General features: G+C 40.4%; 2 protein-coding genes and 1 pseudogene across 6 annotated transcripts in view; 2 read left to right on the top strand and 1 right to left on the bottom strand.

Moving 5' to 3' along the window:
- Positions 1–38,347: 38,347 nt before the first annotated feature.
- On the top strand, positions 38,348–175,448 carry TPD52 (tumor protein D52). Of its 3 annotated transcripts, XM_023227748.1 has the most exons (8): positions 131,225–131,363; positions 146,212–146,327; positions 157,360–157,508; positions 159,493–159,594; positions 160,663–160,689; positions 166,825–166,866; positions 168,379–168,427; positions 172,727–174,350. In XM_023227748.1, the coding sequence occupies exons 1-8, from the start codon at positions 131,225–131,227 to the stop codon at positions 172,844–172,846; spliced, it is 744 nt and encodes a 247-aa protein (XP_023083516.1). In that variant the 3' UTR covers positions 172,847–174,350. The 3 variants fall into 3 exon arrangements, with proteins under 3 accessions (XP_023083518.1, XP_023083516.1, XP_023083517.1); XM_023227749.1 differs by lacking the exon at positions 160,663–160,689; XM_023227750.1 differs by lacking the exons at positions 131,225–131,363; positions 160,663–160,689; positions 166,825–166,866 and adding an exon at positions 38,348–38,576 and having other exon boundaries at positions 172,727–175,448.
- Positions 175,449–176,017: 569 nt separating this feature from the next.
- Positions 176,018–177,142, bottom strand: LOC111553136 (annotated as a pseudogene). The gene has a single exon (XR_002734827.3). The product of XR_002734827.3 is annotated as a glutathione S-transferase Mu 5 pseudogene (transcript).
- Positions 177,143–181,877: 4,735 nt separating this feature from the next.
- The window catches only part of MRPS28 (mitochondrial ribosomal protein S28), a 101,212-nt gene continuing 58,176 nt past the window's right edge, over positions 181,878–224,913 (top strand). The window contains exons 1-2 of one of the 2 annotated variants that reach the window (XM_023227752.2): positions 181,878–182,097; positions 203,860–204,041. In XM_023227752.2, coding sequence (XP_023083520.1) covers positions 181,903–182,097; positions 203,860–204,041 — 377 coding nt within the window. In that variant the 5' untranslated portion in view covers positions 181,878–181,902. Of the gene's footprint in view, positions 182,113–203,859; positions 204,042–224,913 lie in introns of both variants that reach the window. The other variant, XM_023227751.2, reaches the window with a different exon arrangement.

The raw sequence follows: 224,913 nt of genomic DNA, 5'->3' as shown, positions 1-224,913 counted from the left end.
TTTTTTTTTTTTTTTTTTTAAGACAGAGTTTTGCTCTTGTCACTCAAGCTGTAGTGCAATGGTGTGATCTCAGCTGACTGCAACCACCACCTCCCAGGTTCAAGTGATTCTTCTTATTCAGCCTCCCCAGTAGATGGGATTACAGCTGCCTGCCACCATGCCTGGTTAATTTTTGTATTTGTAGTAGAGACGGGGTTTCACCGTGTTGGCCAGGTTGGTCTCAAGCTCCCGGCCTCAGGTGATCTGCCCACCTCGGCCTTCCAAAGTGCTGGGATTGCACATGTGAGCCACTACTCCTGGCCCCTGGACAATTTTTAAAGCAGCTGTATCCAAACTTCCTTGTGAACAACAAATGGTTTTTAGTAAATCATTCATAAAATAACCCACATCGAATAGCTCTACTTCCTGCCATTTTCTTTCAACATAAAATTTCTGCAAAGTAAACTCCAAGGTAGATAAATGAGGAAAACTATTACATAAAATGGTTATTTATTTATTTATGTCCTGTTAATTTTTTTGTAGAGATGGGGCTTCGCCATATTGCCCAGGCTAATATCAAACTCCTGGACTCAAGTGATCTGCCTGCCTCAGCCTCCTAAAGTGCTGGAATTACAGGCGTGATTCACTGAGCCCGGCCTTGAAACGGTCATTTATACACCAGTAAAAAGTCAGCCAATTGTTTATCAAAAGCAATAAACATGGAGAAAAGTGAAAGGAAGAACAATTGAGCTCTAATGCTTCTTTCTGGTAATAATTACCCAGCAGGCCAGTTACCTCTCTGGGCCACTGCCATTTGGAGAAAGTATTTGTAATGAAAGAACACCTACCCTTCTGATCTTTTTAGAAGATAAGCATACATCACTCAAACTCATATCAACCAACACATAGCTGGTTTAAAAAATAAATGAGAAGAAAGGAAAGGAGGAAGAAAACACATTTCTTCTATAACTTGCTGGAAACCTTTAGGATCTCCTCAAAGAGTTCACCCCTTTGATCCCAAATCTCATAATAATAGTGCTGTTCAGGTTCTGTACAAACCTCAAGGAATGGTGCTCCCACTTGAGCACATGCAGTGTAACCTAAACAGATTCCCAAACCCAAAGTCAAAAGCCCAGGCCAAGAAAGTGCAAACCTCAGAAATTCCAATAAACTGTGTTCTCCCTGTGATAGCAAAGGGTATAACAATGCTTGTGATGGAAGAAACACATTTGAGAAAGTCCTGCTGCTTCCTCGCTTCCTTGTAAACACACGCGCGCGCGCACACACACACACACACACACACACACACTCTCTCTCTCTCTCTTTCTAAGGGGCAATGTTTTGAAGACAAGTCTGGACTGGGCTGGGCAAAGAGCTGGAAAGTACAACAAGATCCTGGAGGAGTGACTCACCATGAGGATAGGACACAGGGCTGGTGGACTGGCTTCTGAACTTCCACATAGAGGGGAAAACAGATTGTTGGTTCAAGGTCTTAGAGAGGGGCCTCTTGGAACAAACACATTTGACTGGCAAGCTTGAGTGCAGGGAAAAGATTTTTCAAGTGTATCTGAAAGCCAGTTCGATGAGAATCTTTTTTTGGTTTTTGAGACAGAGTTTCACTCTGTTGCCCAGGCTGGAGTGCAATGGTGTGATCTTGGTTCACTGCAGCCTCTGCCTCCCACGTTCAAGCGATTCTCCTGCCTCAGCCTCCTGAGTAGCTGGGATTACAGGCACACGCCACCACACTGAGCTAATATTTTGTATGTTTAGTAGACATGGGGTTTCATCATTTTGGCCAGACTGGTCTCTAACTCCTGACCTCAAATCATCTACCAGCCTCAGCCTTCTAAAGTCCTGGGATTACAGGTGTGAGCCACCGTGCCTGGCCTTTCAATGAAGAGAATCTTTAACAGACTGTGACATGGAGAAGGACTACTGTGGCCTGCAGAGGAGTTGGCATAAATAGCATTAGCCACATTGACAGTAGGACAGGGGTATGAGCCACACGGCTTGAGGCTGCCAGGGTTTCAGCAGGCAGCTACACCAAGCCTCCTGCTTAAATATTAATAGTATCAACAATAGCACAGTGATTCCAGAGCAATGAGCTGCTGGGGCAGCTGTTGTGATATAGCCCTGTTCAGGGGTACTTGCCTGAGTTCCAGCCCCACTGAGAAGGCAAGCTACTTCCAGAACATTGTTGGGACACATTAGAAGGACTTTACAACTTATTTCCATATGTGTCAGGGAGAAACAACGTGCTGAAGGATGATTCTCAAAGGCGGAACTTCACAAACTTTTAAACATCTTGGCACATATTAAATAGCACATTTAGATAAACTGAAGATTCTGCTTATAGCCAGAGATAGCCATCTTGGGAGCCCAGGCTGGTTCAAACTCCATTTGATTACCCGAGGGCTGAGGGATTCAATATTGAGAGCAGGGCAACCCATGTGGGCACATCAGTTAGAAAGCTGTGCTTAATGAACCCAGCAAATTCTTTGTGGGGAGACAAATATAAAAAAATCAAGGACATTTTCAGGAAAGCATAGATTCTAAAATTTGTTTTACATTTTTTTTTTTGGAAACTCTATTTACCTTGGAGGTAATTTTTTTAAAAAAGAGATGAGTAAACAATTTTTACAGATCAGTCTTAGCCACGTCCCTGTATCTCAAGAACTTTCCAGAGTGGAGCCATGGCTAAAGGTTAGAAAGTGAGAGGGGGCCTCTCCTCCCTGAAACCTGCCCTTCTAGAACATTCTCAGTAGTTAGATGGAGAGTCTGTCAGATGGAAAGAACCACCCAGCATGAGAACAATGGGCCCATCAAATATCCTTTAAGGGATGACCTTCACTGTAGCCAGCTTCTCCCAAGCCTCCAAGGTAGGGAAAGAGAGCTGGAAGTATTAGCATCTAAGAGAATCCTGTGATTCTGCAAGTCAAGGAGGAGAATCATTCACAAAAGGCTAGAAATAACTGGTTTAGAAGTGGTGCCAAGAAGAACCTGGGTGCTAAACTTTTCCTGCTCCCCGTCCTTTCAGAGCCTCTGAGAAGGTTCAATGCTACCTGCTTCCTGACCAGTGTCAAATCCGGGCCATCACAGTCCCTGAACAGACCCTCCTCCCTGCTATCGCCACCCTCTGTCTTGTGGCCTGATATTGACATTTTTGCCTAAAATCCAACCAGAGTCCTTGGACTTTCTGACAAGCAAAATTTTAATATAAATACTAGATAGTATAACATGTCAATAACCAATAGTTTTCAAGCAGATGAAGTATGCTGTCCTCACCATGGAACTTATGGTCCTGAAGAGGCTTTACCCTTGAGTTGCAAAATCTCCTTAGAGGAAATTCTTCTGAAAGAGCCTTGTAACTGCCCTGGGACATCTGTTTTCACAGGAGGCCAAGGGAGCAGGTGCATGAGCAGCTGAGAGGCGATTTCTTGTTTATAATGTAAACCCTCCATGTTTCACACTCCTCCAGACCTGATTCTGGCTGAATAGCAAAAAGATGAGTCATCAAAGAGGGATACATTAAAAACAAAGGGGAAATGATGCAATATAATGGAGCAAAAAGAGATAAAATCAATATAACCAAAAATATCTAAAATGGGACCATAGGAGCCTAAAAAGTTAACAGATTAAGATGGCTAGAGTCAATATTTCTCAATTCAACTTTAAGAATTACAAAATGAGATATGTTGGAAGGCAAGTTTCCAATGTCTAATAAAATTTAGAACACTCATACATTTTGATCAAGAAATATACTTGTTAGAATTTATTAATATATACCCATGTAAGAGACACAGAGGTATATTATTAATAAGATGAATGTACAGCCAGGCATGGTGGCTGAGGCAGGAGGATCACTTGAGTCCAGGAGTTTTGAGATCAGCCTAGGCAACATGACGAAACCCCCATCTCTACAAAAAAATACAGAGTTTTTTTCTTTTGTTTGTTTGTTTGTTTTGTTTTGTTTTTTGTAGAGATGGAAGTCTTACTATGTTGCCCAGGCTGTTCTGGTTTAGAAGTGGTGCCAAGAACTCGGGTGCTAAACGTCTACTGTTTCCCCTCCCTTCAGAGCCTCTGAGAAGGTTCAACTCCACCTGCTTCCTGACCAGTGTCAAATCCAGGCCATTACAGTCCCTGAACAGTCCCAGGGACTGTTATGATATCCATTTAATTTCCTTCAATCAGTTTCTGTTTCTCAGACTTTCTTTGTTTCTTATTAACCTGTTATTTTTATGCCAGGCACGGTGGCTCATGCCTGTAATCCCAGCACTTTGGGAGGCTGAGGCAGATGTATCACCTGAGGTCACGAGTTCGACAGCAGCCTGGCCAACATGGTAAAACCCCATCTCTACTAAAAACACAAAAATTAGCCAGGTATGGTGGTGCTACTTGGGAGGCTGAGACAGGAGAATCGCTTGAACCGGGAGGCGGAGGTTGCAGTGAGCTGAGATCGTGCCAATGCACTCTAGCCTGGGTGACAGAGCAAGACTCCGTCTCAAAAAACAAAAAACAGAAACAAACAAACACAAATACTTGTCATTTTTAAAGAGTACAGGCTACTAACCATTTAATTGTCCCTTAGTTTGGGTAGGTCTGATGTTTCTTCAAGAGGTATGCTTTTTTATTGCAAGAAATACCATAGAAGTAATGATGTGGTTTTCTCATTACATTACATCAGGGGCACAGGACTTGTGCTTCATTATGGATGACAACTTTTTTTTTTTTTTTTTTTTTGAGACCGGGTCTTACTCTGTTGCCCAGGCTGGAGTACAGTGGTACAATCATGTCTCACTGCAGCCTCAAGCTCCCTGGGCTCACCTGACCCTCCCATGTCAGCCTCCCAAGTAGCTGGGACTATAGGCACACACCACCACACCTGGATAATTTTTGTATTTTTTGCAGAGATGAGATTTCTCCATGTTGCCCAGACTGGCCTCAAACTCCTGGTCTCAAGCAATCTGCCTGCCTTGGCCTCCAAAAGTGCTAGGATTACAGGCATGAGCCACCATATCTAGCCCCAGTGATAATATTCATCACTTGGTTAATGTGTTCACCAAGTTTCTCCACTATAAAATTAATTAATGAGTACATCGTGTTCACTGATTAATAGTTAATTAGTACTTTGTAGTAACATGCCTCAATACTTTTACTATAAGGTAGAACATTCTCCCCATTTATTCACTGATTTTAAAATTTATATCACTGTGTGTTCACATACACTTATTTTACTCTGAGGTTCAATCTGTAACACTTTTTTTTTTTTTGAGATGGTGTCTCGCACTGTCACCTAGGCTGGTGTGCAATGGCACAATCTTGGCTCACTGCAACCTCCACCTCCTGGGTTCAAGCAATTCTCCTGCCTCAGCCTCCCGAGTATCTGGGATTACAGGTGCATACCACCAAGCCCAGCTAATCTTTTGTATTTTTAGTAGAGACGGGGTTTCACTATGTTGGCCAGGCTGGTCTCGAACTCCTGATCTTGTGATCTGCCCGCCTCAGCATCTCACAGTGCTGGGATTACAGGCGTAAGCCACCGTGCCCGGCCTCAATCTGTAACTATTATTACAAATAGTTAAATATTGTCCAAATTGTCACAGATTTGGCCAGTGGAAGTTTCTTCAAATTGACTCCTATGTCTTTTTGACATGTACCCTTAAACCTTTTTGTTTTCCTTTTAGACACAGGGTCTTGCTATGTTGCCCAGGCTGGAATGCAGTGGTTATTCACAGATATCATGCCACTACTAATCAGCAAGGAAATTTTGATCTGGTCTATTTCTAGTCTGAGCCAGTCCACCCCTTCTTATGTAACCTGGTGGTCGTCTGCTCCCAAGAGATCACCATATTAATGTCAAACTTAGCACAGTCACCTGATTGGCGTAGTGCACTACAACTCAGAACTCCTGGACTCAGTCATCCTCCTGCCTTAGTCTCCTGAGTAGTTGGAACTACAGGCACACACACCTGGCACCCTTCAGTCTTTGAGCTCTTCCTTACTTTCTGGCAAAACAAGGTATGCCCAGCTCATCTCGTGTGTTCCCTGTCACAGCCATAGAGACAGCCATTTTTCCAAGGAACACTGGTTCTTTTTATGTGACAATGGTATTTAGAAACCAAGATCTGGATGATAGGTGTGTTCACTACTACCAGTGTGTCATTCCATCTAGGAACCCTTTAAGAGGACCCTGAGTGACAATTGGTTTTACTGTTACATTTCTTCATTTTGCTCAGTGACACCTCCAAGATTGCTCTCTACGCCAGATAGCTTCTATTTGCCCCACCATATCCAGTTTCCAGCCTTCTCTGTGTTGCTCTCTGCCCAGGAACCTGAATAGTATGGATCATAATGATCAGTTGCCAAGTCCACTGTCATTCTGATTGGATTCAGCCAGTGCAGAGTCTCAGTAACAAAAACAGAAGAAAGAAGAGAGGAAAGTCGGGGTATTTATCGCCTGGCCTCCTTCCCCACCAGGTATCTTTGAATTGGCTGTGTCCCTCGACTGGAGGCCCTCATTTTTCTCAGGACCTCTAACTCTGCAATGTTCTCTTCTCCCTGTTCCTGGTAACTGCTCCCCAAACCCTACCTCAGGTAGTAGTCTCCATGATTCTCCTGAATTCAAACCTTTGTAAATAAACCCTCCTCAAATGATCTGAGTTAAAATGGCCATCTGTTTCTATTGGGATGCAGACACCCTCTGGGTAAAAACATGAATGCTCCAAAGTTGCTTTCCCTGTTTCCCAAGATATGTGGTGGCCAATGATTAAAAAAAAACAAGACTTCTTGTGAAGCTGCAACTCTGGTATGAAAGCCTTCCTTTTTCAGGGCAAGGGTTGGCAAACTTTTTCTGTAAGGTTGCCAGACAGTAAATGGTTTGGGCTTTGAGAGCTGTGTAGTCTCTGTTGCAGCTTCTCTACTCTGCCATTGTAGTGCAAAAGCAATTACAGAAAACAGGTAAACAAATGGGCTTGCTCCTGACATACAAGGACCACTCCTAAGGTGTTCTAATTCACTAAAATGTTTGTTGTAGGATTTTGTTAGATATTGTTTATACAATCAAGGAGCATATAATTTGTAAGCTTCATTTTACAGTTTGGGAAACTGAAAATTATTGAGGTCAGTGGTTTGCCCTATGTCTTATAACCATGCGGTGGAAGTAGCAGTAATACTCAGATACTAAATTATTTGTTCCCATTACCATGAATAATTTCTCTGAACAAGATATTGTGAAGGTAATATTATTGTGGAGAACAGTTGATAGAATAGAGATTTTTGAGACTAAGAGGGTCTAAGGGTTTGTTGGAAATAATACCATCTATTGGTAGGCTTAGTTCTAGACAGGACGTACCATTATATGGTTGTGTATATTATAACAGTATGACCAGAGGATAGAGTGTGACATTTTGATTGTCTCCCTAACTAGGTTCTTTGCTATCACAGAGCTACTAAATCAAATAATTCTGAAGGCTGCTCTACCTTTAAACTTTCCAGTTCTAGTTATAATTAAATAGTTTGATTGGGCTTTCTGTCTTGCTACTGAAAGCATTCTAATAGACAGCCAGAGCTTCCTGCTGTTTATTGATCAAGAAGACAAAGAAAATATTCAGCAACCAGACGCCACTGAGTACGTAATACCATAGATATAGGCTTATTTTATCCTGATTTTTCTTTCTGAAATGCTATAAGCTTTTCAGCTTAAAAGCTTACAGCAGAAGTGAAAGTGTTTGTTTTGCATATTCAGAAAACTCATTAAATAGTTTTAGTTACTCAGATATTATTTAACTTGTAATATACTTGAGTATATGTGTTGCATGAAAACAATTCATAACTTAGAGTGAAAGCAGGATATATAAAATTATGTTGAAATATCTTTAAATGAATTTTATAGTCTCCCATCAATTTGTCAATCTAGGCAGTCATTAACTATTTATTGAATGTCCACTAAGTGCAAGCTAGAACCAGTGGAATTACAGCAGGCAAAGTGTGCAATCCAAACAAAGGAAGAAGCAGTGGAGCTCCAGTATGGTCATTTTATGACCATTTTATCACCTTCTTTTTAAAAAACTAGTATCTATTGGTGAAATGCTAACTTGTTATTTATCAAATGAATTTGGGAAGGAGATGGTTGACAGTTGTCACAGTCTATTTTATGCTGCTATAACAGGATAATTTATAAAGAACAGACATTTATTCTTACAGTTCTGGAGGCTGGAAAGTCCAAAATCAAGGCATTTGGTCTGGTAGGGGCCTTCTTGCTATATCCTCACACAGAGGGCAGAAGGGCAAGCTAGCCACATGCTGCATGAAGCCTCTTTTTAAACGACCTTAAATCCATTAAAGATGGAGCAGCCCTTATGGCCTAATCACCTCCTAGAGGTCCCACTTCTTAATATTTCCACATTGGCAACACCTAAATTTTGGAAGGCACCCATTCAAACTTTAGCAATGGTCTCCCTTCCCCTTCCCCTCCCCTCTTTCTCCCCTCCCTCCTTACCCCTCCCCTCCCCTCCCTTCCCCTTCCCTGCTCTTTCTTTTTTTTCTTTTCTGTCCACAAATGTTCTTCCATCACGTGGCTGCACTGGAGTCTCTGAACCTACTGATGCTCAAAAGGCTGCCTGATTTACAAATCATTCATCAAACCATAGCAATGGATTTTCATTTGTTTGCAAGCAAAGTAATGGCAATTCTTTTTTTTTTTTTTTTTTTTTTTTTTTTTTTGAGACGGAGTCTCACTCTGTCGCTCAGGCTAGAGTGCCGTGGCGCGATCTCAGCTCACTTCAAGCTCCGCCTCCCAGGCTCACGCCATTCTCCTGACTCAGCCTCCCGAGTCAGGAGAGCTGTAGCTACTCCAGGCTCATGCCGCCACGCCCGGCTAAGTGTTTTGTAGTTTTAGTAAAGACGGGGTTTCACGGTGTTAGCCAGGATGGTCTTGAGCTCCTGACCTCGCGATCCGCCCGCCTCGGCCTCCCAAAGTGCTGGGATTACAGGCGTGAGCCACCGCGCCCGGCCATAATGGCAATTCTACAGTGACAATACTCTTGCAATTCCAGTAAGAAAAAAGTGGAGGCGGGGACGGGGAGGGTGGAAGTATTCCAAATGTTTTCAATGCTTTTCCTAGTCTGTTAAGTTTCTTTGTTTTGTTGGAATGCCTAAATCAATGAATTCAGAATTGATTTATTTAAAAGCCTTGAAGGCTTGAAGCCTTGAGAGAGAATGAAAAGAAGGAAAGATTTTCCTCGACTGTATTAAGCCTTGAGGCATGGAAACTGTAGTCATGAAAAGCACATCAGAGACATCTTTGTTCCTTGTTAAAACCTGTGGAAAATAACTCTACGGCTAGTGTTGAAAGGCATATTACTGATTAGTGAGAAGATTTATCATTTAAGCAGGATTTCTTAATCCCACCAAAGTAAACTAGACTGTATCATGACCATGCTGCAGCTCCCCTGCTTCTTGCTGTGTTCAGGTTACACACTTTGCCTGCTCCAATTCCACTGGTTCTAGCTTGTGCTTAGTGGACATTCAATCAACAGTTCATGACTGACTACCCAGACAAATTAATGGAAGACTGTATCATTCATTTGAGGATCTTTTCAATTTAATTTTTACTGTAACATTTCCCATCAGGCATGTTAAGTATTTTAGTTCTGTTTTATTTTTCCTTTTTTTTCAATTATAAAAAAATAAGTGGTATAGTAAAAAGGCGTGAGTTCAAAGAGTGTTTTGATGCAGGGTATGGTGGCTCTTGCCTGTAATCTCAGAACTTTGGGAGGCCAAGACAGAAGGATTGCTTAAGGCCAGGAGTTTGAAACCAGCCTAGATAACGTAGCAAAACTCCTGCTCTATGAAAAAAAAATGTTTTTTAATTAGCTGGGCATGGTGACATGCACCTGTAGTCCTAGCTACTCAGCAGGCTGAGGTAGGCAGATCCCTTGAGCCCAGGAGTTCTAGGTTATAGTGAGCTAGGATAATCCCACAGCACTCCAGTTTAGGCAACAGAGCAAGACTCACAAGAAACAAAAGAGGCCAGGCGTGGTAGCTCATGCCTACAATCCCAGTACTTTGAGAAGCCAAGGCGGGCGGATCACGAGGTCAAGAGATCCAGACCATCCTTGCCAACATGGTGGACATTTGGTCAGGAATGAAAGCTTTAAAATCTAAATATTGTCTCCACTAAAATCTAAATATTGTCTCTACTTTAAAATCTAAACCCTGTCTCTACTAAAAATACAGAAATTAGCTGGGCGTGGTGGCATGCACCTGTAGTGGCAGCCACTTGGGGGGCTGAGGCAGGAGAATCGCTTGGACCTGGGAGGCAGAGGTTGCTGTGAGCCGAGATTATGCCACTGCACTCCAGCCTGGCGACAGAGCGAGACTCCGTCTCAAAAAAAAAAAAAGAGTGTTTTGATGCTGCTCTCATTTAACACTTTACTTGATATAATACATACCTTGCGAATATAAAAGTTATGGCAGTAGGTGATAAAAAGTGTAACATTTATTGAGTTCTTACTGTATGCCAGGCAACAAGCTGTATTCTTTGCTTGAAAATGTGAAATTCAAGCCTGGCCAACATGGTGAAACCCTGTCTCAATTAAAAATACAAAAAAACTAGCCAGGTGTGGTGGCACATGCCTATAATCCCAGCTACTTGGGAGGCTGAGGCATGAGACTTATTTGAACCTGGGAGGTGGAGGTTGCAGTGAGCTGAGATCACACCACTGCACTCCAGCCTGGGTGACAGGGTAAGACTGTCTCAAAAAAAAAAAAAGAAATTTAAAAATTCATACCTACAACAATTTTCTAAGTAGGTAGTATTATTTTCCTTGTTTTATAGATAAGAAAACTATATAGGTTATATTGCCTGTGAAGCTATGTAAAATGTATGCATTTACATAGAAGGACATTAATAAGGAAAATAAAGACATTAGGACAAGCGTAGTGGCTCATGCCTGTAATTCTAGTACTTTCAGCAGCTGAAGTGAGAGGACTGTTTGAGCTCAAGAGTCCCAGACAAGCTTGGGCAACACAGCAAAACCCTGTCTCTACAAAATATAAAAATTAGCTGGGTGTGGTGGTGCATGCGTATAGTCCCAGCTACCCAGAAGGCTGAGGTAGGAGAATTGCTTGATCTCAGAGGCAGAGGTTGCAGTTAGCCAGGATTATGCCACTGTACTCCAGCCTCGGTGACAGAGTGAGACCTGATTAAAAAAAAAAAAAAGTATCACACTGAAGGTTTTTCCTCTGTTGTGAAGCAGGCAAATCCCTCACACCCCACATCAGCTCTCAGTGGATTCCTCCTGAATGGCCAAGGCATTGTTTAATTAGCTCAGTGGACTAGGTCAATATTTAGATTTTAAAGCTTTCATTCCTGACCAAATGTCCACAAACAGAATAGCAAAAATATTTTATAAAATTTCTCCTATATGATTTGTATTGATTAGCAAATTTCCATCACTTAATAATTTTTGACAGTAAAAGCAATCTTCAGGAAATGTCTAACACAGTTTATTTTCAGCAGTGAAGCATTTAGGAAAAATAACATTTTGTGCATTACTCATCATGTCGATGGTGCATAAGAGAAGAGTGTTTCACAAACCAGTGTGTGCACTACCCAGTCACTGGTGCAGACACAAATAAAGATAAATCTTCTCAAAGGAAATTAAGTGAAGCCAGCGGGCCATTAGCTAATACTCTTGCAACACTTTATCCTAGTCATATAGAGGAAGGATTGAAAGATGGACATTTAAGATCTGGCAAGATATGCAAGATAATCATCCAAAGTAAAGCTATTTGTTACATCACTTCTCTATTTTTCTGTAGATAATATATTACATCTATTGAAATATATGAAGAGCTAAGCAAAAATTGTACCAGACATAAATTCCTTAATTGAATTATGAATATAGAATTGCAGTGTGGGATGTATATAAACAGGAACATCATGTTGGCATTAAAAGCAGGACATTAATTATTTTTCAAGCCATAAACATGAAGGGGCTCGAGAAGGAAAGCCACAGAGAGAGACTGAAGCTTCGAATCAACCAGATGAACAAATAATGGCCTCAGTATTTGAACTGCACAACAGATGGAGGACTTTCTTTTTCACACATGGCCTTCCCTGACCCCTTCCTCCTCTGAGATATGGTATTTTTCCAGGATGGAATCTTCCTAACTTGGCACTACCAGCAAAAACAGGGCAGCCAACTGACATTGTCAGGGACCTGCAGGGTTTCTAAGGGGCTTACTTTCTCTCCCTGACATAAGGTTCTATTGTTGGTTGTTTCCCCGAGTGATGTGTGCCTTTTTTTTTTTTTTTTTTGAGAGTCTCGCTCTGTCACCCAGGCTGGAGTGTGTTGGCACCATCTCGGCTCACCACAACCTCCACCTCCCAGGTTCAAGAGATTCTCCTGCTTCAGCCCCCCAAGTAGCTGGGATTACAGGCACCCACCACCACCCTGGCTGATTTTTGTATTTTTAGTCGAGACGGGGTTTCATCATGTTGGCCAGGCTGATCTCGACCTCCTGGCCTCAAGTGATCCACCCACCTCGACCTCCCAAAGTGCTGGGATTACAGGTGTGAGCCACCACGCCCGGTGACATGTGCTTTTAGAGTTCCAGGCCAAAGGGCATATTTTCTTCCATGTCTGCATATATTTCATCCACTTTCAACTGCAAGTACAGCTTGAACTTTGTTCACATGTCCCTCTCTACTCCAGTGCTGGTGAAATGTTTTCACCAATTTCTAGTGAGAAAAATTAGAGGTATTTGCTTGAGCAGAATTTGTCATTGTTTCTTACATTCCTATAAGGAGGCTTAAACTCCACGCTTTAAATATTTAAAGCAAGAAATCAATCTCCACCAGTATTTTCACTGAAGTAATAATAGTAAATAAGATATAGTAACCGAAGTAAGTTATTAACCCCATTGCAAAAGACACACAAAACAGTTCAAAATTAATAAATGTGTTAACTGTCCTTCCCAGTTGTGGCAGCAGTCCCGTCTGGTCTTTATTCTGACACATAAAGTTTTGCATTTTTATGCCGGTTTGTCTTAGAAATTCCCTCTGGGATTAAGAATTGGGTCTTTGTTTAATTATCTGTAACAACTGGTGTAATGCCAAGTAGGTACAAAATTTGTCTTGAAGGTGATCGGTCTGACAATAGATAATAAGTATGGCTGCTGGAGCTTGAGACAATGTACAAAATAAATCGATGTCTGATCCGTATTTATCAAATGTGGTCACCACCATCAGTGTACTAACCATACCCAAAACAAAGCACATCTGTTCATACAAATTGGCAGTGTGTGCTTCTGGGCCCAAGGCTCATGTAGTAAAGGATAGAGGCTGCCATCTGGGCTCAAGACCCAGAACTTGGGTTCTCGTTTACAAAGTGCACAACTTGAGTGTTCATGCACCATGTGCAAGCCTCAGTTCCCTCATGTGTTAAATAGGCACGTGTGCTAGACAGAATGATGACATGCACCCCCTTCCCAAAGCCATGGACGTCTTAGCAGGGAAGTGGAGGCAGGTCATCATTCTGGCACACGTGCCTATTTAACATACAGGATTCCCAAAGACTGTACATAGTTACTTCGCATGGCAAGATATTTTGCAGTTTTAATTAAGGACTTTAGACATTATTAAGAGTTAAAGATTTTAAGATGGGGGGCTTATCCTGGATTATCTGAGAGGGTTTAGTGTAATCACAAGGGTTCTTATAATACAGCAAACAGAGAGGCTGGAGAGTGACAGGAAATGCAATGATGGAAGCTCAGGTCAGAGTGATACAGGGCCCATAAGCCAAGGGAGGTGAGCATTCTCTAGAAGCTAGATCAGGCAAGGAAACAGTCTCTCCTACAGCCTCCAGGAGGGCCATACCATACCCTGCAGACCTATTTTAGCCTTCTGATCTCCAGACCTTCAAAAGAATGTATTTGCGGTGCTTTCAGTCACTAACTGTGTGGTGATTTGTTACAGCAGCAATCGGAAATGAATACAGGTCATTAATAATTCCTTGTAGGGTTATGTATGGATTAAATGAAAACAGCCATTTAAGACTTCATACTGGGTTGGGCATAGTGGCTCATGTCTGTAATCCCAGCACTCTGGGAGGCCAAGGCCGGTGGATCACCTGAGGTCAGGAGTTTGAGACCTGCCTGGCCAACATGGTGAAACCCTGTCTCTACTAAAAACACAAAAAATAGCTGGGTGTGGTGGCACACACCTGTAATCCTAGCAACTTGGGAGGCTGAGGCAGGAGAATCGCTTGACCCTGGGAGGTGGAGGTTGCAGTGAGCTGAGACTGTGCCACTGTACCCCAGCCTGGACAACAGAGCAAGACTCCGTCTCAAAAAAAAAAAAAAAGACTTCATACTGAGCTGGTGAGTGCCTATAATCCCAGCTATTCAGGAGGCTGGGGCAGGAGGATTGCTGGAGCTAAGGTGTTCAAGACCACTGTGGGTAATATAGTCCCTGTCTCATGAAAAACAACAACAACAAAACAAAACAAAACATAGTGCCTAACACACAGAAAGTGTGGAATAAATGCCATTATCAGTTAATGAAGCTTTTGGCTCTACTGACATAAAACATAACTGCAGATTTTCTGTCTCATCTCTAATTTATATGTGGTAATCTCAAATAGCAGAAAAGCAACTGTTTCTCTTGACTGCTTTATCACCATAAAGCTGTGTCAAAAACAAAATGAGGGCAGGCGCGATGGCTCACGCCTGTAATCCCAGCACTTTGGGAGGCTGGGCAGGTGGATCACCTGAGGTCAGGAGTTTGAGACCAGCCTGGCCAACATGGTGAAACCCTATCTCTACTAAAAATACAAAATTTAGCCGGGCGTGGTGATGGGAGCCTGTAATCCCAGCTACTTGGGAGGTTGAGACAGGAGAATCCTTTCAACCCAGGAGGCGGAGGTTGCGGTGAGCCGAGATCAAGCCACTGCACTCCAGCCTGGGCAACAAAGAGTGAAACTCCATCTTAAAAAAAAAAAAAAAAGAGGAACAGGGTTACATGAACCATCACCCATAACTCCACAGAGCTCTTCCAAAGCTCTGTACAAAAATGTAAAGAAAAAAGATAAAGTATCTGAGAGCACAGTGCGGACCTGGAATTCACTGAGCTACACACTTTACACAATGAAATGCCTGCAACAAGCCTGTGAGGTAGGATTCCTTAAACTCAGAGAGCTTAAGTAACCTGCCCACCATCACACAGCTAGTAAAATGTAAAGTCCACATTCAAATTCCTGTCTGCCTGAATTAAAAGCTCATGATTTTTCTGGAATTCCTTTAGACTTTATAATAGAAAATGAAGCATAACTTCTATCTTGAAACACCTGTTTTTTTTTTTTTTTTAACACATGTTAATATATCTTTAAAAGAATGTTTTTTAATGAGTTAGGGTTGGCCAGGTGCGGTGGCTCAAGCCTGTAATCCCAGCACTTTGGGAGGCCGAGACGGGCGGATCATGAGGTCAGGAGATCAAGACCATCCTGGCTAACACAGTGAAACCCCGTCTCTACTAAAAAAAAAAAGGCAAAAAACTAGCCAGGCGAGGTGGCGGGCACCTGTAGTCCCAGCTACTTGGGAGGCTGAGGCAGGAGAATGGCGTAAACCCGGGAGGCGGAGCTTGCAGTGAGCTGAGATCCAGCCACTGCACTCCAGCCTGGGCGACAGAGCGAGACTCTGTCTCAACAACAACAACAAAAAAGAGTCAGGGTCTTGCTCTGTTGCTCAGTCTGGAGTGTGGTGGCTTGATCATAGCTCACTGCATCCTCAAACTCCTGGTCTCAAGCAAACTTCCCACCTCAGTCTCCCAAGAAACTGGGGCCATAGGCCCATGCCACTGTACCAGCTAATTAAAAAAAAAAATTATTTTCTTTGCAGAGACAGGGTCTCACTATGTTGCCCAGGCTGATCTCAAACTGTTGGAGCTCAAGCGATCCTCCTGCCTCAGCCTCCCAAAGCACTCTTAATGTCCCTTTACTATCATTTTGTGCAGAATTGTGTCCCAAGTTCATCATACAGTGATATGGTGACTGATATGCTATTTGCAGGGCGAATAAGAGTAGCAGCGGTAGTAGTAATAGTAATTCATTTCTTACTATAAAACATTTTTACAGTTTTAAAATAATTTTTAAAACACATATCTTGATCTTTTCAGGAGTCTTATGACTCTTGGCAGGCAAGTCTCACTATTCTTTACTGCTGATAAGAACTCTGAAGTTTGGCCCAGCACTGTGGCTCACGCCTATAATCCCAGCACTTTCGGAGGCTGAGATGGGAGGCTCACTCAAACCTGGGAATTTGAGACCAGCCAGGACAACATGATGAGACACCATCTCCTTAAAAAATAAAAAAACATTAGCCAGCCATGGTGGTTTGCACCCGTAGTCCCAGCTACTCAGGAGAATTAGGTAGTAGGATCACTTTTAAGCCCAGGAAGTCCAGACTGCCATGAACTGTGTTCATGCCGCTGCACTCTAGTGTGGGTGACAGAGCAAAACCCTGTCTCAAGAAACAAACAAACAAACAAAAACACTCTGAGGTTCACAGACTGCCTTGCCCAAGGCTCATATCCAAATGACATGCCAGAAACACATCCCCGGCTTCAAAATTTTATACCACATCCATTACACTGGTCTTGGGGAATGTCTACTCCTTATGGTATGGAGACTGATTTGCAAACTATTTCCAGCAGAGCGCCCCAGCTGTGGTCAGTTGGCAAGTACACATTTAGGCAAATGAACCCAGCTGCAGTGGGCTGAGTCCTGGAGTCAAAGCTGTATCTTCTCATGCTGAACATTAGGCTTCTTCCCCAGAGGGAACTGGAGATTGCTTCCAAGGGGTTGAGAGTTAAGTTTTTCTGAAAGTCATTATGAGTTTGGTTTTGTTTTTCATTTTTTCCCATACCTCCCTCTTCACAGAAAAGTCATTGTGTTTTATAGCCTGCTTAAAGCTCTGTGTTCTCTGTAATAGCTGTAAAGTCTTCACTTAATTATAGTAGACTCTTCTATTATTTTTTAGTTGCAATGGTGTAAAAGAAAATAAGCCCTGTTTCCCTTTGAAGTTCTTTTGTGCAAACATAGTAGTTTCTCCTCTCTCCAAGTTTGGTAGCTTGGACTCATTTGTTTCCAGGAATTTTTCTTTATACAATATAAATGTATTCCCACAGCCTTGAGCTAATTACACTGTAGCCAGTTCCCTTCCTTTGTCATTATTTACCAGTCCCCTATCTTTTTTCTAGGACATATATATATAATTAGTCAAATAAGCACACTTAGTATTTCCCTCGCTTTTCATGTAAGTTCACGTTTTCTAAGATGTGGATAAACTGTTTAGAGAACTGGTTTTGCATTCACTTGTGTATGATTACAGGTGTTACCGTTGTGCCCCACGAATGCTTCTTGTATGTTTAGATCTCCGTTGTTGTTGTTATTGTTGTTTTTAACTATTTGAAATTCATAACTCACTGAATTTTGTGTCTGGTTTTATTTTGAAAAAAATAGTAATATTTCTAATTTTTTCTTTCCCACCTATTTATATGCTGAGCTTTCATTAATGCAAACCATCTGACTTCTGAGCATTTTATGGATAGAAACTTTGATTGTATTAGTGATTAAAATTGTAGAACCCGAAACAAATGTTTTTTTTTTACTACGCATACACACATTTTAGGTACTCACAGTGATAATACACCATTAGTGAAGCATGTTAAAAGTATGCTACTTACAATATTCATTCCAGACAGACTTTTTTTTTTCACATTTTGCCATCTCTGAAATTGATATGTGTCTTAAAATCAGTGTGGCAAGAACACATGATTTAATTAACTGCTTCTTCTTCTTTCTTGGCAGTATGGCCTAAAAGAATGCCAAATTTTCAATTTGGTAGCATCTCAGATTTGATTAGATACAATATGTACCAAGACTACTATTGTACATGTTCTACAAACTCTCTCATTTAATCCTCTAAAAAATCCCATGACATAGACACAATTATTCTTCACATTTCACAGAAGAAGAAAATAGATGATGGAAGTTGCTGTGATCATTTATCAGCTACACCATCCTCTTGTAGCATGCTGATAATTACTAGCTCTCATGGGGGTGGAGGAAGCCCTGATTTGTAGCATTTGTTAATTTCCATGGTGTAAATACTCTCACTATGGCCAATCTCAAGATACCAAGATGAAGTCACTGAACATAGCATTGGGAAGATATGCATGCAGTTCACTGATGTTAAGCAGATATGAGCTGACTCCAGCATATCATACATGTTATGTGTTTTTCCTGGGTTATCTCTCACAAATCCCTGTCTTTAGTGCCACTTATATGCCAGACATGGCAATATCCGACTCTCTATTGGCCATCTCCACTGGGATGCCCTACTTGTTCCTCCAATTCAATGAATAAATAGTACCTTTCTTACTACCGACATCCTCCCTGAGAATCATAATTGAATGCAGGAAAAGGAAATCTACAATTGTAATAATACGATGCCTAAGAGCTCTGAAGGGTGTGAGATTTTATTCTACTTGCAAGCTAACAAATTAGACTGCCTATTTTATGGATATTGTCACAACATTCCAGAACCAAAGGACTCTTGCTCATAGAAAAAATGGTAGCCCTAGTATTGACTTTTTTCAGTAGCCTGAATCTCAATTCCTACCAGGTGATACAAACAGGGCCTGCATATAAAACGGTAACAGGAGAGGAACCCCGAGTTCAGGGCACCTGAATCTTTTTTTGTTTTTAATTTTTGAAATGGGGTCTCACTCTGTTGCCCATGCTGGAGTGCAGTGGTGCAATCATGGCTCACTGCAGCCTCCACCACCTGGACTCAAGTGATCTTCCCACCTCAGCCTCCTGAGTAGCTGAGATCACAGGTACACACCACTATGTCCAGCTCATTTTTAAATTATTTGTTGAGATAAGGTTTTGCCATGTTGCCTAGACTGGTCTCAAACTTCTGGCCTCAAGTGATCCTCCTGCCTTAGCCTCCCAAAGTGCTCAGATTATAGGCAGGTGCCACTGTACCTGGCCCTGGCTGAATTCGCAAAGGAACCATTCTTTTTTCTTTTCTTTTTTTTTTTTTTTTTTTGAGACAGAGTCTTGCTCTGTCACCCAGGCTAGAGTGCAGTGGCACGATCTTGGCTCACTGCAACCTCTACCACCTGGACTCAAGTGATCTTCCCACCTCAGCCTCTTAAGTAGCTTACAGGCGTGCACCACCATGCACGGCTAATTTTTGTATTTTTATTAGACATGGGGTTTCACCATGTTGGCCAGGCTGTTCTTGAACTCCTGGCCTCAAGTGATCTGCCTGCTCTGGCCTCCCAAAAGTACTGGGATTACAGGCATGAGCCACCATGCCCAGCCTGAATGAACCATTCTTGATTGAACTCTTTCCATTTGAGCAACTAAGCTCATTGAGCTCTTCTCACCTTGTTAGTCTTTGAGTTGATGTTGACCTGGGCACATACGACCTCAGGGTTACCTGAGCTGTATCAAATTATACAAATGTTGATCAGAAACTCAGATGCTAAATCCTGGACAGAAAAAACCAATTGAACTTATCCAGCAAGGTACTGAGGATTCTTCTTTCACAATAAACCAGAAGGTCAAAAAATGGCCCCGAAAGTTGGGCAAAGTCTCCCAATAGCCTTGCCTGAAATACTTCCCATAAGAATTGATTGGATGGCCCGGCGCAGTGGCTCACACCTGTAATCCGAGCGCTTTGAGAGGGAGGCTGATGTAGGTGGATTGCTTGAGCCCAGGTAGGCAATATAGTGAGACCTCGTCACTACAAAAAATACAAAAACAAAAACTAGTCAGGTATGGTTGTGCATGCCTGTAGTCCCAGCTACTCAGGAGGCTAAGGTGGAAGGTTTGCTTGAGCCTAGGAGGTGGAGGCTGAAGTGAGCCTAGATCATGCCACTGCACTCCAGGCTAGGTGACAAAGGGAGACCTCATCTCAAAAAAAAAAAAAAAAAAAAACAAAAAAAATTAATTGGACCATAACTCAAACATGCAGAGAATATATATATTTGGGATAATGTAAAAAACATTTTTCAATAACATTTGAGAGCTAAAGAATGTGCAAATGTAACAGTGGCATGAGCAATCTAGACATACCCTTGGGATTTTAACTCCATGGGAACCTTCAAAACCCATTGCTTACTGCAGCCTCATCCTGGACCTGGTCACAGAAGTTTATCTCACTTATTTTAGTGCAATAGCTGTCACTGCAAAACTTGTCAATACTTCTCCCGAACTAGTTCTAAGCTCCCTATTTGACCTCGTGTTTTCTCCTGCAATACAGACATTACTACTGAGAACATACAACAATTTCATCCAGACAACGAAGTGTTCTCACTAAAGAAATAAGTGTGTGAAATAATGCATATGTTAAATATCTTACATATATCAAAACTTCACGTTGTACATCATAAATATATTTAAGTTTTACTTGTGAATTTAAAAATAATAATAATAAATAAAATAAAACTCAGCAGACAACTTTTGCACTTGGTAGAGCTGGTCAACTAGGTACCAGAAGTGTCTAATTGACCAATTAGGTTTGAGCATGCTTTGGAAGCAAAACATCTCGGATGGAACCCCCATCAAAAATGAAGAACAAATTAAGGAACTTTAGGTGCACCCCTGCTATCTGAAAGGTTGAGGCTCATGCAGAAAGAGACTTTGTAAGCTAAAGAAATGCTCCAGGAGCATTTCCTAATAAGAAGCCTTAATCAAGGTTATGATCCCAAGTAAACCCTCAAAAGATAAATCTCTGGAGAGATTCAAAGAGGCCATTACAAAATATCAATTTGTAGTTTCTTGTTTTAGAGAGGAAGAATAGAACAAAATCTGGTTACACCCTTCACACATATAATCTCTAATCCTTCCAACCAGGCTGGTGGCCTCAGATGATTTCAAATGAACATTAGCTACATTTCTCCACGAAACTACTCCTTTTGGTACAGAAAGATTGGTTACTATCTTAAATCAACATTGATGGGGAAAATTTTTAAAGATGGCTGAGGTTATTTGCAGGTTATGTGTCACCTGTCAACAACGTAATTTTAGAGAAATTGTAAGGGCAGGGCATAGCCAGGAGTCAAAACTTCAAGGGCCCTTTGAGTGTCTTCCTGCATCTATTTCATTCTCTCCATGGAATTTTAATGTATTTTTGTTATTTTGAGTCTATTTTAAGGATGAGTTGAAGAAGTTCTATTCTAAAGAGTTACAGCCCTTATTGTTGCTAAGGAAAAAAAAAGCCCACTTGAGTTTAACCTGAGATAAACCATATTTTACATCAAGTGACTGAGACACATGTTTTACAGGAAGCATTGTATAAGAACCTCGTAAGGCATTACCTCTTACTCAAAAACTATACTCCTCCTACCACCCACAATCGTGTTCTCTTGTTCTGAGTTGAGCAATTGGGGTTCCTGGTTTTGAAGCATTTTACAGGTAATATTAATTGCTCTTGTTTTTGTCATAGTGGTCATCATACCGATCTACTGTATTGTCATCAGAGTCTTAAAGGTATCCGTTCAGTCACTTTCTTGCTGGACGATCACAATGATGGTACAAGAAGTCAAGATCTCTCAATTAGCTATGGAGACAATGGGACAGTCTCCAAGAAGTAAAGATCTGGATCTCCAACATTTTGTGAGCTGGTAAACTTCTCAAAAGTGAGAGACCAAAACGGGACTGAGAGACTGAATAAAGAAATATACAATGATCTGGCCGGGCACAGTGGCTCACGCCTGTAATCCCAGCAGTTTGGGAGGCCAAGGTGGGTAGATCACTTGAGGCCAGGAGTTCGAGACCAGCCTGGCCAATATGGTGAAACCTTGTCTCTACTAAAAGTACAAAAAATTAGCCAGGCGTAGTGGCGCGAGTCTGTAAACCAGCTACTCATGAGGCTGAGGCATGAGAATCACTTGAACCAGGGAGGTGGAGGTTGCAGAGTTAAGAATGCACCACTGCACTCTAGCCTGGGCAACAGAGTGAGACTCTGTCTTAAAAAAAAAAAAAAAAAAAAAAGAAAGTAATAGATAATGATCAGATATCTATGATGAAGAACTCTGGCCCACAACCAGTTCAGGAAGCCAAATCACAAGCTCTGCAGCAATTAGCACGGAACTGTCAGGACTGGGTCAATGACTGCCAGCTTCTCTTTTTTTTTGTCCTCACGTCTAATTCAGGACCAATCGGATAAAGTCAAATAGACTGACCATATCACTCATGTGATTAAAACACTTCACCTGTGACTACACACAACTTTCAAGGTTTAAATCATACTTCTTAGTACATCTTGTAAGTTTCTACTATATTCATCATCATTTTTTTTCTTTTCTTTTTTTTTTTTTTTTTTTTTTTGAGACAGGGTCCTGCTCTGTTACCCAGGCTGGAGTTCAGTGGCATGATCACAGCTCACTATAGCCTCAACCTCCTGGGCTCAAGTGATCCTTCCACGTCAGCCTCCCAAGTAGGGATCACAGGCACGTACCACCACACTAATTTTTAAATTTTTTGTAGAGGTGGGGTCTCCCTATGTTTCCCATGCTGGTCTCAAATTCCTGGGCTCAAGTGATCCTCCCACCTCAGTCCCCTAAACTGTTGGGATTATGAGTGTGAGCCACCAGGCTCAGCCATCAGTATTCTTTGATTACAAGTGATAGACACTCAACTTAAGGTAGCTTAAGTTAAAAAGAGAATTACTGGTTCGCCTACCTGGGAAGAACAGAAGTGAACTAGCATTCAGGCGTAAGTGGGTCTAGATGAAGCTAACACGATTTGACCATGGTTCAAGGTGGGGAGAAGCAGCTAATGTGATCTTCTGGGTGAGATCCTTTGGGCCAGTTCAATGTAGTGTTGTTATGGTTTCCATTGATGATATATCATCGGGGTTGATATTTCACATGGTTGTACTGAGAATAGTCACAAAGTTTAGAGGGTCTAAGATTTAAATTTTACAGTTGCATGCTGGTTCAAGGGCAGGATTGATGTTTAGAGGCAACTCATATTTTCAGGTCTTAGGAAAGTTGTTAGCGAAGTTTGGGGAGTCTGGATGCCGGGGAAGCGGAGGGAGGAACCTAAGACGGGCAGAAGGAAAGAGATCAGAAGGATAAGGCAGAAGAGGAAGCGCTGGATATAGGGAAGTAGCTGAGAACAAGCAGTGGGGAGGCTTTACTAGGGAAATGAGTCTAGTTTGTTCTTGCTTAAGTTTGTCAAATTCCTCATTAGCTTTGACCAAATAGTTTTTTAGTGAACCAATTATTGAATCCAAATTTCATTCAGAGGCCTCCACATACCAATAAAAAAGTAGTGCCCATTGGACATGAGAAAGCTTATTTCCTTTCTTTTCTAAGGTCCCTCTCAAATGAACAATATTGCTGAAGTCAAATGTTTCCCCAGAGTGGCCATTGAAGGACCTTGGTGAAATCGTGCATTTAGAAAGAAGTCACAAGAATTAGAGTTATAATGAGAGTTCCAGTAAGAAGTTTTTCCTGGAAGAGGAGAAGACCCAGACTTACACAACCCCTGGAGAGGGGACAACAATTACCTAAAAGTAATGGTTTTGCACTTTGTGTCTCAGGCCCCAACCTGACAATGGGCCACCTCTGAATGCAGACCCCACAATCCATGCCCCCTAGTATGCAGAAAAACAGACAGAAAAACAGCATTCTCTCTGGAGCAAAGCCAAACTCCTGGGAGAAAAAATCAAGACAAAGACAGAAGTGACTTATTCAGTTTTATTGGTAACCCACAACAAAATTTGTCTGAATAGCTACCATTTTGGTGAGAACCACAAATTCCCCAGTCTGTGAGGATGATTCAAAAAAATTGGCTAATAAGGCCTATGCCTTGGCTACACCTTTTGATTCTCCTTTGGTGTCAAACAATGCTTTTAGACAGCGTAATGCAAATTGAAAGCACAAGCAAGAGCAAAAAGGATGAAAATAAATGGAACTGATTAGGGGCCAGGCACAGTGGCTCACACCTGTAATCCCAGCAGTTTGGGAGGCTGAGGCAGGTGGATCACGAGGTCAGGAGTTCAAGACCAGCCTGGCCAACATGGTGAAACCCCCGTCTCTACCAAAAATACAAAAATTAGCCAGTCGTGGTGGTGTGCACCTATAATCCCAGCTACTTGGGAGGCTGAGGCAGGAGAATCACTTGAACATGGGAGGTTGCAGTGAGCTGAGATCGTGCCATTGCACTCCAACCTGGGCGACAGAGCAAGACTCCATCTTGAAAAAAAGAAAAAAAAAAAAAAAAGAAATGGAACTGATTCCACAAAGGATGCCAAACAAATGGGGATGAATTAATAACCTGGGTACCAAACAGAATAAATGGCCAAAGAACTCAATGTAAAAGAGCAGAATGTAAGCCTGATGCTGATTTACCATGTCATCATTGACTCAAAGGCCACAAGCAGCAAGACACAAGGGGTCTTCCTGAAGCCACACCTGACTGAAGGCTGGGGTCTGCAGCAGCAGGCAGTGCAGCCCGTGTCTTGTGAACCTCCAGGAAAAATGTAGAAATAAACAAAGATGCCCAAATGAGAACAATCAGAGGCTCTTTATTCAGAGCCTGCTCTATCCAGGGAGTCAGCCACCATCATTTGTGTTTGGCAGAGACTCAAAGGCAGCCAGGAGAAGGGGAAGATTTATAATGAAAAAACAAAACAAAAAACCACCAAAGGCTTCCAGTATGATTTGATTAGGGGTTGTTGGCATGGGGAAGCCGGGGGCAGGCCAACTAGCAGTGGGCATCTCCTATGATTAGTTTGGGGAGCATATTTGGCTTCCTCTGGTTGGTCCTGAGTTGGAAGTAGGCGAAAAATAGGAAACCTGACAGTTATGGGCAAAGTCCTAACTATTCTGGGCTGATTGCTGCATAGGCTGTGGTTTGGCTTTCTGGACTGGTTGACACAGGTTGTGGGACAGGGTTCTACGGTAATATATAGTCTGGCCATTGTCTGGAATTCCTGCTTCAGCCTCCCCAAATGCTGGAATTATAGGTGTGAGCCATCGCACCCAGCCTCCAATGTCCATTTGTATATTCAGTTTCTTTTTCTTCTTTTTTTCTTTTTTGAGATGGAATCATGCTCTGTCGCCTAGGCTAGAGTGCAGTGGCGCCATCTTGGCTCACTGCAACCTCTGCCTCCTGGGTTCAAGTGATTCTCCTGCCTCAGCCTCCTGAGTAGCTAGGATTACAGGCATCCACCACTATGCCCAGCTAATTTTTGTATTTTTAGTTGAGATGGGGTTTCACCATGTTGGCCAGGCTAGTCTCAAACTCCTGACTTCAGGTGATCCACCCACCTTGGCCTCCCAAAGTGCTGGGATTACAGGCATACGCCACTGTGCCTGGCCTCAGTTTATTAATAGTAATCTGACGCCCCTTAAACTCCACTGGGCCAGGCGTTGTGGCTCATGCCTGTAATCCCAGCACTTTAGGAGACTGAGGAGGGAGGTCAGGAGTTCAAGGCCGAGGTGACATAGCAAGACCTTGTCTCTACAGAAAATTTAAAATTTAGCCAGATGTGGTGGCACATGCCTGTAGTTCTAGCTGCTTGGGAGGCAGAGGCAGGAGGATCACTCAAATCTGGGATTTCGAGGCTACAGTGAACTATGATTGTGCCACTGCACTCCAACCTGGGTGATAGAGTGAAATGCTCTCTCAAAACAAATAAATTTAATTTAATTTGAAACCTCATTGTCTACACATAAGTCCACTCCACCTATTGAGAAAATGTCCCTTCCCAGGCTGCCTGAAACATGACCAAAGTCAGTTCAAAATAGTCTGGCTGTTTCCTATACCACAAAGTAATTCTGAAGATTCAAGTTTGGTTGTCTCTTCATCAGTAACTATAAGCCCTGGGTACTTACTGATCCTCTTTGGACTCACCTCCTATTCCAAGAAAACAGACATAACAATGAAGTTATTTCCTTGAAGGCAAAGAACCAAACCAGATGTTCACTTGCAGGAGTTTCTAGCCCCAAGTCACATGACTATTCTATAATTTTTGGATTCTAGGTCCGTCCCTTGGGATGGGCACCAGGCTGCTGGGTTATATAGGAAGTGCTCACATGTGCTTGTTTCTTTCTCCTGACTTAAGCTGTGACAATGCATTAATTCGCCCTCAGAGCCATTTTGTGGTGTAGTGAGAAGAACTCTAAACTTGAAGGGAGATCTCTGGTGAGTTACAGTTCTGACATTTAAGAGGTATTTGATTTTCAGTAGGTTTCCTTATATTCTTTGTGTTGCAGTGTCCTCATTTGCAAGATGTCATTCTGTCGCCCCAAGGTTGTGAAGAGAGTCAGAATGTTAGTAGGTATCCTTACATTGATCTTTGGCTTCATTAAAATTCCAGTATTGAATGTAATGAAGTGTGAATTGGAGAAAATAATTCAACTTTTTTCTAGTGCAGAATTTAAAACCTTAAAGAAAATGTAGAGAACCTGAGGAAATATTTTTAAGGCAGTTCATCCATAGGCCAGCAAGTGGGATTTCCTAAGTCTCCTGACTAATGGGAAGAGCTCAGCTGGTTTATTGGTAGAGACTGGAGGGAGAATATTTCTATCCTGTGTCAGCAGGAGTAGCTCTCTGGTAGGTCATTTCACATCTGCATCTAGTCATTTACTTCATAAACCTCCTCCTTCTTTGGCGGTTTCCCTTGAGGGGAAGCAAGACAGAACATAATTGAGGGAAAGAGAGATTCTCTTTAATGATGCACCATTTTTGTTTTGATGTTTTCATGAACAAAGCTTCCTTTGGAGCTGCTTTGAAAAGATTTTGGTGACAGTGCCATAGTATGTCATTACAGGGTCATTTGGAGTACGTTTTTGGCTCTCTGAGAAGGCTCTGTGGTCAACGTCCTAATATCCGGGGAGTGGAACATTTTTCTCCTTATTCTTAAACTCCAATTTCATTGGAAGGTAGGTTTAGTCTTTACCTTCCTGGTTGACACTCCTCGGTTCTATTCTGATTCATATGGATGATTTATGATACAGGTCGAAAAGCCCAAGAAGGTTCTAGAATATATGATTGGCGAGGACACTGAGTGGTGCCATCCACATCTTCCCTTCAGGACTGGGAATGTCGGCAGCTGATGACCCTCAGGGAAGTTCCTTGGTGAGAACTGTCCTCATTGAAAAGCCGCCTTGCCCAAGATCATTTCCTGAGGGCAGCCCACTTCCTAGGGTGGATCAGCATGGGGATATAAAGGCAGGGCTGTTTGCTTCAATTTGGAACAACTCTGAAGAGACACTGTGGCTCCAGAGCTTCTGAAGAAATGGGATGAGGCCTCTGTTGTGACTGCATCGCACACAGTCCATTCTTCCTTCATTGAATCCTTCCGGTTTCTTTTCCCAACAGGTTGGATCCCAGGGTGCTTACCAATCCACTCCCAGCACTCAAATCTCCATCTCACAAGCTATGTGACAGGGACCCTGACTGCAACAACGGTCAAAACATTTTAGCCAGGCGTGGTGGCTCATGCCTATAATCCTAGCACTTTGGGAGGCTAAGGTAGACGGATCACTTGAGGTGATTGCACTCCAGCCTGGCGTGATCTTTTTTTAAATTTTGACTGCACCTCAAAATTAAAAAATAAATACATAAATACATTTAAAAAAAGAACACTTTGCATGGGAGAACCATATTACTCTACCTTTCTCATGCCCCTACTGAGAATCAAACTTCTCTCTCATTTTTATTTTTATTTTTTAAGACAGGGTCTCCATCTGTCACCCAGGCTGGAGTGCAGTGGTACAATCAGGGTTCACTGCAGCCTCAATCTCCTGGGCTCAAGTGATCTGCCCTCCTCAGCCTTCTGAGCAGCTGGCATCACAGGTGTGCACCACTGTGCCTGGCCCAAACTTCTCTTAAATTCATTTCCTTATGGAACAACAACAACAAAAACTTTTGAGAGAAACGTAGGAGTTACATCCCACCAAGAGAGCTGCCTTCAGAAAATATCAATTGTTAGGCAATTTTACAGTACTCAGTGTCTTCTTCAAACTTAAAAAAAATTATATAAATTATTTTTAAAATATAGAGATGGGGTCTATGTTACCCAGGCTGGTCACATCTTCTTTAAACTTGTTTGACATTTTTTCTGACCCTCTCGAATGGTTAACTGTTATTTATAATAATTAATTGGAAGCAAATACAGGGCAAGTATTGGATAACTCTTTTTTGTTGTGTTGGTAACATATATACAAGATAATATTTACCACTTTAACCATTTAAACTGTATAGCCCAGTGGCATTTAGTACATTCACAGAACTCCAGAACTCTTTCATCAACCCAACTGAAACTCTGTACCTATTTCTTTTCTTTTCTTTCTGTCCTTTTTTTTTTTTTTTTTTTGAGACAGGGTCTTACTCTGTTGCCCAGGCTGGTGTGCAGTGGTGCAATCACGGTTCACTGCAGCCTTGACCTGCTGGGGCTCAAGCAATCCTCTCACCTCAATCCCACAAGTACCTGGGACTGCAGGCATGCGCCACCACACCCAGCTACTTTTTGTATGTTTTGTAGACATGGGGTTTCACCATGTTGCCCAGACTGGTCTCAGACTCCTGGGTTCAAGCAATCCACTCGCCTTGGCCTCCCAAAGTGTTGAGATTATGGGCATGAGCCACCGTGTCCAGCCAGTACCTATTAAACAATGTAGATTACTGTTAATATGATAAGCTCAGTGTAAAAAAATATATCAAGAACAAACTAAAGAGGATAATAAAAATAATCTGAGCTTACCATCAAGAAGTAACTATTATTAACATTTGTCAATGTCTTGCCAGATACCTTTCTGTGCATGAGATCGAATATGCAAATATATTTTTTCCAAAAATGTGATCACAATCTGCTTTGCTTTCTCATCACAAAAAATGTTTTGTCCATCTTCCTACGCACCATAGATTTTCAGAGCTGAAAGGAAAATTAGGAATAGTGTCAGTAGGGGTCCTTATATTTCACTGGAAATGTGTGGGGCTTGAGAGCTGTCTTCACAGAACACACACAGAGATTTCATGGTTACTTCAAGGATTCAGGGAAATAGCAAGTAGCTTCTCCCTAAAAAAAAGTTTGTGCTACCTAGTATATTCATGCAACCTAATTTGTTTTTTTTAAACTTATTGTCTCACTAATTTATCTTTGTCTTTTTATTTTTACTTTCCAGTTTTTAGTTTTTTATAGTTATACATGTACATATTTTAAAGAGACAAACAAGGATTTTTGCAAAAAAACAAAAACAAAACAGAAAAACCCAGCAGTTCACTCTCTTACCCTTTGCATTTCCCTCACTGAAGGCAACCACTTTCAAATAAAATTCATTTAGTTGTTTGTTTGTTTGTTTGTTTGTTTTTGACAGAGTCTAGGCTCTGTTGCCCAGGTTGGAGTGTGGTGGTGCGATCTCGGCTCACTGCAACCTCTGCCTCCCTGGTTCAAGCCATTTTCCTGCCTCAGCCTTCTGAGTAGCTGGGATTACAGGCACCCGCCACCACACCTGGCTAATTTTTGTATTTTTAATAGGAATTGGGTTTCATTATGTTGGCCAGGCTGGTCTTGAATTCCTGACCTCAAGTGATCTGCCCACCTTGGCCTCCCAAAGTGCTGGGATTACAGGCATGAAGCACCACATCTGGCTTAGGTTTGTTTTTTTTTTTTTTTTTTAACTTGCATATATTGATAATTTCAGTTTTCAGCATTATCCACCAGTTTTCCACTATGAATGATGAGGATTCATCCTTTCTATTCACCCCTCACTTATTACTCATCCCTAACTTTCTTACATGCTCCCATTCTGTCTTTTCAATCTAAGAAGAAAATAAGGTAGAAACTTCAGTAAATTAAGGCTAATCCTCCGTTGTCTTCTAGTTTTGTTGTTCATGACTCCAAAGCCATTGTTATTCCTTTTACTTTGAATGTGACCATTGTTTTCATCTCTAGAACTTGTGGGGTCTTTATCTTCAGTGTTCTGAACTTTATAAATTTATGCTATGTTCTCAGTGAGCCCTTTCAATCTGGAAATCCTTCAGTTTGGGGAAATTCCCTGAATTATTTCACCGATGACTTCTTTTTTTCTGTTTCTTCCACGTCTTTCTGTTGGCCTCTTTTTTGGATGTTAGACCTCTGGGATCAGTCTTCTGATTTTCTTGTATGTTCTCCTTTATTTTTCATACCTTTGTTTTTTGGTTTTCTTTCTAGAAAATTTACTTTATACTCCAAACCAACCATGGAGTGGCTTAAAATAGCACAGAGGTATTAACTTATGGTTCTGAGGATCAGGAGTCTAACATGAGCCTCACAGGACTAACATCAAGGTATCTAGAGGGCTACATTCTTTCTAGAGGCTCTTGAGAAAAATTTGTTTCTTGCATATTCAGGTTGTTGCAATTCAGTGTCACATGATTGTAGGGCTAAGGTCCTGTTTTCTTGATGGTGGTCAGCTAAGGGCTCATTCAGCTTGTAGAGGTCACCCATACTCCTTGGCCCATGGTCCCCTTTTCTCCATCTTGAAAGCCAGCAAGAGTGGGTCAAGTCCTTTCATGCTTTTGAATCTCTCCTGCCTCTTTTTCTGTTGTGGCATTGCTCAGCCGCAAGATTCTCAGCTCTTAAGAGTACATGTAGGTGGGGTGCAGGGGCACACACCTGTAATCCCAGCACTTCGGGAGGCCAAGGTGGGCAGATCACTTAAACTCAGGAGTTTAAGATCAGCCTGGGCAACGTGACAAAATCTGTCTCTACAAAAAAATATGAAAATTAGGTGGGTGTGGTGGTGCCTGTCTGTAGTCCCAGCTACCTGGGAGGCTGAGGTGGCAGGATTTTTTTGAGCCCTGGAAGTCGAGGCTGCAGTTAGCCGAGATCATGCCACTACATTCCAGCCTGGGTGACAGCGTGAGACCCTGTCTCAAAAAACAAAAACAAAAACAAAAGAGCACATGTTATTAGAGTAGGTCCATCTGATAACCCAGGATAATCTCCCTCTCTCAAGATCTCTAACCTTTATCATGTCTGTAAAGTCCCTTTTTGCCAAAGGTTCTGGGGATTAGGACATAGACATCCTTGGGGATCTTTATCCCAAATGATACCCACTACAGGAGTTTTAATGTCTGCTATAATATATTTAATTTCTAACAACTAGCTTTTCTCTGAATCACCACTTTTTATAGAGCAAACTATTTTTGTCTCATGTTCAGGATATTTTCACTTATCTCTCTGAATATAATAACAATAGCTTTAAAGATGTTTGTTTCCTTCTCCTTGTATAGTTTGTTTCCCGTAAGTTGCCTTTTTATGGTATTTATTTTGGTCTTTATCTTCCATCAAGGGACTTGTATTAGTTTGGTCTCACGCTGCTAATAAAGACATACTGGAGAGTGGGTAATTTATAAAGTAAAGAAGTTTAACTGATACACAGTTGCACATGGCTAGGGAGGCCTCACCATCATGGTGGAAGACAAAAGGGGAGCAAAGTCATGTCTTGCATGGCAGCAGGCAGGAGAGAGAACATGTGCAGGGTAACTCCCATTTATAAAACCATCACATTTCGTGAGACTTATTCACTACCACGAGAACAATATGGGGGAAACTGCCCCCATGGTTCAATTATCTCCATCTGGCTCTGCCTTTGACACATAGGGATTATTACAATTCAAGGTGAGATTTGGGTGGGGTCAGAGCCAAACCATATCGGGGTTTTTCTCTGGATCATGGCTGCCTGCCATGAGCATGAAGCAACTGACTGGTTTTTCAGGTACATGAGCAAGACTTGTGACCATAGGTTTGAGGGTAAGGTGATCTGGTTTATCCGACGTCAACATTTTTAGTTTTTTACTCTTAGGTTGGTCAAATTCCTGAGAGATGGATCTTTTGGTCTCCTGCTTTCAGAGTATATGCCTGGCGGTTTGCATCCTGAGAACCAAGCAGAGCAAGGCTGGAGAAACAGCATTCACGATGTGAACTGCTAATGAATTTTTCTGCCTGTATTAGGAAATCCTCATCCTCAAATGCACTTAGTCTTCTAGTGAAGAGATTGTCAAATTTCCTTCTCCTGAGAAGCCACTTTAGTCTTCTTTGCAGAATAGGGGAGGGGATGGGATCCAACTTCTTCTTAAGTAGACTTTTAACCAATCCTCTTGTTTTGAGCCTCACTTTCGTTCTACATCCACAGATACCTGATGCAAGTCCTGAGTTTTTTGGAAGTGCTGCAATGAAAATTAGGTTCTTCTTGGCTTTCCCCACTACCAGTCTAACATTTGGCCTTCTCAGATTCACAAGACCAATTATCATTACATAGACACTTACTTTCTCTTTGTCCTTGTGAGTTTATCTCTTTACTGTAATTTTAGCAGCATAGGGAGGAAGTAAGAATGAATCTATGTTGAGAATTTACAAGAACCTCTTAATTTTTTACTTCAGAAGGGTGAGCTTTATGGTACATGAGTTATATCTCAATAAAAAAATTTTAAAAATAAATAAGGCTGGGTGCTGTGGTTCATGCCTGTAGTCCCAGCTACTCAGGAGGTTGAAATGGGAGGATTACATGAGCCCAGGAGGTTGAGGCTGCAGTGAGCTATGATCCTGCCACTGTATTTCAGCCTGAGCAACACGTGAGACAATGTATCAATCAATCAATCAATCAATCAATCAATAAAAATGTGTCTGATGTGCCATCTTTATCCCCTAAAGTATGACTCCATATTTAAAGATGAGGACAGTGAACCAGAGAAGCTGAAGTGAGAGGCTCAAGGTAGTGATTTTTTTTCTTTCCTTTCCTTTCCTCTTTTTTTGAGGCAGAGTGTTGCTCTGTTGCCCATGCCGAGTGCCGTGGTGCAATCTTGACTCACTGTAGCTTCAACCTCTTGAGCTCAAGCAATTCTTCTGCCTCAGCCTCCTGTAGCTGGGACTACAGGCACATACCACCATGCTTGGCTAATTTTTGACTTTTTGGTAGAAACAAGGAGGTCTTATTATGTTGCTCAGGCTGGTCTCAAACTCCTGGACTCAGGCAATCCTCCCGCCTCAGTCTCCCAAAGTGCTCAGCTAGTGATGTTTTTGTTTTGTTTTTGTTTTTGAGACAGAGTATCACTCTGTCGCCCAGGCTGGAGTGCAGTGGTGCCATTTCTGCTCACTGCAACGCCTCCTGAGTTCAAGCTGTTCTTGTGCCTCAGCCTCCCAAGTAGCTAGGATTACAGGCATGTGCCACCACCACTCCTGGCTAATTTGTGTATTTTAGTCACCATATTGGCCAGCCTGGTCTTGAACTCCTGACCCCCAATGATCATCCCTCCTTGGCCTCCCAAAGTGCTGGGATTATAGATGTGAGACACTGTACCTGGCCAGATAGTTTTAAGTGATGGTTTAGATAAATCCATCCCAGAGTTTTTAGTTGTTTCTGGCCTTGCAGAGTTACATTTTGGTGACGGTGGCACAGAATTTGGCTCTTCAGTCAAAGACCCTGGGCACTTGCCATTCTGGCCTACACCATTTCTGCCAGAGAACCATTGGCATTCTGGAAAACTAGCTATCTTTGCAGGGGTGAAATGGTTTGCAGGACACTGAGTTGAACACTGGTGTAAAAATTTAGAAATATTGTTAATCATTTAATTGTTAAATATACATATCTCTTATGCATTTTATACCCTATGGCAATCTTAGAGAGAGATGAAAAGATTAGAACGGTGATGGTGGAGACTCCAAGAGAAAAGGGACAATGGCTCTCCCAGCACTCCTGTCCCTACCCAGTTCCCATATGTAATTTGATAAATACGCAGAATCCAGAGTGACTTAAAAACATACAAGAAAGATTAAGTAGTCTATGGCTTTTCTTAACATAGCCAAAATCAATAGTGTGAGATCGTTTCCTGTTAATGTTTAGGTATTTACGTGTCCAACCTCCATTAGTGTTAAGTACTCTTTCCTGCCAGTACCTGTTTCTACACATTTTTAAAAGTTGTTTATTTCATATTCACAGTCAGTCTCTTACATGGCTAAGGGGATACAATAAGATGGTCATTCAATTATCTTAAGCAAAAAAATGTTGATTACCTGACATTAAATCAATTTTTCTCCAAAACTTGTTCTTGATTTCTTGGGCCTCCTAACCTTCATCCCTTTGTTTACTACCATGATTCAAGCAGGAAGAGTCTGTCTTTCTCCTGGATGATGACACAATTTTCAGAATTGTGGTACCATATGCCTTCATCTGTTTGAACAATCAGAGAGCCAGAACTACCCTTTGACATAGGTAGGGTAATCAGATTTAGCAAACAGAAATATAAGACACCTTGCTAAGAATTTAAGATAAATAATACATTATATTTTATTTAAATATACATTTAAGTATGTTGCAAATATTGTAAGGTATACTTTTTTGGTTTTCTTTTTTGAGATGAAGTCTTGCTCTGTCACCCAGGCTGGAGTGCAGTGGTGCAATCTTGGCTCACTGCAACCTCCACTTCTCGAGTTCAAGTGATTCACCTGCCTCAGCCTCCTGAGTAGCTGCGATTATAGGCATGTGCCACCATACCCAACTAATTTTTTGTATTTTTAGTAGAGACAGGGTTTCATCACATTGGCCAGGCTGGTCTTGAACTACTGACCTCAAGTGATCCACCCACTTTGGCCTCCTAAAGTGCTGGGATTACAAACGTGAGCCACCACTCCTGGCCAGGGATATACTTACACTAAAATATTACTTGTCATTTATCTGAAATTCAAATTGAACTGGGTGTCCTTTTATCTTATCTGGCAACCCTAGACCCAGGCTACCTGAAGCCCCTCCACTGGGCGCCCTGGGCCCCATAGAGATTTCCCGATTTTGTTCTCCTTGATGAGCAGTCCCTGGCATCAAATATCTACCCCTTCTTTATCGACTGTGCATCTGGTAGCTATAACTACAAAATCTCTTGCCTAAACTGGCCAACATCTGTTGTCAAGGCCTTCGGCTTTTCTCCCAGGACAGTCCTTTTTAGTGCAACCCTAGAATGGAGGTATGGCCAAGGCTCGGCTGATGGGAAAGGGTGGATAGAGATGGGATAGGTCCTAAGGCATCCAAGCACAAGGGAGTGGGCTGGCCCAGTGCAGGACAGAGTCAAAGTGAAAGGACAAAGCCAGAAGAGAAAGCCAGGGCCCCCATTTGTATCCTCGCCCCAGTCCCCACAAATGTGAGGGGTAGGACTACAGAAAGCATTCCACTTGCCACACATTCTGTGTGATTTCTGCTGGCTATCGGTCAAGGAAGGTACATACAATGAAGGCAGAGTACAGAGTTTTTCCACTTACATAACTCGGTTTCTATCTATCCTTTTCAATACCTTCATTTGCTTCAATGCATTTGTTTTTTTGGAGGGAGTTTACAATTTCTTGTAGAAATTTCACCAACAAATGAGTATTTTGAAAAAAGAAACTTGAAAAAAAAAAAAAATCCATGATCCCATCAGCAATAATAACACCGCAAAGTAAATCTAGTGTTTCTTTCCTGTACTGAGCCTTTTAAATGTGGTTCAGCTCAATGCACCCAGGTGCTCTGTTTAAGTGCTAGTCATTCTCCAGAGATTCCTCAGAGTGCTGAAACATAAGACCTGTTCATTTCAGAAGCAACACAGCATAAATTGTAAGCGCAGATTCTTTCAGAAGAAAACAAATGAAGTAGTAGAAAGACACAAGAGAAAAGCAGGCTTTTGTAGAAATATCATGTAGTAGGAAGACGCAAGAGAAAAGCAGGCTTTTGTAGAAATATCATGTAGTAGGAAGACGCAAGAGAAAAGCAGGCTTTTGTGGAAATATCATGTACTAGGATATTTATAGTATGAACAGTGCTCATTTAACTTCAAAGAGAAAATTAAGTTAATCTATCTCTAAGGCTCAGGATTGCATGTATCCATCTACGTGGGTGCATGCCAGAGTGCATTTTTTATACGGCACATTCTATCATTTGGGATTGCATTTGGCTCCATCTAACAGAAAGCAAACTATAGTGGCCTTACAGAGTCAGGCATTTATTTTTTTTCCTGTAAGAAGCAGGTCTCTGATGCCATGGATTCTTGGGTTCTTTCCACCATCCTTGGCTTGTGAATTTCTTCCTCGTGTTTGCAAAATGGCTATTGCCCCTCTAGGCAGGAATGGGAAGGGTGAAGGGCCAATTAATGCTGCCAAATCTGTCTTCTTTTTAAATGCTTTCTTGGAGATTCCAACTAGTACAGTTTGCTCACATCTCATTGGATATTAATGAGAGAGACCCACCCCTAGCTGCAAGGCAGTTTCAAGTGCCCAGTGTTTCAGCTGGGCACATTGCCACTCCAAACAATATTTAGGTTCTCTTAGGAAGGAAAACAGGAAAGCTGTTTATCAGGTAGGCTATTAGCCATCTCTGCTGCATGTGAACTACTCTATAAACTCTTCAAAAGACAAGACTTTTTTTCCTTTCAGCATACATAACAAGTTCATCACTATATAGTAAGTTAAACAGATACAAACAGAATAAATATTTTAATGGACATTCATGTTCAAGTGCTATTTATTTGTCCACAAATTAGTACATTGAGAGATTGTCTCTCCAGATGTTTATCTCTATACAATAGATCTCAGTATCAGCTAGTCAAAAATTCTTTACCACATACAGAATTTTCTGCTGGTGCCAAAATTTACCTTAATGTTACATTAAAAAATTTTTTTAAAGAATCATATTGCACCTTTTTGGGCTCAAGCAATCCTCCTGCCTTAGCCTCCCGGGTTTACAGGCAAATGCCACCATGCCTGGTTTAAAATTACAATATTTATGAATTGCATGGTAGAATTAAAGGAAGCAGAGATGACCAAAATCCAAAATAATCTTTGTCCACCTGGAACTTTTTTTTTTTTTTGAAACAGGGTCTTGCCCTGTCACCCAGGCTGGAGTGCAGTGGCGCCATCTCAGTTCATTGCAATCTCTGTCTCCTGGGTTCAAGCAATTCTCCTCTCGGCCTCCTGAGTAGCTGGGATTACAGGTGTGTGCCACAATGCCCAGCTACATTTTGTATTTTTAGTAGACACAAGGTTTCACCATGTTGGCCAAGCTGGTCTCAAACTCCTGAGCTCAAGTGATCCACCCGCCTTGGCCTCCCAGAGTGCTGGGATTACAGGCATGAGCCACCGCACCAGGCCTGGTTTTTGATTTTTTTTATTAGGCCATTTTAAGGACTTTACCACCTGGAGCTTGTAACCTAATAGGACTGTGAAACATACACTGGTAGCATCCTGGCACCAGCGCTGGGGTGAGTGCCACAGGAGAGCAGCCAAGTGCAGTGAGAGTAGAAGGACTCAAAGAGATTACATCTGGTTGAGTGAAACAGTAAAAGTCACCAGAAGACACTGGAAGATGCAGGCTAGAGAGAGCTACACTTTATATACAGCGCGACAGTATAGAGATATTAATAGCATGGAATCACTTCAGGTAACTATAAGTAATTTAAAAACATCTGAATAGCTGCTGCTTTGTCGTCTGTGGAGTGCTACACAATGCTTCGGGCTCAACGTCAAGCAATACAGAAAAGAAGCCCAGTTCATTTGCAGCCTCAGATGACTTATGAAATTGAGACACCACCTGAAGACCACGACCCATACAATCAAAGTGACTTCATGGAAGAGGAGTAACTGCAGAACCCTGGGAAAACAGATTGTTAAGGCTAATAATGAAAAGAACTGGATTATCACAGGAACTTCAAACCGATCAACGGACACGACGCCTCAACACGCATTTTCCAAAGATCTCCGCTGATAATTCTGACCTTCGGTTAATTTAATTAATTTCATTTGATTTAATTCATTTGAGTGTTGTCCTCAGTCCTGCACTCAAAACAGTTTTTTATTATATGGAAATCTTCCTAGCTTGTCACCTAAAAAATCCGCATTCTATGGAAAAGACTATATAATTTTTCAAGAGATTCTTTGCAATTTTCACCTATGCTTGTTTATGACCTGGTTAGAGAAGGCATCATACGGCATTATTTAGGTAATAAAATACAGAGAAAAAAGAGCCACTGGCATTTCTAAATAACGTTCCTGTGTTTTCTACTGTAAGTATAGGAAAGTAGGTGTTCGCAGATGCGGAGAAAGGGCAGCTCCAAGGCCTCAGAGGAAACTTTTGATTTTATAAATAACTTGATGGTGGAAGGCAAACGCCATCCCGGTTCCCAAGCAGGCTCCACGCAGCCTCCATGGCCGAGTCCATCTCCTCGCCGTCCTCTTCCCTCCTCCCGGCCGACTTTCAGCCGGTGCAGGAGTAGGGGCGCGCCCGACCCTCCTCGCGCTGCGCCGCCCGCGCCGACGTGGCGGAGCGCACAGGTCGGCCGGGTCAGGTGGTTGGGTGACGCCCCGGGAAAGCGCTCCCGGCCGAGGGCGGGCGGCGCCGCGGCGCCCGACGCCTCTGGGGGTGGGGACTTCGCGGGAGTCGCCGGCGGAGGCAAGGAGGAGCTCTGCGCGGCGCGGCGGGCGATCCGAGCTGGGACGGGCTGCAGGCGGCGGGGGTGCAGAGGACGCGAGGCGGCGGGCTGGAGATATGGACGGCGGCGAGCAAGGTGAGGGCGCGGACCCCGCAGGCTTGGGCTCGGGCTTAGGCTCGGCGCCGGGCTGCGCGCGGCCCAGCGCCGGAGCAGGTGCCGAGCCTCCTGGGCCGGCGCCGCAAGTTGCATCTCCCGGATCTGGATCTGGCATCCTGGGGCCCTGAAAGGAGCGGCTCTGGCGGGGGCAGATGGGGCTGCGTGTGTGAGTGAGCATGTGCTGAGTGTGAGTGTGCGTGTGTGGGGGAGAGGGAGGGAAGGTTCTGGGAGGTGGCGAAGGGGCTAGCGTCAGGGGCTGGCGGCTGTGATGCGCTTTGGGTGGAAAGCCGCGTGAAGGGAGCACGGCACAGCCAGCTCTTGTAAGTGACTGGAACCAGGAACAGAGGACAGTGGGTCGTTCTCGTCCCTCCCGGTGGGAAACCCCTCTCTCCCTCATAAATTAAGACTTTATGCGTTTTTCTAAGTTCAGGTGGTTAGGATTTTTGGTGGCGTTTGAGCCCATGGAGGGTGTGGAAGGCAGATATTTATCATACTAGGAACCCCCAAATTGTGGAGTGGTGTCCGTGGGTTTGAGGGAAGAGAGCTTTTCGTAGGAAGGGTGAAATCCCACAACACAAAACCTTCAGTCTAATTTACCGTGGCGTTGGGTGCACTTGTTTCTGAAAACAACTCAAGTGAAATTGCCCCCAAATAGAGCAGTAATAGGGCATGGTTTTCAGATTTAAATATTGTTTCATCCTAGAGATCTCTGCTGATCATAAACCACTGACTGTACGCAGATGTGTGTGGCACGATTTTAAAAAGATACATAAATGCTGAAGAAAGAAAACAAGATAGATAATCTTGGGAAGTGAGGACAGGAATCACTCCTGTTTTGAGCCCTGACACAAGTTTTCATGTATTGCTTATTTTCCTCCAGTATGTGCCGTCATGTGTGCACTTTTATGTAAATCAAACCATATTCCAAATATACTATCTTGTACTTTATTTTTTTGAGACTCTTTTTTTTTTTTTGAGTCGCCCCCTGTGGCCCACGCTGGAGTGCAGTGGCGCGATGTCGGCTCACTGCAACCTCCGCCTCCCGGGTTCAAGAGATTCTCCTGCCTCGACCTCCCAAGTAGCTGGGATTGCAGACATGCGCCACCACAGCCTGGCTAATTTTATATTTTTAGTAGAGACAGAGGTTTCTCCATGTTGGCCAGGCTGGTCTCGAAGTCCTGACCTCAGGCGATCCACCCGCCTCGCCCTCCCAAAGTGCTGGGATTACAGGTGTGAGCCACTGGGCCAAGCCTGTACTTTACTTTCGATTACTTGTAAGATAGAATCTTTGGAGTCTTTCAACGCTTTCCTCGCTCCCCTTCAGATTAATTTCACACTTAACACAAGTGCTTATAGACATTATATACAATATGCTTTATACAGGTAATGTATAATATATATATATATACATACACATTATTATCTAAATTTTAAGCTTCTTGAGGTTAGAAACATATTTCATCTTTGTCCTTAGTTGGGTAACATGATGACTTGCACATAGCAGACATGCAAATGTTTGAGTCAGAAAGCTTGTCACATGTCTTGTATATGTTGTTAGCCGGCTTAGAGGCCACCATGTAAGTCAGCATTATGTCTGTCTGGCTTTCAATGGGGGCGACGCAGGACGGGGGAGACATGACGACAAACGTGTCCACTCGTGTTTGTATACTAATCTGTTTTACACTGTCGTTTAACATAATGATGTTTTTAGAATAACTGTTTGGTACTTGTCAAAGTAAATTAAATGGCTGTGTTTTACTTATGTGAGTGGAGTAACTAGTTTCAATGGTGTTTGTGTTCTAGCTTGGGTGGTAAGAATGACAGTCATTGGTAGCACTGCAGTATTCCAACTTGGTAATACATTTTGTGTAGTTTTTATAGGACTAGTTTAAGTGTCTCATTCTAAGACATATTTTTTTCATATCTTTAGCTTGTAAATAGTCTTTTCCTGTCTGTATTTTCCCCATATTTTCTTTGGTTGGGGTGGAGGACTCTGCTCAGAATGAAAGAAGAGGCACTGCTTTGGGAGGGTCAGTTCATTTACTCCGAAGCTTTGCTGTGTTAGAACTACGTGGCCAAGGCTGGGTGGGGTGGTTTATGCCTGTAATCCCAGCACTTTGGGAAACCGAGGCAGGCAGATCACTTGAGGCCAGGAGTTTGACATCAACCTGGCCAAAAAGGTGGAACCCTGTCTCTACTAAAAATACAAAAATTAGCTGAGCGTGGTGGCACCGGCCTGTAGTCTCAGCTACTCAGGAGGCTGAGGCGGGAGAATCACTTGAACCCAGGAGGCGGAGGTTGCAGTGGGCCTAGATCAAACCACTGCACTCCAGCCTGGGCGACAGAGCAAGACTCTATCTCAAAAAACAAACAAACAAAAAACAAACCCACCTAGCCATTCCTTACTCTTGCTTCCATCTGCCTACCTGCCTTTTCATCTTTATGTTACCAGTGCACACAGTAGGTGCTCAGAAATGTGTGTTGACTGCCTAAGATGAATGAGCAAGCCCCAGCCGTGGTAACCTCTGTGTCCCTCCATATCCGTCTCTTGTTTCCTGCTTTCTCTTGTTCTGTTTTCCCTCTGTATTCTCAAGAAGCAGAACTTAGCCAGAGAAAGTTGCTGATAAGGCGGTGCTGGGCTTGGAGGGTAAGTTTACATGGAAGATATTTGAACCAGTAGGGTGGACTCAGCCTTAAATGAATCTGGAGCAAGACTCCTGCCTTAAACTGGAAAAGGCAGAACCTGGGATTTTAAACCTGATGTTCACTAGCAAACTGTGTTGGCTGAAATAAGGTTTATCATACTCTGTGATTATCTCCTGAATTGTGATTTTTGGCAACATATTTAAAACTAAAGCAGAAAATTTTAGGATTTGTTGAACTTTTAATAGTTTGTAATGTACATGGAGTTTTCTTACATTTGTCCCTCAAAAAATCCCTAATGAAACTCTAGATGCAAAATTTAATGCCCTCCCTCTTGTCTTACATGCATTTCTCTCTTGAAATTGCCTCTTTCAACCTTCTTATGTGAAGTTATCAAAAAATCTGTTCTTGCTACTGATTATACTTAACAAAGCTGTAAAGTTTTAAAATAAACACAGAGTTTTCCTTATGTTTTCAACCATTAGTATTCTTTTTTTTTTTTTTTTTTGAGATGGAGTCTCCCTCTGTCACCCAGGCTGGAGTGCAGTGGCGCGATCTCCACTCAATGCAAGCTCCACCTCCCGGGTTCACGCCACTCTCCTGCCTCAGCCTCCTGAGTAGCTGGGACTACAGAGGCCCACCACCTCGTCCGTCTAGTTTTTTTGTATTTTTTAGTAGAGACGGGATTTCACCGTGTTAGCCAGGATGGTCTCGATCTCCTGACCTCGTGATCCGCCAGTCTCGGCCTCCCTAAGTGCTGGGATTACAGGCGTGAGCTACCGCGCTGGGCTGACCATGAGTATTCTAATGCTCTGTAGTATCAGGCCCAGATTCTGCTGTTTTTCTACTTTCCCTCATACCAAGGACTTGAATACAATACTCTGCTTATAGTGAGAGTTCAGTGACCATCAAATGATTTAAAATACGTTAAATTTCATAATGCCTCTCAAGAGTTTCCAAGCATTAAGCTCAGCGCAGCACATTTACTGTGTAGTGTTTCCTACTTTGATAGAGCAGTGCTGCTAACTAGAGCATACATTGTGTAGAAAACCCTCCTGACTACTTTTTATAGAGCTGAATAAATATGCATACTTGAGTGCTCTCATGTTAGTCATAACCTTTAGTTTAGCACTATTGTATAGAAGTGACAGTCATCTAGCCCACTACACATTATACTAGTTTGAATTTAAAAAAAAAAAAAACAACAACTTTATGATTTTAAGGGGAAGAGGAATGGTTCCTGGGGCCAAAAAACTAGGGAGAGAGGAAAGGCTTCAAAAAAGAGAATAACACAATAATATGTCAATATCATTTTAACATTGTAATTGTGCCTTAGAAATAAATAACAGAAAAGTGGGGTATCATTTATTTAAAAGTAAAGCAAATGTAGAGAATAATGGATAACAATTTTGAGGGTCTACTCGCAAGTCTCTGGGCGTGACCCACCCAGGCTGTTAATTTATTTGGTCAACAGTTTCTCGATTTCCATATGGTGCTGATGTCTTTGTTAGCTCTTCTTCACTTCCTGCATTTATTTTTATGTGGCAGCCTGCCTAGTCCCTAGGGGAAAAGCTGAGTGGTAGGAGGGGTTGTGATCTTTTAGCAAGGTTTCAAAACAGGATAATGTATGCATATAATAAAAACAAATACATCACTCAACAGTGCAAAACCGAAAAGAACACCCAAATCCCTGGAAATTCTGTGCTACTGAGTCTTTTGTTGTAGGCTAAGATTATTTTCCTTTTGGGGTTAATTATTTCTGCTTTAATGACTGTTGTGAAATCTCTCTTCTGAGACATTCCCAAATTTTATTTAAACTAGTGGGTACCAGCTGTACTGAAACCATAACTGTAGCCATGTATTTTTATTAGAAAAATGTTTCCAACAGATTAAGGAATTTTAATATTTAGTGGAAGTTTTAAAAAAGTTAGAATGTCAAAATACCTTTTGGAATCTAAGAATAGTTGTCTATTTTAGAAAAATCAGAAATATTGATGGAGAAAAAAGAAAATTACCCATAATCCTGTGCTGAGAACGAGAAATCATAGTTAACATATTAATTTATACCTGCTCATGTATCTATGCTTTAAACAAATCACAATTTTTTTTTTTTTTTTGACGGAGGCTTGCTCTGTCTCCCAGCCTGAAGTGCAGTGGCGTGATCTTGGCTCACTGCAACCTCTGCCTCCTGGGTTCAAGCAATTCTCCTGTCTCAGCCTCCCAAGTAGCTGGGACTACAGGCGCACGCCATGACACCCAGCTAATTTTTTTGTAATTTTAGTAGAGATGGGGTTTCTCCATATTGGTCAGGCTGGTTTCAAACTCCTGACCTCAGGTGATCTGCCCTCGTTGGCCTCCCAAAGTGCTGGGATTCCAGGCGTGAGCCACTGGGCCTGGCCAACAGATCACAACTTTCTTACCGAATATTGCATTTTATAACTTGCCCTTTAAAAAAACCCTAAGTGTATTTAAAAAATACACTTTAATGACTAGACATGGTGGCTCATGCCTGTAATCCCAGCACTTTGGGAGGCCGAGGCGGGCGGATCACCTGAGGTCGGGAGTTTGAGATCAGCCTGACGAACATGGAGAAACCCCGTCTCTACTAAAAATACAAAATTAGCCAGCATGGTGGCATATCGCATGCCTGTAATCCCAGCTACTAGGGAAGCTGAGGTAGGAGAATCGCTTGAACCCAGGAGGCAGAGATTGCGGTGAGCCAAGATCATGCCATTGCACTGCAACCTGGGCAACAAGAGCGAAACTCCGTCTCAAAAAAAAAAAAAAAAAAAAACTTTAACATCATTTTGTCTAATCAGTTAATTAATACACATAATACAAAATTCAAAAGGACTAAAAGTTTGTAAATTATTAATAAATCTCCCTCCCATTTCTGTCTCCCAGGACATTTCTCTTGGGTAAAAACTATTTTCTACCATTTTCTTCTCTATCCATTCAGAGATTCTGTGTATGTATGTATACATACACATGTATAAAGCATATGTGTAAAGTATTGATAGGTGTTTGTGTGTGATAGAAACTAGCACATAAATTGTTTAGCACCTTTCTTCACTTAAATAGTGTATAGATTTTAGAGATCATTCAACATAAGGTTATATAGTGCAGCTCCAATTTTTTTTTTTTTTTTTAAATGGAGTCTCCCTCTGTTGTCCAGGCTGGAGTGCAATGGCACCAATTTGGCTCACTGCAACCACAACCTCCTGGGTTCAAGTGATTCTCCTGCCTCAGCCACCTGAGTAACTGTGACTACAGCCGTGCACCCCCACACCATAATTTTTCTATTTTTGTAGAGGTGGGGTTTCGTCATGTTGTATAGGCTGGTCTTGAACTCCTGGCCTCAAGTAATCCACCTGCCACAGCCTCCCAAAGTGCCTGGATTACAGATGTGAGCTATTGCACCTGGCCTAGAGCAGCTCCATTTTTAATGGCCATTTGTATGTATGTATTTATAGATGTAACGTTTTATATACTGTTATAGATAATTAACTTTTTCCCTGTGGATGGACATTTACATTTTGCCTTGTAGGGGAGGAAAAATTTCTCCCTACCCTTTTAGGATTTCTGGCGAGGCCTAGGAATTAAACCAACATGAGACAGATTAACAGGAGAAAAGCATGCAAATTTTATTTAGTGCTTTTTACATATTACATACCTTTTACCCTCACAAGAGGAATGAAGACTCAAGGAAGTGGCTTGGCCTGATTGATTACATACTAGGTCAAAAAAAGAGTGGCAATTGTGGAAAAGTAACTAGGAAGGTAAGGTTTAGTTTAGCAAGGTTTCTTCATGCAGATTTCTTTGGGCTTGGATTTCCTGTGATAAGAATGTTTCTTTCCTCCTCGTAGAGGGAGGACATCTTTCATACAGGAGTTTCATCTTCTGCTTTCAGGAAAAAGAGAAGAGGTTTGGGTGGCCTTCTTACACCTGCTGTTTTTCAAGTGCCTTTAGCCCAAAATAATCAGCATGCTAAAGTGGAATGTTTTGGGATGTTGTGTCTTGAACTCCTTCACTCTTATATTTTGCTGTTAAAACAAAGCTGCAGCAAATATATGTGTATGCAAGTCATTCCACAAAAATGCCAGTGTGTGTGTAGGAAGAATTCTTAGAGGAATGTGGCTGTTCAATTTTGATAGTGCCAAATTCTGCTCCATAGAAGTGGTGCCAGTTATACTTCCACCAGCATGTGTAAGCGTTTGCTTTCCCATGCCTTGTGGCCAGGATGTTGCCACACTTTTCCATTGTTGCTTGTCTTATAGGGGACAAGTGGTTTCTCAGTATATGTTTACGTCTTTTAATCTGTTTACAATCTACATTGCATTTTCTGTGAAATATCTGGCCATATCTTTTGCCAGTTTTTCTATTGTGTTTTATAGAATGTAGCCCCTGTTTATGAGATAATTTTTTTTTGTAGTTTTCCATTCCTTTTTTGATTTTATAGTGATTTTTTTTAACCAAGAAGAAATACTTATAGCTCTTTATTTTTTATTTTTTATTTTTTGAGACAGTGTCTCCCTCTGCCACTCAGGCTGGAGTGCTGAGTGCTGGAGTGCCGTGGCATGATCTCTGCTCATTGCAACCTCTGTCTCCCAGGCTGAATTCTCCTCATTCAGCCTCCCAAGTTGCTGGGATTACAGGTGCGTGCCAGCATGCCTGGCTAATTTTTGTATTTTTTAGTAGAGATGGGGTTTTGCCATGTTGGCCAGGCTGGTCTTGAACTCCTGGCCTCAAGTGATCCACCTGCCTTGGCCTCCCAAATTGCTGGGATTGCAGGAGTGGGCCACCATGCCCAGTCTAACTAATGGCTCTTTCCATTTATGGATTCTAGCTTTTGAATCATTTTTATTTTTATTTTTTTTTGAGATGGAGTCTTGCTCTGTCGCCCAGGCTGGAGTGCAGTGGCCGGATCTCAGCTCACTGCAAGCTCCGCCTCCTGGGTTTATACCATTCTCCTGCCTCAGTCTCCCAAGTGGCTGGGACTACAGGCGCCCGCCACCTCGCCCGGCTAGTTTTTTGTATTTTTTAGTAGAGACGGGGTTTCACCATGTTAGCCAGGATGGTCTCGATCTCCTGACGTCGTGATCCGCCCATCTCGGCCTCCCAAAGTGCTGGGATTACAGGCTTGAGCCACCGCGCCCGGCTTGAATCATTTTTAGAATTGCCTTCCTCACTTTGAGTTTATGTTGTTATGGTTTTATTTTTTACATTTAAATCTTTCCTCAATCTAGAGTTTGTTTTGATAATAAGATGTGAGGTATAAATCTTAACACTTGCACCTCCAATTGGCCACCCAAATGCCTAACACCATTCATTGACTAATGGCTTCTTCCTCTATTGATTTGAAATACCACTGTTGTCATGTACTAAATGCTTACATTCTTTTCTTTTTTCTTTATCTGTATGTTCATTGCCAGCAGCTAAACCTAGTTTGTTATCATAAAATGTAAAAATGTCTGGAAGGGCTAGTTTGTTTTGATTACTCTATTTTTTTTTCTGTCAGTTTTTTTTTCTAGGTATTCTTGCCAGACTTTATTTCCAAATGAACATTAGAATCAACTTATGCAGGTGAAAATTCAACAAAAATCATGCTGGCAGATCTTTTTCTCCTTCTCTCTCCTCTCCACTTTCCCCTTTCTCTCTGTCTGTCTCTCTTTCTCTCTCTTAGTTAGAATTTGGTCTGTTTCTTTATTCAATACCCCAATATATGTTCATTAGGGTTATACTGTATATACTACACATACAGTTTTGTTTTGGATATTATTTGATAATAAGAATTTTACCACATCATTAAAAAAAAGTTTCCCCAAACTATAATTTTTGATGATTGCATTCTTCTACTATTCAAATGTTTATTTAACTCTTTCTCTCCTGGAGTAGAGTTACATTCCATTTTAGCTATGATACTGCTTTAAGATAAATTGTTTTAAGATAAATTTCCATAGACAGGTCAAAGGATGTGAATATATTTAAGCCTTTTGATGCCTGTTACTGAATCTCATTCTGGAAAACATAACTATCATTGCCCTTTTTTTCTCGTGGTAAAAAAATACATAACAAAATTTACCATTTTAATCATTTTTAAATGTACAGTACAGTAGTGTTAACTGTGTGTACCTCTTTGTGCAACAGATCTCTGAAACTTTTTCATTTTTCAAAATGGAAACTCTGTACTCATTGAACAACAGCTTCCCAACTTCCCCATTCCTCCATCCCCTACCCCTGGTAACAATCATAGAAACTATGATTTTATGAATTTGACCACTTTAGATACCTCATATAAGTGGAATCATGCTTATTTTACTTAGCATGATATCGGTGCTCATGCATATGTAGCATGTGACCCAATTTCCTTCTTAAGGCTGAATAATATTCCATTGTATATATGTATTACATTTTCTTTATTATGTATCTGTCAATGGAAAGTAAGGTTGCTTCCACATCTTGGCTATTGTGAATAATGCTGTAATGAACATGAGTGTGCAAATATCTCTTTGAGAGCCTGTGTTCACTTCTTTTAGATATATACCCAGAGATGGGATTGCTGGATCATATGGTAATTCTGTTTTAATTTTTTCAGAACCTCCATACTGTTTTCCATCATGGCTTTACCAATTTGCATGTGCACTAACCGTGCACAAGGATTCCAGTTTTTCTCCATCTTTGCCAACACTTGTTATTTCCCTTTTTTTGTTTTATTTTGTTTTGTTGTGTTGTGTTTTGAGACACAGTCTCATTCTGTCACCCAGGATGGAGTGCAGTGGCTCAATCATAGCTTACCATAACCTTGAACTCCTGGGCTCAAGTGATCCTCCTGCCTCAGACTCCCAAAGTGCTGGACTTACAGGTGTTGAGCCACTGTGTAAGGCTGTTTTGCCTGTTTTTTGATAAGATTAGTTGTTGAGTTATAGGACTTTTTAATATATATGTTCTGGATATTAAACCTTTATTGGATGTTTGCTTTGCAGATATGTTCTCTTATTACATAAATTGCCTTTTTTTTGGTCTTTTTTTTCTTTTCGCTTTTTAAGAGGCAGAGTCTTTCTCTGTTGTCAAGACTGGAGCACAGTGATGCAATTCTAGTTCACTGTAGCTTGAACTCCTGGGCTCAATGAGTCCTTCTGCTTCAGTTTCTCTAGTCATTTCCTTAAAATAGAATTACAGAGCTTATAGGCTTCAATTTGTCTGTTTCCTAGAGAGGTTATAGATGTTATTAGCCATTTGTATTTCCCTCTTGAGATTGTTACTTATCTACTTTTTACAGTCGGGATCTTAGTGTGTCTTGCCTTCTCATTATTCTCTGCCACCTTCTCTCCATGGCAAATATTTACTTTTTCTATTTTGCTTATCATTTTGGTTATGTTGGATCTTTTAATGTTATTTTTATTAACAAAATACAGTATTAGGAGCAAATATTTTCCAGGTGACATTTTGGGGGTAATTTGCATGGCTTTGTGTGGCTTTCGGTACTTCCTTCTTTGTATCTTTTCTCTTTAGACACTTGTAATTGGTACTAAAAATAGTGATTTCAGACAAGCTATTAATTTACATGCCTTGGCTCATAAGCTTCGTGAGTGTGTTTCATGTTACAGCTATATACATGTAAATGTCAGTTTTAAAAATTATTTAAGGCTGGGCTCAGTGGCTCATGCTTGTAATCCCAGCACTTTGGGAGGCTGAGGTGGGCGGATCACTTGAGGTCAGGAGTTTGAGACCAGCCTGGCCAACATAGGAAAACCCCATCTCTACAAAAAATATAAAATTAGCTGGGCATGGTGGTGCACATCTGTAGTCCCAGCTACTTAAGAGGCTGAGGCAGCAGAATCGCTTGAACCCGGGAGGTGGAGGTTGCGGTGAGCTGAGATCGCACCACTGCCCTCCAGTCTGGGTGACGGAGCGAGACTGTGTCTTAAAAAAAAAAAAAATTATATATATATATATATATATGTATATATATATATATATATATATAAATAAATAATGTGTTCTTGATAAAGTTTTGGATTGGGAACTTATTAACAGGATGAAATCTCACCCATTGTATCCTTAGTTTATTTGGAGGCATTGTGGTGTGGAAAAGGAGCTTATGGTCCAATCAGGAGGGTTTAAGAAATAAAAATGGTAGTTTATCCAACCCACTAGAATCTGTAGTTGGCTAGAAATAGTGTCACTAGAACAGGAGACTGCCTTACATTGTATTCCCAGCGTGCAGTTCAAGTATGTAGTAGGTACTCCGTATTTCTCATATTGCACATATATCAATCAAAGACTTCTAGCATTAATAGAGTCAGATGGGTTTGGATAGAAAAGACTAAGAATTAGAGAAGGAACATGGTTTGGCAGGGAGATAGGTATATGTTCTAGATACGCTTATAGTCTTACATATAATCACTGAAAATCTGATCTGTAAATAGAAGCGAAATTGGTACTTTGCTCCTGAGGCGTGTGTGTAAGAATGTGTGTCTATACATAGGTAGAAGAGACAGTGTTGGTTAAATTTTTGTCTTGAAAGGATATTGGGTGTAGTGCTCAATAAATACTTAAACACGTTTTCAATACTGTTCTATTGAAGTTAGTTATTTACTTCTTTTATTTATTTATTTATTTATTTATTTATTTATTTTTTTGAGACAGAGTCTTACTCTCTTGCCCAGACTGGAGTTCAGTGGTGTGATCTAGGCTCACTGCAACATCTGCCTCCTGGGCTCAAGTGGTTCTTGTGCCTCAGCCTCCCAAGTAGGTGGGACTACAGGCATGTGCCACCACGCCTGGCTTTTTAAAAATATTTTTAGTAGAGATGGAGTTTTGACGTGTTGCCCAGGCTGGTCTCGAACTCCTGAGCTCAGTCAGTCCACCTGCCTTGGCCTCCCAAAGTGCTAGAATTACAGGCGTGAGCCACCACCTGTGCCCAGCCAGTTATTTACTTCTAATGTGTTCTGAGCCTAGGAGACATGATAGTCTCAGCACATTTTAGTAGTAGTTTTTAAAAAACACATTTGAGAAGGGCAAGGAGTATGTTCACAGTAGTGGAAAGTGCTTGCTACTAGTAAACCAGAACAAAAATTCTGTAAAGAGGGAAAAATGCAAATATTTTGCCTGCCTGAGACATTTAGCAAAGGGATGATCAGTCTTCCATTTCAGTATGGAAGTTGGAATATTACATGTGGAAGTTGGAATATTCCGTATGGAAGTTGAATATTCCGTATGGAATATTATTTTATTGGAACCCAGAATGATGATGATGATGATACCACACGGCCTTTCAGAACTCTTACTAATTTTCTACATATTATCTCATTTCAGTCTTTCAATGCTGCAGGGAGGTAGGACTGGTACATTTTCATTTTATATAGGAGGAAACATAATCTGAATGGTCATGACTTCCCCAGATGTACTCTGCTGGATGTGGATAGCCCTGCAAAAGCTTCATCCCAAATCTGTTGTCTCTAAGAAAATAATCTGGAGTCCAAGAAGAATTTACACTGCATTTTTTTTTTTTTTTTGAGATCGGGTCTTGCTCTTGTGTCCCAGGCTGGGGTGCAGTGGTGCAATCATGGCTCACTGCAGCCCTGACCTCGTGGGCTCAAGCAATTTTCCGACCTAAGCCTCCTGAATAGCTGGGACCACAGGCGCACACTACCACGCCTGGCTAATTTTTTTATTGTTTGTAAAGGCAAGGTCTTACTATGTTGTCCAGACTGGTCTTGAACCCCTGGGCTCAAGTGATCCTCCTCCCTCGGCCTACCAAAGTGCTGGGATTATAGGTGTGAGCCACTGCCTGGCCTAAACTACATTTTCTAATTAGTTTATAGGGCTAGGAACATCTCATACTTTTTAAAGAAGTGTTTTCTTTCCAAATAATTGAAACAAAATTGGAATCTGAAGTGGCAGAGCTTCAGCTTTGCATTACAATTATTTAAGTTTTCCAGCGGGGGTTTTACTGGGTCATTTTTAGTAATACAACTACTGTGGTTACCAGCAACAACATTTATTGTTTTCTGTATGCCAGGTTCTGTCTAATGCTTTTCATGTTTCATTTTTGAAAAATTTCACAGCATACCCTGTGAGCAGGTGCTAATAGTATCCCTGCATTACAAATGAAACAGGGCATGAAGGGACAGAGTAACAACTTTTTCAGGGGCACACAGCTTGGCAGACAGATCTGGAATTTTGATCTGTAATGTCTGGCTAGAGAGTACATGTCCTTACCCAGCTTATACCTATACTACATAAAAGTTGCAGACAATCTTTCTTTTCCTTGCAAAAGTGTTGTTCAAAAGCACAGTACAGCTGTGGTAGGAGCCATGGAAGTGTATCTATATCAGAGTCTGGCCTGTGTGTCTGATCTTATGCATCAGAATTAATTGTAAATTAGTTCAGAATACTGAACCTGAAGTCATATCAAGATTCAAAATTGGGCTTCATCATTTTCTGGTTGTGAGACACTGGATAAGTCATTAAACTTCTCTGAGGCTGATATCTCACATATGCGTGAAAATTACGTACAATCTGTTACTAGTACTGGTGCTCAATAGATACTGATTTTTGAAACTGAATATTAGAGATTTCTGTAAAATGCTAACTCAGTGGTTCCCAGTTTAAACGAAACATTTTATTTCTTTAGAGACAAGTGAGATATTGGACATAGTGCTAAATAAGTACTTCATAAACACATTTTCGATGCTGTTCTATTGATGGAAGTTAGTTATTTCCCTCTTTTTTTTTTTTTTTTGAGACAGAGTTTCACTCTGTTGCCTAGCCTGGAGTGCAGTGGTGCGATCTAGGCTCTGAGCCTGCTCTCAGGCCATTCTGGAGAAACAAACATACAACTAGGCTGCTGTAGTAGAGTGGATGTGGTGAGAGATTTATAACCCTGGCTGAGGAGGAAGTGAGCAACCCTGGCTGGGGTCTTCAGAAAAGAATTCCTAAAGTAGGTGACCTTTGAACTTGGACTTGAAAGCTGCTATTGACTGAATGTTTGCATCTCCCCCACCCCCCCATTATCCACCACTCCAGCAGTGGTAGATAATGCTGAAAGATTTGGGTTCCAGGGATGGGGGTTGGGGGTGGAGTTGAGGAGAACTGGGGTGGGGTTGAAAAGGAGTGGGGTGGGGTGGAGAGAATAGGAGGGCCGGTACAGTGGATTCCAGGCCTGTGGGAAGAGGGGAATGGTAAAGGGAAGGCAACCGGAAAGGGAGACTGCTCTTTAAAGAAGTCCTGGGTGTTTTAAAGGGAAATTTGGATTAAGTGATGGGAATTTGCTTGGCTATTCCCAAGCAAATAGACTATAGATATTAAATTTGACTATTGTTTTTAGTTCCTCAGTAGAGAGGATGAGTAGTTTGGCATTTGTGTGTGTTTGTAAAATGAGAGCAGAAACCAGAGGCAAGGGAGAATAACTGGATTTGCTATGCCTGTGGATGCCACTGGTTTTAGTTAAGATGCTTTTAATGCAAAATGTATTTTAATAGTGATATGGTAGAGTTCGACCTTCAAGAAGCTCAAGTCTGTAAGCAATAATTCACTTTAATGTGTAAGAGCCTTGCAGAGAATAAGAACATATTAAATATTTGCAGAATGAAAGTATTATACTTTCCCTGGGTGGTATTATAGCCAGAAAAGCAGTTTAGTCTAGAGGTAACATTTGAGTGAAATTGTAGTTATGCTGCGATTTTAGAATTTTAACCAGTGATTTCTAAGGGCCAACCTGAAGTTGCGAGTGCTTGTTTTCATTGCGGAGTGTCTTGACTATGGGACTGATTTGGGCAGCTTCTGGATTTGTTAACTATTCTCGCTCAGGTTCTCTTGAGAAATGATTTTCATTCCAGAACAAAGGTTCCTCGACCTGAGAGTCGGTCAGTGCTTTTCTTCAGGTCATCGTTGAGGGGGAAACCTATTGGCCAAGCCTGCCTCTCCTGGTGACTTTAGAGTGGATTGACACTGCTGATTGTGTCAGGGATTCCATGAAAATCCTGACTGATGGTAAGGAGGACATGGCACGTTTCTCTTGGTTTAGGGTTTTATTTTTCCCAGCATTACCATCCTTTCCCAAACTTATTTCCTTTTGTTTTTTAGCCTTCAAAAGGGGCCTCTGGTTCCAGGAGCCCAGTCTTCCGCTTGGCTGGGCTCTGGCTGGTGGGGCTGTGGTCACTGCAGATGACATTCTCTTGACTGGATTATTAAGTTCATGATGATGACTATAGATATTAAATTTGAAAAGTAGTGAAGTCTGGTGAAGCAACCAGCTTTTCAAAGGCACTTTGTGAATTCCCTCCAATCCAAAGTGGAGCAGGAACCTCAAATCACTGGTTAGACTTGGTATTATTAAATAATCAGCTCTAGTTTGGCAAAGGGCAATCTCCCTTTCCAGTTGCCTTCCCTTTACTATTCCCCCCTTCCCGCAGGCCTGGAATCCATTGTACTAGCCCTCCCATTCTCCTCCACCCCACCCTACTCCTCTTCAACCCAACCCCAATTCTCTTCTACTCTACCCTAATCCACGGAGCCCAAATCTCTCAGCATGATCCACCACTGCTCCTTATCACCAAATCCCGTATCTACTCTTCCCTCTCAACCTGCTTGGCATCCCCACAGCCTTTGAAAGTCCAACACTCCATTTCCTAATTCATACCTTCCTTTCCCCCCCTGAGATGGTCACATTCCATGCTCATTTCTCCATGTTTCTCCTATTCTTTTTCCTGGGCCTTCTAAACAGCTTAATAGCTTCAAGTATCACATATCCTTAGGTCTCCTAAACCTTGATATTCTGCCCAACTCTTTCTCTCAGAAATCCATATGTCACTCCTGAATCTACCCACGTTGACATCCCACAAGGACTTGGTGATGGTTTTAAAACATGTTCACACATTCATCGATACTCCTCCCTCCAAAAGGTGTTCTGATTCCCCTCTCCTTGAATATGGGCTGGCCTTTTCTATTTGTATTTCTAACTAATACAGTGAGATGGAAGTGACACCATCTGACTTCTAAAGCTAGACCATAAAAAGCCACAGAGCTTGTGCCTGCCTCTCTTGGGACTCCTGCCTTAAGAACCCTGAGCTAACATGTAAGAAGCCTGGCCACCCTGAGGCTGCATGCTGGAGGCCAGACAGACAGAGGCAGGTGCCAGGAAACCTCAGTTGCTAGGTCTTCCTGGTGTCAGTAGCCCCTCATGTGAGTGGGTGCACCTTCAGATGGCCCTGGCCTCAGTCTTCAAGTCCCCCCCAGCTGAGGCTGAGTGGAGCAGAGAATAGCTGTCCCCACCAAGCCATGCCCAAACTGCAGTACTGTGACTGTAATAAATGCTGTTGTTTAAAACCACTAAGTTCTGGGCTGGCTTGTTATGCAGCATTAGATAACTGGAGCAGACCTTAAATACGATATACCCCCCAAACAAATGCATCATCTCCATCCCTTCATCTGCTCTTCTTTCTATATTTTCTTTTCTTTTCTTTCTTTTTTGTTTTTTTGAGACGGAGTTTTGCTCTTATAGTCCAGGCTGGAGTGCAATGGCACGATCTTGGCTTACCACAACCTCCGCCTCCCGGGTTCAAGCTATTCTCCTGCCTCAGCCTTTCCAGTCGCTGGGATTACAGACATGTGCCACCATGCCTGGCTAAGTTTGTATTTTTAGTAGAGATAGAGTTTCTCCATGTTGGTCAGGCTGGTCTCGAACTCCCAACCTCAAGTGATCTGCTTGCCTTGGCCTCTCAAAGTGCTGAGATTACAGGCGTGAGCCACCACGCCTGGCCCTTTCTGTATTTTTTATCTCAAACTTCTCCATTCAATCTGAGATTTACTGTACTCTTCCTTTTCCTCAGATGCCTTGAGTCCCCCTTCACTGCTCAACATCTAACTATTCCAACCTGAGCCTTGCAGATATACAGCACCCACACCCTGTGATACCCACTACGTGGTTTGAGGTTTCATAAATGCCTTTTTGCCCTCTCATACGTCTGCATTCTTGCACATGCTGAATCTTCTTTGTAAATTTCTTTCCTTACCATTCTCTTTATTCTCTCACCACTTCAAATCACTGGAATAGGGAGGCCCAAGGAGAGGGAGCGAGATGGAGGAATGGCCAGTCAGTGGAACAGTCAGAGCACACACAACATTTATTGATTAAATTTGCTGTTTTATACAAGCATGGTTTATGGTGCACCAGAACGATTACAGTAGTAACATCAGGCCTGGAGGAGTTGTTTATGCCTGCAATCCCAGCTACTTGGGAGGCTGAGGCAGGAGGATCGCTTGGGCCAGGAAGTGGAGGTGTCAGCGAGCCAAGACTGTACCACTGCACTCCAGCCTGGGTGACAGAGCGAAATCCTGTCTCAAAAAAACCAAAAACACCAACCAACCAAAACAACCCCCCGAAACAATTACAATAGTAGCCCCAAAGGTTTCTCATCACAGATCATCATATACATAATTTATGTATGATTTATGTCTTGTATTACATTTTGTTCTGCAGGAATAATAGAAAAAAACCCCTGAAATGGATTCCCTACTTTGTTTATTAGTTAATTTCATTGCTACTTAAAAGCTAATATAGGTTTTTTTTTTTTGGTGTGTATGTCATGATTCAAAGCACAGAAGAAACATTTTGAATTATTAATTGAGAATTTAAAAAATCATACTTCATTAGTTTAGCTATTTGGGTTTCTCTGTATGAATTTTGGGCCAAGGAGAAACATATAGAAGCCACAGCAACTTTCCTTTTTCTTGATTCAAAGGTGTCATAATTTAAAAACTTATTAGAAGATGAAGAGGACATTTGATTTTTTGTTCTCACTTAAAGGGAGAGGGAAGTAAGCGGTGAGTCAATTGCAGTTCAAATCTGGTGCCATCCCAGGACATAGAGCTCTGTCATATTGTCACGTCCACCTTGGGCATTGCGCACATTGGTCACCAGTGAGGGTTCGACTCCCGAGAGCCTCACCTGTGTCTAGAGCTCACGGAGGCTGCGGGCTGGGCCTGCCTCTTCCACAGGAGTCCTGGGAGCCCTCCTGATACTCCCCATGGGGGACAACAGGGCCCCTTGCTTCTCTGTCTCTCTTGCTTCTCCTGACCAAGTTGCCTGCCCACCCAGTCACCCTTTAGCTTTTGACGATAATGTTATTTTTTAGAATTTTAAAGGTGTGTTCATTTTCCCACCAACACTCCTACTTCATAGCCTTATTTTGTGCAGTGAACAAAAGAAGATGTGATTGTGTCCTTCACAGTGGGGCAGGTTCTGCTCATCCTTTTTGTAGAGGTTGGAAAAGGTGAGTGAAAGGACGCAGAGGGAGAGATGGGGATGGTTTGGGCCTTTCTGTTATTGAAGAGTTTGAAATTTTTAGTTCTTTTCAACCAGTTCTATGTGGAAAGAAAGGTATTTTATTTGCTAGTGATACTAACATTGAAGGAGTGTTTCCTAGGGCCTGGCTCCCGCCAAACACCTATGGGCAGCAAATGCCCTGTTTGTCCCTCACATCAGCCCTGGGCAGATGTATTTTCTCTTTTCCTGTTTCACTGATGAGGGAGCTTAAAGTTTAGGGAGATTAAGGAACTCCCCAAGATCATAGAGTTTATCGCCAATGTTTTACTGCCTCTCTATAATATAGAGAAATCTTACCTTAAATGAATCGGTTACAGATGTAAATTTGCCAAAATGGAGGTGATTTATTTAATAATACCAAGTCTCAAATGTTGGGGGTTTTAGCTTTGAATTATTGAGTTAACCTCTAGTAGAATGTTATGATGCCAGTGTAGCCAAAAAAGGAAAGAGAAAAAGTCTTGCTGTTGTTGATTTTTAAAAGCGCCTGGGACCTAAGAGGGCAGAAGGCAATGATGAGATATGGAAAGTACCGAAAGGGAAGCTTTCTGCTCACCTCTGTCCAGCCTTCTTGAGGGATCATTGCTTCCTTTGAGGAAATAGTTTTTCCTACCAAGGCAAGACACTGCTTATTCCAAGGGAAGCCAATGGACAGCCCACCGTGCAGGTCCCATGTCTTGGAGGCAACTGTGGTGCCATTAACCACGTTCAGTTCCTGGAACATTGCAGTCAAAGCAGCTGTACTTAATGTAGTTAGTATTTTCCTATGCTTGAAGTAATTCTTTACCATTTTTTGCGTAAGTTGTATGTAACCTTAGTGGAGACACCTGTGAAAGCATGGAAGTAAGACATTTCTTTGTAATAAAATCCTAGTAACCTCAGCACTCTCCTCCCATATTTGTTAGTGCCTAAGAGTCTTCTTTAATTTAATATACATATAAATTCTGGGTCAAATGTGCTATCAGAAACATAAACACATTCTAATGAAGGTAATTACTAATTTTATTCACAAATGTTTTTGTGCACACTCCCTTTCTCCCCTCCCCTGCGCACACCCTGTCAAGTTGATATTCAGGTTCTTAATCACAAGCATTTACTTGCCACATAGGCTGTCTTTGGCAGGCCTATCAAGTTTCCTCAATTTGAAGGAAACCTGAGACCTGCTTGTGCCTGACATCTTTTTTTTTTTTTTTTTTTTGAGACGGAGTCTCACGCTTTCACCCAGGCTAGAGTGAAGTGGCACAATCTTGGCTACTACAACATCTGCCCCCCCAGATTCAAGCGATTCTCTTGCCTCAGCCTCCCGAGTAGCTGGGATTACAGGCTTGCGCCACCACGCCCTGCTAATTTTTGTATTTTTAGTAGAGACGGGGTTTCACTGTGTTGACCAGGCTGGGTCTCGAACTCCTGACCTCAGGTGATCTACCCGCCTCGGCCTCCCAAAGTGCTTGCGTGAGCCACTACTCCTGGCCGCCTGACATCTTTCATGTGAGATATCTTTAGAGCTAGACGCACCAGTTACTCTTTTGGATATTAAATGGTAGTGGGTGTTTTTTTTTGTTGGGAATGCGTGTTGAGGAGGAAGGAAGTTTTCACCACAGCATTTCACACCTCCTTTGGTGCTGCAGTTCGAGTTTGCTTCTGCCCATGTGATTCTGTCGGTTACTATCAAGGGTTGGCCTGGCTTCTTCATCCTCTTGCTGAGGATATGGCTGGCCTCTCTCCCCGGTCAGCTCTCTACCTCTGGGTAGGAAAAGGTATTCAAGATTCACCTGTTGCTCCTGGGATAGGGGGCATGAAAGGCAGGTCTGATCGTCTCCCTTTCTCGAGCTGTTATTGGCTATTTAGAAAAGTCTGTTCTAGAAGGTGTGTCTAAAGGCTGAGTGTTACCTTTCTAGCCTTGCAGTATTCTATTTTTGAACTGATAGAGAGGTGCAGGGCTCTTGTTTATATTGAAAGCTGCTTACCAGGAAGTACTTGGGTCTCTTCTGACAAAAATCAACATAAGTGCAGTTAATATTCATTGTCTTGCTTTTAACTTAATTTGCTTTCTATTTCATTTAGCAATGGATATATTACAAAGTGACCTTGTAATTATATCTTACACCTGTCAAAAGACAAAATTACAACAAATTTAGTTATAGATCTAATTGGCGTTTATTCATTATTTTGGAAGTGGGCAGCCTCCATTCTATAAAAGAGACTGAGAGCTTCCACTGGGCAATGTCAGAACCGTGCCTTTTATAAAGGAACAAGGAAACAGAACAATAGGAAAGAAAAAGCTGATTGGTTAACAACAAGTTACTTCAGGTTACTTCTTTGTTAGGGTTAAAGCAGAGGAGACTTTCTTATTATGCTGATTCCGGTAGTTTGGAATCTCCTGTTTCCAGAAAAAACTGATCTTTTTTTGAGGATCTACTGCTTCTTTAAAGTTTCAATATGATTATGTGGCAGTTAGCATGACTGACTCACTTTGGTGTGGTCTCGCTCTTGGGGCTTAGTGCAGGAGCTTAGTCCGAAAACAGTGGCCTCCCATAATTTTTGTTAAATGTACTTTAAAAATCACTTTGGCTGTTTCTTCAAGTTTTAAGCCTATTCTTTTTAGAGGTAAAATATACTTTTGTTATTTCTCTTTCCCATTCTAAGAGTCTGTTCTCACGCTGATAATAAAGACATACCTGAGACTGGGTAATATATAAAGGCAAGAGGTTTAATTGACTTACAATTCCACATGGCTGGGGAGGCCTGCAATCATGGCAGAAGGTGAATGAGGAGCTAAGTCATGTCTTACATGGTGACAGCAAGAGAGAGCATATGCAGGGGAACTCCCCTTTATAAAAACCATCAGATCTCATGAGACTTATTCACTATCACGAGAACAGCATGAGAAAGACCTGCCCCCATGATTCAATCACCTCCCACCAGGTCCCTCCCACGACACATGGGAATTATGGGAGCTACAATTCAAGATGAGATTTGGGCGGGGACACAGCCAACCCATACCTTTCTTCCCCTGGCCCCTCCCAAATCTCATGTCCTCACGTTGCAAAGCCAATAATGCCTTCCCAACAGTCCCCCAAAGTCTTAATTCATTTCATCATTAACTCAAAAGTTCACAGTCTAAAGTCTCATCTGAGACAAGGCAAGTCCTTTCCACCTATGAGCCTGTAAAATCAAAAGCCTGTAAAATCCTAGATACAATGGGGGTACAGGCATTGGGTAAATACAGCCATTCCAAATGGGATAAATTGGCCAATATGGAGGGTCTGTAGGCTCCATGCTAGTCTGAAATCCAGTGGGGCAGTCAGATCTTAAAGCTACAAAATGATCTCCATGTCTCACATCCACGTCATGGTGATGCAAGAGGTGGGTTCCCATGGTCTTGGGCATTTCCACCCCTGTGGCTTTGCAGGTACAGCTTTCCTCCCAGTTGCTTTCATGGGCTGGCGTTGAGTGTCTGTGGCTTTTCCAGGTATACAGTGCAAACCGTTAGTGGATCTACCATTTTGGGGTCTGGAGGATGATGGCCGTCTTCTCACGGCTCCACTAGGCAGTGTCCCAGTGGGGACTCTGGTAGGGGCTCCATCCCCACATTTACACTGCCCTAGCAGAGGTTCTCCATGACAGCCCTGCCTCTGCAGCTAACTTCTGCCTGGACATCCAGGCGTTTCTATACATCTTCTGAAATCTAGGCAGAGGTTCCCAAATTGCAATTCTTGACTTCTGCGTACCTATGGGCTCAACACCAGGTGGAAGCTGCCAAGGCTTGGGGCTTGCACCCTCTGAAGCCACGGTTGGAGCTGTACCTTGGCCCCTTTAAGCCATGACTGGAGAAGCTGGGACACAGGGCATCAAGTCCCTAGGCTGCACATAGCGGGAGTGCCCTGAACCTGGCCCGGGAAACCATTTCTCCCTCTTAGGCCTCCAGGCCTGTGATGGGAGGAGCTGCTCTGAAGGTCTCTTGACATTCCCAGGAGACATTTCCCCCGTTGTCTTTACATTTGTCTAATGTTTGTCTCCTCATTACTTATATAAATTTCTGCAGCCAGCTTGACTTTCTTTCCAGAAAATGAGTTTTTCTTTTCTACTGCGAATTTCCCAAACTTTTATACTCTGCTTCTTCTTGAATGCTTTGCCACTTAGAAAGTTCTTCTGCCAGATACTCCAAATCATCTCTCTCAAGTTCAAAGTTCTACCATTATCTCTAGGGCAGGGGCTAAAAGTCACCAGTCTCTTTGCTAAAGCACAGCAAGAGTCACCTTTGCTCCAGTTCCCAACAAGTTCCTCACCTCCATCTGAAACCACGTCAGCCTGGACTTTATTGTCCATATCACTATCAGCATTTTGATTAAAGGCATTCAACAAACTTTCCCACATTTTCCTATCTTCTTCTGAGCCCTCCGAACTGTTCCAACCTCTGCCTGTTACCCAATTCCAAAGTTACTTCCACATTTTTGGGTATCTTTACAAGCAGCACCCCACTATACCAGTGCCAATTTATTATTTATTAGTCTGTTCTCACACTGCTAATGAGGAGACATACTGGAAAGTGGATAGTTTATAAAAGAAAGAGGCTTAATTGACTCATAGTTCCACATGGCTGGGGAGGCCTCACAATCATGGTGGAAGGCGAATGAGAAGCAAAGTCGTGTCTTACATGGCAACCGGCAAGGAGAGCGTGTGCAGGGGAACGGCCCTTTATAAAACATTTGTAAAACCATCAGATCTCATGAGACTATCACAAGAACAGCATTGGAAAGACCCACCCCCATGATTTAATTACCTCCCCCTGGGTCCCTCCCACAACGCATGGGAATTACGGGAACTGCAATTCAAGATGAAATTTGGAGGGGGACATAGCCAAACTCTATCACCTATGTAGTGGCAAATCTTTTTTTTTGTTTGGTTTTGTTTTAATAATTGGATATTTCTTTTATATGAGACTGAAACAACACTTTTTGCTTCATCTTCTCTGTGTAAATAACTTAAGCTTCTTAATGGGTACAGCTAAAAATTTGGCCTTGTTAAAGGAGGAAAAAAATAGGCTGAACAGTGGGAGGTGAGGAGAACTGTGTTTGCTTTTAGGTTAAAAAAAGAAATGATTTTTCTCTATACAATGGAGAAACATGGCCCAGAAAGTGGAATGGCATACAGCTGTTTCTTTGTAGTTCTTCAGTCTTCGAGCATAGGCATTGCTTGTATCAAAATATAAGTGGGTTATGATGACCTCCCAGAATCGAAGAGACTAAAGCTTGAAATTGGAGTAACTGATATTCGCCAAACCCCAGAGTGAGAATGTGCTTTTATTTAGCATTTTCTCTTCAGCAAAATCTGAAGAGTGCTTGTTACAGAGAGCAACACTTTTACTTGATCTTTTATCAGAAGTTAAAGAATATCTAGGCTGTTTTAGATAGTGGATTTAAAACTGTTGTATGATACATGTCGAGGGTGATGCCACACAGTGTTGACATCAAATCCACTAAAATCTCACTTAAAAACAATTTAGAGCAGGGCGCGGTGGCTCACACCTGTAATCCCAGTACTTTGGGAGGCCAAGGCGGGCAGATCACGAGGTCAAGAGATCGAGACCATCCTGGCCAACACGGTGAAACCCCGTCTCTACTAAAAATACAGAAATTAGCTGAGCATGGTGGCGCTTGTCTATAGTCCCAGCTACTCGGGAGGCTGAGGCAGGAGAATTGCTTGAACCCGGGAAGCAGAGGTTGCAGTGAGCAGAGATTGCGCCATTGCACTCCAGCCTGGTGACAGACAGAGACTCTGTCTCAAAAAAAAAAAAAAAAAAAAATTTAGGGCCAGGTGCAGTGGCTCTTGCATTTAATCCCAGCATTTTGGGAGGCCAAGGCAGGAGGATTGCTTGATCCCAGGTGTTTAAGACCAGCCTGGGCCACATAGGGAGATTCTGTTTGTATATACACACATGTGCATGCACACACACACACACACATACACACACAAAATTAGCCAGGAATGGTGGTGCACTTGTAATCCCAGTTACTTGGGAGGCTGAGGCAGGAGGATCGCTTGAGCCTAAGAGGTTGAGGCTTCAGTGAGCTGTGATTGTGCCACTGTTTTCCAGCCAGGGTGACAAAATGAGACTAAAAAATTTAGAAGTGGAAAATTTGTAAGTTTTAATAAAATGCCACTTACTTTTTAGCTCTGGTTTGGAACATGACTTATAGATAGCAATAGTAGGGAGATTAATACGGTTACCTCTTATGGCAATCTCTCAACTGAAAAGTATAGTTATCTTATTTTTAGATTTATAGATTTCTGTAAACCTTATTTTAAAGTGAGTTCCTGACTACTCTTGTGGCGTTTATTTTATCTTTACAAGCATTGGCAGTAATACTTGATTTCACTTCTGATGATGAAGTTAATAGGAAATAAAGTACCAGGGGTGTGTGTGTGTGTGCGCACGCATGCATTTTCCAGGCCTCACTGTCTTGAAGAGGCTTGATTAGGCATTAGAATGGTAGTGGCTAGAGGGCCTCACTAAGGTTTGTTCCATAGGTCGCAGAGCTACCTTTTTTGTTGCCTTTGCCCTGCTGCCTGGCTCAACAACCCCTGCAAATATAAGGATGATGGTGGGGGCTGGCAGCTGGGGTAGCTGCTGCCACATGTAGTGCTAAAGAATCAACAAAACAGGACAACAGAGACTATGTAAATAGTTTAGCTTTCCCAAACAAGGTCTTCATTGTTCTTTCTTTTTCATCCTTTGGTGGCTAGCTGTCCTTCCTACTAGTGTTGACTGTTTGTCATGTACTCTCTCCACCGGAGTCACCCGTAAGACCAGCGGAACTCTGTTGAGAGTTTTGGAGTAAAATTCTGACTGGACGTGTTTATTTGTGCTTTTTGTGATCGGCAGTGTTTCAGCAGCTCTTAGGGAACCTCATTCTCCCATTCCATCAGTGAGATCTCCCTTATCTTTGCTGAGATGCATGGTTAACCATATTCCCAGGCTCCTCCCTAGCACCTGCAGTATCTTAAAAATGGACTTTTAACTTCCCGGAGTCATACATGAACACAAGAGTATGGATGAAGATAGGCAAGAGTATAGATAAGGAGAATTGTGCAGGGACCTCATCTGGTGCAAGTTTGGCCAACCTTTTCTTAGTGATTTTTATGCCTGCCCATGTAGGCCAGTGGTTCTCAAGCTTGTTAAAACAAGACCTCACACCCTCAGAGGGCCTGTTAAAACAGACTGCTGACCCCACCCACAGAGTTCTGGTTCAGTAGGTCTGTGAGGCCTGAGAATTTGCATTTTTAGCAAGTTCATAGGTGATGCTGATACTGCTGGTTCAGGGACCACATTTGGGAACGCTATACAGCATGGGATTTTTTGTGTGCCTTTTGAAAAATCAAATGCTGTCATGCTTGTGTTTCTGTATTTTTCATCAGCTCCGTGTCATGGAGCACTTTCTGTGCTAGTACATATTGATCACTTCATTATTTTTAACTTCTGCATAGTGTACACGTGTATAAATGTGCCTTAATTCTATTAATGGATACTTGGTTCTTTCCAGTATTTTTTGTTAGCTATTATAAATAAATCCTGCATTGAACATCTTTGTTTATTCCTCCTTTATGCAGCTATGTTTGTCTAGGGTAATATGGAGAAGTGAAATTGCTGAACACGTGTACTTTTTGTTCTATTTTTGTTTTAGTAGATAATGGGACCATCATTCTATCATGCTCACCACATTAATGCCCAGCCTTAAGTATTTTGTTTTATTCTCTGCCTAAGGTCAGGCTAACCCAGAGTTGCTAGGAAAATCATAAATGTGCTGCTTACTAGACCCTTTATAAATTGAACCTGAAATGGGCTTTGGGCTGCTAGCCAGTTTTTCTAAGTCTTTTGTAGACTACCTAAAAGCAGGGATAGTCAACTGTTTTTTTTCCCCTACCAGCACACCTGGTAAATAAGAATTGCCCTTAGCAACAATGGCTCACTTAGATGAACTTCCAGGGGCTATGCGTCCAAGTATATTTTTTTGCACGACTTCAGTGCTAGACTTTTCCAAACTGGATGTTCTTACCTCATGTTAGATTCCATTTATGTATAGCCAAATACAGCATTCTTTGTCCCCTCTGCCTTCTAAACCAGTTTGTCCTGTTTCTGTTCTGGGCAGTGATGTGTGTTAGGTGAGTTGGGCTATAGGCAGGGCAAGTGGGTGTTATGTCCTAGCATTACCCTTTTAAATTTTTTGGAATTCATAAATTAAAATTGGGTGGGGGAGAGCTCATAATTAGTTGTCTCCTCCTTGTTTTGCCAAGTTATTAAAATCAACTAACAAAAAGCCACCATGTTTTTTATAGATACAAGATTTTTAACACTCCTCCTCCCCCTCCAAAAAATCAGGAAAAACATTATCTCAGAATAAAGGGCGTTACTTTTAAATTTAGTTTCAGGAACATTGTGGGTTTTTTCCCCTCCTCCTTTTGTCTCGGACAAGTGAAAATGCTACTGTTGTTTAGAGTTGCCCTAGGTTGTACAGAAACTGAGTCATTTCTTGAAGAGAAGATTTGAGTCTATATTACATTTTCCTAATTAGTTCCCTATTAGTTTGTCATACTCTGATGATGTTCCTATCTAATAGTAACTTCTGGGGCATGAAATGGGCCTGGAATGTGCGGTACTCCTGAAAGAAGAAAAATTCTTATGATTCTTACAGTCACCCATTCCCATTCCCATATCACCTGCTATGTGCCCAGCACTGAGCTGAGTCCGGGATACAGAGAAGTGGGGGAAGGTGTTCTTGCATTTCGGCTGCTTCTTCATAGTCCAGCTTCTTCAGTAGCACATAGGCAACTTTCCCATGAAAATGTGTTCGACCTTTTGTGGTGCAGCTGCCGTGCCAGCTCAAAGATCACTTGCCATCAAAATCTTTACATAGATTCATCACTTTTGGACACATGCTGGGATTAAACAAGATTACTGTTTTATCTTTGAGCCTCTTGGGAGAATCTGCTTTTCACTTAACTTTTCATGCAGGGCAGAGTAAAGCAAAGAAATCCTTTGTCTCGTAAGGAAACTTTGATATCTGTTACCTACTTCTGTGCTTTTGCTTTGGATGTGAAAATACTCTACTAAATGGCAACAAAATTTGCACCAATTTTTAACACCAGTGCTTCCCAGATAAAGAATGACCCTCCAGGAGTTCTTCAGCTGAGCCTGAGTTAGTTGCTCATTTTGAACCTCATGTGGTGTGTAGAAATGAATTAAAAAATAACCCACAGAGTAACTCATTATAGTCTTAATCCTTTCCACACAACCAGGATATAAGCGCTTATTAGACTTTAAATAGATACTATGCTTATTAGATTTTTTTTTTGCTTGTTATAACTTACTGGACAAGGCGCTACAGGGAATGAGATGACCTACAAATTTAGAGAATCCTTAAGTTTGGTCAAAATGCACACCGAATGCCATGTAAAAAATGCACAGAAGAGGCCATGTGAAGGAGACAGTCCACCACCTGCCTGCCCCAAAGAACTGGTTGTGGTCTTCCTTTCTGGGTGACTCTGATAGAAAAGGTGTTTTTGAAGGAGGGATGGGTGGCTGTGAGTTGTGTGTGCCTCCCATGAACTTCCCCTGGAAGACCACTGTGCAGAATCCTAATAAATATTTAATGTAAGAGGAGGCATCTATCTGGTATCTTTCATAGCGCTGAAGGGTGTGCTGCAGTTGCTATGGAGAGGCGGGTGCTGGCTCAGCTGTGTGACAAAGACAGGCCCTTCAGGAACAGGAGCAGGAGCGAAAGGTCATTTAACCTCAGCTGGAAGTCCCTAGTTGGTTCTGATGAGTATTGATTAGTTTCTTTATGGGCTTTCCCATATTCCAATATGTGTAACATTTTTAATTGTTCAGTGTTTTTTCAGGCACTGTTTTATTTTATCAGAATTTGGCTTCTAATTGCAAAATCCTAGCCTTGTATGTTGGTAATATAAGATGTAATTTATGTGCTAATTGGAATATTATGATATTCTTCATAGTAGGAAAAAGAATAAAATATTATGATATATGTAATATTACAAAATATTATACAAATTTTTCCTGACAGAGATTAGTTTCCTTTGAAGAAGATGAAACCTCTGGTTGATTCTGATTATACCCTCAACATTTTTAGAAGCTGATAACAAAATTTGTCATGTAAAATTAAAAGTTTGATTGTATAAGAGGTATCCTTTGGGGGAAAAAATGTAAATTTTAGAGTATTTTACATGGATTTCACCTTACATATTCATCAACAAATGAACTAATATGATTTTTGTGATTGTTTAAAATGTTAATTTTTATGTTTCATGAACATGACAAGAACATAAATGACATTTTCCTGAAAAGTATTTTGCATATTTGTCTGCTTTGATGTTTAATATGGTGGAATGTACTAAAATCTTAATAAATGTTTAGCTTCCTTTTGCAATGGAACTGTCAAATCATTAGTAAGTTTTTCATTGTTTCTACTTTCTTAGCTCCCTGAGTTAGGGTTATGTGATACTAAGTTCTAGAAATGATAATTTTTGGTTGATCAGTTGGTCGCTTTTAAAATGATGAACATTTTGTTAAATGATGAAGCTTAAAAAAAGAAAGAAATGAATCCATGGCTCCTGCACGTAAGGAAGGTGTAGACAGGTGGCGGATGCTAGCATATGAGTTAGCTACAGTAAGCTATTCATATATAGGGTGGTGCTGTGTATAATTAGCTCACTGTGGGTGGCTTCCTGCCAAGTTTTACTGGGTTTTGGTCTAAGAGAAATGTATGTCCCAAAGGAGCAAAACTTTTAATTGGGGTTATACATACGTCTATCAGTGAAGTGGTGGGTTGTGTTTTCAACCCTGGACCTTCGTTTGGGATTTGTAGCAGTAAAGGCAAATAGAGATGACTTGACTTTGGGTCCTTATGTTAGGGTTTAGGCCTTCTCATTCTGGATACAGCTTCTTGAAGCCTGGCTCCAGAGAGGGGAAAAGAAGTGAGTGATTTGACAAGCATTGTTCTTGGTGGTATATACAAACTCCTAGATTGATCATATTTCATCTTTTCAGCAGCTGCCTTAATAATTTATAGTAATTTTCAGATGGGAGATGTGAGAGTCCATGAAGTATACTTTCCTCCTAGTTCATAGTGGAGTCAAGATCCAGACCCCATCTGTTTGATTCCCAAGTTCATGCTTTGTGACCATGGTCACCAGGTGATTGAAGACATGGCAGCTGACTTGGAGGGTGTTGCTCTGTTGATTGGTGAGCTACCTACCTTGACCTCACTTCCCCTGAGTGTGTGCACCCTTGCGTGCACATGGGGATATACATGAATGTCTGTGCATGGTCCTAGCTCTTACTGGATTCTGGGCACAACAGTCAGCAGTGTCATCAAGTTAAAGTTTCTATAGATTATTTCTCCTTCCCTATTCTCTTTTAATGGGACTGTAAGGGAGAGTGTAGGGTTAGGAAGGGAAGGTTGAGTTCTGCCCAGAATCAATCTAATTGTGCTTTGCTTTGTGACAGTGTCTCACTCCGTTGCCCAGGATGGAGTGCAGTGACATGATCTCTGCTCACTGCAACCTCCAGCTCCTGGGTTCAAGCAATTCTTGTGCCTCAGCCTCCTGAGTAGCTGGGATTATAGTCGTTCGGCACCACACCTGGCTTGTTTTTGTACTTCAGGCTGGTCTCGAACTCCTGGCCTCCCAAAGTGCTGGGATTATAGGCTTGAGCCACTGTAGCCGGCCTGATTGTACTTTTTGTCTTCCCCTTTTTGCTGACCCGCTTTATTTTCCAGATGTGGTTCTTGACTAGAGAGAGGCTCTTCACAGTTAAGCCTTTGTTACTGTGGACCAGCCCAAACTTAACTTAATGTCCGACAGGCTCGCTTCCCAGTTTTTCCTCTACACAGGTGTGGGGTAGATGAGAATCCCTCATATGACTAGGCTAACTGCTCTCCGTAAGAAGATATAGACCTGATTTGTGCCTTGGGGAGCTCACGGTTAGTACGGCATGCAGGCGTGTGAGCGTTAATTGCAACACATGACAGAATAACATCACTGTTAGAGACTGACCCATGCCATTTAAGAGAAAGAAGTGATGCTGGTGAGAGATTCCAAAGCATTTTCATAAAAGACAAGCCACTTTCCTTGGAGCTCAACTTTTTAGAATTTTGATAGATAGGCCTAGGGAAGAACATTCCAGATAAAAATGGTGTGACTATTGTCTTATTATCTATTGCTACATATCCCAAAACTTAGCAGCTTAATAAAAAAATTATTTATTTTTATTTATTTATTTAATTTTTTGAGGTGAAGTCTCGCTCTGTCACCCAGGCTGGAGTGCAGTGGTGTGATCTCAGCTCACTAAAACCTCTACCTCCCGGGTTCAAGTGATTCTCCTGCCTCAGCTTCCTGAATAGCTGGGACAACAGGCACGCACCACCACGCCCAGCTAATTTTTGTATTCTTAGTAAAGATGGGATTTTACCATGTTGACCAGGATGGTCTTGATCTCCTGACCTTGTGTTCCACCCTCCTCAGCCTCCCAAAGTGCTGGGATTACAGGCGTGAGCCACTACGCCCAGCCACATTTATTATCTCACAGTTTCTGCAGGTCAGAAATCTGGGGCTGGCCAGCAAAGTGCTTCTGGCTCTGGGTCTTCCATGAGGTCGCAGTAGAGCTGTTGGCTGGGGCATGAGTCATCTCAGGGCTAGAGGATCTGCTTCCAAGCTCACTTGGGTGGTCATTGGCAGCAGGTGCCAGTTCCTCACCCCAGGGACCTCTCCATAAGGCTGCTCACAACATGGCTTCCCTTAGAACAAATGATGCAAGAGAAAGGGAACCCAAGAGCTGTATTATTCTGTTGGTCACACAGACCAACCCTGGTGCCACGTGGAAGAGGCCTACACAGATATGTGAATACCAGTGATATTGGGGGTCATGCAGATGACCCACTGTGTAATGAGCAAGGAAAGGTACAGGGCGTCTGTAGCTGAAATTTAGGGAATCAGGAGTGATGTCTGGGAGGTGATGCTGATATGTCGTGAGTTGTATAGAGTACAAATGTGATGTGGAATTAACCTTCAAACAGCTTAGTCTAGTAGTGGAGTTACATTTTCTGTGTAACTGTGGAAAGTGACACATGCACAGAGGCACAGATGATCCAGTGTTGCTAACACTGGGTGGTGTGGTTCATCCATGCCTCATAATGTCTAGATTGCCATGATTGATACTCTTATACGCGCGCTCAGACACACACACGCACGAGTTGTATTGCGCCTGAAAATGCTCCTCCTGGTCTCTTCTTCCTGCCAGTATGACAGAACTTCCTGAGATTGTTGAGTTTAGGGTTAAATCAAATCTGAGGTGACCTACTCGTTAGTTTGGTAGTGTAGACTTCCCCATCGTTTTCCTGTTGCTGAGCGGTGCAGGAGTGGAAGCTGGTGGAATAGTTTGCTAGAGTGCAGTGCAGCTAACCCTTTTATTTACATCATGTTGTTTAGAATTTGTTATCACGTGCAACCAATTCATATAAAAATAGATTACATGTGGGAGTTGTATTTGTGTGTGGTGTGCATCCAAATCAGTGTTAATTTTGAGTGTCCTGCACTCTGGATATTTTTTGTAGCTACAAGGAAGCCTTAACCATTGTTACTTACAATGGATTACTTTTCAAAAGTTGTTTAATCTCTTTCAGGTCATTAATGGCTTGGAGGAGGCTAATAAGCACAACCATTAAATACTACTTTATGTCTGAAAAAAGAGTTCATGTTCCTGGAGAAAGAGAGCTGCTTTCTTTAGTTAACAAGGTGGAGCTGGTGTTCCCAGTGGTTCCGGTTCTAATAAGACTTGATGAGTCAGAAATGATGTTATTCTGGAGACAGTGGTGGAGTAATTAGAATTTTACCTCATTTTAATTAAAAGATTCTAACTCTAACCTACCTTCCCAGGCATTTGGGGAAGGCGCAGGTAGGTCTCCTTGCCAGTGAGGCTCCACTACTCACTTCAGGGGGTGACCTCAGGAGAACCCAGGACTTGGGCCTTAGTGAGGGCTCATGTTCTCACCACTAAACAAAGAGAAAGCATTTATACAGGCATCGAACCAGCGTCTGTGTGTCACAGCTGGACTGGTGCTGAAAAAATCACCAGGGCCTTAGCATAAAACAAAGGCTGCTTTATTGTGTTGGGAGCATAAATAGGCTTCTTTTCTTTTTTCAGTCAGATATGAAATTAGAGTTCCTTACTGCTAACATGGAGCCTGCTGGATTGAGCTGTTTTGCTGACTTCTGCCGGATAATCAGAAGAGCCGGGTGGGGTCCCCTGGCTGGGTGACTGGAGTCAGGCATCCCCCCTAAACATCAGGCTCCCCGTTTCTAAATGTCTTGTATTCCTGTCAAGACGGTTAGGAGGATTGAAAAATGCCATTGTATTTTATTTGATTTTGATAATAACACTTAACACGAGATCTGTCCTCTTAGCAAATTTTTAAGTGTATAATGCAGTATTGTTACCTGTAGTGTTCCAGTGCATTGGGAGGCGCTATCCAAATGCAACCCCTGCCCTGCCCTCCCCTCCCCCCTTGCCCCCCCCACCCCCTCCCCCGTTTATTGCTACTTGTTATTTTCATGGTTATGCTGAATTTTTCCCCAAGGCAAATCTTTACCTCTGCCCTTGAGGTTGCATGTGCCCCAGAGTGGGTAATTATTAACTCTATTAATCTGGACCCTATATTGTACAGGCTTTGGATAACCTGGGCACTTTATAATTTTAAATGTTTTAAGTTTGCAAGTCTGAAACTCTGAAAATAAATTTTTTTTTTCAGAAAAATACGAGCCTAGGCTGCTGATGGGTGTGGGTTTCTTTTTGGGGTAATGAAAATGAGATTGTGGTGGCGTTTGCACAACTCGGAATATACTAAAAATTGGTGAATCAGACTCTTTATTAAAAAGTAGTGAATTTTATACTATGTGAATTATTTCTCAAGCTGCTATTAGAAACAAAACACTGTCCTTATTGTTACTATAAACATACCCTTATTTTCTCCCCTCCCTGCCAGTGTCTTAGGCAGAGCAGCCATTCAGTAAATACAGGTGGCTGAGTGTTGAATAATATAGTTGAAATAATCCAAATGGCACAAATAGATGAGAGTGGAAGTGGGGGCTGCAGTGTCAGTTGTAGAAATCTAGGGAGGCTCGTGGGGTGACTGAGACGGTGGCTTCTTTGTCAGTGGAGGCACTGGAGGAAGAAGACCCCACTAGCAGGAGAGACTCTGGGTGGGAGGAGCTGCCATGATCCTGGAAACAGGTCACCTGGTTGGTTCATGTTTGAAAGTTGAGAGTACTAATATTTTATGGTCCAAATTCTGGTTACCTTGGCCTTGTAAATCAGGACGCCGTCTGATGACAGGGTGAGCCTAAGGTGAGGAGGGGAGGATGCTGTGAGTCACAAGTTCTCAGTGTTCAGAGAGGCTGTGTCCTTAAGTGGCAAGGTGAAGAGCTCAATTAGGAACCAAAGCCAAAAAGGAGCTGAGGCAAGATGGTAGAACCCAGGCCTGGATCTGAGCAGTTGTCAAAAGTCTAGTTACAACATTTGGGAGTGTGGTGTTCAGCTACCTTTTTGGATTCCATTTTAGTTTTTTATTTGCATATTCTTTTTCTTTTTGATAAATCTTTATGAGAACTACATTTTCAACTCCCTAGATGCATATAGTTCTATACTCAGATATAATGTATTTAATGTCTTCCCAGATTTATAATCGCAAACCATAAGCCACTTTGAGTTGTGTTCCAGCACCTGCCGAAGCAGACGACTAAATCATACGAACCCCATTTTCCTCCTAAGAGGGTGTTCAAATTCTCTTCCTCTTGGATTTTATGAAATCAGATTTCAGATGGAAGATTCTGCCACTTGGCATCTTATTGTCAAAGACAGGCACCTTTTAACATAGACTTCTACTGAGAAATAATTAGAGACAGGGTCTCATGGCCGGGCGCGGTGGCTCATGCCTGTAATCCCAGCACTTTGGGACACCAAGGCAGGTGGATCACCTAAGGTCAGGAGTTCACAACCAGCCTGACCAACATGGAGAAACCCCGTCTCTACTAAAAATACAAAATTAGCCGGGCGTGGTGTCACATGCCTGTAATCCCAGCTACTTGGGAGGCTGAGGCAGAAGAATCGCTTGAACCTGGGAGGTGAGGTTGCAGTGAACCAAGATTGTGCCATTGCAGTCCAGCCTGGGCAACAAGAGTGAAACTCTGTCTCAAAAAAAAAAAGATAGAGACAGGGTCTCATGGTCTTATTCTGTCACTCAGGCTAGAGTACAGTAGCACAATCATGACTCACTGCAGTACTGAACTCTTGGGCTCAAGTGATCCTCCCCCCTCGGCCTCCCAAAGTGCTGGAATTACAGGTGTGAGCCACCCTACGTTGCTAAAATACTTAAATTCTGAAGGACCAAACTATCCCCTTCTCAAAGAACAATATGAACTAACACCATTATAAACTTGATACTGCTATAAGAGTTCTACTCCTGAGGGCTTCCACCTACCTTATTTTCATACTTTTGAAAAGTAATGTATGTTTAAAGCAAATGAATCCAAACAGTATACAATTAAACTCCCTTACCCTAGACCCATTTCTCCCAGAGCAGCTGTTATGATCAGCCTCTGGGTATCCTTCCAGAAATGTCTAGGCAGGTAATGTATACAATCACTTTAAAATTTCAAATGGGAACATGTCATACACATTATTCTGTACTTTGCTTGTTTTAACTGACATGTATCTTGGATATTAAAAAAAAATCTAACGTAGTTTACATTTTTTATAAAAAAGCTTTATTGATACATAATTTGCCATAAATAATCACCATATAGTTTACCTTAAAAATCACTTCTTTTAAATGTACAATTCAGTGATTTACAGTAAACTTACAGAATTGTGCAGTGATCACCACAATCTAATTTTAGAGTATTTTCATCATCCTGTGCCTATTTACAGCCACTCCACATCCGTGTCCCCAGGCAAGCACTAATCTATTTTGTTTCTATAGATTGATTTTATTACTCTTTTTAATAGCAACCGGGGGTCTGTTTTGGAAAAGTACAAAGATGTATTTAATTGGACTTTATCCAAGCACATTTAGCTTTTGCTGATGTTTTATTTTGCTGCCTGCCTACTTTTAAAAAAATTGAAAAAGATTGAAATTTTGCCTTTGAGCCATACTTGTTAAGAGTGATAAGGGAGTTATATTAGCTGAAGTTGTTTGTAGATTTTCCAGTCATTACCTGTGGAACTAGAAGAATTTTGGGGCCTGGATAATTATTTACATTGGAATAGAAACTGCCTGAGGTGTTTCTTGATTAGATGGAAGCCCCAGCATTTAGTGTGTATTTTATGGATGTGGATCAAGTGGAACTAAGTATTTACACATGACTGGGGTGAAGGGGGATTTATTATTTCAATTTTTTGCTTTTGTCTCTACCTAGGAGGATTTTAGGAGCTACTGCGTGTTCAGAAATATGTCTTAGGATATATTCTCCAAACTGTTTCTTGGGACCTGTTACTGAGTTGTGGATTTTGATCAGCTGTTGTTTTAAGAAGAACATAGTAGTAGAACAGTATGAGACAAAATGCCCTTCATGTTCTCATGGTGAGCATTGTTTTCTTAAATGTCAACTTTTGCTTAAATGTGTGTGTGAATGTGTTCGTTATGTAGTAATTATCAGAAATGTTGGAAAACCAGTGCCTTAAGAGTAAGGGTATATTCAGGCTTCCTCTTTGTGAGAGTTCTTAACTCTCCTGGGGGCAGGTAGGCTGGGGCAGGTAGGGTGAGAAGACTCAGGTAGTTCACTGAGATAGAACTTTGTTGTTGAGGTTGGCTTGGGAAGTGAGCCAGTTGTCTTGGGAAGTAGGAGGTGAAAATGAAACTCCCTGTGTAACCACTTTTCTCTATCAAAAACAATAAATTATTTCAAATGTTCTAAACAAGGAGGCTTTGGATAGAATTTAGTCAGCTTGTTAGCTCTTCAATTCTGGCAACAACCATGTGTACATCTAGACTAGGGAGAAGTTTACAATTAAATTCACTGGGTCTTGTGGTTGGAAGTAACCTGAAGGGATATCTATGCAAGTTTCCATCCTGTGTGTGCATCCCTTCTGCAATACCTCTGCCCGGCAGTTCAGCATCTGCACTTGAATACGTCTCCTGGAAGGGAATTCATGAACTCTAGGGATCCCAGTTCTTCGTCAGCTTCTTCATGTTGCAACCCTCAGGCTTGATATGTCTCAGGGTTTGGATTGGCATTAGTTATCTATTGCTGTGTAACAAATTACCTCATCATTTAGGGGCTTCAGGCAGCAAATATTTATTGTCTCAGGAACAAGTCAGGAGTTTTGGAGCAGCTCATCTGGATGATGTGGCTCAGGGCCTCTCGTGAGACTGTGGTCAAGTTGACAGTTGGGGCTGTCGTCATTTGGAGGCTGAATGGACTGAAGGATCCACTTTCAACATGGCTCCTGCACACCGTTGTTGGCAAGAGGTTCAACAACTACAGTGTGAACCTCCACTTGGAGCTGCCTGAGTCTCTTCATGACACACTCTCTCTTGGATCAGAAAGGAGACGTTGGTAATGCCAAAGATACTCCTTTGCTCCCTTCACAAGTGGGCACAGATATGGTCCTTTTGCCACCAGCTCTAGAAAGAAACATGCAGAGATGTTTGAAGGCAAGAAGACAGTGGCCTGCATGACTTGGAGCCTTTCTCAATTGTAAGTCAGAGATAATAATTGATGTCATGCCTAGCTCAGTGGATTATTGTGTGACTCAAATGAGATGATAAGCATTAAGGATATTGGAAACTTTAAGTACTATATGAATGTTTTCTTATTGGGCAAACCATTTTCCTCTTGTAGAGGTGAGCCCAGGGACATGTCTCTCCCCCATCTCTATACTGTCATTTCTGATCTTTGAATGATTGCAGTGCCCCCATAGGGTTGGATAAGGACAAAGGCAGAGAATATGTAGATAATGCAGCACAGTGCCTGGCACATAGTAAGCATTCAATTAACAGCTACAATTACTGGTTTTGAAATAGATATGCCAGGCACTAAAGAAAATTAATTGGTAAATGAAATAACTGCTGCTGCTAAGCTGTGGCCATGGACTAGAATCACTGTGTCTACCATGTCACAGACTCTACAGAATACTGTATATGGAAAAATGGTTTTTGTTATTTGTTGTTTTCTATATTTGGATGACATTTCTAATCTGAATTTCAACCATGACTTCTAGTCCTCTGTAACTTCTTAATCTGACTTGCTACAATGTAAACTTCATCCTTTAAAAAAAAGTGACCCTCTTATTCTTCCTTGGGATGTTTTGACTATCGTCCCCCTCCTTGCCCAGCTTCCCTCAAATGTGCCAACAATTTTTTTCCTTCCTCCCTCCCTCCCTTCCTTCCTTCTTTCTCTTTCTTTCTTTCTTTTTTTGTATTAGTGGTACCATCAAGTTCCTGGACACTTGAACTTGATGAAATCGAGGTAGTTTCTGCGGGGACTCCATTTGGAATTGAGGAGCAGGTGTGGTCTAGACCTAAGGTCCAGTGGTGGGAGGAATGGAAAGAAGAAATGGAGCCAAAGGAAACTGAGGAAGGATTGATGGTTCCCTTGCTTAAATGAGTGGATGGGTCAAAGAAATAAAATGTATGTAATTAGTTTTAAGCCTGGGCAACTGGAGAAAGTGGTGGTGGTGTTAATAAGAGGCTAGGAGGAACACAAAGAGGAAAGAATATCTGGTTTTGGAGGGAAGAAGGAAAATTCAGTTTTGATTCTGAATTTGAGGGGAGTTGGCATCTACCAGACAGCTAAACATGGAATATGACCCATGGGTGGTGGTAGCAGTCCTTGCTGCTATTCCTGGAACCTCTCAGAGGGTCAGTCACAGGGTATCACTGTTAGCCTAAGTGATATCCTAAGAAAATGTCTGGAGGGTCAAGGAAGAGGGGCCTATAATTATTGAGTAAAGATAAAGGGAACAAACATTATTGGACTGGTGCTTTTGAGTGTCATATTTATTCTTAGTAACAGCTATATGAGTTATATGTCAATACCTAGTTTTACAAATACAGGAAAAAAGGACCAGAGTGACCAGGTGAGCTATCCAAGGTTATGTAGCTAAGAGGTGTTGGAGCCAGGATTTGAACTCTACACTCAGTTTTCATCAGTGAACAAATTGTCCTTTTACATCAGCATCAAAAAGCATTATGGCTGGCTGAATTGATAGAGAACTAGCAAGTATGGACTCAAAAGTGGCATGGGGACCCATTAGTAACTAATTACTAAGGGTAATTAATCTCCAGATAACCTTTTGCCTCTTCCTTTCTTCCAGCCATTGGAAGAATGTCCTTATGTGGTACAGTGTCAGGCAGGAGACCCATGTTTCTTTCTCTGCATCGGTAGTGGGTGGCACAGAACAACAAAAGGAAGTCTGGTTTTAGATCCTGGGCTTCCAAACCTTCAGGATCCATCAGCTCCCCTTCTCTCTTGGTACCTCTCCTGTCCTCACCCTGGTATATTGTAAACCCAAGAAGTACTATTCTCTGGGTCCACCTGCCCATAGGATCCTGAATCTTCACACAAACAATAGCAGTCACAAGTTTAACAACCAATTCTGGAACATTTACTGTATACTGAATGATTTGCAAACATAGAAAAGTTAATTTTCACAGCAACTGAATGAAATAGAATTTTGGCTGGGCATGGTGGCTCACACCTATAATCCTAGTCCTTTGGAAGGCTGAGGCAGATGGATCACTTGAACCCAAGAGTTCGGGACCAGCCTGGACAACATGGGAAAACCACGTCTCTACCAAAAAATAAAAAAATTAGCTGGGACTACAGGTCCTGGTATATTGTAAACCCAAGAAGTGCTATTCTCTGGGGTCACCAGCCTATTGTATTGTGTAGGCATGGAGGAGGGAGGATTGGTATACAGATACATTTGTCCATAGGATCCTGAATCCTCACACAAACAATAGCAATCACAATTTTAACAACACTACTTTAACAGGTGTTACCTGTAGTCCCAGCTATTTGAGAGGCTGAGGTGGGAGGACTGCATGAGCCCAGGAGATTGAGACCGCAGTGAACCAAGATCACACTATGGCATTCCATCCTAGGCAATAGAGTGACATCCTGTCTCAAAAAAAAAAAAAGAAAGAAAAATAGATTTTTATTATCCCATTCTCATTGATGAGGAACTTCAGGTTCAATGAGTTGAGAGTTCATCATTTCATACATCTAATCAGTAGGACAGTTGGGTTTGCATCCCTAGTTCTTCTGACTCGACAGCTGCGTTCTTAACTAGATGCTGACTTGCATCCTAGATGTCTTCTAAGATTGCAGTAACTAGATGTCTTCATAGAAAATCCATCTCCAAACCAAAACCTTTTCCACCCACATCTATTACAAAACCAAAACCTTTTCCACCCACATCCAAAACCTTTTCCACCCACATCTATAGTTTTACACCATTCAGTATAGATGGCTGCCACGTGGAGCAGCTGTAAAGGGATGTGTGGCTGTGACCAGCCACTGAGTATCTTAATGTATGTGAGCTCATAGGTATTCTTGTAGGGTACCTTGGAAGACTAAATGTGGCCAAATTTCAACAATGTTGGAATGGAATGAAGGGTAGAGAAAGTGAACTGTTTTTTTTTTTGTTTTTTGTTTTTTGAGACGGAGTCTCGCTCTGCCGCCCAGGCTGGAGTGCAGTGGCCGGATCTCAGCTCACTGCAAGCTCCGCCTCCTGGGTTTAAGCCATTCGCCTGCCTCAGTCTCCCGAGTAGCTGGGACTACAGGCGCCCGCCACGTCGCCTGGCTAGTTTTTTGTATTTTTTAGTAGAGATGGGGTTTCACCGTGTTAGCCAGGATGGTCTTGATCTCCTGACCTCGTGATCCACCCGTCTCGGCCTCCCAAAGTGCTGGGATTACAGGCTTGAGCCACCGCGCCAGGCCGAGAAAGTGAACTGTTTAGTAGTGGCCCAGGACGCTTGCTATAAAAGCTGCCAGGCATAACTAGTTCCACCTATAACTGGGAAATTCAGCTGGAGGCTTGCCAAGATGGAACTGGAATATATACTGATCTTTTGAAGACACCTGGATACAATTGCTACCGGATTAGCACTTAAAAGGGAGTCAGTGTTCCTCAGAGTACCAATTAATATTTGAGGGTATATAATATGCCAGGTATTTTCCTTTGAAATATGTATACTGTGATTAATGGGGCAGATTTATTAGAATAATAGTTTATTAACTCCTAGTAGAAGTATAACAGGCAGATGGAATCATTGGGCTGACTGGTCAGTTTGTTTCCCTTCAAGTAGCTGAGCCATTCTGTATATTTCAAAGAGTTGTCTTTGCTGATTTTTTTCTCCTGATCTCAACACCAGCCTTTCTTTTTGGCTCTCCTCTCTATTCTGACCACACTGGCTCTTTAGGTCACCTTCCTCAGGACCAAAGCTTTAAATAACTGACTCCTAAAACTGAACCTCTACCCCTCACCCCACCCACAGTTTAACAATTTCCAGAAGACACTGTGTGTGGGTGGCAAGGAATAATAACCCTATGCACTTGAGAAAGGTCTGGGTAAATTACATTCTTCCTAGATTGCTTTCTTCAATATTTTTTTTAAGCATTTGGGTTAAATGATAATTTCGTTTGAATGGTGAACATAGTTTAAATACGTTAAATGATTCCCCTTTTTGTTAACAGAGCCCTGAAATAAGGTATTTCATTTCCCAGCCTTTAGTTGATATTGTAGTGCGTCGAAGACTTACTGAACAGAAAATGCCAGAATTTATATTCCTGGTGAGTTGGATTAAGGGTGAACTCTAATCTTGAAAGCAGGCAAGGTTGGCCACCAAACAGTCCAGCTGGTAGCTCTGCATCTTGATATCTAAGTCACACCGCAGAATGTTACTTTAAGCTCTACACTTATGAAATACTTTTTTTAGTATCTTGCTTGTGATTTATTTGACTCTGTCATGTCCATCTCAATTTAAGATCCAATTTAACTAAAAGTTTCTACTGTGGGCAAGAAGAGTGCTCAGGGTGGAGGGCACAGCATATGAAATGTCCTGAGGGTTAAGTAGCTCTTTGGAAAACTGCTCAGAAACCAGATGGTTAGCATGTAGAATATGATGGGACCGGTATGCAGAAACCAGAGGGCTAAAAAATCTGCTACATTCAGGTGTAAACTTGGTCCTAAGAGCAATGTGTCCTTAAAACCACTGAAGGATTTTAAGCTGTGTAATGACATGATTTGGGTTTTGTTTGCAACCAGACATGCAAAGTAAGTTAGAGAAGTTTTTAATGGTGGTTTCATCAAGCCTGAAATACTGACTTCTGTGATTTTGTCTGCGTTTTTCCCTTTTTCATCCTTTCCACCCCATGTGTATTCCAGACTTGCAAAACTTTCCCTCCCTCTCCTCTTCATCTCAGTAGATGCTTTTGTCTCCTCTCTGTGGGCAATCTGAGCCAATTTGGTGTGACGTCTGGGGCTTCTTGTCACTTTCCTTCTTCAGAATATAAAACTCATGACCTGACTGACCTCTTATCCAGGATGATCATTTAGAAATAAAGGAGAGTGGCCAGGAGTGGTGGCTTACGCCTGTAATCCCGGCACTTGGGGAGGCCGAGGCCGGTGGATCATGAGGTCAAGAGATCGAGACCATCCTGGCCAACATGGTGAAACCCCGTCTCTACTAAAAATACAAAAATTAGCTGGGTGCGGTGGCGTGCGTCTGTAGTCCCAGCTAATCAGGAGGCTGAGGCAGGAGAATCCCGCTTGAATGTGGGAGGTGGAGGTTGCAGTGAGCCGAGATCGCGCCACTGCACTCCAGCGTGGGTGACAGAGGGAGATTCCATCTCAAAAAAAAAAAAAAAAAGAGAGGATTTGAGAGAAGTGCGGCGAGGATGCCACTATTCTCCTTTCTGATTGCTAAAGTCAGTGAAATCAGCTAAACAAACTGTGGAACATACATTGTGATTCTTTAAGGAAATATAAAACAAAAACATTCAGAAAGAATACCAGAGCAAAGAAAAGTGATGAGCACTTAGCTATGGCTCTGCTGACAAATTCCAGTGCTGACGTTGCTATCTGGCCAGCATTCTACGTCCCATGTAGAAGGATTTGTTGTTCGTTTCAATGTCTTAGCAGATTTGTAATGCTTGTATGGGAATTTTAAACGTAAATTTCATGAGCGTACAACTTTTAATATAATCATGCTGTTAATATAAATTTTAGTATAAATTATATGCCTCTGTAAATATACTATTTTATAATTAAACATTTGTTCAATACTTTGTGACTGGTTGTGATTTTTAAAATAATAGCAATTATTTTTTGAAAATTTTAAACAGTTTATGTTCTGAGGCAAGCAGATAAGAATAGTGAGGAACAACCAATAATTTTTTTACTATTAATAAATTCATGTATATCTAATATATAGAAGATGAGAACTAGGAAGTATCAAGCTTGAATCTTGCTTATCCACTAGATTCTTGAATATAAGTGAACAACTGTGTCAACGAAAATTTACCTTCAAGTTAGAAAACATTCAAGCAAACTTCAAAGGCTTAAGGTTTTTTAAAATCCTGTAATTTATATTTTTGTAAATAGTTGAAATGTAACATTACAGAGAATGAAATCATTCTGGTACTAATCTAGTATTTCTTCCTGAAAAAAAAAAAAAAAATCCAGATGCAAAAATGATCAAGATTTGAAATTTAGAAAACATGAAAGAAATGAAGAAGTGAATTATTTAAAAATTACTGTAAATTTTGATGGAAATGGTAATACTGTCTGATACAGTATTACCATCTTAATATCTAATATTACCAGTATTAGTATCTGATACTTTTTTATTTTTTAACGTTTACATTTATTTTGTTTTGTTTTATTTGAGACAGGGTCTTGCTCAGTTGCCCAGGCTGGAGTGCAGTGGCATGATAATAGCTCACAGCAGCCTTGACCTCCTGGGCTCAAGCAGTCTTCCCAACTCAGCCTCATGAGTAGCTGGGAAGTATGGGTGTACACCACCATACCCAGCATTTTTTTTTTTTTTAAATGTAGAGACAGGGTCTCCCTATGTTGCTCAGGCTAGGGGTCTTGAACTCCTGAGCTCAAGCAGTCTTTCCACCTCGGCCTCCCAAAGTGCTGGGATTATAGGCATGAGCCACTGCTTCCGGCCAGTGATAAATAATTATCTGTTCATTCAAGATAGATAGAAAAATAGAATGTACTTGAAATTTTTAGTAAAATATCTTACTTATTAAAGAAAGAGTTTACCATTATGAGGTGATAGGTTGTTTTCCTTCTATGAATAAAAGTAAAAATCAGAATAAAAATATACAAAAATAAATTTTAGAAATATACAAAATGAGCAAATTTCAACTGAGATAATAAAAGATTGAAATGGACATTATGAGATAATTGTTTCTTTTGTTTACTTAGTAATGTGATAAGACAGTCTGTAGTATGTGGACAGCTGGCAATTTAAGATAACCGTTGACATTTTCAGCAGCTATCTAATTTTCATTAGCCACTTTTTAGTAAATGGAAAAAAAAAGAAATACAAACCAAAACCAAGCAGCACAGAAGAGTATAAAGTGAAAAACAAAACTATTCCTATATACCTCCCTGATTTTTGAGTCCTATTTTTGAGAGATAACCTCTATAATGTTTTAGTATTTACCTATATATTTTTTATTATTTATCTCCGTGTGTGTGTGTGTTTATTTAGAAATCACAAATGGGGCCTGTATTTGTCAGGTTCTAGATTACAGGATAATTCCTGTAAAAATCTCAAAATTTCTGTTTCTTTGCATAATAAAATTTGAACTCTCACCGCCTTACTGGTCTGATTTGCAGTCTTTATTTGAGTTTTTCTTCTCGGCAGTGCTCCATTTAATGGAAACTCTGGAACCCAGGATCCGTCCACATGGTGGCTTTACTCCCACGTGTTTGGATGTGAAAAACAGAATTCGAATTACAGAATTAGAGAAAAAGAGCCAAGAGCTCTGTAGCCAGGCTGCCATCTTTACCTTTTGAGTTTGTAAGTCATTAGATTTGTGAAGATATGAACATCCTGTCAATTTTTTGTCATTCTGTCAGTTTCACTCTATAGTTAAACATTCATGCATTTATAAAATGACTGTTAATATCTCTGTTTTGGTACCAGTACCATGCTGTTTTGGTTACTGTAGCCTTGTAGTATAGTTTGAAGTCAGGTAGCGTGACACCTCCAGCTTTGTCCTTTTGACTTAGGATTGTCTTGGCAATGCGGGCTCTTTTTTGGTTCCATATGAACTTTAAAGCAGTTTTTTCCAATTCGGTGAAGAAACTCATTGGTAGCTTGATGGGGATGGCATTGAATCAGAGATATAGACCAATGGAACAGAACGGAGCCTTCAGAAATAATGCCACACATCTACAACCATCTGATCTTTGACAAACCTGACAGAAACAAGAAATGGGGAAAGGATTCCCTATTTAATAAATGGTGCTGGGAAAATTGGCTAGCCATAAGTAGAAAGCTGAAACTGGATCCTTTCCTTACTCCTTATACGAAGATTAACTCAAGATGGATTAGAGACTTAAATGTTAGACCTAATACCATAAAAACCCTAGAAGAAAATCTAGGTAGTACCATTCAGGACATAGGCATGGGCAAGGACTTCATGTCTAAAACACCAAAAGCAATGGCAGCAAAAGCCAAAATTGTCAAATGGGATCTAATTAAACTAAAGAGCTTCTGTACAGCAAAAGAAACTACCATCAGAGTGAACAGGCAACCTACAGAATGGGAGAAAATTTTTGCAATCTACTCATCTGACAAAGGGCTAATTTCCAGAATCTACAAAGAACTCAAACAAATATAGAAGAAAAAAACAACCCCATCAAAAAGTGGGGAAAGGATATGAACAGACATTTCTCAAAAGAAGACATTCATACAGCCAACAGACACATGAAAAAATGCTCATCATCACTCGCCATCAGAGAAATGCAAATCAAAACCACAATGAGATACCATCTCACACCAGTTAGAATGGCAATCATTAAAAAATCAGGAAACAACAGGTGTTGGAGAGGATGTGGAGAAATAGGAACACTTTTACACTGTTGGTGGGATTGTCAACTAGTTCAACCATTATGGAAAAGAGTATGGCAATTCCTCAAGGATCTAGAACTAGATGTACCATATGACCCAGCCATCCCACTACTGGGTATATACCCAAAGGATTATAAATTATGCTACTACAAAGACACATGCACACGTATGTTTATTGCGGCACTATTCACAATAGCAAAGACTTGGAATCAACCCAAATGTCCATCAGTGACAGACTGGATTAAGAAAATGTGGCACATATACACCATGGAATACTATGCAGCCATAAAAAAGGATGAGTTTGCGTCCTTTGTAGGGACATGGATGCAGCTGGAAACCATCATTCTTAGCAAACTATCACAAGAAGAGAAAACCAAACACCGCATGTTCTCACTCATAGGTGGGAACTGAACAATGAGCTCACTTGGACTCGGGAAGGGGAACATCACACAATGGGGCCTATCATGGGGAGGGGGGAGGGGGGAGGGATTGCATTGGGGAGTTATACCTGATATAAATGATGAATTGATGGGTGCTGACGAGTTGATGGGTGCAGCACACCAACATGGCACATGTATACATATGTAACAAACCTGCACGTTATGCACATGTACCCTAGAACTTAAAGTATAATAAAAAAAAAATAAATAAATAAAATGACTGTTAAATTATCAAAATATACATGAATGTGAACGAAGTGAAGTTATAATACACAGGAGGATGATAACCCATCAAAAATATTCAGGCCATCAGTTTGGATGTGAGAGCTGGAGAGTGTTGAAATGTTTCAAGTTGTATCAAAAGATTCTTCACATTTATAGTTAGCTGATGACTCAATTGGTTGTTTGACAGTGGTTTCTAAACCTGAATTTCTTTTGTATAAAATTTCTTTTAACATGGTATCTTTCTCTTCTTTTTTTGTTGAGACAGCATCTTGCTCTGTTGCCCAGGCTCTAGAATACAGTGGCGTGATCTCAGCTCCCTGCAGCCTTGGCCTCCTGAGCTCAAGTGATCCTTCCACCTCAGCCTTCTGAGTAACTGGGACCACAGGTGTGTGTCACCATGCCTGCCTGTTTAAAAATTTTTTTGTAGAGAAAAATTTGTTTCTGTAGTTGCTCAGGCTGGACTCAAGCCATCCTCCCACCTCAGCCTCCAAGTATTAGGTTAAAGGTGTGAGCCATTGTGCCCGGCCTAATATGCAGTGGTTCATGCCTGTAATCCCAGCACATGGGGAGGCCGAGGCGGGGGGATCACTTGATGTCAGGAGTTCGAGATCAGCCAGGTCAACATGGTGAAACCCCATCTTTACCAAAAAATACAAAAGTTAGCTAGGCATGGTGGTATATGCCTGTAGTCTCAGCTACTTGGGAGCCTGAGGTGGGAGAATTACTTGAACCCAGGAGGTGAAGGTTGCAGTGAGCCAAGATTGCGCCACGGCCTTCCAGCCTGGGTGACAGAGTGAGACCCTGTCTCAAATAAATAAATATCATAAACTTTTATCTTCAAAAGGACAAGCGATGTTTACTGTTTCAGTCAGAGAGAAATGAGTGATTAAAATCCATTTGGGATGAACAGATAATGTTTACAAAAAAAAAAAAAAAACCTCAATGAGTATTTCAAAATGAAAAGAAAAATAAAAAAGCAAAAATATTTTTCCCTGTGAAAGAAAAGAATAAAACCAGAATAAGTTATAGAATTTGAGATAGTATATTTTCCCCTTGCTTTCTCAAATAGTATATAATTCATAATCTTATGCTTGGATACAAATTTATGCTTAGTTTTTCAGAAATTAATTGGAGCAAAAATCAAAATAAATGAAACAAAATACAGGTATTAAATAAAGCAAAGATCAAATATGCAGGTGAATTTTACAGACTCCATAAATCTGAATGTGGACATTTATACAGACTGCAGTTTATCTGTGATTGTGTCACCATATTGAGGCTGGCTTCTTATTTCCCCGAGTGAACATCCACCCCTTGCTGTGTGCGTTCAGGAGAGCCTGTTGAGAGAGCTCACGTCCTCCTCACGTACTCACTTAGACCATGTGTGATGATTCTGAGGTGGGATTTCATAACCAAAGTGTTAGAGCTTACAGCTGTCAGTGGTTTTGTGTACAACTTTGTTGCGTTACCTTAGAGATGGACAAGGTTTAATAGTTTATCTCTAAAAATTGTATTCTTAGGTAGCTGAATTGTCATATCTCCTATTTAAATTTTAATCACTTAGGAGTCTTTAGGACTTTAAACTAAAATTGGATGTGATGTTGACACTATTGGAATGACATAATGGATATTAGTGATTTATAAAAATACTATATTTTATTGATTCTATAATCAAGACACATCCTGTAGTCAGTGGCATCTTAGGTTGAATGAACTGCAGTAGTCTTGTTTTTGTTGTTTTTTTAAATCAAAAGGCCAAATTAATTGTGAAAGATGTTAACTTAAAATTCCTCAGAACTTTGGCTTGCTTCTTAATTGCCACTGGAAAAAGAAGTATCGGTATCATCTCCAGCTGCGCAAGGCTTGCATGTTTGTTTGTTTGTTTTTTGATGGGACACTGTCTCTCTGTCACTCAGGCTGGAGTGCAGTGGCAGGATCATAGCTCTCTGTAACCTCAAACGTGCGACCACACCTGGCTAACTTTAGTTTTTGTAGAGAGGGGGTCTTGTTATTAATATGTTGGTTAGGCTAGTCTCTTCAACCCCTGACCTCAAGCAGTCCTTCCACCTCGACCTTCCAAAGTGCTGGGATTACGGCGTGAGCCACTGTGCAGGGCTGAGGCTTGCATCTTCATATCTGTTGGACTCTGTAGTCCTTCATGCTCTTGCTCCTTGGCTCCCTCTCTCTTGAATCTCCACTCTTCTCATCTTGATAGACCATTACCTCTGAGTCCAGTGGTTTCTTAACTCACTTGCATGTTAGAATCATCAGGGAAGCTTTAAAAAATGAAACCAGTGCTGACTTTGGGTGATAATGATGTGTCAATGTAGGTTTATCGATTGTAACAAACATTACTGTGGCGTGGGATGTCAATATGAGTGAGGGAGGTTGTGCATATACGGGGACAGGGGCTATATGGGAACTCTCTGTACTTTCTGCTCAATTTTGCTAAGAACCTAAAATACTTTAAAAAAGAAAATGGTTTTTTGTTTGTTTGTTTGTTTTAATGGTCAAATGGTCCTGGGATCAGAATACGTGCTAAGCATGGCAAAAAAGATGATCAACATCATTTATATAGCACTATTCTTAAAAAAAATTCTTTCTCCTAGAGTGGTGTTATTTTTATGCTAGTGAAATTTATGTAAACATACAGCTAGCATATATCATCTAATTTAAGACACTATCAATTGTAAGCCACACCACTAAGATAGAAAATAGAAAATTGCTAATTAAACTATGCCATACTGCGTGTGTATGTGTATGTGTAAATGTACGTATACACACTACTGATGCCTGGGCCCAGACTAAGACCATTGCCTTTAGTTTATGAAACATGCCAGCCTGGGCAGGGTGGCTCACATCTGTAATCCTAGCACTTTGGGAGGCCGAGGAGGGTGCACTGCTTGAGCCCAGGAGTTCGAGACTAGTTTGGGCAACATGGCAAAACCCCATCTCTAATCTCTACAAAAAAGTACAAATGTTAGCCAGGCACAGTGGTATGCACTAGTAGTCTCAGCTATTCAGGAAGCTGAGGTGGGAGGATCACTTGAGCCTGGGAGGTCGAGACTGCAGTGAGCAAAGATTGTGCCATTGCACTCCAGCCTGGGTGCAGAGTGAGACCCTGACTAAAAAAAAAAAAAAAAAAAAGAGAGAGAGAGAGAAACATGCTAATACCCCTTCTTTGGCTACAGGTCCCTCTCTAGTATTGCCTGACATGTTGCCTCCCTTTTTCCTGCACAGTTCTCCAAAGAGGGATCTGTTCTCAGTCTTCCCTTTCTTACCTTTTAGTCATGTTCAGCTCAGGTAATTAGGCTTTACCTTTGTGAGTTTCCTGACATGCTGTTGCTGATAATCACCAGTAACCACCTGCTTGCCATTGACTTTTCCTTCCTTACTAGACAATCTGTTGTACTGGATGCTGTTGTCCATTCCTTTTCTTGAAACTCTATTTCCAAATCTTTCCAGAAGTTGAACTCTCCCAGTGTGTCTCATACATCTTTCACCAGTACCAAGAATGTAGAACCAAGTCTACATTCTTGGTCCATCCTTTATGATAGTTTCCCTGCCTCCCTGTGTACCCTCCTTCAGACAGCTTATACATTTTCAAGTTTTCAACTACAATTCTATGCTCATGATTCATAAACCTATTCTTTGGTTATTCCTGCCAGCATTAGAAGAATCTTATTTCCAACTGCCCATGCAGCACATCTACTTGGATATCCCATAAACTTGACCAAAATGGAATTATTATTAGTATTTCTTTTCATAGAGATGACATCTTACTATGTCCAGGCTTGTCTCTGACTCCTGTGCTCAAGCAGTCCTTCTGCCGTGGCCTCCCAACTGTTGGTATTACAGGCACAAGCCATTGTGCCCAGCTGGAATTTATTTTTCTTTAAACCTATGTTCTCTTTCTTGGTCGGAGGCACCATCGCTCACTTTGTCTTGAGAGTCATTTTTCCCTTTTTTTCAGCCTCTACATATACTCATTTAATAAGACCTACACATTTTATTTGAATATTTCTCAGCATTTACATTCCCCTCTAAGCCACCAGTGTCCTAGCTCAGGACCTCATCCTCACGTAGATTCTGCAGAGACCCCCTGCCTCTGCTTTTGGCCGTTTCGAATTGGTCCTCCACAGTCACCAGAGAGACTCATCTAAGATGCAGACCTGAATTGTCATCTCTCTACCTTAACATCACCAGCACTTACCTCCTTTCCTCCCACTCCCACTGTCCTTGTCTTGAGTCAGCTGGTGCCTTTCTGCACAGAGGACCTCAGTGGTGCTCCTGAGCATGCTCACTGTTCCTGCTTTCTTCCTACTCCCATGCCCCACTGCTGACCTGCTTCTGCCATGGCATGCCCTTGCTGGCCTAGAGGCAGACGTCAGAATTCTCAGCCTGGCAGTGAAGGTTCCCCAAACTATTGTCTGTGGAACTGCCATGTCCTTGTTAATTACCATGCGTTCAGCCTGAATGCTGCTTCTGATTGAACACCTTCTTCCCTCTGTGCACTCCAACTGTCACCGGATGGTGCCGTGCAGTTCCAGGCTCTTGGTGTCCTTAACAAAGAATTGGACTTGACACCCACAAGTAGCAAAGCAAGCAGCAAAAGTTTATTAAGCACCATATTACACTCTCAGAGAGAGGAGAATGGACTGATCTCTGTGAAATGAGATCAGCATCAGTTTGGTGTGCTTTGGGTATTTGTATGTGTTTTTTTTTCTCTTATCTTCCCAAGGCTGTCTAATCTTTAGCCAGACTCTGCCATTTAATTGATAGGTGGACTGCTTACTTTGGCCCTTGTGTGCTTGTGTGTTGCCTCCATCCCATAATATGCAGTCCATATGCATGAGCTTTAATGAGCTGATTATCATATGGGGTCATGTTAAGGATACTTTTTCTCTCTCATGTGCATGCCCATCTCTGAGGAGCCAGCCATGGGGTCTCTACTCACTTTTTAATCTTATTTTTGTTTTGGCTGCTCAGCTTCTGTCTCTTATCTTGTTTCTTACTCGCCTACCCATGCACCTTGCTTCTGCTCTCTGCTTTTACTCATTCTGCCCTTTATCCAACTTCCAGTTCCCTCTGCTATTTTCCTGCGTCACAGCTTGGTTTATCTTATTTTCTGTTTTGTTTTGAGATGCTATCTGTCACCGTAGAGAAAGCCCTTATGTGGTAAGACCTGACTTCCTTGTTCTCTTGAGAGAACTTTTGTGAGATTTTAGCTAAATTAAATAATTTGATTTTCACCTTTCTCACATATAAAATGACAATAATGATAAAACATCATTGCACAGGAATTTGTTTTTTGAAGGCTTAAGTAAGCAAAGCAAAGGGGAAGTAGAAATAAAAATGTAAAGTAGAAATAATAATGATAAACATACTTTCTTTATTAATTACATAATTATAATTTTTGAAAAACCCTTTTACTGTGTCTTATTACTGCTAGCCATAGGAACTCAGCTTGAAATCAATGGAAAAAACCTTCTAAATGAATAAAGAAAGGGATAAAGCCAGACTAGAGCCCTGGTTTGTAAACCAGCCTACCTGTGGATGAAAGGAGATAAAAGGGGACCATCTGATTCAGGTTTTGCGTCGTGAAGGCCACTTGGTTAGGCCTGGGCTTGGATTGTTTTGGAATTAATTCCAGGCATTTGCCCTAAGAATGTAATCACAGTAGGAATTCCTTGTAACAGATGTACAGAGTTTAGTGGGCGATAATTATATTAGATTTTCCACGTGGCTCCTGAGGTTTCAGGGGATTAGTTTGGATGGTCTGTTTGGGTTTTACTACTTTTACACAGTGTATTTGTTAGTTTGCAGTACGGTATTCATGAGGATTAATGGCTGCATTAAGTAAGAGTAACCTTAAAACTCTCTGAGAGCTCGTTATAAAAACATTAAGTCAAAATCCTATCTCCGTGGCAATAATCTTTTAATTGAATTGAATAATGTGGCCTCTTATCCTGCATGGAGGAGGGTCTTGTCACTTTCATGTTCACTGGGGGCTCCTGTCACATCTTGCCTTTGCTGGGGCTGTGAAAGGGAGGCAGTTTTGCTGTGTTCACCTTAAATAACCCTTAGTGTTAACATGATTATTTGTTCTTGGTGGAAAATGATAAAGTGTTGACCTTTGACGTCTTGATAATGATTTTGGATATGTTCACAAATTTCTGTGGTAGAGGAAGGGAAAACCAACATAAATAAGTTTGTATTTCAGAGCTGATTTTTTCTTTTTTCTTTTTCCTTTTTTTTTTTGGAGACAGAGTCTCACTCTGTTGCCCAGGCTGGAGTGCACTGGTGTGATCTCAGCTCACTGCAACCTCTGTCTCCCTGGAGGCTATCCACCTGCCTCAGCTTCCCAAGCAGCTGGGACTACAGGCGCATGCCACCATGCTCAGCTAATTTTTTGAATTTTTAGTAGAGATGGGGTTTCGCCATGTTGGCCAGGCTGGTCTCAAACTCCTGGCCTCAGGTGATCCGCCCGCTTCAGCCTCCCAAAGTGTTGGGATTATAGGCCTGAACCACCCCATCCAGCCTGATTTTTTGTTTTAAATGCCAAATGCATAGTATCTCTATGCTATAAGACATAAGGCAACTGAAGAAAGCCTGCTTAGTGTGAAATATTTATCTTAGTTTTTTTTAGCTGAAATGATTTTAGTAACATTCTGTTTATATTGCTAACTGAAGGTCAAAGGACAGTGTTGATAAAAATGCAAGCCATTTCAAAGATTAAAGCAGCACTTCACTTCTATGCATATATTGTGTTTTAGTCCCATCAATAGCTTTTACAGAATCAACCTGTTATTCAATCCAGCCATTCTTTTCTTTTCTTTTTCTTTCGAGACATAGTCTTGCTCTGTCGCCCAGGCTAGAGTGCAGTAGCAGCTCACTGCAACCTCTGTCTCCTGGATTCAAGTGATTCTCCTGCCTCACCCTCCTGAGTAGCTGGGATTACAGACGTGGACCACCGTGCCCAGCTAATTTTTGCATTTTTAGTAGAGACAGGGTTTCACCATGTTGGCTAGGCTGGTCTTGAACTCCTGACCTCAGGTGATCCACCCGCCTCGACCTCCCACAGTGTTGGGATTACAGGCATAAGCCACTGCGCCCAGCCTATTATTTTTTTAAAAAATATTAATTTAATTCCAATTTTGTTGTGCTGAGATACCATCTGTTGAGTATTTATTATATACGTGGTGCAAGGTATGTAAACCTCTGTCTGTTGTAAATATTTTTTCTCACGCCTTCACTTGTCTTTTAACTTGTGCTCTTCTATCATAACAGAGTTTAAATAGTATATAGTCAAATTTGTCAGTCTTTTAGTAACTTTTGAGTTTTTTATCCCAGACAGATCCCGTCAGTACCCAAATTGTTAATGTCCTGTAGTTTTTCTAACATTTTAATTGTGTATTTTTCTAATGTTTTTGCTATAGCTTTTTATTTCATCTAGAATTTCTGGCTTGAGTTAGGGAAAGATTTATCTTTTCTCCACTCAAATAAAATGTAACTATTTTCATATATTAAATTCCTTTATATTTGTGGATCTATTTCTGGATGTGTTTCAAATGTTTTGTTCATTCTTATGCCAGTACTGTGTGGTTTTAAAGCCCATATATTATTTTAATTTTAAAGAAACTTACATTTTCTTTTACATGGTGTGAAACAAATTTTACATGAACAGCAAGGTATAAAGTAAAAAATTAAAATGCCTTTTTCTTGAACTCATTCACCGTATTTTCCCTTCCTAAAGTAAACTACTGTTAAATTTCTTGACTTTTTTTTCCCAGAAAACTGTCCATGTACCAGCACATACACAAAACCATGGGTAGAAGTTTACAATGGGATAGTATACACATTATTCTTTGCTTTGCTTTTTAAAAAATAACGGCTTTAAATATAATTCTGATAACCATACAACTCATTCAGTCTGTAATTCATTGGTTTTTAGTATATCCAGATACTTGTACAACCTTTACCACAATTTTAGAGTATCAACTCAAAAGGATACTCTTTACCCATTAGCAGTCACTCCTCATTCCTCTCCCCACCTCCTCCCAGCCCTAGGCAATTACTAATCTACTTTCTGTCTATAAATTTGCCTATTTTGGATATTTCATATAAGTGGGTTTATACATACGTGGTCTTTTGTGTCTGGCTTCTTTCACTTGACATGATGTTTTCAGGGTTCACCCATGGAGTAGCATCTGTCAGTACTTAATTTCCTTACTGCTGAATAATATTCCCTTGTGTACATATATCATATTTTATTTAGTCATCAGTTGATGGACATTTGGGTTGTTTTTACTTTTTAGCTACTTTGAATACTTGTGCATATTTGCATGGTTTTTTGTACAGACAAATTGTTTTCTTTTGTCTTAGATATTTACCTAGGAGTGTAATTATGGAGTAATATGGTAATTCTGTATTTAACCTTTTGAGGAAATGCTAGACTGTTTTCTAAAGTGACTGCACTGTTTTACATACCTGTCAGGAGTGTATGAAGATTGTTGTTTCTCTGGATTGTCACCAACACTTATTATTGTCCTTTTGATTATAACCATTCTAGTGGGTGTGAAGCGTGAAGTGGTTTTGATTTGCATCTCCCTGATGTCTAATGATGTTGGCCATCACTGTATGTGCTAATTGACCATGTGTATATCTTCTTTGGAGAAATGATTTATTCAGATCCTTTGCACACTTTAAAATTTGGTTGTCTTTTCGTTATTGAATGGCAAGAGTTCTTTTTATTTTCTAGATATACAACTCCATCATCAGATAGATGATTTTACAGTATTTCCTCACATTCTGTGGGTTGTCTTTTCAGTTTGTTGATGGTGTACCTGAAGCATAAAAATTTTTAATGTTGATGATGTCCAATTTATCTATCTTTTTTTGTACTTTTGGTGTCCTAAGAAACCATTGCATGATCCAATGTAGATTTATATCTATGTTTTCCTCTAAGAGTTTTATAGTTTAAACTCTTACATTTAGGTCTTTGATTCTAACTGTATGGTTTGAGGTAGGGGTCCAATTTTATTCTTTTGCATGTGGCTGTCCATTTTCCCCAGCAGCATTTAATGAAAAGACTATTTTTCCATGTTAGACTGTCTTGACACCTTGTCAAAAATCAATTAACCTTAACTGTGAATGTCTATTTCCAAACTCTCAATTCTATTCCATTGACCTATATGTCTGTTCTTATATCTATAACACATTATCTTGATTACTGTAGTGTTGCAGTGAAGTTTGAAATTAGAAGGCTTTAGTCCGGGCCAGGCAGGGTGGCTCACACCTGAGCCACCTTTGGGAGGTCGAGGTGGGTGGATCACGAGGTCAGGAGATCGAGACCATCCTGGCTAGCATGATGAAACCCTGTCTCTACTAAAAATACAAAAAATTCGCCAGGAGTGGTGGCACTTACCTGTAGTCCCAGCTACTCGGGAGACTGAGGCAGGAAAATCGCTTGAACCCGGCAGGTGCAAGTTGCAGTGAGCCAAGATTGCGCCACTGCACTCCAGCCTGGGCAACAGAGCAAGACTCTGTCTAAAAAAAAACAAAACAAAACAAAAAAAAAAAAACACAAAAATGTGAGTCCTCTAAGTTGTTCTCTCTTTCAAGATTGTTTTGGCTGTTCTGGGTCCCTTGAATTTCCATGTGAATTTTAGGATCAGCTTGTCAATTTTTGTCAAGAAGTCAGCTGGGATTTTGATAGGCATTACATTGAATCTGTAAATTGACTGAGAGGTATTGCCATCTCCACAATATTAAGTCTTCAGACCCATGAATATGGGATGTCTTCCCATTTTTTTAGACTTACCATTTATTTAAATGTATTTAATTTCTTTCATCCATATTTTGTAGTTTTCAAAGTATAAATTCTCTTATTAAATGTATTTTTTTCAATGCTGTTGTAAATACAATTTTGTCTTAATTTCATTTTTAGGTTATTCATTGAAATTGTATAGATATGTGATAAGTTTTGTGAGTTGATCTTATAAGCCTGCAAACTTGCTGAACTCATTTATGAGTTCTAATAGTTTTTTAGTGGATTCCTTATTGTTCTATACATGAGATTGTGTTACTGCCAATAGAGATTGTTTTACTTTTTCATTTCCAAAACGGATGCCTTTTAGTCCTTTTTCTTGCCTAAGTGTCCTGGCTAGAACCTCCAATGTAATGTTATATAGAAGTGATAAGAACAAATACCCTTTCTGTTCCTGGTCTTAGGGGGAAAACATTCGGTCTTTGTTAACTAAGATGTTAGCTGCGGTTTTCCATAGATGCCCTTTATCAAACTGAGGAAGTTCCTTTACATTCCTAGTTTGTTGAGTGTTTTGATCATAAAGGGTGATGAATCTTGGCAAATGCTTTTTCTGTGTCTCTTGCATCTATTTTGATGATCATATGTTTTTAGTCCTTTATCTATTAGTATGATTACATTGATTGATTTTTGAATGTTAAAACAAAGTTGCATTCCTGGGATAAATTCTGCTTGTTCAAACTAAATAAACTTTTTTTTTTAACATTCCTAGATAATGGTTTGCTAGTATTATGTTGAGGACTTTTGTGTCTGTATTTATTATTGTTTTGTTTTCTTGTGATATATTTGTCTGGTTTTGGTAGCAGGGCAATACTGGCATCAGACTGAGCTGCATAGCATTTCCTCCTCTTCTATTTTATTCTGAAAGTATTTGTGAATAATTGGTATTCGTTCTTCTTTGAATATTTGGTAGAATTCACCAGTGAAGCCATCCGGGACTAGGCTTTTGCATGTGGGTGGTTTTTAAATATCTTTGCTTGTTAGAGGTCTTTTCAGATTTTCTGTTTATTTTTGGGTCAGTTTCAGGATTTTGTGTCTTTCTAGGAATTTGTCATTTCATCTAAGCTAACTAATCTGTTGGCATACAGTTGATCATAGTATTACTTTATAATCCTTTTTATTCTGTATGAGTGGCTTTAATGATTGCTCTTTTAATTCAGGATTTTAGTTCTACCTTGCTTTTTAATGCTTTATATTTTAGAGATCTTTATGTAAAAATTGAATACATTTTTTAGTGACCACATAGTATTCCATAACCAACCTATATATGGTCATTAATATTAGGAATAATGCCACAGTTAATATCTTTTGATATATTGTAGGGTACTTTTGGTGATAGTGTGCTTCTGAGGGTAAATTCTTAGCAGTTGATTTGTTAGGTCAAAGGGATGTAATTTTCAATATTAGTAGATATTGACAAATTATCCTTCATAGAGTTTGCGCTATTTACATTTATTTTTCTATTCTATAATATCCTTTACTTCTTTGTCTTTTATTGGGTTATTTATTTTAACAAGTTTTTGTTATATTAAGAAGAAATTAGCCTTGGTCATGTGTCTTCCAAGTATTGTTTTCTTATTTTTAGTTTCTTTTGACCTTGTTGAACATTTTTTGCCATACGGAAGTTTTAAAGTTTTGTGTGGTCAGATTTATCCTCCATTTCCGTTCTGGCTTCTAGACCGGTATCACTGCCATGTATCACACAGTATTACTGCCATATAAATAGGCTCTTTTAGGCTTTAAGAAACAAGTGGACTTTACTGAATTCATAGAGAATAAGAAAAGTAGGACTAGCCACACAGTCAAGTTTATCTTTTGGGGACAGGGCAGTCTTCCAGGAGTTAGTCTGTAGGGTCTGTTCTCTGCAAGGAGCTTGATTGAAAATCTAGTAGTTGGCTGTTCAGAGACGACATTCCATTCCTCTCTTGCCCTCCCTTCCTTCTCTGTAGGTGACATTCTACTGTTATGGTCCTGCTGCCTTTCCCGCCACTTGTATGACTCTTGATCTTTCTTGTTTATTGAAGCCTTGTGGCTTCTGCTCTCTTGCTCTGCTTTTCGTCATCTCTCTGTAGGTCATTGTGGCTTCTGTGCCCATTGGTATGTACTGGCTTGTGGTGTCTCCATTTTATGACTCTTGTTCAGAGGAGAGGTCAGATTGGTCTGTCAGGTCACTGTTTTTTGTTCATTGTAGACCACTGCAGATGGGTGGAGACTTTCTGCCAAGCCTCTCTTCACTGCAGATTGGCTGCTCTTTGCACTAACCAATCAGCCTGGGCTTCAAAAGTGGGGCCAAGTGGTAGACTGTAGGGCAGCCCTCTGTGCTTAAAAAAAGACAAAAAGCTTAAAAAGGTGCATGTGGCAGAAATTTTCAAAAAAAACAAAGGGAGCATTATAAGCAACGGCCACCTTCCTTTGTCTGACTTGTAAAATGTGCAACACAATAGGCAGCTATTCTTTGTATACTGATGTATCTCCAATCCCAGACCATCAGGGCCCTCAGTTAGCTAGGGTCAGTGGAGGGGTATGACTCAGACACGATTAACCACAACGCATGGAAGCATGGAAGATGGCACTTGGCAGAAACTAAACCTTAGGAGTGGAGCCTGTCAGGCCTCTGAATTCAGGGATGTGTTTGAAAGAGACACAATTTCAGAGGTCTTGGAGACTAGTTGCTCATTCACAATAAGCATCATGTTGATAGATAAAGATATTGTGGTATAGGCAAGGCAGCCAGAAAGGGCTACCTGAACAGAGGCACAGGGGCAGGAAAGCAGGAAGTGAGGAAATGTTGTTGACTCTTGGACTTCTGAGTCTGACTTAGGAACAATTAAGGATGGAAAGGTCAGTTAGGGCTTAATTTTGGAGTGTCCAGATTCCCTGAGAGAATTCTTGGATTTTATTTGATTAGTAGTGGGGAGCTATTGAAAGTTTTGAGCTGGACAATGACATTAATTAACTAATTCAACAAATATTTATGTGTGTCAGGCACTGTTCTAGGCATTTTGGGGTATATCAATGAGTGAAATAAACCAGAAAAAAATTCCTTCTTTTAGAACTTATGTTTTAGTTGAGGAGGCAGTCAATATTACTATGTGTAATAAGTATATCATATAGTATGCTATGTAATATATTTTGTTCAAAAATTTAAAAAGGTAGGATAATGGGGAATGGGTGTATAGGTGGAGATTTAGGGGGAAAGGCAGAGTTGTGATTTTATTTTATTTTATGTTTTGAGATGGAGTCTCACTCTATTGCCCAGGCTGGAGTGCAGTGGCATGATCTTGATTCACTGCAGCCTCCACCTCCTGGATTCAAGCAATTCTCCCACCTCAGCCTGCTGAGTAGCTACAGGTATATATTGCCATGCCCAGCTAATTTTTGTATTTTTGGTAGAGACGGGGTTTTACCATGTTGGCCAGGCTGGTCTTGAACTCTTGGCCTCGAGTGATCTGCCAGCTTCAACTTCCCAAAGTGTTGGGATCACAGGTGTGAGCCACCATGCCTGGCCTGTGATTTTTATATATACCTTTTATTTTTAGTTAACACATAACTGTATATATTTATTAGGTACAGAATGATACTTTGATATGGGGATACAATGTGTAATGGTCCAATAAGGGTAATTAGCATATTCATCACCTCAGACATTTATCATTTCTTTGTGTTGTGAACATTTAGCGTCCTCTCTTTTAGCTTTTTGAGGATCTAGAATAAGTTATAGTTTTTACTCTCTACTTCCATGAGGCCTTGTTTTTTTTTAGCTCCCACATATGAATGAGAGCAGGTACTTTCTGTGTCTGACTTGTTTTGCTTATCATAATGTCTTCCAGGCTCATCCAGGTTGCTGTGAATGACAGGATTTCGTTCTTCTTGTGGCAGTGTGGTATTTCATTGTGTGTATATGCCACATTTTCTTCATCTCTTCATCTTGTGATGGATGTTTAGGTTTATGTCATGTCTTAGTTATTGTGAATAGTGCCACAGTAAACATGGGTATTCAGGTATCATTTTGAAATACTGATTTCCATTCCTTTGGATAAATAGTAGTAGGGTCGCTGGATCATATGGTCATTCTATTTTTAGTGTTTTGAGAAACCTCCACACTGTTTTCCACCGTTCCTGTACTAATTTACATTCTCACAGACAGTGTGCATGAATTTCCTTTTCTCTGCATCATTGCCAGCACTTTTTTTTTTTTCTTTTTGATAATAGCCATTCTAACTGGGGTGAGATGATATTTCATTTCATAGATGTGATTTTAAATAGGTGGTCAAGGTAGGCTTTAGTGAGAAGGTGCCAGAAGATAGAACCTGCTGCAGGTTGACCATCCCTAATCTGAAAATTTGACATCTGAAATGCTCGAAAATTTAAAAGGTTTTGAGAGCTGACACTGCAAGTGGAGACTTGCACACCTGACCTCATGTGACAGGTTGCAGTCAAAACTTGGTTTCATGCCCAAAATTATTAAATGTAGTGTATAAGTTTACCTTCAGGCTATATGTATAAGGTGTATATGAAATATAAATGAATTTTGTGTTTAGACTTGGGTCCCATCCCCAATATATCTCATTAGGTATATGCAGATATTTCAAATCTGAACAAATCGGAAATCTGAAATACTTCTGGCCCCAAGCATTTCAGGTAAGGGATACTCAACCTGTAGTTCATTAGGGAGAATATTACAGAAAGCCGGGTCAAATGTTGTTGAATGGTGGTGGGGGGATGCTGATGAAGTCTGGAGGCAAGAAAACCACTGAAGATTTGTATGAACTGATAAGTCGCTTCAGTGTTGGAAGTGAAATTTTTTTCCATTTGGTTTATATTTTCTGCCTTAGCGAAGAAGTCCAGCAGTTAACTAGCCCAATGAGCTCTACATTGTTTTTTTAGACTTGAGAGATATGATTTCTAAACTATTGGTATTCTTTACTCCCAAGAGTCTAGCGTTTCTTTATTTATGGTCTACCTATATCAGAATCAGTTGGGGGTACTAGTTCAACATATAGATGCCTGGGCCCTGCCCCAAATCTTGGAGGAAGAGCAGGATAGTGGCCAAGAACACAGGCTCAAGGTAATCAGCCTGGATTCAAATCCTGGAGCTGCCCTTACTTGACTGGGTGGTCTTGAGCAAGATACTTACTTACCTTTTCTGTGCCTCAGTTTCCTCATCTGTAAGATGGGAATAATGATAATATCTACTTCATAGAATTATTGTGAGGATCAAGTAGATTAATTTATGTGAAGTGCTAGAGCGCTGCGTGTCACGTGGTAAACAGTGTTGGATACAATTATTTGTATTCAATCATAATCTCTGAAGGTGAGGCAAGTAATCTTCAAATTCAGCAGTCACCCTGGGTGGTTTATTTGTCCTTGTGCTGTGGGAAAAACTGTTATTACTTCTGGAGCTATAGTGAATTCCATGAGTGGTCCACACATGAGGTATGGTGACTTACTTAGAATATGGGCCAATTAATGTTTTAATTTCTACATACAGTGGTTTCTTTAGCAACAAATGCCACTGTTTACATGAGGTATGGTGACTTAGTTAGAATATGGGCCAATTAATGTTTTAACTTCATACATACAGTGGTTTATTTAGCAACAAATGCCACTGTTTACTATACATATTGCATGTTAAGCATATTCTATTGCCATTCACAACAACCCTATGATGTAAGTAAATATTAGTCAGATTTTACAGATGAGAAAACTGATGCTTACACTGATGAAAACTTTCCCTAAGTGACAGCCTGAGAGCTGTGCAGTTGTCGTTGGTCCTTGGCTCCGCCTGACCCCAGAGTACTTGCTCCTTCTTCAACTTCTTCTAGCTATTCAACCTTTTTATCTTGCAAACATATATATTTTACAGTCAGATGCATTTGTACAAATTCTTTACCACTACTGGATAAAAACCTCACTGGGCATGATTTATTAATGGTAAGCTAGTCTCTTCATTCTATATGATCGAGATCTTAAACTTTGTCTTTATAAGTGTAGAGATATAGGAAAAACCAAAGTTCTTTTCCCATTCTCACATAGTCACTCAGTACAGCACCGAATGCTTCTGTTACCAGTGCATGGGGGTTTTTCCCTGCACACCAACCAAACAGTTCTGCACAGACACCAGCTCTGGTGTCTCCTCTAATTCAATTTAATTCTGACTCTATCTATCTAGAGGTAGTGTCAGATCCCACTGCTTGAGAACTCAGTCCCATAAGACTGTCCCCCACTTCAGATGCCATTCACAAGTCAGGGCCTCCAGAATATGGAATTTCTGACTGACCAGTGATTAAAGAAAAACTTGAGCACTTTTAAATTTTAAACCGTTTATTTTTATTTTTGATTACATTTTTTAGAGACAGGGTCTTGCTCTATAGCCCAGGCTGGAGTGCAGTGATGATATCATAGCACTGCAGCCTGGAACTTTTGGTCTCAAGTGATACTCCCACCTCAGCCTCCCAAGTTGTTGAGGTTACATGTGCACAGCACAATGCCCTGCTAATTTTCTTATTTTTATTTTTCGTAGAGACAAGGTCTCACTATGTTGCCCAGGCTAATCTGGAACTCTTGGCCTCAAGTGATCCTCCCACTTCACCCTCCCAAAGGGTTGGAATTACAGGCAGGAGACCCCTCACCCAGCCTAAACAGCTCGAACATTTAGCAGTTGATGGATAGGGTAGCACAGACCACAAGGGAGTGTCACTCCTCTAGGAGGGGCAAGAGGGGACGCTTTGATAAAGTATTTGCAGAAGCAAGACAGAAACCAATTTTGATTGGTTAGATTGGAAAGTTCCTAGTTAGAGATTAGTTGGTGGTTTCCGATTGGTGCAGTTTTGGTTTTAATTTACTATTTACATTGGGCTTTGGTTTGTTCACTTGGGGATTTAAAGTGACAAGAGCTACCCTACCCCGGTCTAATAGCCTCTCAACTGGATTTTTTTAAAAGTTTCCTCCTTTTGGTCAGCCTCTCATTTGTAAACTTGGACGTAAGTGTCACTCTCTGTCACCGTCATGGCTAGGTTGTCTTTGTCTCAGTGTGGAACTCATAAATCATGACAACAGGCTCAATGAAAAACAGTTCCTTTTGTTGTTAATCTCATTTTTTTTTTCTCTAATCACAATGAGACAATCTGGTATGCTCTTGATGTTTTTGAATACACATTTAAGACCCTTGAGAGAATATAGTGCACCAGGAAGATTATAATGATGACTTCCAGGAGGATGATACTGAGAGACTTAGCTTCTTAGTTAAGGTCTCCATGAACCAAACCAACTAATATTTCTATGGAAACAAAAGAAAAACAAAGGTTAATGATAAGAACAAACCATAACTTCGGTCTCTGAGTCCAGAGGGTGATTAGGAAGATTTCTAGATTTGAGCTCTACGCATATTTTCCTGGTTTGAAGTTTGAATGCCCCTAGTTATGGCAGTGGGCATTTTGGTGAACTCCCTGAGTGGTCCACACATCAGGCATGAGGGTTGTCCTCTGAAATTTTATCAAGTGTACATCCCCAGCTTGCAGGGTTTCAGGAACAGAGCAGTTCTTGTTCAGGGTGGTTCCGAGTCAGAAAAGTGGGAGAAAATTGGATGGAGGAACCTGGAGGAATTGAGGATTCAGTGCAAACTACAGGTAGATAATAAAACTTGAAAACAATTAATAGGGCTGCAGTCTAATAACAGGTGTACTACTGTTTCTTTCCAAAACATAATTTTCTCTGTACAGTCATCCTTGTTGCTACCAAAGATAAATAGGCTAGGCACGGTGGCTCACGCCTGTAATCCCAGCACTTTGGGAGGCCGAGTCGAGTGGATCGCCTGAGGTCAGGAGTTCGAGACCAGCCTCACCAACATGGTGAAACCCCGTCTCTACTAAAAATATAAAAATTAGCCAGGCGTGGTGACAGGTGCCTATAATCCCAGCTACTTGGCAGGCTGAGGCAGGAGAGTCGCTTGAACCTGGGAGGCAGAGGTTGCAGTCAACCGAGATCGTGCCATTGCACTCCAACTTGGGGGATAAGAGCGAGACTTCATCTCCCAAAAAAAAAAAAAAAAAAGGAAATAATAATAATAATCAGTGTAAGACAAATTTGATTGCATAATAAATTTTATCTCATCAGACTTGTCCTGATTATGTAAGTGCAGTAAGAATAGTGATTAACCACATAGGCTCTTTTTAAAGTTTGCTTTGCTGGAACTTTTGATAGGGAATCAGATTGGACTTTTAAAAAAACCTCTTCAACCTAGGAAGCCAAACCAAGGCAAATTTTAGACTTCGCCTGCAGTACCTATATATTTGGGTGAATTATTCTTTTCTCGTAAGGTCCCCCAAATATCTTGAGGTTCCTGGGTCTGCTGTGAGACTGGGAACCCTTGAAGCCAGGCATTCTATGCACACTCTCAAATATGACCCTTGGTAATATAACCAGTGTTTCCAAATGTATCCTGTTATAAAGAGAACAGATTATTTTTGAACTTATGCAAATAGTTATACTGCTATAAAAAAATCTTCAGAAGTAGCTTTCCAAGTTCCCAAAGATCAGGTAGAGAGAAAGAGTAAATACTTCCATCTTTATTCACAAAAGTATACTTTTCCAAATTGCTGCAGGCTGTAGATAGCTTAAAAGGTAAAATGTGGCCGGGCGCGGTGGCTTAAGCCTGTAATCCCAGCACTTTGGGAGGCCGAGACGGGCGGATCACGAGGTCAGGAGATCGAAACCATCCTGACTAACCCGGTGAAACCCCGTCTCTACTAAAAAAAAATACAAAAAACTAGCCGGGCGAGGTGGCGGGCGCCTGTAGTCCCAGCTACTTGGGAGGCTGAGGCAGGAGAATGGCGTAAACCTGGGAGGCGGAGCTTGCAGTGAGCTGAGATCCGGCCACTGCACTCCAGCCTGGGTGACAGAGCGAAACTCCGTCTCAAAAAAAAAAGGTAAAATGTTTCTGAAAACTTTAAAATAAAGAGCCAGCAAAACTTTCACAAATAAAGTCATAAAAACATTATTTTTATCAGTTATTCAGTCCTATGTAATTAATTCTCATTCTGCATGATCTTAGGATAGCAGTTTCACAAACTCACCGGTTTCTTTATTAGAGTTCTGAGAATTCTTACCCAGTTTCATGGCATGATCTTAATTTAAAGTTATCCGAAACCTGTATACCCAGAGTACTTGTCAGAGTCCTTTCTGTGAATGTCTTTGAAGAAGAAGCAATTTTGGACTGTAGCTGATTGCAAATGCTTTTAGAGAAAAATCAAAACAATAACTGTCTATGGATGACAAGACTTAAGATGGCCATCGTTAAATTCTAATGAGGTTTCATTATAATAATGATGCAATTGACAAAAAAATCTGGTTATTTTCTGTGGCATACAACATTTTAACATAATAATCAAAATTATGACTAGACATTTTATAAAACACAATTTCAAAAAGTTTTAAACTTTTATTACATTTATATTTAATTCACTCCTTCTTAAACAAATATGCTGGAATTGCTCATGAAAAATGTCATGAGATACTGAACAGAGTTAGCCATTGAAAGAGTTCAGGAAATGCCACCCCAAAATATACTGCTTTGGAATATTGATTGCTTTGAGCTGAAAGCATTTGAAAAATAACAAATGCTGGGAGAGGCTTTTTGGGACTCCCTTGTCTGCCTAAAGACAGATCCTCCGAAGAAATTCAGCTATCATCAATCCCTTCTCCCACGCTGTCATCTTAATGTTATTTAATTTTTCTTGACAAATCAGGCAGGTATCACAGTTTTTTACTTCCATGACTGGCGTGCATCAAGATCAAGTAATTCATTTTTACTGCGCATTTTCTTCTTAGGTTGGATTTATGGTTTTATGATCTTAAACATCCAGCAGAGCCAACACCAATCAATCTGTCTAACCAGCAACCCAGGAAAAACTTGACAATTCTGAGAAACTCCCATTTTATTTTACCGACAATTTTAAAACTAGCTTTATTTACCACAGACTTATGTAAATCATGTGAACTTATTAAAAAAAAACACACACATTTGGTTCAGTTTCTATATTTCTGAGAGTTTTAGAAATAATTTACATGCATGTTCATTTATCCCCAAGCCAATTTGAAAAGATCTCCATTAAAAGATTTTATAAATTGGTTTAGTAATGCCATCTGAAAATATCACACACATATATATATATGGACACACACATTCATACAAAGACAGACAGACAGAAGGAGATAAACTTCTGGTTTGAGTCCCTTATTAAAAGTAGTCCAAAGGTCCTTCTTGGTTGTTGGTTGTTCTGCAGTTGCTATAATTACAAGGCCATTAATTTGGAAGCCTTTTGTTTGTCTTCTTGCTCTGAGGTCCTCAGCTAACTGACTTAACGCTGTAGCTTCCTTATCCTTTCCCCCTCTTTCTCCTTGGGTAATGTGGGGAGACTCCATTTACAAAAGGACAGCTAGGGTGAGCTGAATTGATGGAATGCCTGGAATGCTGTAGGAAAAACAAAAGGTCCAAGTGGGCTTTGAAGTTAGTAACAGATTCATTTTTCTTCTGTCTGCGGGTCTGGTCGATTGGTTGATCAGTTAGTGCAGGTGGGAAACACTTTAGGAACGGCTTTCAAAAGGTTATTTATGGCCTGGCGCGGTGGCTCACGCCTGTCATCCCAGCACTTTGGGAGTCCGAGGCGGGTGGTCATGAGGTCAGGAGACTGAGACCATCCTGGCTAACACGGTGAAACCCCATCTCTTCTAAAAATACAAAAAATTAGCTGGGCATGGTGGCGGGCGCCTGTAGTCCCAGCTACTCGGGAGGCTGAGGCAGGAGAATTGCTTGAACATGGGAAGCAGAGGCCGCAGTAAATGGAGATCACGCCACTGCACTCCAGCCTGGGCAATAGAGCAAGACTCTGTCTCAAAATAACAACAACAACAACAACAACAACAACAACAAACCTACTATTTGATAGCACAACAGGGTGACTATAGTCAATAATAACTTAATTGTACATTTAAAAATAACTAAGAATATAATTTGATTGTTTATAACACAAAGGATAAATGCTTGAGGGGATGGACACCCATTCTCCATGATGTGATTATTACATATCGCATGCCTGTATCAAAACATCTCATGTACCCCATAAATATATATACCTACTTTGTACCCACAAAAATTAGAAAAATCCAAAAACGCCCAAAAAAATAGGAACCCCCCCCCCATATTTACCTGGGTTGTTAAGTTCAGAGCAAAACTCATTCATGAAGAGGACAGACAAAGCATTTTCTCTGCCAGACAGGGATACCTTTTATTATTGCTCTGAGGTTAAGATTTTGATCAAGACATACATGGCGAAACCCCATCTCTACTAAAAATACAAAAGTTAGCTGGCCGTGGTGGTGAGCACCTGTAATCCCAGCTACTTGGGAGGCTGAAGCAGGGGAATCGCTTGAATCCAGGAGGCAGAGGTTGCAGTGAGCTAAGATTGCACACTGCACTCCAGTCTGGGTGATGGAACGAGACTCCATCTCAAAAAAGAAAAAAAAAAAAAAACAGACATAAGAGTAGTTAAAAAGCAGACCTGGAATGGGTGCGGTGGCTCATAGTTGTGACCGCAGCATTTTGGGAGGCTGAGGCAGGAGGACTGCTTGAGTCCAGAAGGTTTGTAGCAGGACGAGCTGCAGACAAATACCCCTCAGACACTGAGTTAAAGAAGGAAGGGCTTTTATTTGGCTGGAATCGGCAAGACTCACGTCTCAAAAACCGAGCTCCCCTCAAAAACCAAGCTCCCTGAGTGAGCAATTTCTGTCCCTCTTAAGGGCTTACAACCCTAAGGGTGTCTGCGTGAGGGGTGGTGATCAATTGAGCAAGCAGGGGGTACATGACTGGGGGCTGCATGCACTGGTAATTAGAATGGAACAGAATAGGATGGGGATTTTCACAGTACTTTTCCTTACAATGTCTGTAATCTATACATAATTTAAGCGATTAGGTCAGGGGTTGATCTTTAACTACCAGGCCCAGGGTATGGTGCCGGGCTGTCTGCCTGTGGCTTTCATTTCTGCCTTTTAGTTTTTACTACTTCTTTCTTTGGAGGCAGAAATTGGGCATAAGACAATATGAGGGGTGGTCTCCTCCCTTAGGTTGAGCTACAGTGAGCTAGCTGTGTTCGTGCCTCTGTACTCTAGTCTAGGTGACAGAACCCCTATCACAAAAAGAAATGAATTAAGTAAAAAATTTTCTTTTTAAAAATTTTTCTTATTTTTTATTTTTTTGAGACAGTGTCTTACTCTGTTGCCTAGGCTGGAGTGCAATGGCACAATCTCAGCTCACTGCAGCCTCTGCCTCCCAGGTTCAAGTGATTCTCCTATGTCAGCCACCCAAGTAGCTGGGATTACAGGTGTGTGCCATCACGCCTGGCTAATTTTTGTATTTTTAGTAGAGATAGGGTTTCATTATGTTGCCCAGGCTGGTCTTGAACTCCTGAGCTGAAGTGATATGCCTCCCTTGGCCTTTCAAAATGCTGGGATTAACAGGTGTGAATCACCACACCCAGCCTAAAAATTTTCTATTAAAAAGAAGCAGACCTGGTTAATCTGAGAACCTAACTATAAATACTCATTTAGTTCTTTTTCCTTCTTCTTTCCTTTGGGACATGTAGGTAAACAAGCAAAAGAAAAAAAAATCAGCAGACTCAGAGTAGACAAGAGAGGTTAGAAACCTCCACATGCCAGTAAAAAATACTTCTCATTGCTGTTTTATTTTATTTTTTTAAATAGAGATGGGGTCTTGCTCTGTTCCCCAGGCTGATCTCAAACTCCTGACCTCAAGCAGTCATTCACCTCAGCCTCCCAGAGTGCTGAAATTACAGGTGTGAGCTTGGCCCTTCCCACTGTTTCTGAGATGTTAGAGATCATGTGTGTGTTTGTGTATGTAGGTGAACAATTTTGTTTAGGTAAAAACTTCCCCTTTGTAGCCACTAAAATTCTAAATTGCTTTTGGTAAGATTTGCCCATTCTTCTAGAAGAGCTTAGGTTCTGAGATGCTGTTATGAGAAGCACTTGAGACTCTAACATCCTTCTCCCCACACCCCCAAACTGGGAAGGAGCTCAGAGACCAAAGAATAACTTGGACAAATCTAGCTTGATGACTAGATGAGTTTGTTAGGACTTAACCTTCAGGACACTCCTGGATGGTGGCTGGACAGCTCTGGAGAGCCACACCACCTCCCATCTCTAAGCTGCTTTTAAGCTAATTTTCTGGCCCTTTGTCTATTTTGTGTGGTTTTCTTTGATATGTCCCCAGCTATGCCCCAGCATGTTTAGGTTCTCAGGGACACCTGGTCCTTGGCTGGGTGCAGTGACCTTGGCTCACTACCTAGCTTTCAGGGTTCAAGCAATACACATACACTCTTAAGTAACCTGGTGGGGGACCAGTCACACTATAGCTGGAGTCCCAGACTCTGGATTTAAATAAACTCATTATTTCCAGTCTTCTTGGAACCTTTCCTAGTGGAGGTCTTTTACTTAACCCAGTTTGGTTTTTGTCTGACCTAGTTGGACACCTGAAACCTCCCTGCAAGACCCAGTCTTGTTTCTGCTGTGACTTCCAAACCTAGTCTGGAGCAGAAATGTTCAAATGAACTTGGAGAACTTGACATCAGTGTTAGAACTCATGTATCTGAGACTACTTACTGATGATGACCTCCAAATGTGCAGGGAGTAGTAGTTAGCACAAGAGGCTCTGTGGGGAACTATATCTGTTTGCTTGTTGCTCCCAGAGATCATTATCATGTGGTGTCCATTGGATCCCACTTCTGATATCAGATCTCATAAAAGAAAAACTTAAGCACATTTACATTTTCAACAGATCAGTTGAGCATTCAGCAGTTCGTGAGTGGAGTAGCATCAGACCACAAGGGGCTAGCACTCTGTCCAGACGGGAAAGACGGGAAACTTTTATAAAGTATTTGCAGAAGCAACACAGTGAAACCCATTTTGATTGATTAGAGTGGAAAGTTTCTAGTTAGGGATTATTTGGTGATTTCTGATTGGTGCAGTTTCTAGTTTCAGTTTACTGTTTACACTGGGCCTTGGTTTGTTCACACAGGAATTTAAAGTGATAGAGCTAGTCAGACTCAATTATAATTTTTTTTAACATTGCCTGTAAATTGGGGTTTCCACGAATCCCCTCCTTGGGTTTGATCAGTTTGCTGGAGAGTGGTTCACAGAACTCAGGGAAACACTTTATTGATGTTTGCCCATTTATTAAAAAGGATATGCCAGAGGATAAATATGCATGGTTTGATGGAAGAGGTTGATTTGTTTTTCTAAGACCAGCCGAGCGAGCGCAAAAGAACCAACGGGTAGGCAAGTGTAGGAGCAAAACTGCAAGTTTATTTTTGGTCACTTAAGGTGTGGGGAAGAGGTCTGTCGGCCTCCGGCAAAGAAGGCCGGCAGAGTCCCCCGGTGGGGCTCTCGGACTGAGTTCCGGCAGTCCCCACATCCCGACAGGAGTGGGGCTGGGAAGTCCGTGTGGCTCAATGGCCGAGAGCGGCTTTTCTAGGAGTGGGAGGGCAATAGGCGGGGCACGGGCCTGTTGGGGGCGTTCCGCAGGTGCGACCAGGTAAATCTTGGTCTCTTCGGATTGACGTCACCTGGCGCATGCCCAGTTGGTCTGCACCGTCCCGGGTCGCCGGCTGCATTTTCGCCCGCGCGGGAAGAGTTGGTGGTGAAGAAGAACCCGGAAGTGCACCATCTTGCCTCCGTTCGTCCAAACAGAGGTGTGTAGGGCGAGGTGTGGGAGAAGGGGGCATGGAGCTTCCGTGTCCCCTTTGAGCATGCCGTTCTCCAGGAACTTCCATGGATTCTGCCATCTGGAAGCTCCCAGAACTGTTTTTGTTGTTGTTGTTGTTTGTTTGTGGAAACTATATTACGTAGGCATGGTTGATAAATCATTGGCTGTTGGTTTATGGACTCAACTGTAAGCCCCTCTCCCCTCCCAACAAGGTGGGAGTGGGACTGAAATTTCCAGCCCTCTAATTGCATGGTTGGTTCCCCTGGCCACCAGCCCCCATCTTGAGGCTATCTAGGAACCCCCAGCTACTAGTCATCTCATTAATATGCAAAGACAGTCTGATTACTCTGGAGATTCCAAAGATTTTAGGAGCTCTATGTCAGGAAATGGGGACAAAGACCAAATATATATTTTTCAATGTCACAACACGATGTTCTAAAAGGCCTTTTCTATTTGCGAGGTATTTTTCTGCTACCCTCTGTAGCCAGCCTCCAGCATGGTTTGCAATGATCTGGTCTTCACACTCGTGTAGTTCCTTCCCACGTGTTACCAGCTTTAGTCTGTGTGACCAGTAGAATATAGCAGAAACAATATGTCACTTCTAAGATAAAGTACTGTGGCTTCCATCTAGGGGTCTCTTTCTGTATCAACCACTTTCCTGGAAAACCAGCTGACATGTAATGAGCAGGTCCATAAAGAGGCCAACATTGGGAGAAGAAAAAGCCTCCTTAGTAGCTATGTGAGTGAGCTTGAAAGTGCTTGAGCTTGGAAGCAAACCTTTGAAGATTGCAACCCTGCCTGAGGGCTTCCTGCAACCCCAGGGGAAATCTGGAGCCAGAACCACTCAGCTAAACCGCTCCCTTGTGCCTGACCTTCAGAAGCTGTGAGATGGTAAATGTTAGATGTTTTAAGCTGCTGAGTTTTATAGTAATTTGTTTTAGATAACTAGGACATGGTGCAATTCCTATTGTGAGTCGAGTTGTACCACTTCATTCCCAATGCCCTGGAGCCCCTCAGTCTCAGTGAGTGCACACAGGCTTACTTGTATGCGCTTTCTTTCTCTGTCTTCCTTCCTTCTTCTTCTCTGTTTCTCTTTCTCTTTGCCTCTCTCTCTCTCTCTCACACACACAGTTTCACTTGGTTGCTGACATGGTTTGGATGTTCGTCCCCTCCAAATCTCATGTTGGAATGTGATCCTCGGTGTTGGAAGTATGGCCTCACGGGAGGTGTTTGGGTCATTGCACGGGGATCCTTCATGAATGACTTTGCGCCCTCCCCTTGGTAATCATCGAGTTCTCACCGGGTTGGTTCACACGAGAGCTGGTTGCTTCAAAGAACCTGGTCCCTCTCTTGTTTCTTCTCTCACCATGTGGTGCGCCTGCCTTACCTTTGCCTTCCACTATGAATGGAAGCTCCCTGCGACCCTCACGAAACAGATACTGGTGCCGTGCTTCTGTACAGCCTGCAGAACCATGAGCCAAATAAACCTATTTTCTTTACAAATTGCCCAGTCTCAGTTATTGCTTTTTAGTAATGCAAACAGACTAACACAGTTGCTTACTTCTTTTTTCCTTTTCTTTTTTTGTGAGATGGGAGTCTCGCTCTGTCGCCCAGGCTGGAGTGTAGTGGTGCTGTCTCAGCTCACTGCAACTTCCACCTCCCGGGTTCTAGTGATTCTCGTGCCTCAGTCTCCTGGGTAGCTGGGATTATAGGTGCATGCCACCACGCCTGGCTAATTTTTCTATTTTTAGTAGAGACAGGGTTTCACCATGTTGGCCAGGGTGGTCTCGAACTCCTAACCTCAGGCTATTCGTCTGCCTCAGCCTCCCAAAGTGCTGGGATTACAGGTGTGAGCTACCGCACCCGGCCTTAATTCGTTGTTATGTTTATCTGTTACCTACATTATTTCTCTTCCCATACATCTTTTCTTCTCTTTTAAATATGTTGTTGTCTGGGTCTCTGCTGCTAAGATGTTCAGTAGTAAATATCTCACTGTAACACTTGGTATGGCAACACTCTGAGCTCAGGAATGATGTAATGGTTAAATGTATGTGTGGACTTGACTGTGCCATGGGGTGCCCAGACATTTGGTCAGATATTTTGGGTGTGTCTGAGGCTGTTTTTGGATGAAATCAACATTTGAATTGGTAGACTGAGTAAAGCAGATTGACTTCTCCGAATGTGGATGGCCTCATCCTATCATTGAAGGCCTGACTAGAACAAAATGGCTGGGAAAGAGCGAACCTCTCTCTGCCTGTCTTCCAGCTGGGACATTGGTCTTCTCCTGCCTTTGGACCCAGACTCAAACAAGAACCTAATGCCACAGTTTCTTCTGGGTCTCCAGCTTACTAACTGCAGGTCTTGGGACCTCTTAGCCTCCATAATTGTGAGATGAGAACCCTGACTGTACAAATGATCTAATAAGCATTGGCTAGCTAGGTGACTGGAAAGAGTTGACTTAGTAATTTCTGAGATGCCAGCTGCTGAAAAGTCCTTTATCCAGCAGCCGGTATGAACCTGGTTTCAGGTAGGGTTTTTCAGTGAGGCAGATTCTAGTTTCTGTTCCGAAATCAATTGGTTTACAGAGAGAAATGCTGAAGGTGCTGTTGCCTTTTTGCTTCTCTTCATCTGCTTGTTCATAAGCAACAGAGTACAATCTGTAAAGGGGAGTATGAATAGTGTTTCTGTTTTTGTTTTAAGAAATTGCCAGAGAAAATAATTAGGGCTTGGATCAGCTTATTTAAAGCAATCATCTTCACACTAAGATATTACTTTGGCTTATTTCAGAGCCTGTTTCTGTGTGTCACTTTGTCCCCTTGTGCAATTTGTGCCCTTTGATTTTCAGTTCTTAAAATTTGGAGGCCGGATTTCCCCAGAGGATTATCTTTCTAAATCAGATCCTCTTTATCAAGAATCTAAATTTAAAATTGCATGTTTTGATAAACATGCAGGTTAAATGTTTAGAACACAACTTAGGGAAGATGCTGGCGCCCATGCCTGCCTTCTTGGAAATCCACAGAAAGGAACTAGGGCTGCCAGTATTTATTGTATCATTGGGCTGTAAGAGGTTTGTCATCTTGGTAGGCTGTTTTCACCAAATTTTTGCTAAGAAAAGAGACTTTAAGAATTAAGTGTAGTCCTTAAACTTGTCCTACTTTTGCATTCAATAGATATCTGTTTCTGTTTAGTTTAAAAAAGATGTTAGACCAGCTGGGCGCGATTGCTCATGCCTGTAATTCCAGCAATTTGGAAGGCCAAGGCGGGTAGACCACTCGATGTCAGGAGTTCAAGACCAGCCTGGCTAACCTGGTAAAACCCCGTCTCTACTAAAAATATAAAAAAATTAGCTGGGGTGGTGTCACGCTCCTGTAGTCCCAGCTACTCAGGAGGCTGAGGCAGGAGAATTGCTTGAACCTGGGAGACAGAGGTTGCAGTGAGCTGAGATCGCACCACTGCACTTCAACCTGGGCAACAGAGCAAGACTCCATCTCAAAAAAAAAAAAAAAAAAAGATATTAGACCACCATCCAGTTTTGTGAACCTCCCTCACCTGTGGTGGAAGTTTCTTTGCAATGGTAATACCCTTCCATCATTTGCAGCATCTCTAGCTTGGCCAGATAGTCAAACCATTATGGGTTTGTTTTTTTTTTTTTCCATAGATGCCAAGAATGCCAAGAATTTAGCTACAGTTGGTCAGGCGATTGTCTACTTTGCATTAATAATGGCATTTGATATTATAATAAGGCCATTACTTCCTTTATTATGAGCTTAGCCTTTCCATTGGAACTGCAGGAATACCTTGGGAGATATTGTGGATTTGCTTCCAGACCGCCATAATTAAAGCAAATATAGCAATAAAGCGACTCACATACATTTTTTAGTTTCCCAGTGCATGTAAGAGTTATGTTTACACTATACTGTAGTCTTTTAAATGCAGAATAGGCATTATGTTTAAAAAATTGTGTACATACTCCCCCAAACAAAAACCAAAAAAAAAAAAAAAAAAAAAATTGTGTACATACCTCAGTTTAAAAATACTTTATTGCCAGAAAATGCTAGCGCCAGTGAGTCTTTAGTGACTCCTAATGTTTTTTGCTGCTGGAGGGTCTTGCCTCAATGAGAATGGCTGCTGACGGATCAGGGAGGTAGCTGTTGAAGGTTGAGGTGGCTGTGGCAATTGATGGACTCTTCCTTTCACAAAAAAAGTTCTGTATAGCATGCAATGCTGTTTGATAGCATTTTATCCACGGCAGAACTTCTTTCAAAACTGGAGTCAAAACTGTCAAACCCTGCTGCTGCTTTATCAACTAAGTTTATGGAATATTCTAAATTCGTTGTTGTTACTGCAACAGTGTTTACGGCATCTTCACCAGGAGTAGATTTCATCTTTCCTCATCTTTAAGAAGCAATTCCTCATCCCTTCAAGTGTTATGAGATTGCAGCGATTCAATCACATTTCCAGGCTCCACTTGTAATTCTGTAATAGTTCCCTTGCTATTTCTGCCACATCTGTAGTTATTTCCTCCATGAAGTCTTAAGCCTCTCAGAGTAATCCATGAGGGCTGGAGTCAACCTCTTCCAAACTCCTTTTATACTATGTTTTAACCTCCTCCCAAGAAACATGAACTTTCTTAATGGCATCTAGAACAGTGAATCCTTTCCAAATAGTTTTTAATTTACTTTGCCCAGACCCACCAGAGCAATCTCTGGCAGATTGGCCACAGTAGCCTTACAAAATGGATTTCTTAAATAATAAGACTTGAAAATAGGAATTATTCATGGATCCGTAGTATGCAGAATGGGTGTATTAGCAGACATGAAAACAACATTCATCTCCTTGTTCATTCTCCATTGGAGCTCTTGAATGACCAGGTACATTGTAAATGAGCAGTAATATTTGGAAAAGGAATCTTTTTTCTGAGCAGTAGCTCTCAACAGTAGGCTGAAAATATTCAGGAAACCGTATTATAAACAGGTGGGCCATCATCCAGGCATTGTTACTCCATTTCTAGAGCACAGGCAGAGCAGATTTATTTAGCATCATTCTTAAGGGCTTTAGGACTTTTGGAATGGTAATGAACATTGACTTCAACTTATGGTCATTGGCTACATTAGCTCCTAAGAAGAGAGTCAGCCTGTCCATTGAAGCATTGAAGTCAGGCATTGACTTCTCCTCTCTAATTATGCAAGTTCTAGAGGGCATTTTCTTCCAATAAAAGGCTGTTTCATTTACATAGACAATCTATTGTTTAGTATAGGTACTGTATTAGTTTGTTCTTGTGTTACTATAAAGAGCTACCTGAGACTGGGTAATTTATAAAGAAAAGGTTTAATTGGCTCACGGTTTCACAGGCCGTACAGGAAGTATGGCTGGGGAGGCCTCAGGAAACTTACAATCATGGTGGAAGGCAAAGGGGAAGCAGGGATGTCTTAGATGAGTGGAACAGGAGGAAGAGAGCAAAGCGGGGAGGTGTTACACACTTTTAAACAATCAGATCTCTTGAGAACTCACTATTATGAGAATAGCAAGGGAGAAATCTGCCCGCATGATCTAATCACCTCCCAGCAGGCCCCTCCTCCAACAAGGGGATTACAATTTGACATGAGATTTGGGTGGGGACACAGATCTAAACCATATCAGCTACCTTCATAAATTAGCTAGATCTTCTGGAAAGCTTGCTGCAGCTTCCCCATCAGTACTTGCTGCTTCACCTTATACATTTATGTTATGGAGATGGCTTCTTTCCTTAATCCTCATGAACCAACCTCTGCTAGCTTCAGACTTCTTCTGCAGCTTTCTCACCTTTGTTAGCCTTCATATAATTGAAGAGAGGTAGGACCTTGCCCTGGATTAGGGTTTTGCTTAAGAGAGTGTTGTAGCTGGTTTGAACTTCTATCCAGAGCATTCAGACTTTGTCCATATCAGCAATAAGGCTGTTTTTGCCCTCTTATCATTCGTGTGTTCACTGGAGTAGCACTTGTAATTTCCTTCAAGAACTTCTTCTTTGCATTCAAAACCTGGCTGTTTGGTGCAAGTGGTCTGGTTTTTGGCCTATGGAGACTATTGACATGCCCTTCTCGCTAAGCTTAATCATTTCTAGCTTTTGATTTAAGTGAAAGATGTGCTACTCTTCCTGTCATTTGAACACCTAGAGGCCATCGTAGGGATATTAATTGGCCTAATTCCCATATTGTTGTGTCTCATCAAATAGGGAGGCCTGAGGAGAGGGAGAGAGATGAGAGAATGACCAGTTTGTAGAACAGTCAGAACGTAAACATTTATCGATTGAGTTTGCCATCTTGTATGGGTGTGGTTTGTGGCATCCCAAAACAATTACAATAGTAACATCAGAGGTCACTGATCACAGATGACCATAACAGATATAATAATAATAAAAAAGTTTGAAATAATGAGAGAATTAGCAAAATGTGACGCAGAGACACGAAGTGAGAATGTGCTACTGGAATAATGGCACTAATAGACTTTCTGGACACAGTGTTGCCATAAACCTTCAGTTTGTAAAAAACATTCTGTGAAGTGCAGTGAAGTGGAGTGCAGTAAAACAGGAATATGCCTATAGATGTAAACATGCTTTCTTTGGTGGTACTTCAGATACTTAGGAAGCCTTGACCTAGTCTGAGCAGATGAGTTTCAGTGCTTGGGTATTTTACCCCAGGCAGACTAGGGTGTGTGTGTGTGTGTGTGTGTGTGTGTGTGTGTGTGTGTTTAACTGATAGTCTTTATTTATTTTGAGACAAGTTCTTGCTCTTGTCACTCAGGCTGGAGTACATTGGCACAATCACGGCTCACTGCAGCCTTGACCACCTGGGTTCAAGCAGTCTTCCCACTTCAGCCTCTTCAGTAGCTGGGACTGCAGGTGCACACCACCATGCCCAACTAATTTTTGTATTTTTCGTAGAGACGGGTTTCTGTCATGTTACCCAGGCTGGCCTCAAATTCCTGAGCTTAAGCAATATGCCTGCTTTGGCCTCCCAAAGTGTTGCGCTTAGAGGCGTGAGCCACTGTGCCTGGCCGATAGTATGTATGTGTGTATATATGTATGTATGTATTTATTTAGAGACGGAGTCTCACTCTGTCACCAGGCTGGAGTGCAGTGGCGCGATCTCAGCTCACTGAAACTTCCGCCTCCTGGGTTGAAGCGATTCTCCTGCCTCAGCCTCCTGAGTAGCTGGGATTACAGGCGTGAGCCACTATACCCAGCTGATTTTTGTATTTTTAGTAGAGACGAACGGAGTTTCACCATGTTGGCCGGGATGGTCTCGATCTTTTGACCTCGTGATCCTCCCACCTTGACCTCCCAAAGTGCTTGGATTACAGGCATGAGCGACCACACCCAGCCTCGTCTTTATATTTTAGAGCAGTTTTAGGTTTATAGAAAATTGAACAAATAGTACAGAGTTCCTTCACGCCCCTAGTTTCCCTTATTATTAACACCTGAAATTCGTATGGTACATTTGTTACATTTGGTTAATACTGATTCATTATTATTAACTAAAGTCTATAGTTTTTATTAGCGTTGTCCAGTTCATTGGATTTTGACAAATGCATAATATGTAGCCACCATTGCAGCATCATATAGAATACTTTCAGTGCCCTAAAAATCACCACTCCCCAACGTAGTCATTCCTGCTTGCCTTCCCCTCAGCCCCTGGCAACCATTGATCTTTTTACTGTCTCCATAATTTTGTCTTTTCCAGAATGTCACATAGTTGAGATCTTACAGTATTTAGGCTTTTCAGATTGGCTTTTGTCAGTAACGTGCATTTAAAGTTCCTTTGTGTTTTTTCATGGCTTGCTAGTTTATTTCTTTTTAGTGCTGAATAATATTCCACTGTCTGGATGTACCACAGTTTATTATCCTTTCACCTGCTGAAGGACATCTTGATTGTTTCTTGTTTTTGGGGATCATGAATAAAGCCACTATAACCATTTGCTACAGGGTTTTGTGTGATCATAAGTTTTCACCTCATTTGGGTGCAATTGAAGGATCTGCAATAGGCTTTTGACTAGGTGATATATTCTTGGTCCCAGTGTCTCTCCTCCTGCTGACAGTTACCCTCCTTATTGTGACAACCTAACCAGGCCTGCCTCTCCCAGGGCTTCCTCTTCTTCACTTAGAGCATTTTCTGAACAAATCTGGACGCAAAGGTTCTGCTTATGTTTTCAGGGAAGAGTGTTTGAAATACTTCTTAATCATGGTTCCAACTTATTTCAACTCTTGTAATTATGTGATCATTGTTTTTTTTTTAAATTGTGGTAGAATATGTGTATATAAGATACAATTTGTGATTTTAACCATTTTTAAGTATACAATTCAGTTGTATTCATTATATTCACATCATTGTGCAACCATCGCCACTATATGTTTCCAAAACTCTTACCTGGGGATATGATCATTTTAAAAGAGGAATTTGAAGAAATACATCTGAAGCCATATTTGGCAAAATGTTTCCGTCAGTAATTCCCAAAATCTCAGTGGCTATTGGCAACAATCTTTATGTCTCCCTTATGCCATATATATATATATAAAATTTTCTTTTGTCTAGAACTTAGTCACGTGGCCACATCTCACTGCAAAGGAGCCTGGGAAGTGTAGTCTAGCTACATGCATAGGAATAAGAACAAATTGGCTTGGTGATTTGTTAGCATTCCTGGCCATGTTAAGTAATATTATTAAATCATACACATTGTTAACTTGATCTTTCAGAGATGACATGACAGTAATTGTATGGTTTCATAGATCCGGCTGTGTTTCAGGGGAGCATTTTTCCATTCCATGCTCTCTTTCCATCTAAAATTTAATTATCTTATCTTTTTAACATGAGAGAACTTCCTGGAATAAATAAAATTATATGCCTATTTTGACAAATACCTGTTTGATAGTGATGTTTTATAAAACTCTGAGAAAAGTCAACAAGGAGCCTTCACTGTAATTAATACAGCAGTTATTATGGTCAGATGTTCAAAAAAAGCTCATGTTTTCAGTCTTGTGCCAAAAGGCAAAGAAGCAGTCTTGAAGCTTTCCAGACTCTGATTTGGTTTCAAGATAATGGGCTATTATTGGGTTTACATGTAGCATTGGTCGTCTGCTGTTGTCTTTGTAAGTATGTGAAATTTGGAATTGGAAATAGCATTTCTTAACCAGAGTAGCAGGTTCAGATGGTGATGCTATAACTTTTGGCACAGGACTCTGTTTCTTAATAAAATTTAATGAAAAATTGACAAGATTTGTGCAGTGTATTTTGTTTTTAATGGTTGACCCACTGAATGCATCTAATTAGCTTATTACAGTTTAGAAGCAAGTTTAACTGCCTAAATGTATGACTTGGTATTTTGAGCTTGTTTGTTAGACCTCAGCTTGCTGATGATAGAAGTTCGTGGTCCAATATTAATTTTAAATAAGTGCCTACTGTTCTCTAGAAACTCCCATTCCCTTAAGGAAAAGTGTTTCATATGATCCTCTCATTGCCAGGAATAGCTGCGTGAGCATTGTGGAAGTTTGGAAGTTTTTCCACATTAAAATGTCCACCAGTTCATTTATTCCTTTTAGGGTTCTGACAGTCACTTGTGTTTATGCTCCCCTGTAGAGCTGTCTTTAAACTCACTCAGCAAATTGGAAACATTTAGCTTGGAGGAAACCTCTTTATCTTCCAGTAATCTCACTATAGAGACCACTGTACTCTCAAATACATTGTTAATACTTTTAGTAATAATGGCCTGCTTTCATTTTCTTATTACTGAGCCATTATTCTGGACTCCGTTTATTATTATTATTCCAGACTCGAAGTAATTATCCCATTGAAAAGACCAGGCATGTGTACACCCTGTTGTGACACAGCCAGTTTTGTCCTGTCTGAACTTGCCTGCTTTGTGAACTGTTAAGATCTCAGAAAAATAAAAAGCAAAATCTTTTATTTTTATCTTTTAATTTTTTATAGTTTTTATTATATTTTTAAATTGAGACAAATATATATATATAAAATTTACCATCTTTACCATTTGAAATGTGTACTTCCTTGGTAATAAATACATTCTTTATTCCCCCTTCCACCTTTATTCCATCATTTATTCCCACCCCCACCCCTGCTCAACTCCTCCTCTTCCCAGCCTCTCGCAGTAATTTAAAGTGTGAGTGACAATCTCACCTCTTATAATTATGTGATCATTTTTTTAAATTGTGGTAGAATGTGTGTAACATGGAGTTTGTGATTTTACTCTGTCTTCATGAGATCTACATGTTTTAGCTCCACATGAGTGAAAACATGTGACAGTTGTCTTTCTGTTCCTAGCTTATTGCATTTAACGTAATGACCTCCCAGTGCCATCCATGTTGCTGCAAATGACAAGATTCATTTTTTTATGGCCAAGTGGTAATCTATTGTGTATATATGCCAACATTTTCTTTATTCATCTATTAATGAATACTTAGGTTGATTCCATATCGTTGTTATTGTGAATAGTGCTTCAATAAACATGCACGTGCAAATATCCTTGACATCTGATTTCTTCACATTTGGGTAAATACCCAGTAGTAAGATTGCTGGATCCATTAATATGTCAGTTCTGTTTTTAATTGTTTTGAGAAATCTCCAATACTGTTTTTCATCGCGGGTTTGCTGGGAAGATGTGTCAGTGGGTGGGGGGAGGATAAAAAGAGGTTAGTTAATGGTTAAAAAGACACCTTGGAAGGAATGAGTTCTAACGTTCGATAGCAGTGTAGGATGACCATAGTTAACAACAGTGTATTGTATATACACTGTTGTTATATACAATATATAATATATACAACATATATTTCAAAATAGCTGGAAGAGAGGACTTGGAATAATCCCAATACAGAAATGCTGAATACTCGGGGTGATAGATGTCCCAAACCCCTAATTTGATCATTACACAGTGTAAGCGTGTGTAGAGTATCATATTTGTACCCCCGTATACATGTACAAATATTTGTGTCAATAAGAAATATATACAAAAAGCCAAACCTTTTTAGCTACAAAAGCTATCTCTTAGTTTCAAATATATATAGTTAGAAAGTGCTTGGGTCTGGTAGCATAAGTATTCCGAGTTTACTCAAGCTTTCATCCTCAGGCAAACCTAGCAGCTGTTATCTAAAGCCAGACTTGCAGCATCAGAAATCACCTGGAGCTTGTCCAGAAGGCAAGAGTCTTGGGCTCCACCCCAGACTTTCTAACTCAGAATCTGTAGTTCCACAGGCACCGCTGGTGGCTCTGGTACATATTAAAGTTTCAGAAGCACTGGCTGGAGATCTTTTACCTGAGTCTGTAATCATGGAGTCACCAATCAGTATGTGGAGTGACCATAACACTTCAACTCAAACTCTATTTCTAAAATGAAAAATCTGTCTATTGCAGCTAATTAGGTAACATGACAAATATCAAGCTCTCTTTCCACTATTTTCTGGTGTTCTCATGATCTGACAATGTCCTAAGATGACCGAATTGAAAACAGTAAGGCTCTTTTGTATATTTTAGAATCCAGTCTCTGACTCCTTGTGATAGAGAATTCAGGCATTCTTGAGACTTCTCAACAGATTCTGACTTTCCCAGGTACAGGCGTATCCAGACGACACGTTTGGAGATAGGTTCAGAGAGGGAATGACATCTTATCCTTATTATATGTCACTCTTGCTCTTCAGTATTTGAAAGAAACACTGTGTAAAGAACAAAAACCCTCTGTCCTAACTTCTGACATTAACTCAATTTTAGTTACTTTGGGAGGGCAGAAGAACCTACTAAGTAGAATGTTAGGGGTTCCTAACAAGTGAGAATTTCTTTGCAAGTCAACGGGCCAAATAAATGATTTCTTTAAAAATACAAATGCATTTATCACTTAGAGTATTTGCATTTAGTTCCAAATAATTTGTATATGTGTGCTAGGTTATGCCTTTCTATTCTGGAGAAGAGGCTCCAAAGAGGATAGTTTTTTTTTTTTTCTTATAATACTATGCTGTAATAGTCTTTTTTCCCTCATTGGGATGGAAAATAAGGGAGAAAAGAAGTGGCATTCCCATAGGGAATATTTCCTAAATTTCTAATGCAAAGTTTCTAATCTGAAAACTGCTACGTATTTTTAAAAGAATGCCAACATGATTTAATCTAGTTTCATTCAGTTTAGGAACTGAAGTGCCCCTGGGTAAGGGACAGCATCCCTGAGCCTTCCTTTGCCCTTGCTGTGCCCCACCCCTCCCCATCCCCACTGTGCTTCCTCTTCTGCTTGTCTTCTTTGTTCTTAAACACACACATTTGAAAACTTTCTTTCTTTTTTTTAAGAGATGACACCATCGTAGCTCACTCTAGCCTTGAACTCCTGGGCTGAAGTGATCCCTTCTGACCCAGTCTCCTGAGTAACTGGGGCTACAGGTGTGCACCACTGCGCCTGCCTAATTTTTACTTTTATTTTTTTTTGTAGACACAGGGCCTCGCTTTGTTGCCCAGGCTGGTCTTGAACTCCTGGCCTTAAGCTATCCTCCTGCCTCGGCCTCCCAGAGTTCCAGGATTATAAGTGTGAACCACCATGCCTGGCCTAAAATACTTGTTAAAACTTCTTTTCATTCGCTTCTTCCTTCTCCTTTCCTCCACTGCCCACCACTTCTGCTTAGCTGACTTTTACCATCACTCTCACCAAAACTTCACTGCAAGATCGCCACACTTCCTGTGACTTCTTCTTATGTCTCTTTAGCATTTGATCTTATCCACTTTTTCTCCTCCTTTGATTCCCATAACATTGGTCACTCAAGGTTTTCTTCCAGATGTTTTGCTTCTTGAGAGCAATGGAGGTGGAATCCTAAGTTTTACCACTTACTAGCTCTGTGCCTAGGGCGAGACACTTAACTTTGATGTGCCTCAGTTTTGTTGTAAGATACGGGTAGGGAAAAACTTCTCCCGTAAAGTTGATGCAAAGTGCATGGAAGAATGTGTGGCGCATAGTAAGGGTTTCTTAGGGATGAGTCATAATGATTGTCATCATTAAAGGTCATTTCTTGCCCTTTTTAGGCTCTTTGGCCTGCATGCCGATTGTAGGTGATCACTAAATTTTCCCCTCCTTTTCCTAGGGCCTCTCTTCTCTTCAAATTTTTCTTTGATGATCTCTGGGTTTCCCACATTTTATGTCTTAGCCCCTAACTTTTTCCCTGAGGGTAAGAATTTACTTTCTAACCTCAGGCTGGCCATTTACACCAGAAGTCTCTTGAGCTCTATAAACCAAACCTGCCAAAATGCAGCTCATTCTCTTATTGCCTAAAGTCTCTTCTCTGTCTTCCTCAGTCCTGCCTCTCTTTTGCCACCATCTTCATTAATGCTGTCACTGTCCTTTACAACTCCTGCTGGGGCATCACAGCGTTGGCTTCTCATTGCCAGTCACTCAAGTCCTCCAGCTGATCTCCAGCATCTGTTGATTGTTCGTGGTGTCATGCAGTGTGTCTTTGCTTTGCTATTCCTGCTTCTGTTCCATGCAGGGCACATGCCTTTTATATTAATTGGTTTGGGCCGCCATAACAATACCATAGAATAGGTGGTTTGAACAATGGAAATTTGTATTCCCACAATTCTGGAGGCTGAAAGTCCAAGATCAAGGTGCCAGCAGGGTAGATAGGTTTCTGGTGTGGGTTTGCTTCCTGGTTGGCAGACAGCTGCCTTCTGGCTATGTCCTCCCTGGACTTTTTTCTGTGCATGTGCGAGTATCCCTTGTGTCTCTTCTTACTAGGACAGCAGCCCTGTTGGATTAGGGTCTCACCCTATGACCCTGTTTAACCTTAATTACCTCCTTAATGACCCCGTCTCCAAACACAGCCATATTGGGAGTTAGGGCTTCAACACGTGAAGCTGAGGAGACACAATTCAGTCCAGAACACCTTTGACGCTGTTGCTGGCTAACCGTCCTGACTTCCCCTCTCCCCTCGGCAGTCCAGCTTCAGACAGGGGTGAGAATGATCTTTCTGACCCACAACTTTGGCCTCTCCTTCCCATTCGTAATTACTCGACTTGGCTCCCCACGGCCTAGATGCGGCGAGAGGAAAATGACCGCTGTAGGGTGACTTCCTTCATTTCTAAGTTCCTTATGCTCACTCCTCTGGAAACTGGAGATAACATGACTAACTTCGTGTTATTGAAGGTTTAAATAAATTCTAATGAAGAATTGTTGTTTTAATCTGATGAAAACCAAGTACCTACTCTCTAGCCTCTATTCAGGGTCCTCCATCACCTTGTTACTCTAAGTGTGGATCCCATGTGGTTCCGGGGCCAGCTGCCTACCATCACCGGGATGCAGACTCTGCATCACAGCGAGATCCCCAGGGCCCTTAGATGGGAGGGACTGGCTTATCCTTACTTCCTGGCTCTAAGCTACAGCCACAGGATGGAGAGGACAGGGCCTTGGAGGCCTGTACCTGGCTTCAAACTGCAGCTCCTTTACTTGCGAGCTCTATGCCCAAAGACAGGTTTATAGAAATTGTCCTTGTCTTGTTTACCCTCTGAAAAATAGGGAGAGGCAGAGGTTTACCTCACAGAGGTTTCGAGGATTAGTTGAGAAATTTTGTAAATAAAAGAGCATCTACCCATGTGCTTTTAAATTGAATTTCATACTTAAAATCAAGTACTTTTTATTTGGAGTCAAGGTTTGTTTATTGTGGCACAGTGTCGGGGAGTGAAGGGATGTGGGGCATTCATTAACTTCTCAGCCTCTTTGCCCTCTCACCCTGTGGGACAGGATCCTGCCTGGTCACTCTCTGGGAAGATGTGCCCAGCAAGGGATGTGATGGGGAGACTTCTTTTCTGTAGAGGGTAAACCAACTGCTGCTTCAGCGGAAGGTGGAGAGAGCCCTTCCAGCTCTCAGAAGGGGCTGGGGGCCCGGATGTGCCTGTGTGTCTGTGGCTGGAGCCCAGCCCCATTAGGCCCTGACCCCGTGATTGCTGTGAGAGGTGGTTGCTGCACCCTTTCTCCACAGCATCCTCAGGGCTGCTGAATCTAAGGCAGAGGAGTACTGCAGAGGAGTTCTTGTTTTGTTTTTGTTTTTGTTTTTAAGCCCTTTTCAAATTTACAGAAGGATTGCAAGAATAAGAATAGTGTAAAGAATACCTGTTCCAGTGTTAGTTTGCTGGAGATAATGGCTTCCAGTTCCATCCATGTCCCTGCAAAGGACATGATTTTGTTCCTTTTTATGGCTGCATAGTATTCCATGGTGTATATGTGCCAACAACATGGGTGCCGGGGAGGGAGAGCATAAGAAAGAATAGCTAATAAATGCTGGGCTTAAAGACCTAGGTGATGGGTTGATCTGTGCAGCAAACCACCATGGCACACATTTACTTATGTTACAAACCTGCACATCCTGCACATGTACCCTGGAACTTAAAAGTTGATGGGGGGAAAAATGTAAAAGAACACCTGCATTCTCTACTCAGAGTTACTAGTAACGTTTAGCTCCATCTGGTTGACCAGTCCGTCTGTGTGTGGATGTCTGTACACATGCGTAGTCTTATTTTCTGAGCAATTTGAGAAGAAGTTGCATACATCGTGGCCTCTGCCCCTAAATACTTCAGTATGTATTGCCTAAGAAAGGCAGTATTCTCAGCACAGTTGTCAATGTCAGTAAATTTGATTTTTTTTTTTTTTTTTTTTGAGACAGAGTCTCACTCTTGTTGCCCAGGCTGGGGTGCAGTGGCATGATCTCAGCTCACTGCAATCTCTGCCTCTCGAGTTCAAGCAATTCTTGTGCCTCAGTCTCCTGAGTAGCTGGGACTGCAGGCACATGCCACCACAACCAGTTAATTTTTGTATTTTTAGTAGAGATGGGGGTTCACCATATTGGCCAGGCTGGTCTTGAACTCTTGACGTCAGATGATCCGCCTGCCTTGGCCTCCCAAAGTGCGGGGATTACAGGTGTGAGCCACCAAGCCTGGCCAGTAAATTTGAAATTGATACAAGACTTTTATCTAATCTGAGGTCATATTCCAGTTTTTTCAATGCACCTAGTAATGTCAGTCTCCTTTAATGTGGATTTTCACAGCCTTTATTCTTTATGACATTGATATTTTTGAAGAATGCAGCCCCTCCTCTTTTAAAAACTAGAACCTTCTAGCGGTGCTTGGTGGCTCACACCTGTAATCCCAGCACTTTGGGAGGCCGAAGCGGGCAGATCACGAGGTCAGAAGATCCAGACCATACTGGCCAATATGGTGAAACTCCATTTCTACTGAAAATACAAAAATTAGCTTGGTGTGGTGGTGTGTGCCTGTGGTCCAAGCTACTCAGGAGGCTGAGGTAGGAGAATGGCTTGAAATGGGGAGACGGAGGTTGTAGTGAGCCGAGATCGTGCCACTGCACTCCAGCCTGGCAACAGAGCGAGAGTCTGTCTCAAAAAACAAAACAAACAAACAACAACAACAACAACAAACCCCAACAAAAACCAGAACCTTCTTTGTTTTGGATTTGTCTGATGTCTCCTCATGATTAGAGTCAGGTTCTGCATTCCAAGCCTGAACACTATGTAGGTATTCAGAGTGGTCCATTTGCCTCTCACTGGGGAATGGCCATCTCTATCCTTCAGTCAGGGTGGGGCTTTTCTCCATTGTACTGTTACTACACTTGATCTTAGCCAAAAGGCCAAGGAGTGATCTCCACTGTCTTGTTACTGTGTTTTTCCTTCTGGCAGCTAATCTGTGGAGAGGCACTTTAAACATCATTTAAATATCATCATCTTCCTCAAAATTTCTCCCTAGCTTTAGCATCCAGCGATGATTTTTGTTTGAATCTTTACAGGGATGGTCAGGGTGGCATTCTTATGTAGTTGTTCCTTATATTTATTACTTTCATGGACTCTTGGAGTTCTGTTTTTTTCAGTGGTTTATAATCCATGACTGTCCCTAATTTTTTTGGTGGCCCGATTGTCCCATATTTGACTAGTTGGAGCCCCTTCGAGCCAGCTGCTGTGTCACCATGACATGTCTGCATTCTCCGAGTATCCGCCGCCTGCCTCTCCTGGTGGACAGCTACATTGTCTCCTTTTGACATGCCCTCCAAGTGAATATTGTGTTTCATAGCTTTTAAATCAGACTGTCCTTTATATGTCTTTCAAGTTTGTGGAGAATTGACACTGACGTATTTGAGTGATGAGTTAACAGTCAGACAAAAACTTAATTTTCTTTATAGTGATTTGTACCTACTACCATTTCCATTTGCAATGACGTGAGTCGCCTCCGGTTATTACCCTGCAGCACGCACTTTACCGGCTGCACTGTTGACTTCTGAACTGCTCTTGGGCTCCCTCTGCTGGCGCTGCAGTACGTGAGCACTTTTCTGGGGTCGTGGAATGGATTTCTCCTTCTGCCCATTTTCTTTCTTTTGGTTTGTTGGTTTCTCTCTCATAAATTATTACACAAACATGGACCATACCATACAACCTGCTTTCAAACCTGATTTGTTTGCTAACTGTATCAAGAATATCTTTCCATATAAAACATATAAATATTTTTATATAATTATGTCAGTATTTCCATATTTTTCTATTACATGAATGTTCTTTTTAGCATTTAAATCATCCATTTTTAGTAGGCATTTGTATTGCTTGTTTCCATTTCCGGTAGCATCTAAAATGAACGTCCCTTGCATGTATATCATTCATATGTGACTTAATAAGTAGAGCTTGCTAAATGGGTAGGAACTTACAGGAAAAGAGGAAACTCTAGTTTGAGAAAATTGTCTAGGCTAAGTTTAGGATGTGTTCAACAAACAGGAAAGTCAAGTTTGGCTAAAACATGGTTGAGTAATAGTGGGAAATATGGTCAGAAAGTAGGTGTGTTAGGACTCTTTCTATTGAAATGATGAAATCCAACTCCCAACCACAAGTGAAGCAGAATAAAATTGTGTTTATTTAATAACTGGGAAGCCCAGGGTAGCTGGAGGCAGGGGCTTAGGTGCTGCTGCCCCATCCCTTCCCTGTCTCTTTCTCCTTTTGTCCCTTCCCAGTCTGAGCACTGAGTCCCTTGCCCATTGGCCTGGGGAGGGAAGGAGCTGCTAGCCCCTCCAAACTGGCACCCAACAGCTCAGGTTACAGAGAGAGTCACTTTCTTCCATTACTCACAGAGTAAATGTCAGGGAAGGCCACTGATTGACGCTGTCTGGGTCAGATGTCTATCCTTAGGCCAGTCCCTGTGAACAAGGGGATGGGGTGTCTGTGTGGACAAGATCTGAAGCACAGGCCCTTGCCTAGGGCCAGGGAACAGATGGGAACTATGGACTTTCTCTCCACCGAGAACCCCAGGGAGCAGGTAAGGTGAAATTCCTCTAGGGAAAGAGGGGCAAAATGACAAGACAGCAGAGGTCTACCGCACTGCTGTGGGGCCTGGTCCCCCCCCACCGAAGGAAAAACGCAACAATACAGTGTGTCTCACCCTCCACGTGGGTCTCGAGTAGGGGGTGGATGAGGGAAAGGTTGGAAGGCCTTTGGTACCGGTTGGTAGAGAGCTCTCGGTGCTTTCTCCATATGGAGTGAGAGTGCTTGGATGTGATTCCTTCAAAGTCAGGCCTAGGAGACTCAGGATGCCTAATCTAGAGGTAAGAACATGGGGAGGAAAGCCAGTGAGTTCAGTCTTGTGCATACTGACTTTGAAGTACTTTTGGAATAGCCAGGTGGAATTATCCACAGGACAGGACCAAATATTACCTGGTTCTTCCCCAGGCCAACTAGTCCAGAGCAGGAAATAAAAAGAGTTGCCCTGATACCAAGGTGTATTAGTCCATTCTCACACTGCTATGGGGAAATACCTGAGACTGAGTAATTTATACAGGAAAAGGATTTAATTGATTCACAGTTCTACATGGCTGGGGAGGCTTCAGGAAATTTACAATCATGGCAGAAGGCACCTCTTCACAGGGCAGTGGGAGAATGAGTGCCCAGCGAAGGGGGAGAAGCTCCTTATAAAACCATCTGTTCTCCTTATAAAGATCTCCTAGTAAAACCATCAGAGAACTATCTCTTTCACTATCAGGAGAATAGCATGGAGGAACCGCCCCCATGATTCAATTAACTCCACCTGATCCCGCCCTTGACATGTGGGGGTTATTACAATTTAAGGTGAGATTTGGGTGGGGACACAGAGCCAAACCATATCACAAGGCTTTCTCCCCCTTGCTGGGATTGTACCCGTAGCCTCTTTCTGAGTCTGCTCTCTTTTAGCCTCTTTCTGCCTGCAGTGCATCCTTACGCCATTTCTAGAGTCATGTTTATAAAACTTATACTCTCCGTATGACTCATAAATCCTCAGTTGTTTTTTTGAACAGTATATTAAGTATAAAATTTGTCAAAGTCTTTAATGGTCTGCCCCCAAGCTACATTTCCATGTTGTATTTCTTTCAGTTCCCTTCTACTTTGTATTTGACCGTTGAGTCAACTGAATTTTTGCCATTCCATTAACCCATCCCATGCTTTTCCCCTCTAGATTTCACTTTTCTTATAGGCTAGAATGTCTTGACTGGGATCTGACGGGAGATAATGAGAACAAAAACTGGTTCAAAGAGCCAGGATGTTGCATAAAAGTCCTAAGATTTTATCTTAGCAGGTAAAATAAAAATTTTAGACAATTACTTACATTTGAAATACTCACATTTATTAATAAGGCATGTAATGTCTACATGAGCCATCATTTGTTTTTTTAATTCTACATTGATTAGGAGCCAAACCTTCAGGGCAGGTATCCGGTAGAGCACCCTGGAGAGGCCCTGGAGAGGCACAAATGCGTGGGAGGGAGCTCTTCACTTGCTGTGTGCTGCTGCTGGGAGAAGAGGGGGCCAGAGACTGGGGGGCTTCTAAGAAGAGGTGGCATTTCTGCCTCAGTGTTGAAGGATGAATAACTTTGACAGGCTGGAAAAACGTGACATTTCAGGTAGAGCGTGTCGCATGGATGTAAATACCAAAGGTCAAGGACATGGGCTTGAGAGATGGTGAGAAGAATGGAGGTGACTGTGACTTGCATTCTATCCGTGTCACTATTAATTACCTTTGAATGCCTTTGGCTCTAGGTGGTAGAACAAGTAAAGTAATGGAGAAATACTTTTTCTACCAGTATTTGGTGACCAAATGCAGAGTTATGGAGAGGGCCAGGGACCTCATGAACCACACTCTTTCTAGTCTAGGGACATAGCTCCAATGCCTTTCCTGTCCCAGTAAGAGGCCATGGATTTCAAGAAGCCAGACAATCCATTCTTTCAAATAATGATAAAAAATAAACCATTTATTTTATTTTTAAGTATAGAATGAAACATTTATAATTGCCCAAATTTTGGTACCTTTTAGGAGAAAAATACAGATTCTTTTGTTGTTAAAAATAAACTTAAGGCCGGGCGCGGTGGCTCAAGCCTGTAATCCCAGCACTTTAGGAGGCCGAGACAGGCGGATCACGAGGTCAGGAGATCGAGACCATCTTGGCTAACCCGGTGAAACCCCGTCTCTACTAAAAAAATACAAAAAAAAACTAGCCGGGCGAGGTGGCCGGCCCTGTAGTCCCAGGACTTACCATACACCGGACGTGGTGGCTCACACCTGTAATCCCAGAACTTTGGGAGGCCGAGGCGGGCAAATAACCTGAGGTCAGGAGTTTGAGACCAGCCTGGCCAATGTGGCAAAACCCTGTCTCTACTAAAAATACAAAAATTAGCCAGTCGTGGTGGGTGGTGGGTGCCTGTAATCCCAACTACTTGGGAGGCTGAGGCAGGAGAATCTCTTGAACCCAGAAGGTGGAGGTTGCAGTGAGCCAAGGTTGTGCCATTGCACTCCAGCCTGTGCAGGAGCGAAACTCTGTATCGAAAACAAAACAAAAAAAGATTTACCATAAATGGAGTACAACATGAGACTAACAAAAATAACAAAGAAATCATCCAGTATGTATTCTGTATGTAAAAAAAAAATCACAAGATGAATACAGACCGTCTTGGTGCATTTTATACACTAGACACATATTGATATTTTTAATGCTTAAAATATATTAGGTTTCATATTTGCTTCCAATCTGAGGAGAGTGTATCTGAGCTCTTTTTTTAGATTTGAAAACCGCCTTTTAGATTAGTTAGAACACCGCTTTTTTTTTTTTTTTTTTTTGGTTACGCAGTAACAGACCATTGCCCACCTGAAGGCGAGTCACCTTTATTTTTACCTCCTTAGTAGAACCAGCAGGAGCTGCAACTGCTGTTGCTTGAGCCAAGGCCATAGTCAGCATAGAAAGGTTCTGCTAAGAGACTGTGTTAAAGGAAATAAATTTGGTGACTTAGTTTTGTTTTACAAGCTAGCTGTGGCCCAGTCCTTCTACAGGGTAGGCACGCAGGTTTATTGCAGCTCTACAGAGCCATGGCTTTAGACAGACAAAGAAGGTGTGGGAATACCCGGAAGCTTTCCATTCAAAATGGATTCTTCTTCTTTCAGTGCATGTAACTGAAGCACTAGCTTTCTTTAAAAAAAAAAAAAAAAAAAAAAAAAGGGCGGGGGGGAGAAAAGAAAAGTCAGTCTGAAGTTTTCATGACACTCAGCCAGACTCCACATTAGATAAAGTAATCATGGAAATACAGCTTTATTTTTGTACCAAGTTGTGCTTAGAAAGCTGATTGCTAAACCAGGAAGCTTGGCTTTCAGAATTTTACTGTAATCCAGGGTGGAAAAAAAGTATCACCCAGATGGCATTTGTGGGAGATTACTGACTGGTAATCCCTCCTTGTCCTAGAAGATTAAGTCTGCCCTGGTGTAGTCATGGTCAGCTGATTTTTTATTTTTTTTTTATTTTTTTAAGTAAATTGTAGTTTCTTGTTGTAAGTCAGCCCGTGTCCAGTGTTTGCCTGAACTGTTTGTACACCTGGGCCATATTGCAGAACCCTGCCCTTCTTTGTTGACTGAGGAAAGCTCGCTCCCTGCCCAGGTTTTTCATTGTTGATCGAAATTAACACCAGGTGGTGAACAGAGCCCCTCCTAAGGTTGCTCAGGATAAATCATTTATTAAATAGGTCTGCTTGTCAGGAGGGGTGTGAAGGCTCCCAGAAGGAAATGCTGGCGCCTGGGCGCGGAAGCCAGGGCCTCTAACTCCTGGGGTTGATTTCTTCAGTGAAGTTGCACCCTACAAAGGGAATATGGCCAAAGCAGCGCTCAACTGAAGGATGATATCAGGCGATTAGAAAGCAATGCGTTCTGCGTTTGTCTGGAATGGATTGTAGAGAGATGGACTTATGTGAGGACTACCAGTCCCCGTTTGATTTTGAAGCAGGAGTCAACAAAAGCTATCTCTACTTGTCTCCTAGTGGAAATTCATCTCCACCCGAATCACCTACTCTTCAGAAATTTGGTAACTACTAATTTTGTAAAGCTAAGTTTGCTTGGAATAAAACCTAGACATAACTTGGGGTTTGCCTGGCTTTAAAATTATTAGTGTAAAGATGTACCAGGGTGGTGTTGGATTGTAACTAGCTAATAAGCTATTCTAGATTCAAATATTAAATCTCATTAAATATTTAGAGTATGTTTATACTTAGAAGTTAGATTTTAAAGTTAGTACTATTTATACGATCAGTAGACCTCTCCATTGATAGATATTCCAAGCTTACTTTGAGTTTGTTGAGCTGGTAAATAACAAAAAAGGAGGAATCTGGAGTCCTTGATTTCTAGTTGCTTAGGTCATTTACGGCAACTTTCTTAATTTTTCTCTTTAGGTAAATGATGGTTGAGCACTGACTCAGTTCAAGGTCTTGCTGATGACTGTCCTGGGTTTTGTTATGGAATATTGAGAGCAACTTACAGAAATTGCTAGGCAAGAGATACATTTTTTTTTTTTTTTAAAGAAAAACTTGAAATTGCCCTACCTTTAGAAGCAGTTATTCCTTCATACCTGCCAGTATGAGATTGCTTTGAAGGCCAGCAGCACCATCAGGGAGGCTCTTCCTTTATCGGCACAAGGCAGCAAAAAGCTGGAGGCAGCTTAGCCATCCTCCCGGCAGGGTCCCTCGTATCATAGCCAATGCTGGGAACTGGTTAAATGACCTTCTCTGTAATTTGCCAGATAATCAGGTTTTTCCAGAAGAAGTTAATTTTTTCCGTATTAATGAAGAACAGGTCACATTTTGTTCATTTTAAGCTGAAAAAATGGGTAACTTAGAAAAAAACATGGTAAAGGTGACAGCATGAAACTTAGTTTTAAGTATTTTAGGTTTGTGTATTTGCTGACAGTAGGCAATGTGTGAAGCAACATTCCTCTCTTGGTTGCAACTGGTAGCTATCTTCCCCCCAAAATGGCCGGGATTTCCAGGAACGGGAAAATGTTGAGTGTAACGAAGAAGGGGTAGAGGTGGTCTGTAGAAGTTGGGGGCAGGAGGCCCCAGCTTGATGTCTGCTGGGGGATTCTGATTGCCAGGAAACTTTCTCCAGTGCTGACCTTGGCTTGCCCAAGTGGCCCCCCTCAGACCTCTGTAATAAAGGGGCCTGGGCTCCCCTTTGCCCAGCCCCCTTCTAACTTATAAATCTCATGTATAAGTTAATAGGGGGCCACACAGAATGGGGAAGTTAGAGCTCGATAATGGACCAAAGCTCAAGTGACTTGCGGGGAAGGGAGGGAACCTTTGAGAAGCTGGGGCTGTGGTTTTGTGACTTCAGGTGGGCCTTGATCGGTGTGCAAGCAGCCAGATTCCCAGGAAGATTGACGCCGCTTGCTTCTTTTAGTTCCCTTCTACCCTTCTTGTCTCTTTGTTTCACCTCCTTTCATTTTCCAAGTTACAGTCATGACTGCCTTGGGATGTTTTCTGTTAAAACCAGGGCAGTTGTAGGGTTGGGTGTGCCTCTAGGCAAATTCTGAAGGATTATCTTTGCAATTCCTGTTAGCTGTTCGAAGGAGCATGGGGTTGTGAGATTTAAAAAGTTATTAAAAAGCAAATGAATAACAATAATGAAAAACAAACTCATGTAGCTAGGTTTAGTAGTTTGCATTAATTGAAAGAAAAGAGGGTGAACAAGCATTAAAACAAGCAGAAACCACCCTCAGCAGTCATCTGTAAGAACACAGTGATTCTAAAATGTCCAAATAAAAGTTGGGGCCTGGAAGAGGGACTACTCTTCTGTGTGCCCATGACCCCTCAAGGCATAAGAAGCCTGTACACCTGTCTGAACATCAAACATGGCTGGTCGATGGAATGAATAATGTGCCCTCCGTGTGTTTGCAGTCTTTGTATTTCTATGTAGAAGCTCTTAGGATCAATACATTATGAACCCATTAAAAGTTCTTGTGGTTTTTGGCCACTATGTATTTTCTTAATCGGCAGACAAGTAATACAGACAAGAAGGACTGATATAAAGAGGGATCCTACTCAGAGAGGTTGGGAATACTGATCTGAAAAGACTGTGTTCTCTGATATTTATCCAAAATGCCATCATGGGCCAAATGGGAAAGTAATGAGATTTTATCTATCGGCAAGATGTTCCTAAGAAGTCATTAAAGTGGAGATTAGGACGAGGACAGTGGCTGGAACAAAATGAGACCTTTTATTAGGGAGTTTTAAACTCCTTTGACGCAACCAACCCATATTCAGAAATGCCTTATACCTCCTTACCCGCAATCCTCATAAATATAAGAATCTATCAATAACTGAAGCAAAATGTTATGAACCAGAACCTCTCTTTACTATGTGTGATGTACGCTGACATTTTATACTATCGTATGCCATTTCTTCTTTTTAAAGTGCTCATCTGGTTCTGCTACTGGATTTTACAACCCATAGTGTGAAAACACCGATTTATAATAGTTTCAGAATCTGGAACAGAAGCTTTGTTCATCTTTTTTGTTCACTGCTGTTTCCCCAAGCACCAAGAATAGTACTTGACATTATGGCTCAAAAACTGTTTGTAGAATGCATGAATGAATGAATGAATGAATGATACTGGTGAGGAGTAGTTCACACTCCAGTTCATTTTACCGGACGTGAAGATTGAGGCTGAGAGGCGTGTGTGATGTTCTCAAATCACAAAGTTTAGTTAGGCTAAGATACGACTAGTACTCATCTCTTAATTCTTAAGCTAGTGGTTTGGTTTTTTTGTTTTGTTTTTTTAGACCTCAACGTCTCAGCCTCTCTAGTAATGGATATTATGGAACAGATTAACCATGTAAGGCTTAAATTCTCCTTTGGTCAAGTGTTTTACTGTGGGAGTAATTTGTTAATACTTTATACGCCACTGGGATCTCAACATTCTATTCCATCTTTGGGCTGAACATTATCAGGACCAGGGTCTCACAGCTGGGGTCTTTTGTTGCATTATCTCTTCTATTCTGTCAACACCCATAAGGATAATATCCCAAAGGTTATTTACATAGCATCTATCTTCCTCTTAAGAATTTTTTTTTTTTTTTTTGAGATGGAGTCTTGCTCTGTTGCCCAGGCTGAAGTACAGCGGTGCAGCCTTGGCTCACTGCAACCTCTGCTTCCTGGGTTCAAGCGATTCTTCTGCCTCAGACTCCCAAATAGCTGGGACTATAGGCGTGCGTCACCACGCCTGCTAATTTTTGTGTTTTTAGTAGAGATGGGGTTTCACCATATTGGCGAGGCTGGTCTTGAACTCCTGACCTCGTGATCTGCCCGCCTCGGCCTCCCAAAGTGCTGGGATTACAGGTGTGAGCCACCAGGCTGGGCCAGAATTTTCTTTTTTTAAAAAAAACTTTTGGCTGGAGCAACAGAATGAGACTCCGTCTCAAAATACAAACAAACAAACAAACAAAAACTCTTTTATTTTAGATTCAGGAGTGCACGGACAAGCTTCTTATATAGGTAAACATGTGTCATAGGGGTTTGATGTACAGATTGTTTCATTATCTAGATACTAAGCCTGATACACAGTAGTGATTTTTCTTTTTTTTGCTCCTCTTCCTCCTCCCACCCTCCACCCTCTGGTAGGCACCAGTGTCATTTGTTCCCCTCTTTGTGTCCATGTGTTCTCATCATTTTGCCCTCACTTATAAGTGAGAAGGTGCCCTGTTTGGTATTCTGTTCCTGTGTTAGTTTGCTAAGGATAATGGCCTCCAGCTCCATCCATATTCTTGCAAAGGATAGGATCTTGTTCTTTTTTATGGCTGCATAGTATTCCATGGCATATATGTATCACCTTTTCTTTATCCAGTCTATCATTGATGGACATTTAGGTTAATTCCGTGCTTTGCTATTGTGAATAGTGCTGCAATGAACTTATGCATACATGTGTCTTTGTGATAGAATGGTTTATATTCCTTTGGGTGTATACCCAGTAATGGGATTGCTGGGGAGAATTTTCTAATGTACAGGAAGATGCAGCCTTGGCTTATGGCACCTTTGGTTATTTCTAGTAACTGAAAGAAATATGAGGAATGGAAAAATCTGACATTTTAGTTTAATGCGATTATATTTGAAACTCTAGAAAGACTGAAAAATCAAACTGAAATTTCTTAGCTCATAGTTCTTCTTTTCATTCTGTTTTACCCTTTTTGATTTTCACTCTGTGTTATTCTCACTTCTTTTTAGAAAAGTGGTTACCACTTAAAAGTTTTTTATGATTGCATAGGTCTTAAATAGCAAACGTGACTATGGTTTACAAAATAAAAACTGGAGCCAAATTGAAGAGATGTAGAATTTCCTTATTCCTAGAGAGGAAATTTAAGGATGGAAGAGACTTCCTCTCTGGGGATTCTGAAAATCCATGACTGACCTTTGTCACTCTTTTCTGGAATGTCCCAGTTACTAGTTTTATACTTAATTTTGGGGCAGGGGAGCAGAGCAGTGGGAAGAGGAGATAGCTCTAAAGTAATTGACTGGAGATTTTTTCCTTTTTATTTATTTTTTTAAAAAAGGAAGGGATTTAAGGGTCCATTTAGAAATACCTGGAAGCAACAAGTAAAGTGTTTGAAAATACTAATGTGTTTTACCTTGAGGATTGTTTCTTCTTTGTCCACTCTTTCTGTGGAGTGACGCTTTTGGGAGGTGACCTTCTGTCTTGTGTGGGGACATTGACCACTGTTCAGGGTCCTGCTTTGAGAGCTGAGTCCCAGGAGCACTTTGCATCTGATGTGGCTCCCAAGCGCTCCTTTCCCTTTTTGTCTTAGTGCAGCCCCTCCCCTCCTGCCCTGTTTCCTTTCCTCTTTAATAATTCAGACATTGGCCAGGCGCGGTGGCTCACGCCTATAATCCCAGCACTTTGGGAGGCCGAGGTGGGTGGATCACGAGGTCAGGAGATCGAGACCATCCTGGCCAACATGGTGAACCCTGTCTCTACTAAAATACAAAAAATTAGTCGGGCATGGTGGCGGGCACCTGTAGTCCCAGCTACTCGGAAGGGTGAGGCAGGGGAATTGCTTGAACCCGGGAGGTGGAGATTGCAGTGAGCCAAGATCGTGCCACTGCCCTCCAGCCTGGGCGACAGAGCAAGACTCCATCTCAAAAAACAACAACAACAACAAAAATAACCCAGATATTGTCCCCTTATGCTTGTGAGGAGCTTGGGTCTTCCCTTACATGAAGTGGATCAAGTTTTCTCAGCCTTTTTCTTCCCAGCTGCCTTGAGTACAATTACCCAACTCATTTTTCCCCTAAGGTTTTACTGTTCTCATCATGGGCACTCATGGGAAAATTCCAGCCTTGAGAATCTTAAGTTGTCACGGCCTGAGCCGCTGCATCCCTCTCTTCTGAAGGCACTCAGTGGCAGACAGCAGGTACTGGCTGTTGTGTCCTCTTAGATGCTCCCTTGCCTTAAGTCAGTGGTTCTCAACCGCAGATTTGCCCCACTGTGGGCATTTGACCATGTTTGTAGATACTCTTTTGGTTGTTACAACTGGGTGTGGGTGTGGGGCTGCTACTGACATCTAGTGAGTGGGCCTGAGATGCTACATAGGAAGATGCCCATGACGCCCGTGGTGCCATGGCTGAGAAGCGCTGCCTTAACTGGGTGCTTAGTCTTTTGGGTCTCCTGAAGACAAGCTCTGTGGTGTGGGGACTTGCAAATATTCCTCCCACTTCTGGGATTTTATTACATCCAGAAACAACAAGGCACAGAGAATGGGAGCCCCAGGCACAGACTTTCATGGGGAAGAAACATCTTGTGATCTTCTTGGATGTTACTGCTGAAGATACTTTGATTTATATGTTTAAATCTCTTTTTATGCCTCTAGGTTTGAAAAGGGGGGATGCGTATTTCCTCTTGTTTGTGCTTAAATAAAACAGTCATAGAGACTGAAGTTTCTTATCGCAACTCTGGTCTTAAGTTATTGGTGCTGTTTTGAAGACTTGGTAGGAAAGGCGTGCAGCTTTATTTTCCAGAGACGCTTCCAGGGCTCAAGTATATGTTAACAGATTCTTTCTTGGGTAGGCAGTGTTAACATTCAGGCTAAATAGCAGATACCTTATACTCCATTTTGGCATCTTTTTCCCTCCTAGTTGAATTTTTTCGGGGGTAGCTGACATATTCTTTCTATGATATCATTTGTGTCCCACCTATATAACCATGGTGCATTTGACTGCACACTTTTTTCCTGTGATATGAAGGTAGATGACCTGCTCCCAAAAGTGACAATCTTTGGACAGATTATGTATGAGATGGAAGTCATATTTCTTTAGGAAAGTGACATTTCACATCTGCTTTAAATAGAAAAACCTTTCTAGGTAAAAACAGTGAAGTGAGAATGCAATATATACAATAAAAAGCTCGAGATAAAAGGAGAGAGAATGAAGGGAGACTGTGTTCTTATCTTTCCCTCTAACTTGACTGTATACCTTCCTATGATCCATTTATTCACAGTGTTGACAAGCATTTGCTGTGTGCTAGACACTGTGCATCGGAGACCCTCCTAGGACTAAAGACACAGGATTGGAGCATGAAGGCGAAGTATTGCCCAGCTGCAGTCTGTGTTCTATACAATAGACTGGACCGTAGGTTCTTATTCCCAGAGCCAAGGACTGTTTTTCAGCCAAGGTCATGGGGTCCAGGGGAGATCCCCCAAGAGTAGGAGACACTTTTGACTTATTGAAGCGAGTGGGAACTGGAAATAGGGATGGGATATCAGGCAGAGAAAATAATATGTGCAAAGACACAAAAAAGAGTGTGTTTTAGAGATAGCAGAGATGGTTGTACAACATCGTGAGTATAACTGACGTCACCGAATCACACACTTAAAAATGGTTAAAGATGATACATTTTTGTTGTATATTCTAACATAATAAAAAATTAAATGGGCCAAAAAGTATGGGAGGTACACTTAAACATTTTTTTTTTTTTTTGAGTTAATAGCTTTCTTTCTTTCCTTCTTTCTTTCTGTCTTTCTGTCTTTCTCACTCTCGCTCTGTTGCCCAGGCTGGAGTGCAGTGGCGTGATCTTGGCTCACTGCAGCCTCTACCTCCCGGGTTCAAGTGATTCTTGTGCCTCAGCCTCCCTAGTAGATGGGATTACAAGCGTGTGCCACCACACCTGGCCAATTTTTATATTTTTTGGTAGAGTCAGGGTTTCACCATGTTGGCCAAGCTGGTCTCGAACTCCTGGCCTCAAGTGATCCACCTGCCTCGGCCTCCCAAAGTGCAGGGATTATAGGCGTGAGCCACCACACCTTGCCAAATTATATATATATGTGTGTATATATATGTGTATGAGTGTGTGTGTGTGTATCACCAGGCTGGAGCACAGTGGCGTGATCTCAGCTCACTGCAACCTCTACCTCCCAAGTTGAAGAGATTCTTGTGCCTCAGCCCCACGAGTAGTTGGGACTACAGGTGTGCGCCACCACGCCCAGCTAATCTTTGTATTTTTAGTAGAGACAAGGTTTCACCATGTTGGCCAGGATGGTCTTGATCTCTTGACCTTGTGGTCCACCTGCCTGGGTCTCCCAAAGTGCTGGGATTACAGGCATGAGCCACTGCGCCTGGCCTACATATGCACTCTGGAAAGCTCTTTGTTGGGGTGGGTTGAGGAATATTTGCAGATGTCAGAGACTGGCAAGGAGCTTAGGGGCAGGAGTCTAAGCAACACATAGTGATAGCCCAAACTAGGCAGGAGGGCAGGATTGGAGGCAGGGAGTGAAGTAGATGTCCAGAGAGTGAGATGGAGCCACGACATCTCAGAGAGGTAGGAAGAGAAAAAGCAGGAGGGAGGAGAGGAATGGAGATTTCAAACTGAAGTTCAATGTCAGATGGCCTTGGTGTGGCCAGATGAGGGTAGTGACCCAGAACTGTCCTTAGTGGAAGGTAGGTGGAAGGGGCAGCAACAGGGTTGCAGGAGGTGAGGAAGTAAGACCTGAGAACCAAGACTCAGGGAAGACTAGAGGAGAGAGAAGCAATTCCCAGGACAAGTTGTAGGGCTTGGAATCTGGGAGAAACAGCAAATCCTTATGTGTACCCATTGTTTGCAGATAAGGGGCTTGGGGCTTTTTGAAGATAAGTGTGATTAAAGAAGATCAACCAACTAGTAAATGGCTGAATCAGTGTTTATGGTGTTTATGCCCCTTTCCATCGGAATTACTCTCCTGGGGCTGTGGTAGCCATTCTGGGTGGCTTATCACCCAGTTCTGGAGGTTAGAAGTCTGAAATGAAGGCGTTGGCAGGGTCTTGCTCCCTCTGAAACGTGCAGGGCAATGAATCCTTCTTGCCGCCTCCTCACTTCTGGTGGTTGCTTGCACACCTTGGTGTTCCTTGTTCTGTTGTGATGTCACCCCAATCTCTGTGTGTTCTCTGTGCTTTGTACTGTGTATCTTCACATAATCTCTTCCCTGAGTCTCTGTGTTCAAATTTCCTTCTTATAAGGACACGAACCATTGGATTAGAGTTCACTAATCCAGTGTGACCTCATCTTAACTTGATTACATCTCCAGAGATCCTATTTCCAAATAAAGACACATTCATTGTTGTCACGAGTTAGGAAATTGAAGACATCTTTAAAGGCAACAGAGTTCAACTCACAACACCATGTAATTTCAAAGCTCATCTTGTCTTTTTGTATTCTTTTAAAAATCTGTCCTCAGTTTTCTCATCTTTATATAATGAAGCATTTGACTTAAACCAGGGGTCCCCCATCCCCAGTTGGTGGACTGGTACCTGTCTGTGGCCTGTTAGGAACCGGTGAGTGACAGGCGAGTGAGCATTACCGCCTGGGCTCTGCCTCCTGTCAGATCAGTGGTGGCATTAGATTCTCATAGGAGCGTGAACCCTATTGTGAACCGCACATGCAAGGGTTCTAGGTTGCACACTCCTTATGAGAATCTAATGCCTGATGATCTGAGGTGGAATGGTTTCCTCCCAAAACCATCCACCCGCAACCCCCGTGGAAAAATTGTCTTCCATGAAGGCAGTCCCTGGTGCAAAAAACATTGGGGACTGCTGACTTAAACGATTCAGAATTCTTTCAGATCTAAAATTGTATGACAGTGGCCAAAAAGCTTTTAATCAATAATCATAGAAAGTCTTGAAGTATTTGGTCATAATTGGAATAAAAGTCAAAGATGAAGAACTAGAGGGAAGAGAACCATTTAAGTGGGTGCTCCAAAAGGGGGGTGGGGGCTGCACCCAAGCAGAGAGAGGTGCTCCTCAGACTCTTATTTATGGCTTATGTGTAGGTTCTACATTTTTAGTAAAAACGCTTTTGCTGCTTTCCCCAGTTGAAATTTGTGGAAGTTGTGGCAAATGGGTGGTTATGCATGGGAAAGGAGAGAGAGAGTTACTCTAATTAAATCTTTAATGAATAATTCAGTTCAGATGCAATATTAGCATTGGCTCTGTTCTAGGCACTGTGAGTTCTGAGACGGAAAGATAAGGAAGTGACATCAGGACTTTATAGTCTAGAACTAGAGATGTGTTCAGGACTAAGCTCTTTCCTGTTCTTGGTCACTCTGCCCTGCCTTTCCCTGCTCTGACCACACTTGCACACACACATTTCCACTTTGTCTTCTGCACATTATTCACAAAGACTCTGAAGTCTTGAAGTGTTGTATTTCATTAAATCTAAGACACCACAGATTGTAAGATGTTACTATTATTTTGTGTTTCATTAAGTATAAAATATGCTGATAGTTAAACTAAAAAAACCCTGCTTTATCATCACTTGAATTGTTTTTAAATCTTTTTTTAAAAAATTATTTTTAGTAGAGATGGGGTTTCACCATATTGTGCAGGCTGGTCTCGAACTCCTGGACTCAAGTGATCTACCCGTCTCTGCCTGCCAAAGTGCTGGGATTACAGGTGTGTGTGAGCCACCCTGCCCAGCCCCCTACAAATTTTTATTTAAATTTTTGTCGTCGTTGTTTTGAGACAGGGTCTTGCTCTTCTTGCTCTGTTGCCCAGGCTGGAGTGCAATGGCACAATCACAGCTCATTGAACTTCAACCTCCTAGGCCCAAGCGATCCTCCTGCCGCAGCCTCCTGAGTAGCTGGGACTACAGGTGCAGGCCATTATACCCGGCTAATGACTTTTGAGTTTTTGTAGATACAGGATCTCACTTTGTTGCCTAGGCTGGTCTCGAACTCCTTGGCTCAAGTGATCCTCCCACCTTGGCCTCCCAAAGTGCTAGCATTACAGGTGTGAGCCACTGTGCCTGGCCAAAAATTTTACGTTTATTGAAGTTCTTTTTTAGATTTATTCAGACATTTACACTGATCATAACACTCCTGTGCATATTTTCTAAAATAAAAAGGAACATTTCCTAAAATGTCTTCACACCCATAATTTAACTTACTTGAATTGCTTTTCAACTTGGAGTGATCTATGTCTATTCTATTGATTTATTTTCCTCACATAAAATGTCTGTGGTGCAGCCTTTCTTAAGAAATGTCTGTAACTGGACCTGGCATTTTCTAAGCCATTTTGTAAATTTTGAGGCATGTTTGCTGGTAATAACCATGTCACAATGACTGGCTAATTAATTATACAGTGCATCTCAAAGATGTAAAATGTAGAAAGTATCTTCAGATTGATGGGATGTGTCTCTGCTTGTCTTCTCCATCCTAATCCCCGAGACACTAGAACTCTCACCTGGGGATCAGTGAGATGCGTCACCCTGCCAGTGGGCTCCAGAACCTTCCCAGGGCAGGCTTCCCTCCACCTAGCTTGCTGGAAGGACTTTTCCAAAGACAAGTCTAGACTTGTCACTCCCCCACCTAAAGCTCTTTAGGGATGCCCTGGATGGAACTGATGACAGGCTGACAACCTGTTTGCATAGCTAGAGGAAGAGAATTAAGGCAATGGCTAAAATGTTAATAACCCGATGGAAGAAATTATCACTCATTTTCAGTCATTTGGGTTTGATAATATTATCTGTGACTTTCAAACCAGGGATCCCACAAGTTTCTAGACCCTCAGGAAAGAAAAAAGTTTCTATGGACAAAGACTAGGCCCTGTTTCGTTGTCCTGCCATGATCATTGATAGTTCTCTAAGAAAAGATGTTCGTGAAGGAGCTGAGTCAAGAGACAGAAAGACCCAAGTATTAATCCTGCCTCTGTAAGTCTGGGCAAATTATATAGCCTTAGAGAACTGCAGTTTCCTAGTAGAAAAAAAATACTCCTTTTGGGTGGTGGTTATGGGGTGTTTTTATTTTTATGAGATAACATGTAGACTTCCCCTCACAGTGGCTGGTGTAGTAAATGTCAGTAGATATTAATTGTATTTTCCCCACCATATCTGTCTTTTAAAAACAGCTTTCCATCAGATTTTGAGAGAAAAAAGAAAACATTAAAATTAATGAACAAATAAGTTTCGGATTATGGTTTTCAATAATCTATACTTTTAAATATTCTTATTTTCCACCTTTCATGCTGTGAATGAGAAATTGATATTTTCTCCCAAAAGCCAGACTCTATTTTCATATTAAAATACTGTACTATTACTGAACATACAAGAAACAGGATCATATCCAGATGAATATATAAGGCAAAATTTGGATTCCCAGGTTTGGGGTGACTTTAGTTGGAATTAATGAAGACTGCTTTTGATCTAGTCTGCCTCTTTTTAGGGTCTTATTATTGCTTCTAGATACCTTTCAGGTCTTACTGTAAGCCTCCTACTTTTGTCTTTGTTTTCAGATCAGTGATTTGAAGCATTTGTTTTTACATCAGACCGTCTAGGTTTAAAATCTGACCTCTACCAAACATTTAGGTGTGTTAACCTGGGCAAGTCGCTGAATGTCTCTAAGCTCCAGGTTCCTGATCTGGAAATGGTGAGGGGACCCCCACCTCACAGAAGTGTTGCACATAGGGATTTAAAACACTTAATTTGGACTTGTCTGTAAATGGAATGCACTCTGTCATGGTGGCTGTGGTTAATAATTTTCTCAAGGCATGACTGTGATGTTTTGTTGGTGATTTTGGTATCTACCATTCTGTTCTTCCTTGGTGTTCTTTAATTGCTAATTTTTTTTTCCAGACTGCACCTTTTAATTTTAATGATGATGATTTGCTGCCACCTACAGGCTAATGTGGAAGGAGCAGAAAGTGTCATTACCAACTTTCTTAGATGCTGAATATAAAATCTCAAGGTCACCCTGGCAGACTTGAAGCCAGCTGGACAACCCGTCATCCTTTTTTCTGAGAGATTTATTTTCCTTGATACCCTAGCCACATATTTGAATAGAACCAGAATCCCCTTGGATTCTTTTTGGAATTGGGCAGTATACATAAAGCACTGTTAGCAATCAGATACTGTATTTTTCCCCTTCTTTGAGTAGATTTGCAAAAGAGTGTGTATCAAAAAAGCATGAAAGAGTCTTTGCTATTTAAGTAATGGTTTGGTACCTGAGTTTTGCTTGTTTTGTTTTGGAGATCTGTTCTAGTTGGAGAGCTTGGGAGTTCTGTACAAAACATTAAAAATAAAATAATGTGTAACACGTAGCTCTGTTATGGTTCTTACTGTGTTGCCTTATAGGATAGATTTACAAGCACACACAGATGCTGGGAAATGGTTTCTAACAGTACATAGGACAGCACCTTGTTCACGGTGTGATTTGGCTGGAGTTGGAGTAAGAGGTGCCAATGCCAGCTAGCAGGAGATGGGTCCAGTAAGGGCTGTGTGCCAACCTCAGGGGTCACACTTCGCTTTGAAAACAGTAAGGAACAGTAAGGAACCAAAGGATTTTAAGCTGAAGAGTGACACAATCAGATTTCTATTATAGAAATATTATTTGGGCAGTCTGTTCACAGATATTTTAGAGGAAGACCTGTGGAAGCAATTATGCGTTGAGCTTTTCTACCTGCTGATTGTACCTATTAAGTATTTTATATGCAGTCAAGAGCTTACTCATACTTTTTGCCAGTCTGATTTATGGTTTTTGAATTATTTGTGTTACTTTTATGGCTTTCACAGTTCTGTACATACTTTCCAGGTAGGCACTATTTTGGTGCTGCCATGCTGATGATTATTATAATTATTAACTACTGTTAATCGGTGAAGTACAGCAGACCCTGTACCAAGTGCCTTTGTAACTTGTACACCGTGTACATAAGCATCATCTCATTGATTCATGTAATTCTCTAATGTTTGCTGTGACGCTGGCTGCTTGTTCCACAGTGTGGCTATTCTCCTTCCTTTTTCTTCTGTGTCTGCTCCCTGGCGCCTTGTGTTGGGCAGGATGCCACATTGCTGCTGTGACTGAACTGGCACTTCTCAGAAATGGTCCTGGGGGGTAGCAGGGAACAACTGCAGTGGCTGTGATGCTCACTGGTAGGAAGAGTGGGCAGAGGAGTAAACCTTCCCCTGGTTTCTTTGCAAAATAAATGAATGAATGAATGAATGAATAAATAAATAAGAATCTGTTGCCAGAGGAGACTTTGCAATCCCAAACCTGTAAACTGAACTGAAGCCTGAAGCCTAAAGCCTAGGGTGAGGCAGCTATGGCCAGGAAGGGGGTGACAAAAAGCTTAGTCGTCAAATAATGTGCAAATACAATATTTTTAAAAATTAATGTAAAAGAAAATCATGAATAAAATATCTCAATTTTAAATAAAGACGAGATTAGCAATAGTGCTGTTCATGCAGAGCCATTTTGGAGTTTGAGACAAAAGAAAGTATCAGCAATACTGATCTTGCAATTTAAAATTTTGGTATTTTGTTCATCATGGGTTCTTTGAATTTGATTTTAAAAAAATATTCCATTAAGATATTTATGTTGAGTGTTTTAGTGGCCTCTTCAAGTTTGCACCCAAGGTTGGGGTGCCTTTCTGGCCTCATCTTAGCCTGTGGGTAAGGGTTGGGCAGGAAAAGAGGGGAGATCTGAGGGGCAGCTGCCTGCTGGTCACTCTCCAGTCGTTCTTCCTGACAGGTTCTGTTCCAAGGGGATTGGGTGCGGCGTGATTGGTTTTCAGTAATGTGGAATGTCTCTATGTGGCTATTGGTCATGGCTGTGAACATATAGCTTAGTATTCTTTTATAAGGGCATCTGGATTTTTTATATATATATGTGAGATATATATGATATATATGGTATATGATATATATGATACATATATGAAATATATATTATTATTGTTTTTAAGCTATAAGAAGTGGCAGTGGCTCACGCCTGTAATCCAAGAACTTTGGGGGGCTGAGGCAGGAGCATGGCTTGAAGCCAGGAGTTCAAGGCCAGCCTAGGCAACATAGTGACACCCTGTCTCTACCGCCTAAAACAAACAAACAACAACAAAAAGAAAACCTACAAGAATATGTTTTCTGCCTCCACTAATGGAAAGAAACAGAATAAAATTTACTTAGGACACTTAGTTCTTTCAGTGGTTACTCCTTTACTGAGTTTATGAAATGTTGACTTTGATTACCACAGCAAGCTGAAGAGATGTGCAAACTCCTGCCCCGGGTTAGCGGGAAGGAGCTAAAATCTTTCATCTAATTTATACTGATTTAGTTGTATAGCAGTTTAAAGCCTCGGCAAGATCTCATTTTGGGCCCTTCACTCTTCTGCCATAACTATATAGTGACTGAGACTATGAATAGAAGCTAAGAGAATGCTACATTTTCTAAATTCGTGTTTTGGCAGAGTCTGCTTGGTGGTTTCCGGTGGTTAGCTCAGATTTTTTGTCCTTTGCTGAGAGAGCCAGGTCATTTGAATGTCCAGAGATGAGATGTGTGGATCTACTCTAATTGGCTTTATTCTGGCAGGGAAAGTGGAGGAGCTTAAAGAAGGATTTTACTTAGATTTTGTACTTTAAACAGTTGTTTAAATCCCCAACCAGGTCTGCTGAGAACAGAGCCAGTCCCTGAGGAAGGAGAAGATGTTGCTGCCACCATCAGTGCCACAGAGACCCTCTCAGAAGAGGAGCGGGAAGAGCTAAGAAGAGAACTTGCAAAGGTAAAGAACCATTCCTTTTGTAACTTTATTTTTGCACTTAAAATGTACTTTTCTAAAGTACATGGTGATACGTTTATAGTTAGTTCCAGGGGAGAGAAAGCACATGTGTTTACTTCTCCAGCAGGTCTTGAGTAGGGGAGACGAGATAGAAGAGTTCATTTTTATATGAGACAAATGTATATATGGGTAAAATAGATGTGAAAAGTAGGGTGAGAAACAGGAAATGAATGAGAGGAGTACTAGTGAATGTCTTCTAAGGGACTTCACCCAGGTCTGATACACTTGCTCTTCAGTGCATCAATGACTTTGTTCTACCCTTGGCTGTGTTGCAGAGATGGGCACTTTCAAACTTCCTTCCACCTTTCCTTCCTTCCAGTTCCCTCCTTCCATCCCCTCCCTTCCCTTCCCTCCCCCTCCCTGCCTGCCTTCCCTCCCCTCCCCTCCCTCCCTTCCCCTCCCTCCCTTCAGTCCTTCTTTCCCTTCCCCTTCTCTCCCCTTCTCTCCCCTTCCCTCCCCTTCCTTCCGTCCTTCCTTCCGTCCTCCCTCCCTCCCTCCCTCCCTCTCCCCTCCCTTCTTTCTTCTTTCCTAACTTCTTCCATGAAATTCATTTAACATAAAAATTAACCATTTTATTCTATTTTATTTTTTGAGACGGAGTCTTGCTCTGTTGCTCAAGCTGGAGTGCAGTGGCACAGTCTTGGCTCATTGCAACCTCTGCCTCCTGGGTTCAAGTGATTCTCCTGCCTCAGCCTCCTGAGTAGCTGGAATTACAGGCGTGTGCCACCATGGCCAGCTAAGTTTTATATTTTCAGTAGAGATGGGTTTCGCCATGTTGGCCAGGCTGGTTTCGAATTCCTGACCTTAAGTGATCCACCTGCCTTGGTCTCCTGAAGTGCTGGGATTACAGGGAAAAAATTAACTATTTTAAAGAGTAGAGTTCAGTAACATGTAACATTCACAGTGTTGTGCAGCTGTCAACCCTTTCAAGTTCCACACATTTTCTTCACCTCCGAGGAGATCCCTGTACTCATTAAGCGTTCATTCCTGGCTCCCCTCCTTCAGCCCCTGGCAATACCTAATTTGCTTTGTGACTCTATGGATTTAACTATCTTCTGGTTATTTCATAAAAATGGAATCATACAATATGTAACCTTATGTATCTGGGTTCTTTCCCTTCATTCATTCTGTTTAATGGCTGAATAATATTCCATTGTATATATCTACTGTATTTTGTTTATCCATTCATCCATTCATAGGCATTTGGGTGATTTTCACCTTTGACTATGGTGGGTAGTGAATTAGGAACCTTTTATGAACAAATACTTGCTTGAGTACCTAGTTTCAGTTCTTTTGCATATATGCCTAGATATGGAATTGTTTCATCACGTGATAGTTCCATGTTTAATGTTTTAAAAAAATTTTTGACTTTTTTTTAAGAGACAAAGTCTCACTGTGTTGTGTGGGTTGGTGGATTGTGCAGTGGCATGATTATAACTCACTATAATGTTGAACTCCTGGGCCAAGCAATCCTCCTGCCTCAGCCTCCTGAGTAGCTGGGACTCCAGGTACATGCCATTATGCCTGGCAGATTTTTTAATTTTTATTTTTCATAGAGATGAGATTTTGCTATGTTGCCCAAGCTGGTTTCAAACTACTGGCCTCAAGTGATCCTCCTACCTGGGCCTCCCAAAGTGTTGGGATTACAAGTGTGAGCCATCGTTCCTGGCCCATGTGTCAAGTTTTTTGGGGAACCACCAAACTGTTTTCACAATATTGACACCATTTAATATTCCCATTAGCAATGTCTCCACATCCCTGGCAATTTGTTATTTTCTTTGTTTTTGATTATAGTCATCCTAGTGGGTGTGAAGTGATATCTCATTGTGGTTTTGATTTGTGCTTTTGCTGTTATATCTAAGAATTCATTTCTGAATCCCAGATCATGAAGATTTACCCCTATGTTTTCCTCTAAGACTTTTATAGTGTTGGCTCTTAAGATTTAAGCCCTTGATCCATTTTGAGCTAATTAGTATATGTAGTTTTGGTAGGGATCCAACTTTATTCTTTTGCATGTGGCTAGTTTTCCCCAGTGAATGCTTGTGGCATCCTTGTTTAAAAAATAGAAATTCAGTTTACCATAGATATATGGGTTTATTTCTGGACTCTGAATTTAGTTACATTCATGTATGTGTCTTTTCTTTTGACAGTATCACACTATTTTGATTACTATAGCTTTGTAGTAAGTTTTGAAATTGAGAGGTATGAGTTCTTTACCTTTTTCTTCTTTTTAAAAATTGTCATTCCTTGCAATTCCATGTGAATTTCAGAATCTGCTTTTCCACCCACACAAAAATGCTATTGGCATTTTGATAGGACTTGCATTCAATTTATAGATTGACTTGGTGAGTATTGCCATTTTAACAATATTAAGTCTTCCAGTCCGTGAACATGAAATGTCTTTCCATTTATTTAGTTCTTAATTTATTTTAGCAATGTACAAAACATTTTTCTGTGTACGAGTCTTATACTTCCTTAGTTATATTTATTCCTAAGTGTTTTATTCTTTTTGATGTGATTGTAAATGGATTTTAAAAAAAATTTTCTTTTCAGGTTATTTATTGCTATTATATAGAAATATAACTGAATATTATATCTTGATCTTATATTTTGCAGCTTTGTTGAATTTATGAGCTCAAATATATTTAAAATTTTTTTTTTGAGACAGGGTATCACTCTGTCAACCAGGCTAGAGTGCAGTGATATGATCATGGCTCAGTGCGACCTTGACCTTCCAGCTCGTGATCCTCCTGCCTCAGTCTCCTAAGTAGCTAGGACTACAGGCACTTGCCACCATCCGCCTGGTTAATTTTTTTTATTTTTCAGTAGAGATGGGGTCTTGCTACATTTCTGGACTCAAGTGATCCTCCTGCCATGGCCTCTGAAAGTGCTCGGATTACAGGCATGAGGCACCACACCCACTCTTGAATAGATTTTTTCGTGGATTCTTTTTATTTTTTTTTTTTTTGTGACAGTTTCCCTCTTGTTGCCCAGGCTGGAGTGCAATGGCACAATCTCGGCTCACCGCAACCTCCGCCTCCTGGGTTCAAGTAATTCTCCTGCCTCAGCCTCCCAAGTAGCTGGGATTACAGGAATGTGCCACCATGCCTGGCTAATTTTGTATTTTTAGTAGAGATGGGGTTTCTCCATGTTGGTCAGGCTGGTTGTGAACTCCCGACCTCAGGTGATCCGCCTGCCTCGGCCTCCCAAAGTGCTGGGATTACAGGCATGAGCCACTGTGCCTGGCCTTTTTTGTGATTCTTTAGGACTTTCTATATATGAAATCATGTCATCTGTGATTAAACACAGTTTTACTTTTCTTTTCCAATTTGAATGCCTTTGATTTATTTTTCCTGTCTAACTGCTTTGGCTAAACCTCTTCAGTACAGTATTGTGTAACAATGGTAAAAATGGATATCCCTGTCTTTTTCTCTTATCTGAGGGGGAAAGCTTTCAGTCTTTGACCAGAAGTATGATATTAGCTGTCATTTTTTCACAAATGGACTTGCATTGAGGAAGTTCTCTTTTATTCCTAGTTTTAGTGTTTTTTTTTTTTTTCCAGGAAAGAGTATTGGATTTTTATGAAATGCTTTTTCTTCACATATTGAAATGATTGTATTTTTTCCCCTTTATTATTATATTAATGTGGTATATGACAGTGATTGATTTTCGTGTGTTGAATAATCGTTGCATTCCTAGGATATATTCCACTTGCTCATGTTTTATAATCCTTTTGATATGCTTCTGGATATTCATAAGAGGTACGGGCTGCTGTTTTCTTGTGATGTCTTTCCCTGGCCTTGGTAAATACGGTAATGCTGGCCTCTTACGATGAGTTGGAAAGTGTTCTGCCATCTTCTGTTTTTTAGAAGAGTTTGAAAAGGTTTGTCCATTCTTTAAGTGTTTGGTAGAATTAGCCATTGAAGCTATCTACTTTTAGACTTTTCTTTGGGAGAATTTTGATACTGGGTCAATCTCTTTACCTGTTCAGATTTTCTCTATTTTGTTGGTCAGTTTGATCATTTATATATTTCTATGAATTTGTGCATTTACTCTAGACTGTCTAGTATGTTGGTGTACAATTGCTTATAATATTCTTTTATAGTCCTTTCTGTTTCTGTAAAGTTAGTATTAATGTCCCCACTTTCATTTGATTCTAGTTATTTATGTCTTCTCTCTTTTTTTCTGTCAGTCTAGCTATAGGTTTGTCAAGTTTGCTCATCTTTTTCTTCTGTTCCCTTCCGTTCCTTTTTTGAGATGGAGTCTTGCTCTGTCGCCGAGGTGGCTGGAGTACAGTAGCAGCAATCTTGGCACACTGCAGCCTCTGACTCCAGGGTTCAAGCAATTCTTGTGTCTCAGCCTCCCCGGTATCTGGGACTACAGGCGTACACCATCACGCTCGACTAATTTTTGTATTTTTAGCAGAGGCGAGGTTTTACCATGTTGGCCAGGCTGGTCTCGAACTTCTTTTTTTTTGTTTCGCGATGGAGCCTCACTCTGTTGCCCAGGCTGGAGTGCAATGGTGCAATCTCGGCTCACTGCAACCTCTGACTCGCAGGTTCAAGTGATTCTCCTGCCTCAGCCTCCCGAAGAGCTGGGATTACAGGCACGCGCCACCACTCCCAGCTAATTTTTGTATTTTTAATAGAGACGGGGTTTCAGTGTGTTGGTCAGACTGGTCTCCAACTCCTCCCCTCAGGTGATCCGACCTCCTTGGCCTCCCAAAGTGCTGGGATTACTGGCATGAGCCACTGCCCCTGGCTGTCTTTTTGTTTTCTTTTTACTCTTTTTTTTTTTTTTAACCCTGAATGCATTGTTGATCTTTTTAAAGAATGAACTTTTGCTTTTATTCATTCTCTCTATTGTTTCCTTTTGTCTGTTTTATTTATCTTCACTCTAATATCTAATCTCTTCCTTATTATTCCCTTCCTTCTCTTAGTTTTGGGTGTAGCTTACTATTTTTAAAATTTTTCTCTAATTCCTTAAGGTGTAGAGTTAGGTTATTGAGTTTTTTTTTTTTTTTTTTTTTTTTTTTTATGTAGGCATTTACAGCTATATATTTCTTACTGACAGTGCTTCAACTGCATCCCATAAGTTTTAATATGTTGTTTTTGTTTTCCTTCATTTCAAAGTGTTTTCTAATGTCTTTTGTGACTTCTTTTTTGGCCCATTGGTAGTTTAAAAGTGTGTGGTTTGATTTTTACATAGTTGTGAATTTTCTGGTTTTCCTTTTGCTTTTGATTTCCAGTTTCATGGTGATGGTTGGAGAAGGTGCTTTGTATGACTTTAAGTCTATAGAGACTTGTTTTGTTGCCTAACATATACTCTGTCCTGGAGAATGTTCCATGTGCATTTGAGAAGAGTGTATTTTCTATTTTGGGGTGAGTTGTTCTGTACATATATGTGTTAGGTCTAGTTGATGTATGGTATTGTTCAAGTCTATCTCTTTGCTCTTCTGTCTGTTTGTACTACTCATTTTTTTTACCCAAAGTTTTATAAAGAGTGGGATAGAATGGATAAGGCAGATGGGTGATAAACTGTTTTTTTTTTTTTTTTTTTGAGACCGAGTTTCACTTTGTTGTTGCCCAGGCTGGAGTGTGGTGGCGTGATCTTGGCTCACTGCAACCTCTGCCTCCCAGGCTCAAGTGATTCTCCTGCCTCAGCCTCCTGAGTAGCTGGGACTATAGGCATGTGCCACCATGCCCCGCTAATTTTTGTATTTTTAGTAGAGATGGGGTTTTGTCATGTAGGCCAGGCTGGTCTCGAACTTCTGACCTCAGGCGATCCATCTGTCTTGGCCTCCCAAAGTGCTGGGATTACAGGCATGGGCTGCCATGCCTGGCCACATATTTTTATATTTGTAGAGGGCATTAGAATACAGATAACCTTTTCCCATTTAACTGATTTTCAAAAACATTTTTATGCCAATATACTCTTCTGCAACCTCATTTTAAATTGCTTCATAGTCCATTTTGAATTTCCGCAAGCTCATTTTTAATTTATATTATTTATAAACATTTGGATTGTTTCCATTTTTTGCTATTATGAATAATAGTTTGATGTAAATATCTTAATGTAAGCCTTTATGCACTTCTTTAATTAGTGCTTTAGGACAAAGTCCTGGAAGAAGCATTATGCCTGGGTCTAATGGTTTTTAAGAGTATATGGCAACATGGTCAAAACGCTATCCAGAATATTTCTTTTTTTTTTTATTACAGAATATTTCTTACAATGTTTTGAAAGAGCATTTTTTTTCTTTTTCGAATCCTTGGCAGTTCTCAGTATTGTTTTATTATCAACAAAATAAAAATAATAGTGATAGCACCTAATGTCTACAGACTACAGGCTGTGTGGGAGGTGTTAAGCTGAGCTCTTTACATGCATTATTTCATTAATTATTACAACAGTCTTATGGGGTAGGTGTTATTATTATGATTGATGGAAGAGGAAACATAGTCTTTATTTAACAAACGAAATTACCAGCTGTATGATTTGTAAATATTTTCTCCCATTCTGTGGATTTTCCTTTTCATTTTCTTTATAGTCCCCTTTAAAACATTTTTAAACTTAAATTTTTTATTAAAAAATTTTAGATTCAAGGGGTACATGTGCGGGTTTGTTACATGTTAATGCCTCATGATGTTGAGGTTTGGGCTTCTAATGATCCTGTTGCCCAAGTAGTGAACATAGTTTTTCAACTCTTTCCCCCAACTCTCCCTCTCCACCTCTGGAATCCCCAGTGTTTAGTGTTCACATCTTTGTGTCCATGTGTACCCAATATTTAGCTCCCACTTACAAGTCAGAACATGTGGTAGTTGGTTTTCCGTTTCTGTGTTAATCTGATTAGGAAGATGGCCTCTAGCTGTATCCATGTTGCAGCAAAGGACATGATTTTGTGCTTTTTAGAAAGGGCGGCATAGTATTTCATGATGTGTATGTACCACATTGGACAATGGGCACCTGGGTTGATTTCATGTCTTTGCTATTGTGAATAGTGATGCAATAAACATATGAGTGCAGGTGTCTTTTTGGTAGAACAATTTCTATACCCAGTAATGGGATTGCTGCCAGGGATCCCATTCCCAATGGGAATGGTAGCTCTGTATTAAGTTATTTGAGAAGTATCCAAATTGCGTTCCACAGTGGCTAAACTTTAGGACTGTTATGAATAATGCCGCTGTAAGCAATTGTATACAGCTTTTTGTATGGATGTATTTTTTTTTTATTGTTGTTTGTTTGTTTTTTGAGACAGAGTCTTGCTCTGTTGCCCAGGCTGGAGTGTGGTAGTGTGATCTCAGCTCACTGCAACCTCTGCCTCAAGGGTTCAAGTGATTCTCCTCCATCAGCCTCCTGAGTAGCTGGGATTATAGGTGCACCACCACCATGCCTGGCTAATTTTTGTGTTTTAGTATTATGGGGTTTCACCATGTTAGCCAGGCTGGTCTAAAACCCCTGACCTCAAGTGATCTGTCCACCTTGGCCTCCCAAAATGCTGGGATTACAGCCGTGAGCCATTGCACCCAGGCTGGATGTGTTTTCAATTCTCTTGGTTATATATACCTAGGAGTGGAGTTGCTGGGTCATATGGTAGCTCTATGTTTAACTTTTTGAGGAACTCTTAAACTGCGTTGCTGTCAAACTTCATTTTACATTCTCACCAGCTGTGTCTGAGGGTTCCAATTTCTCCACATCCTTGTCAACACTTATTAATGTCTTTTTTTTTTTAAATGTAACCATCCTAATGGGTATGAAGTGGTGTCTCCTTGTGGTTTTGATTTGCGTTTCTCAAATTACTAATGAATGGTGTTAAGCATCTTTTCATGTGCTTATTGGTCATTTGTATGTCTTGGGAGAAATGTCTATTTAAGTCCTTTGCCCATTTTCTAATTGGGTTGTCTTTTTATTGAGTTGTAAGTTTCTTTATATGTTATGGATACTAGACTGTTATTAGATATGTAATTTGCCAATATTTTCCCCATTCTGTTGGTTGTCTTTTACTTTCACAATAGCATCGTTTGAAGCACAACCTCTCAGCATCCTCCCTTTCCCAACCTCTAACACCCACAATTTTACTCTCTACTTAGATGGGTTCAGATTTTTTTCTTGGCTTCCACATGTGAGTAAGAACATACAGTATTTATCTTTCTGTGCCTACTTTATTCTGCTTAACGTATTATTCTCTAGGCTCATCCATGTTGCTTCAAATGACAGGATTTCATTCTTTTTTATGGCAGAAGTGTATTCCATTGTGTATACCACATTTTCTTTATCCATTCACCTGTTGATGGACATTTGGGTATTGTAAATAGTGCTGCAATAAACATGGGGGTGAAGGTATCCCTTTGATATACTGATTTCCTTTCCTTTGGATAAATACCCAGTAGTGGGATTGCTGGATTCTATGGTATTTCTATTTTTAGTTTTACTGAGAAACCTCCATACTGTTTTTCACAGTGGCTATACTAATTTATATTCCCACCAACAGTGTATAAGAGTTTCCTTTTCTCTGGATCCTTGCCAGCATCTGTTATTTTTTTGGTTTTTTGATAACAGGCATAATAATAGGTGTGAAGTGATATCTCATTTTGATTTTGATTTGCATTTCCCTGATGATTAGTGATGTTGAGCATTTTTAATTTATTTGTTGGCCATTTATATGTCTCTTCTGAGAAATGTCTATTTAGATCCTTTGCCCACTTTTTAAATGGAATTGCTTGTTTGTTTTGCTGTTGAATTGAGTTCCTTATATATTTTGGATATTAGTCCCTTGTCAGATGAATAGTTTGCAAAAATTTTCTCCCATTCTACAGGTTATCTCTTCACTCTGTTGATGATTTCCTTTAATTTAGTCCCATTTGTCTATTTTTGTTTTCGTTGCCTGTGTTTCTGAGGTCTTAGCTATAAAATCTTTGTTTAGACCAGTGCCCTCAAGTGTTTCTCCTATGTTTTCTTCTAGTAGTTTTATGGTTTTGGGTCCTTAGCCCATTTTGAGTTGATCTTTGCATATAGTGATAGACACATCAGAGATTCTTAATCATGCTCTTTATGCTTTTAAGGTCACTCTATTTTACATGTGTATGTTGAATTAAGAAATCGCAGCCGTGATGTGCTGGGCTAGGTGTGTTAGCAGCACAAGGTACCCAACAAAGGTGGGGAATATACTGTGTTGTGCATTGTTCAGAAAGATTTACAGTGGTTTGTCTTTGCAGCTTTCATTAGAGGAAGTGAGTACCTCAGAGAAGGCTAAGGGGTGGGAAACTTACCATTTAAGTCTATTCTTAGAAGTGTCTGAAGATTTGGAGTTTGAAGTAGAGACAGAGGAATTGGGAAGCTTAAGAGAGTGTACATGAGAATTCAGCCAGTAAACAGACGTGCATTCAGAAAACCTAGATAGAAATTCTGGTTCCTGCATTATTTGTTTGATGACTTTGGGCAAATTATTTAATTTACTTAATTTTGAACTTTATTCTTTCCTCTTTTTTTGTCCTTTTCTTCTCATATTCCACTTTGTCAATGTATATCTTAAAATGTGACTTACAAAACTGGGTCCAGTACTTGTGACTCTGACAAGCACAGGGGATTATTTATTTATTCTGAGGGACCTCCGTTCCAGTTAATCTTGTCTCAGAGTGATGTTGTAGGTTCTTCTTTTTCTTTTTTTTTTTTTTTCTTTCTTGGTAGCTGCGTCACATTTGATTTATCCTTTTCTCCGTTGCACTAATTTTCTTTGTTTCGTGTTCTCTAAAGATATAATCATCTGTGAAAAGATTTGACTGACTCTATGTTATTTTTAAAGGGGCATCTTGTCTTTGAAATCACAGAAATACCATGCAGGTCAGGGCTAGAGAGTATGGCTTTGCAACAAGCCAGGAGACGCATTTCTCTGAGGGTCTTGAATGTTAATGGATATACTTTAGGGGGCTAGTTTTTCAGTTTCCTGGGACCTAAAGTCTCTTCCACATGGTGTCTCTTTTTCTCTGAAATAGACTGTCTGTCCTTTTCCCTGTTTCTGAAATAGAGTCCATCCTTTTCTCTGTTTTCCTGGATTAGCCTTTTGTTCTTTTCTGTCCATTTTTTCCTTTTCTTCATAGCTCCTGCTTACAGTTTTAGCTTCCTCAGTCATATTTAAGCTTTCCATACCTTTCATAATCTCACTGTGGCCTACCTATTACCTCAAGGCTTCTTCAAGTCTTTTCAGCTTCTACTCATAATGTCATCTTACTTCTCAAACTAGATTCCTGAGTGAGAGCAACTGAATAGTTGAGCACCTCTTTTCACACCGGGCTCATCCACTGGCTCTTGATGGGTGGCTCTCAGTGGGTCAGGGCCCACCTCTAACCACCTAGCCAAGTCTGGGCAGTCAGCATCAAGGGGTTCACACAAAACTACCGCAGGGCTCTCAAGAGGAGGCAGTTTGGTTTATTATGGCCATGACTTTGCCAGACACGGGGACTGAGTATATGTATCCAGTATATATACTCATGAAATATGCAAGGAGGTTGGATTTGGGTTTGGCTTGGTTATATGTGTTTTGGTAGGGGATGGAGATTATTTTGATTTAGTATACAAATACAAGTTTTGTAGGCATTCAAATAGAAATGTCTAGGCTGGAAAGGCAGACCCACAGGTCGGGAGAGTGGATGTTAGAGTACTTTATCAAGTATTATGTGTGTAGAAATTTGAGTCCTAAACTTACATGAGATAGCTGAGTAAGGAGTATAGGGAGAGAGGAGAAGGCCCAAAACAACTTAAGATGGGATTATAAAGAGTTCCCATGGAGGAGGAGAGAGAAGCTCTACAGTAGAGATCAGCAAATAACCAGTTTACTCAACAACATTATACATTGTTTTTAGAGAGAAAGATAAACGATCAAAAAAATGTTTAATGACTGGAATTTTCAATATAATTCTGTGCTAATAATCTTAACTTACTGAACGATTTTTGCTATATTCCTACCCTAACCCCTTCCTCATAGGTAGAAGAAGAAATCCAGACTCTGTCTCAAGTGTTAGCAGCAAAAGAGAAGCATCTAGCAGAGATCAAGCGGAAACTTGGAATCAATTCTCTACAGGAATTAAAACAGAACATTGCCAAAGGGTGGCAAGACGTGACAGCAACATCTGCGTATGTTCCCTTGATCATACACTGTCCTTGGGAATGTAAAGGACACTGTCATGCCTTTTGTCTGGGGAGGGGAAGAAAAAGGGGATGAGGATGCTTCAGCAGCTTTTCTTTGGACGGCACGGCATACTTTTTTTTTCTGATTTTAAAGTGTACCTGCCTTTTTCGTAACTTAGATTTTTCCAGACCATTTATTCTAAGGAACAGAAAGAAAGCTAGCCAGTTGGAGAAATAAAATTCAAGTCCCATAAGTGTTATGAATTAACTTGTCACAAATATATACATTGTGTCCTTTAGTCCTCAGAATAACCCAGTAAGAATGGGTGGCAGGATAACCCTGGATAAGGAAACAGGCTCAGACAAATTAAGTTTTCAGGTCACAAACCTCTCAAAGTGTGGATGGGGATTCAAACTCAGGTCTGGAGCCAGTCTTTATTATTATTATTAATTAATTAATTAATTTTTTTATTATACTTTAAGTTCTAGGGTACATGTGCATAACGTGCAGGTTTGTTACATATGTATACATGTGCCCATGTTGGTGTGCTGCACCCATCAACTCGTCAGCACCCATCAATTCATCATTTATATCAGGTATAACTCCCCAATGCAATCCCTTCCCCCTCCCCCCTCCCCATGATAGGCCCCAGTGTGTGATGTTCCCCTTCCCGAGTCCAAGTGAGCTCATTGTTCAGTTCCCACCTATGAGTGAGAACGTGCGGTGTTTGGTTTTCTCTTCTTGTGATAGTTTGCTAAGAATGATGGTACCTTGCTCTGTATGTATCATAAGATTCTCAGGTCATAGTCTCAGATATATGCTCTTGGCGGAGGTCAATCCCTTAAGCTTTTTGTCTTTTTGACCACATATACTATGATATAGCATTATCATAATGCAGTTTTGTTTCCCGGCACAAGGAGGAGCAAGCTTCTAGCAGCAGAATCCGAACTGCTCTGTCTTCTGTATTGAGAGCCATCTGCAGAGCTGGTGAGCGTAGAAGTTGTTTTACAATTTAACTCTCAGAAGTGAGGCCAACTGTATTTAACATGACAGTACTTGAGTCCCCAATCTTTTGGTCCATTTTCTACTCATCTAAGTTGGCAGTGGGAAAACATACAGGAAACTTTTTTTTCGACAGTATTACCATAAACCATGTTTTTTATTGGTATTTGATCTTGACAGGGTAAGTAAAAATGCCTGAGCATTCTTTCCCATAATGTGGGAATTGTTTTGGTGAGGTACGATATTATTTTATTTGTTTTTTGTTGTTGTTGTCGTTGTTTTTTTGTTTTTGCTTTTCCCTTCTCTAATCTCCAGGTAGCTGGGAAGGAGGTGGCAAATTATGCCTTTGCGTGATAGCAGATACCAAACTAGAATAATTTGAAGCATTGCATATTTTACATACTTTGTTGAAAGTCCATGAAGTTCTTATTTGGTAGCTCTAAAGACATGCAAAATTTTTTAAAAAGTATGGCCATAAAATGTATTTGGATAATAACATACAAATGAGTCCTACTTATGCCAACAACTAATTGCTTCCGGCCCTTTTTTAGGAAATCAAGTTGACAAAGGCATCTGAGGAATTTGATTTCATTTTTGTTTTGTTTAGATTATGTGGAATAATTCAAAATTTGTTTAGATTTTGGAAAAGAACAAGAGGTGTGAGTTCTTTCAGGCCCTTGCTTATTTTCATCTTTGTTTTATGATTATTTTTAGCCCTTACCTTGACTTCTTTGGCCCTGCCTTTATAGGCCTCTGTCTTTCTGGCTGCACTAGGGCACTGCAGAAGATTGTGCCTGAGCTTAGGGTTGAACATATGAAGATGCGGTGATGCTGCCCTGCTGGTTATGAAGGATTTTAGAAGTTCTGAAAAATGTTTTCTCTTTTTGAGAGTTCTCCAGCAGGTGGTGACCACTGTACTTGAAACAATTGATGTTAGAAAAGATCAGCTGACCCTTCTTTGCTCTGTGTGTTTATAATTTAATATAGTTACAAGAAGACATCTGAAACCTTGTCCCAGGCTGGACAGAAGGCCTCAGCTGCTTTTTCATCTGTTGGCTCAGTCATCACCAAAAAGCTGGAAGACGTAAAGTATGTCCTTGTTTTTCCTTGCTCATTAAGTAGCTGACGCAAATTAAAATGTTATTGTTGTTGCATCTGTTTCCTGACCTTGGCTGTAGTTGATGCTAGCTACTTCTGTTAGAGTGAGGGAGGGCACTCCTTCAAACCTGTACCTGGAAGACTCACCTAAGGTCTTCTAGGCCTAGTATTCTGACATCAAATGATCATCTGATGATCATTTAAGGTTGTTGAAAAGTTCTGGTTGTGAACTTCTGTGTCTTTTTAGTTCTTCATGATCATGCAGGGTAAGTATGTCTTTGGTTGCAAATTTGTGATTGTGGGCAGAGCCTGGTGTGTTACTAGGGATGAAAACAGGAGCATTGAAGTGCACGCTTCGATTCAAACTTGGCTTCACGTTCTGTATGTGACATTTTATACCATGGTGTGATTATAACATGTTCATTTGTGCACTGATTTATTCTAACCAGTAAGCTGTAACTGTGTTCATGCTTAGGCCAAAATCTTGATTTTGAGTTGTTGCTTTTTTTTTTTTTTTTTTGCATTTGGTACTTTAGATTAGTCTGCAGAGTTTTCCTTGCCATTTTGATAAAACCACTTCACAGTGCTTTTGTGTCCCCCCTTCACTCATGTGGATTAGGATAGTGATGAAAATGACAAATGTGGTTTAAGTCAGCTGTGCTTCTGTTGGCATGCAAGATTTATGTTTTTAAAAAAATGCTCAGATTGCATGGCTTTGTGTTTTGCATTTGTGGGGAAAGTGTATCTTACAACCAGAATTTCTTGGTTGAATAGGTTTGGTCAATTTATGTGTTATACTTTATACAAAATAACTAAATTCCTCGCTCATTATATTTGGACTGTCATCATCTAAGCATAATGTAATAAATATAGCTTTCTTGAATTCTCTTGACAATTATGTATGTATCTATTAGGTGTTCATTTTTTCTATGCTGACTGAATTGTGTAGCAGTTTAGAGCCCAGGGAAAACATTATACATTTTAAAACTTAGGTTATTTAATTGTTTTAGATTTATCAGAACTTCTTTCTTTTTTAATGCTTACTCTGGCTTCTTACAGATTGCAAGCCTTTTCACATTCCTTTAGGTAAGGAGAGTTTGAACCATCACTGCAGTCTAGCAGTTGTATAAGAAAAGTGTGCTGAGATTAGATTACTATGCTATGTTGGATGATTGTGTTTGTCCAGTACATAATTTTCTTGCATTTGGAGTATCTTTTTCTCTAGTGCATTCCTAATTTCAAGGGGGTTTCTTGTATACCATGGGTAATTGATAAATTAAAAGAAAGTATTTGACACTGTGGTTCAACGGATATGGAAATGATTTTGACATTTCTTTTTTACTTTTTTCTTTGGTAAAAAGAAGCAGCTTTACCGTGGCATGCAAAATTCCTCCCTTTTAATGTCTGACTTTGTTTGTTTTTGATGCTTTTGTTTCTTTGGTACTTTTGTAAGGATGTTGGAATTCTTCACCTGGGTTTCATTATGCAATTGTAATAGACTGCATATGTACTGCCTCCTGATGTTAGTCTTCCATCTTCTATTGGTTACTCTACTTTTTTTTTTTTTTTTTAAATTGTGGTAAAATATACATAAGGTAAAATCTACCATTACTCTGTACTTTTTAATACTTGTTTTACTAGCTTATAGTTTTTACGATTTTATTATTTCTTTACACTTGTTATATTCTCTATGTACACAAGGCAACTTCATGGTTTGAAAAAGGAAAAAGTATATTAAGCTAATAAAAGCACATTAAAAAGATGTTAGCTCAAACCATGCCTTATAGAAACAGACTTTGTGATGTTGAGCAAACCTCTGTCTTTCCCAGGCAGACTCTATGATTATCTAATTAGTTGTTGGAGGCATTTAAGGTGGAGGAAAGTCTTTAGAGTGTAAGCAGGAAGGATAATATAGTAGTCTTCATCTCTGTTCTTATTGATGCAGATTATTTTCTTAAGCAATCACTCATGGTAGTCTAGCTACTTGCCTTTTTAAGTAAGCAAACAGGTACTTATGGCTTCTGTCTCGGTGACACTTAGCCCTGGAAGTCAGAGTAAATTATAGGGATATATAAACTCTAAATGTTGAACTATTTAAAGCTAAAATTATGCTAAAAAATCAAGTAACCAATGATAGGTGATTGTGCATCGTTGGCATTCAGTTAAAAAGTGCTCTAAGTAACTGAATACATCACCCATTCTGCTGACATGAGAGTGTCTACTGTGGACAGGTCCCATGGGCATAACCGTAAAGAAGACATGGCTTTTATTAGAATCAAGCTTAAAATCTTAGAGTGGAGTAGGGGAAAAGTGGGGACTTGGGATAAGTTAAGAATGGAAGACCCTCATCAGTACTGGTTATAAAATGTTAGATGTGATGCAAACATCAATATAAGATATAAAAGTAAGGGTTATTGAGGACGATGTTTCTTCAGTACATACCACTAGACTTTTCTATACCTTTAAAGAATACCTTTCTATGCCTTAAAGCCATACCTAGATATGGCTCAGTGTGTGCTGTCTTATTAATTCATCAGCAACAAATTACGTTTTGCAACTCTTTTCTAACTCATTTTACAGTCACTTTGTCCAGTTTATTTAAAAAATATTGAGATTATGCTGTACCATTTTCAGTCTTTTTTTAATAAATATTAAGTTTTTATGAATATTTAATTGCCCATCAGTATGTGGGGGTTAAAGTAAGGCTTTTGATTAAAATTTGGAAATGAGAGAAATGAGATTATCTTTTGAAAGTTACACTTTGTAATTCTTACAAATCAAAGGTTAGGTAAAAGCATTTAAAAAAATAATTCCAAGGCCAAGAAGTGATTGTGTTCTGATTTAATGTGTTCACATACATAAAAAAAACCTACATCTTTTAGATTATGTGAATCACAGAGGCAAATGTTGGCCACATTCCCTCAAGAACTATCCAAGGAAAGAGAGCTTAGGCTGTAGATTTTGAGTGTTACAATCCCAGCAATAAGTCCTTTTCTCCCATGGAGATGGATGCAGTAGGCTCCTTTTGCTAAGTGCTATGAAATAGTTGGTTAATCCTTAATCCCACTCACTGTTTGTTTTAGGTCCATTTTACCTGGCAAACTTATACCAGTGATTTTACTCCCTAATGTAATTATGGATATAGAAGGAGAAAATGCACCAGTTTTGCCAACCTGAATGTATTAGACTCAGCAACAGTTTTTATTTTACATAGTTGATAAATCAGCACTTGGGATTTAGATATTTGCCTTATGCCTTTTTTGTGGGGAGGGAGATGTATAAGGAAACAGAGCGAGCTGCTTTTGATGTCCTGAGAATGAGGGGTGGTGGTGGTAGTGAGGCCAAGGAGGATGTGGTCCTGAAGCAGCCCGCTTTTCCCTCAGGTGGTATGATTATATTTCCCCTCCCATTTGCATATTTTCTATGCCTATATGAAAGTATTGACTCATGCCATTAGCATTTTGAGGGAAACTTTAAAAGAACCTTCTCATTTCAGTCAGTGCCAGGGTTAAACATAAAATTTTGGTGTTATTAAAAGCATACTGTAATATTCAGTAGACACATTTGTCTAATATTTTTGGTATATTTAAGAGGAAGTGCTAATTAATTTTGCCTTTATTTCCAAAGAAAATTTCTCCTTTTTAAATGTGTTTCTTCATGTACCCCTGTAGATGTTTATTTGTTTTGGGCTCATTAAAGTCTTGCTAGACAATTCCTTTTTGCTGAAAATTTCCACCACTTAATGGGAAGAGAAATGATCTCTTTCCTTGTGTCAGAAAAAGAATGTCTTTTGATTAGAATTTGAAACACTTTAATGAACTTTTCTGTTTCATGCTCATATTCCCAATTTTAGTTATCAAAATTGTTTATTCATTTATTCATTCATTCTTTCACTCAGAAGTATTTATTGAGTGCTAACTATGTGCCAGGCATTGCTGTAGACTATAGGGGTGGAGCTGAAAACCAAAATAATGCTGAAATTTGAAAGCTTCAAGGTGATGTGCTTATATTTCCCCTCCTGTTTGCATATTTTCTATGCATATGTGAAAGTATAATATACAGTAGATGTTAATTCGTGTTTCAATTAAAGTCACGTGTTATAATAACAATTAACATTTATAAGCCCAGTGAGACAATAGTACCTCAGGAGTAGGTACTATTGTTGTTTTGATATTTTAGATGAGGAAACTGAGCCATAGAGAGATTAAGTGACTTCCCCAAGGTTGCCCAGCAGGTGTAAGTGGCTGATCACCAGGACTGGAACCAAGCACACCTAGTCCCGGAGCCTGCACTGTCCTCCTGGGCCTTCCCAGAGTAAAGGTGGTTTAAGACAATGCCCCTCTGGGCACTGTCCAGCACTTTGAACAATAGCCACTGTGACCACAACATCAAGAGATTGTGTGAGGGCAAAGTGGAATAATATTACATCGATAGCTGTGAAAAGCATACATGGTACATAGTAAGCATTCCAACATGTTAGCCATTAACTGTTCCTTCTCCTCCTTCCTGTGCTGCGACTTCCTTCCTTCTCCTCCCTCTGCCCCCTCCCCTGTTATTATTATTAAGGATGAAAGGATCTGATAACTGTTAGAAACAAGGAATTCTTTTAAAAAAATCAATTCAGCTGTTTTTTTTAAAAAATGACTTTTCAAATAAGAGTAAATGCAGTATGAGATTGAAAAGTACTTACTGAGAATCAGATTATCCTGATTTTTTTTTCAGTGTTTTGAGGAGCCCGGGTTTGCATTCCTAGTTTGATTACAGATTAATGTATTTGAGGGTTACAAATAAGACACAACATTTTTAATAAAATGTGCCTTATAGACGGTAACTGATTCTTACAACCTATCTATTAGAGATGATTCTGGTCCTGCAGCAACATGACATTTTGCTTTTGAAGGTTTCCATATTACATTTAAGCTTGAATGAAACTGAAAATGATGAGCAAGTTGAAGCTTTGTGTAACTTGCTATAGAGAAGCCAGAAATGAAAGAACAGCCACCCTATAGTTAGATTACGACTAATTATTAACAAAATTGAATTCCATCTAACTATGGATTATGGGGAGGATCCAGCAACCAGATAGAATTGAAGCTAATGTGTGCTCCTTTTCTTCCTACTAAAATAGCTACTGTAAAAGCAGAGAGACCTTGTCTTTGACTCTATTAACTGATTTTATTCTGTATATTTATCTTCAAGGTGACATAATGCATACAGAAAAGTGCTCAATACCAAATTCACTTTAGTGATTTTTTCACAAAATAAACACTTAGTCTAACCACTTCCTTGCCTTTCCTTATATATTACCACTGAAACATATTTAGTAGGTATGTGCTGGGTAAAGTGGTATAGAGCCTGACCGATCCACTGCTGGAGGAAGTGATATTTTACATGGGTTCTTAGGGACAGTGACTAGAATGTGAAAGTTTGAAATGTGCACTTATCCACCTGTTTCCTCATTTTGTTGATACTATTAAATTCAATGTGTGGGTCCCCTAGACAAGGAATTTATCACATATTTGGCCATTACTCACCTTCTTTTTCAGCGATTTCTGCCAAAATGAATGTCCTAATGAAGAGTTTTGATTATTAGGAACAGAAAGCTGTGTACAAATACAAAGTTTTTTTGTAATTCAAGAAGAGAAAAGGAAGCAAGGCCAGGCTCCACCTAAACCAGCTCCATCAACTGGGAAATTGAAGTAGCTTCTATTATAGAAACCAAGAAACCTATTCCCCTCCTGTCCTGCCAGATTCCCTGCATGATCACCTCTCCTGACCTCATTTGCTCTACCTCTCTGTGTGCTTGTATTCAATTCTTTCTTTGGGAACTGGTTTCCTCAGCGTTCTGTCAGCTTTCACCTGGTCCCGCCAGATCTTCTTCAACATCTAAGTGTCCAGAAGCTTAGTGTCCTAATTACAATATGCTAGGATAAGAGTCTTAATTGTCTTCACTCCTTCATTTTTCATACATTCCAAACAGTTTGTAGGCCACTGGGAGGTTAGCGGTGGTGGGTGGTGCTTCACTGATCCACTTACCATATCAGTTATGGTAGAAGGTGGTTTGTGGCAATGTGACTATTCCAGGCAGCTTCAGCAGAAGGGTCTGAGGAAGAACAGATGGCACTTAGAGTTCTGGTGTTGTAAATTTAGAGACTGGGACCAACAGTCTTTGATAGATCCAGGTAGGAAATTTATCAAATTCCTCCCAGAATAGATTATTATAGTCTTATACCGTAGGTATTGACCAGCATTGTAGGATAGAGAGAATGATGAGTTACATGTATCTTTTCCTGTTATGTAAGACATTGAGTACAGAGATGCTTAAATATTTCATTGATAATCTTGATTACACAGATTCCCAGCATATTTGACATATATCCATATATCACAATCATTCTCCATGTTATCAGATATTAATGCAAAGTTAGATTTGAGGAGCTACATTGAAGACATGTTACCATTTGTAACAAATGAGTCTTTAAGAAAAGGAAATCATAAGCACACAAAATATTTAAATATAACTGAGAATTAATACCTTGAACCTACACACTTTACCCAAAGGAAAGTTTATTTACCAAAGTCATGCCAGTGGTCAAACTATTATAAGCATAGTAACAATATTAGCAGAATACAGTCATTTTACAAGCCTAGGAATGAAGGCACTCTTATCTGGTGAGGTGGTCTCTATGGGAGATGGCTAAGAGTAGATAACCTTGAACCTGAGTGGTCAGTGAACTGCATTGTCCTTGAGTGGGCAGTTACCCCTTGACTTACTAGGGGTCCTTCCCTGTCCTTGCTTGTATGTGTATATGTGTATGTGTGTGTGTGTGTGTGTGTGTGTGCATGCTTCATTTTTGAGGGGAGGCGATAAACATTGAATTAGAAGACCCAAGTTCTATTCTTGATTCTGCTGTGACCTAGGGTAACTCATTTAACTCCTATATGCCTTACAGCTCTAGGTGAAAGCACTTTAGTTTTCAAAGTGCTATAAAATGCAAGGTGGTATTGTTAGCTCTAGTAACTCCTGGGAATTAATTGGCTCCTGAATAAAAGTAAATTTTGTTGGAATAACTTCGATCCCCTCCACCTCAAAAAGTAGGTAATTCTTCATGGCGCCAAAAGAATAAAGGTCCTGGGAAGCTAAGTTTTGTCAGCTTTTAATAATGTTGAAGCACCACTATACTAACCTTATTTCTATCTCTTTTTAATGCTGCCTCTTAGTATACGTTCCATTCAGCATTCAATTAGCATGCCTGCTATGAGGTAAAGTATATTTTTATGAAATGTAGTTGGTCTTATGCTTTATTTTTCTTTAATTAGATGTTTAACTTGAACTGTTCTGAATTAGGGAACTAGAATTCCCCTTGAAACAAGCTGTGTGTTTAACCACTCTTATCAGTTTTCAGCTACACATCCTCTAATGTTGGGATGGGTGCAAGAGATCCGTTAAATGTTTTGATTTTGTTTTTTAAAAGTTATTTCTATTTTATTTTGTAAAACCTTTGTTTCCTGTCTGAAATCTGTTTACTTCACAAAGTGAGCACTGCTTGTTAACAAACCTTCTCTTGTCCCACCACCTCCGTCTGCATTTGCTTTAGTTACACTCTCCTTTTCTACATCCTTCCCATTTTCACTTCCCTCGTCCCCCTGTGACATTTGAAGCCAACTATGATTTAATTCTAGTATCTGCTTTCATTAGCACTTGCAAGTGATACTACCTCACCTAACCTCTCTAGAGAGGTAGAGGATTTTTAACAATCTGTGCTTGGCTTAAACTTCAGTGTCCATCAAAATCACTTGGAATGCTTGTGAAACCCCTGCTTGCTGGGCCCCACCTCTAGAGCCTCTGATCCTGTAGAGTTGGGGTGGGACCTGAAAATTGGCATTGTGCATGACTTCCCGATAGCTGCAGCAGCAGCTGGTCTGGGGCCCACACTTTGAGAGCTGTTGGCTTAACTGGCCTGCCATCACCACCGTGGGAAGGAAGAAACCCCTTTTCCCTTCTTTGCATTTTTCATCTTGGTAGTAGGAAGGATATTCAAGGTCAGTTGGATAGGATAACAGCATTGGAAACCCTCTGTCCAAAGCGCCTTTGTGAGAGACAAAGGCGCTGTGATCCTCCTTAATTAATATGGATAGATGTGAATGTAACATGGATGAATGAATGTCCTGTGGGCTCAGCGTGCTCTCCTCATCCTTTGGGACAGCGTTGTGAAGTAGGCAAAGCCGTTTCTATGCTTCTCCCCCTTCTTTTTGGTCCCTGCTTTCCCTGTCTATTATGCTGCTCCCTGATATTGAACCTCATAAGCTTGTCCCACTTGGGTGATGTATGTTCATGTGGAAATTCTGCCAGGGAAGATGTGGATCAAAATGGGGATTTTAGAGCATAGTACCTTAACCAAAATTAAACTGATCTAATGGTGGCATTTTCTTGTACCGTGACAAGTTGGTTGGGAAAGTGACAGAATTGCTATTTTACCTGGCTTCGTTCCCTCTCCTCACACACGTACTTGACCATATCTATATTACTTATGTCTGAGACTGGCCCTATTCGTGGAATCAAATGCATACTCTTAAAAATATGAGATCAGAAATTGAGAATCTTACATTATAAATACTTGTATGTGTCTGCACATATGATACAGATAATTATATCTGTTCTTTTGCCAATTGAGAATAATGTTGAAGAGGAATATAATCAATGATATTTTCAAACTAGTTGGATTTTTTTTTCAGTATTTGTATTTACTATTTGTTTTTCTTTTCTCTCCATAGAAACTCCCCAACTTTTAAATCATTTGAAGAAAAAGTCGAAAACTTAAAGGCAAGTAGAGAGATGAACAGGGTGTTTTTGATACATTGCCTGGTGTCTTAATTATTTGGTGTGGGAAAATCATTGACATTAATATTTCTTTCTAAAAATATCTAAAGAATGTAAAGAACTTTACTCCTTATGTTACTAGTGGACATTTAAGGTGTTATGTACTCAGTATCTTTTTAGTGTATGCTGTAGCATGGCAGCATGCCACTACTGAAAGGCAATGGACAATTTACAAAGCAATGGCACTTTAGAAATTTGTGCTGCTTTTTGCTTTATTCATTTCAAGTACCTTTGTAGGTGGACAAAATTTAATATAACTTTCTTGTCAACAATTAACAAGAATATAGGAAGCACAAGAAAGAAAACAAAAAATTGGTCCTACCACTCAGACAGTGATATATGTATGTACTGTTACGCTGTTATGCTTTTAAAAAAGAAGTAGCCATACATCATAATCATTTTCCTGTATCAGTTAGTATTCTCTTTCAGTGTTATGTGCAATGGCTGCTTGTATATTACTTTTTTTTTTTTTTTTGAGAGGGAGTCTCGCTGTTACCCAGGCTGGAGTGCAGTGGTGTGATCTCGGCTCACTGCAACCTCCACCTCCTGGGTTCAAGCGATTTGCCTGCCTCAGCCTCCTGAGTAGCTGGTACTACAGGCGTGTGCCACCACACCAGGCTAATTTTTTGTATTTTCAGTAGAGACGGGTTTTCACTGTGTTAGCCAGGATGGTCTCGATCTCCTGACATCGTGATCCACCCACCTCGGCCTCCCAAAGTGCTGGAATTACAGGCGTGAGCCACTGTGCCTGGCCTATATTACCTTATAATGGATATTATTTGTTCAGTCCTCAGTTGTTGGACATTTTTATTATTATAATGATGCCATGATGATCATTTATGATTCAGTTTTTATTTTTTGATTTCTTTGATTTCAGTGGAGGTGAACAGTTGCCTATAATAATGAGCTTTATTAATTTGTAAATTATATTATCTTTGAGATTATATTCAAAGCTATGAAATCATCAACTCTTAGGATCACAAGCAACCTCAAAAGTTGTCTAGTTCCTATCTACTCCTCGACCCTCTCTACAGAGTTTGTATAAAACCCATATTTTCATTACTTCCTAACTCTGATAATTATACGGGATATATTTTAAGGAGTAAAACTAGTATCTTAAATGTTTTTATATCAGTCAGTTTAAAAACTAATATTCAGTTTAGTCTTTGAGAACTTTGAGTCACGAAATGCATCTTTAAAAGCAGGGTACATTTATTGAAATAAAACACTCTACAGTGATCTGGATCTTTTTTATTTATTTATTTTTATTATACTTTAAGTTCTGGGATACATGTGCAGAACATGCAGGTTTGATACACAGGTATACACATGCCATGGTGGTTTGCTGGACCCATCAACCCATCATCTGCCTTAGGTATTTCTCCTAATGCTATCACCCCCTACCACCCCACCCCCTCAGATCGTTTTTTTCTTGTACATACAAACATTAGTACACACCTTTTCTGTTTGTATGCAGACATATGAATGTTTTTTCAGAAGAGGAGTTACACTGTACACCCGCAGTCCTACAACTTATTCATTCAGCCCTCACTAGCAGGATGCTTTGTGAGCGATAAATGCAGGGACCTGTTCTTTTTGGTCACTGATACTTCTCAAAGGCTTAGAACAGTTCTTGGCATGTTGCTCAATATGCATCTGATGAGTAAAAATATATGTAAGAGTCATTCTTCTATGTCATTTCAAGAGACCTGCTTTATTTTTCTTAGTGCCAAATCATATATCTGAAAGCAAACTGTAGTTGCAGGAAGTCAAGGATTACTAAAAATCAGTTCTCAATATTGTTAGGACTGTTATAGCCTCTCCTTGAAATCTGCCCCAAGTGTTAATTTTTGAAATGGCAAATTTGAAAACTAGGAATCTTATGTGTTTTTGACATTGGACATGAAAAACTTCCAGGTCATTCACTATATACTCTCCTGAATATATTTAGATTCTATAAATTATAATGAAATATGCTTTAAAATATGACTAGGCACCATTCAGATTAAAAAATGTAATTTAAAAACATACAATGTGTTGGCTGGACACAGTGGCTCACACCTGTAATTCCAGCACTTTGTGAGGCCAAGGCAGGCAGATCACCTGAGTCCAGGAATTTGAGACCAGCCCGGGAAACATGGCAAAACCCTGTCTCTGCCAAAAACGATAGAAAAATTAGCCGATGTGATGGCATACACCTGTAGTCCCACCTACTTGGGAGGCTGAGGTAGGAAGATCACTTGATCCCCGGGAGGCAGAGGTTGCAGTGAGCTGTCATTATGCCACTGCACTCCAGCCTGGGTGACAGAGCCAGACCCTGTCTCCAAAAAAAAAAAAAAAAGCATAGTGTATTAAACAGATATCCTAAGTATCCCAAGGAAGCTGTAAAATTATATGCTGGGGATATACTTTTGTTAAATTACATTTAATTTAATTAAACATGAGGTCCATTTAGATTTGGGGCTGATTCATTCATCTGTGATTACTGAGCATTTGCCATGTGCCAGGCAATGAGTATTAAGCACCAGAGTTACCACAGTGAGCAAGAGAGACATGGACTCCTTCTGCAAGATGTCTAGACAATTAAATGGCCAATGAAACTAAAGTGAGGTAAGGGTTCTGACATGAAAAGTTGAGGGTACGATGAGGACAAGTAGCAGAAAGTTCATCTGGCTTGGTGGAAGGGAAGGTCAGAGAAGACCTCTTAGAGGGTTCAGTAATGTAAATAGAGGATTTTAGGTTGAAGGGAATGTTTGAAGTCTGGGGGCCCTTTTGAGGACCACCAAGAACTTCACTGTGCTGTAGGATATCGAGCAGGAGGTGAAGCTAGAGAGATGGATAGGCCACATTGCAGAGTTTGAACTTGGGGCAAGGGGAAGCCATTGAAGGGTTTTACACAACCCAAGTGGTGCATTCTTCTGTGACTGTTAGAAAGATCACTGGCTGCCCTGCACATCAAAGGGGAGAACAATTGGAGACAGGCAGATTAGTTGGAAGGATGGAGTTGTACTTCAAGCCAAAGATGAGGGAGAGTGGAGAGTGAACTAAATTAGTGCAGTGGGACCAAGTCTAGAGCTATTTAGAAGTGAGAAATGACAGGAAAAAAAAAAAAAAGATTGATTGGATGTAGACCAAGTTGGAGAAGAATCAAGGACAACTCCAGGTGTCAGGCTGGGGCAGCTAGGTAGGTGCTACTGCCATATAAAGTCTTAAAAAAGAATAGAGAAGGGGCTAGTTGTGGGGGGGGAAGGAGTTCAGTTTTAGACATGTTAAACTGCAAGGAGATTTGATGAACACACATTATTCACATTTCCCAAACAATTTTGGATGGCGGACCAAAAAGAATGAGAGTGAAAATAAGGGGTCTCTGACCACTCAATTAAGATTGAGCTAAGAGCAAGGTCAAGTTCAAACCCACTATGAGCTTCTTGCATCCATGGTTACTGACTGTTGTGGACAGTGTAACAGTGAGAGAGCATATACAGATTAGCATTGAAAAGGATGAAGTGACATGTTATATGTAAGGGTTCTGAAAAAGTATTATACAAATGCAAGGCAGATCTATTGAAATAAATGCTTATTGGCAAAATTTCAGGCCAGATAGATTGTAGTAGTGCTTCACAAACTATAATGTGCACATGAACGACCCAGGGATCTTGTTCAAGTGTTGATTTCAATTCTGTAGCTAGAGTTGGGTGGGGTAGAAAGGGTATCTGAGACCCTGCATTTCTAATAAGCTCCAAGGTAATGTTGACTCTGTGGTCCTTGAACCACACTTTAAGTAGTAAAGAGTTAGAAAGCTTATACTGTAACTGAGAAAAAGAAAATAAATATTTCTTTCCCATGTTGTATTCAATATTTCTTGACTGAGTGTAGCTAAGTGAGCAATTTGGTGCAATACAAAATGTTACGCAAGTGTAAAGACAGGTCACTAGGTACTTTAGAGTAGTAGGCCTTACAAAGTTCTCTAGACACACTTCCCTGTGAAGAACAAGGAGCAGGGGGAAAGAGGAGGGGTAGAGTTTACCAATCTGAATATTTCAGCAAGGGAGAATGCATGAGTTTTACCATAAAACCACACTGAACATTACAACAATACTAAATTCCATACATATATAATAATCACTGAGCTATAAGGTTGCTGATGTATTTGTTCTTGAAAGTAAATTAGAGTTACTTTATGCAGAATCAGCTAGTTTTATGTTTCATAATGTCTTTCCCTTTTTTGAACTTTTTTTAAAGTCTAAAGTAGGGGGAACCAAGCCTGCTGGTGGTGATTTTGGAGAAGTCTTGAATTCGGCTGCAAATGCTAGTGCCACCACCACGGAGCCTCTTCCAGAACAGACACAGGAGAGCCTGTGAGATTCCTACCTTTGTTCTGCTACCCACTGCCAGATGCTGCAAGCGAGGTCCAAGCACATCTTGTCAACATGCATTGCCATGAATTTCTACCAGATGTGCTTTTATTTAGCTTTACATATTCCTTTGACCAAATAGTTTGTGGGTTAAACAAATGAAAATATCTTCAACTCTATTCCTGGGAAACACCCTTTAGTGTACATTTATGTTCCTTTATTTAGGAAATACCATTATAAAAACACCTATAGTACCTGGGGACATTCACTAGAATGATCTAAGAAGCTACAGATTATCATAGTTGTTTTCCTACTTTACAAAATTGCTCCAGATCTGGAATGCCAGTTTGACCTTTGTCTTCTATAATATTTCCTTTCTTTCCCCCCTCTTTGAATCTCTGTATATTTGATTCTTAACTAAAATTGTTCTCTTAAATAATCTGAATCCTGGTAATTAAAAGTTTGGGTATATTTTCTTTACCTCCAAGGGAAGAACTACCAGCTACAAAAAATATTTTGGAATAAGCACTGTTTTGGTATAAGGTACATATTTTGGTTGAAGATACCAGACTGAAGTAAACAGCTGTGCATCCAATTTATTATAGTTTTGTAAGTAACAATATGTAATCAAACTTCTAGGTGACTTGAGTGGAACCTCCTACATCCTTATTTATCACCGTTTATGACAGTAAACATTTCAGTGTATTGTTTATTATACTACTTATATCAACTTATTTTTCACCAGGTTAAAATTTTAATTTCTACAAAATAACATTCTGAATCAAGCATACTGTATGATTAGTAGGCTGAACTATGAACAGTCATCAATGTTCAGTTCAAAAGCCTGAAAGTTTAGATCTAGAAGCTTGTGAAAATGACAATATCAATCACATTAGGAGAACCATTGTTGTCTTCATTTAATCCATTTAGCACTATTTAAAATAAGCACACCAAGTTATATGACTAATATAACTTGAAAATTTTTTATACTGAGGGGTTGGTGATAACTCTTGAGGATGTAATGCATTAATAAAAATCAACTCATCATTTTCTACTTGTTTTCAATGTGTTGGAAATTGTAAAATGATACTGTAGAACCTGTCCCCTAATTTGAAAACTGAGTGTCAGGGCTGAGTGAACCAAAGTCTCTAGACTTATTTGCATAAAGGCCAAGGTATTCTAATAACTACTTACTCAACACTACCACCTTTTCCTTATACTGTATATGTTTATGGCCTACAATGTTGTATTTGTTATTTATTAAGTTGTGATTGTTTTATTGTTTATGCCAAATGTTAATTGCCAAGCTTGGAGTGATCTAAAGCATTTTTTAAAAGCATGGCTAGATTTACTTCAGCATAAATTATCTTATGAAAACCAAATTTTAAAAGCCACAAGTGTTGATTGTTATAAAATAACATGCTGTCATTCTTGATTGCTAGAGCTTTTGGATGCAATTAAAACTATGTGCTATCACATGTGAAAAGCTTAATAAATTCTGTCTATCAGTAGTATAGATCTCAATATTTATTATGAGACCAGTGGTCTGGAAACAGCTTGTTGTATTACAGAATCAACTGGAGTCTATGCTAAAAAAAGAAAAAAAAAAGACTTTTTTTTTTTTTACCATCCTTAAATTATTGCTTAATGGTATCATATTAACATATACTAAATAAGGGCTTTAAGGAACAGGCTGTTGAAGCATTGTCTCAGAGGAGTGGATCTGTAGAAGTTTGTCTTTCTATAGAAATATTGTGCTTACTGAACATAACTGTTAAATTCTTTTTTCTACCAGCTAGTCTGCTTTTTTAAATTCAAACATATTCTTTTGATCACATTGTTTCTTGAGCATCCTGCCCTGCTACTAACTTTTCAACAAGGCAAAATGGAGTAAAGTGGCAATTTCTTCAGTTGAGTGAAATACCCTCAAGTCTCTTTTCTGCCCAAAAAGGGAAAAGTGATAGAAATCGGGGTGGGAAGTCGGGTGAGTGGATGAAGGTGGGTATTGGGGATGGCTGTGAAAGAAAATATTGGAGAATCACTTTTCTGGGCATCTACCTATACTTAATCTAAAAAACAAAAAATTAATCTACTGTAAAGTACTCTGCCCCTTAAAGGAAGTATTAAAAAGAGGATGGATTTAGAAAAAAACATGAGTTTAGAAATATTCAAAGTGGTTTTTGTGGCAGATTCAATATTATGAATTCACAGATATTTAAGGAATGAGAAACAGCAATTAGTAGAAATGCCAGAAAGAGTTCCTGGTTCCTCTTGTGTTTGACACTAAGAAAATAGCAAGAGTGTGAAATCTCAGATACTTAAGAAATCTCACAGATGTAAGGACTCAAGTGTAGAAGAAAATATCCCCTTCTTAAAAAAAGAAATGTCAATTTATGGAGTTTGTGGGAAATAGAGCAAGAATTCTTATGCTTATGAGAGCCAAGTAATCAGTGGAAGAGAGTAGAGCTCAAAACTGGATTATCACCTTAGCAACTTAGAATAACTTGAAATAGAAAAAACCACATTTAATTTGGACTGTTTCTGGATCTGTTAAGATATACACAGTCTATTTTTTGTATAGTATTGGAAAATAAAAATTCTATAATTTGGGTATGGGTTCTTTTGTATACACTACCTGCCCATTGAGGAAAGGGGCAAGTCCATTATGCAACTTCTCTCCAAACCCTTCATGTTCTGGATATGATACTTAAAGAGCCATGAGCAGCTACATTCTGGTTATCAGAAGGCATTTATTAAATGACTGCTTGCTGCATATGTGCCCAAAGAGATATCTTTAGTAAACATAGTAATTAGTAGAAATGCCAGAAAGAGTTCCTGGTTCCTCTTGTGTTTGACACTAAGAAAATAGCAAGAGTGAGATCCTACATAAGGTCATTTGTCAGAATGATGTTTTTGTTTGTTTAGAGTTGGCTGACCTCCAACTCCTGGGATCAGGGAATCCTCCTGCCTCAGCTTCCCAAATAGCTAGGACTATAGGCATGTACCCAGCCATGTGTTTTCTTTATAGCTCTTAAAGCCCAGATGAAAAAAAATCACATTTTTGCCCATAGTGAAGAAACATTTGGCCATTGATTAGTCCTTATTTTCAGGAATTGTCCTGTTTTCATTGGATTAGAGAGACCCTGTGTGGGCCACAGTTAATGTAAACCATTATCACTTTTTTTTTTTTTTTTTTTTTCATGGTTCAGGCTTTACTGGGCATCACACAGGGCTGGGGTAGGGACCTAGCAAAGGGAGCAGGGCATGCGGATGGTCTTTGAGGACAGTGCTAGGGAGCTCAGAGATCAGTCTGGCTTCTCAAAGAAGAGACAAGCACTGACAGGAAAAGCAGTCAGGTTGGCGTTAGTGCAGGAAAAGAAAGATGTTAGGAGGGGGACTTTGATGGATGACAGTGGGGAGCTGAAGCTTTAAAGAGCCTTGATGCAGGGAGGGATGATGTTAGAAGAAAGGAAGCCAATGAGGCCTTGAGGAAGAGAAGACAGTAGAAAGAAGGAGAAAGAAAGAAGGCGGGTCCAGGGAGTCGGGCTGTTCTCCGGGGTCGCAGGCAGCAGGGTCGGCTCTTCCCTCCCGTCTTCTGGCATCACGGGGCCCTATGTGCTGTTCCACGTGGCTGTCGTTCTGAACAAAAGACCTCGGTGGAATCGGCTGGACTTCATGTAGGCAGAGATCTTCTTCAAACCCTCAAAGCGGGAGATGAAGTCCTTCAGGTTTGGGAAGGCGTCCAGGCAGCCGGGCTCAAATATACGCTTCACGTCAAGGACATCATAGGCAAGGAAATCCACAAAGGTGATCTTGTCTCCTGCAAACCATGGCCGCTTCCCCAGAAACTGTGAGTAGAGCTTTAGCTTTTCAGGGAGTTGCTCTAAGTACTTGGGCTTCAGTTTCTCAAAATTTGGGTCAAAGCAGAGTCTGGCCAGCTCCATGCGGTTGTCCATAAGCTGGTTCTCCAAAATGTCCACACGAATCTTCTCCTCTTCTGTCTCCCCACACAGGTTGTGTTTGCGGGCAATGTAGCACATGATGGCATTGCTCTGGGTGATCTTGTGAGTCCCATCAATCAAGTAGGGCAGATTGGGAAAGTCCAGGCCCAGTTTGAATTTTTCATTCAGCCACTGGCTTCTGTCATAGTCAGGAGCGTGCCCCATCAGGTACTTCTTTTCCTCGTAGTTTGAGTCTGTGTATTCCAGGAGCAGGCGGATGGCGTGGGCCAGCCCACGGATGTCCCAGTACCCCAGGATCATGGGCATGGTGCCTGTTGGTGCGGATTCTGCAGACAGCCCATTATCACTTTTAAGTAAACCTGCACACCTCAGATTTCATAATTTCTGACTCAAAATTGTTCTGACTCAAAATGAACCAAGGGGCTTTTCACTTTTCGTTTGTAAGTTCTCAGAGGGTAGGGGTCTGCATGTGCTATCACCTGGTGGGATTTGGTACTTAAATAAATGCTATCTGGCAACTAAAATTCTTGCCAGCTCTCATGTAATTTTGATGTTATTTACTGAGGTTGGTTGGTAGTTTGATTATTTTATTAATTTGGTGGTTTTTCTATCATATAGGAAAAACCAAACACAGTTTTGTTTGAGTATTTGTAAATGGATGCGATCTTTCACTTTATCACTCTCCAGCATGCTTTAAAGTTTCTCCTTGGGTTCTAGAATTGATTCTCTGTTCTTATTTTCCATTTTGACTATTTTTCAGTATTAGATTTCTTCCAGCTCCTAAGTGCTATTGTCTATCTGTTGTCATCTTGTACACGATCCCCTTAATGATCTTATCCATTTCTATGGGTGAAATGACTATTTTTGGAATGATACTAATAGCTTCCCAACCTGTATCTCCAGACATGTTGATGGTGGTGGCCCTCCTTGAGCAGCTGCTGTGAGGACACCAGCTGCAGCAAGGGAAGCATAGCTGGGGGCCGCATGCTCCGCAGGGCTGGCAGGGGCCGGCAGTAGGTGAGCCCAGCAGGAGCCCTGCCTTACCATGTTGGCAGGGCAGGAGCTTGTGCTCCTGGGTGCAGCTGCAGCTGCCCAGCCGCAGCTCCAGATCCAGGCATCCCTGTGCTCTTGGGGGCCTGGGAAGTCCCCTGCCCCTGCAGGCCTGGAGGTGCCTGCTCTGGTTTGGAGCAAAGTTGTGGCTGAGCTTGGGTGCTGTCACAACCTGGCTAGGTGTGTGCATCCTCAGGGTGGCGCTGACATGCCAGGTCCCTGCTACCTCAGCCCCCTCCTGACTTTGGGCACCAGTGAGCATGGGAGGGTGGCCAGGGTGCTGAGGGTGGCTTGGTGTGGACAGCCTGGGTGCTGTGGATGGCATATTGATGATGGCAGGAGGCGGGTTCCTAGGTGGGAAGGGGTGGGTCCCTGTTGAAACCCCACCTTCAAGCCAAGGACAGCCTGAAGCCTGGGGGCCAGGCTGCCAGTTTTAGGTAGAGCCCATAACCCAGACCGAGAACTCTATTAATGCATTTTGGCTACTTAGATGGTGCTTTTTCCAGGCCCACTCTTCTCCATTCTGAGCACATAAAAACCCCAGACTCAGCCAAACTCGATACTCATCAGGACAACCTGCCTGCAGAAGGGACCACTTGGGGTCTCCTGAGTGCTGTTCTGTCACTCATTAAAGCTCCTCTCTGCCTTGCTCACCCTACAGTTGTCCATGTAAGCTTATTCTTCCTGGATCCAGGACAAGAACTCAGGACCTGCTGAACAGTGGGAGCGAAAGGAGCTGTAACATGTTCCTGGCTGGCTTGCCAAGCTGTGGGTGGTGACATGCTCCCAGACTGCAGAAAAGAAGAGTGGTGACCCTTCTGGGGACCCAGACCTTGGGATTCCCTGAGCTAGAGAATGCTATAACATCATAGCCTTCCTGCCTTTCACCGGCACCAGACAGCTGCCCCACATGACAGGAGGCAGCAGCAGAGCCAGGCCAACTGAGGAGCCATGGGCTGGAGTGGGGTGGTGGGACTGAAAGAGCTGTAACATAAACAAGCTGAAACACCCCCCCTTTCCCCCACCATCAGTCACCACGCTGCAGGCAACAAGAAGAGCAGGAGCCCACACCTTGGGGCTCCTCAAGCCAGGGCTGTGACATGCTCTAACACCCTCTTAGGGACTCTGAGGTTCCTGGCAACTCCGAGCTTTTGGGTTTTACCATGTTTCCCTTGCCCAGACACTGGTGCCTGCAGCAGAGGCTGGTTGTGGTCCATCTGGTCCAGCTGCAGCCTTGCACAGAGCCAGTGCCTGTAGCTGCTCACCCTGCTGCAGCAGCCAGTGTGCCTGGCTAGGTGCAGTGGCTGGAACCTGCACTCACTTGCTCACACACCCCTCACCAGCCCATGCCTGGCTTGCCCTTGAGAGGTATGGGATCCGGGCCAGCAACACAAGATGAAAGCAGCCTGCCAGGCAGAGTGGGCAGAATGAGCCCAGCAGACATGAGGAAAACTCCAGCAGAGGTGCTGCAGGCCATGGAAGTTTCCAGCTGGCGAAGCGACATCCTAAGAACCCTCTGACACTATCCTTTCTTCTAGGTTTGCACACATGGTTGAGGCATGAATTTCTAGTAAACTCATGGTCACCTCCACCTAGCCATCAATAGCTACTATTCATTAAGTGCCCAGGCATTTTACACTCATCACCTTTAACTCTTTACTCAGGCATGTGGCAATGTCACCATTTTATAGATAAGACCATAGCCAGTAGCTGTAAAGTATTAGGCTTGAACTTAGCACTAGACTGCAACTATTTTCTGTTCACTTTCCTTGGCTGTTTTGAGATGGAGTCTCACTGTGTTGCCCAGGCTGGCCCTATACTTCTGGGCTCAAGTGATGTTCCTGCCTCAGCTTCCTGAGCAGCTGAGACTGAAGGTGTGCAGTGCTACCTAGCTAGGCCTGTATATTTAATAAAGCAAGGAGTGGTTAGAGCAGGATCAGAATCCTTAAGATGCCATATGTCAAAACATCACTATTACAGAGGATGCTATTCTTGGCACTTGTATAGGCAAGGAGAAAGTGTGCAGACATCCCCCTGTTGACTCGCTCAGTTCTTTACAGTCCCTCTCATTTGATGCTTCTGATCCTCTACCAGAGACAGAACTAAAGCCAAATTTGAAGTCATTTGATACAAACAAGTTTTTTTTTTTTTTTCTGTCACCCAGGCTGGAGAGCAGTGGTATGATCTTGGCTCACTGCAACCTCCACCTCCTGGGTTCAAGTGATTCTCCTGCCTCAGCCTCCCGTGTAGATGGGATTACAGTCACGCGTCACCATGCCCAGCTAATTTTTCTATTTTTAGTAGAGACGGGGTTTCACCATGCTGACCAGGCTGATCTCGAACTCCTGACCTCAGGTCATCTGCCCTCCTTTGCCTCCCAAAATGCAGGGATTACAGGTGTGAGCCACCATGCCCGGCGTGTGTTAGAGACTTGAGTTTTGCACTTTTCGCCCATGCTGGAGTGAAGTGGCAGGAACATAGCTCACTGCAGCCTCAAACTCCTGGGCTCAAGTGATCCTCCTCCATCAGCCTCCCTAGTAGCTGGACTACAGGCATGCACCACTACACCAGGCTAATTTTTCTATTTTTTGGTAGAGACCGGTTCTTGCTATGGCCTAGGCTGGTCTCGGACTCCTAACCTCAAGCAATCCTCCCTCTTCAGCTTCACAAAGTGCTAGGATTACAAGTGTGAGCCACTCTGCCCAGTCAGACTGAGGGTTCTTGAAGGCTACTGGCCATGCTTTTTACAATTTACCACGCTCTCTCTGAAAAAAAGTGGAAGTAGCACCATCCGTAGAAAATAATTGTAAACTGTTTTAGGCAAAAGTCCATTAATAGTCTCGGGAGATGAACAGTTTTAAGTGCCAAGAGGGAGAACTCACCTGGAGAATTTATTGTAGGCCCCTTAATGAATTTGTAAGGACTACCGTATAGATAGCTAGTAATAATTTTATGTGATTCATACAATTGTGCACCATTCTGAGATCAGTGTACTTCGTGTTCTTACACTATCTATACCATTACAGAGCATCAGAAAAGCTTAAAATTCATAGTCAAGGCATTCTTAAAATAGGGTCTGTGATCACAAAAATAAGTACTTGCAAATGAACTGGAAAGGTTGTGTGCCACCAAAATAAACCTAACTGTGGATTAAACAGCTGGGTCAAAGATAGACGGACAGCTAATTAATGAACATTTCCTCAAGAATGATGTTAGGCTGAATTTTGAACAGGGTGCGTAAATTTTGGGAATTAACACTGCGGGAGAAAAGGGAAAGTAAATCCAGGGTGAGGATGGGGGGCCTATGGTGGTGCAATACTTAGGGATATTCCAAAACTTCTGAACTCCTAAGTTAGATAACAGGTATCTGGAGGTGTCAAAACGTTTCAGAAAAACTACTGTTTTTGTAGCGTGAGTGGACCGGCCGCAGAAGTGGCAAAGGACAAACTTGGATGCAGGGTTTCGCAAATGTTGAGTGAGCCCTAATCTGTGCCCGGTGCTAGGGACCCTACAGCAAAGTTCCTCCTTTTAAAGTTTAAAAAGTTGGGAGTAGACACTAAATATTAAATATTTAATATTAATATGTGCATATTAGAAAGTGCTACATACATGGTACTAAGAAAAACACAGGTGCCAGAGAGTCTGCATTTGGGCTTCCACTTCTAAACAGGGTAATCAAGGACACCCTCATATTTGAGTGAAGACCCCAAACTCGAGCGCTGGCGGCCATGTAGGGGGGACCGCCGGGCGGGAGAAGGAAGGTCACGTTAGCCAAATTTACAGTACAATGGGGACCAACGGATGCCCAGGAAGGCGAAATTCCTGAAACGTAAACGTACTTCTAACGCAAAACTTACCGGGCCCCTTTCCAACTATTGAGCCCACCAATTTTAGTTTAAGTCTTTCCCGCTCTACGCCACTCCCAGATGAAAGGCAGGCCCCATCCTGTTGGCCTTCAGCGCTCTATGGCCGGTGGGCGGACCTCTTATCGCTCCGCCCCATGACCTGCGCGTTTGCGGCGGGGAGGTCAAAGGTCAGAGGTAAAGAAGTCATGGCGGCGCTGTGTCAGACCCGTGCTGTGGCAGCCGAGAGCCATTTTCTGCGAGTGTTTCTCTTCTCCAGGCCCTTTCGGGGCGTAGGCACTGAGGGTGGATCCGAAAGTGGGAGTTCCACTGCCACGGAGCCTAAGACGCGCCTAGGCGGTTTCGCGAGCGCGTTGGAGCGGCAGTCGGAGCTTCTGCAGAAGGTGGAGCCCGGGCGGGTGAGAGGGAGTCGCGGGAACTACGCCAACGACGCGGTGGGCGAGGCCTGGAGTAGGGGCGGAGCCTGGCGTAGGAAGGGGAGCCTAGGGCCGAGGCCCGGTTTTCCGGAGTTGCGGTGGAGTGTGGCTCAGCCCTCGGCCCCTAGAATCCGTGCTTGGTGTTTTACTTCCTTTCGTTGTCCTTTTGTGTGGCATTTGCGTACTAGACCGGGTCTGTCCACACTGCGCGCGTTTTGCTGGGGTTGAATGCTGATGAGAGGGTAACCAGCGGGGAGCGCTGCTAGGTAGGCGATCTAGGGCGATTTCTGGGACGCTGAGGAGAATGGGACTCACACGGAGAGGCTGTGCTCTGCTGGGTCTTGTTCTAAACAGTAGCTCTAGCATGGAGCTTGCTGTCTGGATAAACATCTGTTAATTTAATGACTGGGTGATGAATCACTTTCTGAACTTGGGCAAGTGATTGAACTTGTCAGCGCTTCACCTCTCTTTTGTAAATGTCTTCTTTTTTAAAAAGGTAAAATAAAATCTCCGTTTGTCTCAGCCGGTACTTTTGTAAAATACCATAAAGTTATAGATAAATGAAATGGAAGAAATAAAATTACAAGCCTAAATTTTTAATAATTAAACTCAGCAGACATGAAATTGGATTATGTACAAATAAACCCAATTTCTGTATTTTTCTTCCTGGGAAGTAGTACCAAACAGTTCACAAGACTGGCAGTGTCCTGGGTTATAGGGTCACTTTAGTAGCAATTACTGATGTCAAAATTTTTCTGAAATCCAAGGACTAGAAGAAGCCTGGTATATTAGTTTATTGTTTTCTGTTGTAACAAATTACTACAAATTGAGTGGCGTAAAACACCAGAAATGTGTTGTTCTTAGGGCTGTGAGAAGTCAAATGGGGTGCACTGGTCTAAAATCAAGGTATTGGTGATGTTGTGTCCTTTTCTGTAGCTTCTGGGCGAATCTCTTCCTTGCCTGTTAACGTCTCTTCTACCTCTGTCTTCTACTTTTTTGTTTTTTGGGTTGTTTTGTTGGTTTTTGAGACAGGGTCTCGCTCTGTCACCTACGCTGGAGTGTGGTGTCATGATCTCAGCTCACCAAAGGCTAAACCCCCTGGGCTCAAGTGATCCTCCTGCTTCATAACTGGGACTACAGGTGTGCACCACCACTCCCGGCGAATTTTTGCTTTTTTTTTTTTTGTAGAGATGGGGTTTTGCCATGTTGCCCAGGCTGGTCTTGAATTCCTGGGCTCAAGTGATCCTCCTGCCTTGGCCTCCCAAAGTGCTGGGATTACAGATACGAGCCACGTGGCCTGGCGCCCCCCTCTTCTCCGCCCGCCATCTTCTACTTTTGGGATCACTGTGATTAGGTTGGCCTCCCCAGATAATCCAAAATAATCTGTTTTAAGATCAGCTGATTAGCAATCTTAATTCACCTGCAAATTTAATTCTCCTTTGCCACGGAAGGTAACATATTCACAAATTCTAGAGATTAGGATGTGGATGTCTTTGTAGGAGGAGGGGGCATTATTCTTTCTACCATATATGGAAAAGGCATAAAAGACTAGCAGAATAGCGATGACTGACCTGAAGCCACCTAAGGGATGGATTTTAGATCCATCCTTAAGATAAGGCCATAAGAGTTAAGTGCAGTAAGGTTGAAAACAAAGTTCAGTGCTCCCTTCCAAATATTTGTATAGGAAAGGAATTTTTCTATTTCTTACCTAACATTTCTCACTCACACTTCACTCCCATTCACACCACATTCTAAGCCCCTTCGGAAACCCCCATAAAATAATTCTTAATTGCTGAGTTAATTGTGGTAAGAGTGAAAATTGTAGCATCACATGTGTAATCAGTTAAGTGTTTGATACTCAAAATGTAATGTTTGTTTAATGAAGGAAACAACCAAGATGTTTTAGAGTCCCCAGAATTCCTTTTCCTTTCCTTTCCTTTCCTTTCCTTTCCTTTCCAAGGCAGTTCAGTTTTTCCAGGAGGAGGCTGGGGTGTTTCCTGGCAGTCCCAGCACATCCGTTAGATTTTTCTCAGGTCAGCTCAGGCTCAGCAAGATCCCTGCGTGGTTGTTCCCCGTCTAACACAGTTTAGAAAACATAATTCTGCTAGATAATGGGTAAAGGTGTTTGGTTTTGATGTACAGTTCACCAGTTTCTTATTCACAAGTCTTTGACATCGTGGTTTAATGGAAATAAAATTCCCCGGGGAGGAGGGTATCAGGAGGCTGTGTTGTAGTCTCCATTCAGCAAGTTCCTGGCTTTGAAGCATTTCAAGTTACGTGAACCCCTTTACTGCTTCTTTGTTGTTGTTGTTTTTTTTCTGAGACAGAGTCTTGCTCTGCCTCCCAGGCTGGAGTGCAGTGGTGCGATCTCGGCTCACTGCAAGCTCTGCCTCCCAGATTCATTCACCTGCCTCAGCCTCCCGAGTAGCTGGGACTACAGGCGCCTGCCTCCACACCCGGCTAATTTTTTTTTTTTTCGTGTTTTAAGTAGAGACAGGGTTTCATCGTGTTCGCCAAGATGGTCTCGATCTCCTGACTCGTGATCCACCTACCTCGGCCTCCCAAAGTGCTGGGATTACAGGTGTGAACTGCCGCGCCCGGCCTACTGCTTCTTAATTGATACCACTGACTTCAGTTCCCCTCTTGTTCAGGTCATTACACACACTGTGGACCAAAGTTATCTTCCTAAAGTTGGGCTCTGTAATCAGAGTTAATGAGGTTATTTATTTATTGTTCTCCTTGAGAATCTTCTAAATCTCCATTCACACTGCCTGCAAGATTAAATATACAATGGTACATCTGTCTACTATGGCTTCAGAGGCCTACCGCCATTCAAGACCCTGCTTGGGTTAAAAGCTTAGGCTCAGTTCAGGCTGCCAGGTTCTGCCATCTTTCAACTGAGTGACTTTGGGCAACTTACTTAGCCTATCTACGTTTGCTGTCTTGTCTCAAAGTGGAGATAATGCTCCAACTGGAGTTACTGGGAAGTTTATGTGAAATAATACATTTAACGTGCTCTCAGCACGTTGACTGGTACAGAGTAAGCTTTATTCAATGCATTTTAGCTTTTATGTGGCCCCAGCCATTTCTTCTCCAGCCTTCTGCCTTCCTGAGAATAGTTTCACAGAGATGTTTCCACAGTTGCGCAGTTCTTTGAAGTCCCATTGTTTTCTTAAACAATAATAAACTTTAATTTATCAAACCATGTAGATTCATCTCTTGTAACAGATGTACCGCTCTGGTGGGGGATGTTGATAGTGGGGGAAACTATGAGTGTGTCAGCATAGGAGGGGTATGGGGATGTGTCCATACTGTACTCTCAATTTTGCTGTAAACCTAAAGTGCTCTAAAAAAATAATTTTTTTTGTTAGTGAATGAATATAAAATGCTATTTAAAAACATAAGGCGATATATGCTCTAACTAGAGGTTGAGCTGTGTCATTCAAAGAGACAATAAAATCAGGTTTTTTTCATGGCAAAAAGCCCAAAGCCAAACAAAAATATAAACACCAGAAAACAACCATGCACATGCCATTCTATTTAATCCCAAATGTAAGGACATTCATCATCACTAATATGTTAACTTGTGGTGCCAGAGTAACACGTGACACATCAGAATAAAATTTTTCCTAAGTGTTCCCAGTAGAATATGTTTCAGGAGGTCAGATACCTTGTCTTTCTTATTCTGTTGTATTCCCAGTGCCTAGCACAGTCCTTGACCCATAGTGGGCATTCGGTAAATATTTGCCAACTGTGTGAATGAATGAATAGTACATGTAGTGCACATTTGAGCTTCAGTTACACCTGGCCTGTCTTTGAATTGTAATATATGTGACTGTTCACAAACAATTGTACAAGAATAGTACAGCCTTGAGCATGTCAGTTGAATGTGCCTATCCAGAATAATTGAGTAAAAATAATTTTAAGAGTAGTAAGAAATTGAAAATACCTCATTAGTTTTAGTTTTAGTATTTATTGGAAGTTTTCAGTGTTTTTCTAACATATTTATGGTAAGGAATTTGAGGAGTTGTTGGGTGTTGATAGGAATTCAACTTGTGAAAAAACTAACTTTACCTCTTTTGAAGTTACTGGACCTATTTAATTGAAGAGTTTCCTGAGATTACAAGATGAATAAATGCCAATTGTATATTCAGGATTTTTGAAAAATATTGTTTACAAATTTTATAAAAGTAATATTTGGTTACTTTAGAAAGAAAATTTAAATAGCCCTGAAGGTTATTATATGAAATGTAAAAGTCCCTTTTTCTTTCTTTCTCAAGGCTGGAGAGTGTGTTTTTTATGCCTAGCTACAGAGTTTTATATTAACACACGTATAAGTATAAGCTAAGTATTACTATATATTTAAAAACATTAATTGGTTCATAGTATGAATACCGTTTTAAACTATATTACAGTTAAAGAGTGTAAATTCTGCAGTGACGCAATCTTGGTTTAAATCCTGGTTCCTTTACCATTTACTAGCTATGTTGCCTTGGAAAATTACTTAGTGTATCTGTGTAACTCCTTTTCCCCCTATGTCATGAGATTTTTATGAGATTAAATGAATTCATTATTTCAAACACTTAACACAAGTGCCTGATACTTAATAAGCACTTAGTATGTTTTAGTTGCTGCTGCTGAAAATTGCAATTTTTACCTAAGTAAGACTATTTTTCCTTGTCATTACATAATATTTGCTTGGTACTCCATGGTGTGGATGTAGCATAATTTATTTAAGCAGGAAAGCCTTCATTATTGAACTTTTAGGTTGTTTCTGTTTGTTTTTGTTTTCTGACACAGTATTACAGTGAACATATGCATTTTTTGCATACTTATGAGAGTGTATTTGTAGGCTATATGTTGGGTAAAAGTGTACACACAATTTGAGTTACAGCCTGTTTGTACTGAACTCCCACTTACAGTACATGACAATGTCTGTTTCCTCAGCCCCTTATCTACACATGGGGTGTAATAGGTGGATTTTCTTGATATTCGACAATTAAAATACAGAAATTGGGAACTGGGATTATCATCCTCCATTCCTGATTTCAGTTTTTGATTTTTTATCATTGTAACTTCATGTTGACAATTTTTGACTTTATAATAAGTGCTGTCAATTTGAGCTCATAAAATGCACTTAAAATAACAAAATACTACATTTGCACTGTATATATTGGGATTGTATGTAAGATTTCATTTGTAAAATGGTTTCTGCTTAAAATATTCTTTTTGAAGATGAATTTTGCTGTTCTCTAAACAAATCATTATTTCTTTACCCTTTATCCTAGAATTAGCTTCCCTGCCTGCAAATTCTGTTGTAAAAATCTCCTCTCTTAGACTTTTGTGATCTCACCAAACAGATGAAACTGTTTTTGAATGTTCTGGAGTTTTGTGTTTTACTACCTTTATGGTATACCCATAGCTCTCATTATGGTAAAGTGATTTCCAAACCTGTTTTGTCCTGTTTTCTAGCTGTAGTTCCTGAAGAACAGGGGCCATGTTCAGTCCACCCTCTTGATCCTTTGCATAATACTTTACACTTAAGTAGGGATCGAATGTATATTTGCTGATTTAAGTTGGAATGAAATTTAAACAGTTTGATGGCTGAATAATTACAAATGAAAAATAACATCTCAGATGGCCTATTATTAGACTTAAAAATACGTATATGATAAAAGTCCAAGTTGTACCTATTGATTTAGTTCTTTTTTTTTTGAGATGGAGTCTTGATCTGTCGCCCAGGCTGGAGTGCAGTGGCCGGATCTCAGCTCACTGCAAGCTCCGCCTCCCGGGTTCACGCCATTCTCCTGCCTCAGCCTCCCGAGGAGCTGGGACTACAGGCGCCCGCCACCTCGCCCGGCTAGTTTTTTGTATTTTTATAGTAGAGACGGGGTTTCACCGTGTTCGCCAGGATGGTCTCGATCTCCTGACCTCATGATCCGCCCGTCTCGGCCTCCCAAAGTGCTGGGATTACAGGCTTGAGCCACCGCGCCCAACCCTGATTTAGTTCTTATAGTCGTTAAAAGTGTAGACTTACTTATATGTGGACCTCAGAAATAAGTGATGTTCAGTAAGAGCCCATGCACATTATCCTTACAGAGAACTTTTCCCTGCAGCCAGGAATTTAATAAAGGGCAATGCATCATGAAGTTCTTATCCTATTACACACTGAGGTTACTAGTTAAAGGGAACCAAAGTTAAATGGCATTAAGTGTAATGCCACTGTCTGTATGAAGGTTGTAGGTTCCATACTCATCCCATGCTCAGTTACCTACTTTTCTTTTATTTGCTTCATTAGCTTTAATATTGGTTTATGCATCTTTCCCTTCAACTAATTTTGTTTTGTTTTTAGAGTAGCAACCAAATTTTTTTTTTTTTTCAGACAGGGTCTTGCTCTGTTGCTGAGGCTAGGGTACAGTGGTGCAGACTTGGCTCACTGCAACCTCTGTCCCCGGGCTCAGGTGATTCTCCCACCTCAGCCTCCTGAGAAGCTGGAACCATAGGTGTGCATCACCATGCCTGGCTGATTTTTGTTTTTTGTTTTAGAGATGGGGTTTTGCCATATTGTCCAGGCTGCTGTCACACTTCTAGGCTCAAGCAATTTGCCTGCCCTTGCCTCCCAAAATGCTGGGATTACAGGTGTGAGCTACCACACCCGGCCGTCCCATTCATTTTTATAACCATTTAAGTCAGGTACCATTTTCCTTCCATTTTTAAAACCTTAATCCTTCTTATGTCACTTAGACAATATAAATTTGTAGAATCTGTTAAGGCCATTGGGAGCTGTGCTATGGCATATAACTCATCTCATAGCCACAAGGTGGCAATAGTTGAGCAAAGAATTGGTTTTTCTGCTTTGTGACTCTTACTCCTTCTTAGCAGTAGAGGGTGGCACGCCACTTTTCAGAACATTAGAAAAAATGTTTTTCAGAGAGTTTTGGGGCTGCACAGTAAAAATTTTACTCAAATTTTGTATTTATTTAAAATACTGATGTTACATGACAGTTTATAGTTTTACCTTATTTTAACAATATACTAGATTTCATGCAAATATTTTTAAATGTAATTTCTTACTTTTTTGTGAATATTTTTATTAGTATTTTTTATTTCAGAATACTGGAATATTCCAGAAGACAGAATATTTAAAATCAGATGTCCAATCCTTTCAGAATCCTGGAAAAATGAAAATATATAGATTTAAAGGGTTTATTTCAATATAATGGGGAAATTAATTTATTTTTCATATAATTTTTAAGTCCACTAAATTCATATACTGTCATAGTAAAATTGTATAGTTTTACTTAACCCTTTATTTTCTTACCAGTTTTACTGACAACTTTAAAAATTTTACCAGTATTTTAAAAACTATTTGATATGTAAAGGAATGATAGAACATGTTTCTGGTTTTAACCGTGGTGCCAACCTGTTTTTACATTACAGAATTCTAGGAGAATTACCTCTGAGTAATGAAAATCTTTTGAAATGTTGTATGTCTCACATTTTTGAAGCATGTTTAGAGGAAATGACCAGTTAATATAAAAACAATGAAATAGTGAAGAAGTAGATAGAATTATCTGGGGAAAGTAGGTTTTTGTTAGCACCTGTAACATGCTTATAAGCAGTACTATACATTTCCTAAAATAAAAGATATATATGTTCTGCATGTGTTTTGTTTTTGTGTGGTCATATGATCTGATCATACCCAATTGGACTCACGACTTCCCAAGCCAACCTTAGTTTTTTCACTGTTTGGAGGTCGTAACTCTCATTTTTACTCAGAAATTTCACTTCCGTCTTTTAATGTGTCTAGGTTTGCTTCTAAGGCTGCTCTTAAATTTTTCTCTTTTGATCACATTAATTTTTATAACCTGATTATGGCCCTTAAGTTTTTATCTATTGGCATTAAATAACAGGAAATAAGGGCAATTAAGCACGTTCAAGTGGAGCCTGGTTTGTTGGGATTTAGGAGTAAAACTAAATAGTCTTGATTCCATTTGGGTTTTGCCTACCTTTTTAAAGCTTTGGGGATTCCATTGTTGACAACTGCCAGGAAATGAATGGTGGACTCAGTCTAGGAGTTGGCAACTGAACAAGCTGCCTGACCTCTGGCCAGCTACCCAAATTGAGATGATTGGGTTCTCTCAAGGGAGAAATATGCACACTGAGAACTGGGTGTCACTGGGACACAGAGTATTTATCCCAAAGAAATGAAATATTCATAGCAGCTTTATTTGTAATAGCCCAAAACTGAAAGCAGCCTGGATGTCCTTCAACCATTGAGTGGTTAAACTGTGGTATATCCTTACCGTGGAATACTACTTAGCAGTAAAAAGTAATGAGTGATTGATACACAAAATAATTTGAATGACTCAAGGGAATTATGCTGAGTGAAAAAAAGCCAGTCCCAAAAAGTTACATATGGTATGATTTCATTTATATGACATTTTTGAAATGACAGAATTATAGAGATGGAGAACAGATCAGTGCTTACTAAGAGCTAGAAAGGAGGGAGGTAGAAGGGATATGTGGAGTTACAAAAGGACAACATAAGGAATCCTTGTGGTGATGGAGTTGTTCTGCATTTTGACTGTGATGGCCAGTATAGAACCTTTACATGTAATAAAATTGCATTGATGATTACATGTATACCTGGTGAAATCTGAACATTGGTGGATTGTGTCAATGTTAATTTCCTAGTTGTGATATCATACTATAGTCTACTAGAATGTTACCATTGGGAGCACTGGGTAAGGGTACAGGGGCTCTCCATGTATTCTTGGTTACAACTGCATGTGAATCTGCAATGATTTTTAAATAGAAAGCTAATTTTTTTTAAAGGGAGCATTTCACTGGTCTGTTGGGCCCAGCACTGGTAAGACCATTGAATTCCATAAACATGAGATGATTATTCCACATTATTTTCTGTAAGGTAATTTTTTGTTGTTAGAAGTAATGCAGTGTAGAATACCAGAAAAATCCAAGAATAGTTAGAAGTAAAGTTCCACATACATACATGCATACCTTAGCCTTTAGTTAGACAACTTCTGTCTTACTAGAAACCTTAAAAGCATCCCTTGGTCCCAGTCTATGCATCTGTCAGCATCTGGCTCACAGCTCTACTCAGAAAATGAGAGAGAGACTGACTATCCAGTCTCCTTTTGTAACTATTTTTCCCTATCTAGCATAATGATTCTCCTGCTCCCACGATATACCACTATTACAGAGATTTCTAAACTTCTTTGATTATGTCCCTTTATTAATAAATTTTTGAGCACATGTTCCAGTATTCACTTAAAAAATACATTTGTGACTGGGTGCAGTGGCTCACCCCTATAATCCCAGCACTTTGGGAGGCTGAGGTGGGTGGATCACGAGGTCAAGAGATCGAGACCATCCTGACCAACATGGTGAAACCTCGTCTCTACTAAAAATACAAAAATTAGCCAGGCATGGTGGCTCATGCCTGTAATCCCAGCTACTTGGGAGGCTGAAGTAGGAGAATCGCTTAAACCCAGGAGGTGGAGGTTGCAGTGAGCCAAGATTGCACCACTGTACTCCAGTCTGGCGACAGAGTGAGACCCCGTCTCAAAAAAATAAAAAAAAAGAATATGTGTGTGTGTGCGCGCGTGTGTGTACTTATATATATATATATATATATATATATATATGTACTGTAGTTTTCTTTATTATGTACATTTTAAAGCATTCACACATAAATATATTTTGAAGGTGAAGTAAAAAAAAAAAAAACATAAAAATTCCAGTGTTTTCTTCTTTTGTCCTATGGGTTATGAGAGAGATTACTATTCTTTCTTACAACCTGACCTTTTTCCTTCAGGCCTGGTCTGTAAATATGTATCGTTGGAACATATTTGGACACAGGAAAAAAAAATTTCCTGTGTCTTTTTATGAACAATCTCCCCTTTAACCTTCTCTACAAGTACTTCTTGGGTCCTTTCTTGGTTTCCCTTGATAACACTGCTTCCCTTCTGGTCTTCCCTAGTATAGATTGCAATGGGTCTCAAGACTAGGAGAAGAAAATGACTCATCTTGGTTCTCGTTTCTCAGTACCATTTCAGACTACTGTTCTATCAGAAATACTTTTAAAAGGCTCCTTGATAGAAATCTTTTCGATTCTTTCAATTTTTCAACAGCGTCTGGCTCACAGCTTTTCTCTTTTCTTCACACTTACCGTCTTCATTGACCAGCATTTACATTTGTAAACCAAAAACAAAATTCTAAAGCCCCTCAGCCATTTGAATGGACCCTCGTGTCAGCCAAGGGCATTCCAAAGTTAACCGGAAAAACTAGTTCAGGCCATGATGGGAAGGGGGAGCCAGACAAGCCTCATTATACCTCCCTCTTTTCAGAATTAGTGATAGAAATGACTGTTTAAGTCTAGTAAGAAAATTTACAATCTGTTTTTTCTGAAGCCTGTTACCTAGAGGCTTCATCTGCATGATAAAACCATGGTCTCCACAATGGTTTATGGTCACCCAGACATTCCTTTCTATTGATAATAACTCTTTCAACCAATTGCCAATCAGAAAATCTTTAAATCTACCTATGACTTGGAAGCCACCCTCGCAACCTGCTTCTAGTTCTCCTGCCTCTCTGGACTGAACTAGTATTACCAATGTACATCTTACATGTATTGATTGATGTCTCACGTCTCCCTAAAATGTATAAAACCAAGCTATGCCTTGGCTTCCTTGGGCATGTGTCTCAGGACCTCCTGAGGCTGTGTCATGGGCGTGTCCTTAACCTTGGCAAAATAAACTTTCCAAATTGATTTAGACCTGTTTCATACTCTTGGTTTACATATTATGACTACCAATACTTTGGCCACATAGTTTTTTGTATATTAACCTTATATTGTGTAACCTTGCTGTAATTACTTATTACAGGAGGTATTTTTCTTGTTGATTCTTTTTGATATTCTACATGGATCATCATGCTATCCATAATAAAGCATAGTTTTATTTCTTCCTTCCCAATTTGTATACTTTTATTTTTTCTTCTTTTCTTAGTACATTAGCTAGGACTTCCAGTACAATGTTGAAAAGCAGTGATGAGAGGGGACATCCTTGCCTTCTTCCTGTGCTTAGTAGGAAAAGTTTCAAGTTTCTTACCATTACCTATGTAGGTTTTTTGTAGATATTCTTTATGAAGTTGAAGCTTTCCTCTAGTTTTCTGAGAGTTACTATTATGAATGGGTATTGGATTTTGTCAAATGCTTTTCCATTTGACAAAATGAAATATGACTACATGATTTTTCTTCTTTAACCAATTGATGTGATGGATTACATTTTTTTCTTATTTTTAATTTTTGTGGGTACATAGTAGGTGTACATACTTAGGGGGCACACAAGATACTTTGATACAGGCATATAACATGTAATAATCACATCATAGTAAATAGAGTATCCATCCCCTCAAGCATTTATTCCTTGTGTTACAATCAAATTATACTCTTTTAGTTATTTTTAAATATATAATTAAATAATTATTGCTTATCACCCTGTTGTGCTCTCAAACACTAGGTCTTATTCATTCTTTCTAACTACTTTTTGTACCCATTAACCATCCCCACCCCCTTATATACTGTAAGTATACTATAGCACATATAAGGGAGTGGGGATAGTTAATAGATACAAATCCCCAATACTCTTCCCAGCCTCTGGGTAACCGTCCTTCTACTCTCTGTCTCCATGAGTTCAATGTTTTAATTTTTAACTTACACAAATAAGAACATGTGAAGTTTGTCTGTCTGTGCCTGGCTTATTTCACGTAACATAATGACCTCTGGTTCTATCCATGTTGTTACAAGTGACTTTTTTTTCTTGTTTGGGACTGAATAGGAGTACTGCATTGTGTATATGTACCACATTTTCTTTATCCATTCATCTGTTGTTGGGCACTTAGGTTGTTTTCAAATTTTGTCTGTTGTGAACAGTGCTACAGCAAACATGGGAAGTGTCTCTTCAGTATACTGATTTCCTTTCTTTGGGGTATAAAACCAGCAGTGGGATTGCTGGATCACATGGTGGCTCTATTTTTAGTTTTGTTTTTTTGTTTTTTGTGGAACCTCCAAACTGTTCTTCAGAGTGGTTGTACTAATTTACATTCCCACTAACAGTATATGATAGTTCCCTTTTCTCCACATCCTCATCAGCATTTATTACTGCTGGTCTTTTGGATAAAAGCCATTTTTAACTGGGGTGAGATGATATCTCATTGTAGGTTTGATTTGCATTTCTCTGATGATCAGTGATGTTGAGCACTTTTTCATATGCATGTTTGCCATTTGTATGTCTTCTTTTGAGAAATGTCCATTCAGATTATTTGCCCTTTTTTTTTTTTTTTTTTGAGACAGAGTCTTGCTCTGTCTCCCAGGCTGGAGTGCAGTAGCGCCATCTCGGCTCACTGCAAGCTCCGCCTCCCGAGTTCACACCATTCTCCCGCCTCAGCCTCCCCAGTAGCTGGGACTACAGGCGCCCGCCACCATTCCTGGCTAATTTTGTTTTTGTATTTTTAGTAGAGATGGGATTTCACCATGTTAGCCAGGATGGTCTTGATCTCCTGACCTCATGATCCGCCCGCCTCGGCCTCCCAAAGTAATGGGATTATAGGCGTGAGATTATTTGCCTATTTTAAAGTTGGATTATTGGAATTTTTTTCCTATAGAGTTGTTTGAGCTCCATATATATCCTAGTTATTAATCCTTTGTCTACATTTTGATTTTTGAATGTTAAACCTGGCATAAATCTCAGTCAGTTGTGGTATATAATTTTTATATGTTGTTGGATATGATTTGCTAATATTCTGTTGAGGATTTTTGCATCTACATGCATGAGAAATATTGATCTGTAGTTTTCTTTTCTTGTAATGTCTTTGTGTGGTTTTGATATTAAGACATTGCTGTCCTCATAAGATAAGTTCCACTCCTATCTTCTGAAAGAGATTGTAGAGAATTGGTTTGATTTCTTCTTTAAATATTTGGTAGAATTCACCAGTGAACCCATGTGGACCTAGGACTTTCTGTTTTGGAAGTATATTAACTACTGATTTAATGTCTTTAATAGACATAGGCCTATTCAGATTATCTGTCTCTCCTTACTTGATTTTTGGCAGACTTTGTCTTTCAAGGAATTAATCCATTTAATCTAGGTTATCAAATCTGTGGGTATGGAGTTGTTTGTAGTATTTCTTTAATGTCCATGGGATATGTAGTGATGTCCTGTCTTTCATTTCCATTATTAGTCATTTGTGTCCTCTCTTTTTGTTTTTCTTAGCCTGGCTAAAAGCTTACCTCAAAGAACCAGCTTTTGCTTTCATTGATTCTGTTGATTTCCTGCTTTCAGTTTCATTGCTTTCTGTGCTAATTTTTATTTTAGGTAAGTTGTGTTTTCATTTTCATTTAGTTCAAAGTATTTTACAATTTCTCTTGAGATTTCTTTGACTCGTGTTATTTAGAAGTGTATTTGTTTACTCTCTAAGTATTTTGGGATTCGAGCTATCTTTCTATTCCTGATATCTAATTAAATTCCATTGTGGTCTGAAAGCAGACATTGCATGATTTCTATTCCTTTAAATTTGTTGAGGTGTGTTTTATGGTCCAGAATGTGGTCTGTTTTGGTGACTGTTTCATGTGGCATGAGAAGAATATATATTCTGCTGTTGCTGGATGAAATTGTCTACAGATGTCCGTCATATCCAGTTGATTTACGATGTTGTTGAGTTCAGCTGTATCCTGACTGATTTTCTCCCTGCTGGATCTGTCCTTTTCTGATAGAGGGGCATTAAAGTCTCCAACTGTAATGATTCATCTATTTTTCCTTGCAGTTTTGTCAGTTTTTGCCTCATGGTTTTTGACTATTCTTAGGCATGTACACATTAAGGATTGTTACGACTTCTTCCGATAATTAACCCCTTTATTATTAGGAAATTGTTTAACATGAACAAACTGTTACTTGTTAGATCAATTAATAATTAAAAACTTAAAGTTTTAATTTTACCTTCACATATTCCGTCTCTGTGTTCTGCCTTTCTTTATGTAATGTAGGTCTGAGTTTTTGACTTTTATAATTTTCTTCTTTCTAAAGAATTTCTTTAAACATTTCTCGCAAGGCAGGTCTACTCGCAACAAATTCCCTCAATTTTTATTGGTCTGAGAAAGTCTTTAATTCTCCTTCATTGTTGAAGGATAACTTCTCAGGGTTCAGAATTCTAGCTTGGTATCTTTTTTGTTTCGTCTTGACACTTTAGATATCTCACTGCACTGTTTTCTTGCTTGCATGATTTATGAGGAGAAGCTGGATATAATTTTTATCTTTTCTCCTCTGTAAGTAAGCTGTTTTCCCCCCAGGCTTCTTTTAGAATTTTTTTCTTCATCTTTGATTTTTCTGTAGTTTGAAAATGATACTATATGCCTAGATGTAGTGTTTTTGGTGTTTATTCTGGTTTATGTCCTCTGAGCTTCCTGGGTCTGTGGTTTGGTGTCCATTATTAATTTGGAGGAAAGTCTTAGTCATTATTGTTTCAGATATTTCTGCTGTATTTGTCTTTCCTCTCCTTCTGGAATTCCCATTAGTTTACACCTTTTGTAGTTGTCCCAAAGTTCTTGAATACTCTGTTGTACTTTTCCCTCAATCTGTTTTCTCTTTGCTTTTCAGTTTTGGCAGTTTTTATTGAGGTATCTTCAGGGTCACAGATTTTTTTTTTCCTCAGCTGTGTCACATACCTGTAAGCACATCAAAGGCATTCTTCATTTTTGTTACAGGGCTTTCGATCTCTAGCATTTCTTTTTGATTCTTATTTAAAATTTCCATCTTTCTGCGTACATTGCCTATCTGTTCTTAAATCCTGTCTGTTTTATCCATTAGAGCCCTTAGTGTCTTAATCATAGTTGTATGAGATGCCTGGACTGATAATTTCAGTATCCCTGCTGTATCTGAGTCTGGTTCTGATGCTTGCTCTGTCTCTTCAAACTATGTTTTTTGCCTTTTTGTATATCTTGTAATTTCTTCTTCATATCACGACATGATGTATTGGGTAAAAGGAATGGCTGTCTGTTGGTCTTTAGTAATGTGGTGATAGGGTATGTGGGGAGGGAGTGTTCTACAGTCTTATGAGTGGGTCTCAGTCTTCTTGTGAGCCTCTGCCTCCGGACTGTGAACTTCACATTTGCTCCTCAGTGTTTCCCTCTCTTTTGGTGGGACAAGATGACTACAGCCAGCTAGAGTTGGTTATTTCCCTTCCCCCAGGACACTTAGGCTCTGACAAAACCCCAGCAGTTTAGGATCTGGTTGAAGAGTTTCTCTTGAGGACACACCTCATATGCATGATCGTTATATATATGCTTAATGTATATTAAAGACAACACGTTTGATGAATAAATTGTTGAATAGGAGAGAGTGCTCTGATGTTTTTCAAAATAGTTCTGTTCTCCACTGCTGTCTGAAGTACAAGGGGATTTTTCTCCTGTATTCACTATGAGAACCAGGTTGAGCTCCTGCAGATAAAACTCACAAAAGTGTGGGAGGCCCCAGTAACTGGGTCCCTCTGGAGTTTTTAACTTTCAGACTTGTCCACACTGAGCCTCCACCAATTCACCAGTTACAACTCCCGTTTCCCTACCTTGGCACTGGTTCCCACAGAGGTTTGTTCTTGGAGGCTTCTTCTTTTCAGTAGTTCTCTGCATTCACTTGTCTCTCCATGTTTGGGAACAGCAGTTTTCCCTGTGACCCCCACCTCTCCGATGGATCTAAGAAGAGCTGTTGATATTTCAGTCATGACAATCAAACACATCTCCAGACATTGCCAAATATCCCCTGGGGTGGGGATGCGGGGGGGCAAAATCATCCTGGTTGAGAAATACTAGATTAGTCAATAAAACTTGATGGTGGTGACTGAGTCTATAAGAAATTAATTTAAAAAAAAGCTAAAGTTTTTGACAGAGGGCTGTTTACCTTCAGGCAGTGTTTGAGTGCTTTACCTATGGCTACATATTTATTCCTTACAACAATCTTGTAAAATAGATATAATTACAAACCCCATTTTATAAGATGAGTAAACAGCAGCACAGAGATTCTGAGTGCATAGGCCTTTCCCCAGAGCTGGTAAGTGGTAGAGCCAAGGCTCGAGCCATGTGGCCAGACTTCACAGACTTCCTTTGGGAGCCCTCGTATTTGAGTCATCACAAATTATTCATATGCTTGCTGCACAGCTGTCATTTGGATTCTTTTCTTTGCTGCTTCTATAGGTTATAGAAACAGTGTAAGTTACTGCTGCATAACAAACCATCCCAAACTTGGCTCTCCTCTATAGAATTTATTTGATTTTTTTTAAGAGAAGAAAAAAATATATTTATTTTTGCCAGGATAATACATACCTATTACCAGATATTATGCACTTGAGGAATTTTGTGCTTGACAGAAGATTGACTGCCCTGCCTCTGTTGTTTTTAGTTTTTCTTCTTATTTTCAGCTTGTCTTCTCACTGCAGCCTGGCATGACTGAGCTCCATACCTTTATGGAATTCTTCAGGATAGAATAGCTTTTTTTTTTTTTCACAGCTTCTTCTTGCATTTCACTCTGCTTCATTAATTGCCACTCTTCCACATGCTTCCTATCCACTAGAAAGTATGTTTGTATACTTTTGGTCTCCATCTGTTCTCTTCAATATTGAGGGTTTATAATTTTTACAATTTTTAAATTTATTATTTTACCATCATTTAATGAGGGAGAGAAATAAATGTAAGTACCATATCACTTTGAGTCACCAATACATTTATTTCAATAAAAGAACTTTGTTGTGAGCATAACATTTATTAGTTAGTGTTAAAGAAACAAAAGTTATCATAGCACAGTTAATAGAAGTGAGCCATTTTTGGAGATGCATGTTGAAATTTTTTTCTTGCTAACCAGTATGAAGTAGTTAAAGTATATATACCATTTCATTACCTTTGTTGTTATTGTTTTTTTTCTTTTTCTTTTTTTTTTTTTGAGACGGAGTCTCGCTTTTGTTGCCCAGGCTGGAGTGCAATGGCGCAATCTCAGTTCACTGCAACCTCCATCTCCCGGGTTCAAGCGATTCTCCTGCCTTGGCCTCCGAGTAGCTAGGATTATAGGCATAGCGCCACCTTGCCAGGCTAATTTTGTATTTTTAGTAGAGATGGGGTTTCCCCGTGTTGGTCAGGCTGGTCTCGAATTTCGGACCTCAGGTGATCCAGCTATCTCAGCCTCCCAAAGTGCTGGGATTACAGGGTGAGCCACTGTGCCCAGCTGTTGTTATTGTTTACATTAAAGGAGGTGACTGGGTAGGATGATGTCTCCCATTTCTAATGTGTGTTACTTTATAAAATATTTTTTATATTTTAGAATATTTAAGAATTCCTACTACTTTATAGAGTTGGAAGAAAGTTTACAGTTATCCAATCCTTTAATTTATAAATGAGAAAACAGATCTAGAGAAGTTAAATGACTTATTCAAGATTTTTTTAGCTGTTTATTGTCTGAGTTGGTCATAGAAGTCAGGTTTCGTAAGTGTTTGTTATTCTTCTGTACTGTCTTCTTTTAAGTTTGCTATGATGTTTTTATCTATTTTCATCTTCGCCAGCAAGTTTTATTTAAGAACCACTGTTCAGCATCCCATGTAGCTTTGAATAGCATGTATGGTACTCATGTATAACATGAGGTAGTTGGATTAGTTGATAACTCATATTTCTTTTAGCACTAGTTTCCCCTGATTCCAAGCTGTATATTAAATGGACCTCATATGCATGATAGTTATATATATGCTTAATGTATATTAAAAACACAACATGTTTGATGAATAAATGAATGAATGATTGAATAAATGAAAGTGATACTGTTCCATATGTCTGTAATTCCTTTACCTTCCTCCTTTCTACCTTGACGGTCCTGTTCACCTTTCAGGCTTCCAAGGAGAAAATAGTACAGCAGAATAGCAGGAGATCTGATCTCTGTGACCAACTCTTGAAGGAAATAGTCAACTCCAAGTTAGTACCTATGACAGCTCAGTTAGTGGGCTTTATTGTAACATTTTCCAGGGTTAGGCACTGAGCTGCATGATACACATCCAGCGGTGACAGTATGCTTCCAGTCTCTGCAGTCTATGTCAGCATGAGAGAAGCTATCAATGTTAGTTTAGAGACTTTAAAACAGGACTCCCTGTAGTCAACATGGATTGTGGGAGTTGCTACATTTACTGTTTTTAGAAGTCATTTGACAAGTAAATGAGTACATTTTGGTATAAGCCCTAGGATTTAGAGATGGTTCTAGACTATGATTTTTGAAGCAAGGGTTTGTCTGATTGTTTGATGTAGCTTCCCAAAATCAACGATGCAATATCAAAAATCAAATGAAATAATGAGCTACAATTTAAAAGCAAATTCAGGTGTTACTCCAGGGTTCTTATGCTTGTGAGTGAAAATTATTTTTCAGTCACTGAAAACACACTGACTCCTTGCAAAATATAATAAAGTAAAGGCAAAAAATAATGGAAGAGAAATGTTCTACTTCCACTTGATTTTAAAGTTACCTTTAAAAAATAGCTAAAGTTTATAATGTAATAAATATTTAACTATAGACTTACTAAAAATCTCAGGAGAATCTTTTTTATTTTATTTTATTTTTTTTTGAGACGGAGTCTCACTCTGTCGCCCAAGCTGGAGTGCAGTGGCCGGATCTCAGCTCACTGCAAGCTCCGCCTCCCGGGTTCACGCCATTCTCCTGCCTCAGCCTCCCGAGTAGCTGGGACTACAGGCGCCTGGCTAGTTTTTTGTATTTTTTTAGTAGAGACGGGGTTTCACCGTGTTAGCCAGGATGGTCTCAATCTCCCGACCTTGTGATCCGCCCGCCTCGGCCTCCCAAAGTGCTGGGATTACAGGCCTGAGCCACCGCGCCCGACCAGGAGAATCTTTTTAAACAGTTGAGAGCACTCAATAATTTTCTAAAACCAAGGGGAAAATACCGCTTGCTATTATACTAATCTTAGCTCAAACGTCTCTTTAGAATTGATAAAGGACATTGTGTTGTTTTAGGAACAGGTCCTAGTGATGGCTGAATTATCTCCAGTAAAAGTTTAACTCCTGGATCTACTACTACTGCATCTTCGTGTCATCTAGTTGTTTTTTTTTTTTTTTTTTTTTTTTTTTTTTGAGACAGAGTCTCACTCTGTTCCCCAGGCTAGAGTGCAGTGGTGCCATCTTGGCTCATTGCAACCTCCACCTCCTGGGTTCAAGCGATTCTCTTGCCTCAGGTTCCTGAGTAGCTGGGATTACAGGCACATGCTACCATGCCCGACTAATTTTTGTATTTTAGTAGAGATGGGGTTTCACCACGTTAGCCATGCTGGTCTTGAACTCCTGACCTCAAGTGATCCACTCACCTTGGCCTCCAATAGTGCTGGGATTACAGGTGTGAGCCACTATGCTGAGCCCCTGTCATCTAGTTTTAATTGAACTATGGCTTCAATTGAGTCAGCCAAAAGGAAAAAATAAGAAGAAGAGAGGAACTCTGGTAGATATCAGCCATAAAAGTGGAGTAATGGGAAAGCAGATCATAGGGAAAGTGGGCAGGACCTGCCCTGGTCACAAGCAGAGACCCCAAGGTTGATAACTGCTCTTCTCTTGAGCACTGCTATTCTCCGCTGCTTTGGTGGCAGCTGCTATGGATGGAGTAGTGGCTCCCAGCAAAGAATTATGTAGCTGCTCTTGTCAAGAATGGCTTACTTAGAATTACTCTTTTACGCTACCTCTAAAGGGCAAGTCAGCTGTGTCTGTGTTACCTCTGTAGGATTTGTTTTATCTTTGGCTCTGCAAGAAAGAACTATTTTTTCAAAGTGCTTGTTTAAGGACCTTTAATGTTGTATTTTGTGGATTTATAAAACTAGTGTGATTGCTCATGGCATACATTCCTGGTTACCCTTTCAGCTCTGGTTGGTCTCTAGGCCTATTGACTTGTCTTTAGTTTAGATTGACCCTTTTGTGCTAAGGATTTTTTCCCAGTGTGTTTCCGTTCACCAAAGAAATTCATCATCATACCCTCCCTCTAGCACCTAAGGGACTTGGCATAAGCCAAATGTCTTGACCTTCTTTTTCCTGAAGCAGAGATCATAAACTTGTGGTTCGTGGGCCAAATTCAACACCTGGATGTGTTTTGCCAGGTTTGTAAAATGGACAACTTTTTCCCCCTGCATATAATACGTATTTTAAAATTAGAAAATTTACATTAATATGTGGATTTCTGGCTTTTCTTGGAAAATTAAAACATTAAAATTAAAACATGGGGACTTGAATTGCAGCTGGAGCTGAGTAGTGTCTGTACCTTTTAAACTTGGGCACATATCCTGATTATCAAGTCCTCACCTGGCCTGGCATTTGAGTTTGTAATCTTTCAAGTAGTACATACGTTAAACTTAAGTCACAAATATAGTTGTGTAGCTTTAAAAATAAATGCACTTTACTATTGAACTTTTAGTAAGTAGTTCTCCCCTGAATAACAAATGTAAAACTCATTCTAAATACAGCATGTAAGTCGTCAGATCAGATTGTTAATATTCTTCTGTGATTTGCTCTCACAGATAGGAACTTAGCTCTTCCTTTAGTTTGTACCAAATTGCACACACCACTCTATACACAAAAATGAGTAGAAGGCACAAATCTGTGTTCACGGATTTGGAAAAAATTTTTGTAAGAAAAAAACAATAGTCATACCTCAAGTGAATTTAATGTGTAAAAAGATTCCTAGAAAGTGAATAGCACAAAACAAGCTATTTTTCTTTTGGAATTTACTTTAGGAAAAAGAAAAGTATTAACAAATTCAAGTTTTTTAAAAAGAATTATATATCAGGAATTCATGTTCAGACTGATCATCGTGATGAAAGGCTCTTAATTGTTTTTATTGTAATGTACATTTAAATTTGTATTAAAAGAATAGTCAGTTTCACTAAACTTGACTTAGAAGGCATTTTTTTACAGATGGTCAGTGCTAGGAATAAAGTCAATTGCTTCTTGGATGCCCTCCTCACGTGCTCATACTCTGACCACTAACCACTCCACCTCCCGCATTCTCAGAGACTTGATATACAGACACTCTTCTACTCTCCTTACCCTGCCTGGGCTCTTGAGACCTCACCCTGGACTATCACATCTCTGTCATCCTCTGCCAAGTGTAGATGTCTAATTTCTTTCTTTTTTCTTTCCTTTTTTTTTTTTTGAGACAGAGTTTCACTCTTGTTGCCCAGGCTGGAGTGCATTGGTGCAATCTTGGCTTACTGTAACCTCTGCCTCCTGGGTTCAAGTGATTCTCCTGCCTCGGCCTCCTGAGTAGCTGGGATTACAGGCATGCACCACAATGCCTGGCTAATTTTGTATTTTTAGTGTAGAGACAGGGTTTCTCCATGTTGGTCAGGCTGGTCTCGAACTCCAGACCTCAGGTGATCCACCCGCCTCAGCCTCCCAAAGTGCTGGGATAACAGGCATGAGCCACTGCACTCAACCTGGATGCCTACTTTCTTTAGCTCCTCTTCAGGAAAGAAAGGATGGAAGAGGAAGTTGAAGAGCATAACCGGCATTTTAAAGCAAAATTCCACAAACATTTTAAAATTATTGCTACAACGATTGACTTTAATAGTATTTCTTTAAGACTTTATTATACCTTCATGTTGAGTTATATGTATATAAATATCTCTTTTCATATTTAGGGCTCTCCAAAAAATGTGGAATCCTTCGCATCTATGCTGAGACGTTCTCCTCTTACACAGATGGGACCTGCAAAGGATAAACTGGTCATTGGACGGATCTTTCATATTGTGGAGAATGATCTTTACATAGATTTTGGTGGAAAGTTTCATTGTGTATGTAGAAGACCAGAAGTGGATGGAGAGTAAGTAGAATCATTTCCAAGTACCTTAAGAGTATTCATAAAAGTCAAGACAGCTCAAAAGTATTGTTGAATGAAAGGTAATTTTTGAAAAGACAGAAAACATATTTATTTGTCTTGATAATGCAGAAGAAAAGTCTGAAGTGCTTTAAAAATACTTGTTGGTCATGGTAGGCCAGACTCATGTCTTCTCAAAGCAGTGAAAGCAGTTGCTGGGAAGACTTGAATGTTCATCCTGATAATAAGCCATTCCACACCATAAACTTAAAACCAACTTTGTAATAATGCATGTTGCTTAGGTCATTTTGCCTGGAACCCTTTTTTTGTCCTTTCTCTGTTCCATGGTCTCTTTCCACTTCTCCTTTCTTTTTTTTCTTTTTTTCTTATTATTTTGCATCTATTTTTAGGATTATTTTTCCTAATAAATAGAGTTCATTCTGTTGTAGTTTATGTAGGTAAAGATATTTATGAATACAGATAGGCACTGGAGAAGGCACTAAGGTGGGAGATCTAGGAGTGGAATATCGAGAGTCAAGGAGAGGTTGAACTAAGATTCTGAGACGGGAAACCAATAGTAAACAAGATAGAAGTGATTTTTTTCCGCATCAATTTCTGATGTGCATTTTTTAGTTTTCACTATTTTTGATATCAGGATGCATATTACAGTTGACAGTATATTAAATTAACTGGCAATGTTTTTTTTTTTTTTTCTTAATCATATATAAAACAATAGTGAATCTAGTAATCAATGGTATTTTTGATAGGATGAATTAAAGTGTTTAAGAAGTTTTTGGCATATAAAAATTGATCATGTTGTGGAAATGAAAGGTGAAGAGTCTACTCTAGACCTAGGAGAGCAATTATGAGAATTATTTGCCTTTCTCCTGAGAGCTGGCTATCTAAAGATGGCGTTGATAATTGGTCTTACCCAATTTAGAGACATAAGCTTGTTCTACCTGAATCTGAATAGGGCCTGACAAACTTAACAGAATACACATTTCCTCAGATTAGTGATATATGAGTAAATATTTAACAACTAGCTGATTTAAAAAAAAAAAAAAGCCCCAATTTCTATAATGTAAAATACTCCCAACATGGCCAATGTCAAGTCACCAACATGATGTCAGTGAATGCAGAGTTGGGAAGATGTGTGCACAGGGCTTCTCACAAACTGATATTAGCTGGCTGCAGCACACCTCTAGCTTAGATAACCAGAGGCTGAACAGTGTTTTAACAAGATGAGTGGTATAAACCAGGTGTCAGCTGAAAGACTGTGCTCCCTGGCATGAGAGGAATGGCTCAAGCATGACTTGAATTGGTATATCAAATATCATACAAGCTTAGTTCAAAAGTAGGGAGACCCAAAGAAATTTCTAAGGAGGGTGTGTCTGTCAATCCAGATTTTAATACTGTAATCAGTATCTGTTATGTAAATGGCTACAGAAGGAATTCAATTATTGTGTCTAAAAATTTAGAAAAGTGATTGGCATATGATAAATAAATGCTACTGTTGTTATTGTTATTTTCATTGCATTGTTATTACTAAAATCTTGGTGACCTAATGATGACATCCCTCAAGAATTCCTTTTGAGGAGGGTTTATGAAGGAGGCACGTAAGAAGATGTGTGATAAAGAGTTACCCTTTAAGAGAGGTATCCTCAGCTCTTAGGTACTATCAGCAGAAGCTGTAGCAGATCATTTTTTCATTAGTAGAAAATATATAGTAATTATAAAGTAAAGTGCTGTTTTATTTTGCACAAAGAAATCCTTAGTCCCCTCCTTACAATTGATCAGCTACCATGGATGCTGTCCAGTTGCAGTGCCTATCTTATTCTTACAAGCTGACCTAACGTGCAACCAGAGATTCAGGTATTTTTTGGCTTTCTAAAAAGATCTATTTTATGACAACTCTGCTAAGCTGTTTCTCAGCAGATATTCAACTGCTTAGTCAAGTTTATTATAAATTACAAATACTAGTCATATACTTTTTTTTACATGTGAGGATGGAATTCTGTTAATCATATATCTTTCATGGATATTTATTTCTTTGTGGATATTCTTTTGTCTGCACTGTTCTTTTTTCTCATTGAACTAAAAATTTAAAACATCACTTTTGTGATTATGTCATATTCTTGAACATAATATATTCAGAATGCTGTAGAGATTTAGAATTAAGTTGCCCAAGCTGGACTTGAACTCTTGGGCTCAAGCAATCCTCCCACCTCAGCCTCATGAGTAGCAGGGACTTACAGGCATGTACCACCATGCTTGGCTTTTAAGTCACAGATTTTTAAGTATCAGATTTGCGATTAGTTTTCCAATGAGTAGTATAGTCTGATTTGAATTTGTTTTATGTGTAGTATAGCTTTAAATGGTTAAATACTAGCATCTATTACAACATTTATTAACTCTTAATTTTTAATTTAAAACTAAGTATATACCACATATGTACACATTCTATTATATAAATTATTTTCTTGAAACCTCCGTCTCTGTTCTCCCCCAATGAAGCAGTCATAAAAACTTTTTGAGGGGAGAGGGGGTGGCTCAGTAATTTTGCAAGTAAATTCTCTAATCTTTGGAGCAGTGAGTATATTAGAGTCTTTTTTAATGTATTTAGGAGAGTTACATGCCTACATCTCTTTGTTCTGTAGTTATCTGTAGTAATTTCTCTATTCTTGCTTCCATGAAATCATCTGCTTAGTATCCAGTTACTCTTACCAGAAGTACCCATTTAAACTTCAAAGGAGTCACAAAATAAATACATTCATGAATGAGGATCACCAAGAGGGAAGAGCCAAAGTGCTACAGGAGTTGATTTGTTCATTCATTCATCCATTCACTCATTCATTCAACAAATACTTACTAGACCTCTTCAATTTGCCAGGTACTGTTGTAAAGACTGGTAAACCAGACAGACTAGTTCTCTGCTCTCTTGAAGTGCATATACAAATGGGGGAAGGAGGCATAGATAGTAAACAAGTACGTGAATCAATTTAAAATATTGGTAATTACATAAGTAAAAATGGATAATACGGTGACAGAGTGCCTGGTGAGTGGAAGATAACAGTAGTCAAAAAAGGCCTTCTAGTTCTAGTGCTTGACTTCTAGTTCTAGTGCCGTAAGTCTGAAATGCCAGCAAAGTGCCTTTAAAAAAAAAGATGAGTCAAGTCTTCAGCTGTCTCTGAAGCTCTCTTCAGCTTCCTCTTTGGTCCTACAGACTGGTAATGTTATTTCTAACTGTGCCCAATCTTCAGCCAAGGTTTAACATCAATAGTTTGATTACTTATTTTCTCTTACATATCCTATGTACATACCTTTATGGCTATGTAGATAACAACTCCAGCTCTTTATCTATATACATTGTTTTTTAAGTGAAACTTTTTAACGTATCAAATTTCATGTTCTCCAGTTTTTAATCTATCATGAAATGAAGGTTTATACTCTTCACAGAATATTTATTAGATCTTCATTTGAAGATCTAATAAATAGATCTTCATGTAGAAATGCCTAGGTTCTTTCTAAAACCCTTCTCTAGGTTTCTTACAGGGATCTGTCACTTATGCTTTGAAAATATTGTTGAGAATTGTCAGGTCAGCATAATTACTGTTTTGGTTACTTATTACTCCTACTTATATCTAAAACAAAATTTGTGGGTAGGAATCTACTTTATTCAAATGTTTGCCTGTTGTCTTTATCACTGAACAAGGAAGTAAGGAGATCCAAGTCAGTTGTTTCTGGTCTTCCCCTTTTTGGACCTGTGTTTAGATTATATGACTAGGTAGAACAGCTTATTGGGCTGGACACATGTTCTCTACAGTCATGCTGTCAGGCCTTTGACTGAACAGAGTCTAGGAGGCTGAATCTCCATAATGATAGAGCTTCCTGCTTTGGTACATTTTAAATCGTTATAAATAAGAGAAATACTTATATAATCTGTTCATCATTCATCGGCCTTCCTTTTTTTTTGAGACGGAGTCTTGCTCTGTCACCAGGCTGGAATGCAGTGGCGCAATCTTGGCTCATTGCAAACTCTGCCTCCTGGGTTCAAGCGATTCTCCCACCTCAGCCTCCTAAGTAGCTGGGACTACAGGCGTGCACCACCATGCCCAGCTAATTTTTGTATTTTTAGTAGAGACGGGGTTTCACCACGTTGGCCAGGATGGTTTCGATCTCTTGACCTTGTGATCCACCTGCCTCGGCCTCCCAAAGTTCTGGGATTACAGGTGTGAGCCACTGCACCCAGCCCAGCCTTCCTTTTTTTTGATCCTTTTAGAGAACTATTTTCTTTTCTTCATTCAGACTTTTGTGTAGTTGAGTAATGCTACTTTAGGACAGTTTAAAGATTAATTAAATACAGTGAAAAATAACTAATTGAAATATCCAGTGTAGCCAAATGCTTTAATTTTTTATTGTTTCTTTTAATAAGTAAGTTTGGCATTTCAGACTTATAACAACTAATAGGGATCAGAAAATATTTTGATTAATGAATATTCTAATTAGCTAAATAATAGCCTCTTAAGTTCTATAACTTTTGTTTTAATGTTCATTTTTGATTATAGTTTAAAGGAACAGTTTTTAGTCTTTGTACCAAAAAGCCCTAGAGTTTTGCAGAAAAGCTTAAGATATTGCTTAGTGGGGATAAAGGGGCAGTTGGGTCCTACTTTCAGAGTGGCCCTACATTTATCTGTTTTATGTATTACAGCTCTGGGACAATTTTGTTTAATGTATGTGGTGAGTATTTCTACTGTAAATAAGAAAAGTTTGAAAAACACTTGGAAAGGAAGAAACTAATTTTAGAAAGACATGACCTAAATAGTAACATTCAGAATCTAAGCTATAGTACTTAAGCATGAACAATAGTAATTTAATCTACTTAGAGTAAGTTGCAGAATAGACATAAGTATATTTAAAGATTTTGAGACATGCATGGGACCTTATAGTGCCAACCTCAAAAGTTACTATGTTTTTCTTTTAAATCAGCTTATGACTTGAAGTCAGAAATCACAGATGATAAATCAGAATGACTCAGAATGGCATTAACTTCTTTGGAAGTTATCATTTAATTAACTGATTGGTCAAATCAGTTGACGTCATCGTTTTCTTTTGTAAAGCCCACTGACAGATACCAACACCACATGGAACATTAGAAATTAGTAGTCCTGTACTAAACCTAGGCACTTTTGTTTCTTCCAGTTGAGGTACATGTTTAGCAAAAGCTTAGTTGTGCTTCTTTTCTTTTCTTTTCTTTTTTTTTTTTTTTGAGACAGAGTCTTGCTGCATCACCCAGCCTGGAGTACAGTGGCATGATCTTGGCTCACTGCAACTTCTACCTCCCAGGTTCAAGCAATTCTTGTGCCTCAGCCTCCTGAGTAGCTGGAATTACAGGCGTGTGCCACCACGCTCAGCTAATTTTTTTATTTTTAGTGGAGACAGGGTTTTGCCGTGTTGGCCAGGCTGGTTTTGAACTCCTGGCCTCAAGTGATCCGCCCACCTTGGCCTCCCAAAGTGCTGGGATTACAGGCGTGAGCCACCATGCCTGGCCTAGTTGTACTCGTTTCAAAACGTGTTTATATTAAGAAATTTACTTGAATATTGTACAAATTAATAAAATTTGAATACAGAAAGGGTTTTGTTCTTATGAATGCTAACTTTAATGTTTTAGAAAGACTCCACAAAGGAAAACTTTAGTTTTTTGTTTTTTTTTCCCCGTCCCTGCTGCTTGAATCAGAAAGGAGTTTTTTGTTTTTAAGAAATTGCTATTGAATTAGATTGTGCAAGAAAACTGTAGATTGAAACAAAAATTATAAAAACGTGAAAGGTATTGCTTTCCAATTGTCTTTCTGTTCTTGTTCTATTTTCACATGACTGGCCCTGTCGGTCACAGACCTTGCAGTGTGGGTATTGTTATGTAAGGAAGAGCAGAGCTTCAGTGAATGGACCCCATACTGAGAGAGAACGCCTTGGCCCCATATTAGAATATTTGCATTAATCTGCTTTAAGTTAATATTTTTGCTGTGTACATGTATACTTTTTCTATGAGTCTTTAACCTAATTTTCCATGAAACTTTCTATGAGTCAGAGGGCTTGTATGGTGATTTAAAAATACAGAGCACTTTTCCCATCATGGGAATTTGTATACCCTTGTTTTTAGACATTTTTTCTTCTGTCATATTAATGCAGCTCACAATTTCACAGACTTGATTGTTTCTTTTCTATATTCCATCTGATTTCCTTCTGATAATCATAACAGCTTTTTAAAAACCTACACTGGCATTTTATGTATATTGTCTCATTTCTTCTTCACAACAAACATATAGAAAGTGTATATTATCCCCATTTCCCAAATGAAGAAAATGAGTCTCTGAGCATAAATAATGTGCTACAGTCACACAACTAGTAATTAACAAAGCAGGGATTCAAACCTAGGGCTGTGTATATCCAAATTTGCCTTTCACCTTGCTGTGCTGCACTCTAAATCATACAATATATAGTAACTCAAGCATCATAAAGACTTCCTAAAACAGTTTTACATATGAAGCAATTTCATGTCAGGGACCCTGAAGGCAGTGTGGCAGTGAAGCTCTGTGGAGGTCTGTTAAAAAATGATAGGTAGTCTATTATATCTTTGGTTGTGGTGTCCGTCGTTGCTATGGTATGAATGTTGTGTCCCTTCAGAATTCATTTGTTGAAACGTAATCACCAGTGTGATGTAGTTAGGAGGCTGGACTATTGGGAGGTACTTAGGTCAGGAGGATTCTGCCCTCATGAATGGGATTAGTAAACTGGCTAGTTAATCTATGAACCAGGTCCAGGTCTTCATGACACTAAATCTGCTTGTTCCTTGGATCCTGGACTTCCAGCCTTTAGAACTGTGGGAAAGAAGTTTCTGCTGTTTATAAGATACCCTCATTTATGGTGTTTCGTTATTCAGATCGAACAGACTAAGAAATAGTATGGTGAGTACTGTAACCCCCAATAAGCTAATAACTAGCAGGTCTAGGCTTTGTTTTGTGATGGATCTGTATCATAATTATGGTAAGACCTCTAGTCACAGGACCTGATTAATATCAATATGCCTCATGTTATTTGGGAATGATATATTTCAAAAAAGTTTATTGTGTAAATAATAGAAAATTGGCTATTTATACCTAATATACTTAATTTTTAATTGTTTATTGGTTCTTTTAATAAAATGTATTATATACTTTCTTTGAACCTTGTTAAACCTAAAGCAGTTGAGCCTTTTTTTGTTTTTGCTTTTGATGACCCAGGGTCACAATTATAAACATAATTTTTGTGTTGTATCATAATAAAAATATGCAGAATTATGCTCCATAACCATATAACCCCCCAGATCTGCAGTTTTGTGTTATCTCTCCTTTACTGCTGTTATGCCCTTGTCTGCTTTTTATAGCTTTCTCAGACCTCCTAATTTTCCTCTTCCAGTATGCCTATACTTGGGAGATCAGTCATCAAATTTGTTGTGCTTAAAATAAGAACAACTAGGGTTTGAGTAAGGATCTAGCAGCCTCTTCTGTAAGTAAAGTATGGGTACTTTAGTGTATGGGCTTCAACATGTATTCTGACAGCTCCTAAACTCCTTCTGTATAGGTCTCACTGGGCTGTGTAGCTACTTGATGTCACCAGATAACTAACTTCCTGATAAGTGAAGTGTAACTGGGTTGGAGTTTTGCCTGTGTTGACTGTCTGTTCACTGATGCCCTTGATAAGGATTGTCACATATCAGAACAGTGTTTGTTGAACCAATCAAGGTGCCGAGTGTTTTGGACATGAGCATTTATCATGGTTGAGACTTTAACACCTCTTGTAGGGGCAGTAGCAAAAATAAGGTGAAATTATTCAATCTGAAATCCTGCTTGAGATGGTACCAGTTCTTATAGTGAATTTGCAAATAAATGAGTAAATTTCTTAAAACTCCTGTTAAGCCCAAATAATTGCTTTATAGCATTGATCAGTTTGGATGCCTTAGAATGCACTGGTAAAACATTTTATCAGTCTCAAGAAATAAGCTACTTATTTTATAAATTTTATTTTTAAATGAACTGGACATGATAAGATTTTTCACTGAGTCACCAAACCTTTAATGAGCATCTATTATGTGCTACCTGTGTATTTAAGGCTGGTGACATACAGACTAATGACAATCCCTGCTTCCAGGGAGTTGATCCCATCAGGGGGATAGAGAAGTAAACTGATAAATATATCATGTAAGTTCTGTTTACTGTATTCTACAGGAATGGAGAAGGAATCGATGGTTCAATCTGCTTGTGTCAGAGAAGGCTTCCTAGAGGAACTAACAATAGAACTGGGTTGCAAAGGATGGGTAGGAGATACTACGTGCAGAAAATGAGAGTGTTTCTGGGTGAGGGAGCAGCACTTGCCCAAGTTTTAAATGAGAGAGAGCCTGCCTCTTCTGGGAATTCAAGTGGTTTAGTTGGCTTAAGTTTAGGAGGAGTGATGGGAGAGTGGGGAGATGACCAGGAGCCAGATTTTCAAGGAATTTACGTATTGTCCTAAAAAATTGGAATTTTGTTCTGAAGGTAGCAAAGAATCATTAAAATATTGTAACGTGGGTCAACTTCGTGTTTCAGTGAGATCATTCTGGCAGAGGTGTGGAACATATTTCGGAAGAAAGATGTGAGAGGGAGGTTAGTAAGGAAGCCGCTGGAAAAAAATGATGAGAATGTGAATTAAATCTTAGGGTGGGGAAAGGAGACACGTTTAGCAATTTAGGAAGTAGAAGAGACAGGTCTTGGTGACTGAATAGTTGTGGTTTGTGCGTGAGAGAGAAAAGTTCTGAATAATGTTTCATTTTGGACATGAATGACTAGGTAGATAGTGAGTTGGGTTGTATTGGGGAGGTGGAGAAGGGGAATGTGTTATATTGATATGATTGCCTGCTTTAAAAACAAAAATTAAAATGCCCAGATTTAGATCAGTTTTATTTTCCTACTTCCGTTCAAGGTCATAATACTTGTGATTAGTGTTAATCAGGAACATTTCATTTTTTATAATATAATATCTTATATATGTATATAAAATCCCTGTGGTTAAACTATGCTGTTGCTTTGGTCAAAGAGCCAAATTCTCCAAATCTTTTCATTTCATTAAGTTGTATTTTAGTTTTGATTTTTCAAGAGCTGTAAACATGTCCGTAAAATCCTCAAGTCCAGTTTTATAAGTAAAGTTCATTTACTAATGTGTTAATGAGGATTCTGTCTTTTAAAGCATTATCTTTGTGCTGACTCTCTATCATAACACACAAGATTGACAGCTCTGAAAATCGAAGGGTTTCAAAACAAGCATGATTGGCAGCTCTAAGGTAACTAGCACATGCACTGAATATTATTTGTACTTTTGTTTGACACTAAGGTGGAATAAACAAGCTAATTTCCCCATCTTTGTTTCTATTTCAGGTTGTGTGATATGTAGGGTCAGATAAAGAGTGGATGTTTCAAAACTAAAGTTTTCAAGGTGTATCGATGGGGAAAAGAGAAAATAAGAATTTGCATTAAGTGGGTCATTTTATTGCAGACGACATGGAACATATTAAAAATGTATGCATGTTTTTATATAGGTTGGTGGTTTAAAATCATCTAGTTTTTCTTTAACAGATCTCTTAAGTCCTTTTTAGGATAGGTGAGCATCTGTTATATTTAGCTTTTTAATAGGAAACCTTAAAATGTGTTCAAATGTGATCAAATTATAAAATATGATCTTAGAGATGTTCTGAGTTCATGAAACTCATGTAATTCAGACTGAATAGCATTAGAGGGGTTTTTTCTTGTTTGGATACATGCCGTAACAAAATTCTTTTGGATTGATTTGTTCTATTGGATTGATTGTTCAATTGAATTCTGTTTTAATTGATGTGCAAAATGGATTTGCTTTATGTAGCATATTCACATATGTGTAGCTCTGTCATTCCAGAGATTGTCTAAATTTACATCTCTAGGAAGTTTGCCTCATACGCCTTCTCAGGACTGTAAAGGTCAAAAGTGAATCTGGAAACTACTTTGGTGATTGCCTGTTAAGGAATGCAAACAATTAAGTGTTCTCACAAAAGCTTCGAAGGTTATGTCTTAATAGGACAGAGAGGAGAAAGAATCAGGTCTGCACTCCTACAGTTGGTTCATGCTGTGGTTGTATTGACCTCCAAGTGGATTTTTTAAGAATTAAAAGCTATTTTAAAAGAAGGTCTGAGTTCTCTTTTTGTTTGTAGAATTTTGTCTTAATTTATATTGCTACTTGATAACATCTAGAGACTCATAGGGACTTAGAATTTCAGCACATATTTTGTGATTTGTAATTCATTATAAGAACAGTAATAGCTAACATTTGTTGAGTACTCTATGCTAGGTACTTTGTTAAGAGGTTTGCATGCATTATTTTTTTTAACCTTGTTATTACTCTAAGGTACTATTAGAATTCTCATTTAAAAACACTGAAGAAACTAAGGTTTATAGAGATATTTTAAATAACTTAGCCAGGGACAGCAGCTAGTAAGTATGCAGATGTGAGGTAAAGTAGCTTCTCTATATTGTTAATCACTACTTTATGCTAGTTACTCAAATTACACTTTCAGGGTATGTGTTTATAAGTGTGTGTGAGATGTGTTAATTTTATCAGCAAATATTTATTGAGTACCTTAATCATAGTGTGCTTAATGCAGGTTTTAAAAACCGTATGACATCTTCATCTTTAGGAGGAAAGATATGTACATATAGCACAGTAACACAGAGGAATGTATGAATGAATGACTAAATGAACGATGTGGTCAATCATCTGGCTTCTTCAAAGGAGAAGCCAGAGAAGTGAAAGTTGAGATGGTTTCATAGATAAAAAAGTGCCTCCCAAAGAGATGAAACTTTAGTTAGAATACTGAAGGACAAAGGGGGAGAGTTGGGATGGATAATGAAAGGACACCTCTGGGGAAAATGGCATGAGGAGTGGCACAGAATTGAGAATAAGCTTTGTGTGACTGTTATCTATGTCTGTGTAACAAATTACTTCATAACTTAGTGGCTTAAAACAATAAACATGTATTATCTCACATAATTGCTGTGGGGCAGGAATTCAGGAATGCCTTAGCTAGATGATTCTGGCTCAAGGTCTCACATGAAGTTCAGTCAAGATATTGGCCAGGGGTGTAATCATCTGAAGACTTGACTGGGGCTGGAGGATTTGCTTCCAAGGTAGCTCACTCCTGTGTCTGGCAAGTTAGTGCTGGCTATTGGCAGGAGTCCTTGGTTCCTTGGCATGTGAATCTCACCATTGATGGGCTGCATGAGTGCCCTCACAACATAGCAGCTTCCCCCATAGTAAGTGCTCAGAGAGAGAGAGAGAGAGAGCAAGGAGGAAATGGTGATAACTTTTATGACCTAGTCACACATTATCACTTCTGCCACATTCTGTTGGTTAAAAGTGAGTCACAAAGCCCAGCCTATATTCAAGAGAAAGGGAATTGGGCTTTGCCTTTTAGAGGGAGGTGTACAGAATTTGTGTATGCATTTTATGTATTTTCTGTGTGTGAACAAAGCTTAACTTTTAATACAAAAATGTAACTATAAAAACATAAAATATATGAGCAAGATTTAAGAAAATGGAAACATCTTTCTCTCTTTGCTCTGTTTTCAATGTTAAAAATATTTTCATCACTAATATATTATTAGACACTACTTAAACCTAGATTTTCTGTGTACTTCCAAGGTAACCTTTATTTTTTTCTTTCCTACTGTGATTCTGGGTATCTAAAATTCTTGTCTCCTTACTTATCCATACATTGAGTCAACTGCTAGCGACTTTGAGCTAGTTCAGTAAACATTTATCAAGTGACTACTCTTTGCTAGGCCCAGTGCCAGCTTTGGCTTTAAAAGTCCACACTGCTTCTCTTTGTTTCTATGAATTCAAATCTGGCAAAAGCTCTTTTTTAAGCTGCGGAAACTCCGTTTTCTCAGTTATTTCTATCTCATGCAAGAGAGCCTTGCTAATTTCAGACAAATTTCAAATTATTTTTTATTTTGGTTAATCGAATTACAGTCTATCCAGCCACCTAGTCCCAAAAGCTAAGAGTCAGAATAGGCTCATTTCTCTTCATTACAGCCCTCCTCCTGCATCCACTCAGTCACCAGCTTTCCTCTTTATTATTACTGAAATCTGTCCTTTCCTCTGTCTCTACCGTTAGGGCTTTTCTCCAGCCATGGATATCTTGTACCTTGTACCTGAATTTGCCAGTTTCTTTCTTTTCTTTTCTTTTCTTTTTTTTTTTTTGAGACGGAGTCTTGCTCTGTCGCCAGGCTGGAGTGCAATGGCATGATCTCGGCTCACTGCAACCTCCGCCTCCCGGCTTCAAGCGATTCTACTGCCTCAGCCTCCCAAGTAGCTGGGACTACAGGCACATGCCACCATGCCCAGCTAATTTTGTATTTTTTTAAGAAGAGATGGGGTTTCACCGTGTTGGCCAGGATGGTCTCAATCTTCTGACCTCGTGATCTGCCCGCCTCAGCCTCCCAGAGTGCTGGGATTACAGGCGTGAGCCACCGCACCCAGCTCACAGTGACTTTCTCCTAATCATTGTCTTTGTTTCCATTCTCTTTCCTCCTCTATTCTATTCTTTTTCTTTTTCTGTGTATGTATTTAAGGTGACCACAGTGGTCAAGATTCCATGACATGGAAGTTTTAGGGAGTGGTGAAATATTTGCTTTGCTGGATAGGCTAGGATCCTTATAGATAAGTCTGAATTTCAGGGTGAAAAGTTATGATGGTGGTGTTTGGGGATTGGCATTTGTATCTGCTGACATTCGTAGTGATGTATGAGATGGAGTGGACACTACAAGACCAGTTCTGAGACTATTGTAATCCAGGCAGTAGGTGATTAGAGGCTGGACTAGAGTGGAAAGAGATGGGAACAGAAAACTAGAAGAGCCTGTTCAGAGAAAGACTGATAGGACTTGGTAACTCATGCTAAAGGTTTCTAGCCCAGGTGACTAGAAAAATATAGGTCACAGCAGTAGGGAAGTGGGGCAGAGAACTGTTCAAAGGGCAGGAGTTCTGTTTTAGACGTGTTGTGGTTATTCTATCTTTATTTATTTATTTTTAAAACAGGGTCTCACTCTGTCACCCAGGCTGGAATGCAGTGGTGCAATCTCAGCTCACTGCAACATCCACCTCCTAGGCTTAAGTGATTCTTGTGCTTCAGCCTCCTGAGTATCCAGGACTACAGGTGTCTGCCACCATGCCTGGCTAATTTTATTTGTGTGTATTTTTGGTAGAGATGGAGTTTTACCATGTTGCCCAAGCTAGTCTTGAACTCTTGAGCTCAGGTGATCCACCTGCCTCAGCCTCCCAAAGTGCTGGGATTACAGGTGTGAGCCACTGTGCCCAGTCATGTGATTTTTCTGTAGGCATTTGGTGACATGGGATTGGAAATATGGGAAATTAGGCTGTGGAATAACAGTAGACCTGGAATTATTAATAGCAACTTCATATTAGGCTCTGAGTGCCTTTATCAGCAAAAACAAAACAAAACAAAACAAAATATAAAGGCAACAGCATCACTGCGATTTATGTTTGTACCACACTGAGAGTGCCTGCCTTGAAGAAATGTTGCAGTGTTCATGTTCAGGCATCCTATTACAGAAAAACTAAATTTCTAAAAGTGAAATGCAAATGTAAAAATAACAGGATCCTTTTAGAAAAATATTGTAACTTTGCCAGGTGCATTATTCTTATTATTCAACTTCAGGACTCTAAAATTCTTTCATTCATTTCTCGTAGATTTCTTATTACTTTTCCTACTTCACTCTTAGGCATCTGTTCTTTGCTTCTGCGTCCTTAGAAGATAACCTTATCTCCTTTCTTGAAATCAAGTTTGTACCTTAGTTTAAACTATATAAAGTTGCAGTTTTTAACGTCAAAATAATTGAGTGTCTGACATTTCAATTGATTCAAGCTAATACTCCCTGGATTTGCTATTCCTTACCTTAAATTTTTTCTGTATCATTTTTTCTAAATAGTTTGATAAGATTGGAAACATTTTAGTAAGTTTCCTCTTAAAGCTATTGTACTTTTCCCATTCCCAAATTACCGTTCATTCATTAGGTCAGCCCACCAGGCTGTGCCCTCACCATTATACTTGTTGAAAGCACCCTCTTAAATTCATCAGGGACATCTAGTTGTCTGCCAATAGCTTTTGCTTAACTGCTTTGTATTATTCAATAATATTGGTTATTCCCTTCTCAGAAATGCTCACATACCTTTATTTTCTTGATTCTCCTTCCACTTCTCTGTTCTTTTTCGATATTCTTTTAGGAAGTGCTTTATACAATATTAGAGGGTAAAAATGGCAGGAAGGAGATGACAGTAGTTTTTGGCATGTGCAAGAAAGGCAAGTCACAGGAAGAACATAGAGTGGAGGATAAGAGGTCTAGGTTCTAACCCTACATCTGTCAGTGTGTACAGTAGAAATTCATTTACCCAAGTGTTTGATGAACAGAATTATTCAAAAAGACTTATTTTGGAGCTCCCTGTTTTAAAAATCAGAGCATTATAATAATTAAAGAATACTTTTATGTGTCTATAAATGACATTTGTGTTTTTTATGTCTCCGTATCCATTTTTCTTTTATTGAATATATTAGGAATTATTTAGATTCAAAATTGTCCTGTACTTGAAAACATGATGCTTTGTTCTTACCTTGTTTTAATTTTTAATAAAATAGTTTTCCATAAATATATTACAGTTAGGTTTCTTTTTTTTTTTGATGGAGTCTCACTCAGTCACCCAGGCTGGAGTGTAGTGGCACGATCTGGACTCACTGCAACCTCTGCCTCCCGGGTTCAAGTGATTCTCCTGCCTCAGCTTCCTGAGTAGCTGGGATTACAGGCATCCGCCACCGTGCCCGGCTAATTTTTGTACTTTTAGTAGAGATAGAGTTTCACCATGTTGGCCAGGCTGGTCTTGAATTTCTGACCTCAAGTGATCCACCTGCCTCAGCCTCTCACAGTGCTGGGATTACAGGCATGAGCCACCACGCCTGGCCCGGAACCTTAACTTTGGACCTAAAATAGTAGAATACTTTGTGTTCCTTTAGAAAAATGCAAATTAGATATCACATAGGTATAATTAAATCCTTAATTAGAACTGATTGAGCATATTATAATGTTCATGTGGATTTTATGCTATTGCCTGTCATTTTTGAATTTATTAAGCAAACCAATCCTTTCTTGATGTATTTTCCTTGAAAGCATTTCTTTTATATCTACTTATAAAAATGGTAGGATCAACTCTTTGTTATGCTATACCTCTTTCAGTGTGGAAGATATGATTTGAAGTTACTTGGCTTCCAAAATATATTGCTGTAAATGTACATATTTTGAGACTCAGCATTTTTGCTAGAGTTAATCTTACCTCAAAACTTCTATTTTATTCCCCATTCTGTTTCAACTTTTATTTTACATTTTTTTATTTACTAGAATGATAATGCCTCAAATTAGTTTGAAAGTTAACAGCTGAACACAAACTCTTTAAATTTCAAAATCTATTTGAGAAACTAAATAGCTTTCCTAACTGCAATTGCAAATATTTTAGTTTGCCTGTTTCCTGAATGTAATTTATTTAGAAACTTTAATTTTGAATTTAGCTTGTTTTTTAAATATTATGTCTTCAGCATGTTTTTGTTTTTGTTTTTTTAAGACAGGGTCTCGCTGTGTTGCCCAGGCTGGAGTGCAATGGTGCGATCACAGCTCACCACAACTTCCACCTCCTGGGTTCAAGCAGTTCACCCACCTCAGCCCTACAAGTAGCTGGGACTACAGGTGCTTGCCACCATGCCCAACTAATTTTTGTATTTTTTGTTGAGACGGAGTTTCACCATGTTGCCCAGGCTGGTCTTGAACTCCTGAACTCAAACATTCTGCCAGCTTCGGCCTCCCAAAGTGCTGGGTTTACAGGCATGAGCCTCTGCACCTGACCCAACATGAATTTTTAAAGCTCTTTGTTTCATTTATTTCACTGAAGAGAACATCTGAAGTTTGAAGCAAAGCATTCCAAAAGTAAAGTTTAGCATATATTGATTTGTGATATGAATTCTATGTCTATTATTAATAGTAATGGTAGTGATGATGACGATGGTGTTGATGACTGGTAGCAGCAGCAGCATCTTCCTAATGTTTTGAATTATTATGAAGTTTGCCCTCCAAAGGAATCTTAAGTTACTTTAAGAAAATAAACATGTGCTGCATATTTTGGAGAAAATAATTTTTAAATGTTTGGCATAGTGCCTTGCAGAGTATAAGTTCACAATAAATGCTCATTGCTTACTTTTTTGATGGACAAGAGTCATCGAGGCATTTACCTATCGGTAGAGTGTTTCAATTTTTGGTTGAATACACTGTTCTTAGTTCCTTTGGTGTTATAAAGGGACGAAGTTAACCTCCAGTGACGAGGCTCTAGTATTCCTGTTTCAGTGAAGAAATGAGAGCCATTTCAGTTTTAAGAAAAATAACATCAGTATTGAATTAAATGAGAATTTATTATTTTCTGAATTTGAAAACTATAGGGCATTTTCTACCTATTCTTGTCTTCATAGTTGGCTATGTTATCATAATCATTATAGCCAACATTTATTATCTGTTAAGTCTTAACTGTATTCAGTCACTTTTCTAAGCATAATACTAGTTAAGATCATGGCCTTGAAAAGATTTCTGGATTCGAATCCTGGCTGTACTCCTAACTAATTGTGTGATCTTAAGCAAGTTGCTTAACTTTGGAGCCTTAATTTTCTTGTCTTTAAAGTGGTTGAAGATAGTACTTATCCCCAAAGTACTATGAAAGTACTAGTTGGTGTGAGAATTAAAGTTGTCATCATTATCACAACAGCTGGCATTACTGAACCTTTTCTATGTGTCAGACAGATACTATGCTTTACATACGTCTTACTAGCATCAACCTTATTTACTAGATGAGGAAGGTGATTCTCAGAATTTGTGACTTTCCAAATCATTTAGACTTGTGTCAATTGCAAATAGCAGAAAACTTGTCTACTTGTGGCTTAAAAAGTTAGAGACTTTTTTTTTTGCATGAGAATCCTGAATGTTAGTGGCTACTGGGGTTGTTTTAGAAGCTTGACAATTCTTTATGCTTTAACATCAACATGAGGCTGGGGGCTTCTTGAGTAAGGCTGCTGATTCTACAGACCACATGTCTGTGTTTAAGGGAGGAAGAGAATGGGAAGGAAGAGAATGGGGAAGGCAAGTAGTTTTCATAAGGGTAGTTAAAAAGCAGACCAGGAATGAGTGCAGTGGGTAACACCTGTAAGTAATCCCAGCATTTTGGGAGGCTGAGGCAGGAGGTTTGCTCGAGTCTGGAAGGTTGAGGCTGGAGTGAGCGGTGTTCGTGCCACTGCACTCCACCTTGGGTGACAGAGTGAGACCCTGTTTCACAAAAAGAAATAAATAAGTAAAAAATTTTCTTTTAAAATTTGTTTTTTATTTTTTTGTCCCTATTACCAGGAAAACAAAAGCTGCCAGACTTCAGTTTTCATTTAATTAGTCAGACTTATACAACATATCTAGCCTCTCCCTAACTGCAGGGAAAGCTCTGAAAACTAGCATTTAACTTTTTCACTATGGCTGCTTCAGGGTAGAAGGGGACTGGGAATAACTCTTGTGCCACCTAGCCAGTGGGTTCTGCTGCTGTGCTGAGCTCCAACTACTATTAAGTGGCAAAGCTGGAATTCTAACTCAGATGTCTCTTCCTCCAAAGGCCTAATTCTCCAATTCTGCCTCTCAGAATAAAGACTCCTATATTATAAAGATTTTGAATGAACGTTATCCAGCATCTACAGATAGGTACACAGTTTTTTTCTTGAAATTTTTCCTTTTCAAAATAAAAATTATTTACCTTTTTAGGCTGGTTGTATTTTGAAAGTATAGGTTATGTGTTCCTATCTTCAACTAAAGATATAAAGCAACATAAAAATTAGTGACTGAATGTATTTTATATTAGAAATAACTACTAAGATATGTTTGTTTCAGGGAATTTCTGATAACATTTTTCAACTTTCAATAGTGAAAAAAAGCATAATACGTAATTAAAGTAATACGTTCTTGCCTCTTTCCGTTCTGATTACTATGTTTTAACTCATGTAAAATGAGTTTGTTCTATGCTCATTTCCTAAGGGGTGGTTATCCACTGATTTCATTTTCTGGAAAATAAAATTATGTCACAATTCTTGGAAACTGCATATTTATTTATTTATTTTGTTTTGTTTTTGTAGAGATGGGGGTGGGGTGAACAGTGGGTAAAATTAAGGTCATAATCCAAATTCTCTATTCAGTTGTCAAATATATAACTGTAGCTTACTCTTATATCCTGTCTTTTTTCAAGGATAAATATAGTAATGCTCTAAGTTAGGAAACGTTATCCACAGTTTTTAGACAAGGAAACTGAGACCTAGAGAAGGTATGAAATATATGCAAAGTCAGGGAGCTAGTACACAGTAGAGTTTTGGATTGAAGCCTGATCCGATCCACAATGCACGGTGAAGATGAAGTCCTGACCAGTCTGTCACTTAGAACAGATTCTTAGCTTCCTAATTCTTTTAAACTGCTTTGATTACATGTTTATCAGGGAAAAAAAATACAGCTGTCACTTTCTAAAAATTTTAACAAGGCTGGGCGCGGTGGCTGAAGCTTGTAATCCCAGCACTTTGGGAGGCTGAGGTGGGCGGATCACGAGGTCAGGAGATCGAGACCATCCTGGCTAACATGGTGAAACCCTGTCTCTACTAAAAAATACAAAAAACTAGCCGGGTGAGGTGGCGGGCGCCTGTAGTCCCAGGTACTCGGGAGGCTGAGGCACGAGAATGGCATAAACGCGGGAGGCGGAACTTGCAGTGAGCTGAGATCCAGCCACTGCACTCCAGCCTGGGCAACAGAGCAAGACTCCGTCTGAAAAAAAAAAATTTTTTTTTAAGTAAAAAAAATAAAAATTTTAACATCTTTTTGTTGCAATAATCTTTTGTAAAAGAATTAAAAAACATTAGGTATAAGCCTAGTTTACCTTAGCCCACGCTTTGCAATTTCTGTTTCACCCTATTACTTTACTGTTAAGTATTATCAAGTAATATTTAGTTAAGTTCAGTTAAATTCAGCCACACCATTGTCAGCCATAAGCTGTCAGTCTCTAATAAATAGATGGACTGTTCTTATATTGACTTTCCTAATCTGAATTCCAAAGGATGTCTTTTTAACTAATTACATTATAATGTGATTATCTACATTTTTGTTTTCATATTTATTTTTTTAATTGGATAATTAACCAAGAAAATAGTTCTAGTTGCATTTTTGTAAGAAAAAGGGAAATAGGAAAAAGAAGTATTTATATATCATAAATATCAAATACTGTGTTCTTTTACATTAAAATTCTATTTATGCAAGTGTTTCTTCCTATACATATATTTTTATGTATTATGATTATTATTATTATTTGAGACAGTCTCACTCTGTCACCCAGGCTGTAGTATGGTGCCACAATCTTGGCTCACCACAGCCTCTGCCTCCTGGGTTCAAGCAGTCCTCCCACCTCAGCCCCCCAGGTCACCGGAACTATAGGCATCCGCCACCACACCCGGCTAATTTTTGTATTTTTTGTAGAGATGGGTTTTCGCCATGTTGGCCAGGTAGGTCTTGAACTCCTGGTCTCAAGTGATCTGCCTGCCTCAGCCTCCCAAAGTGCTGGGATTGCAGGCGACAGCCACTGCGCTTGGCCTGTATTCTTTTGTTTATTATAAAAATAGTTTATTGACCAAACGAAACTTAATTAATTCTGTTGGTCTCTTCATTTTAGATTAAAGCTTTAAATCATTTGTTTGTTCTATATGTTGATCACTGAGCTGTCAAAGCTAATATTCTTCAATGATCAAGCCAAATTAGTAAAATTGGATTTTTGTCAATATTTCTGTTACTATTTTTTGGTTTCAATGTGTAAAACTAATGCATTTTCATAAAGAAGCTGTGGGAAATTCTCTAAGTATTTAAATTTTAAAATTTAAATACTCATTTAAATGAGTAATTTAATTTATTTTAATTTAAAATATGGTTTTAATCATACTCTATAATTTTGAATATTGAGCTTCTCACTGTAGTTTATTGTGTAGCATTTTTTCATTATGAAGGATGCATTATATACATTGAATGTATTCTAATTTCTTCCGGCATTCCTGTTTATTAGGCAGGTTGTTACTACTTTTTCACTCTTACAAATGACACAGTCTGGAATATCTCTGTGGGTAAGACTTCTAGGATTATTTCCTGAGGAAAGGTTAAGTGGAATAAGTATTCTTAAAGGTTATTAATATTTTTCAGGTTTATGTAAACAGATTACACATTAAGATTGTTCATCTTTTTATTTGAAAAATATTTTTAAAGTAGCTTAAGCTGATTGCAAAATACAAATTCAAATAAAGGAAAAAAACAATTATCACCAAGTGAAACATTTTCTTTTTGTTTTTCTTTTCTTTTCCTTTTTTTTTGAGACAGAGTCTCACTCTGTTGCCTAGACTAGAGTGCAGTGGTGTGATCTCAGCTCATTGCAACCATCACCTCCCTGGTTGAAGCAAACCTCTCATCTCAGCGTCCCATGTGGCTGGGAATACAGGCGCACACCACCATGCCCAGCTAATTTTTCGCCATGTTGCCCAGGCTGGTCTTGAACTCTTGGACTCAAGAGATCCGTCTATCTTGGCCTCCCAACGTGCTGGGATTACAGGCATGAGCCACAGAATTCAGCCAGCATTTATATATATATATATATATATATGTTTTAAAAAAGGTTCTTAATAGGGCCTGGT

This window comes from Piliocolobus tephrosceles, chromosome 7, assembly GCF_002776525.5.
Source record: "Piliocolobus tephrosceles isolate RC106 chromosome 7, ASM277652v3, whole genome shotgun sequence".
Lineage (NCBI taxonomy): Eukaryota > Metazoa > Chordata > Mammalia > Primates > Cercopithecidae > Piliocolobus > Piliocolobus tephrosceles.
The sequence above is the reverse complement of the archived record's forward strand: the minus strand, read 5'-3'. Positions and strand labels throughout refer to the sequence as shown.

Coding starts and splice junctions, on each gene's coding strand:
- TPD52 (XM_023227748.1), top strand. CDS start 131,225: ATGGATTGTAGAGAGATGGACTTATGTGAGGACTACCAGTCCCCGTTT. Junction 131,364..146,211: donor ACCTACTCTTCAGAAATTTG/GTAACTACTAAT, acceptor ATCCCCAACCAG/GTCTGCTGAGAACAGAGCCA. Junction 157,509..159,492: donor GACGTGACAGCAACATCTGC/GTATGTTCCCTT, acceptor AATTTAATATAG/TTACAAGAAGACATCTGAAA.